Source organism: Colossoma macropomum, unplaced genomic scaffold, assembly GCF_904425465.1.
Source record: "Colossoma macropomum unplaced genomic scaffold, Colossoma_macropomum, whole genome shotgun sequence".
Classification (NCBI taxonomy): Eukaryota; Metazoa; Chordata; class Actinopteri; order Characiformes; family Serrasalmidae; genus Colossoma; species Colossoma macropomum.
Genome location: NW_023494792.1, coordinates 31932368 through 32196520, shown reverse-complemented (window position 1 = coordinate 32196520; position 264153 = coordinate 31932368). Strand labels below are relative to the sequence as shown.

General features: G+C 39.8%; 5 protein-coding genes and 1 pseudogene across 13 annotated transcripts; 3 read left to right on the top strand and 3 right to left on the bottom strand.

Moving 5' to 3' along the window:
* Nucleotides 1–66276: 66276 nt before the first annotated feature.
* Nucleotides 66277–87246, bottom strand: dctn4 (dynactin 4). Of its 2 annotated transcripts, XM_036576902.1 has the most exons (14): nt 86216–87246; nt 82710–82780; nt 81129–81307; nt 80058–80101; nt 79016–79123; nt 77096–77116; nt 76276–76349; nt 74328–74440; nt 73855–73964; nt 73661–73734; nt 73513–73567; nt 71541–71648; nt 71296–71393; nt 66277–69386 (listed from the first exon to the last, which is right to left on the bottom strand). In XM_036576902.1, the coding sequence occupies exons 1-14, from the start codon at nt 86348–86350 to the stop codon at nt 69173–69175; spliced, it is 1404 nt and encodes a 467-aa protein (XP_036432795.1). In that variant the 5' UTR covers nt 86351–87246; the 3' UTR covers nt 66277–69172. The 2 variants fall into 2 exon arrangements, with proteins under 2 accessions (XP_036432795.1, XP_036432796.1); XM_036576903.1 differs by lacking the exon at nt 77096–77116.
* A 3083-nt stretch (nt 87247–90329) lies between these two features.
* gpx3 (glutathione peroxidase 3) lies at nt 90330–101576 on the top strand. Its single transcript, XM_036576901.1, has 5 exons — nt 90330–90583; nt 94849–94996; nt 95381–95498; nt 98533–98632; nt 100860–101576. The coding sequence occupies exons 1-5, from the start codon at nt 90497–90499 to the stop codon at nt 101070–101072; spliced, it is 666 nt and encodes a 221-aa protein (XP_036432794.1). The 5' UTR covers nt 90330–90496; the 3' UTR covers nt 101073–101576.
* Nucleotides 101577–102690: 1114 nt separating this feature from the next.
* tnip1 (TNFAIP3 interacting protein 1) lies at nt 102691–154881 on the bottom strand. Of its 7 annotated transcripts, none has more exons than XM_036576898.1 (18): nt 154780–154881; nt 134339–134509; nt 133395–133544; nt 132387–132475; nt 132118–132180; nt 130754–130948; nt 129407–129501; nt 126310–126445; nt 123921–124013; nt 123763–123828; nt 121072–121203; nt 112508–112636; nt 111691–111813; nt 110727–110852; nt 108343–108426; nt 107265–107453; nt 106196–106280; nt 102691–105171 (listed from the first exon to the last, which is right to left on the bottom strand). In XM_036576898.1, the coding sequence occupies exons 2-18, from the start codon at nt 134475–134477 to the stop codon at nt 105110–105112; spliced, it is 1956 nt and encodes a 651-aa protein (XP_036432791.1). In that variant the 5' UTR covers nt 134478–134509; nt 154780–154881; the 3' UTR covers nt 102691–105109. The 7 variants fall into 7 exon arrangements, with proteins under 7 accessions (XP_036432791.1, XP_036432790.1, XP_036432789.1 ...); XM_036576897.1 differs by having other exon boundaries at nt 154709–154824; XM_036576896.1 differs by lacking the exon at nt 154780–154881 and adding an exon at nt 146279–146400.
* An 830-nt stretch (nt 154882–155711) lies between these two features.
* anxa6 (annexin A6) lies at nt 155712–212878 on the bottom strand. 2 transcript variants are annotated; one of them, XM_036576891.1, is made up of 25 exons: nt 212747–212878; nt 209933–209989; nt 203407–203491; nt 202441–202535; nt 200052–200165; nt 195194–195284; nt 195007–195086; nt 193927–193983; nt 193344–193437; nt 192031–192126; nt 191298–191356; nt 188580–188702; nt 186742–186800; nt 184735–184813; nt 181159–181240; nt 179367–179461; nt 177900–178013; nt 175965–176055; nt 170367–170446; nt 170223–170276; nt 169702–169795; nt 167346–167441; nt 167156–167214; nt 159097–159234; nt 155712–156148 (listed from the first exon to the last, which is right to left on the bottom strand). In XM_036576891.1, exons 2-25 carry the CDS (start codon nt 209939–209941, stop codon nt 156089–156091), a joined length of 2004 nt encoding a protein of 667 aa, XP_036432784.1. In that variant the 5' UTR covers nt 209942–209989; nt 212747–212878; the 3' UTR covers nt 155712–156088. The 2 variants fall into 2 exon arrangements, with proteins under 2 accessions (XP_036432784.1, XP_036432785.1); XM_036576892.1 differs by having other exon boundaries at nt 159112–159234.
* Nucleotides 212879–226728: 13850 nt separating this feature from the next.
* On the top strand, nt 226729–240144 carry LOC118811351 (cationic amino acid transporter 2-like). Its single transcript, XM_036575511.1, has 11 exons — nt 226729–227098; nt 227697–227852; nt 227944–228109; nt 229712–229848; nt 231063–231285; nt 232544–232680; nt 235651–235753; nt 236498–236628; nt 237751–237917; nt 239630–239738; nt 239999–240144. Exons 1-11 carry the CDS (start codon nt 226729–226731, stop codon nt 240142–240144), a joined length of 1845 nt encoding a protein of 614 aa, XP_036431404.1.
* Nucleotides 240145–246978: 6834 nt separating this feature from the next.
* On the top strand, nt 246979–258197 carry LOC118811350 (annotated as a pseudogene).
* The last annotated feature ends 5956 nt before the right edge of the window (nt 258198–264153 follow it).

Genomic DNA, 264153 nt, shown 5'->3' with positions numbered 1-264153 from the left:
TTAGATGTCTAGGTCTATAGAGATTCTTAAACTTAAAAAACAGCCTTTTAAGTTTGAGATTAGGCTTCGTATGCATGTAGACAACCAGCCTGTTGTAGCTCTCAGTTAGGGTCATATACAGTACTGTGCAAAAATCAGACCAGTCTTCATTTCAATTTCCAGTCAAAATGGCCTTTAAGTTTAAGTTATTTATTTTTCAGCATCAAGAAAAAAGCAAAAATTGTATATTTTACTTGGAAGCCTAAACAACTAAGTGCCATATCAACATTCTCAGCCTTTATTACAGCTTCCTTCTATTTTTGCAGAGATATTTTTCCATACTTTCAAAGTTCAGTCTTGTTCAGTTGGTTGTATTTTCTGCTTCTCACCGTCCAAATAATCCCAAACCCACTCAGTGATGTTGAGGTCTGGACTCTGGGGTGGTCAGTCCATTGTTCAGCTTCTTTGTTTGATGTGTCCGTCTCCTTTTCTCAGTGAGGTTCTTCTTGACAGCTACACATCCTTTCAGACCCATAGCGCTGAGTCGTCTTCTCACAGTGGAAGGATGGACAGAAACACCTGTAGATGTTTTCAGATCTGAAGCAGCTTGATTTTCTCCTCTCTCTCAAAGATGAAAGCTTTAAATGCTGTTTATCTGACAGTGTTGGTGTCTACCAGGTGTTCCAGGTGGCTGTTAGGAGTCCCATTTTCTATGTAACTTTAAATAATTTTTTAACTCCAGTTTTGGAAACCAGAAACTGTCTCCTTCCTTATGCAAGTGGATTAAATTACATCTAATCTCAGAAATATCTGCTAAAAAAAAAAAACTTGAGATTTTAAGGGTGTTGCGTAACAATGTGATCCAGAGCAAGTCTGACATAAACAAATCCACAATAAGACTTGCTGAACAACAACAAACTCCAAATACACGTAATGCAAACAGCATATCAACTGACAATAATGGTCATAAATGTGCTCAGTGAGGAGAACCTCCACTGGGAATGTTCTGCATTCAATCTGGGCCATAGATCACTTTGATTCATTCCACTCTTGCTCTCCCTTTTTCTCAATGCATGTTTATTTTCTTTTTTTTTCCAACGCCCCCTCCACAGCTGGTCGGCCTGCCGTTGCTGCTCTGCGTCCTGTGGGCTAGCTTGACTTTCCAAAGGGCAGCTGTGTGTGTATGTGTGTGTGTGTTTGAGACCCACTACGGACGTGTGTGTGTGTGCGTGTGTGTGTGTGTGTGCAGCGTCTGTGTGTGGGTGAATGGGAAATGTTAAAACACATTCCATCAGATCGGGGCTTTTCTTCGTTCTCTGGCCTGCTGGAATGTCCTAAGTGTTCTGGTCTGCGTTCTTTTTGCTTTTGTCTCGTACACAGAGAGTTATTAAGCACGGCTCTGACTGAGCTCCGACATGATTAGAATCATACGCGGCCTGCAAACGAACCCCCGCACCCCTCAGCCAGACCACCAGCATCCTAACCCTCCTCTCCTGCAGATTCACAAGCCTGAGCCCAGTGGGGGTGAGTATCAGTAACTGGATAAGACTGAAAGCAATGCAAGAGAGAGTTCATAACTGAGTCATACCAGTAACTGGTTAAGATGGAATGCAATGTGAGTTAGAGCTGAGAAATCAGTTGTATCAGTTACTGACTGAAGCTTAGCTGAAGCTAAATTGCATCATTTACTGGTTAGTACTGGAAGCAGAGGCTAAATGGGGTCATATTGGGTTAGTACTGAAACTAGAGTGAGTTAGAGATGAGAACTGATAGTTACTGGCTGAAACCGAAACCAGTATGTGTTAGAGTTCAGAACTCAGTTGTGCCAGTAATGGATTAAGTCTGAGTTAGATTTGAGAAATAAGTAATATCAGTAGCTCGTTAGGACTGCATACTGATAGGAGTGCATAGTGAGGTTCAAAAATGATCCTGGCTGAAGCCAAAACCAGTATGAGTAAGAAATCAGAAATTAGTCGTTTCAGTACTGAAGCTAAACAGGTGTGAATTAATAAGAAGCACATTAGTATCAGAAATATAGTATTATAGTAATAATAGTATTAGAAATCAGTGTGAGGTAAAGTTAGAAATAAGTCATACTAGTCACTGGTTAACACTGGAACTAGTGTGGGTTAGATTTCAGAAATAAGTCTGATACTTGTGTGTGTTGGGATTCAGAAATGAGACCTGTCAGTTAGTGTCTGAAGCTAAAACCAATGAGTTAAAGGTTAGAACTGAGGTCTATCAGTTTCTGGCTGAAGCTAAAACTGGTATGAGGTAGAGTTTAGAAATGAGGTCTGTGAGCTAATGGCTGAAGCTAAAACCAGTATGAGTTTAGAAATTAGGCCTGTCAGTTCCTGACTGTAGCTAGAATTAGTGTTTGGGAATGAGCCTGTGAGTTACTGGCTAAAGCTAAAACCGGTATGAGTTAGAGTTTAGAACTGAGGTCTGTCAGTTTTTGCCTGAAGCTAAAACTGGTATGAGGTAGAGTTTAGAAATGAGGTCTGTCAGTTACTGGCTAAAACTAAAACCAGTATGAGTTAGAGTTCAGAAATGAGGTCTGTCAATTTCTAGCTGAAGCTAAACCCGGTATGAGTTAGAGTTTAGATCTGAGGTCTGTGAGTTACTGCCTGATCCTAAAACTTGTATGAGTTAGAATGAGTTAGCCCTGTCTTACTGGCTGAAGCTAAAACTAGTATGAGTTTAGAAATGACCTCTGTCAGTTACTCACTTAAGTTAAAACCGGTGTAAGTTAGTGAACAAAAATGGCTAAAATCAAAAATACTAGCCTAAGGTAAAACCTGTGAGAGTGTCAGTTTCTAGTTAAGACTAATAAAAAGTTTTCAGAAATGAGCTGAAGGCAGTGCAAGTTAGAGTTTGGAAATGAGTCATTTCAGTAACCAGATAAGAAATGTGGTAACAATTAGCACTGTTATACGCTATAGAAGTACCTGTGGAAGAACCCAGTGTGAACTGAAGTTCAGAAATGGACGATTATCTACCGTTTGAAGCCAAATTACTGTGAATCAATTCTGAAATCAGTTGTATCAGTAACTATATAAAAGTGGAACTAGTAGGAGTTAGAGGTCAGAAAAAAGCTCTATTAGTATGAATTTACTATTTACTAGTTGAGACTAACAGCAAATGTTGGTGGTCAGAAATGAGCTCTGCTGTGGAATGAGCCTGAGACCAGAGTGGGTTGGTGTTCAGAAACTCCACCACTTACTGCAGAACCTTAGAGGAAGTTTATGTTGTCATTGTGAGTGTTTTGAAACTGGACACTAACAATGGAAAGTACACATACCAGACAATTATCTATTATCTTGCCAACAAAAACCACAGTTTATCTGTGTTTTTTGCTGGCAATCCCTAAAGTAAAGAACTGCACTCAGTTCTAAAATTCAGACTATTAATTCCACAAATTACAGTGTTTTCACTTCATTTTGCAAATGCCTTGTATTTATTTCAGCACTGGTGCTCCTTTTCATCTCATTGTGGTTTGTGACTGGGACTGTTTGGTCATGCTTTAAAAATGACTGTATCCATGGCCAGGAGTCCAAGAGAGCATAACTGGCCTCACTCTCTCTGGGTGGGTAGGATGGTCTTCCTCCTTTCCCCCTATAATTCAGAGCATTGCAGGCTAATATAGGGGTCTGTTAGCTGATGCTAAATATTTTTTTACGTAGAAAATCAATAAAATATGTAATTTGAGTTCAAACTGTTCAAACTGTTATATAATATTGTCGTATCTTGAGTTGTAATCTAGTTTTTCTTCTTGCTTTGTGGACAAGATCATACCAGAAATGAGCCTGTTTAGAGCAGACGGCCTCCTTCGCATGCGTGCTTTCCGGTGTGTCTTCATTTAGAATGATTTGGCTGGAAATTTCCCCGACAGCGCCCGGCATCGCAGCTGCGGCAAGGCCGCCTGTGGTCTGGATCCAAGTGTGGATCATTCAGCGTGTCCAGACGTGGTACAGGGAGTGAGCGAGCATGTGTGTGCGATGACGTGAGCCTTGTAGAGGCCTTTCAGAGTCTGTCACGAAGTCTGGACCGCTTGACAGAGAGCAGCAGGGCGTGAGCAGGGCCGTGGCGCTCCTAACCAAACCTCAGCCAACCCCGGGCCTCTGCCTCTCTGTGTAAAAGAGCTTGTACTAGCTTCTGGAGCTGCTCCGGCAGCAAACACTTCAATGCTTGAGGCACACTGCCCATCAAAAGCCTGGAAACACACTGTCTTCTATTGGGATTTAAAATCTGCATGGTTTATATTAATACATCATACATCATCAGCTCTTGGGAATCCCAGTGGTGTCAGCAAGTCTTGACTGCTAGCCTAGCACTGAGCTATAAGCTAATAAATACAACTAGGCTAGCATTAGTGCAACTCTTACCTCCATCATTGAACAAATTTGTGAAGACAACAACCAATCTATGTGCACTGACCACAAAATGGATGCTAGAGACCAGTTTTCACCCTTTCAGCCAGAGAAAAGAAGCCAAACTGAGGTAAGATATCTACCCAGCCACCTTGCTAACTTTAGCTTTTAGCTCATTGCCCCTTTAGCTTGCCCTTGTTTAAGTAATCCATTCTCTCCACTGTATAGATGATGTGTACATATTTACCACAGTTATACGGCTGCAATAGGAATTTTAGCTTCCTAGCAGTAACATTAACATTATCTGTCCAACAAACAAAAACATTTCAGCAACAGCCAGTCCTTAAAAATCCACCGTGAAGCAGCTGTAGTTTTTCAAAACCTCTTCCTACCTTCAAGATACATCATCAGAAGGGGATTTTAGTCTTTACACTTGAAAATCTTGCTTTAGAGACCACTGCAGCACCCTGTAGGAGGCGAGTAGACATGTTTACAACAGATGTAGCAGTGGTTCAGTCTTTGGCTGGAACGTGTCTTTAAGAGCACATATTGAAAGGTGGTTTAAACACCTGAAAGGTTTGAACGCTGATGAGGGCTCATATCACGACAAAGGGATACAGTGTGATGCAGAAAGCATGTGCAATAGTAATTAACCAGCTTCACCCACAGTATGGTCACTTCGCTTTCCTTTCCTGTGGGCATTGTCATCGGACATTAAGGCGTTCATTTTTATCAAACTATGCTTCTTTTTTCTCCAAATATACTTTCAGTGATTGTGGTCAAAGAGTCACATTTTCTCTTAATCAGTCCACAGCACTTATTTCCAAACTGCCTCAGGCTTGCCTAGATGTTGTTTTGCAATGACTTTTGTGACTAGGTCACTGGGAAGCTTTCCTTTTGATGACTATTACATGCAGATCATGTTTGTGCAAGCAACACTGAACAGTGTTGTCTGATTCTGGCAACAGCGAAACATTCCTGCAGATCTTTTGCTGCAATGTGGGCGTTTTGCTTTGCCTTTCTGGCAACATACAGCACTCAATCTGAGAACTCTCTTGGTCTTTCAAATCTTGCCTTGACTGCAACAGTTCCCCCTAACTGCCATTTCTTAATGACATTTCGGACAATGGAAACTGTGAGTTGGAAGTGCTTTGATATCTTTTCATATCCATCTCCTGCTTTGTAGACATCAATTAGCTTCATTTTCAGATCCTCAGCCAGCTGCTTAGAGGATTACATGGTTGTTGAGTGTCAGTACAAATTTTGAAGAGCCAGAGAATTTATTACGCTCTGAAATTTTCATCAGCTGACAGTTCCTAATGACAATTATTGACCTTCCAGTCAATAGTATTTTATTTTTTTCAGTTTTTAAATATAAAGTAAATGTGCATTTGCACATTTTTTGGGGTCTTTAATATATGAAGTGTTTGCAAACCAGAAAACATGTCAATTTATGTTAAAACACATTTGGAAAACTGGGTGTACCCAAATTCTTGACAAGCCATGGATATTTTTAAATCATTTCTCAAGAGAGACGTACAAAATCAGGCCCAGTCTCTCTCCAGTTCTCACACGTCGCTGAGAAGCCGCCCCAAGCGCAAACAAAAACCTGGAGGTAAAACTGGCGAGCTGTGGTTTTGCCTGTGAGCAAGTCAAGTTCTGCAGATATGAATCAGCATTAAGAAGATTAATCACACAAAAAACACAATCCCTGCTCTCTTTTCAGGTCCACTCCTGTTTTGGTAGAAACACTAACCCTCAGACATCATAGTTATTGAATGTGAAGAGTCACTGCTGTGCATATAAACTTATTTTGTAAGCATTGAAACACATGGAATAAAACATCATTCATTCATATATAACTGTGGAATTAATAATGCAGTTACACTTAAGTGATCACATAATGCAAGCTAAATGTGTAGCACAATGACAGTAACTCCAGCCATCTGAGGGTTAATTTGACACTGGCTCATAACTCATCTCAGCACAAAGGAAAGATATGAAACATTGCCAAATCAAACAAACGGCGGATATAACTGTGACACTGGGAGGTAAATAAACAGAGGGTGCTGGGACATTGCTCTTATTTGAGCTTCTAAAATGGAGAAAAGTAGTGCGATAATCTCTGCTTTGCTCTCCCAGTTCTGTCTGATTTGGAAGCACCTTTCCTTTTGGCTTGCGCACTTTCATAATAAATGAATGTGAGGAGGAAAGGTGAATGATTCAGGTGGGGATTTTTCTGTAAAGTTAGCGGCCCAGCTGCTGGAAACTCTGACCCATCTCTACGCCCCCCCACCACTGATCAATAAATCTCTGTCCTCATATTTATCTCTGTAGCTGTTCCAGCAGTCAACTTATACACCTACCCATGAAGAAATTCCTTCGAGATGAGGTGCAGGTCTTTGAAACTTTATCTCCTAAAAAGGTTCAGCTCAGTATATCAATGAAAAGCAGCCTCGCTTTACATCCCCAGTGTGCGTCGTTCACAAGGTTCTGGATAAAGTTTCTGTCTGGAGAAAGATGTGGCTCACATAGTACAATGTGGTTCAGGGGCCGCATTACAGACCCTTCCTCTCTTTTTGTCTTAACTTAAGATCTGACAGGTCACGATGAGATTTTTCACCAATTCGTATTACAGAAGCAAATCTTACCTTAATTTAGGAATCTTATCTCATCTTAAAGCATCTTATTTTATCTCAGTTTAGGAAATCTTAACTTACTCGATCGAAGTCGACGATCAACTGTCACGTCTGTTACCTAGCAACCGACCATATGCGCTCAGCTGAAAGGTAAACACGTAATCAAGCTAGTTAGCCAGACAGCTAACGTCACCATTACTGAGGTAAAACAGGCCAAATAAAACTAAACCGTGATAAACTGAAGTTGAGCTGCTTATCAGAGCCACGCTGCTCCACAGTTTCAGTTTCAGTTTCCTAAACTCTTTAGCTGAGCGCGCTAACGATACTCCTCCTAATAAACAGACACACGATCAGCTCCGTCTCCTCATTATTCACCACCATCAGTGTAATGTTTTATCAATATTAACACACGATGGTAATAAGAGGCGACGGAGGAGATCGAGTCTGCAGCATCTGGGGTTTTAAAAACAAAGCACCATTTTCAGTGTAGATAAGTGTAGCGTCATTATGCTGGTTATAGTGAGTTAAGTTTCCTGTCACTGCACAAAACAATAGAAACAGACGGTTAAAACAGAAGCTAAGGCAGCTCTGGGTTTATCTTAAAGTTAGGACTGAATTTAGGAGATTCTGCCTAGTCAGGATGTTTCTGTAATACTGGTTTCCTATCTGGAGTTAAAGGATAAGACTATGAACTTAAGAACTGCTGCTCTGCAACCGCTTCTGTCCTAAATTCAGTCCTAACTAAAGTTGTCATGGTGTCTAAACAGATAAGATAAGATTTCAGACTTTTTTCAGACAAATTTTTAAAATATGGCCCCAGAGCATGTACTTGCTCAGACGTCACAAGGCCATTGTTTTGGTTATCCTAAGGTGCTGCTAGGCCATTGCTATGGTATCCCAGGTGGTTGCTAAGGTGTTGCTAGCTATTTGTATTGCGTGCAACATAAGAGGTGTAGCATTTGGCTACAGAGTGTATACTGACAGTGGTGGAATGAGAGGTAGAGGTAGAAGCATTGTATGTTATATAAGTGACATGACCTAGTTTCAGGATGTTGAGCATTTCCTCAACAATTCCAATAGGAAAAAAAATCTAACCACTATAAGTCTGGTAAACAAGCACAAGCAGCCTGTTTGGGTGTAGACTAGGGTTTTGTGATTTTGTGGTTCTAGCTTGAAAGCTGTAGGAAGAGTAGTGTTGCAAATTTTGTCCGAAGAATAATAATAAAGAGAAGATAAAAAAACAGTAAGTTGGCTTTATCAAGCCAATTAAACATTTATCATCCTGTCATGCTCTGTGGCATATATAAAATACTGAGTAGGCCCAGCTGAACTCCATTTTGGATAAAGATGGCAAGAAAAAAACATGTAAATCATTTCGAAAGAGAGTTTATTATTGGGGCACTGCAGGGGCTTCAGTCACAAAGACTAAACTGGCTAGGGTTTCATTAGGAACAGTGTCTTCTGTATCTGGAAGAGTGCCTACTGCTTTTAGATCTTTGAGAAAGATAATGGTAGATAAGGTTGAAAGCGCACATTCAGTAAATGTGATGTTCACGCATTAGTGTGATCTGTAAAAAAAAAAAAAAAAAAACAAACAAAAAAAACAAAAGTACTACTGTTCCTCAGGTTCCTGAGAACCGCAGTGCTGATGAGATCAGACTGTAGGCCTGCAGTTTATAAACCTCTCATTACAAAGACAAATGAGTTCATGTGAAAAAAGTGATCTGATCAGTTGATTCATCCATATTCTCCACGAGTGGACGAGTGCATGTGCAGAACACTCCTAGGAGTTTTCCTGACCTCTACCATGAGGAGGTCCGGTGGCTATGGGGGGCTTGTGGCTGGCATGGCTTCACTGAATAGACTGCCGCTTGTATTCCCAGTCAGTGGCGTATCTAGGACTTCTAGAAGATACAGTGACTTTTTTTTCCTCATCAAATTGGCTCTGCTCATTGTACATCAAAATGTGATTGGTTGATTCCCCTGTCACTTCCAAGTTATGCTGATATTTAATCTAATGCCTTAGGCCTTCTCTTCAGCTCCTGAAGTCCTAACCAATGAGAGAGTTTGTTAGCTATATTTGCCTAGATACCATGGAGACAAACAATTCCTGATTGGCCAATGTTCCACTCAGCATTTCAAGAATTTAACCATTTTTACATCAATTACAATCAGTTTTTAAATCAATTATCTAGAATTCCAAGCACCACAGAAGAGCTCGTCCTCACAGTCGTGTGTGAAGGCTGAGGCCATATTTTGAGGTGAAAAACATGTTTTTCTGCTATTTTAGCTACAATAATCTATACATGACTATGAAATATATGATTTAAATGATATAAAGAAAACAAATGCAAAATAAATATAATAAAATATATAATGAAAGTTGTGGTCTCCAGGAGTGTCACTGGTGTTACCACATAACAAAAAATCTCTTATTTTGAAATAAAAATCACACTGATGACATCACAACCTCCTTTTACCTGTTTTCTGAGGATCTATGAAGAAAAGCACATGGTGAGTCCACTGTGTCTTTTCAGTTATCAGAGATTTTCTCATTTAGCTCATGATTTCATATGAAGCTTTTAGCTGAAGTCACTGGTGTGACCTACTTTATTCTTAGGTCATTGTGAAAAAATAGAATAAAAATGGATTAAATTCCATATTTTAGTGGATATTCCATGATTGACAGCATGTGGTTTGATGCTCTGTAGCAGCCATTTAGTAAAATGAATTTTCATCAAATGTCACTGGTGTTACTGTCTCTGGTGTTACCACCAAAGACTCCTGTGGATAGATAAAAACAGTGGACGATTCTGTAGAATGACCCTTTTGTGTTTTCACTAGCTAAGATATCACTTTTGCAGTTCAACTTACATGATTCAAATGTGTCAAACGGTTGCAGATGAATTAAATGTTACATCGACACAGTTGTTGCCAAAAGAAGCAAACTCTAAGTCTGTGTTTGCGCAGCGTATTTTATTTCGTGTGCAACCGTTTAACACGTTTAAATGGTGAAGCTTTTTTCAGAGCATGTATGAGAATCACACTGGGACTGTAGGGGAGACAGGAGGCTCCCTTTCCATCTGTTTTGATCTGTCCTCCTCAGAACGTAATCAAAATCATCCCATCCTACGAGTAAACAGAGCAGCGGTAGGACAACCCGGCCTGCCTCCGCTGACGTCCAGACCTAAAAAGACCTAATCTGTGTCACACAGTCTCGATTCACTTTCCTCTTCAATTTACCCTGCAAATGACATTAGGCATTGAAGCTCAAAATATTGGCACCTCCCTCCATCTCTGTCTCCCATACATACAGCCTCTATCACTCTCTCTTCCTCTGGATGCGTCATGCAGCATTCCTGGAACTCAGTGGTCCCCGATGTGATTGTGCAGCTCTGTGAGTTTCATTATTTAGGCCCGCGTGGCTGTAATGGGCATGTACTCTCGTCCTTTTGTGCCAAGGCCTCTCCCTCCTCTTGCATGGTCAGTGGAGCTGCACAGCAATTAGAGCCCCAGTTTACCGAGTTATACACTGCCCACATTGACAGATACGTTGCTGGGGTTAGGACGGCTGTTCAGATTTCGTTTTAAAGGGGAATTCCACCATTTTTTTAAAAAATCTCATAGTTCAGTCTTTGAGATGTAAGAAAAGTCATTCAGAGTGGTTTGGTGTGAAATGGTTCACTGTTGAGAAACTTACAGACTCAGATTTCTTTACAGTGGTGGTGATAGGAACCAGACGTCACAATGTCTACAACACAAATTATTTACCATCCAAAACCACCAGTGAACCAACACGTCTTCTGAGTTTTATATGTAATGTTGGTGATTATAATATAGTGGAAAATCTGAAAAAAATACAGTTTCTTTGGGGACTATTTTGCCTTCTGCATGTACCTCTCGACTATGAATGGATTAAAAAAAAATCTTACTATCATAAAAGCAGCTTATTCATAATCATTTTTGTTTAATTGTTTTCTATTAGAGGCATTAAACTAGAGGCTTTAAACTTTAGAGGCATTAAACTTCAGACGTCTGGTTCCTATCATCACCACAATTCTGACTCGCTAAGTTTCTCTAGAACAGAGCATTTCAGACCAAACCACTCTGAATGACTTTGTTTACATCTCAACCATTTAATTATGCAGACATTTTGACCAGCCTATGAAATTCTCCTTTAAATGTACAGACTTCCCACTTAGCCCCAAATTAGTCAATCAGCCAAGACATGTTTGGCATCCAAAGTTTTTTTTTTTTTTATTGCTACACTGAAGCTAAGATGCTAATGTAGCAAAGACGTAATGGAAGCTTCATCTATCAGTTAGCATCATATAATATCACACACTTGCTTCAAACCATATCAAGTTGTTAAAGAGTGGTTTGGTGTGAAATGCTTCGTTCTAGGGAAACTTGTTGAGTCAGAATTGTTCACAGTGGTGGTGATAGGAACCAGACGTCTGATGCCCCTAAAACGCCCCTAAAAGTTACATTACAGAAAGTTATTACATGAAATTTTTTTGAGTACACTACCTGATGTCTGAGACATTAGGTTTACTATAGTTCTGAGAAGCTGATTTGGCCTAAAACGTGTATTCATGGTGGAGAGGTACCGGCAGCACCTTTTTTTGCATCAACATCACATATAAAGCTCAGAAGACTCGTGTTGCTTCACTGGTGGTTTTGAATAGTAAATAAAATGTCTATATTTGTGTTGTAGTCACTGTGACCCCTGGTTCCTATCACCACCACTGTAAAGACATCTGAGTCTGTAAGTTTCCCTACAGTGAACCATTTCACATGAAGCCACCCTGAATGACTTGTTTACATCACAACCAGTGAGATTAAGTAATATCAAAAAAATGCACAACATAATTTGCTGTTATTTATAAAACTAAACAAAAGTACAGACAAAATGAAGGCCTCAAACTGCCTGCTGCTATTGTTTTTAGCCGACTGAAGTTGTTTTGTCCATTTATTATGCCTTTAACATGAAGCAAACCTTGGAGGATTTAGTCTGTCCAAATATGGCCTTTGAGTCTCCAGTCTAACAGGAAAAGAGCACTGCCCCATGATTCATGGCCGTGTTTGTACAGCTACCTATTCTCCCGCTCTCCCTCCCTCTCACTCCACCAGGCCTGGGAGCAATTACAGCCCGTGACTTCTGCCATATGGGCCCTGGCTTCTCAGATTCTTACTCCCCTGATTTAACAAGCCCCCCTCATATCTTTTCCATTCAGCAACTGAAGCTATTTTTGTTCTGTGGATATTGAAAGGTACTTTTGTGCCCCCTCCTCCCACCCTCCTTTTATTCCTGCCACCGGCCTGTCTGTCTTTCAACAGTCATTTTGTCTGTTGGTCCAGGTTTATTTATGCAATCGCTTTCATGTGTGGGAATTGCGCGGGAAATATATATGACAGAGGCACACAGGTTTAATGGCGGGAGTAAATTTGGTCTAAATGTGACTCCTGCTCTGGCTTCCTCTGTGTTTATGTAGTGAGGGCTTTTATGCAGTTTTGAGGGTGGCACTGCTGGGGTACGGCTCCCTACAGAGTATGTGGAAACTAGCCCTTACTGCCTGGCCCTGTGGTTTCCTTTTATAGGATTGGGATTAAGATTTAGGGACAGGAAAGTGATTGAACCCCAGTGTCCCCCCTCCTCCTCCTCTCTGCCACACTTACAATGTGCATTAGATTTACAGTCTGGCTGACCAAGCTGTTAGATCTCGCGGTGAAAACTGTGCCATGATTTTTCAATCAGAGCAAAAAATGAGGCCAGTGAACACAATGCAGAGTCTGTCGCTGGACTGAAGGGGCTTTTTCCTCCCGGCTGACCCCATGGCAAGTCTCCAGAGGCCAGGTCACGAGCAGGAGCGTGAGCACAAGCATTAGCATAAATTTGGGCACCAGCAAAACCACATATATGACAGCGAGCATGGGCACTAGCACTAGTGCACACATGGGCACAACTACATAGACTAGTGCATGGCACAAGAATGAACAAGGCACATGCACGAGCACTGGAATGAGAACCTGCAAGCACTGGTGCAAACATAGGCATGGACACCGGCACAAGCATGAGCATGTATACTAATGCAAGCTGCTGGGCACCCTGCTGAAAAAGACCATTAGAGCCTTTAGAGTTAAAACCTAATGGTTTTTGCTTTCTAAAGGGAATTGGCTTAATGGTTACCATTAGAGACCACTAGTTTCCTGTAGGACACCTTTAGGTCCCATTAGGAAATCATGGGATGCATTTGGAATCAGTCGTAGGTCGCATGTTAAACCATTGGGATCCTTAAAACTGTGATATCTCCCCATCAAGAAAAGCCAAAACACACTACTACACCACCAGGAACCAACAGAAACACTTAATGGTTTCTATGTTTTTTTTTTTTTCAGCAGGACAGACACTCCAACCTGATGCCTCTGACAAGGGCCTGACACTGAACCTTATTGGTAAAAGGGTGCCAGTGCAAACAAAAGCATGGACACCAGTACAACCATGGGCCAAAGCAGGAAAGTGGGCACTGGAGTAAGCCCTTGCAGTAGCACAAGCATAGGTACTTGTGAAAGCAGTTGCACTAGCACAGGCATGGGCACAGTCATGGGCACTGGAATAAGCACTTGCACTAACGCAAGGATGGGCACTGGCATAAGCAGTAGTGCAAGCAGGGGCACAAGCATATGCACTAGAATGAGCACCTGCACTGGTGCAAGCATGAACGCTGGATTGAGCGCTTGAACTAGAACAAGCATGGGGCCAAGAAAAGGCACTAAGATGAACATCTGCATAGGCACAAGCAAGGGCACTGGAATGAGCACTTGGATTAGGACAAACATGAGTATGTGCACAAGTATGTACACTAGTGCGAGACAAGGCACAAGAATGAACCCATAACTGAGTGTAACCACAGGCACAAACAGAAATACAAAGGGCAGTGAGAGTTCAAGTGGCTGAATGGATCTATGCATGGGCACAAGTACAGTCCATCCCTTCGCCAAATCTGCAGGACAGATGTTCTTCCAACCTGGACCTGACACTGACCCACACTGCCTTCACTTCCTTCCCCTCCCTTCCTGCCCTGCATCATCCTGAGCTGGAGGAAAGCAGAGCCTCGCTGCCTCAGGTGCACAGTAAAGCCTAGAGAGATGAAAGCATGATATCCATTCCCTGGTGTTCATCCTGGGGGCTGTAGATCACCGATGGGCATTAATATACAGGCCTGGCTTTCCCATAATACCCCACTGCTCACTGCTCTAGGACAGGAGAACTCCTGAGGCTCAAAAACAAGATACAGACAGTAGACGACACCTTGGCCTCATCCTAAAACTCTCTGCGAAATGTGAGCATCCCAGAAACTATAGGGGATCCCTGGTGCAAGAGTTGCACTTCAGATGGGTTTCGGGGTCCACAGACACAGTCCTGGTCAGTTATCTCCTGCTTTTAAACACCTGGGCTTGGGGCTTGATTGCTTTCACCTCTGCACACAGCACTTTCACACTATTAAAAGCAGCACCCACTGTTCTAGCAGGATCTCTAGGGCTTTCCAGCTGGAAATTTCACTGACGAGTTCACAGCTTAATAATGGGTCTGCCTTTCTTGTCAGTAAACAGAGGTTCCAGTGCAAGCAGAGATAAGTGGAAGCAGACTAAACACTGAATTTGGGGGTTTACATTAGCACTTTCTCCCTCACGCTCTCCCCACCACTGTATTTTCCCTCCTTTGAACGCCACTTATCTGGCCCACTGACTTTTGATGTCTTCACAGAGCTCCTGCCTTCGCAGTTTTATAGGCCCATCCTGCCATTCAGAAGGGGTCAAAGGTCAGCGGTTGGGTTTCGCCTCAGCCATCCACCCCTGAGGTTTTGACATTTTAATGGATCTTTAGATCAGTTCAGAGATCCTGAGCGCATTCTTTAAAGCAATAGTTTGAGAGCCCTGCTAACACGGTTTACAATACAGTAAATAAGACCATAACAGCAATTAGCACTGAAGTTCTGTTTTAAAGCAGAATAGTTTAACAAAATCATATTTTAAAATATACTTTAGTTAAAAATGACCTTTTAAAGCAGTAGTTTCGATTATTGTAACTCCCTCTTTCTTAGTGTATACAGTGGTGTGCAAAAGTTAGGGCGCCCCTGATCAAATGACCTGTTTTGAACTATAAAAATAAGCATGCAAACACACGTCCTGCACTTTTTTTTAAACATAATTACTGTTTATTTCCTGAATTTAACATATTGGCAGTGGTGGGCATTATACACCCCTGCCAATGGAGGTTTTAAACACTGTGTCCACTCACTGTCCACTCTATTAGACCTTGTCAGTCCACCTTGTAGATGTAAAGTCAGAGACGATAGCTCATCTGCTGCTGCACAGTTTGTGTTGGTCATCCTCTAGTCCTTCATCAGTGGTCACAGGACGCTGCCCACAGGACGCTGTTGGCTGGATATTTTTGGTTGGTGGACTATTCTCAGTCCAGCAGTGACACTGAGGTGTTTCAGCACTGCTGTGTCTGATCCACTCAGACCAGCGCAACACACACTAACACACACTAACACACCAACACCATGTTAGTGTTACTGCAGTGCTGAGAATGATCCACCTCCCAAATAGTACCTGCTCTGTGAGGGTCCATGGGGGTCCTGACCACTGAAGAACAGGGTAAAAAGGGGGCTAAGAAAGTATGCAGAGAAACAGATGGACTACAGTCTGTAACTGTAGAACTACAAAGTGCATCTATATAGTAAGTGGAGCTGATCAAATGCACAATGAGCATAGAAACAAGGAGGTGGTCATAATGTTATGCCTGATCAGTGTATACGTCCTCTGCAATAGTTATGGCACATAAAATTTGCAGAAAAATATAAATATTTGTTCTCTGTAAGGGACGTGTTAACTTATTTCCACTTCTGTTCAAATTTTTGCATACGACTGTATCAGTCTTCTCTACTGTGCCTGTGGCTTGTTCAAAATGCAGGGGGACTAAAAAGAGGGAACATATTACCCTGTTTTCTAGCGTCTCTCTGCTGCCTTCTTTTTCAATTACAGATTTATTTTAAGACTTTATTATTTGTTTTTAAAGTCTGGCCCCTTCTTACATTACTGATTTACTGTCCCTCCATTCTAGCTCAAGACCACCGAGATATGCCTATCAATCACATTTACGGCCTTGCCTTTCCGATAGCTGAGAGCATGAAATAGCCCACCACTCAGTATTAGGCCTGACATTTCTATAACAGCTTTTAAATCTCAACTTTAAACCCACTCATTAGCATTTTACGGTATTTAAAGGGTTCATGTCATGGAAAACTAAACTTTCCTCACCTCATTTAAAATAGTTTGATGTGATGCATCAAAAGTGCACTATTCCTTTTCCAGTCTATATATGGCATTTAAGCTGAAAAACAGCCTGTTTTGAGTAACACCTCTGCCTTCTACACTGTAGACTGGGGTTCAAGCACCCTACACTATACCAATAAGAGTCCTTGGGCAAGACTCCTAACACTACCTTCACCTACCTGTGTAAAAAGATCACATTCTAAGTCACTCTGGATAAGAGCGTCTGCCAAATGCCGTAAATGTAAATTCACACATATCTACTTATTCAGTATACAGCAGTTTAGCTCTTTAGCCCACTCACATTGAAATTATAAGGAGTGTTTCAGCTTGGATTGCTTTTTGAATGAGGTACAGTACAGGGCAGCCAATCAGAATAGAGATCATTTATATTTCTCAGCCTTAAAGGCACAGTAACAAAAACAGTCTGTTCAATTAGTGGATACAAACGGTCATATTGAAATGAATTATGACTGATGTTGGCACATAAAACCACAAAAAATAGGGGGTGGAGGAGTTGTCAATGTCTTGTTTACTGCACTAAGCACGTTGATTTTATGTTCATATTGTTTTGCTTGTCTTTTTTGTCTCCTTCGTTTATATTCTGTTTCTTCATTGTTTTGTTTATGGTAGTTTTTCTGCCCTTTTTCATGTTTTCATATTGTTTTGTTTATTGTGATTTGATTTGTTCTCTTTTTGATCTTTTCTCTGTTGTAGTACTACGCTTATACTTGTAGTTCATCTGCTCTTTTTCTGTGTTTTCCTCTTAGTTTTATCGGTTTTCCTTTAGTTTCTCTATTGGATTATTAGTATATCTGCTCTTTATGTCCAGCGTCATTTCAAATGTGCTCTATAAATAAAACCTAGTTTGAGCGAAAGAGTGGCTCAGAGTAAATAAGATAATGATGACAGTTAACATGAGATCGCCTCTAGCTTCCATGCCTGGTCGGCCACATTAGCAGCTACAGCTGACCTGTGACCTGCGTCGTTACATGCGCAGGGTTGGGTCTCCTCAGCTGTGTTAACAGCTTCAGGTGCAGGAATCCAGGCGTTTTAATGGTAGGAAGTGGTGGGTGCCGCAGGGCGAGACTCGGTGAGAGCACTTAGCATTACTCTTGGGTTTGGAACGTGCACTGGCTACAGTTGGGGAAAGAATTTCCTTTGTTTTGAAGGGAAAGCCTGGCGGGCGGGAGTTGGGGTGGTCAGGACAATTTAACATTAACTAGAGTTCGACAGCTTTTCTTTTCCAATGGCCGCACAACGCAGATGATTAATGTGAGTGCATTAACAATAAAACGCAGGCTTGTCACAGTGTCACGTTGTAACGACACAGTTTCCGTGTCTGTTGTGGGATTATAATTGTTTTATTGTTGCGACTGGCTAAAAAGCCAAATGATTGATTTCAGAGCCCACTTATTCATGGTTTTTATGATGCCGTTCCCATAAACTAGTCTGAGAAAAAGAAAAAAAAAAACTCCCTCTCTGATTGTGGACATTTTCTGCGCCAGAGAATAAAGAGCTTTACTTTTTTTTTTTGGTCTGTATTCATTTTAAAAAAAGGCCCGACTCAGGCTGAGGACTAAAAGAGCAGACCACAGCAGACGTGTTAAATTTCATGTAAATCTGATGCAAAACACATTTACTGCTGGTAATGCAGTACAAAATAATAAGGCAGGAGCTGCTCCTACTTTCCAGCTCTATAAACCAACCTACAGTACATAAAGGCCGAGCCTCAGCAAAGCAAAACACTGCAAAATTCAGACTGGTATGAAGTCGTATACCAGCGGCTGAAAACGTATACAAAGGGCTTCTCGACATTACTTTGGAAAGAACTGCTCAGCCTCTTAGGTCTCATTAAATTCCAGCAATAAGGGAGGGAAAGCAGCAGTATCCCGTGGGAATACCCCTCCATAAAGACTGTGCTCTCTCTCTCTCTCTCAGGCTCAGCCTGCTGACTGTTTTGCTATGATTCAGGCTCACCTCTCTGCAGCAGATGTGCTATGTGGCATCAAGGTGCGACCACAGACGCGTCCTCACCCCGGATGTCTGGACCAGACTCGTCTTTGGTAACTCCAATTACATCATCGCTTCCCAAAAAGGCCATGTTACTGATATTTCCAATCAGGCCTTGCCTCCTGAGTTTCTCACTCACCTGATGACACCTGGGCGTCACTCTGAGACAGCACAGCAAGGCAGACACCCTGCAAAGTGAATTCAACGCTGAAGACACATTTAAAGAGCCAATATCATGAAAAAACCTTGCTTTTTTTGGAGTAAAAGTGTGTCATGTAATGTTAGAACATTGTATATGGACCATTCTACTGAATTACCTTAAGCTGCAGTTCCACAGTAAAAATATCTAAATAGACAAATAAGCTTCCAGACAGATACCTACAAAGATTATGTTGTGATTTATTTTAATCTACGGCATTAAATAAGATGATAATAAGCAAAATATATACAAAATCATAATTTATACACACTTAAAAATGATGGTTCTTCAGTGGCTCTTTAGTAAAATGAATGGCTCTATATGGAACCATGAACATTCCGAGAACCCTTTCTATGATTAAAGGGTTCTTTGCATCATGAAAGCGTTCTTCAATTGATAGAGAATGTGCTGTATATGGTTCTATATGGCACCAAAAAGGGTTCTTCTACTGTTACGATGTCAGGCTTGTTACAATAAAAGAACCCTTTTTGCTGCTATATAGAACCATTTTCAAAAAGGTTCAATATAGACCCATCTACAGCACATTCTCCATCAATCTGAAGAACCTTTTCACCATGCAAAGAACCTTTAATGATGCAAAGCGTTCTTTGAGTGCTCATGGTTAAGAACCATCTTTTTTTAAGAGTGTAGCTAGCATTGTGCTAGATAGCGTATCCAAACTACATGCTAGGCTGCCGTTTCATGTTGTTTTTCCTCTTTCCTTTTATGTTTACTGTGTGCAGCACTTCTGTCCATGAGGATGAAAGTTTTACTAAAAACAAATGCTCATTATTTGAAGCTGTATCGAACATTAAGGTTGTCAGTTCTAATTTAAAAAGATTTGTCTGTTTTTTTCCAAGCTGAAATTTTACAAGTCTAAGTTGAGTCGTTAGCCAGTGAGGCCGAGTCAAGTCTTGAGAATTTTAGTCCCGTTATTAGCTGCAGACATTGCATTGTATGAAAGTTATGCCCTAATAAAACACCTATAAGGCCCAGACTGCCTCAAATAATGAGCTTTTTATGACAGACAAAGCCCTTCTTAAGGCTCGAGACTAGAACTGAAGCGCTACATGCGAAAACAGAGACAAATGAACTTAAAATAGTTGATGAGTCTGTAGGTTTAATAGTAAATATGCTAGCAAGCTAGCACAATAGCTAATCCAGCTTAAGTTTTATCTGTAATTTACTAAAACTTCCCCAACTGGAGAGATATCTATACACAGCCCAGGGCCTAGTTTAGTAAGACCACCTTAGTCTAAAACATATTGTTATGCGGTAGAGAAGAAGTCCACAGTGATACAGACTGGACCATCTAACTGATTCATTGTAGTCCTGTACGATTCATTTCGGAAAGTGGACCCTGCTGCTCATGCTGTCTTAATGAAGAAATAAGCCAGTAATCCAGGGGGAGAGCGTGCATGTGAAATGTCTGGGTGATGTAGTGCTCTTATCTGCAGGGATTTGGTTTTTGGCTGAGATGAAGCGGACAGCTTGATGTTTGAGGGGGAGGTGGAATGCTTCGATCAACAATGACCCTAAAAGGCAAAAGCTATTTTCGTATTGGGTAAATATCAGGCCCACAGCGTTCGAGACAAAACACTCACAAACAGCCTTACCGCTTCGGTTTGGGCTCTTAGGCAAGTCCACAAACGGCCTCTCTTCTGTCTCCTTAACATTCTTGGTTTATGACATCTTCACACGCAGATGTTTTCTGTGAAATAAAAAACAAGCACACATGCCACAAATGTAGTGACCTTCACTACAGATGACAAAGAAGAGCGTCCTTCACTGTGAAAACCCACTCCAAGTCCCTTCCGCTGTTGCAGGGTCAGCTAGAGCTGAGAGCTCCACCATGTTTTTTTTACAGTCGTCACTGAGCTGCTATTCTGCTTTCAGAAACCTTGGAAAACGCTGGCTGCAGAAAAGAGAAGAAGACAGCGATGTCTCATAACAATAGCATGAGCAAAGCGCATGGCTGTGCAGGACAGACAAATTACATACTTTCCCAAGCATTTTTTTCTCTCACGCTCTCTATTCATGTGGGCTAGGCCTGTTCGGTTTGTTGCGGTGTATAGACGTGTTTAGTCTGCCAGCAACGGGCCGCTCTTGAGGTTTGGGGGAGATAAAAAAGCAGACCATAATACTACTACAGAGAACATTCCACCTCATGTATCAGACACATTACATCATCTTCCTCTTTCTCTGCTCAGGCCCAGGCATCACCTTCTGCAGAGAGCTCAGCGGGGAGCTAAGGATCTGTGAAGTATGTGGAATAAACTGAGAGGACCCTGGGATAATGTAAATAACCAGTGGTGAACTTTGGCTATTAGAGCTGTAAGTTTAGGCTGATAAATGTCAAAACATGGTCAAAATATATATATATATATATATATATATTTTAACCATGTTTTGACATTTATCTGATTTGTGCTAGCACCCATACGGGATTTCTGATAGTATGTTAGCACTAAGCTAACACTAGTGCACATGAACAGTTTTTGGCTGTATTTGGCTGTATCCCATAGACATTTAATGCCTGTAAAAGACATTTCATTTCATCTGAAGCTTGTAACAGACTATACTGTATATTTCACCCTTTGTATGTAGCAGTTTTACAGTGACTCTTTCAGTAAAAAGCCCCACATAGAGCTGCCACTGTTTTCCATTTCTAACAACTGACTGAAACCTGATAAACAATGGCTCATATTCAAAGTCTGTGACGTATCTAGAACTTCAAGAAAAATATTTGTTTCACCTCTTTTAAATCAAATGTGATTGGCAATTACGTTGTCAACCTAACATTTAATGCTGCTTTCAGGTGGTCTTGGTTTTACCAAGTTTCCATTGAAAACCCACCTCACAAACAGCCTTGAAGTCAGAAGATGAAGTCAGGTACATTGAAATTATCGATGAAGTGTACATTGGAAAAGCTTTGGCATCAATGCTATTTAAATGGCATAGGACAGGATCAAACAGTCCATTAAAGCCAAGTAATCCAATATAATAAATGGTAACAGTAGTTAACTTAAACATGTACATAAACAGGCCAAAGGTGATAAATGCGAGCTACATATTAAACTACAACAATTAGTCACAATCTCCATGCTTTCTTTACCCTTTACATAAACCATATGACCTTGCATGTTGCATAAACAAGTTCCTCTTCGGAGAAAACTAGCACCCAACTTGCACATGAAAGCAACATGAGGCCTTCAGTTCAGCTCCTGAAGCCCTAACCAATAGGAGAGCTTGCTTGGCTGCATCTGCCTAAATACTACAGAGGAAAAAAGTCCAGCTTGAATCATTTGCTTTAGCCTTTTCAAGGTGTTTCCAACCAAAAGTTAACAATGAAATATGAGTATCACTACCATAATCACAGAGTTTAAAAGAGCACAAAATTGGTTCCATAAGAAAAGAACTAAAAAGTAAAAGTGTGTTTTTCAGTTCCCAGAAATCATTAGTCCTTCTCCAGAGGCCTAGAAGTCCCCGAGGGTTCCCCACTGTGTGTATTACCCATTTTAAGGTCTGCTGAACTCAAAAAGATGCTTTCCTGATATGGAATTGGTTGAGATCAGGCTTCAAGATGGCTGTGACTACTGTTTTCAGCTATGAACATAACTTTGTCCATTTTTTTTTTTTGAGTTGGGAGGGGCACGTCTTTTACATGTGAAAATATGCTAAGGTACTGTAGCACAGTGTATGCTCAGGACTTCCACTTCTTTACTTTACATCTTGGAGAACATTTAGTTTAAGTGCGATAATAATGACTTGCACACAGTGACTAATGGAAGAAAAACACCGCCAATGACTGCCTGAAAGAGTAGGCTGCACTTCCAAAAAGATTGGAACAGTATGTGAAATGCAAATAAAAACAGAAAGAAGTGATTTGTACATTCACTTGGACTCGTATTTAAATGAAAACAGTACAAAGACAAGATGTTTAATGTTTTACGTTATTAAATTCAGTGTTTTCTTTCTGAAATTGATGCCTGCAACATGTTCCAAAAATGTGTAAGAACAGGATAATCTAACACCGGGAACATTGTGGAATGTTCAGAAAACACCTTAAAAAGTGGTACAATCGTGCTTAGGTATAAAAGGAGCATCCAGAACAGGTCTAGTCCTTTATGAGCGAGGATGGGTCGAGGTTCACTGCTTTGCTAAAAAATTCATAACCATATCCGCAGATTCATCACCATACCCCATTGAAATATAATCATACCTTATGTGCAGTACTTCTTGTGCAATATTCAACGTGCAGTACTTGTAAATATCCTTGTAGTGTAAATGTTCTTTTGCTTATTGTATTTGTTTATTTTGAGTTTATTTAGAGTTTATATTTTTTAGTTTTTAGTTTTTTATTTTTATATAGTTAATATGTATATGGTAATAAGTAACAAACTATAATCTTGTTAAGAAATTAACAAGATTAATTTTGTTTTTGTTTGTTAATTCTCTTCTTGTTACTCTTTTCTTGAATGCCTTGCTATCCCTTTGCTACTGTAGCACTATCAATTTCCCCATTGTGGGAGTAATGAAGGATTGTCTTATCTTATCTTATCTTATCTTATCTGAATGCATCAGCGAATAATAATTTTAGTTATTTCACCCTCTATGGTTCATAACATCATCAAAAAACATTAAAACGAGAAATCCAAAAAATTGTCTGTGCGTAAAGAGCAAGGTCAAAAACCACAACTGAATGCCTGTGACCTTCAATCCCCTCAGACCTTCAATCTCTCAGACTTTTCTTCTGTATTAAAAACGAGGGCCCAGTGTCCCAAAAGCATCTTAGTATAAAAATTATCTTAACTGGTAAAGTGCTAAAATTGTTTTGGCTTGGTTCTGTGATGGGTATCACCATATGGGCTCAGGAATATTCTAACAAACCATTGTCAATAAACAGTGTTTGTCACTGCATCCAAAAATGCAAGGTAAGACTGTACTCTGCACAGTGTAAGCCACATGCCAACAACATTCAGAAACACCGCCGACTTCTTTGGGCCTGAGCTCAACTGAAATGGACTGATGCATAAAGTTTAAAAGCCAGTGTCTGTCATTGTATGGGTTTTTTTTTAGTGGGTGACCTACATATCTGTGAAGGAACCATTAATGCTGAAAGATATATACACATTTTGGAGCTGCCTTCTAGATGACGTCTTTTTCAGAGATGTCCATGCTTACTTCAACGTGACAACACCAACCCACATTTTGCACCTTACAACAGCATGGTTGTGTAATCACAGAGTGTGGGTGGTAAACTAGCCTGCATTTAGTCCAGATCTGTCTCCTGTTGACAATGTGTGGTGCATTATGAGGTGCAAAATACATCAGCCATAGGCTCTGTTTTTTTTTTCCGTGTTTTATTAAAAGGAAATGTGATAAACATCACAATGGTAAGTACTCCTGTACCAAAATTTTTGGGACATGTTGCAGGTATCCAATTTGGAATGAGCATAAATTTACAAAAAAAAAGAGTGAAGTTCATAACAAATATTGCCATTACATTGCCGTCAGGCAAAACTTAGCAGAGCAGGCTAAGTGCAGAAGGCTCTGGAAGGCCCAAGTAGTGACATATGCAGAAATATTCCGGTCTTTTTGCTCCACTCTTATTACATTTCCCCCATCTTCCTTTGATTAGAAGTGCAGCTGAGTCCCATTATACTCTCCCATATTATCCTCCCTGTCTGACTCATGATCGCATGGAAAACTTTATTTTTCCGGAGGCCACTTTCACTTTGAATCTCTCTTTTTATGCCGATTAGTAGCTGTCTTCCAAGAAGAGGCAGAAAGGGAGGAGGTATCATTTTCTCATTAACGCTTGCCATGTTGATGACACTGCTGCCAGTGGCGTGTTCTTTGAACACCATTTCTCATCACGTTCCTGCTGAAAGCTCTATCACACGCTCTAACATGTAGGACACTGCAGGTTCGGCCTGCATTACCACCAGGCTCTGTTCTCTGAGGGAGGAACTCGGGGCTACAGGTGCACCTCAGCAAAAACTCCCTACAATCTTTCTTTAGACTTTTTACTCCCCTTTCCTCAATAAATCGTAGTATAAAATATAGAGTCTGACAAAGATTACAGACTGCGCCCAAACAAGCCCAGGGACAAACATGAGTGGTTTACAAGCCCGAGTTCTGAGGGTGCTCCGCTAATTACAGAGCGACAAGGGGCAGCTCTCACACAGCAACTTCCGACAAGGATGATATCATCTTTACCATGTGGAATACATGCTTTGAAATCTGAGGGCTCATACCTTGAAATCCCATTAAAATGGGATGATGCCTCTCCAGCAAAAATGACTGTGAGGTTTCAAAATACATTACAAGCCGTTTTCTTCTACATTTCAGTACCATACGATGATTAATGCACCACTATCTGCCACTATTAGAAAAAGAAAAATGTTTTTATTGTGTTAAATGGGGTTTTTTATAACAGTGTATGTACAATATTATGACTCATTTTGGAGTTAAACTCCAAAATAGATTTTGGCTTCACAAGATGGTAATAATAACAGCAATAATAGTAATATTCATACCCATTATTTGTGCCAATAGTGTATATGTATTCAGGCCTAAGCTTTAGTGCTATCCAAGCATTCAGAAAATCTGCTGTAAACAAATGAACTAGACTTTCCAGTTAAAAGACTAGGAAAACTCTCTTTCGATGGTATGCTTGAAAAAGTAAAACTGCTTTGGGCTGAATTTTTGAGGGCAAACTGAACTGTTTCTTGCTAGCTGGCTAATTCAGAAGGATATCAGCTAACATAAACATTACTGCTGTGAACCTGAGCATCTTCTTGTAGCCGAATAACTATAGTAACTGTCATCAAACCATTATTACAATGAAGAGAATGGATCACTCATTTGACAGAAATTACCTCATAGAAGAAGACTAAACAGGCTAATCCTAAAGTTAGCCGGTTAGCTAGATATCTTACCTCAGTTTGCTTTATTTATTTCTGGCTAAAAGAATTCTGGGTATTGTAGTGAGAGAAGACTGATGAATGAAAATATGAAAACGATAAAAAGTCCAGAATTCTGTCAAACCTATGAGGCTGAGGGACGCAATGTTACGCTACAGAATACTGCATAACCTGACAAATAAGATAAATATTTGTAGTTTTAGGCTGGAATACTCCAATAAAATACAGCAGTTTAATGTTGGTTATGACAAATTTCTATGCCAGAAAAAATAATATTGTCTCTAATAACAGGGCCAGTAATGATGGGGTCGGCAACCCAACAGGGGTCGGCAACCCAAATGTTGAGAAGAGCCATTTTGTTCTTTCAACAAAAAATCAGTCCACCGTGGGAGCCACAACATTTTAAGTCCATTTTACTATCTTGGCTGTAAATATGTCTCAGTATGTGCTGATGTACTAGCATGGGCTAAAAATATAATATAAACAAAAATGCAGACTTTAGCTCAGCTAAACCCACTTTTCTCACATCTCTGGCAGGAAACTTTTCTGTAAAAGTGGAACCGTTTCTTGTAAAATGTTTCTTACGAGACTGAAGTCAGCTTTTTGTTCTAACTTTCCCGTTTCGCCTTAAATGGTGCCTGAGGAGCCAGTGTTTGATGGTTTCTCGTTGCAGATTAAACATCAGGAAACGAGCTGAGTGCTTATAATTGCAAATAAGTCTCCAAATTATCGAGGTTAGTCTTAAATCTTTCTCTTTGCCATTTCATTAGCGAATTGTGACCAGCAGTCTACGCACCAACCTTTAGGGTTAAAGGGTGAATTAGCAGTTCTATATTAACTCCAGAGTTCAAGACCATTTAGTGTTAAAACTGTGTTGAACGATCAGCAGAGCTTTATTTTACTGCAAAGGAGGATTATTTTATTTTTACCTATAAATCTTATTTTTGCTGTGGAGCCACAACAGGGCAGTAAAAGAGCCACAATCAGCTCTGGAGCTGTTTGTTACTGTGTCTTTAAAGAAACAGCCTGTTTAATATATATGTAAATGATCTCCATTCTGATTGGCTGCCCAGCACGGTGACTCATTTAAGAAGCAGCCATGGCTGCACGAATGAGGCACGTTGAGTTCATGTTCAGTGTGAATGGGTGGAGCTAAACAGCTGTAGGCTGAGGAGGAGGATATATGTAAATATGTGAATTGGTTTTCATGACATCATAGAAAACAGTGAGTTCAAAACAGGCTGTTTTTTGCAGCTTAGTTTCCATATCTGATCTGTACAGACTGGCGAATGAGACGTTTTAAAACTTTGAAAATGGGAAGAACGTTCAATTTCCCATGATATGAGCCTTTAAACACCCCTACTGCTCACCGCATCATCCCACCGCTTGTTTGATATTTAATGGCTTGTACATTAAGATCCCATTCAGCCGAGTTGTTTCCTCTCCAGTAAAAGCTGGAAGGGAGAGGTGGGACACACACACACACATTATCTCCGCTGGGTATCATTTACAGCGCAGGACAGGACAATCAGCAGCGAGGGCCGGGCGGAGTGGGGGCCAGGCAGTTGGCAAACCGGCTGGAAGTGACATGATTAATTTGGAGCTCAGGAGGAAATGACATGGTGGAAAGCGGCGGAGCAGCAGGGTCCCACAGAAACGGCCCGGGCCGCGGTTTCTCTCCTCTTTGGCCACTCGAGAGACGGACAGGCCTCCGCCAAGGCTTCCATGTGTAGGACGTGTCCAGGAAAAAGGATGATGATTAACTGCCTTTCACAGGATATGATGAGCCAAGGAGAGCCCGAGCCTATTTCCTGTAGTGCTGGGCTCAATGAATTGTGACTAAACGGCTTGTATCTGCAGTGCCCCGCGATGCAAATGTTTCGGCTCACCCTTCGGAAAGGCCCTGTGCGTTACTGCCACTTATCCCGAATCATCTCAGCCTTTAGAACGAAGCCTCTTGGCTCGACCGTCCGGAACACGCATTTTCACTCCATCAGGGCCTGATCAAAGCAGCTACAGCCATATGGCTTGTGTTACCCTGGGACGCCCTGCTTCTACAGGGCTCCATATATCACAGAGCACCCCAGAGCACAGACACTTCTTCTGTTTCAGCCTCCTCGAGCAGCCCGGAGCAGCCAGAGCAGGCGCATTGTGATTGCTGCCAAGCCTTAATTGTCTGGTTAAGCAGTAAGAATAAATCTGGGACTCCTATCTTTCAGCGCGAGTTCTCACTGCAGACAGAAACATTTGGCTGTTTAGTGAGAAAACAATTCATGCCCACCACCTCTTGTCTGTAGCGCAGTGGCTAGTGTGGTGGGCAAATGCCGTTCTGCCTGGAAGTTACGGGGTCTCAGGCAACGCCCCAAACACAAGACAAGGCAGCAGGGCCACTTTGTGTGTAGGGCGAAAAATTTACATCCCAAATCCACAAATAGCAGCCTACAAACCTCAGCTGGTTATGTCCTATGGTTAAGGCAGTATGTAAGAGAAGTATATATTACGTCTCAGAGACAGTGTTCTTAAAGCACAGTTAAGGGATTTGCGCTAAGCTTGTCCCAGACACAGGCTAATCACCAACCAGTACGGATATTCACTGAAGAATCGCCACTAGGGATGTCACTATCACACATATTAGTAATCAAGTATTGAAAGTGTACCTATTATTTTGACAATTAATTAAGGTAATCTGTGTGTTTTTTTAAGGCTAAACTACAAACAGGCTTAATTAAACAACACTATAAAGGGATTTTTAAACATTATAAAATAAACTGGAAGGGAAAAGTTTGTAAATGCATTTTAAGTCGGCTTGACAAACTGATTGCCGTGCTATCCCAGGTGGTTGCTAGGCCTTTACTATGATATTCCATATGGTTGCTAAGGTGTTGCTAGACTATTGCCATGGTATCCCAGGTGGTTGATAAAGGTTACTCGGCAGTTACTGTTGTAACTCAGGTGGTTGCTAAGGTATTGCAAGGCCGTCACTGTGGCATTCCATGTGTTTGTTAAGGTGTTGCTAGGCCATTGCTGTGCTATCCCAGGTGGTTGCTAGGCCATTGCCATGATATCTCATGTGGTTGCTAAGGTGTCACTAGGCTGCTGCTATGCTATATCATGTTGTTGCTAAGGTGTTACTAGGCCAATACTATGATATCCTAGGCAGATGCTAAGGTGTTGCTAGACCATTGCCATGGTATTCCAGGTGGTTGCTAAGGTGTCACTAGGTCATTATTATGGTATCCCTGGTGGTAGCTACAGGTTACTAGGCAGTTCCTGCTGTATCCCAGGTGGTTGCTAAGGTATTGCAAGGCCTTCACTGTGGTATTCCAGGTGTTTGCTAAGGTGTTGCTAGGCCATTGCTGTGCTATCCCAGGTGGTTGCTAGACCATTGCTATGATATCCCATGTGGTTGCTAAGATGTTGCTAGACTGCTGCTATGCTATATCATGTTGTTGCTAAGGTATTGTTAGACCATTGCCATGGCATCCCAGGTGGTTGCTAAGGTGTCACTCGGCTGTTATTATGGTATCCCTGGTGGTTGATAAAGGTTACTAGGCAGCTCCTGTTGTATCCCAGGTGGTTGCTAAGGTATTGCAAGGCCTTCACTGTGGTATGCTATGTGTTTGCTAAGGTTTTGCTAGGCCATTGGTATATCCCAGATGGTTGCTGAGGTATTGCAATGCTCGTAAGGAAACGCATGTTATTCTGTATGTAATGTCTATGAGGGGCGGCGTGAGAGACGTCCTTTGTGACTAGTGATTTATTAACACACTATATTAACAGATGTTTCTCACAACAAGCCAAATTATCTGCCAATATAGTGAAATAATTTTGCTTGATAAAAGTATTTAAAACAAGCAAAACTATCTGGAAATAAGTTGAATAAGTTATAATAAGCTTACAACAATCTCAACACCAAAAATATTCATTAAGATCATTTCAATTGACATGATAGCATTTTTACAGTCTGCGTGTCTCTTCACTTCTCTTTTCTACTACACACTTGAAAAAGTTGGTTCTTCAAGGGTTCTTTAGTAAAGAAAATGTTTCTATATAGAACCATGAACATTAAAAAACCCTCTGCATGATTAAAGGGTACTTTGCATGATGAAAGTGTTGATTGATGGAGAATGTGCTGTATGTGGTTGTACATAATAACTTTTTGAAAAAGGTTCCATATAGCACCATAAAGGGTTCTTCTGTAACAAGCTTGACATTGTAACAATAAAAGAACCCTTTTGGTGCTATATAGAACCATTTTGAAAAAGTTGAAACCATATGAAGAATCCTTTCATGATGCAAAAAAACATTTAATCATGCAAAGGGTTCATGGTCCTATATAGACCTGCTTACTAAAAACCCTTAAAGAACCATCTTTTTTGAGAGTGTAGTTCTCTGGCTGTTGCCTGAGCCCCTCATTCAGTTCCTTGAGTCGCACATGCCTCACACTACAGGACTCGTGAACATTTTGAATGATAAAAATCAAACATGTTTGAAAAAATCCGAAGGCCTCTGGTCACTCTGGAGCTCAGTCACTGTTTCCCCTCTCACATTACCAGATCATCTGCACCAGATCATCTGCTCTTTTTCTAGATTTTTCATTTTATACTGACACCTGCAGCAAGAGGAATTCTTTGTACATCTGGTATTTGGTGAATAAAGGTTCTGATTCAGTTTTAATGAAGTAATCTGGTCAGTTTCTGACCACAGGGCTGAGGATATTCTGGGTTTTTTGTGAGCCTTTACCACCCTAGCACTGACACTAAACCCCATCAACACTGCTGTGTCTGATACACTACTAAAAACACTACCATGTCAGAGTCACCGCAGTGCTTATAATGCTCCACCACCCAAATAATATCTGGACAACAGCGTTCCTGTGGTCAGAAACTGCCCAATGATGAAAGGGAGGGGGCAGCGAGTGGAAGCACAAGTTAGGAGTTCGCAATAAAGTTGATGGTGAGTGCGTACAAAACCATATTTTCATTTAAAAAGCAGCTGGTCTTTAGTGCTGACCGGCAGTGGAAAACCGCCATTTTCCGAGCAGGTCAAATTCACCAGTGGTGATGAGAGGCAGTAGTAGAGGTCTCAAATAGGATGTCGTCACTCTCTCGCATCTAAAACCAGCATCAGCCGGGGAGAAGGCCGGTCAGCGCGATTGTCAGATAAGACATCAATCCATTATTAGCCGAGGAATTAATGCTAATAACAGTTACTTGCTTTCCAAGCAGGATGCATGTTTTTACAAGTGCTCTCTTCCTGCTGTTCCATCTGTGTCCTTGGATTAGCTGGGCACGCTTGCTGTGTCCAAATCAAACACAGGCGACGTCAGGCACCGTGGCCCTGCCCTGCCAGCGCCGGCGCAATCTAGTGCACCGATCTCCGCTGAGATCCTGTCCAGACAATGGCCCACTTCCCCTTACGCCAATCCAAACATACCGGCCGCGGAGCGCCCTGCAGTAAAAACAGACCGGCTGCGGGTGGAGGGGCCTACAGTCTGGGATTAGTTAGCGGGAGGCCCGACAGGGTCCCCACAACATGGACATGAGCTTCAAAGGGCCGGGCTCTCTCATCAGTGGCACGCGGGGTGATATATGCGTAACCTGAGCCTTTTTGTCCTTAGACTTGTCCACTCCATTCCCAACATTCAGGTTAATGGACGGCCTTTTCACACCAGTACTTATTGCTAAAGTTAAAGCTAAATAGCAGCTAATGGATAGAATGGAGTAGAATGAAAGCAATGAATACAAAATAACTGCTGAAAACTCACATTTTAGGGGAGAAATGAGGCTTGTAGGTCTTTTACCGGGATTGTGGTTAATTATTGCCTTGCCAGTCAAAACTGAAAAGCAGCCCAAACTTTTATCATTATGAGACTGAACTAATAGCTCAACCCTGACAGAGCAAAACCAGTGAAAGTAACAAAAACATGACCTAATACTTCTGTTTTTTTGTTGTTACATTTTATGACATTATTATAAAGGAGCATAGTTTAAAACTGCTACCAGATTTTCATGAGGTAACGTTTGCTAACTCGCTAATGTTGGCGGGCGCCAGTTGTTCTTCTCGCTGATTGTGGCTCGCTAGTTTAGCGACCTATCTAGCCAGCTTTTGCTAACTAGCTAACATTAAAAAGCCAAAATGAAAAATGTAACCAATGCTTTATCTATTATTAATGTGCTTATTTGCCTTCTACAGTGGTGCCACAACATGTTCTAGAGTGAGGTTTTCCAGTTTTAAGACTAGGAACTGCCTTCTGATGATCTTAAAGTTTGATGTATCAAAAATTTGAAAAACTGCAACTGCCTTGGTGTGGAAACTTGAGCTTGGGCTGTTTGAAATGTTCTTTTTTCCACCCCTCTGTTTGGCCAACGCAGAAGGAGGCTAGATCGCTGATGTTCCTGCTTATATGTCAATGTTATGTTATGTACTTTATTGGTCCCACGAGGGAAATTCATTTTGCTGCCTAACTATGCCCAATCTGGGAGCAGCACAGCGGTGCAGCGCCACCTGGGGCAGTGGGGGGGTTAAGTGCCTTGCCAAAGGGCAAAACCAGGTGTACCAAGTCAGTCGTGGGATATGAACCCACCACCTTCTGGTTGATGGCTTACTTCTCCTACCACTAGGCTACCAGCTATGGCTGCGGTAGCAGTCAGGATTCCTTTATTGCTGTGGGGAGAAGTCCCAATGGTCGTGTGACATATTTGTGTGAGGCATGCTGGGTATTGTAGTGAAATAACATTGATAAACGAAACACAAAAAGAATACAAAACTGTGGATTCTGTCGTACTGATGAAGCTGAGGGATACAATGTAGTGCTATGAAAATAACATGAATGCTAGTTTTAGGCCGGAATGCCTCATTAACCTTAGCCTAGTTAATGTTTCTGATTGTTCAATGTCTTTCTACAGTTGACCCATCCATAAATATGACCAATGGCTGATAGAACCCAAAAGGACAGTGGAAAAGGGAGGAGCATCAAACGTTGCACTCTTCAGATGTTTGTCTTTGTTTTTTAAACCGTACATACTTTGTTGATGGCCAGCCGACACTTTTATCTACCACAAACTGACCTACAAACTGCTATGTTGGTGTAAAACTGTCAGTATATTTTTTGACAGCGTTCATAAAGCTACATGGCACCAATATAGGCCCTTTATGACAGCTGACATAGGCCCTATAAACATTTATGAAGGCTGATTCTAACAAGTGTCAGTTGTCATAACACTTTCTAAGTTGAAATGACATCAAAATGGATAAAAGCAGCCTTTATTACGATGCTTGTTGGACTAAGCCTTTATGTCATTAAAGGCTCATGTAGTAGCCTTACAGATACACTATTACTAATAAAGTAATATATATTTTGTTGGATCCTGATACTTTGTTTGTTATCTGAACAAACAGACAGGGCAGAGTGGGGCAAATGAGGTCATAGGTCACTAGCTCCCTAAGGTATGCGTTTAAAGGACCCATATCCCACTATTTTTATTTCTTCCCCCAAAGTCCTGTTACCACATTTGTGTTGTTTCATGAACCAAAAACGTTAATTTTTACAATTTTACAATTTTACAAATTTGTAAAATTGTAAATTTTTTATCTTTTTATCCTTTACACTTAAACAAGCTGTTTTTGTGCCTTTAAGGCTGATTTAGGAAACATTCCCTATAACTTGAGGAAGTTTTGTTCCGTGTGAATGGGCGGAGCTAAAGGACATTCTTAAAAACGGTTGTTCAAGGCTTCTTTATTAAAGAAAATGGTTCCATATAGAACCTTGAACACTTAAAGAACCTTTTGCATGATTAAAGGGTTCTTTTGGTTGGTGGGGAATCTGTTGTAGATGGTGCTATGTATAACATTTATGAAACAGGGTTCTTCTATTGTTAGGATGTTAAGCTTGATACAATAGAAGAACCCTTTTTGGTTCTATACAGAATCATCTACAGCACATTCTCCATCAATCTAAAGAACCCTTTAATGATTCAATGAACCCTTCAGTCATGCAAAGTGTTCTATGAGTGTTACTGGTGATATAGAACCATTTTCTTTACTAAAGAACCCTTGAAGAACCATCATTTGTAGGAGTGTACTGTAGGCGGAATATAAGTAAATATGTTGCTTTTCATGACATCACAAAACCAGTGAATTCAAAAACAGGCAGCTTTGTTCTGTATGGACTGGACAGTGAATGGTATGTTTACATGCTACATTATACAGGGAGATTCACTCGAAAGAGGCCCCTAATATTCTGTTGTAACTCCCATTGAGATTAAGCAATCTGAACCAAAAAAATACACTGCATACCTTGGCGTATGTGTAATCGATTTCATTACATGTGATGCTGGAAGTGATGCTGGAAGGCATACTGGCTTGTTCAAAGCTCCATATACTGAGGAGCTCATTGCACGTTGTTTCGTTCAGATTGCTTTGTTCTAGCGAGAGTTATTACAGAACATTTGGGGCCTCTTTCGAGTGAATCTCCCTGTATGATCTCAAAAATTATGATTTTTTCCTTGAAAAATATTTTCCTTGATACTTTAAGGGTTAAAAAATAACTCCAAAAATACGATCTCAGGGTTGGAACATTGGGAACTAGTCCGTATCTTCTTCCCTTGTCTTTCATCCCTGTCCTTTTCGAGTTTTCCCAGCTTTTGGGAAGCTCTAAGAGCAGAACATTGGAGTTTCATGGACCTGATTTCACACTGGGCAGTCAATAGGCTGCAGCTATTGAAGGAAGCTGTACAATAGTGCTGGACAGCATGAAGGCCAGAGCCTTAACTGTCCTGGCGTGGCCCTCTGGACTCTCCTCTCCTCCTCTCCGTTGGACACGCTAACAGCCGCTAATCTTGTTTGAGCCGGTGCTGGCAGGGCTGGACAAAGCCTCTCTCTGTTCCCCCGGCCTCGGCTCGCTGTCCTCGGGAGACTCCGCACATGTGCCCAGGCGATGGACGGGGGTCCGCTACGGCCCACTTGGTGGATGCTGGACACAAATATGCCCTTTCAACAGTTTTCTCAGTCCTCACACCCTCTGTGGAAGTCCCCCTCAGAGAGGCGCAGCGGCCAGGCGGGTTTAGACTGGCTGTAAAGTTTAGATGAGCAAAACTCGAGGCTCGTTAAGGCCGTCAGCGACGATTAAGGCGTAAAGATGAGGCGGTGATTAGAGGCAGAGAGCAGCAGGGAAATCTCTGCGTGACAGCTGCCAGGCTGCACGAGCACCACAGGAGATTCAACAGATCATTACTTGGTGTTTAGTGCTTATTACTGCCAGAGGCAGAACCAAGGCTCTCTGGATCTACGAGGCAAAATTCAAATGTTTATCTCAAAGATTACAGGGCAGAATTTGTCTTTTCGCCAGTGGTTTGCATGAAGATATAGATGTTAAAGGGCCCATATCATAGAAAACATGGAATTTTCCTCTTTTTTCCTTTTTTTAATACGTGGGTTCAAAGTATTATGTGAACAGGTTTCCACATATACCATTCATTCCCAAGTCCATGCAGTCCTAAGCTGCAGCAACAGCTTGTGAATTCACTATTTTTGTGATGTCACAAAAACAACTCATTGACTCCACCTATTCAGCCTACAACAGTTTAGCTCCACCCACCCATGCTGAAGTTATAAGGAGTGTTTCAGCCCAGGCTGCTTTTTTGAATGAGGGAAGCCAATCAGAACACAGCTCATTTACATATATCACTCTTAAAGGCACAGTAACAAATCTGCCTGTTTAATTCTAAGAGATATGTAAAGTCACTAAATGTTTATCTCTTAAAAAAACCTCTTAACATTAGAATGTATACAGATAAACAAATGAACTATACATTGTGATATGATGTGTGAACATGTCTTAGCTTAACCATTTCCAAAGATCTCTTGGATGAAGCCCAGTTGCCATACGTTTTGCTGTCTTTATGTTTGCTTGTATTTATTGCAGTGTTATATAGTGTTTACACAGGCAAAAACACACCTGCTACAACAACTTTCATGGCTGCCTATGACTTTTTTCAGAAAGTTAATACAGGAAATGGTTACAGATATGTTAACTGATGTCTGACACATTGTTTAACGATAGTTTTGAGATAAACATTTAGTCTATTCATGGCGGAGGGGTACATGCAGCATATTGTGAGGCAAAATAGCCCCCATAGAAAAGTTCTTCTCTCAGATTTACCATCAACGTTACACATAAAGCTCAGAAGACACATATAGGTTCACTGGTGGTTTTGAATAGTGAATAAAATGTCTATATTTGTGTTGTTGACATCATGACTCCTGGTTCCCATCACCACCGCTGCAAGAAATTAGAGTCAGCAAGTGTCTTTACCACGAAGCATTTGGCTTTAAACCATTTTGAATGAGCGTGTTTACATGTCAGTGATCGAATTGTGCCAAAATGTAGAAAAAGTGGCAGGAATTCCCCACTGATGTCGTTATCTTCAAGCAAAGATAAAACCACAGGGAGAAAAATACAGGGAAAAAAACTAATTAGCCTCGTGATTTTTGAGATTTCGCAGAAGTTGTAACGGCCGTCGCGTGAAAACAAACTACATGGCTTCAAAGCAGACTGATGGCTGGAGCAGACGACTCTGACGCAGCGCTGAAATGCAGCTTATGTCATGTAGCGCAGGCTGCCACAGCACACTTCATTCACCATGGTGAGGAAGCAGATGTCAGACAGATGCGTTGCCATGGGAATCCCGCTTTGTTGCTTTTTCTGTCTCCAAATGAGCGACGATCAACATACTGGTGTCCCAGTCTTTGGTCTGTGGCCACTAAGGCCTGGCTCCAGCTCTCAGCTCCTCTTTGATTTCACGCTGCTTCATGATGTGATGTCGTTCCTTCAAGGCGAAGGGCAGCTATTTTACACGCCAGAGCTTAAAAGCGCCCAGACTAATCACTGTGTCTGGAAACACTACTCATCAAACCAAAATGAGACTCTTAAATGCTGTAAATATAATCAAATAAGACAAGAAAAGGCAGAATGGTCATCTGGACACAATGTGCAATGTCAAATGAACAGTCAATGGGCGAGTAACATCCATACAATAATTAGTCCTCCACTGTGCATCAAATTAGAACAGCAAGCTTTTTAATTTGATTTTATGTAAATGAGTGTGTTTTTTTGTTGGTTTGCAACAACTTCTATAACTTGAAAACTGATCTACTTTATTAATCTGAAAATAAAAACAACACTGTTATATCCCCTTGTTGTGATGTCAGAACTCATCAGCATTTAAACTGTCGGGGCTTTTCAGAAGTGTTTCTGAGCCCATGCAGTGATTTCCACTACAGAATCTTGTCTGTTTTAATGCAGTACTGCCTGAGAGCCTGAAGATCATGGCCAGCCAATACTGGTTTTTGGCCTTGACCCTTTCATACAGAGATTTCTCCAGATTCTCTGTGTCTTTTAATGATATTTTGTACCGTAGATGATGAAAAAGCAGAGGTTCTTTGCTATTTTACATGGAGAAACGTTATTCTTGAATTGTTGCACTATTAAATCGTGCAGTCTTTCCCAGAGTGGTGAACCCTCCTCATCTTTACCTCTGAAAGACTCAGCCTCTCTGGGATGATCTTTTATACCCAGTCATGTTACTGACCTGTTGCCAATTAACCATCAGGTGTTTTATAAGCATTACACAACTTTACCAGCCTTCTGTTGCCCCCGTCCCAACTTTTTTGAAACATGTTGTTGGAATCAAATTCAAAATGGGCAAATATTTTTCAAAAAACAATAAAATGTCTTAAGTTTTAACATTTGACATGTTGTCTTTGTACTATTTTCAGTTAAATCTAGGGTTTATATGATTTGCACATCATTGCATTTTGTTTATGTTTACATTTTGCACAGCATCCCAACTGTTTTGGAAGTGGAGCTGTAGACACAAGATTTTGTTTCAATAGTGACGATAATTAGTGACGATTAAGCAGCCGAATGAGCTCTGTTTGCTGCCACCAGACGTGTTGTTTTAGTGGCACTGAAAAGCTCTGTGAGAGAGAGAGAGGAAATCCCCTCTCAGTGACTCAGAGCTGCCCAAGTGTATGTGTATGTGTTCAGGCCCATTTCACCAGAACACTGGCCCTCTCACACACACACACACACACACACACACACACACACACACACACACACAAGTACACCTGTGAAAGCACTCTTAAATTAATGGGCCTACTTGCTGTCTATGGCTGGATTGACTGTATTTATTTTATGGCAGAAAGGCCTTCAGTCAGGGTCAGCACTGTTATGACAGAGAGAAGGGCCTGAATGGGCACTGTAAACAGTGCAAATACAGTTTGATCACCCCAATTCAGTTACACGTTTTGTTGATGTTCTAAGTGAAAACAAGTCAACACATTCTTTGCAGAGAACAAACCTAAATATGATTTAATTTTCAAATTTAAGGACACAATATCTGCTTATTTGCTGAGTTCAACATGTTGGAAAAATAAAATATACTGAATTGAATTCAGAACCATTAGCCAACTGTGTTTGAGTAATTAGACCACCGCATTTAACCCATCTGTGCAGTGAAACACCCACATACATGCACACTAGTGAACACACACACTAGGGGGCAGTGAGCACACTTGCCCAGAGTGGTGGGCAGCCCTATCCATGGCGCCCGGGGAGCAGTTGGGGGTTAGGTGTCTTGCTTAAGGGCACTTCAGTCACATTCTGTCGGCTCAGGGGATTAAACCAGCGACCTTCCAGTCATAAGGCTGGTTCCCTAACCTCCAGCCCACGACTGCCATCACTTTTTCACAGGCCGCATTTTATGTTCAAATATGTTCAATTTAGCAATTAAAAAGTAATGGTGCACTAAAATGTGCAGAAGTGTGTTCTCCCTAGAGGATGTGTGAACTTATTACCACTCCAGAAATCAACAAATCATTTGACCAGGGGTGCACAAACATTTGCTATACGTTCATGTGTGTTAGAAGCTTCAAATAAAACATGTGGAATGGCTGTTAGAAGCTTCAACTGTCTGTGTTTAATGTAGAAAACATTCAAGTGAGTCACCATTAGCTTAGTGCTAACATACTACTAGAATCCCATAGAATGCCATAGCGGAGTAATCATAAAGGTGAACAATTACAGACTGTAGTCCATCTGTTTCTCTGCATACATTGTTAGCCCCCTTTTACCCTGTTCTTCAGTGGTCAGGACACCCATGGACCCTCACAGAGCAGATACTATAGGTACTACAGTGGTGTGTTAGTGTGTGTTACACGGGTACGAGTGGATCAGACACAGCAGTGCTGCTGGAGTTTTTAAACACCTCAGTGTCACTGCTGGACTGAGAACAGTCCACCAACCAAAAATATCCAGCCAACAGCGTCCTGTGGGCAGCGTCCTGTGACCACTGATGAAGGACTAGAGGATGACCAACACAAACTGTGCAGCAGCAGATGAGCTATCGTCTCTGACTTTACATCTACAAGGTGGACTGACAAGGTAGGAGTGTCTAATAGAGTGGACAGTGAGTGGACAGTGTTTAAAAACTCCAGCAGCACTGCTGTGTCTGATCCACTCGCACCAGCACAACACACACTAACACACCACCACCACGTCAGCGTTACTGCAGTGCTGAGAATGATCCACCACCCAAATAGTACCTGCTCTGTGAGGGTCCATGGGGGTCCTGACCACTGAAGAACAGGGTAAAAGGGGGCTAACAAAGTATGCAGAGAAACAGATGGACTACAGCCTGTAATTGTAGAACTACAAAGTGCACCTATATAGTAAGTGGAGCTGATAAAATGGACAATGAGTGTAGAAACAAGGAGGTGGTCATAATGTTATGCCTGATCAGTGTATATATCTCTTGAATATAACACTGATATCTTCGGAATAGAAGCAAATATGTTGGCTGGGGATCAGAAATATTGATTGAAGATAATAGACAAGCTTGCTTGGAGCAGCACCAGCAGTTAAGGGTTATGACATTTGAGGGACTTTCCAAGATACATTCATTCACACAAAGTTCAACTGCAAAATGCAAATTCCCACAATTTGGCTAACCCAAACTCAACTCACATATTTCAGTAGTTATTTCAGATTCAAACCCTTCGCCAGCGACAAGTCAGCCGGAAAGGCAAAGACACGGCGGATTCCAGACACGCAATCAAGTCCATGCAGGAGACGAAACTCGCTCCACAGATCAGCACAAGGTCATTATTGTGTCAAAAAATCAAAGTGTTGGAGAGTAGCGTTTTAGTCCGGACACAGGCCAAACCGCGCTCGGCTTCCTAGAGTTACAAGGCCGACCGTCGTGACACGACTAATTACAAGCTTACAGAGAGGTTAAAGCCCTGCGTCGGCCCTGACACAGCTTCATTACTAAACACCAGACGTGGAAAAAAGTGCTCAGAATGTAGTGAGAGAAAAGTGAGCTGAAAGTGTGTGATTGCAATTAAGGTCACGTTTCTTTTTCTTTCATTGCTTTTCTGTTTTTTCTGACGTCGGCCTCTCTGGAAAGGCTCACACCAGAGTGCAAGACCAGGACAGGCTACAGCTGAAAACAAAGGGAGGAAACAAAAAGCATGGAAAATGTACAAAACCAACACAGTGTAGAAGGGATTAGGGCAGTCGGGCATTGCTGAAGCAGCGCCACAGCCGCTAACTCACCAGGACTAGCCCTGCGGTCAGTAGCAGAAGGCATGGTGTACCTATTGTATAATTTCGCGGTTGCGTTGTTATTCGAAAACGGCAGTTTTTACTAGCGATGTGTTGTTCGCAAGTGAGTCGAGTCTTTGAGCCGCTTCTTTTAGGTGAATAGACGAGCTGTTTTTTTTTGGTTCTGGTTTCATAAATTAAGACAAAACAGATCTTATGACGCCATCGCTGAAAAACACAGGACCTCTGGATCTCTTGGAACATTCTTCCATCTCACAAATCCCCTTGTTATCCCCAAACCTGCTGCTTGTTATATTTGTTTGGCTCTGGTTTTGTTCTTGGCGGGTTTTCATGTAATTCTTGCTTTTGTTTGTTGATGATTGGTTAATTGATTTGCCCGCATTCTGCCGGTCTGTTTGTCTTGTGATCACTCCCTTTTTTTAAAATAACAAACAAAATACCATTTTTTGTCGGTTAGTTCATTAAAAGGTGGGCTAAAGTATTACTGGAAATAAAATGATGGATAACGTGGCTCATTTTGGGAACAAAAAAAGAATAATGCTACTGAATGAGGAGCCGAAACAGTCAGCTTTTATTGGTGAGCTAAGCCAATTGATCTGACCCACTGAAAAGACCAGATGGTCATCAATAGTTGGTTACTGGGCTCAGAACTAGCCGGTTAGTTATACTGATTGCTGACCAGGCCTTTAAGATATTTTAGTGTCAGCAAAGCAAAGACGCAACCAGGAAACTCTGCAAACAGCAATGCTCTTTATTTTGCTCTTCATTCTAAATTTTTTCAGTGTCGGGCCACTCTCGACCTAGCAGAGATATTGGTGTGTGATACATCCGCACCAGCACTATATATAGTACCATGTCAGTTTCACTGCTGGACTGAGAATGGTCCACCACCCAAATAACATCTGGACAACAGTGGTCCTGTGGTCAGAAACTGACCAATGATGAACGAGGTGGGGCAAAACAGGTAAATTGTTAATCTACAGTCCATAATTGTACATTAGCAAATAGTAGTACATAGTGGAAGCACAAGGTAAGTGTTTCTAATAAAGTGGCCAGTGAGTGAAAGCACAAGGTAAGTGTTTCTAATAAAGTGGCAAGTGAGTGGAAGCACAAGGTAGGTGTTTCTAATAAAGTGGCCAGTGAGTGGAAGCACAAGGGAGGTGTTTCTAATAAAGTGGCCAGTGAGTGGAAGCACAAGGGAGGTGTTTCTAATAAAGTGGCAAGTGAGTGGAAGCACAAGGTAGGTGTTTCTAATAAAGTGGCCAGTGAGTGGCAGGTGTTTCTAATAAAGTGGCCAGTGAGTGGAAGCACAAGGTAGGTGTTTCTAATAAAGTGGCCAGTGAATGGAAGCACAAGGGAGGTGTTTCTAATAAAGTGGCAAGTGAGTGGAAGCACAAGGTAGGTGTTTCTAATAAAGTGGCCAGTGAGTGGCAGGTGTTTCTAATAAAGTGGCCAGTGAGTGGAAGTACAAGGTAGGTGTTTCTAATAAAGTGGTCAGTGAGTGGTAGATGTTTCTAATAAAGTGGCCAGTGAGTGGAAGTACAAGGTAGGTGTTTCTAATAAAGTGGCCAGTGAGTGGAAGCACAAGGTAGGTGTTTCTAATAAAGTGGCCAGTCAGTGGAAGCGCAAGGGAGGTGTTTCTAATAAAGTGGCCAGTCAGTGGAAGCACAAGGTAGGTGTTTCTAATAAAGTGGCCAGTGAGTGGAAGCACAAGGGAGGTGTTTCTAATAAAGTGGCCAGTGAGTGGAAGTACAAGGGAGGTGTTTCTAATAAAGTGGCCAGTGAGTGGTAGGTGTTTCTAATAAAGTGGCCAGTGAGTGGAAGTAGAAGGGAGGTGTTTCTAATAAAGTGGCCAGTGAGTGGTAGGTGTTTCTAATAAAGTGGCCAGTGAGTGGAAGTAGAAGGGAGGTGTTTCTTATAAAGTGGCCAGTGAGTGGACGCACAAGGTACGTGTTTCTAATAAAGTGGCCAGTGAGTGGAAGTACAAGGTAGGTGTTTCTAATAAAGTGGCCAGTGAGTGGAAGCACAAGGTCAGTGTTTCTAATAAAGTGGCCAGTGAGTGGTAGGAGTTTCTAATAAAGTGGCCAGTGAGTGGAAGTACAAGGTCATTGTTTCCTATAAAGTGGCCAGTGAGTGGAAGTACAAGGTAGGTGTTTCTAATACAGTGGCCAGTGAGTGGAAGCACAAGGTCAGTGTTTCTAATAAAGTGGCCACTGAGTGCATTGAGTGCATTCTGAATCTAAACAGCTCCTTGACACACTAAACCCTCAGCCAGCTCAAGATTTCAGCTGAACAGGTACTGAATTGTCCTCACAGACCCCACGAGAAATACATCATAATTACCTCCCTCACTGGAGACCGAGAGGCTTCATTTCAGCATTTCTTCAGGAGATCTATCATGTGACTGCAAATTAAATTAAGACTCTCAGTCATGTTCTCCATTTAGACAGACCTTTGGCAGCATTAAGAGATCCTACCAAATCAAATGCCAAAGACACATTGCAGAGAAATTTAATTATCTGGAGCACTCCCGCAATGCTCCGCTAACAAGTGGTTGGACGGTGTTTGTAAACACTGATGATATTTACGTCCCAGCAATGTGAAGCTTTTGGTGCGGATGCCTGAGAGGACAGCACACAAATGGATAGGGCCGGTGGAGGGGGGGCTGCAGAATGTCCCCTGGACAGATAGGCCTGCTGATATGGAATCAGAGGAAGCTAGATACAGATACAAATTAGCTATGATTCGTCTTGCACTGTGAACTAACAGGATGAGATGGAATGTGCTGTGTTTTTGTTTTAAGGGTAATTCATCTGAAATCATGTCTTATCCAAGCGTCATCACTGAGCACAACAGGTTGGGATTGAATCACAATGTTTGGGACTGAACTGAAGCAGCAGACTGTGTTTCAGCAGAACACTGGACTCACTGGGCCTCTCACATTGCACAGCTGAGACAGGATGTGGACAGCTGCCCCCCGTCCACCCCTAGGGGAATAATTCAACAGCTAGGTGTGAGCAGCCCTCATAAAGGTCACTACTCGCCAACGGCAGTTTGTAAACTTAAGTCTGGGGCTGAGTGGAGAGCTGGTCGGAGGCTTAGCACAGCCTGTGGACAAAGTATTCTCCCAGTGCAGCTGGTGAGGAGGGTAATTTTTTGGGAGGAGGGGCGGAAGAAATGCCCGAGGTTTCAGTTTGCTGACCTACATAGGAGAGCATGCTGACGAACGTGCTCCACGAGCCCAGGCTGGCAGCTCAGCGAGCTCGGCCTCTGCACACAGAAACTCATGAGCTTAGCAACTCCGAGATTATTTTTACTGGCCTTTAATTAGCGGCTGGTATGGACCAGGGCAGAGTATGGTAGACCAGCGGAGAAGGGTGAGAGGGAGTGAGCGAGTGGCTGAATGAGTGAGTGTTTGAGAGAAAGAAAGTATAATAAGGACTTAGCGACTTAGCGAGAATGATGGTTAGAGTATTAGGTGGGTCATTCTACCACTGCGGTGGCCAACAGAGTATATATGCCCATCTGTAATTCAAGTGTAAAACATAGTCTGTTATATTAACTCCTTAAAATTCCAGGTGTATTACATACTAAGGCTTATTATTTAGTAACAACAGAGACTCAAACTGGCTGAGCTATTCTTAGGTTATAGAAATGTGTAATAAAACTCTGGGCCTGCTGATGAGCCCTGGCCATTTAAGGTGTTAAACAATATTAGTAGTAACACTTGTAACACACACACACACACACACACACACATTTTCTAAGACGCTTGTCCTTCTGGGTAGCGGTGGTGCTGGAACTTATCCCATCGGTCATCAGGCAGAAGGCAGGAAACACCCTGGACAGGTTCACTTGTTACTGAAACACCACTGACTGTAACACCACAGACTGAAACAACAGTGATTACAACACCACTAACTGTAACACCACTGGCTGTAATACTACGGACTGAAACACCTCTGACTGCAACACCACTGACTGTAACATTACTGACTGGAACATCACTGACTGTAACACTACAGATTGAAATGCCACTGACTGAAACACCAACTGTAACACTAAAGACTGAAATGCCACTGACTGAAACACCAATTGAAACACCACAGACTGGAACACCAACTGTAACACCACTGGCTGTAATACTACGGACTGAAACACCTCTGACTGCAACATCACTGACTGTAACGTTACTGACTGAAACAACACTGACTGTAACACTACCGAGTGAAACCACTGACTGAAACACTGACTGTAACACCACTGACTCAAGCAATGACTGTAACATCACTGACTGAAACACTGACTGTAACACCACTGACTGAAACAACACTGACTGAAACACCACTGGCTGTAACACTACAGACTGAAACAACACTGACTGAAACACCAACTGTAACACCACTGACTGTAACACTACTGACTGAAACACCATTGACTGAAATGCCACTGACTGAAACACCAACTGTAGCACCACTGACTGTAACACTTCAGACTGAAACACTACAGACTGAAATGCCACTGCCTGAAATGCCACTGACTGAAACACCAACTGTAACACCACTGACTGAAACACCACTGACAGAACAACACTGTCTGGATCAGCACTAACTATAAAACCACTGACTGTAACACCAACTGTAACACTACAGACTGTAACACCACTGACTGTAACGCTACATACTGAAACACCATTGACTGAAATGCCAGTGACTGAAACACCAACTGCAACACTAAAGACTGAAACACCACTGACTGAAACACTACAGACTGAAACACTACAGACTGGAACACCACTGACTGAAACACCAACTGTAACACCACTGACTAAAACACCACTGACAGAACAACCCTGTCTGGATCAGCACTAACTATAACACCACCGACCATGACACCACTGACTAAAACACCAACTGTAACACCGCTGACTGAAACACCACTAACAGAACAACACTGCCTTGATAAGCACTAACTATAACACCACTGACTGGAACACCACTGACTGAAATGCCACTGACTGAAACACCAACTGTAACACTAAAGACTGAAATGCCACTGACTGAAACACCGACTGTAACACCACTGACTGTAACACCACTGACTGAAATGCCACTGAACACTACAGATTGAAATGCCACTGACTGAAACACCAAGTGTAACACCACTGACTGTAACACTACAGATTGAAATGCCACTGACTGAAACACCAACTGTAACACTAAAGACTGAAATGCCACTGACTGAAACACCAATTGAAACACCACAGACTGGAACATCAACTGTAACACCACTGACTGAAACACCACTGACAGAACAACACTGCCTGGATCAGCACTAACTATAACACCACTGACTGTAACACCACAGACTGAAACATCAACTGTAACACCACTGACTGAAACAAGTTTCACCACTGACAAAAAAAACTAGGAATAAAATCTATCATCAAAATAAAAGTAATATATTTAAAATTACTTTAACATAGGACTGTCATTTGTAACATATTTTTTACCATTAAAGCTAATTAACAAGGACTAATTCTCACAGTTTTTCATTGGATAATTTAGGAGTAGAACAAAGAATACACAGACATCACTCTGTAGTTTATAGATAGATAGATAGAAAGATTCAACTTTGTCATTGCTCTGTACAAATCAACAAAATGCAGTAAAAATAGTTAAATTATTCTTATTAAACCAAATTCCTAGCCTCAAATTCCCAATCCCAACTTTTTTGGAACATGTTTTTTGGGTCTGTAGAACTATATTTATGGATAATTTTGCCCTGGTTTGTCATGTTCATGTGTTTGTGTGTTTGAATAGGATGGTGAGAACCAGAAAATGCTAAACCAACGTCTAAGACTGAACCTTTGGAGGTGTGGAAAAATTACCCTGCAGATTTCTTTGGAAAACTAAACGCAATTCTCCTGAAAAGAATGGAAGCTGTTATAAAGGTAAAGCTGGACACACCTGTAATGGTGTAATTTTTTGTTATAACTATGTTTTCTGTTTTCTTCCTGTAGCTGAAAAATGAATAATTTGTACTTAAAATTGAACAAATGAAGGGCTGTCTCTGACTTTTACATTGTACTGTAAATATCACAAAATATTTGCCAAAAAGTAATATAGATGTTTTATTGAACACTTTAGTGTCAATATCTCTGTCTGAAAAGGCCTCAAGGTTTTGTCGCCCCCTCTGGTGCAAATGGAAACTGTCCTAGATGAACAGAAAATATATCTAGCAAATTCCTTTGACAGCTTAAATAATGAAAAAAAAATCGATATTTATAGATAATTTTATCCCAGTTTGCTGTGTTATCGTGAGTGCTAGTGGGTGTGTGAGTGAGTGAGTGAGTGAGTGAGTGAGGCTGAAAGTACTGGATGGTAAAAAAGTAAGCGAGAGAATGAGAGAGCGAGAGAAAAAGAGACTCTTATTGTGAATGCCTGAGGAGAAGGAATGCTTTGTTTTGCCGTTTCATAAGGTCATGTTATGATAACCCTCCACATGAAAATATTTGTATGCTCAGCGGACCACGGAAGAGGAGAACACAGGAGACATTCGCTGGCGCATGTTCCTCTTTGTAATCTGGAGCAAGCTACGCTGCAAAGCTAAGTCATGCTAATCTCACAACAGTCCAGCTCAGCGCAGAAATGAAACACTGGACACACCCAGCAAACACTGTGGCGCCCAAGGCCTGCTCAGTCCACCACTGCAGCCTTCCACAAAAACACTCAGGACAACCAGCTAGGTCTACACCGAGAAAACAGAAAGGGAACATTTGCAAACTCTTTGAAAAAGAAACACTTTAATGGGACAATTCTGCCCCTGCTAAAGTGCTGTACAGCGGCATCTCTGGCACAGAAAGCCTGCTGGGGCACTATAAACTGTAGGGGCAGCAGCCGACTCGTCAGTGAAACTACACACAAACCGGATCCAAACACAAACGCACTCCATCAATAAAACCATAAATTCACAGAGTAGCGTAACAGTGCTGGAGTTGGTGGAAGTGAAGACGGGAATATGAGTGATATGAGACATTAGATCTCACAAAACCTGGTTATACAGCATCGCATTACAAATCCAAAGTTATCTATCCGTTTACGATCATTGTGGTCTGTAACTACACATCCAAAGCAACAAATCAGAGCAGGGAACACATTGCTTTAACACGCCCTTGTAATAATGCAGAATGACTCACCAGTGACGTTCACCACTCGAAAAGGAAAGATGCACGGCAATCTTTTATCTGGGCAAACTTGTCAAAGACTTCTCTCTAAGTCCACCAATCCATGAATGAATTCACATGATAGCAGAGCAAGGGCAGGCATGGAAAGCAGAAGAGTGTTTTTAGCTGCACTCACAGTTAGCCATGTTTTTCTCTTGAACCTCTCTGGATTGAAGGAGCAGTTTTTGTCCTTTCCAGACTGAATGATGTTGAAATCCTCTCACTGGTGTGTCCCAAACGTTTAATCTCTAATCTCTCCTCTAATGACTGGGTACCAAATTTGACTTTTATTACATTATATTGCCTTGCTATTATGAGTAGCTACCACAGCTGATGAGAACAGTGGCTAGCTTTGTAGCAACGTATGTATTATGTATTATGTTTTATTGGCTGCTCTCAGCATGGGGCCAACGTTATCAGGCCCCACAGCTGGTTAATGACAACTAAAGGTCGCTCCTGGCAACAGGCAGCACAGGGACCATATAAAGAAAATTTCCTTTAATTTTTTATTTTTTTATACTATGTAAACTGTTCACACCTCAGTCTGTACAGTCCATATATGGAAACTAAGTTGACAAACAGCCCATTTTGAATTCATCCTGACTGTGATGTCACAACCATGAAATCACCCTTTAGTCACCCTCTACTTTTGTAATAGCTTATTATAAGAAAAATCGGTTACTGAGAAAAGAAAATACATTTGCAGATCTAACAAATAAGCTGCTGGTGTTCTCAGAACAATGGACTGACCACCCCAGTCCAGACCTCAGCATCACTGAATGTGTTTGGGATCAGAAAATGTAAGAAATGTAACCAACTTCTAAGACTGAACTTCGGAGGTGTGGAAAAATATCCCTGCAGATTTAATTGAGACTGAAAAGAACGGAAGCTCTAATCAAGACAATGGGTGGACAAACTAAATGCTGAAAATGGTAATATTGTATTTAGTCGTTGAGGCCCCTGTGTAATGTTGTACCATTTTTCCTGAACACTAAAACCGAAAGACTGTCTGAACTTCAGAGTTTGCTGCACATTCCAGCCCAAGCTGCTTTTTGAAAGAGGCACAATAGAGGGCAATCAATCAGAGCAGAGCTTATTTACATATATCAGTCAACAACAGCCTGTTTAATGCTGAGGGATGAAGCCAGACTGGAAAATAGTTATTTAAAAAAGAATTACAGCTGGTTTTGGTGCATAAAACCGCATAAACATTGTAAATGGATTTAAGGGGAAAAACATAAAAGAAAAATGTAAAATATGATCCTTTAAGACGAGACGAAACCGCCCCAAACTTTTAAAGTGTAGGGAGAAACCTCTCGTACAGTGAGAGGTATTTTAATGGGGCGCTGACCAGACTGACTAGAGAAAAAGAACCGATCCCAGAAGATTTTTTTCCTCTTTTTTCAGTGTTTTATCCCACTACATTTCCTCAAACCCCTCCACCCCTCCTCTGAACTACTTCCAAGGGCAGTTGCCCAACCCTAGACAAGCTCCCATCCACCACGCCACCCAGGCGTCTCTGATTTGCCCACGTTGGTCCAGTTTCTCGGCTCTGTTTCCACAGAGGATCTGAGTCTGAACGTGAAGACCCCTAAAACCCAAAGAAGTCTGACCACATCACGTTCCACCAGCATCCGGAAATCAAATCTTTGAGCCTCTTCAACAGGAAATGAAAGAGAACAACAGCGTTTTAGATGAAGCTGCGTCAAGCTCGGCCTGGTTCCAGAACCAGAACCAGCAACTATCTGCCAAAAGACAGGGCCCAAACTCTGGACCTCGTTCACATGCTCTCTCTTTTTCTTCTCTAAAACTTTAAAGGTCCAGCCACATTATTTTTTGTCAGAAAATTTTCATGAGTAAAACATTCATTTCAACGAAATTTGCCACAATGAGCGAATTTGCATTGCAGGCTTCCAGGGCGAATATATTTGGTGGGAAAAAAACTCAGCAAGTTCGACCTCAGTGAACTTCAGCATGCACATTTGCACCTTAAGCTATGTTCTGATTACAAGCCTCATTGCTCAAATCCGATCTCTCTGACAGGATGGTTCGCACTCGTTTAGGTAAGTGATTCAAATCTGTCATTAATCTGAATGAACCGGTGTCCTGAAATGACCCTCATGATCACATCCTACTCAGTAACGTCACGTGAATGAATCACGTTCATCATCATCAAACAGACTAACGAGCAGAACGAGCTTCACTGAGAAGATAATTAACTCTGATCAGCTCTCAGCTTCATTATTAGAGCGAGACGAAGGAGAAAAAGGTGATGCGTTTCTTTTCCACCGTTTACAGGCTTTAACTTCTGTTCGGCGCTGCTGCCATGGTAACGCTGAATGATGGCGCAGTGGAAAAAAAGCACATGAATTCTGATCTGATCTGAAATCGGATACGTATCTGATCTAGGACCACATATGAAAGTGGCTCAGGTCGGATTTGAAAAGATCAGATTTGTGTGTCCACACAGCCCTGAAAACATGTCACATTAGGACAAAAAATCGGATTTGTGCCACTTCAATCCTGCTAATGTGAACGTAGCCCTAGACCAGTAGTGCTGCTGCTTTGGTTGCATTTGTATAACAGCACTGAAGACGGAGGAAGCGCTAATGTTAGCGCTAAACATGGTGCGGAATTCTCCCTCCACTTCCTTCACCTCGTCACTTGACGCAAATGAACTTGTCAGTCTTTTACCCTGTTCTTTTACCCTGTTCTTCAGTGGTCAGGACCCCCACAGGACCACCACAGAGCAGGTACTATTTGGGTGGTGGATCATTCTCAGCACTGCAGTGATGCTGATGGGGTGGTGGTGTGTTCTATGTATTGAATGATCCACCACCCAAATAATACTTGCTCTGTGGTGGTCTTGTGGTGGTCCTGACTATTAAAGAACAGGGTAAAAGGGGGCTAACAAAGTATGCAGAGAAACAGATGGACTACAGTCTGTAATTGTAGAACTACAAAGTGCACCTATATAGAAAGTGGAGCTGAAAAAGTTTACAATTTTTTAAAAAGTTATGGCTGATCAGTTTATTCCTCTGATGATGATGCTAATAACTTCATAAACTTTTTTTTTCCAAAAAAAAATGCATTGCAGACACATTCTGCTTAATGTGATTTCTGATTTCTGGTGTAAACCAAGCTTATGTTAGCCTGATCTGCTGATAAATTATGTCCAGTGACATTTGAATAGGCATCCAAACATTACGATGTTGAAAATTGCCCAAAAAATGACATATTTATGCAAAAAAGTTGAGTATTGTTTTTCATGTGGGCTTTCATGCTTTATAGTGGTAAATACATTGGCGTTGAGGTGGTCTGAGATCTGCTGGCCTAGTCAACAGAAACCAGCAGCCTAGCCTTCAGTTTGCATAGAAGTCTCATTTCAAGACACACATTGGGAGAAACATTTGTGCATGTGCACCAAATCTACTCAGCAACGCTCCTTAATCAGTCAGTTAAAAGAGTCTCCACTGTGTTTCTGTTGATATCTCTGTTTTCTCTACTGCTCTCCAAACACTCTTTTCCAGCAGCAGCGCTGTCTCAAGCCAAAGCGGACATGTTGAAGCTGTCAGGTCATGAGGAGAGAACACAGTCTGTGCCGAATCCAGCTGTCTCATTTCATTTGATGCGGTGGGAGCTAATCTAATCAAATCAAATCCCAATGCCTGCTTCTCAGCTCCAAACCTGCCATTTCCAGTGGGCTATTAATACACTTACAAGGAAGAGCGACAGCTGGGGAAGCCAGCTCCAGCAGAGCCACGCATATGGGGTGTGTCCCAGTGCCACTCGCCTAACCAAAAATACAGAGAACAGTCAAACACATCAAACACAAAAAGATGGCAAGCGGAAATTAAAGGTCCTGTAGCAGTCATCAGCACATCAATCACTACATGATAGCAACAAGTTCATAGTTAATCTAAAGATGGCTTTACACAGTGAAACTTTAATGCAACCAGTTGCATGCAACATAATTCCCATGCAACCATTACACAAAGCAACCCAAAAACTATCAAAGTTGCATGCATTAAATAAGGCTCTGCCTGTGGACTAAAAACAGTATGTGTTTTGACAGTGACATTAAAACATGAAACAGCATTTTTTGAATAAATTCTTTTTCTTTGAAAATGAAACACATGATAAACCTCACATTTTCAATCTCAATTAAAAATAAAAAAAACATTTAAAAAAGCTATGATCTTTTTAAACTCAAGATATAAATACATGTTGTAATATGCATTATCTTTGTAAATATATAAGGTCTAAGTACTTGTTTTTTAATTTATTTACCTTTTTTTGTAAAATATTCCAGTTGTTTCTAGAAAATATTATGATGATTTTCTTGATACATCTCTACAGATTGTTTTATGAATATATTTAAAATGTGATGAGGTGTCAGATCCACTGAAATAAGTGTCAGATCTAAGAGCTGCTGGATACAGATCGGGCTTATTCAGGCACAAATTATGCCCTGATTGGTGGGCATGTGTCATTTAACAAAGCTAATGAAGCCCTGACTATGTGCCTGGTGTGCAAATGTTGTCTAATCTGTCCATTTACCTGTAGAGGGTGATGCCTTCACTGTGCGAGTGATGTAAATCTTGTTCAGTGCACAGTTTTTGTTTACATATATAATGCTCTCATACAGAAAGACCTACAGAAGAGCTTTGATGTCTACTCAGAAACTCATCCTTATGCTCGTGAACTCTGTCAGGTATTTTAGAGCTGGGAAAACACAGAGCTGAGATTGGAAAAGACAGATCTAAATGCATACATAGTTAAAAGAGTGTGTGAAATGAATTATTTGAAATGAAAAAGTGTCCGGCTATGATCACATACAAATAAATACATTAACATGTGCATGAAAACCTCATCCTCCTGCTGCCTGTCCCAGACATGCACTCAGTAATTACATTTGTCAGGTTCTGTTCCTATTATAAAAGTAGACTAAGTAACAAATAGTGTACTTTTAGAATAGGAACAGAACGAAATGTTAATAATAGTGGAAAATGACTGATATCAGCATTAACCCCTTTAAATGGAAAGGATCTGCCAGTGAGTCCAAACTTTTATTACACATTTCTATAACTTAAGAATAACTCAACCAGTTTGTACTGTAATCTGTGCTGTTGAGCTACAGGCCATAATAAGCCTGGTTTATGTTATAAGCCTGGGCTTTGTTTGGTGTTAAGTGATAAGAACTGAAGGCCCACAGCAATATTAAAAATGTCATCGCTTTCTAAAGCAACCAGAAAACTTCTGGAGCTTCTTGTTGCAACAAGCAGGGGAAACTACTAATTGGAGCCACATGCAGTGAACTTTCTCCACCGGCCCAGTCGTTCCATCACTGACTGAGAAATGACTTAGAGACTTTGTATGATATTAGCCGAGTTTGACTGGGTTTCCACCACAGTAGCAGTGTTTGACTAGGCCGCTAGCTGTGGACTTTGCATCATGACAGCAGAGTCTGACTATGCCGGGAGCCAGGACTTCACACCGCGACAGTTGAGTCTGATTATGTCATGAACCAGAGACTTCACACCACAACAGTTGAGTCTGACTATGTCATGAGCCAGAGACTTCACACCACGACAGTTCAGTCTGATTATGTCATGAACCAGAGACTTCACACCACAACGGTTGAGTCTGACTATGTCATGAACCAGAGACTTCACACCACGACAGTTGAGTCTGATTATGTCATGAGCCAGAGACTTCACACCACGACAGCAGAGTCTGACTATGTCATGAACCAGAGACTTCACACCACAACAGTTGAGTCTGACTATGTCATGAACCAGAGACTTCACACCACGACAGTTGAGTCTGACTATGTCATGAACCAGAGACTTCACACCACGACAGTTGAGTCTGATTATGTCATGAACCAGAGACTTCACACCACAACAGTTGAGTCTGACTATGTCATGAACCAGAGACTTCACACCACAACAGTTGAGTCTGACTATGTCATGAACCAGAGACTTCACACCACGACAGTCGAGTCTGACTATGACTTTGAACTGGGGTAGCAGTTTGACTACGCCACAATCTGTGTGTTTCTCACCTTGATATTGGAGCTAAACTAGGCCACAAGCCAGGACTTCCCATTGTGACAGTGAAGATTGACGGGGCTACGAGCCAGGAAACTACATTGTGGTTGGCAGAGTTGCTGGGGAACTGTGTGTGTGTTTGTGTATGTTTTGTTCGCTGTTATTGGAAATTGTAAAGAGTCCTGGAGTTTGAGAAAGACACTGTATTAACATATTATACTTTTTTCATATTATTAATATTATCTTTGACATATAGAAATGAAAATCTTGCTTAGTGTATGTCTAATGCTACCATAGTGCTGAGCTTCATCAACATGCACCCTCCTGCCACATGACCCATAATAAATCACAGCCCCTCTCTCCAAAATAGAGCCTGTCCAGCAGGGTGCAATGCATGTTGGGACTGTAAGGCCTGAAGGAAGAGATGAAGAGGACATTCCTGTCTGCATCCCTATTAACCTTTTCAGCACAGCACCCAGTGAGCCAGGACTGCAGGGCTTCATTGATGTGTAAGCATTAAGTGTACAACATGTGCAGCTCTAAGACAGCAAGATCAAAACAGAGCATGTAAACCTGCCAATCCTGTGTCTAAATCTACAGTAATGGCGTCTCTGAAACGTCTCTGTTTGCTGATACAGTTGCACACTGAAGCACACACAGAGAGGCTACACAAACAGAAAAGGAAAACAGCGAATGCGACAGCCGTCTGTCTGCGAGTGAGACATGGACAGAGCAGCACTGCTTACTCAAAGAGTCCCTTTACACCCCCAACTCCAAAACTAACATTCCACCAGTCTGCACTGCACTGAGAGAGAGAGAGAGAGAGAGAGAGAGAGAGAGAGAGAGTGCAAGAGAGGACTAGAGAGCAAATATCAGCAAAATGAAAAGAATGTGAGTGAGAGCAACACTCTTGATAATAAATGTGCTAAATGGAACTAAAAAACAGCATTGCTATAGAACAAGCCACTATTGGTTCTCTAAGAAACTGAGTGGGCGGTTCTTCAAAAAATACAAGGCTACAAAATGCAGTTAGCATCTACCAGAGGTGTAAATAGTAGCAATAGTGCAAAACAGACAGTGCAAATGTGTAATAATAGGCATTAATATAACATATCTGTGAAATATATAAATATATGAACAATATATACACAATTACAAATATATCCATGAATATGATATATACATATCTACAATGCCATTTCCAAAAAAATTGGGACGCTGTGCAGAATGTGAATAAAAACAGGATGCAACGATATGCAAATCATGTTTTTAAAGGAAAATACTACAAAGACAACATATCAGATGTTGAAACTGAGAAATTTTATTGTGTTTTGAAAAATATATGCCCATTTTGAATGTGATGCCAACAACATATTCCAAAAAAGTTGGGACGGGGGGATGTTTACCACTGTATTTCATCACCTCTTCTTTTCACAACACTTTGTAAGTGTTTGGGAACTGAGGAGACGCTGCTGTAGTTTTAAAAGTGAAATGTTTTCCTGTTCTTGTTTGATATAGGATTTCAGCTGCTCAACAGTTTGGGGGGCTCATTTGTCGTATTTTTCATTTCATAATGAATGTTATCAGTGGTGACAGGTCTGGACTGCAGGCAGGCCAGTTTGGCACCCGGACTCTTTTAATACAGAGCAATGCTGCTGTAATACATGCAGAATGTGGTTTGGCATTGTCTTGCTGAAACAATCAAGACCTTCCCTGAAAAAGACGTTGTCTGGATGGCAGCACATGTTGCCAAAACATGTATATATCATTCAGCATTAATGGTGCCTTCACAGATGTGCACGCCACCCATGCCATGTGCACTAATGCACCTCTATACCATCATGAATACTGGCTTTTGAACTGTGCACTGATAACTTCTTCAAAATCACGGTGCCCATGATTTCGAAGAAGAATTTTAAATGTTGATTCGTCGGACCACGGGACCCTTTTCCACTTCCCTTCAGTCCATTTTAAATGAGCTCGGGCCCAGAGAAGGTGGCAGCATTTCTGGATCCTGTTTATGGACAGTTTTTTCTTTGTGTTTTAGAGTTTTAACTTGCATTTGTGGATGCAGCGACAAAATGTTTTCATAGACAGTGGTTTTCAGAAGTGTTTCTGAGCCCATGCAGTGATTTCCAACACAGAATCATGTCTGTTTTTAATGCAGTGCCACCTGAGGGCCCAAAGATCATGGCCTTGTCCCTTGCACACAGAGATTTCTCCAGATTCTCTTAATCTTTTAATGTTATTATGTACTATAGATTATGAAAAGCACAAGTGCTATTTTATGCTTTACATAATCTTTACATTTACATAATGTAAAGCTTCCATCCATCCATCCATCCATCTTCTAAACCGCTTATCCTTCTGGGTCACGGTGGGGTGCTGGAGCCTATCCCAGCTGTCATTGGGCGGAAGGCAGGATACACCCTGGACAGGTCGCCAGTCCATCGCAGTAATGTAAAGCTTCCATACCAGTTAAAGTTTCCTAGAACCATACATTCAAGCGAAGAACCACTAAGGAGTTTAAAAGAGAATGCAGAGCTTCAGAGAGCCAAAGAAAAAACAGGCTGTTGGCGGATTTATACTCAAGTTTGGATCTGGTCTGGAGGCCGAAGGACTGTGGCCTTTCATCTGTGGTCATCAGTAGTTGCAGCAATAGTGTGCTGATGGTCCGGTGAGCAGGGAGGGAGGGCAGGGATTAAGTGAGTCGTCTCTGTTCACCCCCAAACCCCCCGGACCATAGCGAAGCAGAAACACGGCACCTCCTCACTGACCTTCTCTTTATCAGGCCAAGGGAGCAAAGCATTAGCCTTCACAGATGATGCTGTGGTGGGCATGTCAAAATCACTATAAGTCTACAGCTTGAATAAATAGGCATTTGAGTCCAAGTATTGATGTACTCAAGATACATAATGTCCAGTCTTCTGAGAGTAAAGCTTGTTATTTCAGCCATGGTAACCTTCCAACTATCTAAAACAGGCCCACTGGTTAACCTTAGATGTAGAAGTTAATGCCAATGATAACAAAGCCATCTACTCATTTTATATGAGTCATTCCTCTCTTATAGCTCATAAACAAGTGGAGAGGTTCTGTCAAAACAGCAGATTATAAACTTTCAATTCATACCACATTTGCATTGGTAAGTGGAAGAAGTGCTACACCATGTCCAAAAGTTTGTAGACACCTGCTTATTCAATGTTTCTTCTGGTATTAATAGGGGGTTTGTTGTAGCCTCTACTCTTCTGGCATAGCTTTACACTAGATTTTGGGAATACTGAGGTGAGGATTTGATTGGATTCAGCCACAAGGGCCTTAGTGAGGTCAGGTACTGATGTTGGATGATCAGTTCTAGATCACTCCCACTCATTCCAAAGCTATTCTCCAGAGAGCGATGTTTGAGGGCCTCTAACAGATGTTTGGAGTTGGACAAGGTGACCTTCAATGCATATGCATCTCATTCTCACTCATGGATACAGAATGCAAATCAAATGTAAATATAATTTTTTAATGTAACTAAGTAAATAATAATCATGGACATTTACATAACTAGACTTCCAAAGATGGCTTTACACTGTGAAACTTTCATGCAACTGGTTGCCTGTTGTGAGCTGCATGCAACATAATTTACACGCAACTTCACAGTTATACAAAGCAATTCTAAAACAATCATAGTTGCATGCAACACATTCAATTACTTCACTATTTAGTCGAATTAGCAGGTCATATTTATGACACACTGTATTATAATCACTATAAAGAGGTGAAATATATGTATTTGAAGCTTTTTATCTGGAGTAATTAAGCATCTCCAAGTGGCTCCATGACTGTATGTCTTTGGACTGTGGGAGGAGACCAATGCAATGCAAACTCCTCATAGAAAGGACCCTGGTCTCCCAGCCAGGGAATTGAAGCTATATAAATCATAATAACAATAAGCTGAAGAAGAATAATTACTGGCACAAGCAGATGTTCTGATCACATGATGCATTATTGGTGTTTGGATTGGCTGTTTCTTGAAACTTGTTGAAGTTTAGATACTTGCAATTGTTGCAGCTGAGTTTCCAGTGAGTTGCAGCGCACTTTACATTATGCAACTCAAGTATAATTTAGTTTCACATAGGTTTCAAGCAACTAAAGTTGCATGAACGTTTTTTTGTAAAGACAGCCCGAGGGTTAATCACTAGTCCATACATTTCGGACCGTAATACCAGTCTTGATACATGCATTAAAGCCTCTCTATGGACTCCTGCTCTCTCTCACTCAGCGCGAGCCGAATGATGGTGAAACCAGGCCAGGCTCTACTGAGAGTTTTCGGAGGTGATGTCATACAGGCAAGGTCCAGACTCCTGTCACCCCACGATTTAATGACGAATCCCTTGTGTGCTCCAGCTAAAGGTAAAACAATACAAGGACATCACAGGCCTGGAAAAAGGCAGAGAAGAGAAAAGGCCTGTGGGACAGGGAGGCCTGTTTTCTACTTGAAAGCACATTTTTAATAAGGTGAAGTGCGCAATAAGGAGGGGGGGTGTTACCCTGTTTATAAAGCAATACCATCACCTGACATCACATCAATTAAAAACATTCAGAATGTGTGAAAGGTTAGGGATTCGTGGTAAAATCCTCATTCTTGGACACACTTCAGAAACTTTCATCCCCAGATGTCTCTTATTTTTTTCTTTAATGAGAGGCCTTCAGGTACAGGCCATCAGAACGTTTCTCGCTTCGTTTCACCAGCAAGAAAAATATTAAGAGGAGTTCTGTCTTGCCTTAGAGGAATAATTCAGAGAACCCTCAAATGTAGACAATTTCCCCTTTACCTCAAATGTAGTCAGTCAGCCAAGACTTGCTTGGTGTCTGAAGTTCGCTTTTTTGGTTCTGCACTTGAGCTACGATGCTGATCGGTAGCAGAAGCTCTAATTAGAATCATTCAAACTGAATGCTGAAAACATCACGTACTTGCTGATGTGGTTTCTTACACAGTATGACATACTGTTATCTATAAAAATGGATGAAAGGGGGCTCCCAGGCGGCTCAACTGTCTAAGTCAGGGATTTTAAACTACTAGCTCACGAGACAGCTTTATACAGCCTGTCACATCTTTACATTTTATCCTTAAACCTGGCCTGCAAATAATTTTTCCATTTTTCTGCATATGTTTTTAGATTTACATCTGATAGGTAGATTTGCTTCACCCATTAGATACTGTGGCTGCATAGCCAACAGAAAACCAATACTGCCTGGCCATGATTTTCAGGCCCTCTGGCGGCACTACATTAAAAACAGACATGATTCTGTAGTGGAAATCACTGCATGGGCTCAGAAACACGTCTGAACACCACTGTCTGTGAACACAGTTCATCACTGCATCCACAAATGCAAGTTCAAACCCTGAAATGCAAAGAAGAAACCAAATATAAACAGGACCCAAAAACGCTGCCGCCCTTCTCTGGGGGTAAGCTCATTGAAGATGGACTGAGACGAAGTGGATAAGTATCCTGTGGTCCAACAAATCAAAATTTTAATTTACTTTTGGAAATCATGGACACTCTCTCCTGCAGGATAAAGACCATCTGGTTTGTTATCAGCACAAAAGCCAACGTGTGATGGTATGGGGGTACATTAGTGCACATGCCATGGGTGACGTGCACATCTGTGAAGGCACCATTAATGCTGAATGATATGTACAGCTTTTGGAGCAACATATTCTGCCATCCAGATGACGTCTTTTTCAGGGAAAGCTTTGCTTATTTCAGCAAGACAATGTCAAACCACATTCTGCACGTATTACAGCAGCATGGCTCCGTAGTAATAGAAGTGTCTAGGTGCTAAACTTGTCACCTATTGAAAAAATATGACAAAGGAGATCACGAATTATTGAGCAGCTGAAATCCTTTATCAAGCAAGAATGGGAAAACGTTTCACTTCAAAAACTACAGCAGTCTCCTCAAGTCTTAAACACTTAGAGTTTTTTAAAAGAAGAGGTGATGAAACACAGTGGGGGAAGGGGCATGACTGCCATTTTGCTATAACTAATTAAATTATTAATTCATAATTAAAATGTAGTATAAAAAATGAAATAAATATAGGACGGTTTTCCTATATTTTAGTTTACAATGTTAAATGTACAAAGTAAAATGTTAGATGTTAAAAATTATGTAGTTAAAATTACTCTAAAAAAACCATATGGACAATTTTTTAACCTCCCTCTTTGGAGAAGACCACCTGGCTAGTGTCCCCAGTTTGACTTAAAGACTCTTTTTTCTGAACACTCTCCCTATCATAGATCAAGAGTTCTATGCACTGCAAAACCAGCAAAACCAGTATATGTTGTGTTTTGGAAGCTGGTACGCTTGTTAACCAGTACGACCGTGCTGGGTGACCAGCTAAACTAGCACCAAACCAGCACTAGATCAGCATAAACCAGCATAAACCAATGTGAAAATTCATGCTGGTCTGTGCTGCTTTTTCAGCAGTGTAGTGAGTAGAACTGGCTACAAAAGGAAGTTTTTAACTATGTGGCATTCTGTTCCCCTAAATGTGCACTTGAGGTTTCCCAGAGCGCTCTCACAGGTCAGTGATGAAGGTCTCCAGCAGAAGTCTCTGGAGATGGTCCTGTAACCACAATGCCGCACACACATACGCATGCCATCTACATGACACACACAGTCTTCTCTCCTCTCAGGAAAAGAGGCAAAAATGAGTGACAGTGAAAAGGTCTGACCTCAGCGAGTAATAACAGGAGTGAGCTGTTTGGACAGTAAAGCGGACGAGCTCTGGGGAGAAAAAGCGGCCCAGGTGGCAGACCCTGCACAGAGAGGCCACGTGAAGGAGAACCGTCTCGGTTATAGCCGTCTCATAGCAGGCCCGGTGCAATAAAGCAGCCTGCTGTACAAACAGGACCTTCCACAGGCCTGTAATAAAGGCACACGCTCTTTATTCTGCACGCGCACACGCGCCGCTATGGAACGCTATACATCAACACTGTCTGTGAGGTAATAAATTACATGCATCCAGAAAAAAAAGGAAAGAGAGCTTGACCGCTGTAGCATTGGACACGCGCCCTGAATGCTTCTCCACCAAGATTCAGAGGATCTGTTACCAAAACACTCAAAAGGTCACAAACAGTGTTGCCAGATTGGGTGGTTTCCTGCCAAATTGGGCAGATTTTGGTTGAATTTGACAGGATAATGCTATGTTATCCCAGGGGGTTGCTAAGGTGGAACTAGGCTGTTATTATGTTATCCCAGGTGGTTACTAAGATGTTGCTATGTCATTGCTATAGTATACCAGGTGGATGCTAAGGTGCTGCTACACCATTGGTATGGTATCCCAGGTAGTTGCTAAGGTTTTCCTAGGCTGTTGCTAAGTTATTCCAGGTGGTTGCTAAGATGTTGCTACGATATTGCTTTGTTTTCCTAGATGGTTGCTAAGGTGTCGCTATGTCATTGCTATTGTATCCCAGGTGGTTGCTGAGGTGTTGCTAGGCCTTTGCTATGTTATCCCAGGTGGTTGCTAGGCTGTTGCTATGGTATTACAGGTAGTTAAGTGTTGTGTATACATGCGTGCTAGTATGTATGTAAGTCTGTAAGAGTGTCTAAGGGGGCAGTGTGAGAGGTGTCCTTTGTAAGGACATTGCTCCCTAGCAGCTCAACACAGAGTCACAACATAAAAACAGTGGGTATTGTAAACACACTGCAAAGGCAAGTATGAGTGACATAAACAGTTTGAGGAATCAGTAGGTTGCCTTTAACTCCTTAAAATCCCTGGCTTATTACATACCAAGGCTTATTATTCAGTAACTACAGGGGCTTCAATGCAAACTGACTCAGCTATTCTTAGGTTATAGAAGTTTGTAGTAAAACTTTGGCCTGATGGTGGGAGTTGGCCATTTAAGGGGCATCTGAGCTCCCAGTGGTGATCAGAAATGCTCTGCACCTGCTTCCTTTTAAGTGCATTTTCTTCACTTTTTTTAAATAAAAACATTGGATGTAGTATGTAAACACTGTAAAAGTTTCGAAACACTCACCTGTCCTTTTATTCCATATATGGAAATTAAGCTGCAAAAACAACAATCCACTGTTTTTGTAATGTCAGTAAAACCAACTCACTTACATATAACCACCTATTCATTCTACTGCTGCTTTGCCTCATCCATTCACACTATAAAGTGTGTTTCAGCTCAGACCCACATTATAAAATGTTCTTCTGTACGTTGAATGCAATTACGCATTTCCACCAGAGAGGTCTCCAAATCCCAAATCTTATATAGTGTAGCTTTAACCACCACCATTATTAAGAACTAACAGTAGAATCAGAAGGACCAATTTTGAGAGAGAGAATATCACTCCAGCCCTTCTGAAGGTTCTAGATATGTCACTGAGTGTGAATAAGACTGGTGGTCTATCTAGATTTCAGTCAGTTGTTAGAAATGAAAAACAGCAGCAGCAGCTCCATGTCAGGACTCTTTAAAAGTGAGCTCTGTGAAACTGCATACAGGTCAAATATACGCTAATGTCTGTTACAAGCCGACATTAGTTTAGTGCTGACATACTACTGGATTCCAATAGGGGAGCTAGCAGAAATTAGTATTACTGTACACACAGTACAGTATGGTTCTTCAAGGATTCTTTAGTAAAGAAAATGGTTCTATATAGAACCATGAGCACTCAAAGAACCATTTGCATGATTTAGGGGTCTTTGCATCATTAAACTGTTCTTCATATTGATGGAGAATGTCTATCTAGAACCTATTGTTACAATGTCAAGCCTGTAACAATAGAAGAACTATTTTTGGTGCTATGTAGAACACTTTTTTATTCCAAGGGTTCTTTGAGTGCTCATGGTTCTATATAGATCCAACTGTACTGAAGAACCCTTGGAATGTGTTTTAAATGGGTCTACATAGAACCTTTTTTAAAAAAGGATTCTACATAGCACCAAAAACCGTTCATCTATTGTTACAGGCTTGACACTGTCACAACAGGTTCTATATAGAACCATCTACAGCACATTCTCCATCAATATGAAGAACAATTTAATGATGCAAAAACCCCTAAATCATGCAAATGGCTCTCTGAGTGTTCATGGTTTTATACAGAGCCATTTATTTACTAAAGAACCCTTGAAGAACCATCATTTTTAAGAGCGTAGAGGTGTTTTTCCTTGTTTTTGACCAAGGATTTTACATTTGAGGCCCAAACTGAACAATCTGAGCTCTAACAGTCCCAGTTGGCCACGACACAAACATTATAAGTGGGCCTCAGGAAAAAAAAATAAGATACAAGAACAATGCAGCATATGGGCCATTTAATCTATAAACAGCCGATAAACACACACGGCCGAGGCATCAGATCGAAGCGTTCCTTTTTCTCTGCTTAGTCATACATGGAAACGTAAACAGCTCGCTTCGCACACATACAAACCTCCACCGCCTGGCAACAGGCTGCACTCAAAGGCCTTGAGAAATGGGGTTTATAGGGTTTGTAGATATCATTTCATGCCAGGCTTAGCATGAGCCCTGCCAGCATTTATAAAAGAGCCCCAAACAGTGTGGAACCCACACGTTATGCTGGAGAACAGATTCAAAGTGACTTTCAAAGTATAGCGCTGAATTAGCATCAACTGGAGTTGAGAGGCCATCATTCACTTCAGAGTTCAAGGGTAAATGGTTTTCTATTCCTCCTAATGATCCTTTACTAATCCTCCCCTTGGCAAGACTTGAAACGTACACATGTAGCTTGCATGTTCTCTCCTCCAACCAGTAGTTATAAACGCACACATTATATAAAGAAAGCATATTCAATGGCAGCTACTGTTTTCCGTTCTAGAAGGAGACATGTTTTAAGATGGTTATCTTGACAGTAACGACACACGAGGAGGCTGGACCATAAAACAGAGCAGGCCAGGGGACTCGCAAAAATATGTGGGTGTAGGAAGGCCGGCCTAGGGGTTGTTTTTTGTGGCTGAGATCGGTGCAGATATGAGGGAAGATGCTACCTTAGCGAGCCTGAATGAGCGCCGGCCCGTATCTTCACATGCTCCGTGCTTGTTGCACGTACTCCAGATGTGCCAATGTCAACAGAGAGGAAAAGCCCTGGGGTTTTGGGAATAGAGCTGAGATAGAGGGAGAGAGGGAGAGAGAGAGAGAGAGAGAGAGAGAGACATCATTTCTGAGGCCAGTGGCCAAAGAAAGGCTCTCAGACTGCAGCCCAGGCAGAAGAACTGACTTCCAGGCAGGGCAAAAGCAGCAGAACCTCATCCAAGTAGCATAACTTGGCAGTGGTTTGAAACAACCTCTGTCTCCATTTTGACAGTTCGCAAGATTACATTTCATTTCTTACGATGATTAGTTCTGACTGAAGTCTCACTGGGCGCTTCAAGCCCTCCGGCAACGTCAGGGAACTGGGAGCTGAAAAACATAACCGAGCTTGATCAATCTGAGATCTCATGGTAATCAGGCTGAGCCCTCACAAAGAAAGATCTACAGTAATATTATGAGAAACGAGGACATTTCAGTAGAGCTGTTTAATGTAGAGTCTTTTCCTCTTCTTTAATGCTGCTATGGTCTTACAGTACTCCACAATTCAGTAGCACATTGCAGAAAATGGTGTCTTGTCAAGTGCAATTATCTTAAGTATCTCCTGTTGAGATTGTTGTCCTCTTAAGATTATTTACCTTATTTCTAGACATTTTTTTATTTGTTTTAAGTAATTTTGTTAAGTAAAAGTATTTCAGTATACTGGCAGATACACCGATCAGGCATAACATTATGACCATTGTTTTTTAAAAGATCTCGCTCTTCAAAAGAAGTCGAAAGATTCACTACTGACACATTTGGTAAAGTTTCGATAGCGTTATGATTGTTTTGTTAGTGACAAAATGGAAAGTTCAGTCATTTGTTTTAATAAAATAAACACAATTAAGGAACAGAGTCACTCAAACAATAGCACTGTAGTCTAAAGCCCAAATCAGCTAAAAGGCAAAATGTGTTTTCAGCTCTGAGGTCGAACCAGTTCAGTAGAATAATCCATTACTGTATTATAGTAGTATCCTGTATTAAACTATAGTAACTGCACTCAAAGAATCCTGCAGAAATGACTGCAGTATCACCATATAGGTCTTTTTCATAAAGCAGACGACAGTCCTCCCTGTTGTTTGGACCAAATTGGTGATTGTCAGTTAGGAGTGATCTTTATTCACCGGGCTGAAGACGGAGTAAAAACATCCCTGCTGAAAAAATCATAGCTACCACTGAAGCTCTCTGCTGGTTCCTGGTGGTGTCCAGTAGTCACTAATGGTATGTCGTGTTTTTCTGATGGGTTGCTATCGCAGTGTAAAGGACTCTAATGGTTTAACAGGTGTTCTGGGACTGTTTACAGATGGTTTCCTAATGGGAGGTATCCTAAAGGAAACGACTGATCTCAATTCCCATTAGAAAGCATAACCATCAGGTTTTCATCTTAACGGTTCTAGAGGGCTTTTTTCAGCAGGGATCCTAAAGGCCTATCAGAGATCACATATGTATCATAAAGCCGAGCACTCCTGCCATTTTAGTGTGGATTTTAACACCTCATTGCAGGGTTTAAGCATGTTTCTTCACACCACTATCAGATTTCCACACGTTTCCCCAAGAAACCAATACACAGCGCCCTCGTTTCTCCAGCTAAAGCTTGTTCTCAGCTGCTGGGTCTGTAGTTTTCATTAGAAGAGCCTGTTCAGTTCATGCTGTGCAACAGCACCACCTATTGGCCATTTTTTAAAAAAATGTTGGAGATGAAAAATGCACACCGGAAAAAGAGACTGCTTTATAGTGACGGCTTCATTTTAAAGAGTGGGACACTAAATACATCCCAGAATATGTCCATTTCACACACCATTCCTAATAATAATAGTCACTGCACCCCAGAAGTAATTAGCTTCTTTAGTTTGACACTGAACTCATGAGGCTAATGTGGTTAACAAGTAATGGCTGATGAACAGCAGCTCTATGCTAATTGCCACATTACCCTCACAGCTCCAGTGCAAAAACTAACTATGTATGCAAGAACAGTGTTGGCTGATCCACTGTACTTGGGGGAACAACAAACAAGTGATATAATAGTGTCATTTGCCTTTAGGGCATTAAATAAGAATGAATCAGAATTTTCAAACATTATGCATGACTAAACTGATGAGATGCTAACAAAATCATGCAGAGTGGTTTGATGTGATGGTGAAAAAGGCAGAATTGTTCATAGGGGTGATAGAAATCAAGACATCTGAAGATTTTGATGCCTCTAAAAGTTCCTTTAAAGAAAGCTATAAAATGAAATGGTTACAAATATGCTGTCTAATGCCTGAGACACTGTTTAATGATCGTTTTGAGAGAAGGTTTTGTCCTAAAATGTATTTTTAAAAAGCCATTCATGGTGCAGAGGGCATTTTAAGGAAATCAAACTCCCCCTTTTAAAGATTTTCAACTATTTAAAAGCATATAAACACTCAGAAGACTCATGTAGGTTCACTGGATAGTAAATAAAATGGCTATTTTTGTGTTGTGGACATCATAATCCCTGGTTTCCCATCACCACCACTGTAAAGAAATCTGAGTCTCTACAATGAACCATTTCACACCAAACCACTCTGAATGACTCTGCTTACATCTCAATGACTGAATTAGACATTTCTGACAGGTATAATTCCCCTTTAAAACTGTACTTAGCTTTAAAGCTTTTCTATGCTAAAATGAGAGACAGAGGGTGAACCACTGCTACTCAGGACTGCACTAGTACATTCTGTCCTGATTGTGGTCGTATTAAAAGCTAAAGCCTGCATTATTACTGAAGAATAATAAAAAACATGGCACTGTTTTTTCTCAAAAGTTATTCCGAAACCTCAAATACGACGAATATAACAAACGTTCACAGTGGCGGCTGTTTTAATCTCAGTTTTTATTAGTGAACCACATTTCAAGGCTCTCTTGAACTACAGAGTTGAGAATCGTCACACAAAGAAACATCAGAAAGACTCCTAAAGTGTTCCAGTCTTCAGATTGGAGCAGAGAATTAATACACCGAGCTTCAGCAGTGGTCTTCGTCGTCTACACTTTAACACAGAATTAATACGTTTCACCATTTACAACCGATGCGCATTAGTATTCTGCGGAGCGCTCCACTGAAAAAGCGACAAAACACCTTACAGTACATCAGTCAGCGCGCGCCTGTGAAGGAGGAGAGCAACAACAGCAGAAAAAGAGGATCTATAGGTGTTCCTGTGCACTCGCTGAAGAGGTTCTGGTTCTGTACAGAGTGATGCGGGGGGCTCAGCCTGGTGTGGAGGGGGTTAATTAGTGAGGGGAAGCTAACGACAGCATGCAGGTAAATACTTCACTACAGAAATTTCTGTGAGTAGTGTAGTGGAAAAGCGCCAGTGGACCTGGATTACTGAGGAAATTCAGCATTTGCAGAATTATACCATTCTTAAAGTATGAGACTGAACTGATTTTCATCTTCCCATCACTAATCGTTCCTGTTTGTGTGCTCATCTCACTCTTTCAGCCTGCTAGCAGCCCCAGGCTGAGCTGTATGTGTATATCTATAGGTGTGTGGTTGGATATATGTGTTTATACTGTATATACATTAGAATTCAAAAGTTTGGAACCACCAGTGGTAGACACTGGGACCACAACAGCCCACATTTTGTCCACTATAAATGCAGAGCCTGTGGCCCAAGGGGAGACCCGCCTTGGAGATGTTTGTAAATACATTTCCCCGTTTTAACAAACCTGTTTGGTCAGAACTAATCGGACAAATCAGATTTTGTTGGAATATGTTAGCTAAAACCACTACTAATATAGTGGTGGTGTGATGTCATGTTCCTTTGGCTAAGGCTGGCTAATACATACAGTACATACATACAGTAAGGTGTTAAATAAGCTGGCAACACACTGAGAGGCTCTCACTGCAGTAGCTAAACAGCATCTAACGAATTAACCTGAAGTGGTGGACCAGCTCAGCAAGGGGGGCCACCACTGCAGTCACCACAACAGCGATGTTGTCATTAATGTAGTTTTCATGCTTGTTAATCGCAAATATAATAATCCATATAATATATTTGCATTATTCTAAATTCTTAATATTGGCCACAAGATTAACTGGCTTGGTGGCCCGAGTGGCCAATGCAAGTTTTATACAGGTGTCTACCCCTGAAATCACCTGCCATAATTAGTTGTGCTACTTTATATAAAGACTTAAGCGATGTGGATTTGAATATTACACATTGTTCATCAAAATATTCAAAGAATTCTGTAAACATGAAGTGAATAAAAGGATAATATACAGTAATTATCTACTTACACTAATGTTTAAAGTTTACTGTGATCTCCACTTTGAATTATGATGAATATTCATTTTGAAATAACTTAAGTCTCACAGCTGTACAGCTTCCTCAATCATTTTACAATCAGCAGCAGCTCTACTATCCTCACAGGACGAGCATATCAGAATCATTTTCTACACCTGTATGAATCCAAATTACATTTGAACCTTTATATTATCAAAGACACTGATTCCAAACTTCTGAACAGCAGTTCCAAACTTCTGAATGCTAATGTATGTAATTATGTGTATGTGACTAAATGTATGTGTTCAGCCTATCAGCAGCTCCAGCCTCTGTGTATTCATGTTAATGCACTAGCAGTCAGATCTCAGTCTGATCTCAGTCTGAACATGTGTGGCTAAGAGCATATCAGTTCAGGCCAACACTGACCCAAAGCTGAGCTTAGTCTTGCGGGGCTAGATGTTATTTCGTAACAAGAACGTCTGGGGATAACAATGAGCGTGTTTACATGCACTCAATAATCTGATCATAATCAGATTTCTGCAGTTATCTGATTATTCAAATGGTCATGTAAACACCTTATTCCAGTCTAGAAATCCAATGAAGAAATCTGATAAAGAAAGCCGGATTTTAGCTCAGAAATCAGATTTCCCTGTGCATGTGAACTCTTACTCTGATTTCTTTTGCATTTCTCAGTCTGCGCATGAGCGAAAACAGACAGCGGTCCCAGCAGCGTCGCTACGAGACCCTGAAACCAGATGATGTCTGTTCATATTCTCAGGTAAAGTGAGCATGAAGTTTGAGTTTTACATCATGTTTACGTCACGTCTTCTTCTGTGAGTTTACTGGCTGGTTGCAAAGCAGAAATCTGATTACTGCCTGACTTATGTAGACCTGGAGTTTCCCCGTTACCTGATTACTCAAGTGCATGTAAACGTGTTGATCGGATTACTGACAAAATCTGATTTTCTGCAGTTATCAGATTATTAAGTGCATGTAAAAGCACTTAATGAAGAATTCTTGGCTAAATGTAAATGGGAATGTAGACTTATTAGTGTGGGACCAAACTAAGCATGAATCCAATCCAAAGCCACAGATAAAAAACAGGCTGTTTGCCTATTAATGTAATGTAAGTTAGCATGGCTGTCCCATAAAACTCCAAATGAGCATGCAGATGTGTATCATGTAAGCAGAGAGCACTTCACAAAATAAACGTAACCTCTCGCCAGGAAAAAACAGTTCTGTTAGCTAACGACAGCGATTCCTTAGCTAGCTTGCTTTGTGTTATCGATTACACTCTGCACATTAAAAGAGCACAAACTAGAGGATTCTGGAGGCGGATTTTAGAGGAGTGTATCCTTGTTTGCAGCGGATTTCGCCGCAATCCAGCAGCGAGAGTTTAGCATGTTGTCCCCAGACGTGTATTCTCATTACGAGACCACGGCTCCGCGAGTCTAAGGTAAGCTCTGTGTGTGGATTCAGGCCACCAGCGGCCCCAGGCTGAGCTCCACATGGTGTGTGAGCCAGATGACCTCACTGGGTGTTTCTCCGTCCTCGCTGGGCCGGATGGGGGCGGCTAGGTTGCGGAAATCGTGACGCATTTTAAAGGCCACAGTGACATCACCCTCCTCCTGCTGTGGAATCACTTTGATGAAGAAGCCGATCTTATTGGACTTCCTGAAGGCCACCACACTGCAGGGGGAGTGAATTATACCACAGATGAGACGTTTGAAAGAACAGTAACAGTGAAATGCAACAATATAAGAGACTGTTATCAACAAAGAGTGTGAACAGGAATAAGAGAGCAGCACTGCAAACCAACAGAATATTCCAAAACAAACCTTTTTGGCTCAAACAGGTCAATAAACATGCGTTCTGTAGGTTGTTAGTTTTAACACATTCAGGTATTACATTAGCCATTGGGTACAGAGTAGCCAGATACAGGCTTACTTGATCACATAGACCAAAGTAGGCATGTGCTCTGTGAATATACTATAATTTCTCAATCACTTTACTTCCTACCCTCATTCCACACTGGCCACCACTGAGCACAGTCAAAATCCACCACCACACAGGCCAGTATGTCTATCAGTCTCTGAGGCTTTGTTCACACAGCAGGTAAAAGTGGCCCAAATCTGATCTTTTTCTTCATATGTGACACAGATGTGTGTCTGTCTGTCAGTGCGAACAGCAAAAAACATAGTGAATCTGACATTTCCAATTCAGATTTGGGACTCTTCCAAATGTGGTAATGAAATCTGATCTGTATCCAATCTGCGGCAATGCGACTCAGTCTAAACAGCCAGATCGGAATTCATGCAACGTTTTTTTACGTCAATCCAACTCCACATCTGTCATAATTTCGCGCTGCTGAGACTCATAAGGCTGATGTTTCTGTACCAAAAAATTAAGAGATTTCAAAAGAAATGGCAAAAGTTTAAAGAATCCAAGGACGCAAACTGAAGACGTGACCGTCGCCGAATAATGTGCCTTTTTATGGCGAGCTGGAACACATTCAGAGTGATGAGCCCAGCTGTCAATCAATGGAGCTTCATGATGGCTCCTGTGATGCTGGCGAAGATATAAGTGAATCTTCAGGGAGTGACTGGCATGGCTGTTTACCTCTGGATGAGCCACGTGAAGCATTGTTGCGTTGATCTGTTCAGACTGATGTCACATAAAGGTTACATTTAAAAGATAATGTGAACAGCCGAAAATCAGATATGGTGAGAAAATCAGATTTCGGCCACTTTTACCTGCTGTGTGAATGGAGCGTGACTGACACCTAGTGGCTGAAGTCAGTGAAGACATCTTCTTAAGGGTGGTATTTACTGCAACTAACAATCTCTTAACTATTCAATTAATCAATTAAATCTGTTACGCCTTGATCCAAAACTCCCCCATTCCTATCGCCCCTACACTTCTGTAGTGTACTGAAATATGTGGGAACAGCTTTGTGGATACTACAGAGCATTAGGGGTGTAACAATACACTCCCATCCCATGATTCTCAGCCCATGATTCGACTTGATTCGATGATATAAAATTTAAAAGAAGAAAATTAACAATTCTAATCATGTTGTAGTAGAAATTAACAGCATTAAAGCAGCAGAAATGCTGGAGTGTGTCACTGATTGATGCTCATCATTAAAAAAAGGTGTTCAAACACCACATTTGGCATAATTAATATGTCGATGCTCCATGATGCACAAGTGTCACTTCTCCACAGTGCACACTGTCACAGTTTTGCACTGCCTCACGATGCACTGTTACACCACTATAGTATGACATAATCATCATTTTGACACCACTGTAGCACAATCACGTAAGGCATGAATATGCAGTTCCGGAAATCCATTTAACTTTAAATAAAGCTATTTATAGAGCATCTAAATGGCATTGCCATTTTACATATTACATTTTCATTTTTTATTTTGATCCTGATATGCTTCCATACTATAGAGCACTACAGAGTGCTTCTTTTTTCAAAAGGCAACATGTTGACAATAAAACAATGTGTTGACATTCTATTATGATTAACAACTATCCACTCTGTCAACTAATCAATAATTTACTATTAGAGTCTGAGTGCTGTATCTTACTCTGGGTCATCCTGGAAGTCCTGAGGTTCAGCCAACTCGTCATATTCTGCTGCTGCGTCCTTCCCTGCCAGAACCAGCTCCTTCGCTGGCACCATCACCTGCACACACACGCAATTATTTTAATGAGCTACTGCACAGCAATCATGGTAACAAGAGTGATGTAATGACAATTTAGGTTACAGAGTGCGTTTTAAAAACGGATAACATGTCAGCCGGGCCAGACAGCATGTTTTCTGAGAGCGCACCTTGGCCGTGCTGTTGATGTCGTCAGGATCCCCCTCCTCACAGGTGAACAGGCCGACGTGGGTGATGCTCTCCACTGGGTTGGTAAGCGTCAGCAGCACTTGAGACTCCTGCCACGTATGTTATATTACTATTCAGTTTTAACTCAGTGATAAAAGTAGAAAAATTCTACAGGTTTTAAACTTTAATAAATACCACAATACGCTAAAAAGAACTGATATTATGATTTAATACTGATGAAAAGTTTCATTTTTCATCAATGCATTTGTCTACATTCTGTCTACATCTGACAAATAAACTGACCAGAGAGCTGATAGTCAATGACCAGTGAAATAGCACCAGTTACCATACTTGACACTAAAAAGTGGTTCTCAGAGAGAAAAAAAACCTATGGATGCAAACATTACATACATTCTGTATGGAAGCTCTAACAGCTCTTCATGAACATCAGTGACCCCCCAAGATTAATTTCAGGCTACATGGAAGGCACTTTGAAGCTACTGACTTGCAACTTGCAACGGAGAATTGCAAGTGTAATTGTGAATGACTGATTAATTTACATAGCAGGCCTGTACTTACATTTGAGATGGTGACTTATGTCATGTAAATAACTGTGATTGACAGTTTGTCTTCTCTTGTTTATCATATGCAACTATTAAAATATGAGCCTAAAGTGGTCAAATTAAGTGATTAACTATCTTGCTTATTAGCAATGTTTACGCAGGAGCCAACACTGTTTGGACTGTTGAAATGATACACTACATTGTCGTCTATAATTACACAGAATCATGTACATTTAAGCAAAGTTCCATTTTTTCTCAAGAGTGAAAATATAAGCAAATAGACACTCAATCTGCTAAAAACAATAAAATCAGATATACGGTTGACATAAAAATGACTCAGAACTGCCCTTAGAGTTAGAATGTTTGTGTTTTCATGAGTCCCATGATGCAACTCAATGAAAGTATTTACTACTTTCCTTTATTTACATTTATTTGCCTCAGCCCAACAAACCCAACTCACATTTTGACTGTTGCAGCACAAAACAACTGTGAAATCTAACAACTGGAAAACACCGCACTCAGCTTGAATAACTGCAATACTCTCAAGTAACTGCAGTCATTTAAAATAACTGCAATTAGGTGATTATGTAATAATTGTGACCAGCCTATTATACAGTCAGTTTATAAGTATTCACACTGTGCTAATCGTTCTATAAAGCAACATTAAATACTGTTTAGAGTGGCATGTGTATGAGAAATCCAACAGATCTGCCTGCGATTATTAAGGCTTAAGGGATGCTAAAGAAAGTTGATCACCAAAACATGCAGGAAGGGGAGCTCTGTCCTGTTTTTTTTTCGTCTATAAAACAGGAAAGATTTAAAACTTAGAATTTGAATCTCTTATTTCTTACCCCCAATTTAGGGGCACGACAGCATATTTTGATAAAACCAATTCAAACAAATATTTCAGTTTGCAGAATAGGACGTTTGCTTTTATAACAACTGAATGTAAACCTATTTTGATTAAATACTAGAAGACAAGAACTAGGCAGACACTGATCCTCTGGCAGAAGCCAGCTCGCTTCTGCCACACAATGCTTCATCAATTATCGAAGCTGCATTGGACTTGGGGTCTGAATTTAGTGCATATTTGTTTGGTAATAACTTGAGTTTTATTTTCCCCCAAATAATATGTGCACACCACATTTATTCAAAAAACGAGTGCTAGGTAGCAAACTCTACATCTAGTACCTCAACCATTAATACATCCTGTACCTCATCCATTCCAGACAGACTGTAGATTTAATTACTGACAGGAGAAACACTGATTTTTGAAAATAAAGACTCTGAAGAGGATGGCACAGTAAGAACCTATTGTGACCGACAGGCCGAAAAGGAAGCTTTTTATTCGAGCTCTGAGCATGAAATCAAGGCCAGAACTGTTCACGTCAAGAGCAGGACGCACACTTGCCTTCATGTGACGCAGGTTTGGAATGGACATGATTCTCACTTCAGGGATGTAGCTCCTGCAAACCAAACGTCACAACCATTATATGAGAAATTTACATACACAAACAAGCAGCACTATATAAGGAGGATGATGATGATGATATACTCACACAGCCACCAGCTGGATTTTGAACTTGATTGAGGTTGGGTTGAACTCTGGCTTGCTCAGATTGTGCTCACATTTCTGACAAAAAGGAAGTGCAGGTGTTTTATGGGTGATAAGGGTGTTGTGGTGCTCGCATGTATTTATTCAAGTACAAATGTAGCTGTGTTTGCTCTTGCATAGATGAGTATGTGTACATACCCTGCAGCGCAGAGAGCGCTTCATCAGCAGATGCTTGTGTTTGGGATGCAGCTGAGAGGCTCCCGCTGGCTGGAAATCTGGCTGAAGCAGCCTCTGGCGAAGAGTCGTCACTGCATAAACACAATTGAACAACAGATTTTATACAAGAAAAGTGAATTAAACTTTTTTTTTTATCCTCTCCTGCAGTAGAGGGCTAACATCAATGTTTGGTCTTAATTTCATCTGAATAGCTGCAATGGAAATGTTTAATAAAAAAATACTGTTGCCATGTTAAATACTTATTCACCAACTGTAAAGTGCACAGACTATGTGATAAATTGTATGAAGCAGTAAAAGCTGCTGTCACGACAAACATGCATCACCATAAGGCAGTTTAGAGGAATTAAAATACATATTTAATTGTCTCTGGAAAAGAACACAGAGGCTAAATCCACAGAGTTATCCAGAACAGGCTGAACGCGAATGAGACTGACCTTCAGGCAGGTTAATGGGCCTTGTATAGCAGTCTTCAGGCAGAGGCTCCACCTCGTCCAGAGCCTGAGCAGGTTCAATACTGACCTCCTTCTGCTCCTCTCCCTCCTTCAGACTGCAACACACACACATATACAGCTGGTGTTAGCACACAACACTTTAAACTACGGTTACGAAACAACAACCCTGTTAAAGTCGCAGCAACAGAGCAGAAGCTTGTGGCACTTAATGCCATGATAAAAAACACAGTGAGTTCTAAGACGTTGTTACAAGAATAAATTGTTACTAGAGGAGTCACATGATTAAACTTGACTTGCTTTGGGGAAGAAAAAGAAATATAAAGATTAAATGTATCTTTTCAATGGATCTGCATTGACTGGTTGGCAATTCGCATGATCATAATCGATATTTTAAATTCTCCTACTGGCCCCTTATGGTAAATAAAACAGTGTAAAGCATAGATACACATAAATACATCTAGCTATATCATATACTACCAAGAGGTAAGTGTTACCCATAGACTTACAATGATTTTTGCCTGTCTTCTTCTTTAAGATATGCAAGAGAATACGGTTTTCTTTTTACTTAGTGTTTTTTTTTATTATTATTTCTGCAAAGCACAACGTCTGACAGTTCATAACATGATGCATTTTTGAGAGGTTTCCACTAATGTCTCTATAAGAATCACTCTACAATCACAGCATCAAGCTAACTGAGGTTTACACTCACTTCATACTGGACTTAATACCACTTACAGCAGTTCTACATACAGGAGGACATTCAAACTAGTAAGACACACAAGTAACACATTCTTTACTTTGTTTTGCAGTTTTTAGTGAATTTGTCAAAAAATACTTAAAACTTAAACAGGGTTGCCAACTTGAGGTGAGGTGACTGGAGTGAAATTTTCAATTTTGCGTGAACAAATGCATTTCCACTGTTTTACTGCTTAAAACACTAATCTGAACCACAGCCCAGTCGTTAGCATGTAGACCCGTGGTTCTCAAACCAGTCCTCAGGGACCCCCAAGCAGTCCATATTTTTGCTCTAGTGCAGCTTCAGATACCCGAACAAAGCCATTAGGAACACTAAATACCTGGTGCAAACTGGGTTACAGCACAGTGTATTTTGATGCAGTCATTTTCTAACTGTTTCTACTGGCTAATTTCTAGGTTTTCCAATCCTATCAGCGGTTCATAACTTTAACCCTTGTGTGGTGTTCAGGTCTGTGGGACCCATTTTCAGTGTTTACCAAAAGAAAAAAATGATGTGATTTATTATTATTTCTCAGATTTCTTGGTCTTTGTTCATTTTCTGTGAAGAACATATAAAATAACCCATTTTCGGTGTCTTCACTCTGTTCACCCCCCACACATTTATATCACACATGTGGTGTTGGGTGAACCTGCGGGGAGTAAAAGTGTGGAGGTGCTGTGTCCTTTACTCTGTTCTCCTCCTACATGGCCTCCTGTTAGTGTGTGTGTGTGTGTGTGTGTGTGTCTGCGTGTGTCTGTGTTTGTACATGTGTGTGTCTGTGTGTGTCTCTATGTATGTATTTGTGTGTGTGTGTGTGTGTGTGTGTGTGTGTGTGTGTGAGGGTGGACAACATGGACAGGCTGCTTACTGGCTACAGCTGCTAAAGGAGAACCCTACGCTGGACACTTGTGATATTTTTAAACATCTGGTATTTTTACATAAATTGTTATGGCTGTATTGGTTTATCAACAGTACCTACCCTTCCGCTATCAGACTTCTGAATTCCACTCCACAGTCTTAACCTTTTTTATTTAGGTCAATAAGTGCATTTACATGCACTCAATAATCTGATGTGCAAAAAATACAATTTTACAGCACAGAAAGGGAAAACCAGTGTTGTGGTCAGAGGACTTCACTTCGCTGTGAATTTTGTAATGCATAGTGTTTTTTAATGAAGTGTTTCTAAATACTCACGAGAGGCCATAGAGGGCGCTGATCGGGGCTCCAGATCTCTGCCTCTGCAGCCGGGTACCCAGGCCGTACTTCTCCTTTTACAAAGAAACACAAGTCATGTCAGGCCAAACTAATAAATCGAAGCTCCACCTCCACTTCACAAAACAGAGTTAATACAGGACCAGTACAAACAGAGAGGCTAACAACACGTAATGCCTAACATTTACAAATTAAAATGGAGCCATGTAGTGTTTGTCGGTGGTCACTTGCTTCCATTTGTTCTTAATAATAATAATAATAATAATAATAATAAAAATTTATAATTAATTGTTCTTAGGTAAAGTGGCCTGGTCTTAGTTTGCATCAAAACAGTGTGGTTAAAGGAAACTGTAGTCAAACATGCTAATGTTGCTTGTTGAAAAACAACAAAAATGAAAAACAGTGATTTGCTTTCATTCATTGTTAACAACACCAGCAGTTCTGACTACTTGGTTGTATTCATATTTAGCATTGTTAGCATGTTTGTTCAAACCATCCCTTTAAACAGATACAATCAGCAAATCTACATTTGCTGCAAAGCCATAAAAGGACAACAAATGGTAACCTTTAAGCTTCTACTGTCTTGTCATACAAAGAGTTCTTTTCACAGCTCTCTCTAAAACCCTTAAACTCAAAGGAAGCAAGTATGCAGCGAGTTCATATTCGCAGTGTGGAGCCTCGTGATCGGCACATTAGGCATGACGAACTGGAGAGAGAAGGACAGGAAGACAGAAATATCACTTTTCCAACTCCAAAAGACACTCAGTCGACAATACGGCTGTTGTGAAGAAGTACCACTCACCACCACGTGAATAGTGTGTTGCTGGGGAAGGGGAGAGGTGCAAACCAAAATTTCAGCGTGCACAAGCAAAGAAAAATGAGAGAAAGAGAAAGAACCAGGTGAAACTTAAGCATCAAAGCAGACATTCAAGTGGCAGTTTAAAAAACACAGCAACACAGGAGATGCTCCAGTGACTGAGACAAGCTGTGGCTCAAGTGCGATCAGTAAAAAATAAGCGCGTCGTTCATTACAGGGTTAGAAATTAACCTGAAGAGGGCGATACATGCCGTATTACAGACTTAGACAGATACTTAGAAGACAAATGTTAGTTTACATTGTTAATTTCAGACCCTGCTGTAATAATAATAATAATAATAATAATAATAAAAGCAACAACAGCAACAATCAACAACAATTTGTGAACTGTGTGAGTTCTGGAACATCTGTTTTAACATGCACATCAGTGTCTTTCCTAAAATATTGTAAAAAAGTTATAAAGTTGTAAAATAAAAGGTAGCAATGACACTAGAACAGCAAGGCTGAGTCTTTTCAGAGGTTTAAACTCAACGCTGAACTAACTCTCATAGACGTAAAGCTGTGGGCGTTTATGTATATGTCTGTATGTGTAAGGTCTGTATGATTATTCATATTTTTTACCATCACAAAATGAGCATATCAGTAAGAGCTGCGATAAGAGAATGAATTAAATCACATCACCTGCTCTCAGTGCTTGAAAGAGATGCAGTTATAATGTCAGGAACGCTGCATTTGGAAACATTACATTTTGTAGCCTACAGTCATATGTAAAAGTTTGGGCACCCTTGGGCAAATGACAGGTTGTGTTGCTTTTCTAGGTGAAGTTAACACGCCCTCTACAGCCCATGTGTCAAAAACAAGGCCAGCGGGCCAGATCAGGCCCGTGGCGCAGTCCTATCCAGCCCTAAACATTAATTTAATTTTCTATTAAAATTAGCCCATTTAACAATTAGCTGCACTACAATCCCCAGCATGCATTGCAACGTAATTTGCACGGACACCCCCCTCCCTCAACAACACTCTATGGGACAGCAGTTTTCTACCCAATTCCACACATCGTATCACCAAACACACCACTATGAACACTCAGCAGCTCAGAAACTGATCCCAAGAATGAATTAACTAGAAGCAGAAAAGATGTCAGGTGTCTAAATCAAGCACACAGGTAGGTTTAACAGACCTACATCCAGGGGACGTTCAAAGAGACCTAACAGTCATTTGTATCCAATGTAGCCTAAAGATATCAAGTATTCACATGTAATATTTGAAGGTTCACTACAAGTGACTATATTTTGCTGTTGACGTTCTGGAGTATTCAAATTTAAATGCACACTTCTGTACATTTTAATGCACAACTATTATTTATTTGCTGAATTTAACATATTGGGGGAAAAAATAATCACATAAAATGTAGCCGGTGCAAAAGTTATGGCACATTCAATTTTTTCCGAAATGTTAAACTCAGCAGATAAAACAGAAATTGTGCACTGAAATTTACAGAAAATTACGTTTTTGAGTGTGTTCTCTGTAGAGGATGTGCTAACTTATTCTCACTTTGAAAATCAACAAAAAAAGCCATCTGACCAGGGTGCCCAAACTTTTGCACATAACTGTATACAGACAGGTTGTTCAGGGAATGCTGTCTGTTCTTCTAACAGCCTTACAACACACAAAAAAGTGCTTGCAATGGTGACACAAGTAGCTGATTTTTATTCTGCACTTTCCATAAGAGTGAATGGAGCTTTAGTAGGTTTGTATATTTGGGTTAAATGGAGGTTTGATTTCTGTTCAATTACAAAGAAGCAACAGACGGTAAAGTTGCTGCAAACCCAGTCAGAGACACTATTTTATATGTGTGTGTGTGTGTGTGTGTGTGTGTGTGTGTGTGTGTGTGTGTGTGTGTACCGAGAAGGCTTGAGGCATGAAAGGACGTCTTCGGGCCAGTTTCTTCCTGTCCCTCTCCAGCTTCTCTCTCTGAGCCAGTTGCTGATAATACTCAATCAGCTTATTGATCTGAGGAGCGAACAAACACAGCGAAAGTCAGTTTAGAAATGCATAACTAGTCACAACTCTCAAATGAGCCGCAGCAGAAAAACAGTTCACTGGCTGTGTTTACATGCAAAGATTTCTATCTAATTAAATACATTCTGATCATAGATGAAGACTGAGGTGTTTATCTGCTCACTCTACTCAACAATCTGATCCGTTTACATGCTCACTACAAGTAATCAGATCCAAAATGACACTTATGTGTGAAGTACCACTTAGTGTAGACGTTACCATGACAACGAGCATCACGTCCAGTCAGAGTGAGATGAGCAGCAGTGAGCAGTGTTTGTGTTTTACTTTAAAATGATGTCAGACTCAGGAAAACGTCCTTCACATGTCCTTATTAAAGAAGGCCGAGAGGAAGACGTCGTGTTCTGAGACACATAGGCTGGACGACCGTCCCACTGCCGTCTTTTAACCTCTTAACCTCCTTGGAACCAGCGGTGGTTCCAGAACACATTTCGTCATATTCTTCATAACTTTCATATTTCATAAGCTACATTCAAAAGGTGGGGGTCATATGAGAGCTTTAACTGTCTTCTTTCCAGTCAAATAGATGGGTGATGTAATTTTAAACCCTTATAATAAAAGAAGCTGAACTCACAATGGTTTTTGTCTACTGAAAGTCGACCCATTTTTCCACAAATCTGGGCTATGAACTATAAACAGATGGTGTCTCTTCAGTGATCTGCTGTGTAAAAATACAAAGCGCGTCTAAGATTTTTGGCTTTCAGCAGTAAACTGTAAGCATATAGCAATATGTGTATGATCATAAAACATAAATAAATTTCTGTTTCTGCTCCCGCTATGCTGAACATTATAAACTTTCACTGTGTCGCGACGCACATGCGCAGAACGTACTCCTATGGTTTCACCTCTGCTGTACGGTTGTACTCACCCTCTGAGCGTGGGGGTTCTCCGGCTCCTGCCACCCTCCACTGGCTATGATAGAGAACACAAAAACATGTTATTTCTGCCAATTTTAAACGCACGTGTGAAAAAAGCTCTAACATCTGAGGAGCAAGAGCTCTGAACGAATTGATACATGAACATATCTGCATACACTAACTGCACAATACAAGATCACATTACTTTGCATTAAAACAATTTCTCCCAATGGTGGTCCTGGAGGACCCCTGTTCTTCACAGTGCAGTGCTTACTTTGCCCCAATACACCCACTTCAACTCAGGATGGGCTTGTTAACAAGCTGATTAGTTTAATTATCAGGAAAAAAAAAAGCAACTATAGGAAGTCCTCCAGGACCAGGACCGGGAAGCACACTGCATTAAAATTAACTAACCATGAAAATATCTTAAGCTCTGTTCACACTACAAACCTCATTGCTCAAATCTGATTTTTTGCTCAAATCCGATCTCTCTGACTCGATGGTTCACACTCGTTTAGGTAAGTGATTCAAATCTGTCATTAATGTGAACAAACCGGCGTCCTGAAATGACCCTCATGATCACATCCTACTCAGTAACGTCACGTGAATGAATCACGTTCATCATCATCAAACAGACTAACGAGCAGAACGAGCTTCGCTGAGAAGATCATTAACTCTGATCAGCTCTCAGCTTCATTATTAGAGCGAGACGAAGGAGAAAAAGGTGAAATGTGTTTCTTTTCCACCGTTTAAAGGCTTTAACTTCTGTTCGGCGCTGCTGCCATGGTAACGCTGAATGATGGCGCACGCACAGTGGAAATAAGGCACATGAATTCTGATCTGAGCGTCACATTAAGGTCACATGGCCACGAATCGGATACGTATCCGATCTAGGACCACATATGAAAGTGGCTCAGGTCGGATTTGAAAAGGATCAGATTTGTGTGTCCACACAGCTCTGAAAACATCAGATCTGAGTCACATTAGGGCAAAAAATCAGATTTGTGCCACTTCAGCCTGGTAATGTGAACGTTGCCTTAGAATACCTCACTCTGTTCTCCTAAAGAAGAGCGCTGACTTACCGACAGACTTGTCGGCCATGCCTACATCCCGCGAAGTCCAGCGGCAGAACCCACAGGCCAGGTAGTAGGCCTTCTTCATGGCAGTCTTGGTGGGGTCATCTGGCAGCGGGGCAGGGATGTTGGTGGCGCGTGTGGACAGGGTGTGCATGCAGCAAGGGCAGTCAAAGCAGTTAGCACACCTACGAACATGAGCACAACAAAGCTCGTGAGCAGTGGTCATTGGCTGGTTGCACCAGCTGTGCGCAAGTTCAACTGTAGACTAGTTGTAATGCAAGTGTTTACTAAGTTCAGGTTTATGCGTTACTGAGCTGCACCACAAACTAATTTTAACTGTTTTAACTCTGTGGAACCACCGGTGGTTCCAGAACGCACTTCGTCATATTCTTTTCTTCATAACTTTCATATTTCATAAGCTACATTCAAAAGGTGGGGGTCATATGAGAGCTGTAACTGTCTTCTTTCCAGTCAAATAGATGGGTGATGTAATTTTAAACCCTTATAATAAAAGAAGCTGAACTCAATTTTTTTTGTCTACTGAAAGTCGACACATTTTTCCACAAATCTCGGCTATAAACTATAAACAGATGGCGTCTCTTCAGTGATCTGCTCTGTAGAAATTATTTTATAAAATAATACAAAGCGCGTCTGAGATTTTTCGCTTTCAGCAGTAAATTGTAAGCATATAGCGATATGTGTGATCATAAAACACATGTTCTGTTAATCTGAGGGGAGCTTTTACACAAAAAAAAACAAAAAACAAAAAAATTTTACATTTATTTCATGTAGTTACTGAATAATTTGCCTTACGATTTGAGCATGTAAATTCAGTTGGGAAAAAAACGAAATAAGTTGAGCTTTGTAGTTACTAAATATTTACATCCCCCCTGACCAGGTGTGCATTTTGAGGAAACCATCAGAAACCACAGAGAAATCACTGAAAGACCTTATTTGGTTAACTAAGCTAAAACTCTAAACGCTACACACTGTGATTTCACTCACAGCTCTAATCATCGGCCTGGTTTAAACTCTGAACATGAAGCTACACACTCACAGCTCCAGCTCAGTGAGACTCAGCAGCTGCACAAAGGGCTAAACTGAGGCTGCTGTTGTGTCAGTCAGCCAGAAACTGTCGTTTATGACCTGCATATTTAGTTATTTAAGGAAAATTTTAAAGAATAAACAGACAGCGGCTGTAGATAAGTAGTTTTATTCAGTTTAACCTGTACACACTGTTCTCTTCTGTGCTGGATGTTTTTTCCACAGAAAGGTCAGAGCCAACTGCTGCTGTGTTTCAATGGCAGCAGGTTTACTGAACGTGTTTCGTCCTGTTACAGCGATGTATGCATTAGTTAGTTAAGACACGACTTACGGATTTGTGGTTCAACCAAATTCAGTAAAAGGATAGTTTGACACTAACTAGTGTAACTAAGGACTCAGTAAAGACTTTACGCTCAAACTTAACCATAAACTTACAACCTGGTGCAACACAGTCCTGATCTATTCTCATCTCACGATCTTTAAGAGGAAAGAAGTTCTTACGCTCCAAATTCAGTCTGAGGCAGATCAAACATGCAGCTTTACCTGTTCTTTTTGAGCTTTGCCTCAGCTGATGGCATGTTCTCCAGACAGCTGGGACAGTAGTGGGAATCGACCTGAACGAACACAATAACACGATAACAATTAGAGCACAGCTGGGCCTTCACCCTCGAAACATCGATATTCAACAAAGATCAGCAAAATACTGGATCGCTCAACCAGGTGGATCCAAATTCAATAAAGCATGAAGCTCTTCTGGTCAATCGCCTCAGAACCTCATTCATACTGCCTGCTGAACAGCTCACTGAGCTTCAGCATCTAAACTTCTCCTCCTCCTCCTCCTCCTCCTCCTCAACAAACAGGCAAAACTCCCCAATCCCATTTCACCCCTCGCCCCTGCCACTTAGCCCTTAGCCCTCTGTTTTGTGTGTTCATGCCTAGGGGGTAGGGTGTCCCGATTCTTGTTGAGATAGAGGGATAGGGCAAGGTGTTAGGGCTACACGGCCCTCCAAACAGATCTTTCAGAGACTCCAAACAGAGTGTTATGAGGAAAAAAACAGCAAGATGGCTGTACGAGCGACCAAAGAAACCCACAAATATGAGAATTTTCTGTTTTGAAAAAATGACAATAACCATTATATTATCTTAGTTTAATACAGTTTCAATGTATTAGGACCCTTTTCTTCACAACAAGCATAAAAATTCGCTAGCAGTATGCTGATGTCTCTGTAGCTAGCTAGCTAAATTTCCCGTTCCACCTTAAATAGTCCAGCAGTTCTGACTCCTGAGGTGCCACAATGCAACTGCTGCTCCATTTAAGGTGGAACGGGAAAATTCGAATGAAGTTGGCGAATAGTCGACTTCAGCTCCATATCACTGGAGAATTATGGGTGGGTGATAATAAATAAATGTCCCCCTTTGAAGGCGTATGATGCCCTAGATGTAACTAAAGCCCAGCAGTGAGGAGCTGATTTTTACCCTCCTCTGCTGTCACTGCAGACTGGCAGGGTCGCCTACAGAGCAGCGCTAGTAGTTAATGAAGTAACGTTCTTTTAATTTGAGGGTCCCATTTCATAGAGGAAAATTTCAACCACTACCCCTCAGTTCAAAGGGGCATAGAAACACTGGAAAACAAGGGGTCGGGGGAAAAATAAGACATGGGATTGGGCCTAACTCTGAAGCACAATGAGATTTGGATAAATGAATGGAATCAGCAAAAAAAATTAAAATGTCTCCAGTCCCTAAATCAGGAGACCAAACTGGTGCATTATTTAAACATCAAACAAGTGCAGGAAAAAAAACCATTAACAAAATATAGGGCAACTGAGCACAGGCTGGAGGCGGATAGAGGAAGACATGAACCTGGCAGCCCAGAGAGGAGAGATCCTGCACACACTGCAGTCTAATACAGACAGAGGATGAAACACACTGTCTCCTCTGTTGCCTAAATGGCTGATCAATAAGAGAAACATTCTTTGAACAGTCTGCAAAAATAAACAATGAGCTCCCTTCACTGTCACTCTCACAAACTCTGGGCTGTGCTCGGAGACGAAGCTGAGACAGCGACACCAGCAGCCAAACACGTTTCAGCTCTGCATCATTTCAGGAATGATCTTTAGGAACCTCTTTACTGAACTCTACACTCTTAAAAACGGTTCTTCAAGGGTTCTTTAGTAAAGACTATGGTCCTATATAGAACCTTCAACACTCAAAGAACCATCTGCATGGTTAAATGATTCTCTTCATGGTAAAATGGTTCTTCAGACTGATGGAGCATGTGTTGTTTATGGTTCTATACAGCACCAAAAAGGGTTCTGCTACTGTTACAAGCTTGACATTGTCACAGCAGCAGAAGCCTTTTTGGTGCTATACAGAACAGAACCATATACAGCACATTCCCTATCAATCTGAAGAAAAACCATGCAAAACACCATTTACACATGCAAAGGGTTCTTTCAGTGTTCATGGTTATATAGAACCACTGTCTTTATTAAATATATATACACACATACACACCGATCAGGCATAACATTATGACCACCTCCTTGTTTCTACGCTCATTGTCCATTTTCTCAGCTCCACTTACTATATAGGTGCACTTTGTAGTTCTACAGTTACAGACTGTAGTCCATCTGTTTCACTGTATACTTTTTTTAGCCCCCTCAGCTCATTCTCAGCACTGCAGTAACACTGATGTGGTGATGGTGGTGTGTTAGTGTGTGTTGTGCTGGTCTGAGTGGATCAGACACAGTAGTGCTGCTGCAGTTTTTAAACACCTCAGTGTCACTGCTGGACTGAGATTAGTCCACCAACCAAAAATATCCAGCCAACAGCGTCCTGTGGGCAGCGTCCTGTGACCACTGATGAAGGACTAGAGGATGACAGACACAAACTGTGCAGCAGCAGATGAGCTATCGTCTCTGACTTTACATCTACAAGGTGGACCGACAAGGTAGGAGTGGACAGTGAGTGGACACAGTGTTTAAAAACTCCAGCAGCACTACTGTGTCTGATCCACTCATACCAGCACAACACACACTAACACACCACCACCACATCAGTGTTACTGCAGTGCTGAGAATGACCCACCACCCAAATAGTACCTGCTCTGTGAGGGTCCGTGGGGGTCCTGACCACTGAAGAACAGGGTAAAAGGGGGCTAACAAAGTATGCAGAGAAACAGATGGACTACAGTCTGTAACTGTAGAACTACAAAGTGCACCTATATAGTAAGTGGAGCTGATAAAATGGACAATGAGGTGGTCATAATGTTATCGGTGTATGTACGTGTGAGTGTGTAAATATACACACACACACATATATACACGGGTATTACTCCAGATAATCTACTTACATAGTGTATACAGTGCTTATATCGCGACATGACCTGTCTGTGTCTAATGTATGTGTGGGTCTATGCGTGTATTTATTGTTTTTATTCTGATTATGACCACTTTTAATATCAAGCACTTCTTTCATCGCTTTGCCAACAGTGGTTAATTGCAATTCATGACATTAAAGTGACAATAAAGCTATAAAAAACACATTTCAACCCTTTGTTGACATCTAACTGTGTAAACCAGCAGACAGACAGATCTGGGCTAACTGGGTGCGGTGATGCTGGTCCACATCACTAGCTAAGCTGCTAGCCAAGGAGCAAATTTCCCCTTAAAACGTAAGAAACAGACGTATATGCTTGTTTTAGGGTCAGTAATCCGACCCCCTCATAGTCCAACGACACGAAAAAGCCGCATTTCTCAACTCAGTGCTCGAACAACACGATTATAACGACTAAATTAGCAGGCTGGACTGGTAGCTAACCTAGCAGCCCGAACGAACACACAACGGCTCGAAGATGACAAGCGAGACTGGCCAATCAGATCGCGTATTCCGCACACACTGCATGATTGACAGGTAGAACAGCCAATCGAATGACAGGACAGTCCGATTATGGGCGGGCACATCTGGCTTTAGCGGCTGACCGGCCCAGCTCACGACAATCAGCAGGAAATCGGCCAAAAACAAACAAACTACGACAAAAATTCACTTACTTCGTGTGACACACATTCCAGAGAGCGCAATTCGCTGCAATACCGGCAGAAATAGAGCTGAGAAAGTGGAGCGCGGATCTTTTTCTCTCCGCGGACGAGATACAGCACTCTGTCGGGCTGCAGGAGGGACGCCATCTCTGAAGCCACGCCCCTCTCGCCACGCACAGATTACGTTATGTTGGGTGTGTCCCCAAAAAAAACCCTCGCTCCCTTCTTAGTGGACTACGCTCTAGGGAAGGAAGGTTTTTAGGCCATGAAGGGGACTAGGGGCGTTTCTCAAATCGACCATTGTGCCCTATGTAGTAAAATACTCTTACGATCACATCATTCTGATTACATCTCAAATCTACCCGTTGTGCCCTATGTAGTGAAATAGTATAGAAGTGAGGACCTGACCAGGACAACTGTCAAAATCAAATCGAGCTTCACTGGTCACAGATGCAGCCATACAAAGTATAACGTGCAGTGAAATGCTTATACGACTGTCTGTTGCCAGGAAAAGACAGAAAACACAACATAAAATAGAATTTAAACCAGCAAAGAAAAATGTAATATACAAGAAAAATAAAATATACAAGAATATGTGTAAGGTAGAGTGCAGATGTGTGCCTACGTGCAAATGATCAGGTTGTTGAATAAAAAAGGGTTAATAAATATCATAAATACTCATAAATTATGTGCATTGCGTATGTAGAGTGAATTGTAGTTCAGTTACGTGTGTGTGTGTGTGTGTGTGTGTGTGTATAAAGAGTCCTAATAATCAGAAACTACATAAAAATGTCTTTAATCTGATTTTAAAAGAAGTCAGTGTCTTTGGAGCCCTCACACAACCAGAAAGGGCATTCAAAACACTTTTAAAGTACCTTTAAGCACTTTTATTTAAGTACTTATTTTTAAAGTACAGTGGTGTCACTCACTGCTCTGCCAACCGCCCATGGTTCTTCAAGGGTTCCTTAGAAAAGGAAATGGTTCTATACAGCACCATGAACACTCAAAGAACCCTTTGCGTAATTAAAGAGTCCAGCAGCACTGCGGTGTCTGATCCACTCATACCAGCACAACACACACTAACACACCACCACCACATCAGTGTTACTGCAGTGCTGAGAATGATCCCACCACCCAAATAGTACCTGCTCTGTGAGGGTCCGTGGGGGTCCTGACCACTGAAGAACAGGGTAAAAGGGGGCTAACAAAGTATGCAGAGAAACAGATGGACTACAGTCTGTAACTGTAGAACTACAAAGTGCACCTATATAGTAAGTGGAGCTGATAAAATGGACAATGAGCGTAGAAACAAGGAGGTGGTCATAATGTTATGCCTGATCGGTGTGTATTATTATAGACTCATGAGAGGTTGTAGTTGCCAGTCTAACAATAACACATAATTAGTTCATTGATATTAATTTATATTCTTTTGTGTCTACATAGTAACAGTTTGTGCTCTAAAAGACAAACTCATGATTTGTGTCTCTTTTACGCATCTTCTCTTTTTCCTTTAAGCCAGTTGTTTGCAGGAACACCACATATGCGTAAAACACCCAGTTTGAATGGCAACTACAGCATCTCATGAGTCTATAATAATATAGAACTGGAGAGGCCTGAGAACAGACAGAACACTTCATCATTCATTTCAGTTAACTAGTCTATTTGTACACTGTTTAATTCAAAGGCTATTCATTGATCTAATGCTGGCAGTGGATGCGCAGTGGATTGTCCTATCTATTTGAGCCCCCTCGGGCCTTGTGGTCTGAGCCCCCCTGGCAGTCAGCAGCTCCTGGGCATCCCCCCGGCCCAGTCAGTAATCCACGCCTCAATCTAGGGAACAAAAGTGAATGACCTGATTAGGTCATGAAGGGGACTAGGGGTCTGCTTCATATCGTCATCACATGTACTGCTATTTAGGGAACTGAGGTAAGTGATCTGAGGGTATTTCATAAAGCTAGACTGTCAAGGCTGACCAACAGGCTGGACTTTTTGCTTTTTGAGTTATCCAAATGAGAAATACCCTCCCTGGGTCAGTTATAAAGCTGAGTAGTGGTTGTGTGTCTTGAATCATCCACTTGTGTCATATCTAGCATATTTCTAGCTTGTCTCATTGTAGAAATCAGCTTACTGACACTGTAAGCTCTCCAGAATGAAGGGGACGAACGTGTCATAACTAATGTCATGTCATAATTTGTACTGCAGCTAGTCAGTACTCCAACTGAAGCTTGAGATAGTTCACCAAAAGAGACACTACACACTCACACAAAAGTGACACAGCCATTCTACTGTTCTCCATTTATCAGTGGCTCAATACTGCCCCCTACTGCCTGCCAACCAAAAAAAAAGCATTCATGTCACTGTCAGTTCACAGAAAAGGAAGGGTGTTGGTCAGTGGTCACCAACTGTCAGCCCATCTATGTTCCTGGCAAGTTCAGCTCCAACCAACTTTAAAACTACAGAAAACATCTTATGCAACTGATAAAGACCATCTTAAAAATAAATAAATAAATAAATAACAATGTTTTGCGGTTTGTTTTTGTCCACTCTAATGGCCAGTTTCCTCTGGCTGTTAGTCACTCAATTACAGTTTCCTGAAGCTTTCAACAAAACGTTTAAAGGGCCTGTATCACGGAAAACTGAATCTACCTTACAGTTTTTGGAGAGTTTGTGATGAAAACCATCTATTTTACATACATCAGCCTACTCAGCCAATACACACTTAAAAAGATGGTTCTTTGATGGTTCTTCAGGAAAGAAAAAGGTATATCTATATAGAACCACAAACACTCAAAGAACCTTTTTTATTAAATGGGTCTTTGCATGGTGAAATGGTTCTTCAGATCGATGTAGAATGTGTTGTATATTGTTTTATATAGAACCTTTTTGAAAATGGTTCTGCTATTGGGTCAAGCTTGACATTGTAACAGTTGAAAACCCCTTTTTGGTGCTACATAGAAAGGCTCTATGTACAACCATAAACAGCACAATCAATCTGAAGAATGATTTCACCATGCAAATCACCATTTTTTCACCCATTTAATCATGCAAAGGGTTCTTTGAGTGTTCAGAACCATTTTCTTTACTAAAGAACCCTTGAAGGAACATCTTTTTTAAGAGTGTAGCAGTCTAGCCAGCTCACATTGCAAAGAGGACCGAGTCAGTCCATCAAACAGCCAATCAGAACAGAGCTCATTCATATATCGTCACTAACTAGCAAAAATGAAGTTCACATGAAGTTAAGTCCATCTGATGTTTTCAAACATCTTAAAGGCACAGTAACAAAAAGACTGTAAAAAAAAATATATATCTATTTTTTGTACTAAAACTGTACAAATGGTCAAAAAACGAGAAAATGTTGAATATGGGCCCTTTAACTCTGTTTATCAGAGTATTGTTGACAGTACTAATCGACAGATAGGGTGTGTAATCTGAAGTATTTTTAACATGTAATTATGATGGCTATGTTTGACTCGCGTTGACTTATGGCCCATTAGTGGACTGATTCATGTGAGGGGAAGGCAGACACATCCTGCTGGTGACAGACAGGAGAAGAATAAGCAGCACTTAACTCAGCTAAGTGGTTTTTCCCTATGGCAACAAAAACCTTTTAAGCATTTTATTAGTGCTGCTTACAGAGTAGGATTTAATTAATGTTCACTTTCTCTCTCGCACACACACACATACACACACACACACACACACACACACACACACACACACACACACACATAGAAGGAATCTGACTTGTTTTGTGATCTACACAGTGACTTCTTCTTTGAGTAAACATATACTCGGTGAGAGAGAGACAGAGGGAGAAAAGAGTGGAGAAAAGAGAAATAAATAGAGGAAAAATGGGAGGAGAGAGTTCCCCTTCAGTTCTGCAGTTCTTCATCAGTGCACCAGTGTTTAAATTCTCCAGCTGTGGTCAGAAGATGAACCTGTATGACCTGTGTGGGCCTAAAAGAGTAGATTGTGTTATTTTTCTACCTGTTTACAAAGAAAAGAAATTAAAAATAAAAATGTGGGTGTCGTCAGTGGTTTGTGGCTCTCTCTCTGTCTCTCTCACCCACTCTCTCTCTCTCTCTCTCTCTCTCTCACTCTCTCTCTCTGAGTAGAGTGATCGCATTGGTCAGAGGAGTGTGCGTCACAGTTTTTCAGAGGCAGAGACGAGGACGAGACAGAGAGAGGGAGAGAGAGTGAGTGAGGGAGTGTGCGTGTGAGGGTGAGAAAGAAGAGGAAAGAGAAACGAGAAAGAAGAGAAAGAGACGAGGACAGAGAGAGGAGCTCCTCCTGATGGAGTCCTGCAGAAAGCCCTGGCTTCCTCTGCTGCTCCTGCTGCTGCCCTCACTGCAGACCTGCACCACAACGACCAACACACAGGTAACACCTACACCACAACAACCAACACACAGGTAACACCTACACTACAACAACCAACACACAGGTAACACCTACACCACAACAACCAACACACAGGTAACACCTACACTACAACAACCAACACACAGGTAACACCTACACACCAACACACAGGTAACACCATAACATCAACACGGTAACACCTACACTACAACAACCAACACACAGGTAACACCTACACCACAACAACCAACACACAGGTAACACCTACACCACAAAAATCAACACACAGGTAACACCTACACTACAACAACCAACACACAGGTAACACCTACACCACAACAACCAACACACAGGTAACACCTACACCACAACAACCAACACACAGGTAACACCACAACAACCAACTTACAGCTAACACCTATACCACAACAACCAACACACAGGTAACACCACAACAACCAACTTACAGCTAACACCTACACCACAACAACCAACACACAGGTAACACCTACACCACAACAACCAACACACAGCTAACACCTACACCACAATAACCAACACACAGCCAACACCTACACAGCCACCAACAATACACAGATAACACCTAACAATCAACACACAGGTAACACTTACACCACAATGACCAACATACAGGTAACACCACAATAACCAACACACAGGTAAGACCTACACCACAACAACCAACACACAGCTAATACTTACACTATGACAACCAACACACAGCTAACACCTACACCACAACAACCAACACACAGGTAACACCTACACCACAACAACCAACACACAGGACACAGCTACACCACAACAACCAACACACAGCTAACACCTACCCTACAACGACCAACACACAGGTAACACCTACACTACAACGACCAACACACAGGTAACACCTACACCACAACAACCAACTTACAGCTAACACCTACACCACAACAACCAACACACAGGTAACACCTACCCTACAACGACCAACACACAGGTAACAGCTACACCACAACGAACAAAACACAGCTAACACCTACACCACAACAACCAACACACAGCTAATACCTACACCACAACGACCAACATACAGGTAACAGCTACACCACAACAACCAACACACAGCTAATACCTACACTATGACAACCAACACACAGGTAACACCTACACCACAACAACCAACAAACAGCTAACACCTACACTACAACAACCAACTTACAGCTAACAACTACACCACAATAACCAACACACAGCTAACACCTACACCACAACAACCAACACACAGCTAATACCTACACCACAACAGCCAACTTACAGCTAACAACTACACCACAATAACCAACACATAGCTAACACCACAACAACCAACACACAGCTAACACCTACACCACAACAACCAACACACAGCTAACACCTACACTACAACGACCAACACACAGGTAACACCTACACCACAACAACCAACATACTATTAACAGCTACACCAGCTTAAATAGCTTTTTTCACATGAACATCCAGCTAACTGCACGTTAGCCTGCATAAAGTAGTTCACACTGCTGAATATAATACGTTTTTTTTTTTCCTTTAATCGTATTTGTCGCCGGATATGATGGATTTTAGAGATGATATATTTTAGTATTTGCATTTGTTGTTAGATATTCATGTTCTTGTATCACAGTGTTTGCAGATTCGTTTATTTAGTGATTGTTTACATTTATGTTCTTCGTTTCTATGAGAACAAGCAGCCGGGGCTCGTTGCCAAGGCAACGGTGTAAAAGAAAACGAAGACGCGGCGTCGTGTTAGCTTTTACACCACAGGAGGCAGATTAACTGCTTTCCTGAGGAAAGAAAGTCACTGTTGGCTGATTTTCTTTGAGACTGAAGACCAGCTGCGCATTTAATGTCTTACATTTTCAGTAACTCTTACTGCCCCGACGTTCCCGTGTCCGCTTGAAGCCTTCAGAAGCGGCTGGTTCGCAGCAGGTTGTTAACCTGTGAAGCAACGTCGTTCAGCAGTAAATGCTAAATAACGTCTTCAGCTTCGTTGGCTCTGAGGTTTTGGTCACTTTAAGACACCTGTGTCGTCTGTAAAACCATTTTAGACACGTCCATGAGTATTTTTATGCTTAAACAATGCCAGAATATTCATATTTAATGTGTTTTCTAAGAAAGGAGGCTCCTCATTAACTATAGTACTCTCTTAACAACATGTAAATGGTTGTTTACATGGTAAAATGGTTCTTCAGACTGATGGACAATGAGTTGCATATGGTTCATATAGAAAGTGGTTCTCTGTAGCACCAAAAAGGGTTCTGCTATTGTTTATGATGGCAAGCTTGTGACAATAGAAGAAGCCTTTTTGGTGCTGTATAGACACCTTTTCAAAAAAGGTCCTATCTAGAACCAGATACAACACATTCTCCTTCAATTCACCATGCAAAGAATCATTTGATCATGCAAATGGCTCTTTGAGTGTTCATGGTTCTATATAGAACCATTGCCTTTAAGATGTTTTTAAGAGTGTAACGTACAATATGTCAAACCCATTCAGTGGTGTTGAGGTCTGGACTCTGGGGTGGTCAGTCCATTGTTCAGCTTCTTTGTTTGATGTGTCCGTCTCCTTTTCTCAGTGAGGTTCTTCTTGACAGCTACACATCCTTTCAGACCCACAGCGCTGAGTCGTCTTCTCACAGTGGAAGGATGGACAGAAACACCTGTGGATGTTTTCAGATCTGAAAAGTGCTGTTTATCTTCTGTTGGTCTACCAGGTCTTCCAGGTGGTTGTTGGGAGCCCCATTTTCTCTGCATCTTTTCATCATTTTCATCACTTTCTTTTTCACGCATTGTCCTTTGACTTCCTCTTCCTTATGCAAATGGATTATTTCTTTGGAAATATTTCCTGGAAAATGAATAACTTGTACTGAATGGTTGTTTTGACTGGGAATTAAATAAATGGAGGGTGGTCTCTGACTTTTGTGAAGTACTGTAGGTACTTTGCTGTGTACATTTGCACCAGTTTACCAGTATTTATGGATTTGCTTATTTATTCTACTTTGATGAGATATTTTGGCACTGTGGCAGACTGAGGTGTACCAGACATTGCTCAACTCAGATGGAAAATATTGACTGAAGTTTAGCTCGATGCAATGTTTGAATACTGACTTTGCATTTATTTTGGATGTAGGTCATGTTCTTGACTGGTGAACTCAAGGTTCGAAATGCAAATATAACACTCAGTTTATACTGATATACTGTTAAATATATGTATATAAGATGTGTATATAACAATACTGCACTGTACCACTGATTTTTGAATATGGTTTACATCAACTAGTATGGGATACAACTGGGATATGGCTGACCAAAGAATGTCATAATAGCAATTATACTTCACCACCGGTTCCTGTGCTCACATATCGTCCTTTATTTGTCTTTATAGCACATCCGGTGTCTGTGTTTCCACTTTGTTTTAAAAAGTACCTTTATAATGCACCTTTAAAGTCAACCCGAAATTGTAATGTAACCTACGTTCCTGGTCATGATTGACTGGACATGATTCATGAGATCAGATTCAAAAGACAGAATTCTTGTTTTTTTTCATATCCTTCCATCAAAATGTAATAATATTAACTAATAATACCATGTTTCACTTCCCCCTCCCAACCTGTGATTGAGTGAAAACACTCAGCCAGCTCAGAGACCCTCCCTGATACAGTGTTTTACTCAGAAATACATCATGGTACCGAAGGAAAACGCAGTATTTCCCCATCTAACCTGCCTCTAAAGGGCCCATAACCAACATCTGTATTGCATTTGGGGTCTACTTATAATGTTTGTTTGGGTTTGTGCACCAAAAGCAATCCACTCATTTTTACATGACCATTTATGAACTTCTCTTCATCCATCTAGACTGTTTTATGCAAATGATCTCCATTTTGATTGGCTGCTCTGTATTGTGCCTCATTCACAAAACAGTCTGGGCTGAAAGACTCCCTATAACTTCAGCGGGAACAGGCAGAGCCAAACCGCTGGAGGCTGAATAGGCTGGTTTATGCAAATGTGATGGTTTTTGTGACATCACAAAAACAATGACTTCATAACAGCTTGGTTTTCACATATGGACTGTGTGATTTTGTGTTTACATACTTCATCAAAATCTCCAAAAAGGAATTAAAGGATTTTAATTTCTGTGATATGGGGCCTTTAAATATCTTCAATGTGTACAGAATAAATATTACATTTCTTTAATTCATTCATTAATTCATTTATCTATTTTACAGTTATGTAACCAGGACGTGGACGGCTCCATATTTGATTATGGAGCGAAAACTATGAATGGGAGTTACGTTCCTTTGCGTCAGTATGCTGGGAAGTACGTCCTCATCGTGAACGTGGCCAGCTTCTGAGGACTTACCTTCCAGTATGTGGGTAAGCGGCAGGAAAAAAAAACACTTTAAAAACATGTAAAGCTCGTCCAAGGACACTGACACTGTATGCGTGTCAATATTTGAGCTGGTACAAATGTTAGTAGAAGTATTTGAGCTTGAGTTTAACCCTTGCTGGTGTCTTATTGTAATGTAATGTTACTGTCACATAGGAAAATACATTGAATTAAAATTTGTACATAATTTCCACATGAACAAAGTATATATTACGTCAACACAATTACGGCCAAAAGCAAGCAAACTCAAAGACAACATTGATAGTAAAATATTTGTGTGGAAATGAATGAGTCCATCCAGCCTAATGCTTACTTCAGTGTACTGACAAATACCCAATGGTCTTTTGGTACTCTCTTCTTATCCCACTCAGAACTGAATGCACTACATGATGAACTGAGGCATCTGGGCTTCACCATCCTCGGATTTCCTTGCAACCAATTCGGGTTACAAGAGCCCGGGTCCAATAATGAAATCTTGGCCACCCTAAAGTGAGTAGCTTTATAAGTATAGAGGAGATCTTAGCAGTGATCAAATTGCCTTTTAAGTGCAGCTTTATGAAGCTGGAGTCATAGATCACCACTGGAACAACAGCCAACAGTTCATCTGTCAGCAGTTTTTAATCAGAAGAGACATCTAACGGGCAGGAAGACCAGTTTGGCAACAGTTATGTGGTCTTCAAGCGACACAGTCTATTGTTTCTTAGCCCAGGCCTGCAGGAGGCACTCAGCACTTTGTAATCACAGCATATATTATATGTTGTCTTAAGGCAACACTGGGCTCAGTTTAAAGAGCTAAGCAGGGGGGGAAAAGGTTCAAAGTATGCATAATTTCCCCTTTATCTTAAATATAGTCGGTCAGTCAAGACATATTTGGTGATTCTTTAGTTTTGCACTTTAGCTACAAGTCTACACTTACAAAAAAGACGTTTATTCAAATTAGTGCTATTGGTATACTTATGTTTAACCTAAAATTAGGTGAGTGCACTTTCAGTTTACTTTTAATGTACTTATGAAAGTAGTAAAAGTACTAAATACTAAAATATTAAACAAAGTTATACTTAAGTATACTTGGTTTATACTGACAAGTATACAGACAAGTCTAAGTCATTTGGCTTGTGTTTGTTTCCTAATTTCTTTATCGAGATGTGCTTAAGAAAAGTATAATTAAGCATTCTTGCCCTGTACATAAAGTGATAAAGTGTAAGTATACTTGGTGTGTAGTTTGGGGCGGAATAGCTTAGTGTAAATAATACACGGGTGGAGCTGAACCCGATCTTTTATGCAAATTGTAGAGAAGTACAACCTGTTTGTGGGCAGCCAGAGACTGATTTCTACAGAAGTCTGGAGAGGCCATGAGCTGTTGCTAGAATTTTTTTGGATCGTTATCCTGAGATCACAAGATAGTCAACTCCTTATCTCAAGATAACAACTTCGTTATCTTGACAGCACAAGATAAATAGCTCTATATCTCAACAACTTCGTTATCTTGAGATCCCAAAATAGTTAACTTGTTATCTCAAGATAACAATCCAGAAAATGATAACTACCACATGGCCTCTCTGGACTTCTGTAGATTTCAGAGAGGCTGCATGACAGAAATCCCATGACATCAAACTGTGTGTTTGTTGTGTTTTGTTTTGAACTAGAACGTCGATTTGAGCTCTTATGTTCTTATAATTTGGCATCAAATACAATATTTATTGATCATTTTTTCATTTACAAAGAAAACAAATATGTTTCTAATCCTGAGTATCATTTGTTTATATGTGTGAATGTTCATATTATTTAACATCAGGTACCTAAAATACAGTTCAAGGTATATTTCAAGCATAAAAAATACCTAAACAGAAACCTAGTCGTATACTTTAAAGTGCAAAAAAATGATATATAAGCTAGTGAATTATAAGTATTATCGCTGTTGTCAGAAGAAAACCTCGTATCTCCATCTTTGTCATTTTTTTAGTTTTTGGCATTATTTGAAATTGCCTGTTGCTCTTTACATTGTGTGTAAATTTCATGATGAATGGACCAAAAGAAACAGCCTAAAAGTCTGGTTCCATTGACTTACATTAAAAGTAAACTATGTTTTTTCTTCTCCTGTAAAGTCACCATTTTGGAGATACAAGGTTTTCTTCCAACAACTCTGTTATGTTAAATTAATGTAAAGAAAATTTACAAGTATACTTGCAGTGTAAAACTATTAAACTAGTAGTTTAGTGAGAGTCTATACTTTCATAAACTAAAAAGTGGGCTGAAGTATATAACTAGTAAACAGTACTATACGTTCGCTTTTAGTATAGTGCACTGTATAGTTGCAGTACAAAATAAAAACCTAGATGTAAACGGATTGTTTACTCAAAGTTTACTACTCTTACATGCAAAAGTGGGCCAATTAAGTCCCAGTATTGAAATAGTACACTGATATTAGTATACTTAGTACATAAAGTATACTTGGGGAAATATAACTGTATTTATGTTTACTTAATAAAATGAACTTTAAGTATACTTTTTTGTGAAGGTAACGTAGCTAACAAGTACTGGAAGCTCATGCTCGTCAGTTAGCATGGTGCTAACTACATGCCTAAATCATCACACACACCCCTCGAACCATGTCGAGTTGTTCAGTATCTATTATTATGTGGTTTCAGACACTGTATGACTCACAGTTATCTATAAAAACGGACAAATGTGCAGACAAAATTCAGGCTTTAAGGCAGCTGTTGTTTGCTACCACCACCAGAAACCAAAAGAGACCTTTAATTTAATATTATTTGTGAGAAACACAGTGGATGTAGAGATTTTCTTACATGGTTTCTTTATTAAAATTAAATAACTATAATGTTATGTAGAAGTTTGGAAACACCCAGTCCCAATTAAATTTGTTGATGTAAGTGAAAATAAGCATCTCTACAAATTTCTGCACATTTTAATGCATAGTTACTGTTTATTTGCTGAATTTAACAGATTAGAAAATTAAACAAAACATAAAATGTGGCCTGTGCAAAAGTTATGGCACATTTTAAGTTATTTTTCAACATGTTAAACTCAGCAAATGAACAGAACTTGACTGAGGGTGTTCACACTTTTGCATACATCTTGCATTCTTGCTCTACTCTTACAGACAAAAGAACATGATTGCTGGTGTGTGAATGAGACCCCTTGTGTAGGTGCTGATCAGGCCCCCCCAAGGGTTCAGAAATAGACCTTGGAATTATGTTGCATCATTCTAATCGATGTGGCTTAAGCCTCCATTACTTGTTAGCTACATTAGCCTCGTAGCTCCAGAGCAAAACTAGTACAGAAAACATCTGTAAACATCTGACCAGCTGTGTTTGGGTTAAATGTGACTTTTCACTGGTGTGATTAATTACATTTTGGTGGCCAAGTTCCTTTGGCCTCGGCTCTATGTTGACCTAGTTAGCATCCTGAATGATGCTTCCATGGTGTTAGACGCCCAGTTAGACTCTGTTTGCCTTGGAGACACACCTACAGCACTTTACCAACTTTCTGTTTGCATTCACAGGCATGTCCGTCCAGGCGACGGCTTCGTTCCAAATTTCCAGCTATTTGAAAAAGGCAATGTGAATGGAGAGAAGGAGCAAAGCCTGTTCACCTTCCTGAAGGTAAAGACCTTTCTACTTAAGTCTTAACGGCATTTACATTCACTTAATAATCCGATAACTGTAGAAAATCAGATTTTGTCAGTAATCCAATCAACACGTTTACATGCACTTGAGTAATCAGATAATAGGGGAATCTTGAGGTCTTTAAGAGTCAGGCAATAATCGGATTAATAATCGAAAACCCAGGCTTTTTTCTTTTTTTTTAAACATCGCCCAATTTATATGAACATACATCATCTAGAAGATGAAGAATATTTAAATCCTTCATTTCGTCAAGAATGGATTTGGTTTCCGCGTCGCTCCAAAGTGTTTCGCTGCAACGCTGCTTACTTATTTCTGGTACCGGCGTCTGTTTTCACACATGTGCAGACTGAGAAATCCGAAAGAAATCAGAGTAAGAGTTTACACGCACTGAGAAATCTGATTACTGGGCTAAAATCCAGCTCTCTTTATCAGATTTCTTAATCAGATGTCTAGATCGTAGTATGGTGTTTACATAGCCATTTGAATAATCGGATAACTGCAGAAATCCGATTATGATCGGATTATTGAGTGCATGAAAACACACTCATTGTCTTGATCATCACGCTGCTTAGTCTCATTTACTGAGCTTTGTGTACTTAAGTGAAATACTGGTGAATTTGTGCTCATAATCCTGATCTCTTTACTTCTACTCAAATATATTAGTGACTAAAGGAGCTTTTTACATTGTAGTCATTCATATTTGGTCACTAATTCTTTTACTGCATTGAATTACTCTGTTTTGTTGGTGACATCTGATCCGCTTTGTGATCTCGCCTCAGGTTCTAGAGCTTTACCATTTTATTTTAGACCAAAAGAATCAGAAAAAGAGAAGAATAGAGCTGTACAGTCTTCAGGTTCCGTGCTGATAAGATGCTGGATGTTGTAAGAAGCTCCACTGAGGTTCTATAAGTTACTCAACTCATACTTCTGTACTTTTACTCAAGTTGTTTTTGGGAAGTGACTTTTACTTTTACTTGAGTCATTGCTTTGTTATCAGTATCAGTAGTAAAAACACCTTTGAGTATAGATTTCAGCTACTCTACCATGTCTGGCTGTGTAACATTTTGTGTAATTACTTTTAGAGGCATCTGGTTCGCATCAACTGTGAACAACTCTGACTCCGTAATGGAATGAACTGCACAGTCACTGATTGGGTGTCGGCCAACCGAGCCACTATCTTATTAATCACTAATTTATTGGATTTTTTAAGTGAGTTTTCAACACACATTTTCAAAACCATTTATCCTTCTGGGCCGATGGGTGCCAGAGCTTATCCCAGCGGCCATTGGGTGGAAGGCAGGAAACACCCTGGACAGGGCAGACAGACATATACATTCATACCTAGGGACAGTTTAGCGTGTCCAATTGGCCTGACAGTCCACACAGAAAGGAACCTGGCCACCTGGCCAGAAATCAAACCAAGGCCCTTCTTGCTGTGAGGCAACTGCGCTACCCACTGCGCCACCATGCTGCTCTGTCTGTCAAGTTTCTCAGTTTTTAGAAAAATATATTTTAAAATTTAAAAATAAATGTAACAACTGAATATATATATATATATATATATATATATATATATATATATATATATATACAAAAGGTAAAGAATTCAAATGCAAAACCAATTTAATTTCAAATGGATTTTTTTTCAATAAAAATTTTAAAATGAAATTAAAAATTGCAAATCTGCTTTTATCTGGAGGTTGGGAGATATATATTTATTATGGTTATCAAAAGTAAAAGGTTTATATGAAATGTGCTTTCGCCTAATCAAGAGTCAAGGACGTCTAGTTTCTCTCACCATCAGTGTGAACAATCATGACTGTTCCTTTCTCTGTAACAGTATTTCACTTCAAACCAATCTGAACGACTGCAGTTCATGCAGAAATGTGGAAAAAATTGGTGGACTGGTTTGTGTTTTTGTCACTGAACTGCCCCTTTAACCTTCTTTGACCCAGGACTATAACAGATCATATAAGCTGAACTGAAAAAGCAGCCATTGTATAGCCACAGCTATAGATGTCTGCTCAGTAACAGCGACCAGGCAGTGTTTCATCTAATCCTTTTATCAGCGCTGCCCTGAAACGTAGATGCTTTAAGGCTTTACTTTATTCGAAACCCCACCTGGCAGACTGAGTGGGATTTAAATTAAGGTGGGATTAATGTAATCCTTTCCCTCTCCCTCCCTCCCTCCTTCTCTCTCTAGAACGCCTGCCCACCTGTGGGCGACAGCTTCGGGAACCCCACCAACAGGCTGTTCTGGGATCCGCTGAAGGTCAGCGACATTAAGTGGAACTTCGAGAAGTTTCTGGTCGGACCGAACGGGAAGCCTTTGATGAGGTGGTTTCCGAGGGTGAAAGTCTCTGAAGTCCGAAACGAGATCATCCGTCTGTTCAGTCAACAGTATTCCAAACACTAATCGACTCCAGAATCTAATATGATTTAGACTAATCCTGTTCTGTGTCTATTTACCATGTTCCAGTGAACCACAATGTCAAAAAAACAACCTTTTATAAATGAGAGAATTACAAGGTTCTTCACTTCCAGTCCTGAAGGGCCACAGAGCTGAACAGGTCTTGGTGAACCGAGTCAGGCCTGTCTGGGTGAGGAAACCTCTGAACTGTCCAGCTCCGTCACCGTTCAGGACTGGCTGTGAAGAATGCTGCTTTAGACTGAGGAGAAGAGTGAGTCAGGTCACCCGGCAGGGCTGGCTGGTGGAGCTGGAGATGGGATGTGTTGATGAAGGTCAGGTTTGAAAGCAGACTCTCTGCAAAGCCTGACCGGAGGCTCGGGGCCAGAGCGGCTCTTCAGTGCATTCAGGCTGCTCTGCTGCTTCCCTTTAGCCACGTCCATCCTCCTGGCCTGACCACTCAGCCCTGCTCAAGCCTGTCTGGACATCCTGTCAATAAAGTTTTCAGCGCAAGACGTTGTACCTTGTTCTTTTTTTTGGAAATTCACTCTGTATTTACTTAACTCTGAACAGCAGCACATATCGTTTTAAAAATGACCGATTTAGACTTTGTACAGTGAGCTTGTGATCAACAGCCAGTTTACAGTGATGGAATGAACTGCACAGTTACTGACTGGATGTCAGTCAATTAAGACATTATTGCATTTTTTTAATTGATTGGATTCTTTTTTAAGTTTCCCCATCTTAGTCATGTATATGCTGAAATAATAATGTATAACTTTAATATATATATATATATATATATTAAAATTTAAAAATGAATGTAACATTTTACAATTTTAATGTAAAAAAAAGTAAAATATAAAATGTAAAAATAAATATAATTTATAGAAATAAATAAAATGAATTGTAAAAATTAAATTTAAAATAATTGGAAAATTTAGCAATTTGAAAAATTTTAAATTCAAAATTGTTTTTACAAATTTACAATGTAATATCAGTTAAAATAAATACATTTTTAAATTAAATTAAATTTACATTATTTTTTTATTCTAAAGGCCAATCTGCTATTATCTGGAGGTTGGGACTTTTAGAGCATATTTATTATGGTCATCAAATTAAAAGGTTTACATGAAATGTGCTTTCGCCTAATCAAGGGGCAGGAAAAAAAATTGAACATTTAAAAATTAAATTTAAACATTTACAAAAAAATAAATTTTACAATAAAGTTATTCACACATGATTAAACTTATTATTTCTGTTTTTTCCATCTTTTTAATGTAGTGCTGCTGTTCTGCTGCTGCATTTTGTCTGGTCCACCTTGATCACAAAGTTTTAAAAAATAAATATTAGGACACGTCTTAAATAGTTCAATTTGGTAAATGCTGAAATAATAATGTTTAACATTTTTAAAACTATATATATATATATATATATATATATATATATATATATATATATATATATATATATACTTTAAAATTTAAAGATGTAAAAACAAACAGTTATTCACACTTATGATTAAACTAATCATTTCATTTTTTTTAATGTGGTACTGCTGTTTTGCTGGTGCATGCAGATCCCCACTCACACGGTTAAAGAAAAACTTCACAGTTTTGAGATGTTCTAAATGGTCCCCTCTGTTTTTTATTACTTGTTAGACACACTGAAGTTTTTTTGCATTCCGCCAAAGCCTTGTTACGCGTTACAAAGTGAGTCCAAGTAACTTTACATGTTTTAAATACATTGAGGCATCGCAAATCGACCTTTAGGTAACTTCTGCTGGAGAACCGTAGCGCTTACGAACACATTCTGGAGGTTGGGACATTAAGAATATATTTATTATGCTAATCAAATATAAAAGATTCACTTGAGATGTGCTTTCGCCTAATCAGGGGGCAAGAAAGTTCACTCCGAAAAAAGCACAAAACTACCAACCAGTAAATTACAGTGACCGATAAATAATAGCAAAACATCCCAAAGTGCCATTGAGCTCACAGAACACTTCAGCTCCTACACACTGACACGTAATCCGCTCAACTGTTTCTACTCAAGCACATGTTCGATAGAAAGGCCTGTCCAATGTCACTAATATTTACACATGATAAATGTTGCATCACGCTTTCAGCAAACAGTTTAGGAAGATAAGATCCTTAGAGGCCAACAACTTCAAAGCAAACACGTTAAATGGAGTCCCTATCAACATGAGTCTGAGCAGCACACCAAAGGGTAAAAGGGGTGAAAGTGTGGCTTGAAGAGAAACTCCAACATGTTTTCAACTTGCTTGATCTGCTTCATCTGCAGCACACAAATGATTATCACAATAACTCTTCCTCGTAAAAGAACAGAAAACCAGTGCAACAACATAGTTACAAAGGAACTCAATGGGCACTTGCTTCAATGGGCTAATGGAGGTTAGGTTGAAAGATGCTGGAGGATTCCCCAAAAAATCTCAGCTCAAATTTGGGACGATATCTTTGGACCCTTTGCTTTAAAGGGAGCATCATCATTCTCCTCTGGTGCTCTAAATGAAGGGATAAGAGTGCATGGACAGACAGATGAGCTGCTTTCACATGGAATCAGGGTTTTTTTGTTTGTTTTTTTTTTGTTTTTGGCCCACTGTATGTCACTGGGTCAGCAGAACAGCCAACACAGTCACACCACCAGTCTTCACACAGATATAGTATATAAGGGAGACATAAACAGTACACAAAGAACAGCATTACTAGGACGATGAACCACACGCCATCATCACTGCGAATGTAGGAAACTAGCAGAATATAAAAGAATTTCTCATCACATCTCATTTGCAACAGTAGGAATCCACTTCAGAACCGTCAACATGAAGGGTAAAAAGCCTTCATCATATGACCTCTCGATTCACTTCATAACAAATAATTTTAATTCCATCAATTTTTCAAAATTTCTGCATGATTAAATTGTTAATTTATGTAAACAACGTCTTTCAGAGTAGTTTGCCTTTGTAGAGAAGTTGGGGTGGATGCTGAAGGCAAAAGAGTCCCTAAAGAACAGATTTACCACTATTTTATCAAGATCAACATTACATATGGCAATATTTGCCTTGTAGACCTCATGACGCCTGGTTCCCATCACCACCACTGTAAAGAAATACAAGTTTGTCTACACTGAACAATTTCACCTCAAACCACTCTGAAAGACTGTTTACATCTCACCGATTGAATTACGCAGAATTTTTGAAAGATTGGTGGAATTCCCCTTTAAGAATCTGTTACACTTTTGTTTCAATCACACAGAAGTCCCAAAATGTAAAAGGTTGAGAAGTGCTGTATATGGCTTTTGTAAGTGAAGGGCAGATGATGGGTATTAAGTCACTTGCTGGTGACCGGCGTGTGGATACGCAAAATAAAGAGTGGCCATCACGACGTTGGCCATTGAATAAATAGAGATACATTCTACTGTGGAACATTTCCAAGACAATTTACCTACAGAGTTACAGGACAGCTGTAATTCAACCACTGTCTGTCTTCAAATCAGCTCACAAGTGCCAGAAAGCAGTTCTTCAGAATAACCATGTCTTTTATTCATCAATATAGACAGAAAGGCTACACTCTTGATTTCAGTGTGTCAGTAAATAAACTGAAGTGGTTAAACAACCATTTCTTTTACTGGTCCTCTTTCAACTCTGCAGGTATATCGTCTTACTTTTTTTAAATGATCCTTTCATCCATTAAATAACTGACTTTAATTCTGCATAGAATTACTGTGTATATATAAAGCAGAGTTAACCCTTAATATTAAAAAGGTAATATATATATATATATATATATATATATATATATATATATATATATATATATATTCGTAATTTGCAAGAACAGTGTTTCACAAATAGGCTTATAAAACTTAAGTATATAAACAACATTTCATTGGAGAGAGATATATATTTATATATATATATATACACACACACACACACACATTGGGGGGGAGATCACACCATGCCAAATGAAAGAAAAATGGCATCATGCTACTAGCTGGGTGCCAGTGGAGAGGGGTTGAAGCTGTTAGTGCTTTCCAGGGTCCGCAGTCTGGCGTTCGCGCTTTCCAAAGCCGGCTGCTCCTGCTTCTGCCCACAGCAGCAAAACAGCACACAACACATCAGATTAAACACGGTACAACACAATCAGGTGTAAAAATGAGGCGTCATCTTTACTTGTAGAGCTGACCCGAATAACATTATTGGTTTCAAATACTTTCCAAACACCCGAGTAGCTCAAAACCACCGTTGAAGAATGTTTTTTTTTTTTTTTTGCAGAATTTAATTGTTGAGACCAGCAAAGTCGTTCAGAGTGGTTTGGTGTGAAATGGTTCAATGAGAAGCGTACAGACTCAGAGTTCTTTACAGTGCTGGTGATAGGAACCAGACGTCACAATGTCTACAACACAAATATAGACATTTTATTTACTGTCCAAAACCACCAGTGAACCTACAACAGATTTTATGTCGTTGCTTTAAAAAAAATATATATATATTTTTGTCATTTTTTATTTTACTATATCATCTCTGGTCTAAAATCACACCGAATAAAACCTCTTTGAATTAAGTTACATAAAAAGTTAACAATGTTTTAGTTGTGACAACAGTGTATTTTTACCAACTTTGTGTAATAAAGGTCTGCGAGTTAGCTTACAGGTGCATCAAGCACTGCAGACATCTGGTTCCATTCGCCACAACAATGAACAATTCAGACTCTGTTCGTCTAAAATGTCTTATTTCACATCAAACTGCTCTGAATGACTTTGTTTACATCTTCACTATTTAATTTTAAAGATGTATAAAAATCTCTGTGCAATTCGCCTTTAAAAACAACAATATTTAACGTCATTATTAAACAATATTTTTTTAATATGTTTGCTGCTGCAGTTCAACATATATCCACTAGGCAGCACCGATGTCTTATTAATAGTGTGTACCGGAGACAGAACAACTCAAATCAGCAGTAGTTTAGGCTACAATGTTTGTGAATTGAGAAACGTACTAAACAAATACTAGCGACATGATTCGGGCCAGCCCTATTTAACAGAATGTAAATAAGGTAGGGAAAATGCTTGATAGATTCAGCAGCACTTCTGTATGTGTATGTGTGTACCTGCATTCTCTGGAGGGGCTCTTGCCGGGTCTGCCTGTCCTCTGGAACCTCGCGGCGGAGGGAATGATGACTGCCAAGGAAAACCCTACACATACACAGACAATAACAGACTCTCAGACTTCTGCTTCCATAACATGCAACTCATTCACTGCCCACTGAGAACAATGACCTTCCACTTTGTGCCTTTAGCTGACAAAAAGAACTGTAGATGATTTTTAAAGGACTCAGGAAGCTGCAAAGCATTTAGAATTAATGAATCTTATTTATAATAAAGTAGTTAAGCAATTTGTTAAAGCTTTAAAACATCCCATTCACTCTCCAGTCCATATGTATACATTATGTTGCAAAAACAGCCTTGTTTTGAATTCTGTGATGTCCCAAGAACCAAATCATTTAAATATATCCACCTATTCACCCTACAGACCTTTAGCTCTGCCCACTCATGCCAAACTTGTAAGAAGTGTTTCAGCTCAGTTCTAAGCTGTAAGAAGTGTTTCAGAGTGCTGTTTGAAAGGGGTGCATTACAGGGCAGCCAATCAGAATAGAGATTATTTATCTTATATCATTCTTAAAAGCACAATGACAAAACAGCCCATATGACGTTTAAAGAGAAACTGAAGAATGGACAAGTAAAAATGAAATATGACTTTTTTTACTACATAAAATATTTCAAGTGGACCATAAATGTCATATATGTACCAGATTTCATACATTTTTGGTATATGAAATGTCACAACTGGACCCCAAGTGAAAAGTAAAATACTAGAAAATAGACATGGGCCCTTTAAGTTATAGTAAATATCCACAATGTCTCATATTTCAGAAGTGATGAACAAGTATCCACTCAGAAAACTTGACAAAAAAAACATTGTACATCATTTTAGTATATTATTTTCCATTGTTTGTCCCAAAATACTTGACATATTATGCTGTCTAATTATCTTCAAGTTGTTATTGTATGTAAAATAACAGAAAAGATTAATATGATCGTGTTTCCGAACGTGTGAACAGTAGCACAGTAGAGCAGTGAAAACCAGTGCTACATTAACTCAGAGACACTAGCTCTCACCGGGTTGACGGGCTGGAAGTCTCTGCCGGGCGCTGTGCTCAGGGTGGGCATCCTAGGTGGGAAGTGGATGGGCCAGCCCTCCAGGCCCTGGTGACCCACCTGCACAAACGGGCCACAGTAGGGTGGGCTCAGCGGGCCGTTAGCAGAGCCCGAGGTGGGGTCAGAGGTCCTTCTCTCCGGTTGCCCCTCCAAAACACACACACAAAAAAATAAATAAATACACAAAATGCGACTTCAAGCTGCAGGAGTCGCAGCAGGATCATAAACTGCTCGCATTTTTTAACAGTACATATTGTAGATATGCACTTTATAACCTTGTACAACTGCTGTATCTGATCCACTCATCCATTCTTTTTCACTTTTTTTGACTGGAATTTATACTGACAACAAGAGAAACTCACAGCCTGAAGTTAAAGAATAAAACCTTCAAATTTTGACTCGATTCTGATAACAACCCAAGTGTCAAACACAAGGCCACATCAGGCCCACCACACAATCCTATCCAGCCTGCAAAAGTATTTTAATTTTCTATTAATATGAGCCCGTTTCACAATATGCTGCACTATAGTCCCCAACAACAGTCTATACGACAGCGGTTACACCTCAATTCTACAAACGTATGCACAGTTCCACACCAGTCATATCACCAAAATGCAATTCAGCTGTAGTTCAACCAATATAAACACTTAACAGCTAAGCAGCTCAGAAACTGAGCCCAAGTCTTGATGAACTTGCAGCAAAGAAAGGATGCCAGGTGTCTAGATCAAGCAAATAGGCAGGGCTAAAAGACCGAGCCCCTGGGGACATTTAAATTCTGAGTATTTCAAGTGTCCACGTAATATTTTAAGGCCTACTACAAGTATCTGTAAGTGTAACTGTTGGAAGTGTTTGGATATTTTAAATAAACAATGGCCATTTCGGGGTAAAGAACAACATTAATTAAAAAAGAAATAAAAACATTTTTTTCTCTAGCCCACAGATTTGATTAGATTTTCTAATATGGTCCTTTCACTGGTTGAGTTCGACACCCCTGCTTTACAATAATAACCTTGACCACCAGAGGGCGTAGATGCCTTACCTGCTTATTGTGCTGCATCTGCAGTCTTTCCAGTTTACAGCGCTCTGCCCTCTCTCTCTGACACTCATTCTGCGCCTGGTGGAGCTGAGTTACACACAAACACAGAGCAGCATAAAATCAATAACAAGTCTGTGTAAAGGTTCTGAGCTCGGCTGTTTTTTCCTCCAGGTGCAGCCGTATCTCTTTGAAGCAGATCTCTGCTATTTGAGCAGTTCGCTCTGCGTTTAGCGATTTCACAACTTGACCGTGAACTTAAGCAAACTGTACTATGTGAATGACAATAACGGCTCACTAATCATTGACTGTATGTCATTAAAAATTCTGCTGATTAATGTTATAAACAAGCTGTTTATAAGAGCATTATAAACACTAAACACACCACCACCACAACCACCAACTTCACTGCTGGCTCTGTCAGTACTGATAAGTATCTCTCTTCTGCATAACACTACACACTTGGTACTTGGTTCTTCAAGGGTTCTTTACCAAAGAAAATGGGTCTATATAGAACCATGAACACTCAAAGACCCCTTTGTATGATTAAAGGCTTCTTTGCATTATGATAGGGTTCTTCAGATTAATGGACAACCTGCTATAGATGGTTCTATATAGAACCTTTTTGAAAAGAGTTCTATATAGCACCAGAAAGGGTTCTTCCATTGTTACAAGCTTGACATAATAACAATAGAACAACTCTTTCTGGTGGTACATAGAAGCCTTTTCAAAAAAGTTACATATTGTATAGCATGTTGTCCATTAATCTGAAGAGCCCTTTCATAATGCAAAGGGGCTACTGGGTGTTCATAGATCATTATCTTTAGTAAAGAACCCCTGAAGAACCATCTTTTTTAAAAGAGTGTTTCCCCTGTGCTTTAAATACCAAGAGTCTGTTTGTGGGACCACACTTCTGGCCATCCCTCTCAGAAATACACCACTGATACATTAGCTTCATAGTGCTTACTGAACAATTCATTAGTAGTTACTAAATAAAGCTCTATTGGAGCTGGATCAGTTTTAAGCCTTACTCGAACTGGATTAGTTGTACCAGAGGAGATCAGGTAACGTAATCTGTGTGAGAATTGACTGGCCGATTCGTACAGGATAAAGGTAATATTACCCCAAATAGCCCCGATCGAAACATCATCATGCAGACATTTATGTCAGTACTTGCCAGCAAAAATAAACCCCAAAGCACGACACCGGATGCCTGTTATCAATGGCTATCCGAAACTATAACACATAATCATAGCATATCCTTTTGGTGACTGATCAAAGTGCAGTGGAAGTGAAACTAAGAACCTGCCGCCCAGCAAGACAGAAAACACACTGCCTTGCGAGAGGTACCTTCAAGATATTCAATTTTCCTTCTCCTTGTTTTTCGGCCATCACCGAAAGTGTTGTGGATTGTCATAAACGTCAGGATTAATGAACTGGGTCAAATCAAGCACCCTTATAGCGGATAGCCTTGTCTTCCTGTCACAAAAACAGAAGTGCCATTTTCTAATACCTGTTTTTTTGGAAATTATGTTCATCGGTAATCACTCAAATTACAGCACCTCCGCAGGTAAAACTAATCCAGCTCAAAAAGGGCATCAGCGCTTTTAATTTGCGAAAATTATTATAATACCTCAGAGCTCCCTCAGTAACAGTAGTCCTGTTTGAATCAACCTCACTGCATTGTCATAATACTGAGTAATAGAAAACGACTCCTCTGTTTACAGCAATGAGAAGATTAACCACTAAAGTGGAGACTGATTTGGTACAGCTCCTTCGTCTTCAGGTTTAAAACAGGTCTGATGTAATCCACAGTAATCTTGGTTATGACTTAATTAGAAGGAAAATGAAAGTGAAATATTTTGAAAGTGCCTCTCACAGGGCAGTGCGAAATCGTTCCTGTTGGGCAACATTTGGTTAGTCAAACGAGCCCAGTTCACTAACATAAAGCTATTCCATTTGATGGACAGATGATGTTTGTACTCGTTCAGTTACATTCATTTTACGCTTATAGTTAACGCTGAACTGAACGTCTGGTTGTCAAATTTCAATACAGGCTACTTGGGGTATTTGGAGAAATAACAGATACTTTATGCAATACAAACCAATAAGTCAAATCCCAGCAAGTCACATTACTGGGCCTCCTCTGGTACAATTACTACAGTTTAAAATGGGGTTTAAGATCAATAAATAAATAACAAGAGAAGAATTTAAAGGGTTAAGAGAGACTGGGACGTACCACAGTCATGTAATATTAAGAAAACCACTAAAACTCTGCATTGAACGATTATCATTATTTTTATTATGATTATATTTATTTGATGATGATGATGATGATGATTATTATTATTATTATTATTATTATTTGATCATCCTGAACAGCTGCTAACCTGATTGGTCAGATTGGTCATCTGTCCCTGTAACCTCTCCACCTGCCGCCTCAGATCTTCTTTCTCCTCGTTCATTCGCTCCCTGTCGCTGCGCTCCTTTCGGAAATCCTCCTCGAAGATTTTCACCTGAAACATACATTCACAAGAGAATGACACTCATGAGACTAACTTCACTGCATTATTACATACTGATACAATACGATGACGACTGACATGTTATCACAAGACGTCTGAGGTTTGATTAGTTGGAACAGACAAAAAAAGAAACGAGAAGTGCCACAATTTAAAAAAAATGGCTTTGAAAGCCGTAAATGTAACTATTCAGCATTTCACAGAGTACATTCTGGTTAAACAGGGCTAATTATGTTCTCTTTGTAATGCAACACACATGTGTTCAGTGTTCTTCAAGCACTGGCGATACACACAATATGCAACTTATTACGATAACGATAAAATGCTGTCATACTGCCCTTCCCTAGCAGGAAAACCACTACCGAGCACTAACACAGTGAAGCGTTTTCCTCCCTTTCAAAGAGTGTTTCTAAAGAATGTTACATACTATATGCTATATATAACAACACAAACCACTACTAGATAAAATGTGATGGCTCAAGACATCTACCTACATATTTCCATTGCTGTATGTGGCCAATCAAGCTTTTTCAAGGCAAACCTTGACAGAGACAAACTGTTCCCAAAATACGAGTACCAGAAGCTTCCCATGAACCCGAGAAGGTCAATGTTTTTGTCTTATAAAAGCTGTCAACACAACTGTGTTCCACCTCACTGAGGTATGTTGACCAAGGTGTGTCAGGAGAGGCTAATAATAATAATAATAATAAAGTGGAGAGTACCTGAGGACCTCGCGGACTGAAACAGAAACCTTAAATCCACAGGACCATCAGTTTCATACTTTCACATTCACTCTGAGCACATGCACACAAACATACACACACGTACACACCTGCTCTTTGAGCACAGCGATCTGTGTGTGTAGTTCCTGCTGGCGCAGGTTTAGAACTCCTTCTCCCAGATTCATCCCGGACTGAGACGAGGGAGAGTGCAGATTCAGCGCCTCCTCCAGAGCCTGGAACACATACATGCAAACACACACAAACACAGAGAAACACACAGTCACTTACTAAATGGACACTGCATTAGACTATAACCATTTAAGGCTGATTCAAAAGAGGAGCTATTTGTGCCATTTAATCTTTTGCGTTAATCACTCTCTTGTTGTAGCATTTATTTGATATGTAAAGAACGTGAACGAGGAAAGCTAAGAATTATGATTTTTTTTGTCCCATTTGTGTCATAAGCTACCATTTAAAAACAAGAAAACATCTGAATATGAATATATTTCACATATCTGTTGTGCTCTATTGTTACTCTGATCAAGCACATCAATAGTAAGTGCTTATTGATACATATTCTGTTCTAAAGGAGCTTGTGTGGGGGGAGAAAAAAAAACATGGCGCTTCCAATAAGCACATTCTCTACCGTGAGAGTTCCAATGGGTAAGTGCATTCAACGCATCTCCTCTGGGGGGGTTTTTTGGGAGTTTTTTGAGGCCCAGCACCGTTTTTTGAGGCCCAGCACCGGGCTCGTCAGGATCACTTGGTTAATAAAAGATTTGCTCTTATCTAAAAAGCCTATAGTAAGATTGAAACAGGGCTCAGTGGGCATTTATGACAGTGATAGCAACAGAAATGTGTGTGTGTGTGTGTATATATATGTGTGTGTGTGTATATGTGTGTGTGTGTGTGTGTGCTGACACTGACCCTATTTAGGCGCTGGATCTCCTTCTCCTGGTACTCTCTCTGCTTAGTGAGAGGAACCAGCTGATCCTGCAGGTACCGAACCTTCTGCTTCAGTTCACACGTCTCTGACGTCAAACACTCCTTTTCACCCTGATGAACACACACAGGCACACGCTCTTCAGTACTGATGAACAGCGAAAATTCAATTCAGCATTTGTGTGTAAATTATATATATGATTGAATTGATGATCATTTTAAGAAAATTGAGAAAAAACATGCCAAAAATTTCAAATATGTTTTTTCCCTTCTGAAAACAAGTCTTTACACAACAATAATTATTCGTCAAATTCAAATGATACCAAAATATCTCCTCTTCTACTTAATAACACAAATGTGACAGGAACTGAAAGACAGAATTCCACTAAATTTCTCCACTGTGTCACAAAGCCATGAGTCAGAAATAATTCATATAATACGACACCCTGTTTTTGTTATTGCTGGTGATGCCAATCTTAGTACTGCATAACCATGCCCCTTTCCCACACTCGGGCTGAATTTCAAACGGAGGAAAAAAAAAGAAGAAGAATAATATCTAACAATCTTCGGCTTCTATGCTGACAGATGCCAGATGGACTGAGTTGTTACTCGGTACTTAAGTGACCTTCTTAAGCTTCTAATCGCGTTGCTTCAAGTAACAACACTTTTACATGCGTCTGACCTCCAGGTCTCAATATTTTACTACGCAGGGTGAAAGAATCCCCTTCTGACTCTACCTTTACATCATCCAGTCAACTATTTCTTCATTAGCTCCACTGACTCAGCACTGATGCTATCCCAGACCACAGAACACCACTTTTGAACGCAAGCGGCCATCAAAACAGAGGTGTGAAACTGCACAGAAGCATCTAAACAATTACAGGTATGAAAGGGTAAGTACAGGCCATCATGCATGGAAAAATGGTGTTATCAGCTTTTTCCACAGGTGCCACTGTTGACACACTGATTACATGCTTTAGAAGTGAAGGGGAGGTTTTGATTAGTGCTGGTTATGGTGATTTGTGATTATGGTGGTTAAGGTGAACAATCAGGAAACAGCTGACTGCGTTCTAGGCCAAAAAAGCTCAAAAGCGCCTGGTTATCCTTAACATAATGCATACATTAAAAGCAATGATTCATCTCTGTAGATGTAAAGGTTAAGGCATCCCATTTTTAATGTGAAAAAATGTCCTTTTTTTTTCTTCTAGCCCTTCATCAGTGGTCATTAGTGTAGCACAGATGAACTCTTTTCAACAGTCTTCAGGCATCATTATAGAATTTAAAGAGAAGTTCCACTCAGTTTTCTATATTTCTCCAATAATTAATTTCCAATTAACTGGTTAAGATGTAAACAAAGTCATTGAGAGTGGTTTGGTGTGAAATGCTCTGTTCTAGAGAAACAGAGTCAGAACTGTTCACAGTGGTGGTGATGGGAACCAGACATCTGACCTTTGAAACCTCCCTCACAAAGACATACTACTCAAAATATAGTTATGGTTATGTATTATACATTATACTGTTCACAGTGGTGGTGATGGGAACCAGACGTCTGACCTTTGAAACCTCCCTCACAAAGACATACTACTCAAAATATAGTTATGGTTATGTATTATACAATGATTTTGTATAAAACCAATCACTTTTTGGAAGTTCTGAAATAAGCTTTTGGCCTGAGAGCATTTACATACCAAGCGTGATTTGTGCGATTTATTGGGATGATAAACTAATATATAAACACCAAAAGCAATTTTTTGGGTGACAAAAATGCAACCTAAATTTTATTTGCCCTCTGTTTGATTTTTGGAAATGTTTGCTGGTGACATGAACTGTCTGACCTATCATGGTCGTCACTGCTGTTGGCATGGCAGAAACCAAGATGACAGATCAGCTGTGCCGCCAGGAGCTGGAACTTTTTTTTTTTTTAACAAATGGCGAAAGGATTATAATCTCCAAAGCCAGCGCAAATGGGGCTCAATGTGGGCTACAAACATCCAAGTGTAAGAGCGCTTGAAGTTTCAGTTTCCAAATGAAACTTCACGTTCCTTTCTCTTTTCCAAAGTGGAAAACATCCTGCACATTACCACAGTTTGCCTGGTTCTTAGGAAGCAAAGGATATCTTTCTGTTAAACATTCTGCGGTTTTTTTTCTTTGTGGCACAACTGGCCTGGCAACGATTTATAAAATACAGGATGCTTTAAGGCAAATTAGTACCCAAAGAAAAAGTTTTTTTTTTTTCCACTGCTTCACCATCATGAACATTACATATAAAACTGTGCTGGTTCACTGTTGATTCTGGATAGTATATAAAGCTATATCTGTGTTGTAGACATTGTGCCCCCTGGTTCCTATCACCACCACTGTAAAGAAATCTGAGTGAGTAAGATTCTCTACCATTAACTGTTTCCCATCAAAACAGCCTAAATGACTGATGATGTTTACATCTCAACCACGTGCATTACATTAAAAAAATCTCACGTGCAGCTGGGGTCGGCCATGGACTATAAAATCTCATTTTTCTCTTTTGGTCTGAATAAGATGGGTTCCCTTTTTGGTTCCTGGTTCTGGTCAAGGTATCTTCCTGATTGCATCTCAGGGAGTTTTTCCTCACCACTGTCACCTTTGGCTTCCTCTCTGGGCTCTGAGCTCACAACTACACAAAGAAGCTTTTTGGTTGCGTCTGCTAAAATAAACCGGAATAAAACAAGAAGGAGTTGAACTAAAATATAGGACAGAAGTCACATTTTACCAACCAGGGGAAAAAATGTTCAGTTTCTCAAAGGAAGTTTAAAAGCGTTTAAAAGGCAAACAAACAAAACTTAAAGGGAAACTACTGCATAACCAAGTTCATGGGAAAGAGACAGATGAATTGATGATACACATACACATTTAATTTGTGTGCTATATTTAGTGGTGTTTCACAGAAACACTGCATCTGGTTGAGGATATCCTTTAACGTGTGGATCAAAATGTCAAAATAACAGCATTAGCCGACTATTCTGGTTCAATGAGTTATGGGGGGGATTGTGGGTAAAGTCCACAGATATCGAGGTTTGATATCACCTCTAAGGCTGAGCAAGTAAAGTGCTAACCAGTTTACCTCATTTGAGCCTCACTGTGTACTAAATTTTTACTTAATTCTCAGTTTATAATTTAAAATTTTACATTTTGAACGATCTGAAGGACACAATACATGGCATACACCTCAAAAAGAGCTATTATTAACTGTGCGCAGGCGTGGACACCATGCATGAAAGGGTGTAAGCATAACCAAAAGGAAGGAAATACAGCAGTGAATACGTGGCTCTGGGCTTCACCTGCGTGGGAACTGAAAATGAGTAACTACAGCTCTGTGTTGTTTGCTCAGGGGTCTTTTCAAATGAAGCCTTGAACCCCAACAATTTACACCACCACTCGTGGACTAAACAAGGTGAATATGTATCTAAACCAGTCAAACTGAGCGAGAACTCCTCAGCTTTCCTCTCTTCAGCCTGACATCCAGCACTCGGTAGCTGCCAAACAAGCTTCCTCATTAAGAGTGAGAAAAAGATGATCCGATCGCTGAAACCCACGGGAGCTTTTGTCGTCGTTTGTGTGGGCTGCGAGATGCAGAAGTTTGGGAACCCCTAAGCAGAGGAAGGGCCGTTTTATTCTGTTTATTCTGGTTTTGTTGATATTTAATAATAACTCAGCTTCCAGTAACCTCAGACAGACTCATCGCACGCGGCTAGCCTCCATAACAATTTCCGAGTCCACTTTACCCCGATACTGAGACAAGACTGAGTGCAAATGAAGTCATGACTGAGACGAGACAGAGTTGAGTTCTACAACACTACTATAAAGTAAATAAACAAAGTAAAAATAACAAGAATCTCTTGTTTTCAGAAAAGGAGTCAACATTTTGAGCTGGTTGGAAGAAAACAAGCTTGATTCCTTAAGCAGACTCAGTTCCTGTTAGCTCAGGGCAGGCAAATCTGCTGCTGGAACGCCACAAGCTTCCACTACATTTCCATTAAACTGACCTTGTGCAATAGCAATGCTTTATATAATGAAGTCATTTCAATGCAAAAAACTGTTGTTGCATAAGTTTTGGTTTACCAATTTAACAGCTCCATTTGCCACGTTTCCAGCTCTAATTTCATGTATGTCACAACTTTGGCTTCTTTGGATTTTTTTGTGTTATTTTTGCTGTTTGAGCACTTTCCACTTGGAAAGCTGTTGTGTCTTCAGGACAGCTCTTTCTATAAGAGCTGAAAAATGGCTTTATTCCGTTTAAAACACTCTCGTCCCCTCCTCAGTCTGGCTACAACTCTCCACCATGCTGTTTGTGTTTGTTGTAAGAGGCATGGGAGGGAAAGTGGTCACATGGCACTAATTTTATGTGGAAATGCATTAGTTTTTCCAGAATTAAATGTGAAACAAGCTTTTGTTAATAGTAATGAAATATTAGACATTTTCCAGTTCCACAGCCAACACTGACAAACTTAAAGAATTAAAACATTTAAAAAAAAAATCCTTTGGAAGAAACAGCTACAGCGATGTAACCGTGGGTAGGACAGGCTTGAGAAGATTGACGCAACATTTGATGTGCACAAAAGTGTAAACATTTGTCTCATAATCTGCGTTTTCTTGTATTTTGTCCTATACCAAGTACTATTTAGCCAAACCAGGCACTGGATGATGGCCATTTCCAAACATTTTCTAAACAAATAAATGTTTCCTGCACAGATAAACAGGTTTTTATACCTAATTTCCTGAGATGATTAAACTTTTTTTTATAGTACTGTATGTCTGCTTTTTATAGCACTTGAGTGGGTTTTTAAAGGGTTTGTAGTTTAGTTGAGTTGACTTGGTTCAGCGAAGGATGGTCTGATTCAATTTCTCTGCCCCCTGAACCAATCAGAGTAATTTAATGTTAAGCATCGCCTGATTTTGATCAGACCTTTGTGTGTTTCACAGACAACACAGATTCTCAATTTAGAAAAGATAAACTAGTCTGCTGATTAATGCTATATGCAGAAATGTAACATTCTGGATTGATAGGCTTTTTTATGGACAGCATTTTATAGTGAAGCTTTTGGCTTATGATCCCATTTGACTGATATCCCTGATCTGATTACCACTCACTTTAAAAATCTGCAGTAAAATCAATTATTTTGTTTTTATCATTTTATAACCAGTTTATAAAATATGCTGTGTTTTTATACTGCTATAGTGCGCAAATGTGAAGTAGTCTGCTCTTCTGTCTCTGTTTTGAACGCACAGTCTCTGCTAACGTCTGTTGTAGAACCAGAAGCAGCCCACCCAGCAAAGCACAACATTTTTCAAGATTCGAGTTTCGTTTTTAACCAGTCGCGAGTTTTTGTAGGTTTTATACAGGCTTTTATACAAGCATGGCACTCGTGGCAAGTGGCAGAAAAAGACTTGTATGTTTTCATTTTCTTCTTTAAAATAGTTCCACACATTCAGACCGCTTCGTTAGCCTCTAAAAACATGCCTCGCACCACCAAAAAAAAAATCCACATCTCTTTTTTTTTAACAGACAAAGGAGAGAAAATGAAACATGAAACAACATGGAGAAAATCCTGCAGCTCTGGGCTGGGTCTTACGCCCATCACAGCTGGTTTATGCATCATTACATTTAAGTAAAACTTTCATTTTTTTCTCTTGGGTAAATTTCCAGAAAGCCCCTTTCACTTTAACTTGGCCAACGCTTTCGGAGAAGATTTCTACCTGGACTCAAGGTTAGTCCTTTCCAACACAACCAGAGATGGGAAAAAGAAGACCAAAAGACAATGACTGGGTTTCTAAGTCTTGTTAGTCTAATTAACAGCAGGATTGTCAGCTATGCTGTCGTTTGATCTTACTGGAACCATCAGACAACACTTAAACCGCAACTGCAGCACCCTACGGGAAAACCGGTTGCTTCCTTACAGAAAAACGAAAGCATGCTATGATAAGGACAAAGTCTGACAGTCTTGTTGAGCTGCTGCAGAGAGCAAAGAAGAAGACTCAGTTCCTGTTAGCTCAGGGCAGGCAATTCTGCTGCTGGAATGCCACAAGCTTTTGTGTCAGCCCTATACAACCACAGCCACACACCTGACTCAGTTCACTAAAATATTAAAGAAGAAAGCCAGTGAGCTTTTAAACACGCCACCCTTCTCCACTCTCCTTCAGAGTTCTGGGTTTTCAGCTGCTGATCAAGTATTTCCATTAAACTGACCTTGTGCAATAACAATGCTTTACACAATGATGTCATTTCAATGCAAAAACCTGTTGTTGCATAAGTTTTGGTTTATCAATAAAAAAAAGCTCTATTTGCCACGTTTCCATCTCTAATTTCACGTATGTCACAACTTTGGCTTCCCCGATTTCCTCAAAACTACTAATAAGGACAGTTTTTTGTGTTATTTTTGCTGTTCGAGCACTTTCCACTTGGAAGGCTGTTATCTCTTCGGGACAGCTCTCTCTGTAAGAGCTGAAAAATGGCAATATTCCGTTTAAAACACTCTCGTCCCCTCCTCAGTCTGGCTACAACTCTCCACCATGCTGTTTGTGTTTGTTGTACGAGGCATGAGAGGGAAATCTGCCACGACACATGTGGAAACGTTTGTTTTTCCCACACATTTCTGGTATAGAAAATTTTTCCTCTTAAGGTAAATGTGAAACAAGCTTTTGGGAGTATTAATAAAATATTACAGACATTTTCCTTTTCCACAGCCTACACTGACAAACCTTTTAAAGCATTAAAACATTTTTAATGAAAAAAAAATTTGGTACCTTTGTACGAAACACAGCTACTGTGACGTAACCGCAGGTAGGACAGGCTTGAGAAAACTGACACATTAACATTTGACGTGCACAAAAATGTAAACATTGGTCTCATAACCTGCGTTCTCTTTTATTTTGTCCTATACCAAGGAAAAAAATGCTGTCAGTCTTCAGAATAGGGCAACAAATCTTACAGTGGCCAAGCTGGGGCTTGCTAAACAGACAGGCCATGCTGTAGCCTTTCATGCACTGAACATGGGCTTTAAGTGATTTTAAAGTTAAGGTTACAGACTACAAAACCTATTTAGGAGAGACAATGTAATACAGCCCTGCTTGAAAGCCTATTAAGGACAACAGGCTGTAGGCTGCAGATACAGTACGGCCTCAATGTAGCTGGTCATCATATCGGCGCCACATAATAAAACAGCCGCGACGTGACAGCAGCACGACAAAGGACTGATGGAAAAACAGGATAGTTTGGGAAATACTACATCAGAGTTCAGACGACGAGACTATTCTAGGTGCTCAAAGGCGACACATGATGCTACGCTAACCTGGTAGCTGACGCCAGCATAAGTGATGATTCTCTCTGACCAATCAGTAGTCTTCATTTTATCCATATCACCTTTTGGTACTGCCTCAGCCTCGCTTGGAAGGTGATACCAAAACACAGTAACAGGTACATGGTTTGCCTAACGGAAAACCAATAAAGGCAAGTAGAGTCGAGTCATGTTGAGGCAGTACCATGCAGTGGAAAAGTGGCTTTACTTGTTATATTGGCCATAATGGGGAAGAGGTTCTTAGCCCCCCTCTCCTCTGCCCTGGTTTGCAATGGGAGATTTCAAAGACGATGCCTGAGAAAGAACAAACCTAGCTAGGCTAGGCTAACATTACCCTGTATGTACTTCATGGCAGAAACAACAGAACAGCTAGAAAATAACATCTGGATGGCTAGAAGAAAAAGTAAGACAGCTAGTAGTCATTGGGTAAAGAAAAAGTGTAGGATAACAGTTTAATGCTGTGTTCATGAGCAAGTGGGAAATGGGAAGTTTCTTCCTCTAAGTGGGAACAGTCTATTTGAACGTCCCTTCATCTTCTCCGGAGCTCCAGCTTCTCCGAGTTGCTAATTCATAATGTGATTTCAACATAGTGACACCCACAGAACAAGAAGTAACAATGTGATTTCAGCATCATTTACAGACGTCTGAGTTTGTTTGTTTATCATGTGCTCACTGTGTGACGTAAGTAAACACAGGGGGATCCCTGAATAACTGTAAGGTTGATCTGTTCTGTGTAAGATTTTTGATCAAACTGTACACTTACTGGTTATTTTTTGGTACTACACTAACGGTGAATTGTCAGCCATTTACTTTTGAAATAAACAAAGCAGTAACCAAACTTTAAGGTCTTTAATTTAAATGCAAACATTTTTGAAGAGCTTTTTATACACACAGCAGCCAAAACAGAGCTACTTTAGGGCAAGTCTCCATTTTTTCCGACCTCAAACTGCTGAAGTTGCGCGAACGCTTTTAGGAGGGGAAGTAGGAGATTCCGAGCTGGAAATTGGGTATTTTCAAATTACGCCAAGAAAATAAAAAACGTCTAAAATGGAGATACAAAGTTTGATCAGACAGCGATGACCCTGTTTTGGTGTCATTTAGTTGGTCTTTAAAGATTTGAAGTGGCAGAGTGAGGTTACAGTCCCACAGGGGTGCAGCTCTCCAGGAGAAGAACTACAGACTGAAAGCGAGCTGGAGTTGGGGGGTGGGGGGGGGCGTTACCTGCACATTGTCGATTTTGGATTTGGCCAGCAGCAGCTTCTTGTCATAGTCCCTCTGTCTCTGCTCCCTCTCCGCCTCAAGCTCCAAAACGGCCTTCTGGGAGTCCGCCAGCCGCTGCCGCAGATCTGTGATCTAAACACAAACAGAGGTAGAGATGTACGCTATGTGGATGAGAGGCATCGATCTAAATGCACTGTTTTGATGGCATGGACAGAGCACGCAGGAACAGCTAGCTATTTTTAAATATCCTGTAAAACCTGAACTGTCTGTTTCTCTTTATCATTTAAAGGGGACATCTGGAGAAAGTCACTGGCCTATAACTGACTTCTCTAGTTTCACGGATGCCAAGATACAGATCTGAAGCTCAAACAGTCTGATGATTAGCAAGATCTGATATTTGGCGCTGGTCTAGGCTGAGTGCACATGGGCGTTGGCAAATGATGGGAAAACGAAAAATTAACAGCATAACAACTTTCATATTAGAGAACATCTGAATCTAAAATAATGGAAAACATGCATGCCAGTGCTGTTTTGCATAGCAGTGAAATTCAGCGGAAAATAACATCACTTCCAAGTCAGATCATATGTAAATATTCACTTACAGTTAAGCACGTATTTGCAAACCCATTGGTTTCAGCGTTAGGTCTCTTGCAAGCATGCAATACAGTATTACGCAAAGGTCTTCAGCAGCTTAGACAATTGTTTAAAACTAGGTATCCTGGCAGTAAGCGTGCTTTTGACAGTAAAACACTATTGTGTAATATTAGAATACATACAAAAAATTATAGCTAACTGTAACAAGAGTTCCTTGATTGTAAAAAGGTTAATTACATCTTGGTCACATGAAAATACAGTTACAAGAAGAAGTTTGGCTCCTGGCTTCTCACTGCACTCGTTATCGCATGGATTTTTCCATCAGCAGATTTACTGAAGGACTGATTAAGCAAACTAGGTAAATGTCTAAGTTTTTCTTTTATTATTGGATTTAATTTTAACACCTGCGCCAAGGGAAATTCTTTGTATATTTGGTATTTTGGCGAATAAAGATTCTGATATTACTTTCTCAGGTGCCTAAACCTTTTGCACATTTCTAATTTAGCTTCTCCTTATACACGTTATGTTTCTTAACAGTTCGTCTACTTGCTGCAAATTCCATCAAGACCTGGGAGACGCTCCACTTCAGAGCTGTGATCTACCAGCAGCAGTGAGCAGTATGGTCAAAAATTTGTAGCACAGTATTATTAAAATCATGTAATTTTTTCTCCCAAATAAAACTATTTAGCAGTGGCTTATTATTCTAGATTATTCTATTATGAATTAGCATTTCTACAAAGCTGAAGTTACCTTCTTATTCGGCAGCTTTTTGTTCAAATTTTCCATTCCACCTTAAATGGAACAGCAGTTACATTCTGGCGCCTGTACAAGCACCTGAAAGTACTGCTCTATTTAAGGTGGTATGGGAATTTTGAATAAGAAGTCATCTTATTTCAGCAAATTTCTCAGGTCATTTGTCTCATAGGTGCATCCCACGTACTCGCCCCGCCGACCGTCAGACACTACTGGAATTTGGAAAATATTACCGTCATTCACGCTTCAGTACCAGCTGGTCCCATGGCTTATTTCGTGCACAAGCCTTCGACTGCAGCACCGTCTGATGCAGCTGACAGTCAGTCAGCTTGTCAAGTGGTACAAGAGGACACAGCAGCACAACAATCACTCAGATCATTACTTCAGATCATCAAACTGGAATACTTCAGATTCAACAGCATAGACAGCAGGAGGTGACTGAGGGTCTGCTGCGGTTCTATTTCACTCAAAACGTACCTGGAACATCCCTGGATCAGCCACTCAGCTAAAGAGACCAACATTAGCATGGTTTGGACTGTCTGTATGTTGTGTAATCTGAGCTTATTTGTGAAATCTGCTCTAAGAGAGCACCTGAGGAAGAATTTAGATCGGTATACAAGATGAACCCGTATACTGCCCTCAACTACCCATGGGTCCAGGAACTGAAGGACGCTGCTGATGAATCCATGCAATGTTCAGACTGTTTTTTCAGTAACGCAAACATCTTATTTACAGAGCAGCAGAAATAAACAACACAATGACACAGATAGACACAACGGCAATAACAGGTCAGATGTTTTTGTTCCATCTATGCACAGCAAGCTCAGTGACGACAGAGGATGTGTGGGGAGAGAGAAAGAGAGACAGACAGAGACAGAGAGAGAGAGAGAGAGAGAGAGAGTGAGAGAGTTAGGGCTGCAGCAGCAGCAGCAGCAGGAAGCCTCGGTAAGGGGAATTCTGCGGTGTTTGTGACGGAGGGGCACTGTGGTCTGCGAACGCCGCTGTGAAACGCCGCAATCTGCTTTTCCATTCGCCTGCGTTTCCACTGCTACACAAGCGCAGGCACGAAGCCCCAGAACCTTCCCTGCGCAAACGATTTGTGCACCGCTGCTTCACTCATCTAGTCACACGTCACCTTGCCCGGCCTCCAATGACGCAGGCAGGCCACAACCCAGCCAGCGTATTGAGCAACGTTTTTTGTTTCGCAGTAAAAATGAATCATTATACAAATGTCACAGTAACGAATGAGCAGGGCTGGATCTGACCCACAAAAAAAAGGGTTATGAGATTACACGGAATTTTATCGGTTATTTATAGGTTGAACGCTCAGGCCTGCAGCAGTACCTTCTGCTCAAACTGAGCCTTCATGGAGTTCCACTGAATGTCCCACTGTTTGTTCACCTCCAGCACCTGGAAAAAAAAAGACAAGACTGTCACACACCCGGCGGAGAAAAGCCACTACTGAATGCCGAGAGAGAACAGGCTCCAAAACGCCCCCTTACGTCTCTCCTCTGCTTCTCCAGCAGCCTGATCTTCTTCTCGTACACCTCTGGGTCCAGGGTCTTGGATGGAGTTTTCTCTGCTGCTTTGCCAGCCTGGGACACAAGCAAAAATACTTAGTTAACGAAATATTGCTAGTATACATAACAGGTCAAAAATATGGCATGAAGCAGTGATTTTTTTTTTTCCTTCCTAGTCCTAGTCCCACTCATTTGCCAGGTCTCCCCACAATCGCTCAATACCATCAAGCTGGGAGGGTTTTGAGCAAAAAGTAACATTTCTTATAATAATAATGTTTGCCTTAAATTTCAGGTGCTGAAATGTAGGTGCTAATGGGCAATTCTGTTATGTCACTTAAACGCCTGCGTTGGCCAGCATCATGCTGAGTGATGGGGACAGAGGGAGGACCATTTAACCCACCCAGAGCGAATGAGGCCAGTCACGCACTACTGGACTCCCAGCCACAGATGGCTGTGGCATCGACTCAACAGTCTCCCAACAATGGGGTCGAGGCTTAGATCACTGTGCCACTAGTTTATTTTGAAGTTTCAAGAACATTTCACAACTTTGACAATGTCTGAACCCTAGTTTAACAAAATATTCAATCGATATGCCAGAAATATAATATCACAATCCTTGAAGACATTTTCATGATAAACAGTATGTCACAATATAACTTCATGAAGTTTGATCAAATGAACTAGTTTTAACTGCTCTGCTTTTAACTAGTCATTAACTGCTCGTCAGCCTGCATGACTAGAATTACCACAGTGGAGCCACCGGCATCTGGCACTGATCATGAACTCCATCTCTCACTTTGACTGAGAACCTATGAAACGGTTCCAACTTCGCATGACTTCCTCCTGGATTGATCAGAATATTTGTGAAAGATGTTGTTGTATCTTGTGATAAAATCTCATTAGCTCTGTCATTCTCTCTTCATCTGGGGTCGACCAGAGGAGGATGGGTCCCTCCCTTGAGCCTTGGTTCCTCTCGAGGTTTCTTCCTCTTACTCCAAGGGAGTTTTTCCTTGCCACGGTCGCCTCTGGCTTGCTCATGCGGGGCTTGGGCCCGGATTCAGCTCCTTACGTCTACACATGGACCCTTTTTATTTTTCTTTTATTTTCTTTTTTTTCTTTTTTATTCTTTCGATAACCCTTCCATAAACTGCTTTCCTTCCATAAACTGCTTTTCTGTGAAGCTGCTTTGAGACAACACTAGTTGTAAAAAGCGCTATACACATAAATGTTGTTGTTGTTATAAAATCTGTTAAACAGGACTGATTACGATCCTTTTTAAGGATCTTTATTTTAAAGAATGTACTAATAATGTCCACGGTATACTCATATATAGAAAACATATTCCATTTGCCCACTGCTAGCTATACTCTTACTGTAATGTATAATATGGGGAAAAAACATTCTTCACACTCCTTGCTTATTACAGTCCTTTACATTGAGTGGTTTATAAGCAAATTAAATAAATTATCAGTTAGTTGTTCACTACTGCTGCAGTGATTAAGTCAAACTAGTTTGCTCTGTGCTAAAATTTTACTGTAAATTATCTCTTGAAAGAATTAAAATGTCATGGTTATTTTTACAAACTTAGCGCTACTTCCTCTTTTTTTGCCTGCAGTGCACTTAATGAACAAAAACATTTACTGCAGCAGTGATCAGAGAAAAAACAATAAACGTCTGCTTTTCCAGTATAATCAACTTCTCTAGAACAAGAAGCGTATTTTTGATATCACTCTTCAATGACAAACAAAGCGGTACTGATACTGTTGGCTGACCAAAAACAGATTTAAAGTTGGGGACCACTTATTGCTATTTATACTGTATATTTGATCCAAAGATAAATTACTGTCACAGCATAAAGAAAACATCCAAAAAGGAAAACAGTAGCCGCTAGACAGAAACTCCTCATAAAAAAAATGTCATTGTCACACAAACAGTGTGTATTTCATAATGAACTGGTTTCCACTTCAGTTCGAAGACGTGGATGTCACACAGCAACTATAAAAGCTGAAACACTGAACTGCTTTACAACTCAATGACCGCCTGTGTTATTCACCGGCAGTCATAATACGAGAGCATGCTACCCACGGGCATGGTGGTATTACCAAACTTCTTCAGTAACAGTAAGTCTGATTCATCATGCTTCCAACTTTACCCTAAAAAGGTAAATTTTGTCTCGTGTGTAATTTTCCCAGATCTACAGTCAACAAAGGTTACACCTTTATTTAAACAAAAACCCTAAACTCTTTTCCTCAGCCTGAGGTGATGTGAATAAATGCCAAACACAAGTTAAAAATTTCCTAAAGCCCTGCGAGTGATCTGCTGAGGTGATGTCACCTGACTAAGTCAGGATGGTGAGGATATGAGCGCGTACCTGCTGAGTCATGGCCACCTCCAGCTTGGCTTTCGCAGCTTCCTCTTTGGCCGCCTCGTCTTTGGAGTCAGACGACTCACTCTGGACTGCCTCCGTCCTTCCGTTCATCTGCTCCCTCAGCTTCAGATTCTCCTGCCTGTTCATGAGCACAAAGACAGTCAGTGCTGCTTCTAAAATTTTGGCCTGTCATATAGCTAATTAACACAGAATGCACGATACTACTTTTTCGTTTCGGATACTGATACTGATAGTGAAACCCTGAGTATCAGCTGATACCCAAACACTTCTTTCTTCTTTAAAAGCAACTTTACTTTCTAATTCGTCATTGTTAAACACTTGAAACGCTTCATTTAAGAATAAAACACTGCACTTAGGAATAATCTAAACTTTAAAAACTCAGAATTATCACCTACAGTGCAAAATGTGTATACAATTAGACTCTTTGCAATACCGAAGATATATTTCTCATTATACTTAGCTGGCTTAGCTATCCATTGTCCTAATGCTTAGGTTAGGGCACATGTAGCTGCTGTTTAGGGATGGGCATTTCAGTCAAATGGGATATTTTTAAGGAATTATTCAAAACACACCACTCTCCTCACAAAACGTCCAGGATTCTTAAGGCTACCCAACTCATCTTACTATTACTGTATCTAGACCCATAGTAGAAGGTGACATGTGGCAAATTGTGGCATGAATCGTACACATAGATAAGTGGTGGTAATCTCAGGTCTTTAAGGTAAACAGACCAATTCCAATTGTCTGCATTTCAGTTTATACCTTTTAGCTGGAAAACTGTGACTTTGTGAGCTTGTAAAGAGTTAGTTAGCTGATATCAAACATAAAGAAACTACACAAACGATGTTGTAAGTTTTATTCCATTAAACATATATAAGTGGAGTGTAAATGAAGCGTTTTCTTTTTAAACCACTTTTCTATAATGCTTCCTATGTGCTATAGCTGCACTCTGTATGATCTGCTACCCAGCCCCAGTAGCTTTTAGACAGCTACAGAAGCATCTTTCTATGCTTTCTTCTTTAAGCACATAAGAAACTCTGACCAAAGCATAAGACACAGGCTCCCACTCAAGTGAAGTACAGCTCCGATATCTCATAATCCTTATGAAAACAAACAATATTACAGAGAACAAGCTCACTTGAATACTGAAAAACCTACTTGTACTCAACTTTTTTAAACTTTCACGAACATGTGAACATTTTAAATGATCCCTGCAGCCATTATTGTGTCACTTGCTTTACTTGGCCTTATGTCATGCTGCATTAATGCTGTGTGCAAGCAATTTTTACATATTTTGGACTAGATTTGTTCCAAAATTCGATTGGACCATACAGGATAGCCAGTCCATGACTTTGTACCAGGTATCGCCACTGCTACAGCGATCTTTTCATTAATTAACAGAGACGACACTGATCCGATACCCAGTACAAAGTCATGGACCATACTGTGTAGCTATTCCATGACTTTGTACCAGATATCGGATCAGTGTTGTCTCTATTAATTAACCAAAAGATCCCTGTAGCAGTGGTGATCACTCATACAATAGGAAAAGCCTACTCTTCCAGTACAAAATCCACAAAATAAGTTGGACGGCCTCTAAGTAGCATCTTTTTACTCTGTACCCTGAGAAAAATCCTTTAATTGGTGTAGAATATCTGCATTACTTGGTTCTTCACACTCACAAATCTTACTTACCCAACTGATTCTTTAATAAGTATCTACTGGAAGGTTCTTTAGGGAACCAAGAGTGGTTCATCTGTGTCAACTGTCCAAGCACCTTTTTTGGTACCTTTAGTGTGTAAAATCACACAAACTTCAGAAACAAAGTCTGTATTCTGTGAGCTGATCACAGGAAGTCTAATGAACAGACATTCTGCCATTTTCACTGCAATTTAGCCTTTTAGGGCTATTCTCTCAACAAAAAGGGTTCTGTATAGTACCAAACCAAAGGAGAACCTGTTTTGGTGCTATATAGATCCATTTTTAAAAGGTACTTTAAAGAACAATGTACAACATGTAGAGAAGAGTCATTCAACAATGCAGCATTCAGTGGTTAGAGTTGCCACATTTCCCTTACTAAAGAACCCTCACAGAAGCCCTTTTTTTAAGAGTGAAGGGCCTCAGTCCATCACAGTCGGGTGATTTCTCCGCTCAAACGCACACTAAAAAGCCAGAAATTAACAGACAATTTGAATCATGCGTGTCTGAACAGGGAAATCACCACACTGCTGGACTGCGGCCTTCCGCGACCGGAAGTGAATACCCCTGGGCTATGAACGCCCCTGGGCTAACTGGTACACACAGTAAAACTGAGAGTTAACTTCTAAGAAAAAACAGGACTTCCAGGATTGATACACTCATTCAGTGCAGGGCACAACAGGAACAGGTTACTAACTGGAAAGACCCTACAGTTCCACTGCTATAAAGGGAAAGACATAGCCCCATCTCCAAAGGAGAGAAGTACTACAGGCTTACAACTTCACGTGCAGGGGAAACCCTCACGTTATGATCTGCTCACGACGTATTCCACTAGAAACCCTCCTATTTCATACTGTAACAGTCACCCTTAGAAATCACAGTTACTGACAACGAAACAAATGCATGCTGTTATTTTATATGAATTATTTCTCAGGCACAGGTCACTGAAACAAGTGGAGAAATTCTGTGGAAAGTGCAGATTGTAAATGTTCAGTTTACAGCATGTTCTGTGTTTCAAAATATAAGTAAAGACATTTTATTATAATTTAAATTTAAAGACGTTACAGTTAGTAGATGGAAACTCCATTCTTTATATTTTTTCCTTAATTTGTCATTGTTTGACATTAAAACAGACCAAAAAATAATATATATAGATTGAGATATATATATCTATATATCTCAATCACACTCTTAATACAGAATGTAAATTGAATGCAAATGTAATTCTCTATTTGGTTAAAAAAAGATGGCAATAACTTCAGACTTCTAAAGGTTGAGGCAATAAAAATCAATCAATCGATCAAATCAATCAGCAAGCAAGCAAGCAGTAAAAACAATGTGACCATATACCATCTCTCATAAGCCTGAATTCAAAACTTACCTCAGCTGTTCCAAGTCACGATTGCGATACTGAAGGTCCTCCTCCATTTTTTTCCGAAGTTCGCTGTTTTCCTGTCTTAGCTGCTCACAAAGTGTCTGAAGGAGAGGCAAAGCAAACCTGTGACCCACTGCACATCGGACAAATTTTATAGTAAGTCTACAATAACAATCCAATCAACAAAAGCTCATCACGCAGTCCTGTGGCACGACAGCACTGTCCGGTTTAACACTCGCCCTCGTGCACGACATGGAGCTGGTTAGTTTTACCAGGGGAAGTTCTGTAATGTCGTTTCTCTGGACATTCCTTCAGTCAGTTTAGATGTACGGCAACAAAGCACATTAATGACTATTCCGGTAAATATGCCTGCCTAGCAAAATGTAGTCCCTGGGCTCCTTTAACTGGCCGCCTGGTACTGTATAAGGCATTTGCGTAATTTCCCAAAATTCCCAGAGAGCTCAAACTGAAACGTCCTACCCAGGATGTTGATGTTAGTGTTACGCCACAAGACATACTTGATAACTAGAGCACCACATTGCACGGGCGTGTCTATTAACAGGTTTTGTTATTCTATTAGCACGAGACGCATCAGAACAGGACTGCTACTGAGAGAGGAGACATTCACTCCACAGTTACCACCATCAGACTAAAACTACACACACTGCAGACTCATACTGGATTAACAATCACTCCACAATTATTACTGCCAGACTGTAAAACTACACACTGCAGATTCATACTGGATTAAAATCGCTCCACAATTATTACAGTCAGACTGTAAAACTACACACTGCAGATTCATACTGGATTAAAATCGCTCCACAATTATTACAGTCAGACTGTAAAACTACACACACTGCAGATTCATACTGGATTATATACACAGATCTCCTTTGTAATCACTTAATCACAGTGAGAGCTCAATAGTCGTCTGACGAGATTAGCCAACGCTGGACCAGGAGTCCACACTTCTATAGGTCTTGTACACAATCAACATTAAATAAATCCCAACAAATGATGTAAAATGTATCTCACACTTTATGACTGATTTCTAGATTTTTTTCACAGCAACTGAAAAACTGAATCAGCGTGGATCAAATTCAGGTTAGGAATAGGAGAAAGTATGGAAATTTCCCATCATGACATCAGTGACAAGTAGTGTTGCAGTTTTTGGTATTATTTAAAACACACTTATATACATTAAAATCATTTCACCACAGGTACTACAGTGACAAACTTTTAGGTCAACCTTTCATATTTCTTTATGACACCAAAAAAATCTATGAAAAAAATCTATAACCATCCCATCTCTAATCAGGGCAGAACAGGTGTAACGTAAGCCAGTGTTACCTGTAGCAGTGATGTTCTCTGCTCGTTCTTCTGCACTTTGGAGGACAGGTGGTGGAACTCCACGGCCATGCGGCCCAGGTGCGCCAGGAGCTGGTTGGGGTTGGACTCCTCCGCAAACACGCTGAACGAACTCTCCAGACGCTGCAACTGACTGGCCAGCTCCGTGTTTTCCTGCGCCAAGGGCAAGACTCCAGCCTACGTGTCGACACACATAGATCAACATCTCAAATAACTCAGACCTGTTTCTCCATCAGCTGATTAGAAATCAAGTTCCTCCACATACGTCATCATAACATTCCATTTTACAATGAGATCCGACAGGATTAAAATGTCAAATAATTCCAATTAAATATCACCAACACGCACCAAGCACAACAGAAGTCTGTACTTTTGTGCTATTGTGGTTAACAGACATACTATTTCATGTTTCTTTCAATTAAACCACTGCTTGTAATGAAACCTTCAGCAATAACCACATTTTTGTTTAACTAAAAACTAATTTCAATCTTTTAAATGTTAAGAACTGTTACTGTCATTTTGTCAAGCTATTAAAATGCAATTATGTAATTTCTAATTATATATAATAATTTCATTTCATTTCATAGACTGTAATCATAATATATTTCTTCTCTTGTACTTACACACATAAACGCCACTTTTAACAGAATTTCTTCACTTTTTTGTTTTTATTTTATTCTTTTTTCTGTTTTTATTATCTTTTTTACTCATTATGTTCTTTCATTGTTTTCACTGTTTAACTGTTGTGTGTTTAACATTGTGAAGTACTTTGAACTTTATTTTATATAAATAAAAAGTTATTGTTACTCTTCTTCTTCTTATTATTATTACTAATATTATAAGTAATACTATATAACTACAAATTGTGTTTGTCATCACTGCCAATAACTTACGGGTTAATGTTCATTCTGCTTTGTTTGTGTTACACACAACCTACTTCATGGATAGATATATACATTATCACTGATCTTTTTCCTCGAACCGTAACTCTTAAATATTCTCAGAGAAATGAGAATATTAGTGCCCACAAAACATTAAGTCAACGCCGTAAACAACACGTTTTCCCTCTTAAATGTGTCCAAAAGAGAAATTCCTGCGATTGCAAGTGTCTTCCTGCTTCGAGTAAATCCTGGAGTTTCCCCCCTGAGTCACAGCTGACTCTGCCCCCATACAAACCCACTGAGTCACAACAGCAGCTGAGAAGTAGCACATAGGGAAAAGCTCAGGGACAGCCAGAGAGCCACAGAGCTGGGAAGCTCGCAGACCTTTTCCTCATTAAAGAGCACAGAATATCCCTTTTTAAGACTTTTAACCACCCAGACTTTCCACACATCCCCAAATCTCACCGTTTGTGTTTCTGTGATGGTCTTGTCCTCCATGTTCACCAGTTCGAAGTGCGAAGAGGGTTCCTTCAACACAAGAAAATGCACAGGATTACAACATCACTCTGTCGGGGTCATACATATCTGCTCGGAAAAGGATGTTTTGATGTCCTGACATAGCAACACTGACAAGCAGCTCAGACGAGAGAACCCACACTTACATAATAAAGTGTTATAGCAGTGCAAGTGATTGATATGATAATGGTTTGTGGATTTATACGTTGCGTACTTACAGTGGCTTCTGGCTGAACCGTTTTTCCACTTAAACACTCACGGGGGTCAGCTCTGACGGATGTGGGGTGACTGAGAAGCTTCCCATGACCTAAGAGATCAGGACAGCCATCGTAAACCATCATACAACCAGCTGCCACTCCAACACACCAAAGCGGATGTTGATTTCTTGCAGAAACCCGGGCACTGAATGCTAGCAGTTGAAGCCCAGAGAAGCCTTGTGGTCCATGTAAGTTTTTAATGAAAACACAATAGTACAAACAATAGTGCGTGTTCAAAACACTGTCGACTCACACAAGGGCAGAAACGCCACTTTCACCACGGCAACATTTACACTGCTGCAAGCCACCACTGGCTTCGTACCGTCGCAAATTTGGCTACGAGACACACAATGGCAGTTTTTCACCGGCAACATGTAAGCAGTGTTAAGGAGTACAAAGAATAACATTGACAATACTGGCAGTTCTAATAACCTAACAATGAAAACAACAGCATATTAAAACTAACACAGGGCACAATTTCAGCCACTCCTTATTTCTGCCATATCTAAAAATGTATTAAATCTAGAATTTTTTTGTGAACTGTTACACTTCTAATAGATAAACAAAAGAGACAGATAGACAGAGATAAAAAGAGTGACAGATATCAAGACAGACAGGTAGGTGGGTAGGTAGGTAGATAGATAGAAAGATAGATGATAGATAGATAGATACATAGATAGATAGACAGGCAGACAGACAGACAGACAGAGAGACAGATAGACAGGTACACAGACAGAGAGACAGATAGAGAGACAGATACAGACAGCTAGATAGATAAATAGATAGAGAGATAAAGAGACAGAGAGTAAGACTGACAGATAGATAGATAGATAGCTTGAGAGACAGAGAATAAGATAGACAGATAGATAGATAGATATCATTAGTCCCAAGGAAAATATGCGCCTCTTTAAAATTCCCTACAATTGTCTAGTTTTAAAGCCTTTAATTACTACCTTATATAAGACCTACCTTGCGTGTCCGTCTGAACAGGCGCTCCCATACAAACATTGGAGGCAAAGCTGGAGGTGGAGGACTTCAGGGCTTCATTATCCCGGACCAGCTCCTCCACGCGCTTCCGAAGTTTAGACGCCTCCGTCTGGGACTCCTCCAGCAGGTCTCCTGTCAGCCAGAACCCAAAACACACATTGACATTGGCTGGATGGCAACGACCTGGACAAATATCATCTCCTGAGTCTCTCTTAGGTCACATGTTGGCAGTTACCATGACGCCAAGCCATGTTTGATTCCCATCAGTGAGTCAGGGCGATACGCCAAAAATGGCCAATCAGGAAAAGCTGCATTCTGACCCCACAATAAAACCAGTCTAATCACATCTTTCCGCAGCTGATGATGGCAACCAGATGAGATCATTCCAAACACAAAAGCGAAAGCTTGGTCTTTTAAAAGATTCTTGTACAACTGGTTTGTTGTGATGACTCTTAAATGCAACCACACGCTTCAGGCGTCCAGCTCAGAGTCCACGAAGAAACATATCTACTTCGGCTTATTAGACGAATATTCGAGTGTTGCCGACCTATTTTTTTTTTTTTATCTGCCACATCCATAGAACGAGATCGTTTACCATGGAGAATAATTCGCCTGCCCAGAAAAACAGCACCTGCCCATTGGCTTCTATCATAAGCATGTCAATGGATTCTCTGTTCTTGTGGACAGAACAGAGAAAAATTACTGTCTGCAGGAAATGACCAAATGCTACAGACATGGCAGAAAGAGATTAGGCTGAAAAGTGCTAGAGTATCCCTTCAAGTGCTTGGAAATTGGATAAATAGTTGAAACAGGCGTATCAAATCAGGGAAAACCCTAACCTCGACAGCACTGCGGCCCTTCAGGGCTGGAATCTAACGCCGCCGTTCTACAGTGACAGAGTAAGAGCGCAGAAATTATGGACTCACCCAGGCTCTTCAGGCCTTTCATACGCTCTCTCAGGACACTGTTCTCCTCCAGGAGCTGCCGATAGCTGCTGGCCTCCTCTTTGGCCTGACTCTCGCTCCCACCTGGGTCATAGATCCGATACGGGCCCTTTCCATCCATATCCGCCTACTCACTTACCATGCTTCCCTGCACTGAGACACAAGAGACAGCCTGAATCAGATCAGCTGCTCATCAGGACATTCAGAACCACAACCAATTCAAAAGAAAAGAAAAAAAAAAGTGCAACCTCATGGCATGTGACCCTAAAGCTAAACCTACAGGCTCTGACGCACTCACTAACCAATAGACCATTTACAATTCAAAAAAGAGCCATTTGAATAATCCTGTGCTGGGGATTTCTGTTCTAGGTATTTTAGACCACGGTCATTTGAATGCCCGTCTCTGACACCACTACAGCACTGAAAGTTTCTGAAACTGACGACACATCCAGACACTATTAAAAGCTCAGCCAAATCATCTACACTCTTTAAAAAGACAGTTCTTCAAGGGTTCTCTAGAAAAGGGAACGGTTCTCTGCATGGTGCAATCGCTCTTCAGATTGAGAGAATAATGTGCTGTATATGGCTCGTTATAGAACCTTTTTGAAAATGGTTCTCTATAGCACCAAAAAAATTTCTTCTGTTGTTACAAGCATGACACTGTAAACAATAGAAGTAGTCTTCTTTTGTGCTACTTAGAACAATTTTCAAAAAGGCCCTGTAAAGAATCCTATACCACACATTCTCCATCAATCTGAAGAACCATTTAGGCCTGAAACGGTTCTATACAGATCTCAGATTCTAAACAGAACCACTGCCTTTACTAAAGAACCCTTAAAGAACCATCTTTGTTAAAAGTGCACCTTATTATTTTTCTAGACAATACCCCCACACACACACAACTGCAAAGGTGGATACACGATGATGACGGTATTCATCATAAGCCTTCGTCATTCAAAACGTGGACTTCAAAACCACACATACACCCCCCTCCGTTGTTCATGATGTCTGTTCTCTCAGCTCCCACTCCCACTCCCACTGAAGACAGACAGTCAGGCTAAAGAACGTGAATTTGTACAGTCGTGCCGCTTTCAAGGCACCACATTGAGGTCTAAAGAGAAAGCCTACCGACTTAAAGCGTTTCACTTTCCTTTCCGTGATGATGAAGAGTCTAATTTAGCTACTGAGGATCAGATAACCAAGACAAAGAGCCTGATAACGATAACCTGATTATTATTCTGTTCTACTGCACCTAAACTGCCCTGTAGCGGAGACACAGAGCCGGCCAGCCGGCCAGCCGGCCATCAGGCTAGCCTATTATCACGAGGCTTAAATCAGTTTTCTTGCTTCAATTTCCCCGTTCCACCTTAAATGGCGCAGCAGTTACAGTCTGGTGCCTGTAACTGCTGCACCATTTAAGGTGGAACGGGGAAATTCGAACAAGACGCTGGCGAATACGAAGCCCAACTTCAGCCTCGTCCTGTTATTTGACAGCAGACCCGACGATGCCACATTTCTACAGCTAAACCAGGGTTAGTTTCACCGGTGTCTCCTCCATGAAGAGCCCAAAGGAAAACAAAGCAGGTAGACAAAAAAGACGAGCCCCATTTCCCCCCGCAGCGTTAGAGTAAACAGTAGATTAGCATCAAGCTAACGGCAGGTGCTCTGTTTACGCTAACGAGGCTAGGCTAGCTAAGTTATTAAAGCGCCGCGGCGGCGCCTCATAACCGCCGTTTCGGTTCACAGACGCGACGGTCGGGACGTTCAGACACGCAGAAGCTGTGAAAATGGCTGTTTTTGGTTGTTTTTTCTGACCTGCTGTCGCCGTGTGTCGGAAGCAGCAGACGCCGCGATGAGATGAGCCCCGCTCCGATCCTATCGGCAGAAACGCGGCGTAACCGGGGAAATTCCACCTAACAACGCTGATGTAAACAGCCGTGACTGACAGCGCGGCGGGCCAATGAGGAGCTACGGTGGGCGGTCCAGCGAGCCAATGAGGAGATGCGGTGGGCTGGGCCAGCAGGCCACAAGCTTTGATTGCCATGTGAGTGGACCAATGGTGAGATAGCGTCGGCACAATGGCGGCCCAATGGCGAACCTCAGTTTTCCAGCTCTTTATGATGTTTTAAAGCGACAGACGGGCCCAACTCAGCAGTCACCAAACTTAACGCAGGGTTTCTCAACCCTCTGCTCATTTTAGTGATTTTCCTGCTTTAAAACAGCCACTTTAACTCAATAATGGGCTGAGATATTGTTTTATAAAACTTGTGTGATAAGGTTTTGGCCTAATACATACTTTTAAAATGCACACATTATAGATAGGAGGCAAAATAATACCCAAATAAAGCTTTTTTTCAGATTTTGGTCTATTTTATCATCAAAAATATTACATAATAAAAGCTATTTTGGATAGTAAACACAATAACTATATTAGTGTTGTAGACATTGTGACGTCTGGTTCCTATCACCACCACTGTGTAGAAATCTGAGTCTGTAAGTTTCTCAGCAATGAACCATTTCACACCAAACCACTCTGAATGACTTTGTGTACACCTCAGCAGTGGAATTACGCAGAAATAAAAAAAAAACTGATGAAATTAATACCCTTTATTTCAGAAGAACGGTCGGATGAGCTGGTGTCATGCGGTGGATTGGCCAGGTGATAACAATCGTTATAATGACAGCTGTAATAGTAGTAGCGGTGGGTGATATGGCAAAAACATAACATCACCACATTCAAAGAAATTTTCAAGATGCATAATACACATCACAGTATGTTGTTTTTTCTGTATGTTGCTTTTCTGAGGTTTGATAAGTTGGAACAGATTATATCATTTTTGACCCTATCTCATACTGCGCTACAGTAAATGTGGTTAAACAGGACTAATTGTGCCCTCTTTGTAATGAAACATGCAGTCTATCAGCGTCATTTAAGCACTCAAAATATCCACAAGAAGCCCAGAAATGTTTATTGTGACATAATTGATCAAAATAATGTTATTTTGATGCATATCATATCAGAATAAGACTAGCCACATAAAGCGTTTATGAACTGTATAAAGTTAGTTCATCAATGGTTATAACTGGTCATAAACACCTTAAAATCAGTTATAAGCAGTTACAACACATAAACAAAAAGAGCAACAGTGAGATGTTGTTTACCTAATAGTGAACCCACATTCGTTTATACTCAGATTAAACATGTCGGCTTCATCACACGTTCATATTCATCACATATAATGGCTCACTTTTTATTAACATGTTATAACTGCTTATTAATAATCTTGAAAGTGTTTATGACATAACTAATAACCGTTAAAACACTCATTTTAAAGCATTTACAATCCCTTAATAAGGGTAGGCTTATTTTACAGTGGTATCCATTAATGTTATAACACACTGATTTTAAAACTTTCATTCTTCTTGTTTCCAAGTATTGACATAAATAACTTTTGCCTAGGCCTGCATGGAAAACAGAAAGCCCTTCTTTCGTTTCGTTTACCAGTCAGTCGAAAGTTTCATTACTTAGACAGTGGGATGTTCAGATCTCTTGAGAAATGTACGACTCAATGAAACAGATAAGAGGGATGAAGTAACATCTAAGCTATGAGGCTGTCAGCATTGGCTAACACCAGAAGCTTTGCTCCCAAGAAATTTCTGAAGTGACGTAAATGTGTACATCATGAGAATAAACTGTTAGAGAGTTCCTAATAGTCATATCAGATCAGGATGATGGTCACACTGTTTTAGAATAAAACCACAGTTAAAAGAATGAGCCAAAGGAAGATTAGGACCATTCACAATTACATGACTCAGGCCACAGGCCAAATATTAACTCTGTGAAATGTATTAATCTAACATTTTTAAGGACGGTCTGAATCTGTATCTGCAGACTAACATACACAGTTTCAATGACTTTTGTCTTCCAAATGTATTGGAAATAGTTGCCACATAACTTAGTTGTAACAGCCTGGCTGCATTAGCTTTTGAAACATGGCTCTCAGGGAACGTAGTTAGCAGCAGTTATTAATAATAACAGTCTGCAGTCAATATAGTGTTTTGGACATCATATTGAAACACTGATTTCTCTCAATTCTGAGCAAAGAGGAAGCTTAAAGATCATATTGAAGGTTTTCTGCTGATGATTTTACTTGTAGTTCTTCAAGTTAGTTAAATCTGTGAGGAAAGGAAAACTCAGTTACATATTACAATTCAGTTATTACTTACTGTTCAGCCTTTTTAGTTGCAGACTGTACTTTCACTGCTCAGTTTACTTTGTACAAGCATAATCAGCTTTTTACTGTAGAATAGACCAGCAATCATTGAAAAAAGTGGACGAAAAGAGGCCAAACAGACTAACAGTCACCATCACTCTGAAACTGGGATGCACCAGTTGGTGAACCTGAAGAGCTGTTTGAACTGCTAACTTTATTCTCGTGCTAAAAGTAAAAGTTCAGTGAAAAATCAAACACGCTTTCCACCCAACCACAGCCGTGCTTGGCGTCTGAAGTGCACTGTTTTAGCTTTAGCACTGGTTCTACAAAGTCAGCGAGCTAAGAAATGGGAGCTCTTGTGTTGCATACTTATATACTTGTAATAGTTGTATTACTTCTGTTAGAAAGAAGCAAGCTTTAGAGACCAAACATGTCTTGTCTGCAACGTTTAAGATGAAGTTCAGGTTGTATAAATTAGCATTGCCAGATAGCAAGAGGATAGTGGACCACTGTTGGCCCACTGATGGCAAAGCTGGCGGTCCACTGGCGTTTCGCTCAGTGTTTTCTGGCCGGCCCACTGGTGGTTAAGCACAGTATTAGACAAATTACCACTTTTCAAAATTACAAATTACCACTTTTCTTTTTTTTAAGGAAAAGGAGGTGTTAGCTAGCTAAGAAATGGGAGCTCACATATGCCAGTTAGCATTGTGCTAATTGTAAGCCTACAGAAGGGTGGATGGTATGGCGAAAATATACAATCAGATACTTGAAGACTTGTTAAAATGTATCATGACATTTTCTTTTTTCTGAAGTTTGCTAACAAGAAAATTCACCATCAAAACTGTAGATCCAAATAAATTTAAAAAAAAAGCAGGGTGATTTTTTACTTATCAAAAAAAAAACTAGCTAAGATGGAACAGGAGGAAAAATCATACAACTGATAAAAATAACATAATAAGGTAAGATGATGTCATAACAGGCTCACGTCCAATCAGCTGCCTGCTGCTATGCAGTCATAGAGCACATACAACACACTCGTGGTTGTTGTGTACAGGCTTTATGAAGATACATACAACTGTCCAGTGTTCTACACTCTGAAAAAATATGGTTCTTCAAGGGTTCTTTAGTAAAGAAAATGGTACTATATAGAACCATGAACAGCCAAAGAACCCTTTGTTGCATCATGTTCTTAAGTGCTGCATATGGTTCTATATAGAATCTTTTTCAAAAGAGTTCTTCTATTATTACGACATCAAGCTGGTAACCGTAGCAGCCTTTTGGTGCTATATAGAATACTTTTCAAAAAGGTTCTATATAGAGTCGTCTAGAACACGTTCTCCATCAATTGGTAGAGCCATTTCATGATGCAAAGAACCCTTTAATCATGCAAAGGGTTCTTTGAGTGCTCATGGTTCTATATAGAACCATTGTCTTTACTAAAGAACCCTTGAAGAACCTTCTTTTTCAAGAGTGTACAATATCAAGCTTGTAACCATAGCAGAACCCTTTTTTGGTGCTAGATAGAACACTTTTTCGTAAAGGTCTTGTATAAAACCATCTACAGCACATTCTCCATTAAAATGAAGAACTATTTCATGATACAAAGAACCCTTTAATCATGCAAAGGGTTCGTTGAGTGCTCATGGTTCTATATAGAACGATTTTCTTTACTAAAGAACCCTTGAAGGACCCTATTTTTCAAGAGTGTACAATATCAAGCTTGTAACCATAGCAGAACCCTTTTTGGTGCTATATTGTATACTTTTCAAAAAGGTTCTATATAGAACCATCTGGAGCATCTTCTCCATCAATTTGTAGAACCATTTCATTATACAAAGAACCCTCTAATTATGGTTCGTTTGTGCTCATGATTCTATATAGAATCATTTTCTTTACAAAAGAACCCTTGAAAGAAGTGTGTAAAATAAAGTGATGTTCTAGAATACAGCAGTGTTCTAAAAGTATTAACCATGATATACCCCATTTCCAAAAAAGTTGGGACGCTGGGCAGAATGTAAATAAAAACAGGATGCAATGATGTGCAAATCACGTAAATCATATTTTTAAAGGAAAATACTACAAAGACAACAAATCAAATGTTGAAACTGAGAAATTTTATAGTTTTTTTTTTAATATTTGCCCATGTTGAATTTAATGCCAACAACATGTTCCAAGAAAGTTGGGACGGGGGGATGTTTACCTCTGTGTTTCATCACCTCTTCTTTTAACAACACTCTGTAAGCATTTGGGAACTGAGGAGACACTGCTGTAGTTTTAAAAGTGAAATGTTTTCCCATTCTTGTCTGATATAGGATTTCAGCTGCTCATCAGTTCGGGGGGGCTCCTTTGTTGTACTTTTTATTTAATAATGTGCCGAATGTTTTCATTTGTCTGGACTGCAGGCAGGCCAGTTTAGCACCCGGACTTTTTAATATGGAGCAATGCTGTTGTAGTACATGCAGAATGTCGTTTTACATTGTCTTGCTGAAATAATCAAGGCCTTCCCTGAAAAAGACGTTGTCTGGATGGCAGCACATGTTGCCAAAACATGTATATATCATTCAGCGTTAATGGTGCCTTCACAGATGTGCACGTCACCCATGCCATGTGCACTAATGCCCCCCTATACCATCACGAATACTGGCTTTTGAACTGTGCACTGATAACAAGCTGACTGGTCTTTAGCCCACAGGACACAGCGTCCATGATTTCCAAAAAAATGTCAAATGTTGATTCATCGGACCACAGGACACTTTTCCACTTCACCTCTGTCCATTTTAAATGAGCTCAGGGCCCAGAGAAGGTGGCAGCATTTCTGGATCCTGTTTTTGGACAGTTTCTTCTTTGCGTTTTAGAGTTTTAACTTGCATTTGTTGATGCAGTGATGAACTGTGTTCATAGACAATGGTTTTCAGAAGTGTTTCTGAGCCCATGCAGTGATTTCCACTACAGAATCATATCTGTTTTTAATGCAGTGCAGCTTGAGGGCCCAAAGATCACGGCCAGCAAATACTGGTTTGTGGCCTTGACCCTTGCATACAGAGATTTCTCCAGATTCTCTGAATCTTTTAATATCATGTACTGTAGATGATGAAAAGCAAAAGTTCTTTGCTATTTTACAGTGAGAAACGTTATTCTTGAATTGTTGCACTTGCCCACACAGTCTTTCACAGAGTGGTGAACTCTTCCCCATCTTTACTTCTGAAAGACTCTCTGGGAGGCTCTTTTATACCCAATCATGTCATTGACCTTTTGCCAATTAACTACCAGGTGTTCTTGTAGCATTACACAACTTTACCAGCCTTATGCTGCTCCCATCCCAACTTTTTTTGGAACAAGTTGCTGGCAAAAATTCAAAATAGGCAAATATTTTTCAAAAAACAACAAAATTTCTCAGTTTCTACATTTGATATGTTGTCTTTGTCTTTGTATTTTCTATAAAATATAGGTTTTAAATTATTTGCATATCATTGCATTTTGCTTTTATTTACATTTTGCACAGTATCCCAACTTTTTTGGAAATGGGGTTGTATACCCCCCCTCCCCCCCCTTTTCTTCTTTCTCTCGTTTATGACACTCATGTGGTCCTTTGGTCATTATGTACCAAAAATAGTCATAATTCATTTTGTCATGCGTATTTTCCAACCTCCCTTTATCCATTATAGTTACACAGCGTGTTTTTGTGACTTTAAGACTGATATGTAAATCAGCTCTTTTCTGACTGGCTGTCCTGTATTGTGCTTCATTCAAAGAGTCTGAGTTGAAACACTCCTTATAACTTCAATGTGAATGGGCGGGGCTAAACTGCTGTGGCCTGAAAAGGTGTGATACAAAATAGACTGTTCTTGCAGCTTAGTGTCTATATTCCGGCTGTATGGGGAGCGAATGCCAAACTGTAAAACTTTAATGATGTTTACACACTATTTCAAACTTTTATTAAAAAAAAAAGCAAGGAAAACTGGGTTTTAGACAATGGGTGCTCTCTCTGTTTTATAACACTCATGGAGTGAGTCATTATATACCAAAAATACTCATAATTCATTTTTATCACGCCTATTTTCCAACTTCCTTTTAACGGTTATAGTAAAAAAATCTCCAAAATGGTAACTTTACAGGAGAAGGAAAAAACATACTTTGTCAATGGAACCAGACTTTTTTCCAAGTCATTTTGGGCCACTTCTGTTCATCCATTCTTCATGAAATTTACACACAATATAAAGGACAACAGGCATTTTCAGATTATGAAAAATAGGAGGTTTTGTTCTGACAGCAACGATATGTAAATGAGCTCTGTTCTGACTGGCAGTCCTGTATTGTGCCTCATTCAAAAAGCAGTCTGAGTTGAAACACTCCTTAAAACTTTGATGTGAATGGAGGGGGCTAAACTGCTGTAGCCTGAAAAAGTGTGACATCACAAAAACAGCGAATTGAAAACAGTCTGTTTTTACACTTCAGTGTCCATATTTGGACTGTATGGGGAGTGAAATTTTAAAACCTTAATAATGTTTACATACTATTTCAAACTTTTATTTTAAAAAAGCAAGTTGAATGAGATTTTACATAATAGGCCCTTAAACCACTTGCTTAAGTGGTTTCTGACACTGTGTGATCGAACACCATCTGTAGAAGTGGACAAAAGTTTATCACATAGCTAAAAACAGTACAATTCACTTTGAAGCCCAAATTTTGTTTTTTGTTTTTTTTTCATTTCTATAGACCGCAGTATGTCATACCGTGTCAGAAACTACATAAACTATCACAGCGTGAGATGATTTAGGCTTGGGGTTTGAGCAAAGCTTTGCCTTTAGACTAACAGAAGTAATAGAACAAGTAATAGAAGTCTATTTTACTTGTAGTAGTGTATTACTTCTATTAGAAAGAAGCAAACTTTGACACTAAACATGTCCTGTCTGATTTAGTACATTTGGGTCAAAATTCAAATTGTATAAAATAACATTTGTGCCAAACCATTTCATTAAAGGGCCCATATCAAGACAGGTTTAACAGCAAGTTCCTCTTGCTTTTTTGAAATAAAGAGTTTTTTATTTCAAATATTATAAGTGGCCCTCGAGGGAAAAATAAAATGCAATAAAAATGTAGAACATGGGTGTTTTGTGCTGTTCACAGTCTTTTTTAATGATAGCAATTACTTTTACTGCAGTGTGCTGTTTTGTGCTGCTTACACTTATGATAAAGCGCCTTTATGGTAAAAATACTTCTATTTGAGTGTCATTTTTTATTTCTATGTCCATGATAACACAATGTTCCTCCTTCATCATGACAATACGAACGCAGTGTGAAATCGAATGCGATTGATATCTAATTCAATAATGTAGTAAAGTAATTACACTGCGACTGGGCCTACGTGAGGATGTTGACTGAAGTTGTAGACATCATCTGACTGTAATATCACAATAATATAAATGACCTCAATATACTTTTATAAGGTCTTCAATGCCGTTCTTATGGGCCACAGTGCATTAAAAATCATGGTTATGCTTTCTTGGCAAACCCACTTCTGAGAAGTGGGGAAATAAATAGTGACATCTTGTGGGAATAAGAAAACGACTGTGGTTTTGGGGTTAACATTCAGAATCCAGCCATATGTAGTGATGTACTGATATGAATTCTACTTGAAGGAAATGAACCAGGGGGGATGTTTGGCTACTAAACTGAAATTATGCTGACATTAATTGCAATTGCACTTCGTGTTGAGGTAGCAAAGTCCGTACTTGCTGACATGACTCTATTTGTTTAAAAGGAAATGTGTGGCATAGTTACATAAAAAGGGGGGTTTCCCCTGTTTTCTAAATTTCTGCATAATTTAATGGTTAAGATGTAAACAAAGTGGTTCAGAGTGGTTTGGTGTGAAATGCTCCGTTCTAGATAAATTTACCAAAGAGTTCACAGTGGTGCTGATAGGAACAGGGCGTCCAGATCTAAAAGCTCCCTCACAGAAAGTTCTTACTTGAAATGGTTGCCCTGCTTGCTGTCTGAGACAGTGCTTTACAAAAGATTTGACATAAAGTTTTGCCCTAAAACGTATTTTTAAAGATCTACCCTTACAGAAAAGTCACATGTATTTAATGTGAAGAGTAAAAAATACAGGTTTACAAGTAATCACACGTGTTTTCACATGTAAACACATTTTCACAAGCAATCGCACATTTTTTTCTTCGTGTGAATACGTTTTCCCATGTAATCACGTTTTTTCCACATGTGAATACGTTTTCACAAGTAATCACATTTTTTCCCACATGTGAACACGTTTTCACGAGTAAATACATGTTATTTTCCTCTTGTGAACACGTTTTCACAAGTAATCACACTTTTTTCCACATTAACACATTTTCACGAGTGATAAGACACATTTTGACATGTGAACACATTTTTTTTTACAAGTAATCATATTTTTATCCACATGTGAACCCAATTTTACAAGCAATCACATATTTTTTTCACACATGAACACATTTTCACGAGTCATTATATATTTTTTGTCCACATGTGAATGTGTTTTCACAAGCAATCACACATTTTTTCACATGAACACACTTTCACGTGTGGTTGTGTGTTTTTTCATGCGTGATAACACATTTTTAACATGTGAAGTGTGCAAAACCACATGTGTTCATTCACATGTGAAATTTATGTGACTTTTCTGTGAGGGCATTCATGGCAGAGGGGTACATGCAGGTCGCAGTGAGGCAAAACAGTCCCCTTTAAAAAAACACATCTTTTTGACATTTCCCATCATTTGCCATTATTAACTTTATAAAACAAATCAGGAGGTTGACTACGCTTAGAAAATGGCTATATTTGAGCGACTCCTGGTTCCTATCACCACCACTGTAAAGAAAACAGGGTTCCTTAACCATTTCGTATCTTACATCACACCATTTTACATATCTGTAGACTCGTGCAGGTTTACTGGTGGTTTTGTATAGTAAATAAAATGAATATATTTGTGTTGTAGATACGGTCACGCCTGGTTCCTATCACCATCACTCTAAAGAGTCTCTACAGTGCACCATTTAACACCAAACTCTTTTAAACGACTTCTATCCCGACCACTGAATTAAGCAGAAAGTTGGAAAAAATCAGTGAAATCTCCCCTTTTAGTTCATCAACCAGTATATTTTGACTGTATTTAGGCTGAAAAAGAGGCTCTCTCACTTCAGCTAGCTATACATTACACTCAACATCAGTGTGACAGTAAAAGTAGAACAGCAAACACTGCAAACAGCTGTGGTATAAAAGCACTTAGTCTATGCAGAGGCATGCTTGGTGTCGGTAAAGCAGTGGTAGTGAACGCTTAGAGACAGAAATAAACCCCAGCAATTAAAGCCCTGTGGTAGATTAGAAATAGATAGAGCAGTAGATGGACATTAAGCTTGTCCAGTGCATTTAAATAGAAACCTTTCTATTCAACAGTCCTGCAGATCGGAATGAAATACTGTGACTGAACGGAGGATTCAGAAAAACAGTGCACAACAACCGTCTTCAGTTTAACACAAGGCTTTTCCACAGCAGCAGTGAAACGCAGGATATTTTATGCTGCTTTTGAGCCAAGCAAACTGCAGTAAACATGCACAAAGGCAGAGCTACAAAAGATAAAGTGAAGCAACATCAAAGTGTATCTGAAAGCACATGTTACAGACACATTCATATACAGATTCACACACAGACATAGCATTTGCACACTCACCTACACATGACGCTTGTGTCCGTGAGGCGTTTTTTAAGGAAACTGGTGGCACTGGGGGAAGCGTTAGCTGTGTTTTTTAACACGAGGGGGAATTCCCACATAGAGAAAGGCCCTGATATTTTCAGCTCTAAAGGGGGGACCTGGTATGTGGCCAAGAGGCGGCCTACTTAAGTGTTACCACACAACAGAAAAGTTTAATAAGAGTCTGAACTGGTGCACCATATAACTTAGTTTGATATTGGAAAAAGCCCATTTGCCCATTAAATCTATGGTTGGCAACTTGGTTTAATGCATCAACCAGCTTGAAGAACATAACAGCTTTCAATATTGTGCAACAGATATACAAGTTTACAACAATTGCATACAGTAAACCTTTTGCATTCCTAGTGCAAATATTCCTTTGGCGGATCAAGTAAAGAAAGGCATTCACTCCTTCCATGAAAATCAAATAAATGCACTGATAAAATGCACATTATTTAATATAAATGTTGATATGTGTGTGTCTGTGTGTGTGTTTGTGCTTTTACTCAGTCTGTTATCAGGACAGTTACTGTGCTGTGCACCCAGAGAGTTTGCACACCCACCCATTATTGCTGAGCCTAAAAATGAATATGTGCATATTTCATTTGTTAATTTTGCATCACCTTTGTTCTCGTGTCATTAACTGTGTCTACAGTGCTGTGGAACCATCTATTGCACCTAAATGTGTGCATGCTCCATGTTTCTCTTCTCATGTTTTAGCACAGAGCAAAATTTCTTGTGCATATTTTTAATGACTGCTGTGTGCAAAAGTTTGTGCACCCCCGGTCAAACTCCCTGATTTTCTAAAGGACAGTAAGTACGCATCCCCTACAGGGAACCCATGCCTGCACGTTTTAATGCAAAATTACTGAGTTTAACTTTAATTGAGGAAAAAAATAAAGCAGAAAATGTGGCCTGTGCAAAAGCAGCTTCAAAAATGTCCAATATGTTAAACTGGAAATAGAAATTAGAATAGAAATTGTGCACTAAAATGTGCAAAAAAAGGGCATATTTAAGTGCTTTGACCAGGGTGTTGAAACATTTGCATACAAACGTATGTGCTCTTATTTTTATATAACCTTTTTTTTCACTACATCGTTGCCTGTGCCAATGCACTAGAGAACGCGACCTCCTATTGCACTCGTATGTTTGCACGCTCCATTTTCTCTGCATGTTTGCGCTTGCAGATGTCGAGGTCAAGCTGCAGAGCTCAGTCCTGATCATTTATTTGGATGTTTTTCTCTGGGCTCGGCGCTGTTGTTGCTGCTGCAGCATAATCAATGTAGTCTGGGATGTTGGCCTACTGCAGGGGATTTCCTACCCTCGCAAGCCTTTTTTTTTCTTCTTTCCTCTTTTAACTCAAAGATGGCCTGACAACAGCTGCATACACACATGCATGCACGCACGCACACACACACACACACACGAAAAATGTGCACACAAGCACACAAACACACAGCGACATACACAGACGTGAAGTGATGTGTGAAGGGCTTCTTTCATAGCAGCTGGCTGACAGGCAGTAGGGTCACTAGTGGGCCCACTGAACAAAGCTTAACATGCATGTACTGTGTCGAAAACCATCCCACTTTGATTTCATTTGCAGTCAAAACAGCCATGAAATACTATTCTTTTTTTTCTGAAAGGTTGTGTAGCTGTCAAGATGTCGTTACTGAGAAAAGAAAATAAACAAAACAGAACATTTGCACTAGAACACTGAAACTGATGTGGAGTGAGGTTTTATGGACTGATGAGTCTAAATTGGGATAACTTGGATGGTGAGTAGCAGAAAATGCAACCAACTTCTAAGACTGAACTTGGGAGGTGTGGAGAAATGCCCCTGCAGACTTCTTTAAAACACTCTGCCCAAAAGAATGGAAGCTGCAATAAAGCTAAAGTGTGGACACTCAGAATGCTGAAGAAACAATAGGTGTCATGTTTACTTGATGCTTCTGTGTAATTTTCTGATAAATATGTTTTCCACTGTTTTCCTGACATTGAAAAATGAGTAACTTGTACTTAATGGCTTTTTTGACTATGACCCCATCTTCAAAAAAGTTGGGATGCTGTGCAAAATGTAAATAAAAACAAAATTCAATGATTTGCAAATCATTTAAACCCTATATTTCATTGAAAATAGTTCAAAGACAACATATCAAATGTTGAAGCTGAGAAATTTTATTGTTTGAAAAATATATGCCTATTTTGAATTTGATGCCAACAACACGTTCCAAAAAAGTTGAGACAGGGGCCTGTTTACTATGTGTTTCATCACCTCTTCTTTTCACAACACTCTGTAAGCGTTTGGGAACTGAGGAGACACTGCTGTAGTTTTAAAAGTAATATGTTTTCCTGTGCTTGCTCAACATAGGATTTCAGCTGCTTAACAGTTCAGGGTCTCCTTTGTCTTAGTTTTTATTTCATAATGTGCCGAATGTTTTCAGTGGTGACAGGTCTGGACTGCAGGCAGGTCAGTTTAACACCCGGACTCTTTTAAAATGGAGCAATGCTGCTGTAATACATGCAGAATGTGGTTTTACATTGTCTTGCTGAAATAATCAAGGCCTTCCCTGAAAAAGACGTCATCTGGATGGCAGCATATGTTGCCAAAACATGTATATATCATACTGGCTTTTGAACTGTGCACTGATAACAAGCTCAGTGGTCTTTGAAAGCAAAAGTTCTTTGCTATTTTATGTTGAGAAATGTTATTCTTGAATTGTTGCACTATTTGACTGTGCAGTCTTTCACAGAGTGGTGAACCCTCCTCATCTTTACTTCTGAAAGACTCTCTGCGATGCTTTTTCATACCCAATTATGTTACTGACCTGTTGCCAATTAACCACCAGCTGTTTTTTTTAGCATTACACAACTTTACCAGCCTTTCGTTGCCTTCGTCCCAACTTTTTTGGAACGTGTTGTTGGCATCAAATTCAAAATAGGCATAAACAATAAAATTTCTCAGTTTCAACATTTGATATGTTGTCTAAATGAAGGGTGGTCTCTGACTTTTACACAGCACTGCACTTGTCTGCTAAAACTGCGGGTATAGAATAGAACAGCTTTATTGTCCAACTATTATTGTCCAAAATTTGTCTTTGATCTTCCTCTGCAAACAGAAAACAAAACAACAAAGATTGTAAGCATTCTCATCCAAACAACATACAAGCATAAGCAACCGCCCTTATATAATGAAACATTGAGAATGACAGGAGGGTTTTGTCGGTGCGAATTAAACGCTGCTTTTGGAAGAAAACCTCGTATCTCTATTTTTGTCGTTTTTCAGTTTTTGGCATAATGTGAAAATGCATGTTGCATTTATTTCACAATAAATGGACCAAAACAAACAGCCCAAAACTGCTTGGAAAAAAGTCTGGTTCCATTGACTTACATTGAAAGTAAAGTAGGTTTTTTTCCTTTTCCTGTACAGTTCTCATTTTGGAGATACAAAGTTTTGTTCCGACAGCAGCGAAAAGCTTTCTTGTGAAGGCTTTTCTTAGTTCTGCTGGTTCTAATGCACTGTCCAGACAATTAATAGCTCAAACTCATTGTGAATAGCTTGGGTTGTGCACAATAGAGAGCCTTCCTGCACATTGCAGGCCTACAGTGGCCCTGAAAACTGTTTGGACATTTGTGCTCCACTCAAAAATATGTTAAGCTCTTTGTGTTAGGAAACAAAATGTCAAACCGAGTGGCCTTTATTTAAAACAGGCTGTTCTAAGACAAAAGGCAGCTGGCGTGTTGCATGATTTCTTTGCAGACGTCAGCAGGTCTGTATCTTAGATGCCTTTGTGTGTTTCCACCTCTGTGCTTTACAGAACCCTCAGTGCAGTCTGGTCGGAGTTCTTCTCCAGGCTTTCTCATCTACCTCATCTCATCTGATCTGAGTCTACTATCAGTGTGCTGTTGTGTTAAAAGCGTTTTTCTCTGAAACAAATCTTATTCGCTAAACATTTTATGACAGTTTACCAAAGGTTAAAGTGTCCAAATACTTTCTGGGGCCACTGTATACAGCCCCTCCAGCTGCTTTTGCTACCTACACTCTAATTATGAGTGGCATTATGAGCAGATAGAATCTTTCCTCTGAATCGCTCTGAAATGGAACCCATACAATGTGAATATCATTCAAGAAGTAGCTTAGCGGAAAATCAAATGACACTATTTTACCCCAATCAACCTGCCAGGGCAAAATTCTGTAATCATTCAGTGTTTAGATGTGAACAAAGTCATTCAGAGTGGTTCGGTGTGAAACGCGCCTTTCTAGAGAAATTTACAGAGTCAGACTTGTTCACAATTATAGTACTGGGAACCAGACGTCCGAAGCATTTAATGGCTCTAAAAGCTGCATCCCATTGAGTTATAACACAAAATGGTTATGAGTTCATGGCTTAATACCGCTGATATTGTTTTGTGATAGTTTTGTAATAAAGTTTTGGCCTAAAACATATTTTTTAGTATAAAGTTTTACTCCAGGATTAGTTCTGTGTTTCCTCTCAAAACCACATCTCAGCTGAGATCAATGCGCGCAAGCTAACATGATTTTGTTGTTACTAGCATAAAGAGAGAGAGCAGAAGTTTTCTTTAGCAGCTGGCATTTGAGGAAAGCTGCTTTGTACTTTTTCCCTGGTTTTTAGTTCAGTTTGTAGATTTGTTCGACTTTGGTATTTTTTTGTGTAGCTTCTAAACAATTAGCCACAACTTCAGGATTTCTGGTACTTCTAACGACATCCGAAAAAAACAGTATTTTCAGAAAAAAACAGTTCACCACCATTCTGAACTATTAAGGTACCCTTTATTAATCCCACAACAGGGAAATTCACCTTTGCATTTAACCCATCTGTGCAGTGAAACACCCACATACACACACACTAGGGGGCAGTGAGCACACTTGCCTGGGTGTGGGAGTGGTGGGCAGCCCTATCCACCCCAGCTCCCAGGGAGCAGTTGAGGGTGAGGTGCCTGGCACAATTGCACTTCAGTCATGTCCTGTCAGCACAGGGGATCAACCCAACGACCTTCCAGTCACATGGCTGGTTCCCTAACCTCCAGCCCATGGCTGCCCATTAACCAGCAAGGTGCAGCTGTGATCTATCACCTCTTCTCTAATAACATTACTCACACAAGCTATCAGTTTTGCTGACACCATGTGATGCAATGCTGCCAACCTAAACAACAGAAAACGGCCCCTCCCCACCCAATGCAAGTTCACTGGTCATTCTGAACAGCAGATAAAATAGTGATATGTGTCGTGTAGACATAACGACGTCTGGTTTCTGGTACTACAGTGGTGAACAATTTAGACTTTTTTCTATTTTTCTAGAAAAGCACATTTCACATCAAAACATGATTTTGTTTTCATCTAAACCACTGAATGATTAAGCTATTTTGCAAAATCGATGGAGTTCCCCTTTAAGTTTGCACAGTAGCTACAGGGCTAATATAGCTAGCGGGTAATCAAAACTTTATTGAATTGCTAATTTCAAATTGACTTGCTTCTGTGGTTTTTGACATTGCATGACACCCAAGCTGGTTTATGAGGAGCCTGGCCACTTCTTATTTCCCCCGTTATATCAAAAACAGGACTGCAAAACAGTAGAGGGCACCCACGAGCGAGTCCTCAATGAATGGGAGTAAATGGAGCTAAACGGCTAAAAACGAAAGGTAAAATAGCTTCTAATCACTCGCCTGGAACTTTCCTTTCATTTAGAAAGTAGACGGGTGTATTTCACTAAAAAAACTAAGAAAACTGACCTGTATGTTTCTTTTTTTCTACAGCAAACAGGTTTTGGGCAGCAGGATGCTGCATTACTGATACTGAGCGCTGATTGGTTGGCGAGCAGAGCAGCTCATTGGCTCTTCACGCTCACTGATGTCATGAACGTACATGAGGCACCGTTTTAAACTCATATAACTTGAGTTTAAAAGCTCTTAATGCTCTTATGCTGTTCTGTGTTCATGAAATGAAAGTATTCTTCATCTCAAACATTCTCCATATTAACCCATTCATTTTGGACTCGCTCGGGAGCGCCCTCTAGTGTTTGAGAAACCCGGAAGACATTACAGAGTGGTAATTTTACAAGTTCTTTAATGACACAATGTAACCTATAAAAATAAACAAAAGTACGGACCAAATCCAGGGTTCAAAATGACTTCTACTTTTGTCAGTTCTTATAGATGACAGTATGACTTACAGTTTCCACACAAGTAAGTCTGTTTAATAACACGGTTGGTTGTATGTAAGGATTTTGGCCTGCAGTTAGCATTTTGCTAACTGCTGTGGGATAAGCACCTGCTACTTGTTAGCTACATTAGCCTGGTAGCTCTAGTGCAAAACTAAAGAAGCCAACTTCAGTCACCAAACACATCTTTGCAGATCTACTGCATTTGGAGTAATTAGATTTTTTCACTAATGTATTTGTTCATCTTCTACTTCCCTACTGAAAAAGAACCATTAACGTCTAATGGTTTTGCTTTCTAATAGAAATTGGCTTAAATGTTTCCAATGAAGACCACTAGAACACCTTAGGAAGCCATCAAATGCGTTTAGAATCAGCTGTTGGTCACCTGTTAAACCATTAGGATCCATTACATTTTAATATCAACTCATCAAAAAAGCCCAAACACAGCACAAAACCATCAGGAACCAAGAGAAACCCTTAATGTCTTCTATGTTTTTTCCTTCAGTGTGAAAATCTCACCTTTATGTGATTGAAACATGCAGACTGACACACAGTGAGCATCAGCAACAACAGTGGACTAAAGTACAGACATAGTTCAGCCTTCAAGATGGCTGCCAGTGTTTTTAACTCTGTGATGTAGTTTTGCCTGTTTTCACACACGAGTCATTCTATGGAAATGTCCATTTTTGTGTCTCTAGCATTTACAGACATATTAAACTTGAAAAACATCTTAGGGTTACAACTTATTTGTATTTTAAAATAAAGAAATATGTTATTTTAACAATTACACCATCTTGAGCCTCAATTTATCAATATAGGTTTTTAAATCAATTATCTAGAATTCCAAGCACCACAGAAGAGCTCATCCTCACAGTCATGTGTGAAGGCTGAGGCCATATTTTGAGGTAAAAAACGTTTTTTCTGCCATTTTAACTCCAATACTCTGTACATGACTATGAAATATATGATTTAAATGACAGAAAGAAAACAAACGTTGAATAAACATTATAAAATATATAATGAAAGTTGTGGTCCCTGGGAGTTGTGTCACTGGTGTTACTGCTTAACAAAAAAAAACTCTTATTTTGAAATAAAAATCTCACTGATGACATCACTTGACCTCCTTTTACCTGTTTTCTGAGGATCTATGAAGAAAAGCACATGGTGAGTCCACTGTGTCTTTTCAGTTATCAGAGATTTTCTCATTTAGCTCATGATTTCATATGAAGCTTTTAGCTGAAGTCACTGGTGTGACCTACTTTATTCTTAGGTAACTGTGAAAAAATAGAATAAAAATGGATTAAATTACATATTTTGGTGGATATTCCATGACTGACAACATGTGGTTTGATGCTCTGTAGCAGCCGTTTTGTAAAATGCATTTTTCATTAAAAATGTCTCTGGAGTTACCTTTCATAAGTGTAACACCAATGAGGATCAGTAACACCAGTGACTCCTATGGAGAGATAGAAAAGTGGACGTTTCTGAAGAATGACCCAGAAAATACTTAAGCAAGTCTAATTAAAAGCACAATTGAGCGTGTGGTGATTTAGGCCTGTAGTTTGCAGTGCTAATCTGTGCAGTAAAAGCTCTGTGCTGAAAAAAAAAAACAACATAAACCAGCATAAAGTCAACAACAGCAGACTCAGCCTTTGCTCCGAATCACTCTAAAATGGCAACCATGCAATGTGAGCATCATTGAAGGAACAACTCTATAGGCCTTAAGCAGGGTGGGTAACCAGGACAGCTTTTTATAGCTGGTCTACCGTGGCCTAGTGCAGGTTTAGCTGGTCACCCAGCATGGACATGATGATTGACTGGCGTACCAGCATCCAAAACACAACATATTGCCTCTGTCCAAAGAAAAAGGAGTATCTCCAAAATGGTAACTTTTCAGGAGAGGGCAAAAACGTTCTTTACTTTCAGTGCCAGTTAACAAAAAGACATTTTATTTGAAGTAATTTTGGAGTATTTCTATTAGCCCAACTGTCACACAGTGTAAAGGGCAGCTGCTGAGCTCAAATTATGCAGAAAACTAAAAATCTCAAAAAAGAACAGGATTTTCTTTATTAAAGTGATGAAATGCTATTTTTTCTAGTGACCAGATTTGCTGGCATATGTTGGCTTTTCTAGCAGACAGTTTCCATTACTCGTTAGCCACAAGCTTCACAGCTCCACTGCAAAACTGAAGAAGCAGACTTCAGATAATAAGATTCAAAGCAAGACTTACATGCTCAAGACTGGCACGGTGATGGTGACAGAAGGGCAACTACAGCCACTGTTCATTTCACTGCACTTTACCTTCACAGTCAGCAGCTCCAACCGCTCTATAGGCCCAAATAACGTCCAACAGTGTGGGTAATCAGCAGTGAGGACTGGTTAAATCTCTGTGACGATGATATATAACCTGAGGTTTTTGCACTACATGTAGAAAAAAAAGATGAATTACAATAGGGAATTTCCTCAGGTCAGAGCAGCTCTCTCTGCTTCCTCTTTGTCAGGTGCTAATGTAAATGAAGGTAAATAGAAGTAGTGATTGATGAAGGGTTGTTCTGCTTCTCTTATGCGAAGCAGACGGCAACAGATCCCCACTGATGAGAAGTATTATGTGAATTAATGTGGTTATGAGACACAAACCTCGCAGACAGTGGAATCACTGTTAAGCAGTGTTTGAGTCTGAATGTTCACCTTTAATTTGAATGCAGGCCTGCATTAGTACTAATTCAGCACGAGTGGTTTTACTGTGGGTTGCACTTGTAATCATAAAGCACAGCATTATTAGGCGTTTAATAGCACAAATGAGCTATTTCCTCATTTATTGGTGCTTGTTGGTGGTTCAAATATACAGCTGTGTGCAAAAGTTTAGGCACCCCTGATCAACTGACTTTTTTTTTGTTTGTTTGTTCAAAGTGAAAATAGGTGCATATCCTTCACATCTATACGTTAAATTTAGCAAATAAATAGAAATCATGCTCTAAAAGTTGCCTGTAGAGGAAACGTTCACTTATTTCCACTCAGAAAATCAACAAACTATGTCATTTGACTAGGGCTGTTCAAGTTTTTGCATGCAACTGTATCTGAACCACAATAAGGATGTGTATTTTTGCGTGTTTCCTATCAAATACAGACTATAGAGTTTTTGCTAGGTCAGTTTATAGTGGAGAGCAGCCAGTTTGAGAGAAACTGAAGCTCTGCCAGTGGTGGACAATGAAGAAACCCAACGACAAGCAACATGAACAGGACCAACACTTTTATTTCGGAGCAGTTTCACTTTAGTCCCACATTGTTATTCTGAGTCTGATCTCTTGCGACAGCCAACAGTGGACCGGATTCAAAGCCAGGCAGTTTCTTTTTTCTCGCACCTTAACATAAAACCAATGAGTGAAACAGTAAAAAATAAAAATCACATCATTCACAAAACACAGTGACTTTGGTTGAGTGTGTCCAGGGGTTGAGGAGTTCAGAGGTCTTCAGCTTTGGCACGGGTGTGGCGGCGGAGGCGATGGCAGCGGCAGCAGTAGCAGTACAGGGCAAACGCAGATGACCTCAGTGACCGAGGGCAGGGTCGCGATGTAGCAGAGTGTCAGCAAGTCCAACCAACCACACAGCTCTAATCCTCACCACCACACAGTATTAGCAGAGTCTTACGGTAGTCTCCTGATGTGTCTCCCTGGAAACAGAACACAAACCAAATACAGTGAGGCGGCTCCCAGCAACGCAATCGCAACACTCAACCAACACGCAGCAGGAAAACTGGGGCAGTTCAGTGGAGCACTATTAATCATAATCATAACTGTGATCAATGTTGGCAAAGCACAAAAGATCAGACCTGAGAAGACAAACTACTTTAGAATATTTACATTTGTGGACATTATATAGAATATTTACAATTCATGTACTTAAATAAGAGATCATTTAGACTATTAAACACTGCACAATAATAATGACATGGAAAAAAATCATCAAACAACAAAAACATATTCCAACTGATTCATAACATTTTCTGTCTTGCTCTATATATTATAGATCCTCCCTCCCACTTCACATATTTTGTTCATAATAATGCTAATACCTAAATCTGACCACCAGCCACCAAAGAAACACTCTATCTAGCTACTATTTATCTATTTATCTATCTCACTCTGTCTATATATATATATATATATATATATATATATATATATAGTCACTGTCGGAACAAAACCTTGTATGTATATTTCTGACATTTTTGTTTTTTTTTCATGTATATAATGTTTTTTGATAAATATATTCTGCCATTTAAGCTGTTTTAAGATTTCATGATAAATGGAACAAAGAAATATCCTAAAATTATTTTTAAAATCTTGTTTAATCTTTTTTAAGTTCCATTCAAAGTTTTTTGTCTCCTGTAAAGTTAACATTTTGTTGGTTTTGTTGTTTTGTGAAAATAACACATCCTCTACAGGCAACATATATATTTCTGCACATTTATATACAAAATTCCTGCTGAGTTTAACATTATTGGGGGACAATAATAAACTACAAAAGCGCATTTTCTAATTTCAGGTTTTTTGCTAATCTGTTAAACTGAATATGTGAAGCAAATAAACAGAAATTGTGTCGTATTTTGTGTGTTTTCTTTGTAGAGGTTGTGTTAACTTATTTTTACATAGAAAATCAACAAAACATATAATTAGTCCAAACGTTCACATACGACTGTGTCGTTGACGAAAAGCTTGTATCTCCAAAGCGATACATTTGGATTGTTTCTATTGATCCATTCATCATGAAATTTTAAAACACTGTAAAGACCAACCTGCATTTAAATTATACAAGAACAAAATGACAAAAGTCAAGTGTGCTGATGATGGAATTCAACATGCCCATCTGATGGCTGGAGGTGTCCAGGAGGAATCAGGAACTAAACCATGTATTTCACACCAGTTCACAAGATCAAGTACTTTTTTAAAAAAACATTCTTGTTACTTTTCACCGTCTTTGTGTTTATTTTCATTCACTCTGATCAAGTCTGGTGTTTTTACAAGCAGAAACACACTTATAGCCAAGAGGAATGTTTTCAATAATGTGCTTAGATGCCTTGTACACAGTACTGCACACAGAACTGTGCAAAAGTTTAGACACCAGAGAAAATTAGAGCTAAAAAGCACATATCCGTTCAGTGAGTGTTTATTTGCTTAGGAAAAAAAGCACTAACATTACAACAAAGGCAAATAATATTAATACAATAAGTAGAGATTGTATGTAGGTCGATATGTTTGTTTAACCACTCCCAAAACTCTCCTCGAGGAAGCAACAGTATTAACTGTAGTTATCGTCCAACACCAGGTTATCTAATCTATAACAAATCAAATGTTTCAGGGCTTCCAGGAATAATGGAACCAAACTTTGTTCTTCACACGAGCTCACAAGATCAGCCTTTTTAAAAACATACTTGATACTTTTTACTGCATCTGTGTTTACTTGCACTTCTATATCTATCTATATTGTTTATTTGCAACTCTTCATGATAAATTAACCTGTCCTTTGCACTTAACCCATATTAATAATCAGCAACATTAATAATTATATCTTTTTTATATGCAATGCAGTGTTGGTTATATATTAACCCTTAAAAAGTTTGGAATCACTTGTTATGCAAATTTTTTTACAATGATAACTTCCAGAATGTAGACTAGACACCAATGGCACTTTTTGTTTTTTTTTCAATTTTTTGAGGGACAAGAATGTATAAAATACCAAACTATTTTCAGGTTTTCTGCCTAGAAATTCGATCACTACCTTTAAATAACGCGACATTTTGGATAGTAATTCTATTATAAATTAATCTTGATGCTATGCATCTTTCTCAGAATCATCTACAGCTCTGTTCGCCATTTTGGATGATGACATTTCGCAACTATGTTTTGGTTTACAACTTTAAATCTTCCTACGGATTATTTGAAACCTGTGCAGCGCATAAACGTGCGTGGTTCGTAAGTTAGACGCCTGTTATGTAAAAGCATCCACCGGCTGACTGTAGTGTGAGATTTACAGCTGGTCCTCCACAGACTTGTTTACAGAAAAACTAAATAAACTTCTTTATCGTTGTGGCATCTTTGCAGCGACTGTCAACCACGATGCACAATGAGCTCTTGCACCTGCAACTTTGAGTGTTCTTCATAGACTTTTACGCAGCCTTGAAACGGTCTTGAAACTGTGTGCCGTTTCACACTATTGTACCACAACCCATTGGTGTCAAACATTAAAGAAAAGAAAAAACATTCAGCATAGATTGCGTGAAGGTTATTATTTATCTTCAAAGGGGGTTTTGATGGTAGAGCCAGTATAGACCTGTTATAGAGCACTTCCTGTCACAATGCTCCACACCAGTCAAACACTGAGCAGAGAGAGAGGAAGTCAAGTGCACTGGGGAAATTCCTGAACAGCTGAGCTGAGCATGTACACCGCAGAAACCTGTTGAGCTCTCCGTTCCCCTCCACCCCAACCAAAAAGAGGATGTGCGCTCTTAGTGAGACACCACAGGGTACAGGACGTTCACACACACAGCCGCTTCATTCATACATAAGCCGCACGGGCCACTGGCCCCTGCCAACGAGAGACGAGAAGAGGAACACTTACGACAAGAGTCTCTACCTGGATGAATTCGTGCAGGGAGGCGTCGTGCGTCTCCTTGAATTCTTTGCGGATGTTGAAGAGGTCGATCTCCGAGCGGGACACCATGATGCGGATCAGGGCTCTGTCATCAGTACCCAGGCCCTGCAGAGAAAACAGAACCACATGCAAAACCACTGCGCTTAGCAAACGCTCGTCACAGAGCTGAGGACCCCCCAAAACATCACACATACACCCGCCCCATGACCTTTATAGACCACAGCTACAACATCCTGTCTAGCATAAAAAAGTACTGCGGGTATTAATTTAGAACACTGGGTCCCCAAAACTGGTGCTTTTTAAGGTTAGCGCTAAAGTTTGTATTAAGAGTTAGTACTAATAGATAAGCCCAAAAGTACTAGTGTTAGCACTAAAAGGTAATACTAATAAATTGTCCTAAAGTTAGTCATAAGTCATAGTCATAGTCATAGTACACTAACAAGTCATAGTTTTAAAGTCAGTGCTAAGTGTTAGTACTAAAACATTAATGTTAGTACTAACAGATAGTACCAAAGTGCTAAAGGTACAACCAAGAGTTCATACTAAAACACCAATGGAAGTACTAACAGATAGTACCAAAGTGCTAAAGGTACAACTAAGAGTTCATACTAAAACACTAATGTTAGTACTAACAGATAGTACCAAAGTGCTAAAGGTACAACTAAGAGTTCATACTAAAACACCAATGTTAGTACTAACAGTACCAAAGTGCTTAAGGTACAACTAAGAGTTCATGCTAAAACACTAATGTTAGTACTAACAGTACCAAAGTGCTTAAGGTACAACTAAGAGTTCATGCTAAAACACCAACATTAGTACTAACAGATAGTACCAAAGTGCTTAAGGTACAACTAAGAGTTCATGCTAAAACACCAACGTTAGTACTAACAGATAGTACCAAAGTGTTAAAGGTACAACTAAGAGTTCTACACTAAGAGTTCTACACTAACATTAGTACTAACAGATAGTACCAAAGTGCTAAAGGTACAACTAAGAGTTCATACTAAAACACTAATGTTAGTACTAACAAATAGTACTAAAGTGCTAAAGGTACAACTAAGAGTTCATATTAAAACACTAATGTTAGTACTACAGATAGAACTAAAGTGCTAAAGTACAACTAAGAGTCATACTAAAACACCAAGGTAGTACTAACAGATAAAACAAAGTACTAAAGGTACAACTAGAGTTCATGCTAAAACACCAATGTTAGGACTAACAGATAGTACCAAAGTGCTAAAGGTACAACTAAGAGTTCATACTAAAACACCATGGTGCTAAAGGTACAACTAAGAGTTCATACTAAAACACCATGTTAGTACTAACAGTACCAAGTGCTTAAGGTACAACTAAGAGTTCATGCTAAAACACTAATGTTAGTACTAACAGTACCAAGTGCTTAATGGTACAACTAAGAGTTCATGCTACACACACCAACATTAGTACTGACAGATAGTACCAAGTGCTTAAGGTACAACTAAGAGTTCATGCTAAAACACCAACGTTAGTACTAACAGATAGTACCAAAGTGTTAAAGGTACAACTAAGAGTTCTACACTAAGAGTTCTACACTAACATTAGTACTAACAGATAGTACCAAAGTGCTAAAGGTACAACTAAGAGTTCATACTAAAACACTAATGTTAGTACTAACAAATAGTACTAAAGTGCTAAAGGTACAACTAAGAGTTCATATTAAAACACTAATGTTAGTACTAACAGATAGAACTAAAGTGCTAAAGGTACAACTAAGAGTTCATACTAAAACACCAATGGTAGTACTAACAGATAAAACCAAAGTACTAAAGGTACAACTAAGAGTTCATGCTAAAACACCAATGTTAGGACTAACAGATAGTACCAAAGTGCTAAAGGTACAACTAAGAGTTCATACTAAAACACCAATGGTAGTACTAGCAGTACCAAAGTGCTAAAGAACAACTAGGAATTCATACTAACACACCAATGTTAGTACTAACAGATAGTACTAAAGTGTTAAAGGTACAACTAGGAGTTCACACTAAAACACTAATGTTAGTACTAACAGATAGTACTAAAGTGCTAAAGGTACAACTAGGAGTTCAAACTAAAACACTAAAATTTGTACTAACAGATAGTACTAAAGTGTTAAAGGTACAACTAAGAGTTCACACTAAAACACTAATGTTAGTACTAACAGATAGTACCAAAGTGCTAAAGGTACAACTAAGAGTTCAAACTAAGAGTTCTACACTAACGTTAGTACTAACAGATAGTACCAAAGTGCTAAAGGTACAACTAAGAGTTCAAACTAAAACACTAAAGTTTGTACTAACAGACAGTACCAAAGTGCTAAAGGTACAACTAAGAGCTCATCCTAAAACACCAACGTTAGTACTAATAGATAGTACCAAAATGCTAAAGGTACAACTAAGAGTTTATTCTAAAACACTAATGTTAGTACTAACAGATAGTACCAAAGTGCTAAAGGTACAACTAAGCGTTCATACTAAAACACCAACGTTAGTACTAACAGATAGTACCAAAGTGCTAAAGGTACAACTAAGAGTTCATGCTAAAACACTAATGTTAGTACTAACAAATAGTACCAATGTGCTTAAGGTACAACTAAGAGTTCTACACTAACATTAGTACTAACAGATAGTATCGAAGCGCTAAAGGTACAACTAAGAGTTCATACTAAAACACTAATGTTAGTACTAACAGATAGTACCAAATTACTAAAGGTGTAACTAAGAGTTCTACACTAAGAGTTCTACACTAACATTAGTACCAACAGATAGTACCAAAGTGCTAAAGGTATAACTAAGAGTTCAAACTAAAACACTAAAATTTGTACTAACAGATAGTACTAAAGTGCTAAAGGTACAACTAAGAGTTCATCCTAAAACACCAATGTTAGTACTAACAGATAGTACCAAAGTGCTGAAGGTACAACTAAGAGTTTATTCTAAAACACTAATGTTAGTACTAACAGATAGTACCAAAGTGCTAAAGGTACAACTAAGAGTTCATACTAACACACCAACGTTAGTACTAACAGACAGTACCAAAGCGCTAAAGGTACAACTAAGAGTTCATGCTAAAACAATAATGTTAGTACTGACAGATAGTACCAAAGTACTAAAGGTACAACTAAGAGTTCTACACTAAGAGTTCTACACTAACATTAGTACTAACAGATAGTACCAAAGTGCTAAAGGTACAACTAAGAGTTCATACTAAAACACTAATGTTAGTACTAACAGATAGTACCAAAGTGCTAAAGGTACAACTAAGAGTTCATGCTAAAACACCAACGTTAGTACTAACAGATAGTAACAAAGTATTAAAGGTACAACTAAGAGTTCTACACTAAGAGTTCTACACTAACATTAGTACTAACAGATAGTACTGAAGTGCTAAAGGTACAACTAAGAGTTCATACTAAAACACCAATGTTAGTACTGACAGATAGTACTAAAGTGCTAAAGGTACAATTAAGAGTTCATATTAAAACACCAATGTTAGTACTAACAGATAGTACTAAAGTGCTAAAGGTACAACTAAGAGTTCAAACTAAGAGTTCTACACTAACATTAGTACCAACAGATAGTACCAAAGTGCTAAAGGTACAACTAAGAGTTCAAACTAAAACACTAAAGTTTGTACTAACAGACAGTACCAAAGTGCTAAAGGTACAACTAAGAGCTCATACTAAAACACTAATGTTAGTACTAACAGATAGGACCAAAGTGCTAAAGGTACAACTAAGAGTTCATGCTAAAACACCAACGTTAGTACTAACAGATAGTACCAAAATGCTAAAGGTACAACTAAGAGTTTATTCTAAAACACTAATGTTAGTACTAACAGATAGTACCAAAGTGCTAAAGGTACAACTAAGAGTTCATACTAAAACACCAACGTTAGCACTACCAGATAGTACCAAAGTGCTAAAGGTACAACTAAGAGTTCATGCTAAAACACTAATGTTATTACTAACAAATAGTACCAATGTGCTTAAGGTACAACTAAGAGTTCTACACTAACATTAGTACTAACAGATAGTACCGAAGCGCTAAAGGTACAACTAAGAGTTCATACTAAAACACTAATGTTAGTACTAACAGATAGTACTAAAGTGCTAAAGGTACAACTAAGAGTTCATACTAAAACACTAATGTTAGTACTAACAGATAGTACCAAAGTACTAAAGGTGTAACTAAGAGTTAATGCTAAAACACCAACGTTAGTACTAACAGATAGTACTAAAGTGCTAAAGGTACAACTAAGAGTTCTACACTAAGAGTTCTACACTAACATTAGTACCAACAGATAGTACCAAAGTGCTAAAGGTATAACTAAGAGTTCAAACTAAAACACTAAAATTTGTACTAACAGATAGTACTAAAGTGCTAAAGGTACAACTAAGAGTTCATACTAAAACACTAATGTTAGTACTAACAGATAGTACTAAAGTGCTAAAGGTACAACTAAGAGTTCATACTAACACACCAACGTTAGTACTAACAGACAGTACCAAAGCGCTAAAGGTACAACTAAGAGTTCATGCTAAAACAATAATGTTAGTACTGACAGATAGTACCAAAGTGCTAAAGGTACAACTAAGAGTTCATACTAAAACACCAACGTTAGTACTAACAGATAGTAACAAAGTATTAAAGGTACAACTAAGAGTTCTACACTAAGAGTTCTACACTAACATTAGTACTAACAGATAGTACTGAAGTGCTAAAGGTACAACTAAGAGTTCATACTAAAACACCAATGTTAGTACTGATAGATAGTACTAAAGTGCTAAAGGTACAATTAAGAGTTCATACTAAAACACTAATGTTAGTACTAACAGATAGTACCAAAGTGCTTAAGGTACAACTAAGAGTTCATATTAAAACACCAATGTTAGTACTAACAGATAGTACTAAAGTGCTAAAGGTACAACTAAGAGTTCAAACTAAGAGTTCTACACTAACATTAGTACCAACAGATAGTACCAAAGTGCTAAAGGTACAACTAAGAGTTCAAACTAAAACACTAAAGTTTGTACTAACAGACAGTACCAAAGTGCTAAAGGTACAACTAAGAGCTCATACTAAAACACTAATGTTAGTACCAACAGATAGTACCAAAGTGCTAAAGGTACAACTAAGAGTTCAAACTAAAACACTAAAGTTTGTACTAACAGATAGTACCAAAATGCTAAAGGTACAACTAAGAGTTTATTCTAAAACACTAATGTTAGTACTAACAGATAGTACCAAAGTGCTAAAGGTACAACTAAGCGTTCATACTAAAACACCAACGTTAGCACTACCAGATAGTACCAAAGTGCTAAAGGTACAACTAAGAGTTCATGCTAAAACACTAATGTTATTACTAACAAATAGTACCAATGTGCTTAAGGTACAACTAAGAGTTCTACACTAACATTAGTACTAACAGATAGTACCGAAGCGCTAAAGGTACAACTAAGAGTTCATACTAAAACACTAATGTTAGTACTAACAGATAGTACCAAAGTACTAAAGGTGTAACTAAGAGTTAATGCTAAAACACCAACGTTAGTACTAACAGATAGTACTAAAGTGCTAAAGGTACAACTAAGAGTTCTACACTAAGAGTTCTACACTAACATTAGTACTAACAGATAGTACTGAAGTGCTAAAGGTACAACTAAGAGTTCATACTAAAACACTAATGTTAGTACTAACAGATAGTACTAAAGTGCTAAAGGTACAACTAAGAGTTCAAACTAAAACACTAATGTTAGTACTAACAGATAGTACCAAAGTGCTAAAGGTACAACTAAGAGTTCATATTAAAACACTAATGTTAGTACTAACAGATAGTACCAAAGTGCTAAAGGTACAACTAAGAGTTCAAACTAAAACACTAATGTTAGTACCAACAGATAGTACCAAAGTGCTAAAGGTACAACTAAGAGTTCATATTAAAACACTAATGGTAGTACTAACAGATAGTACCAAAGCGCTAAAGGTACAACTAAGAGTTCATACTAAAACACCAATGTTAGTACTAACAGTACCAAATTGTTAAAGGTACAACTAAGAGTTCATGCTAAAACACTAATGTTAGTACTAACAAGTAATACTAAAGTGCTAAAATTAGTGATAGGGGTTAGTACTTAAACCCTTATGTTAGGTCTAATAAGTAGTACTGAAGTGCAAAAGTTAGTACTAAGGGTTAGTACTAACACATTAAGGTTAGCAATGAGTAACCCGTGTAAGGTTGTACTAAAGTGGTAAGGTTTGCAATAAAGGTTAGCACCCTTGTGATAAAGTTAGTGCTTAGAGTTAGTATTAAAGTGCTAAAGTTAGTACTAAGGGTTGGTACTAAAATGCGAATGTTTTTGCTAACAAATGGTACTAAAGTGCTAAAGTTAGTACTAAGGGTTTACACTGAAATGTTAATATTAACACAAATAGATAGCGCTAGCAAGTTAGTGCTACGGGTTAGTACCCTTGTAAGGCTGATTACTAAATTGGTAGGATTAGCAATTATGATTAGCACCCTTTTGATAAAGTTAGTACTAAGAGTTGGTATTTAACTGCTGTTGTCATTAAAGCTGCACTGTGCAAGACTTTTTTTGTTACAAGTGTAAGAAGGTCCAACTTGATGTTTAGGTCTCAAATACAAGATCAACATTATACTGATGAATGACAGACATTTAAAGGGTTAAGTGCTAAAGTTAGTGCTAAGGGTTAGTACTAAAACACTATGGTTAGCAATAAGGGTCAGTGCATGTGTAATAACGTTAGTACTAATGGCTAAAGTCTTAGAACTAAAGTGTACAAATAGATAATACTAACATATAAGTCCTAAAACTACTAAAGTGTTAGTATTAGTATATAATGCTAATAGATAAGTCATGATATTAGTCACACATGTTCCTAATAGTCCTGAAATGAATACTTAAGTAAAGTGCTTAAATTAGTACTAAGGGCTAGTACTACAAAGTTAATACCGAGGCTTTGTAATAAAGTTATACTTGGGTTATTAAGGATATTCAGGTTAAAATACACTAAGAGTTAGAACTTAAGTGCTTTATGCTAAATAATACTAATCCTAAAACTAGAACTAACAGTTCTAATTGTTAATGTTAGTACTAACAGATAATACTAAGTACTAAAATGGGTATAGTACTTAACTTAGCAGTTAGGAATAGTACTAAAAACCACTAGTAATAACGTGTGAAAGTTAGTACTTAGGATTAGTAAGAAAGAGCTAAACTTATAAAAAAAAAACTGTACTAAAAGCGCAAGAAGTTCCTAAGTACTAAAATGCCAAATTTAGTACTTAACGTTAGTTATAAAGTACTAAATGTAAGTACATAGGGTTAGTACTAAAGTTCTGTAGTAAGAACTCACTAAACTAAACACTATAGTGCTAATCAGGTATTACTAGGTACTAAGCACTAAAAGTACTAAAAGTGCTTAATGTTAGTACTTAACATTAGTTATAAGATACTAACCCTAGTAAGATCTTACTAAACTAAACACTAAAGTGCAAAAAGGTATTACTAGGTACTAAGTACTAAAAGTACTAAAAGTGCTTAACGTTAGTACTTAACGTTAGTTACAAGATACTAACCCTAGTAAGAACGTACTAAACCAGACACTAATGTGTAAATAAAGTATTATTTGGCACTAAGTACTACAAGTATTAAAAGTGCTTAGCGTTAGTACTTAAGGTTAGTTATAAGATACTAACCCTCGGTACTCACTATGATGTAAGAATTTAGGGTTAGTACCAAAGTGCTGTAGTAAGTTCTTAGTGTTAGTACTAAAGTGCTAATGTTAGTACTTAAACTTAGTACTCAAGTGCAAAAGTTAGTCCTTAGACTTAGTACTAAAGTGCTAAATTTGCTACCAAGGGCTCTGTTGTTCCACTCGTCCTTGTTTCACAAGCCTTAAACAATATGCTGTCATTTTACTAGCAGACCTCACTGACTCCTGCCCTAATGGCACTTTAACTACTTGCTTAGCAGTGAATAAGGGTGTACCTTCATGGCTTTGTACAGGCGGTCCGCAAAGTAAGAGGGTTGGTTCTTCACACTCCTCACTGAAACAAACACGTAGTCGCTGTAAAATAATGACCTTTGCAACACTTAAATCCAGAGCTGTTAAAATGAGAAAAGAGGATGTCCTGCTTTTCAGTAGGTCTACCACTGTATAGACTGAAAGGGTTCTTACCAATAGCAAGCATGACATTTTTGACATCTCCAGACATCTCCTTCTTGATGATCAGCTCAATGTCCTTATTGGTGCACCTGACGAACTCCTGGAACACTGCAGGGAAAATACCAAGAGTCAGCTGCTGCATTTTAGTGCTTATATATCATTGTCGTATTAACGTAGCATCTGTGTTGGGACACATTCACATACATCTAAAATGGTAACTTTACAGAAGGAAAAACATTCTTAACTTTTAATAGAGGTTAATGCAATTTATTCAAACTAATTTTGGAGTAATTTGTTTTGTATTAGTCCATTCATCATTTAACATTAAAGCTAGCTGACTGTTTAAAAATTATTAAATACAAAAATAACAAAAAAGGGAATATGTCATTAAAGCTGCACTATGTAAGACTTTTTTTGTTAGAGGTGAAAGAAGGTCCGGCTCGATGTTCAGGTCTCAAATGCAAAATCAATGAAGCTATATGACAGAAGTGGACTAGAAGGAGGAAGTTTGAGAACAAACTGTAAGTTGGCTTGACAAAACCGTTGCTATAGAATCCCTGATAGTTGCTAGGTTTTTGCTACAACGTTGCTATAGTATCACTGGTGATTCCTAAGATGTTGCTATGCCATTGTTATGTTATCCAAGGTGGTTACTGAGGTGTAGCTATGCTGTTGTTACTTCTGGTGGTTGCTAAGGTGTTGCTAGTCCATCGCTGATATCCAAGGTGGTTGCTAAGGTGTTGCTAGGCCGTTGCAATGTTATCCAAGGTGGTTGCTAATGTGTTGCCAGGCCATTGCTATGCTATCCCAGGTGGTTGCTGAAGTGTTGCTAGCCTGTTGCTATGCTATCCAAGATGGTTGCTAAGCTGCTGCTATGTTATCCAAGACAGCTGCTAATGTGTAGCTAGACCGTAGCTGCGGTATCCCAGGTGGTTGCTAAGGTGTTGCTAGGCCATGTTGCTATGGTATCACAGGTGATTGGTAAGGTGTTACTAGGCCACTGCTATGTTTTTCAAGGTGGTTGCTAAGGTGTAGCTACGCTGTTGTTACTTCTGGTGTTTGCTAAGGTGTTGCTAGGCCATTGCTATCTTATCATAAGTCGTTGCTAACTTTTCACTAGGCCACTGCTATGAAATCCTTGGTGGTTGCTAAGGTGTTGCTAGATCATTGCTGTGGTATCCCAGATGATTGCCAAGGTGTTGCTGGGCCATGTTGTTATGGTATCCTAAGTGGTTGCTAAGGTGTTGCTAGGCCATTGCTATGTTATCATGAGTGGTTGCTAAAATGTCACTAGGCCATTGCTATGATATCCTTGGTGGTTGCTAAGGTGTTGCTAGATCATTGCTGTGGTACCCCAGATGATTGCTAAGGTGTTGCTAGGCCTTTGCAATGTTATCCTAAGTGGTTGCTAAGGTGTTGCTAGGCCATTGTAATGTTATCCTAAGTGGTTGCTAAGGTGTTGCTAGGCCATTGCTATGTGGTTTGTAAGGTGTTGCTAGGCCATCGCTAGCGTATCTCAGGTGGTTGCTAAGGTGATGCTAGAACATTGGTATGGTATCCCAGGTAGTTGCTAAGGTAAAGTTTAGTACTAAATTTCTAAAATTATTACCAAGAGTTAGTGCTAAACTTTATTTATAAATGTTTTTATAACTTTAGTACTTAAAATTTGTAATAAAGCGATAATGTTGTAAAAAGTTTATATTAAAAACTTTTTTCTGAGCTAACAAAAATCATGTGTAAACAAACACTGTAAGAAAAACATTTGAAAAGCTGCATTCAGCCCCAAAGGCTCAAGCGCACTATTCCTGTATGCGCTCTATGATCTTGCAGAGTTCCGTTGTTCTAGCTTGAAAACCGTGACTTATGAAAACGGTACTGAAAAAGGGAAAAATCGTAATAAAAAGAAAAAGATAATGAAGAACAGTTCATTGTTTTTGTCAAGCCAGCTTAATAATTCACTCACATCTTTGCACATGTTGTTCACCAAGTTTGGAGATCTCTTTGAATGCTATTTGAATTGGCTCATTCACCAACTCATTCACTTAGAAAAAGGAGTCTGAAGCAATGTTGCAAAATATCTTCCCGCATGTTTTGTGCAATTCCGTGATTACGTAAACATTTCCACCAGACAGGTCTCCAAGTTTTTAAATCTCACATAGTGCAGCTTTAAAGGCAAAAGCACTGAGCATTTGGTGATAGCATAAACAGTAAATGGCCAATCAAATGGACATCAAGTACGATGAAGTCTCAAAGTGTATTCTTTCATGAAGGCTACTGCTGATCCTGATTAGTACTCTGGTCATTGTACTAGTTGTGTACAGCAGTTAAACACTAAACTGAGCAGTGAGTGGTTCTGCGTATGTGCTACCTCTCCTCAGGTGAGGGAAACTCCGCGTGCACAGAATACTCATGAACTTATCCACCATCTCATCAGAGTCAGCGTTGCATGCGTCACCAAGGGCCTGAAAAAGAGAAGAGACGCAGTCTTGACTTATGATTCCCTTTTCTTAAGGGCATTACTGTGTAATGCTTGTGATTCGTGGCCTAACTGGAATCTTTTTAAAGGGTGCTAATATTCCTAATAATAAATGAAAGCTATTAGAGGCTGTTTCCATTATGCAATTGACGTCATGTGATCTGATCCCACTAGCAGTTTACTCATTATGAATGTTAGCTTTCTGAGTGAGGAAGCCTCCGATTAAACACCAAGTTCCTTTTTTTAAAGCTAAACTTAGAATAATGTGAAGTTGCACCTAAAATTAGCTCAGTCCCCCGAGAACCCACTTTCACAATACACATCTTCGGCCTTTAGCAACAGCAAAAACAACACCGTCCAGCCGCAACAGACTATATTAGGAAACTCTGTGCTGTCAGTGACTCCTCACTTACTTGGGCATCTTGCACCGCTCTGTCCGAGTCAGCAGGGCCTTCTTCACGACCTCCCTGAGGCACACAGCCAGTATGAGTTAGCAGCCTGCTCATAAAACATTTTCAACACAACCTAAAAGTAGCCAAAACTGAGTAACGGCCTACCTGCGCCAGGGAAACCAGGATCCGACAGAAGTGTCCTGAGGTGTCTGAGTGAATGGCATCCTCCAGGCTTTTCTTATAGGCTGGGGGGGAAATTACAGATATTAACTTCCATTTAAAGGTCATTTAATGTGGTAGATCTGGTATAGGTTTCTTAAAACAAAGAGTTTGTAAACATGGTCAAAATCTGAAAACGTGCCCTGTCTAAGTAAAAAAACTGCCCCTTTGAATTCAATGCTTTTGTGTTGTCACAAAAAAAAATCCCTCACGTACAGTTGTATCACACGTTTTGTTGATTTTCTGAATAAAGTTAACACGTCCTCTACAGGGAACACAATTAATTATGACATTTTTAGCTAATTTTAGTGCACAATTTCTATTTACTTGCTAAGATTAACATATTGTAAAATAATAAAACATAAACAATAATGTGCCGTACCTTTCGCACAGGCCACATTTTATGCTTTATGTTGTTAAATTAACCCAATGTACAGTAAATGTGCATTAAAATGTGCAGTAATGTGTGTGTTCTCTGTGGAGGATGCATTTTCACTTAGAAAAACAATGAAATGTCATTTGACCAGGGGCGCCTAAACATTTGCACACAACTGTATAGCCACCTATTCAACCCTAGTCCTGCTGAATTTATTAGTACTGCTTTTTGAATGAGGTAAAACACAGGACAGCCAATCTGAACAGAGGACATTTACATACCGTTGCTGTCCAGAGAAAAACAAGTACCTCCAAAATAGTAACTTTACAGGAGAAGGCAAAAACACTCTTAAGTTTCAGTGTAAGTCAATGTTAAAAGATTTTATTCCAAGGGATTTTAGAGCATTTCTATTGGTCCATGCATCATGAAATTTTAACACAATGTAAAGGACAACTAGTGTGTTGAAATGATGTAGAAAACTAAAAAATCTCTTTGTCGCTGCTCTGATTGCCACTGGTTTGCATTTGAAAGTCATGATAATGAAGGAAAAGCATGGAAGAAAAATGCAGAACATCTTGGGGGCAGTAAACATGCTATTTTACCTTTATTTAATGTGACAGCAAAACTTACAATGAAAATAAAAATGTAAACTTATGTTTTTTATTCTTTCATAAACGTTCTTAATGTGTATCAGTCGCAGCAAGTTAGCTCGCTCATTCTCACCAGCAAGCAAGCTAACAGAGCAAGTAACCTTAAAGCACCGCATGAGTTAAATTTGGTTCCCATTCAAAACGTAACAAAAAAAAATCAAACATTTTCCCTCCAAATCTTCACTGTCATTGTATAAATTCAGATATTTGTAATATTAGGTAAAAGAGGTAAAAGATCATCTCTAACTTCAATGTTGTAAACATGCTCGCCATTCGTGATGAAGACTACTCTATTAAAGGCCAGGCGATGCGGCCAAAAATGCTATCACAATAAAAATTTTATATCAGTCGACGTTGATAATTGTCTCAATAAATGTAAAATCATTTATTGCTTCTAGTTTGAAGGCTGATTTTTGCTCCTGAGTGAAAGCTGAAAAAACAGAAGGTTAATTTACACTAATCTTTATGATCAGAACATGACAAACACTTTCCAAACAGTGGAACCTTTCACAAATCTGTCATGAGATGGTGGGAGAAAGTTTCCCAGGTTAGCTGTTTTTGCCAGCTGGTCAAAGCAGCGCTCTCATACGCACAGCATGAGTGCGATTTTTGTAATATTCACAACTTTAAAAGAAAACAGATTATTTTTAGCTTTCTGGTGACAAATCCTAGGCTATCTGGTTACTGGTGTTAAACTCAACAACGTCAGCTTAGTAAGAACTGTAAACATTAGCTGACTCAGTAGGTCAGTGATGGATCACACCGCCTTACTGCCATCACTCCCACCACATCCATGTCAGAGTATATCACAGTGTTCAGACACCAGCCAGCAGACGTCTGGATTCCTCTGTGTCATCGTACCTAAAAGGAGGACGTTGTTTGTCTGATGTGAGAGAATCACACTGCAGTTAATGCCACCGTTTCCATCTTTTTTGGGAGGTTTTGTTTTAAATCACAGTAGTTCACTACAGTTACGTCAATTCGCTGTGCTGTGGAGTGACAGAGCGTTGCTTCAAGTTAGCCCCCTGCTAAAAACAGCTAGCCTGGGAAGCTAGCATCCCCCCCCCTCATATGCCACACATACTAGTTTACTTTCGTTTAATTCAGGGCTGTAACTTGCATGAACCCACTTCTTTCTTTCACTTTTATTGCTTGGGAATGAACTAAAATTAACCCACAGACCGCTGTAGTTGTGAGAAGCAGACGTGATTTAATGCTGCTAAAGCTTGTTAGGATGTTAGGAAAGAGGTCAGTTCACTGTAGGACTGCATAGTTACGCCACTTAACTTGTCACTCGCACTTGGTCACAGGAGAACAGATCACTGATCGCTCCACTCAGACAGTGAAGGTATAACCTCATATTTTAGACATTTATGTTTAAGTATATTCGGCGACCTATTTAATCCCCATCCCCTCCCTCCTCGAGTCATAATAAAAAACTCAGAAGTGCGTCCTCTCGTGGCGACAGCAGAGTAGTGTTGCTTTTCTTACAGTACAAAATGCCACCAGGGCTGCTGCTAAAAGTGTGAGAATGGTCTATTATATCAAACATTTATCGAACACTTCTTATATTTATATCGAGGAAAGTTTCACCGCGATAATTACTGTTATCGTTTTATCGCCCAGCCCTAACTCGACTCTTGCCTGCTTGGCTGAATGCAAGGCGGCCTCATTTGCATGAAATAGAAATCTGCAGAACTTTCTCGTCTCAGATTTCGGTGAGGAAGATTACATTGTGCCATAACTGTCAGGCACTGTGTGGATCATTAAAGTAAAATGAAGGAAAAGAACAGAAGAAAAAGAAAAACCATATGTAAAAATGTTTTTATTTTAATAAAACAACAAAAAAGTAATTCATAGACCTCAGAGGAAATTTAAAAAACAAGGTAAATATAGGATATGGGCCATTTAGGATCATGTTACATTACAGTGCTTTTGGGAAAGAGGTCCCTGGTCAGGTGTCTGTACAGTCCAGACAGGGTTTAAATTACACTGAGCATTAAATTACGTTAGAGATATGAGTTTTGGGCTGAACTCAATGTGTATCTGGTTTAATTAGAAGTATATTTGTTAAAGCTTAACAGCACAGTGAGTGAGTCTCACTAATAGCAGTGTACATGTGCAATCAGCACGCACTGCTGCTGCCCTCTGGAGGACATTATTAGTACAACAGGACACAAATAAGGTCCTTCAGGACAATAAACCAAAGGAAGGTAGTCATCTAGGTGAGATTTTAGATTTAAACAGCCATTCAGCAGATTAGATTTAGACCTATCATTTGACCAGGAGAGAAAATAAGGGGTAGGGGACGTCTTACCCTGGAGGGATTCCTCCCCCAACTTACCCTGCATAGTGCAGAGGGCCTGAATCAGACTGAGTTTAGAGATTTCTCTGCTCCTACACACCTGATTCAACTCATTAGCTGATAAGCAGGTTTGGTAGGTGTGATAGAGCAGGGAAATCGCCAAACTGTGCTCCAGAACCTCCAGAACCCAAACTGGGTTCTCTTAATACAGGGCTTGGGAAGGTAATGTTATGAGGCAGTGTCTTATTGATGATCCACTATTGTACAGGCTGGTTCAAAAAAAAGTTGAAAGAATCTTCCTTTTTCCTCTGTTTTCCTTGATTGTGTCTGATCTGTTGCTCCTAAACACACTAGATAGGGTGGCATAGTTGAGTCGTGGATCTACAGCTACCAGATCAAAGTTCATTCAAATATTGGGACGCAGCTCTAGTTAAACAGCACATAGGAAGCGTTGCAGTGAGTGTGCCAACAAACATCAAACTCAAGCTCATTTTAAACTCTACTGATAGAGATTTAATATAATAAAGCCTTGAACACTGTCTAGTGGATTTATCTCTTCACAAGCTCACTCTTGTTCAGCTAAAAGGTACAAGGGGAAGTAGGTTATGCTGTGACTAAGCTAGTAAAATTAAGGTTAGAGGTGCCAGACGATTAGCCCAGGTCTGTTTCTCTTTACTCCCCTTTCAGTGTAAGTTTCAGGCCATGTGTGATCTGATAGGGATTTTAATGGGGCTTAATAAAGTACAGTAAAGTAACACAGTAATAATGTTCTTAGCTTGCTAATTAGCTAGCGAAGCAATCTTTGCTAAAAGGCTGCCTACAGTAAATTACGCCAGTATCTGAGTGAAATATGTCAAAATCTAGTTTAACTGAGTGGAACATGCCAAGGAGTGAGTGAAATTAACCGTGTGAAATACACCAGTAACTGAGTGAAATACGCCACTAACTGAGTGAAATTTGCCAGTGGCTAAGTGAAATATGCCACTAACTGAGTGAAATATGCCACTAACTGAGTGAAATACGCCACTAACTGAGTGAAATATGCCAGTAAATTAGTGAAGTATACCAGTAACTTTGTTAAATATGCCTGTAACTAGGTAAAATAAGCCAGTGGTTGAGTGAGATATGCCAGTAACTAAGTGGCATATGCCACTAAGTGAAATATGCCAGTGGCTGAGAGAAATAAGTCAGTAACTGAGTTAAATATACCAGTGGCTGAGAGAAATAAGTCAGTAACTGAGTTAAATATACCAGTGGCTGAGTGAAATAAGTCAGTAAGTAAGTTAAATATACCAGTGGCTGAGTGAAATAAGTCAGTAACTGAGTTAAATATACCAGTGGCTGAGTGAAATACATTAGTAACTGAGTTAAATATACCAGTGGCTGAGTGAAATACATTAGTAACTGAGTTAAATATACCAGTGGCTGAGTGAAATAAGTCAGTAAGTAAGTTAAATATACCAGTGGCTGAGAGAAATAAGTCAGTAACTGAGTTAAATATACCAGTGGCTGAGTGAAATAAGTCAGTAACTAAGTTAAATATACCAGTGGCTGAGAGAAATAAGTCAGTAAGTAAGTTAAATATACCAGTGGCTGAGAGAAATAAGTCAGTAACTGAGTAATAACCAGTGAAATACATAGTAGCTGAGGGCTGAGTGAAATACATTAGTAACTGAGTTAAATATACCAGTGGCTAAGAGAAATACATTAGTAACTGAGTGAAATATACCAGTGGCTGAGTGAAATACATTAGTAACTGAGTTAAATATACCAGTGGCTGAGTGAAATACATTAGTAACTGAGTTAAATATACCAGTGGCTGAGAGAAATACATTAGTAACTGAGTGAAATATACCAGTGGCTGAGTGAAATACATTAGTAACTGAGTAAAATATACCAGGGTTGGTTAAGATACATCTAATTTTCATTTAATTAAATTTTAAGCATGACGAGTCTGAAAAACCACAATAAACATCAATCTCATTTAGTTGTTGCGTTGTATGTGAGTATTTGTAGCATGTTAACATACAATGAACCCACAATAAGCAAATATGGCGGAACGATCCATAATGCAGCACGACAGGATGTCATTCCCAAGCTGTACAGGGTGTATAATGCTTTGACCAGTGTAAGGACTAAAGAGTCATTCTGGAGCCCACTTCTTTCACAGCTACCTTTCTTCCTGCTCTGGACAGACTGTGGTCAGAGCTTACCTGTCTGATAAGCCTCACACATGGCCTGGATCTCCTGGTTGCTCCTGGTTACCAGAATCTCAATTAGAGCATGTTCATCTGTTCCAGCTCCCTGTGGAGATACACACAGCAGAGTTACACTGACGCAGGTAAACCTCAAATCAGAAGCTTACACTGTGTGAAAAACAACATATTCTGTCTCTAAATAGACACATCAGTGTGTTCAGGTGGAGACGACACATTTTGAGATCCTTTTAACACTAAATGTACTGAAATCTATCTATATTTAGTTATGAATGACACATTTTGGGTGATTTTTAACACAGAATGCATTAAATCAGAAAGAAATGTGACACAAAAAGTGTTAAAACTGGTAACACAAGTTAGTGTGCTGCTATTTAACACATCACTTTATAGAGTATAGATTTCGCTAGAGCTGAATCCAATAGAACTGAGAGTGTAGTCAAATAAGCTGACCACTGAAACATTCTCTGGACTGAGTAGACCGGAGGTTTACAATGCAGTTCTGGAAGGTCAGTCTGTATTTTGGTTCTCTTTCATCTTTTAAAATGCCTTAGCAAGGTAACCAAGTTCTAGAAACCACGTAAAGTCAAACCATCTAATAACGTTTCTGAAAGAAATTCCTCTCATAAACAACTATTCAGTATGACATAGGTATTTTCTGTCTGCTGTCACTTCTTATTTGCTTGCTCAGTTTAGTTTTTAACACTGAAGATTAGACTGGAATGTCTGTAAACAAATGGCGCATCACCCATGCTCTACTTCTGACAGGTCACTGCCTCTTCCACCATTTAGAGCAGAGGTTTAACCACAGCAGCAGGTCCACCCAGTGGCTAGGGACTGCCAGAGATAGCACTGGAAACTCCAGTCAGCAAGTTTCCAAGGATTTTTAAATCCCAACAGCTTCATATACAGCACCTACAGGTGCATGAATGTATCTGGCTGCATTTGTATCTCACTGTATAACAAAAAAGATCTTGGGAAATCAGCAAGATGGTTTCTAAGTGAATAACAGGTGGTTAAGTGCAGCAGTTAAATATATTCATTCATGAAATGTGGCAGTTCCATGAAACTACTAATTAAATTTACACATGATAACAGTCATGCACAAAAGTTTTGGTCAAATTTCATGTTTTGTTCTTTGCTGAAGTGAAAATAAAGCACCCACTGCAGAGAACATACTTACATATATCATTTATCTGCAAATTTAATGCACAATTTTGGATTTAACTTACTGGAAAAAAACAAAACATAACATACAAACGTACCATAACTTTTGCATGGGTCACTTTTTTGACTAACTTTGTCTTAAAATGTGCAGAAATGTGTTCTCTGCAGATGTTTTAATTTATTTTTTTTACTTCAAAACATAATTTTATGTATTTTTAAGTTTTTCACAGGACTGAATAAGTCTAGCTATTAATCTTACTTGATGTCAGTGTTTTCAGGTATATATTTCTCTGATGAGTATTGAATCATTACCCATGAGCACTGTTATTCTTATTATTTCTGTATGGATAATATGTATGTTGAGCTTTAGCTCTATTTTGCTTGTTTTAAACTCTTAAAATCCCAGGCTTATTATATCCTAAGGCTTATTATTCAGTAATCACAGTACTGTGTACAGTACTTAATAACTGTAATTATAATTTTAATACTTATGATAATAATTACTAATAATTCATATGATTTTTTTTTGTGTCAGGAAAAAGCAGAAAACATCCATTTCACAGAAAATCACACAGAAGTTTCAACAACTAAATAAAATATCAAATTAGTTTTTTGTCAGTATTTAGTTTCACGCTAGTCATTTAGAAAGTTAATTATTGGATTATTTTTATGGCCAGGTAGTCATGTGATTAATAAGTATTAGTCATTAATAAGTATTAAAGGAGCTTTGGTGTGCAGATGTTTATCTTTGTTCTTTCTGTGTACCTCCATGGCTTTCCTCATCATTTTGGCGTCAAATTCTGGTGGGGTCATCATCAGGCCCAGGATGAGACGGCACAGGTTCTTGGAAAGCTCTGACTTCAGATCTGCCATCAGGTCCTGCAGAGCAGTTAAGAAAGACTTCACTCCACTGTATTAGGATTAAGCAAAGGATAAACAGTTAAAGCCATAACAAAATGTAAAATGTACACATTGTTCCCCTTGATAGGTGTCTCAAGTTTGCTTCTTTAATTTTGCATTGGAGCTACAAGGCTAATGTACCTAACAAGTAATGGAAGTTTACATGATGAAGACCAAAATGAACATGCCTAAGTCATTCCACACTTGCCTCAGATTGGCTCAAACTGTTAAGCAAGTCTCAAACAGACTTGCTTATGAGGTTTCTGAGACTGAGTGACGATGTTACCTATAAAAATGGTCAAACATAAATCACATAGCTAAAAACAGTAGCAACAGTCACAGTGAAACCTGAATTTTGTCTGTACTTCTGTCTTTTTTTGTTGATAACAATATGTAATAGTGTCAGAAACCACATAGGAAAGTCTACTTGAGATTTCCTAACAATGTAATGTGGTTTGAGGCAATTTAGCCATGCAGTTTACACAGTGCTAATGGGGTATAAACTTTCATTACTTGTACCTACAGTACTGTGAAAAAGTATTTGCCTCTAATGACTTTGTCTATTTTTGCACGTTTGTCACAGTTAATTATTTCAGATCTTCAAACTAAGTTTAGACAGACACAACCAGTAAAACATGGTGGTGGTAGTATGTAGTGAGGGGATGTTGGTCATCAGTGTGTGATCTGAGGTTCCAGTGCAATTGGGCTATGCAGCAAGACATAAATCCAAGGCACAAAGGCAAGAACACCTCTGAATGGCTCAACGGAAACTAAATTTAGGTTTTGGAGTGTTGTAGTTAAATTCTTGAACCCCAGTGAGATGCTGTGGCAGGAACTCGAGAGCCTTCCAATGTGGCTGAATTCTGCAAATAACATCAAATTCCTCCACTACGATGTGAAGGACTGATCTCTACCATCAGGAAGTGTTTGCTTGCAGTTGTTTCTGCTAAAGGAGGCACAACCAGATATTAAGCTTAGGGGTGTCTTTACTTGTTCATGGGGATGATACTGGTATTTCTCCCTCACTAAATTGTTCATTATCATTCTCCTTGTCTTACATTACATTTTGTGTAAGGATCTGCAACCAGTTAGTGTGACAAATGTGTGAAAAAAGGAAATGAGAAGGGGGTGAATACTTTTTCACAGCACTGTACATTAGCCTCATAGCTCCAGTGCAGAACTAAAGAAGCAAACATGTCTTGGGTGATCTTTCACTACTATTCAGAGTAAGGGGAAAACCATGTCATTTTGAATTTTTTTTTTTTTGCTCAACAGTTAATTCAGCCTTATATAAGGATGAAAGACGGAGGTCAGACGTGTGAAGAACCTCACCCGGCCCAGCAGCGATTTGAAGGCCTGTCTGATCACCTGCCTCTGATCATTACTCCTCCGTGCAATGATGTCAATGATCGTGTCCTCGTCCGTCCCTGGAGAAACGCAGAGGTTTACAGTGGGTCAAACTGGACTCGGTTTCACAGAAGCATCTCAGTGTTAAGATCATCTTAAATGAATGGGAAAAATCAAACATGCACAGTTTTCCACTAACACCACATCAGGCAAGGCATGTTTGGTGTTCAAATTTCGTTTCTTCAGTTTTAAACTGGAGCTACGATTCTAACGTAGCTAACACTAGAAGTCAGTAGTCACCCAAATATTTTCTGTAAATGCATCTGCAAAACATTTCTCAGCCCACTCAAACAGCGTTCGGCTATAAATTAAGGTGTGTCATAAAGTGTGCAGGCTTGCCGATGTGGATTAGAGCACAATATGACTTACTGTAAACTATAAAAATTAACAAAACTTCACCGTGTAGCTGAATGCAGTATGCAGCTATTTTAGACAGCAGGAGTGTTCTCTTTAGTGTGCACACAGGTCATGCAGGCATATGGGTGCTACAGATTACGTCTGCAATTTCTTGTTTCTATTTATGAATAAACTTTTAATCTTGAATTTTTCAAACTGAGGATATCTGTTATGAATAGAACAGAAAACAGAAACAACAGAGGTCTAGAAATGTAATCTGTTTTAAAGGGGAGTCAGGATTCATCACAACATCTGCTGTCTATCCCTATCTGCTGTGTTCAGCTACACGGTGAAGTTTTGCTTATTTTTATAGTTGACAGTAATTCATAGTAGCCACGTTTACATGCAGCCTAATAATCGCTTAATAATCAGACTAATAGCTCAATCGGAATAGAATGCGTCCATGTAAACACCTCAATAGACTAGTCTGATTGAGGCCATTCGGAATACATCTGATTGATCGAGGTGGGTAATCCTGTAAATAATCCATTAAATAGAAGAATAATAACCATGTAAACGCCTGTATCTGATTACATTCCCAATCGGAGAGTTTAAGTACGTTCTGATCATGTGCGTTACGTCATAGTGAAAGTTTAGAATGGTCAACATGGCGGAGCAGAAACTGGTCTGCAGAGGAGACGAAGTTTATGCTCTGATCTTTAAAAGACGGCGGTGGGACGGACATCCAGCTTACGTGTCTCAGAACACGACGTCTTCCTCTCGGCCTTCTTTAATAAGGACATGTGAAGGACGTTTTCCTGAGTCTGACATCATTTTAAAGTAATTAAAAACACAAGCACTGCTCACTGCTGCTCATCTCACTCTGACGTTTTCTCTAAGCGGTTATCTACACATGCGCATCATTTTGGATCTGATTACTTGTAGTGAGCATGTAAACAAAATTTTCCATCAGATTGTTGAACAGAGTGAGCAGATAAACACCTCAGTCCAAATCTGTAATCGGAATGTATTCAATCGGATTGGTAAAAATCTTTCCATGTAAACACAGACACTGTTCTGTAAACCACATCAACAAGTCTGCATGACCTTAATAAAGACCTGGATATGGTCTGAGTGGGTTGAGAGAAGTTTTGGGGATGTATTTACAGAAAAGATTTGGGTGACTACTAATGTGTGTTAGCAGCGTTAGCCTCGTAGCTCCAGTGCTAAAAAGAAACAAATTTTGGTTATGGCGGATCGACTACATCTGGGTGGAAAATTGTGTAAATTTAAGTTTATACCAACTTATTCCTTCATTGTGTGATGCTTTTGGGAAACCAAGCACTTTGCAGTGAGCGTATTTCTGAGCGAGTTTCCTCACCGAAGCCTTTCATGGCCTTCCTCAGGTCTTGAGCATCACTGCCGGGGTCAAAGTCTGCATAAGGGTGAACTGTTCCTCTTAACTGGAAACAAAGAGAGAGGCAAATCAGAGCAGTTACAGCTACAGAGCTGACTAACACAGTGTTTCCCAGACACACATGCTATACTTGGGTGGCCTCTAAATGCACCAGAACCACCCAAGTATATTTTGCCTAGATTTGACAATTTCCAAAATATTTTATATTGTACTGAATAAACAACGACACACTTTGCATAACAATGACATGGCAAAATGGCATCCCACAGTTTTGAAGCCATAATGAGCTCAAAATAAAATCATACAAAGTGGATGTTTTCTTGATAAATTCTTTGTTGATGTATTCTTTGTTCTATTCCTAAATTAAACACAAAACCTATGATAATTCTTATTTTAAATTTGATCTATGCCATTTCTAGTTCTGTTGTGCATTAAAAAACAGCAGTGACTTCACAGATTTTGAAACAATATTTTTATGCTAAACAACAGTTCTGATGTTTGTTTTTGTAGGGTTGTGTGGGTGGAGAGCTACTCCTTGTATGAATATCTCAAAGGAGGAAAGACCAGCTCCACAGTGAGTTCATTTTTTTATGTGTCTGATAAAATACTGACAGATTCAAGCCTCACAGAAAGCGTCAGCGGTGTTACACATAAAACATGAAGTGCTTTTGAAAACAACAACATGATATGCACTATTTCTCATTTACTACATACAATGTGACTCTGAAACTAAACTGACGTTATATTTTTGAAAAGTTGAGATTTTAGTAATTTTGTCAGTGGTGTTACAGTCAGTGGTGTTACTCATTACCATTGGAAAACTGACATACAATGACAACATGACATGCACTATTTGTCATTTTCTACATATAATGTGACTCTGAAACTAAAGTGGCAGCGGACTATATTTAAGAAAAGTTCAGATTTTAGTCATTTGGCACAGTGGTGTCACAGTCAGCAGTTTTAACACTGATGTTGTTCAATATAACAGACTACGTTTTTGGCAGATAAGCACTTGTGAGCTGTTTGCTGCTGCAATGGTGCAATGACCCATGTGCACACACCCACATACTCAGACACACAGAAACAAGATCTTGGAGCACACACATATAAACACACACACACACACACACACACACACACACACACACACACACACACACAGGTTAGCATGTGAGAGCAGATATTATGTTCAATGTTCCATATCATGTTCTCTTACCAGGTTTAAAGAGGTCAGAGATGTAAAGTGAGAAGGGTCATATAATAGCAGTGTTATGGAAGTCTGCTTTCACTTTCTGCCTACACTCTGTCCATTTTATCAGCTCCACTTACTACATAGGAGCACTTTTACAGACTGTAGTCCACCTGTTTCTCTGCATACATTGTTACCCTGTTCTTCAGTGGTCAGGACCACCACAGAGCAGGTACTATTTGGGTGGTGGATCATTCTCAGCACTGACATGGTGGTGGTGTGTTGTGCTGGTACAAGTGGATCAGACACAGCAGTGCTGCTGGAGTTCTTAAACACCTCAGTGTCACTGCTGGACTGAGAATAGTCCACCAACCAAAAATATCCAGCCAACAGCATCCTGTGGGCAGCGTCCTGTGACCACTGATGAAGGACTAGAGGATGACCAACACAAACTGTGCAGCAGCAGATGAGCTGTCGTCTCTGACTTTACATCTACAAGGTGGACTGACAAGGTAGGAGTGTCTAATAGAGTGGACAGTGAGTGGACACAGTGTTTAAAAACTCCAGCAGCACTGCTGTGTCTGATCCACTCATACCAGCACAACACACACTAACACACCACCACCACATCAGTGTTACTGCAGTGCTGAGAATGATCCACCACCCAAATAGTACCTGGTCTGTAATTCAGTATTAAAAACATCTGATTACTGTCTAGACACAGTATAAGATGAAAGATATCTGAAAAGACTTTATTTTTATGTTAAAAGAGCAAAAAATAAGCATGTCTACAGTTCATAATCACAACCTAAACACCCCCCTTTTAAAAAGCTTTACAATTTAAACCACTGAGTGTGTCCAAACACCTGACCAGCACTGTCAGTACATGAGAGCAATGCTTTTTGACTGCCAGTGTACTTATATACTGTTCCCTGAGGTACGGAACTGCGCTGTAAAGTTAAACAATGATTTCATCATTCTGTCCCTATTAAATCAGATGTTTATGTACACTCTTAGCAAAAAGGGTTCTATATAGTACCCAACAAGGTTCTTTGGCTTGTAACAATAGTGGAACCCTTTTTGGTGCCATATAGAACCCTTTTCAAAAACGAGAGATCAGCTCAAATCAAAATGATATAGTAACTGATAACATGGCTTTTCTTGAGTTGACCCAACTTGAGGACACCAGAGTTCACCCAACTCAAACTTCTTAGTTAAGTCAAAAATTATCTAAGTTTGTTCTGAATCTCAGTTTGGTAAATAAAATGAACTTTTTTTTTATTCTCAACTTCCCCACCAGCAAGGAGTCTCATCACACAATCCTGCTAGACATTTTACCTCTTGTGTGAACACTTACAGATGACTGTGGCATCGCTGGGGCTCAAACTCACAACCTCCTGTTGGGGTGATGGCTTAGTCCCCTGCACCACTCAGGAACACATGTAGCAGCTCAGATTGTGTGTCTACAAATGTTTAATACACTGGAGAAAATATCTGTTGTTTTAGCTTTAAAGCAGGGCGTCGTCTCATGTGGCGCAGCTGTCTAATAATTCATGCCAACATCAGGAGGTTGTGAGTCTGAATCCCAGCAATTCTGTAGCTGTCCATATACAGAACCCAAGAGGAAACAATGCCAGATGGGACTGTGTGATAAAAGGAAAAGCTGAGTAAAAAAAAACACAGATTCAGTTTTGTTTATCTAACTGAGATGCAGACCTAGAAACAGTAGCTGGGAGAATTTTTGACTCAACTCTGACTCAAGTTTGAGTTGGATGAACTCTGGTGTCCTCAAGTTGAGTCAACTTAAGAAAAGCCATGTAATCAGTTACTATATCATTTTAAGATGTGCAGACGTCTCATTGTCTACAGTGTATAGAACCATCTACAGTGCACTCTCCATCAGTCTGAAGAACCCTTTCACGATGCAGAGAACCCTTTATTCATGCAAAGGGTTCTTTGACTGTCCATGGTTCTATATAGTACCTTTTCTTTACTAAAGAACCCTTGAAGAACAATCTTTTGTAAGAGTGTATAGGAGAGGGAGTCGATCAAGAAGGGGCCAAAACGTCCTGCCACAGAGAGCGGTGAGGACCTCTAGTGGTGCACTGAGGGGAGGACGGGAATATGAGTGGAGGTGGCAGCGGTTCAGGATGCTGATTTGTGAAATGAACGGCATTCTGATGCTATCAGCACTCAAACAAAAGCCCTGCTATATCTCCACAGGGCATGACTTATCAGGGCTGTGTGGCCATAGCTGTTAACGAGAGGTCACTGGGGAGGCGTGTGCATGTAATGCGGGTAATCTGATGCATGCCGCAGCTCTACTGTGAGAAGCAGAGGGACCAAACCTGGACTTTGGTCATGGCGCTGATTTCCCACATCTTGTATGCAATTTGCGCAGCTTCGGGGAAGAACTCTCCCGCAACACTGAAACACAGCAGCAACAAAAACACAAACGCAAAATTATTTCCAATAAAATCTCGTTACATTAACTTTGAGTGAAGTTTAAAATGTTTTTCCTTCTCATACACGGTTTCGCTACAGCAGAGATGACTTGGAAGAATGTTACCTACAGTGCATCTAATATTTTTCTCAGTAATTTCATTTAAGCGTACTGGTATTTAAAGGGGAATTCCACCGATTTGTCAAAATTTCTACATAATTAGCCCTTTAAATGGACAGAGTGGGCTCAAAGTTTTATTAAACACTTCTATAACCTCAGAACAGCTCAACTAGTTTGCACTGAAGTCTTACACTGGCTTATTTTTATTCATAAATCGCTCTCCGGCCGTATGCCAGCTTATATCTCATCTATGATCTCTATAAATAACAGTAATTATCAGACCTGCTCCAGTGACTGGATCACCGGTCAGGTACCTAGAGGTTTTACTGAACTGGGAAAATCTGCTTTTAGGCACAGAGCAGCAGTGAGCTGGAATTTATTACAATTTACTGCATTCACATTACAAGCCTCATTGCTCAAATCCGATTGTTTGCTCAAATCTGATCTCTCTGACTTGATGGTTCGCGCTCGTTTATGTAAGTGATTCAAATCTGTCATTAATGTAATGAACCGGCGTCCTGAAATGACCCTCATGATCACATCCTACTCAGTAACGTCACGTGAATGAATCACGTTCATCATCATCAAACAGTCTAACGAGCAGAACAAGCTTCACTGAGAAGATCATTAACTCTGATCAGCTCTCAGCTTCATTATTAGAGCGAGACGAAGGAGAAAAAGGTGAGATGAGCTGCTTTTCCACCGTTTACAGGCTTTAACTTCTGTTCGGCACTGTTGCCATGGTAACGCTGAATGATGGCACACGCACAGTCGAAAAAAAGCACATGAATTCCTCATGTGGCTCAGGTCGGATTTGAAAAGATCAGATTTGTGTGTCCAAACAGCCCTGAAAACATCAGATCTGAGTCACATTAGGGCAAAAAATCGGATTTGTGCCACTTCAACCTGGTAATGTGGAGAGTCTCTAAAACTCGGCTCGCTGGTGTCACTCAATCACTTTTAGTCTCTAACAACCTTCAGACAGCCTGTAACTGTTTTAGTTGAGTTTAACTTTTCCTTTCTCCTTTTTATTTAATTGTATTATTTTATTATTATTTTTATTTACTTTTTCCTTCCCAATAATTTCTTTTAATTGTATTTTAGCTCATTTTATCTCAATTCTATTAGTTTATTTTTTATTTTTATTACCTTTTATAATACTTTTACTTTACTCTTTTAAATTTTAGTTTGCTTTTTTATGATGAAATCTTATTAATTGGTTTATTATCTTGCTTTTATTTTGTATTTCTCCTTTTTAATCAAATCTCAATTATCTTTTTTTGCTATTTTTCTTGTCTGGTATTTCTGTTGATTTGTTTTGTTCATTTTAGTTTAACCTGATTAAATCCCATTTTAATTTTTTTTTCAATCCCTTTCAGGTTGTAAATACTCAACTACACTGAAAATGAGGGTCACCCTTAATGTATTTCTGAGTGAAAATAAAGGTTGATTTATTGATTGATTAATAAGTCTGGGATTTTAAGGGCTTTAACCGACGAGTCACTTACTTTCTCTACAAAGAACCATTTCCTATCAAACCACTCTGAAAGGTTTGTTTACATCTCGACAATTGATTTATTGATTTAATGTTAAGAAATCAGTGGAATTCACCTTTAACGGTGCTACACTGGCAACTTTGGTGGTAAACCATTTACAGGACCTCCCCCCCAGTGCAGCTCTGGGCTTTGTGGTAGCACAGTGTCTCCCTGTGACGTCTAACCTTTCAACAGTTCCAGCCTTTAATGTAGAATAATTACATTCCCACAGTTAGAGCCGTACACCACACACTTACTCATCATCTCCACCACACAGCTTCAGCAGAGTCCGCTTGTATTCCCCAGATGTGTCGTCCTGTTGGAGATTGAGATGTTATGTGAGTTATACAATATTCTGCATCCATATACACTGAAAACAATGCATTGAATTTCCTTGATCCAGATGTGAACATAGTTTCCACATTAATTATATATATTACACATGGTGCATTGATAGAAATGATTTACACACTACTGTGCTTCACTTTTCCACACACTCCAGAGTTACTTACAGTTTAACCCTTGTGTGGTGTTCAGGTCTGTGGGACCCATTTTCAATGTTTACCAAAAGAAAAAATGATGTAATTTATTATTATTTCTCAGATTTCTTGGTGCTCATTTTTGTGAAGAACATATAAAATAACCCATTTTCAGTGTCTTCACTCTGTTCACCCCCCACACATTTATATTACACATGTGGTGTTGGGTGAACCCGCGGGTAATAAAAGTGTGGAGGTGCTGTGTCCTTCACTCTGTTCTCCTCCTACATGGCCTGCTGTTAGTGTGTGTGTGTGTGTGTATGTGTTTGTATATATTTATGAATGTGTGAGAGTGGACAACATGGACAGGCTGCTGACTGGCTACAGCTGCTAAAGGAGAACCCTACGCTGACCACTTGTGATATTTTAAATGGTATGTTTACATAAACTGTTTTGGCTGTATTGATTTAATAAAACAGTAATGCGGTGGGTCGACTAGACCGCTGCGTAACAAACACATCAACACCACACAAGGGTTAACCATGTTACAAGGGTAGGTGAATGTAGAGTTATGAGTCTTGCCTAAAGACTCTTATTAGTAAGTGTGTTGTGTTTGCCTGGAGGGTCATCATTTTACCAAATTAGTTCAAACTGTAAAATTTTCTAAAAAAAACAAGTATTCAGACCTTGGATATTTACAGTGATTATGTTATGACCAACACATTAACTATTAGATAATAAAAAGATAAATATATAAAAAAATCATCATTTATAGGGTACTTTCTATTGGGAGGTGGCTAACATCTACATTGACACTTGTGAAGATAAAACATGATTTTCTTTCATTTATTTTAAAGTTAAAATTATAAGTTCAATTTTTAAATAAAAATATACATATATTTAAAATTGCTGTCCGATGATTTCATGTCACTAATGAAACACAGAGTTTTAGTCTGTAGGCGTGGCTTTTTTTTAGCCACACCCCTGCATTTTAGTGCAGGAAGTGAGGCTGCATCCCTGTCCCTCATGGCCACATGGTGAGCAGTTAGATCCCACTGTTTTACAGTAAGTGTGTCCCAAAGTCTGAAAATCAGTGTTGAACCTTATGAATTGTCACTACCGAAACACATATTTTCTACAGTTAGGTAAACCTTTTTTGTTGTAATGAAAAACATTATAATTTTATGTGTTTTCAGCTGCTCAAAGCTGTGTTTGCTAGTCCTGTACAGGCTAGCATTTTTGAGTTGTCAGTACTGAAACATTTGGTAGAGTTTTGATAGTGTTGTGATTGTTTCGGTAGTGACAGAATGGAATTTTCAATCATTTATTCCAATAAAATAACACAACTAAGGTATAGGGTCACACAAAAAGACTTCAGTCTACAGTCAAAGTCAGTTAAAAGTCAGAAAAGTCAACTTTAAAGATTAAAGTTCATCTTCACATTAAAAGAAATGAAAAGATCATTTTAAAAATATTTTAAAAATGCAAGAAAATTACTCAGTTAATGCCTTGGATATAAACAGATCATAATATAAGCTGAATATTTACTGTTTTTTTGATAGTTTTTTTTTATTGTGGGACCGCAGTGTGAACGAATCCTGAGCTGAGGACAGTACCTCAATCATACTGTGAAGGGATTTGTCATAGCGTAGCCTGAAGCACTCTCTGATGTCCAGCATATCGATCTCAGAGCGGGAAATCATTATTCTGATCAGAGTGTTATCAGCTGTACCCAAACCCTGAAGAGAGAGAGAGAGAGAGAGAGAGAGAGAGAGAGAGAGAGAGAGAGAGACAGACCAAAAGAGATAGAGAACAAAAGAGAAAAAGAGAAAGAGGTTAACTGAGTTAATCACAGTAGACAGAAGTTATAAATACCAGTGAAAACAGTAAAATCCTTACTCCTAACCACTACTGCTATTACTACTACTCTCCTAACCACTGCTGCTATTACTACTACTCTCCTAACCACTACTGCTATTACTACTACTCTCCTAACCACTACTACTATTACTACTACTCTCCTAACCACTACTACTACTACTACTACTATTAATATTAGTAGTATAATAATTTTGTAGGTAGTTTGACCAGAGGAGGATGGGTCGCCCCATGTGAGCCTTGGTTCCTCCCAAGGTTTCTTCCCCAGCTCTGAGGGAGTTTTTCCTTGCCACTGTCGCCCCTGGCTTGCTCACTTGGAGGATTTACATTTCATGTTAAAACTTTGTCCTCATTGGATTTCTGTGAAGCTGCTTTGTGACAACATCAGTTGTAAAAAGCGCTATACAAATAAATTTGACTTGACTTGACGACTAAAATATGTACACACAGAGAACAGACTAGACGGTAGTGTACACCAGGGGGCGCTCTGAGTCTCATGACCACACACACACTCACACTCCAGGGGTGAGAATCTCTACAAACACCGTAATTTGGTAGTATCACAATCCCCAAGCCACAATCCTACTGCGATATTTAAATTTAAACGTGTTGGGATTTGTGATATGACAAACTGTGATATATTGCAATTTATTACATTTGACTGCAAATTATTTCTGAAGATAAAAACTTTGTTTTCTGTGATGAAGTTTCCACTTTCATCTCACTTCAATCTGCTTTAAACCTGCTTTACACTGTGTGATTACAGCACTCTTATTCGTTCTCAGCATGAGGTGCTGCAAATAAAATCTCGGCCAAACTCCACGTCAGATTGTGTGAATTCAGTGAATTCAGTGTTTACTTTTTTTCTTTTTAGCTATGCAAGCAAAAAAGCTGTTCTTGGCTGGGGGGTGAAGGGCTTCATGGAATTCTCACTCTCCAAAGTCACCATGAGATCACTAGGCTGTTTTTTCTGCCCATTATGTGGAGGCTAGCTGTGCTGTTTCACTGCAGGTCACTCTATGTGTGAACTGAAGGCCGAGCCAGAGTAATAACATCAGCTAATATTCTTAAACTTATAATAACATAATATGAGGAATAATCCACATTTATCATCTTTTTCCTCCTCTCTCACACACGCACACGTCACACATTGGTTCTTTTTGTGCATGTGTAGTAGCCTCAGTCACACTGCAAGATTTTGGACCTTTGGTCACAGTGGCAGTAAACTGGTCATAAATGTTCAAAGACCACCGATTTTAGCCCACAATCAAAGAATGCTTTCCTGACTTCTGATTTTTGTCTGCGGCAGCATTACCGTGATGATTATCACACAATGTGAAACTGCCTTTACTGAACCAAAACAAACCTGTGAAGTGGAGAAAGCAACACTCAAAGACTGAGGGGGTATGGTGTCCCGATTCTTGTTGAGATAGAGGGGTAGGGTGAAGTGTTAGGGCTACATGGCCCTCCAAACAGAGGTTTTTCAGAGTGATATGAGAAAAAAAGAAAAACCAGCAAGATGGCTGCACGAGCGACCAAAGAAACCCACTAATGTGAGAATTTTCTCTGTTAAAAATTACGATAATCATTGTATTGTCTAAGTTTGATGACGTTTCAATGTATTATGGTCGTTTTCTTCATAACAAGCATAAAAATCACTAGTAGTTTGCTGATGTCTCAGTAGTTAGCTACCCAAATTTTCTGTTCCACCTTAAATGGTGCAACCCAAACCCTAACCATTTAAGGTTGACCAGGAAAATTAGAACAAGAAGCTGGTGAATAGCCGACCTCAGCTTCATATCACTGAAGAATTAGGGGTGGGCGATAATAAATAATTGCCCCCCCCCACCCCCCGCCTTTGCAAGCATATGATGCCCTAAATGTAACTAAAGCCCAGCAGTGAGGAGCTGAACTTTACCCTCCTCTGATGTCACTGCAGACTGGCAGGGACGCCGACAGAGCAGCGCTGGTAGCCTGTTAATGAAGTAATGTTCTTTTTTATCTGAGGGTCCCATTTCATAGGGGAAGATTTAAACTACTACCCTCTTTAACTTAGTTCCAAGATGCAAGGTGACACTCGAAAACAAGGGGAAGGGGTAAAAATAAGAAATGGGATTGGTCCTTACTCCTACCAACCACTGCCAGTAGGCGTTTCTTAAATCAAAGACTCCTCTTCAGTGCTCGGTCACATGGCCTAGCTATGTCAACACGTCATGGCTTACTGACATAAGCAATGTGACATGTTGAAATCCCATTTTCCGAATGGTCTTTCGCTGCACTAATGTGTTATGACTGAACGTCTACCAATAGGCTTAATATACATTAATACTATCTTATTTTTTCACCCAAAATGTCATGATACCATGTTGTGTCGATTTTTCCTCTGACCCTCAACACATACACTCACACAAACACATACGGTCATGATTAAGCCTCAAATGGCTGGTGCTGTTTACCTTCATGGACTTGTAGAGGCGTTTGGCGAAGAACATGGGGCGACTCCTGATGCACTGCACTGAGGGAAACATATAAACAGTTCATATCAGCACAGCTCTTATCAGCACTCGAAACCAGATCCCTGATGCTTTGCATCTACGAAAACATGACCAACACTTGTCATATACACTATAAGCCAAATGTATGTGGACATCTGACCCTCACAACTATGTGAGCTTGTTGGACATTACAAAACCATGAGCATTAATACGCAGTTTGGAACCCTGAAGTGAAGGATGCAACCGAGGAAAGGTAATTTTTACGCTCTTCAGTACTCAGCAGACCCACTCTGTGAGTTTGCGTGGTCTACTGCTTCGTGGCTGAGCTGTTGTTGCTCTGAGTTGTGGCAGAGGAGGCCTCGTATGAGAGTGCATTATGACCCATTCTACTGCCAGTGATACTACAAGGCTATGTACTTGATTTTATACATCTGTTAGCAATGGGTATGGCTGAAACACCTGAATTCAATAATTAGAAGGGGGTGTCCACATACTTTTGGCCACATTGTGTATACTGTGTTTTACTTTGTACAATTAAACCACCACAGCTGCAAGGTTAAATTTACTTTTTTCGAAACTAGGTTTAAGGATTTGGTGCAACTGAATTAATAGATACACTTGGATTTTATTCAATAAAGTGTGTATCTGTTGGTGTGTGTGTGTGTGTGTGTGTGTGTGTGGAATAGAAACCTACCAACAGCGAGCATCAGCCTCTCAAAGTCCCCCGACAGTTCACTCTTAATGCTGTCCTCAATCGACTTCTCTGCAATCTTCTGATACTCGTCGAAGACTGCACAACACCAGAGACAGACAGAGGATTCAGTGCTCTGCTGTTTGACTCCTTAAACTCTAGTGGTCTCTATGTGGGCCCACGCTTCAAGCGGGGTGGAGAATGTTCAGTGCTTCTGAACTTGAGTAACAGTAGAATTACACTTGGTAAAACTTCACTACAAGTAAAAGTAAAAGTACTCTGAGTAATTGTAGATTGTTGTTTGTTGTTTGGTTGTATAATATTATTCTGATGAACAGGTTCTATTAAGGAAACCTCTTGTGTGCTAAAAGTTAATCACTGTTGTGAGAAGAAAACCTCATATCTCCAAAATGGTAACTTCACAGGAGAAGCAAAAAACATACTTCATTTTTAATGCAAGTCAATGGAACCAGACTTTTTTCCAGGACATTTTAAGCTGTTTCTTTTGGTCTATTCTTCATGAAATTTACACACAAAGTAAAGAGCAACAGGCATTTTCAAATTATGTCAAAAACTGAAAAACGACACAAATGGAGATACGAGGTTTTCTTCCAACAACAGCGATATTCCAAAGCACACAAAAAAGTAAAAAAAATATAGATGAAATTCTTTTACACAAAGAGTTTTAGTCAATAGGTGGATCCTTATTTAGCCACACCCCTGCATTGTAGAGCAGGAAGTGAGACTGCATCCCTGTCCATCATGGCCACACAGTGCGCAGTTAGATCCCATTGTTTTGTAGTAAATATGTCCCAAAGTCTGAAAATCAGTCTGTAACATTAAGAATTGTCATTACTGAAACACATTCTCTGTAATTAATTTTTTTTATGTGTGTTTTAATGAAAAATATTATGTTTTTTGTACATGTGCAACTGTTCAAAGCTGTGTTTGTTAGTCATGTACTGGCTAGAGTTTTTGAGTTATGCTCAAAATTTGCTAAAATTGTAACTACGGAAACAGTCATTACTGAAATACTTTAGTTTTAGTTGTGTTATGATTGTTTGGTCAGTGACAAAATTGAATGGTCAGTCATTTGCTTTAATAAAATAAACATAATTAAGGTGTAGATTCACTCAAAGCAAAAGCATTTTAGTCTGAAGTCCAAATCAGCTAAAAATCAAAATGTGTTTTCAACTTTGACTTTGTACCAGTTCAGTAGAATGATCCATATTGGGACTGTGAAGCCTGTATTAGCATGTGTGGAGTGGTATATGTGTGTATTAATGAGTGTAATTGTGTGTCTGGGGTCCTCGTACCTAGTTGCAGGTGGGTCACGCTCCGGTTGCCCAAGAGCATGATGAAGATCGCCTCATCCGTCCCCCACTGTTCTTCACCTGCAGCAAACAGAGCCTGCACACATACACACACCATAAACACACATATACACACACACACACACACACACACACACACCATAAAAACACACTTTGAAAAACTATACAAAGAATTTGTTAAATTAACACACTACAAAATGTTTGCTAAATTAAACATTTGTAAAAATAAACTATTTACAAGGGAAAAAACAAACAACTGGTACAAATAAATGAATACTCATTGAATGAGCTATTTGTTACTATACAGTACAAATGAGGAATATGTTGCTGATAATGATGATGATGATGATGTAAAAGCGAAAGAATTTGTGAAAAATCTAATACGCAGTGTCCCCCCCTTTGCCCAGAATGCAGTCGATCAGCCAAGACGTTTTGTGTCCAACCTTTGTTTCTTTATTCCGCATGAGATCTGCCATGCTAATGTAGCTAATATATGTTTCTCAAGTTTATATATCAGTAATTAGCACTGTGCCAATTCCACTAACTCCACCACTCCACTACTTACCTGAGCATCCTCCTCCACCAGATCTGCATGCACCACACCATCTTCCTCTCTGGTCCCCTGAGGAACAAACATACAGTCACTGAATGAACAGGCATGCACACAATTACGACCATTCACCACTGCCGACACCTACAGTACCAGCATAATTTATTACACTCTACAGGACAACCTCCAGAATTCATTATATACTACAGGACAACCTCCAGAATTCATTATATATTACAGGACAGCCTCCAGAATTCAGGATATATTACAGGACAGCCTCCAGAATTCAGTATATATTACAGGACAACCTCCAGAATTCATCATATATTACAAGACAACCTCCAGAATTCATTATATATTACAAGACAACCTCCAGAATTCATTATATATTACAGGACAACCTCCAGAATTCATTATATATTACAGGACAACCTCCAGAATTCATTATATATTACAGGACAACCTCCAGAATTCATATATATTACAGAACAACCTCCAGAATTCATCATATATTACAAGACAACCTCCAGAATTCATTATATTACAGACAACCTCCAGAATTCATTATATATTACAGGACAACCTCCAGAATTCATTATATATTACAGAACAACCTCCAGAATTCATCATATATTACAAGACAACCTCCAGAATTCAGTATATATTACAGGACAGCCTCCAGAATTCATTATATAATACAGGCCTCCAGAATTCATCATATATTACAGGACAACCTCCAGAATTCATTATATATCACAGGACAACCTCCAGAATTCAGTGTATACTACAGGACAACCTCCAGAATTCATTATATATTACAAGACAACCTCCAGAATTCATTATATATTACAGGACAACCTCCAGAATTCAGTGTATCCTACAAGTCAACCTCCAGAATTCAGTATATACTACAGGACAACCTCCAGAACTCAACATATACTAGAGGACAAGACATGACTCTGAAATGAAATGACATATTATGGTAGCAGATCACAACAGTGAGAAACTAAACTCTTTAAACTAAAGCAATAGTTTCAGAAGTACTAAAAAGACAATAAAATTTCTTAGCATATAGTTCACAATTCAGAAACCAACCTGGAGCAAAACAATCAGCATCTTCTTAAAGTGTCCTGAGGTGTCTCCTATAACGTCCTGCTCGATATCTCTACCGTAAGCTGTGAAGGAAAATGAAAACAAACTGTGAGGCATCATTTCTAAACCATATACCTGATTTGTGTTTCTTGTTGTCTTGTTTGATCAAAACCTTTTTGCCTGATCTCACCTTCTTTGTATGCCTCCACTAGGCTGTGGATTTGTTCGTTAGTCCTTGAGGCGAGTACTTCAATCAGGCACTTCTCATCTGTCCCTGCTCCCTGCAAAAGAGATAAAGACAATAAATGTCTTGTCAATACAAACCGTTCATTTTGCTTCTCCGTTCTGACCCATACAGTATGAAAATAAGGACATTACATTAACAGGTGGGGAACCTCAAACAGTGTAATCTACAACAGTTCAGTCATGGTGTGGCATATGCAGCTGAATTAAAGCGTTCTAGCTTGTTAGAAGGCATTGGCCCCAGCACTGCACGAGCTGCCTTGCAAATCATGCAACGCTATGTACTTCAGTCCTTCACAGATTAAAGTGAGGCAGGTTTTGCATTTTGGTTCTGCAGTTCAGCCCATTTGGTTTGAAATGAATCAATGACTACAGACGTAAAGTTGCACAGAGTTGCAGTCAGCTTTAATTTGACTGTATTTGGGTGAACCAGACGAGTGTGGAACCCTCAGGGCTGTCAAGGCCTTCAAAGAAAGCCTAGTGATTTTGGCAAACTCAAAAGAATAAATGTCTATTTTTATTTACTTTATTTAAATCTAATGGTATCATCAAGCCTATTGTATTTAAACTCTGTAATTATTGTAGTAATACTCTTATTATGTTTTGTTTGGAAAGAAAAAGGGTTAAAATCTTGAAAAATGCCAAAAGGAAAATTGTCCAATTGGTATTTTTCTCTCTGTTAATCAGGTAGATACAGCCAAGCAAGCTGTCCCATTGGTTAGGCCTTTAGAAGCTAAACAGAAGGCCTAAAAACAGAACCATGACTCCAGGCCTTCTGGAAAATCTGGATACATCACTGACTGGTAATACTAACCGTGTCAGCTGTTAGAAATTTAGAACAGCAGCAGCTCCATGCCAGAGCTCTGTACTGAAAGAGTCACTATAAAACTGCAAGGTAAAATAGGGTACGTAAAAGATACAAGGTAAACGTTACGCTAATGTGTGATGCAAGCTTCGAATAAAACATATGGAATCTCTTTTATAAGTTTCAAATGTCTGTGTTAAATCTAGAAACAATGTTCATAAGCACTAGCAGAAATTAGTATTAGAGTTTTTATTTCTGTCCGATTTTTGGCAGTTATGGCCTGAACGGAAGGCCTAGCTCTCCCATTTCAGGGAACCATAAGTAACTGGACTATTCCCTACTCAGTTGTTCTTGGCCAGCTGTGTTGCTGCATCTTTAGTTTGTGAAACAAAAGGCCTAGAGCTGATTCCAGATGTGATATTTGCATCTGGAGTCTATTACTGTTGTCTCTCAACATGAGAACCAAAGAAGTGTCTGTAGAAATACAGCAGACCATCATGATGAAAACCAGATCAATCAGAGATACAGTTAAACTATTAATGGAGTTTGTGATGGTGCAAAACGTTAGTAAATCTGTTTAATGCTTGAGAAAAGCTTGTCTTATTGTGGTGCTAATGTGGCTGCCATTGTTTGCACATAAAGAGAAATGAGAGAGTTTTTAAAACAGTTTTTGGACTTCAAAGCGTGCCATGCATGGCTCATTATAAACATGAACATGTTTCAAAACAGAAAATAAAAAAATAATTACTTAAATTTTTCTTATTTTCTCAAAATAATTACTCATAACGTTAAAACAATCATGTACTTTATCGCTGAATAATAATAATATATATTTTTCAGGTCATTATTCTGACCTACTAAGTCAAAATATTGACAAAAGAAGTCATGATTTTGAGCTAATGAATCAGTTTGAACTGGAAACAGATGAATAAAACATGTTTTTTCTCCTACTTGGCGAAAACATACAAAAATATGTGAGACAAACACACCATTATATTGCAATGGTCATACATTAGCAGTGAGGTTGTGCCCATGATAATTTACCTTAATGCATTCTTACTGCATAACACAACTGGCCAGCCCTACCAGCTTAAAGCGTCAGTAGACTGTCAGTAATTAGTGCCTCTCTTAGTAAATCTGACGCCAGGGTGTCAAAATGAAGTGCTAAACTGCTGAAAACTGCTGTCAAAAAATACCATAAAGAAAGGAAAAACAGCAGGAGCTCAGAGGGTTTATAATGGGATGCACACCACTGGTACACCTTAAAAAAAATCATAAAACATTCAACCAAATGCTTCAAATCTCAGTTCACGGTGCTTCGTGTTGCACCAGGGCAATGACCTACAACACACTACAAAAGCAACAAACATGACTGTCAGGAACAAAAGAAGAACTCAGATACAGAGAAAAGAGAAATGACTCTACAGAAATACCCCGTTTTATCCTCAGGGGGAAACTACAGAGGGGAAAAAAGGAAACGATGAATGATTATTACACTAAAAAAAAAAACCTCTCATTATGATGTGTGAAGTGCTAAGAGAAGTGGTTAAGAGGTACTGACCTCATCTGCCATTCAAAATCAATCACCCTAAATCCTACTGAGCAGCGATTCACTGTCAGAAGACCAAACTGAACGATAATAACAAACAGGAACTGAAAATGGTTGCAACGCAGGCCTGCAGCAACATCAGACAAGGCTGCAATTTAGGCATTTATCACTAGAAACAGAAAGCAACACCTATCAATTCTAATTAAGGACATGTCATTTGTCCAATTATTTCTGGCCCCCTGAAATGGTGTGTGTGTGTGGGGGGGGTCCTTGTATAAAACTGTGGTGATTCTGAAATTCATCCAAAATGTATAAACACAGCCTCACATTAAAGCTGAGATTCTGCACTTTCAACATTTTAGTCACTGTTTCATTCCAAATCCTAGAGAACAAGAGGCCAAAGAACAAAAACTGGCACTGTCCAATTACTAATGGAGTGCACTGTATGTCTACAATTATCTTGTTATCTCAAGATAACAAAATTGTTATCTTGAAATAACAAGTTACTAATCCCGTATCTTGAGATAACAAAAGTTGTTATCTTGAGATAACATCTTAATTGTCTTGTGCTCTCAAGATAACAAAGTTGTTATTTTGAGATAACGAGCTGTTTATCTTGTTATCTAGAAATAACGAGTTACTTGTCTTGTTATCTCAAGATAACAACATTGTTTCCCTGAAATAATGAGTTACTGTAATGAGTATCTGTTACATAAAAGGGAAATAGACTTATATATAACAGATCTGAACTAAAGCACATCTCCAATTACTAATGGAGTGCACTGTATGTCAGTTAAAGACATCCTCAGTCATTACTTGCATGGTCCGTAGCCACTGGTGTATAATAATCTATGACATTTTTTATTGAAAGTATTGTGTGTTCTGTAAATACTAAGCAAACGTCTCATTTGGAGTCAATACAGTTTCAGTAAGTAAATCTAGGTCTTTTCTGTTTCTGCACCAAATCACCTCATACAGCTTTTACCTTTGATTCTTCACAGAAACTGTGGATACATGAAAAGGCTGACGCTCCCTAGAGAGGCTACAGAGAGCCTGGCCTCATATCTTCACCACCTGATGAAGCAAAGTCACTTACCGCACCCTAATGCCAGCATTAACGAAGCAGATACACAGAGAAAGCAGTCAGTGAGAGAACACACTCAGATAATCAGTCAGATAAACATGAATACAGTCACAATAATGAAACCGAGAGATTTGTTTGACTCACAAATTGAGTCAAAACCCTGATCAAATGTCAAATATTTTGCGGAATTTTCTAAGTGAAAATATGTTAACACACTCTGTACAGAGAACACACTTAAATATGGCATCTGTATGCAAATTTTAGTGCACAATTTCTATTTATTTGCTAGGAAAAAAGTGAAATATAAGATGTGCCATAACTTTTGCACAGGCCACGTTTTATGTTTAATGGTAAATTCCGTGAATAAACAGTAACTGCGTATTAAAGGGTGCAGAAATGTGTTCTCTTTAGAGGATGTGTTACGTTAGATTCACTAAGAAAATGACTGAAACATTTGGTTCGACCGGGGCGCGCAAACTTTTGCATACGATTTTATATCATTTGCATTTTATGTTGGTGGTAAAGTCTGTATATGCTGAGTCTACTATATTTGACTGAACGGAAATGTGTAGTGTAATTAAATTCACACTAAAGTTTCAATTTAAATCAAATTAAATTAAATTAAATTCACATTACAGTCACAAAAGTACGGAGGTCCATTGAGGCCATGAGGTAGTTATAATTCTCTGGATTTGAGATAACGTGTTAATTGTCTTGTTATCTCAAGATAACAAAATTGTTATCTTGAAATAACAAGTTACTTTATTTTTAAGATCACAGAATTGTTATCAGTTACTTATCCCATATCTTGAGATAACAAAAGCTGTTATCTTGAGATAACGTCTTAATTATCTTGTGATCTCAAGATAACAAAGTTGTTATTTTGAGATAACAAGTTATTTATCTTGTTACCTAGAAATAACGAGTTACAACATTGTTACCCTGAAATAATGAGTTACTTATCTTGTTTTCTCAAGATAACAAAATTGTTATCTTGAAATAACGAGTTACTTATCTTGCTTTCTCAAGATAACAATGCAGAAAATTATACCAACAGCTCATGGCCTCTCTGGACTTATCTGGATCATGTGAAATGCTAAGTGAAGCTGTCGGGGATCTACCAACAGTATCTGTTACATAAAAGACTTAATCCACAAACCTAAAACAAACCTGTAATAAAATATAACAGATCTGAACTAAAGCACATCTACATAATCACTTCTCCATTAACATGAGCCAAGCACTGACATGCACACCATGCTGAAGCACTGTTACCCTCCACACAGCTGCAGTTCAGAAGCTGCTGCAGTAACTGTATGACGTGCAGCATTACATTTTCAGTCTGTTTGCTTTAGACACTCGCTTACCTTGATAGCATCCTTGATTTCTTTGGCATCGTGATAGGCGGGAGGTAGCATTAAACTGGCGATCAGACGCTCAAACTTGCCCGTCAGTTCATACTTAAGGTCGGCAATCAAGTCCTGAAGACAACAAAGTTCATCAATAAACAATAAACAAATCATTTTCACACAGATTGTCTCTGAAACACTAACGAAGCTCTTCTAATCTCAAACTGCATTAAGGGAAGCCAACTGTACACTATAAAAACGTGGAAAAAAGAGAAGGTTCATTTGAAAAGTGCATGAGACAGACCAGAATGGCTGGTTACCAGCAAAACCAACATGCTGTGTTTTGGATGCTGGTATGCTGGTCAACCAGCATGACTATGCAGGGTGTCCAGATAAACCAGCACCAGACAGACAGGATGGGAATTCTGTTTTTTTCAGCCGGGTGATCACCCATTAAAGACGCTCTGAACTCAAAAATGTGTTTTTTAAATTGTTACCTCCTCTTGGATGGGATATTAACGTTGTATATCACTGCTGTTGGAACAAAACCTTGTATCTCCATTTTTGCGTTTTTCAGTTTTTGACATAATTGGAAAATACATGTTGCCATTTACATTGTGTGCAAATTTCATGAAGAATGGACCAAAAGAAACAACCTAAAATGACTCGGGAAAAAGTCTGGATCCATTGACTTGCATTAAAAAATACAATATGTATCATTTTGGAGATACGAGGTTTTGTTCCGATAGAAGCGATATGCTGATATGTGTATCAAGTGTGTTATACTGTATAGTTCACATTTTTCCAATGAAAACACAGGCTTTAGTACATCTGGAAGAAGTGGTTTATGGAATTAATAATTAGTGAATATGATGTGGCAACTTGCTTACAGCTACAGAACATGTCTGCACTAATGTGGCTAACTTGTTCTCGATATTTGGACTGTGCAGTAAGCTGTTAGCTAAAATGATGAATGATGATGGTATTTTAAACTACGACTGTGTCAAATTTATATAGTATCTATCTAAAAAACTGTCAAATATGATGTAGAGTCGTTCTATTAGCATGCTACAGCATCTATTAGCACACTACAGCTCAGCACAGCACAGGTTACAGCTCACCAACGCCTCACTGAAGCACATTTAGAGGATAAAGACTCAAAACTGTCTGAACAAACCTGTTGTTGTGTGAGGAGCTGTTAAGATACTCTTAATTCATATCCAGAGGCTAACATTAGCTTAGCAAAAAGGCTAAACCACCAGCAATTCTTGCTCACTGACATTAAACTGAAGCAAGTGTAGAATAAAGACTCAAATCAGAGCTGGTCAACCTGTTGTGGTGTGTGGAGCTGTTAAGTTACTTTGGATTTATACCCCTGTTAGCAACAGAAGCTAACGTTAGCTTAGCAAGAAGGCCAAAACACCTACAATTCAGGCTCACTGATGCTGCACTGAGGAAAAAGTAGAGAATAAAGACTCACATCTGAGCAGTTAACCCTGTTTTTGACTGTGTACGCTTAAGCTACCTTTTCTTTATACCCGTTAGCAACAGAAGCTAACATTAGCTTAGCAAGAAGGCCAAACCACCTGCAATTCAGGCTCATTGATGCTGCACTGCCACATGTTTAAAGAATAAAGACTCAAATCTGAGCTGTTAACCCTGTTTTTGACTGTGTTCCCTTAAGCTACCTTTACTTTATACCCCTGTTAGCACAAGGGGCTAACATTAGCTTAGCAAAAAGGCTAAACCACCAAGAATTCAGGCTCACTGATGCTGCACTGAGGCAAGGTTAGAGAATAAAGACCCAAATCTGAGCTGTTAACCCTGTTTTTGACTGTGTTTCGCTTAAGCTGCCTTTACTTTATACCCCTGTTAGCACAAGGGGCTAACATTAGCTTAGCGAGAAGGCTAAACCACCTGCAGTTCAGGCTCATTGCCGCTGCACTGCTGCATGTTTAGAGGATAAAGACTCAAATCTGAGTGAGTGAAATCAACTGACTGGTGCCAGAGAGGCACAAAAACAATGTTTCTGATTAATAATGTTACAGTTGGGACATATTTTTGTTTCTGTTTTACCTCACATGAAGTGTAGTGGGGAGGAAGGGGTGGGGCTTATAAGCGAGGCAACGAGGGGGTGTTTTCAATTTGCATAAATGTATATATTCATAAGTCTTCACATTCTTAATGAGCGTTGAGGTTTAGGGTCTCTCCTGTGTGTGAGCATAACAATAATACAAATATATTCAACAATTACTATACAATATTTAACAGTTTATAATTTAAAATGATGCATTTTTGTATTTTAAATGAACTTTAATTTAGCTGTTTGTTGCCATATGAATAAAATATCATGTTGTTTTAAATTGGCTGAGAGTCTTTCAGTCTGTTAGGGTTGTTGTTCCAGTACCTTCCCGTAGAGTGATTTGTAGGCAGAGCGGATCTCCTGTCTCTGAGCGTTGCTTCTAGAGGTGACCAGGTCCAAAATGGCTTCCTTGTCACTTCCTGAAGAACAAAGATAGAAATGTCACATGTTCACATTTCTAACTTCATCTCTAGCTTAGGTGGTAAAGAGTCTGTTTGGCTTTTTCTCAATAGACACCAAATCTAAATTTAGCCTGTAAATCCTGAAATTAAGATATTTTGTTAGCTACTCCAGAAACTTAATCAGAGAACTTGTAGAGAGGAGAACTGCCACTCTGCAATGTCTTCCAGGTTTCTCAAACACTAGAGGGCGCTCCCGAGCGAGTCCAAAATGAATGGGTTAATATGGAGCCTTTGAGCTAAAATCATAGTTTATAAATTCTTAAACATTTTTAATGTAAAAAAATAAAATAATTTCCTGAACACTGAATATCATAAAACATTTTAACACTGCTGTTCTATTTTTAAGAGCTTTTAAACTCGAATTATAGGAGTTTAAAACGGCGCCTCATGTACGTTCATGACGTCTGTGAGCGCGAACAGCCAATGAGCTGCTCCGCTCGTCAACCAATCAGCACTCAGTAGCAGTAATGCTAACGTCCTGCTGCCCAAAACCCGTTTGCTGTGGAAAAAAGGAAACATACAGGTCAGTTTTCTTCACTTTCTTAGTGAAATACATAATTCTACCTTCTAAAATTAAAGAAACGTTTTGGGCGAGTGATTAGAAACTATTTAAACTTTTCAATTTTACCCGTTGAGCTCCATTCACTCCCATTCATTCAGGACTCGCTCTCAGGCGCCCTCTGCTGTTTTGCAGTCATGTTTTAATATAACGTGGGAAATAGGAAGAGGCCAGACTCCTCATAAACCACTGTGGCTTAATCCAGTCCAGTGGACACTGTCCAGTCAGCTGACTTCTGAAAAGCCTGTGGGCTGAAAAGCAGCGACTCACCAAAGCCTTTCATGGCATTGTAGAGGGCTTCAGCATCGCTGTTAGCATCGAAATTGGGGTGATCTGCGATGGTGCCTCTGAATCCCTGAAACAGAAATGGAAGAAAAGACAGAATCATGAGAGAGCAGAGAGAGCAGACTGCATTCACTGTAAAACAGTACATTGTTTTAACAGAAGTGTGTAACTCAGTTTGTAGTGGCGTGCACAGACTTTGGTTTTGTGGTTTTTGTGGGGGGCACTTCTGGAAGCGTTCATATCAAGAAAATATGTAAGACATCATGAAGAATGGGCCAAAAGAAACAGCCTATAAAGTAGGTTTACATACATACATACATATATATATATATGACCCAACAGCAACGGTCATTTTCCTTTTATGGTTTCTTTTTAAGCTTTTATTTTCTGGCATGGGTCCTACCAGAGCCAGTTTAGGGGGAGCCTGGCCTCTTCCTCTTAACCCCATTATATCAAAACACTTGATTGCAAAATGCTAGAGGGCACCTGCAAGTGAATCCTAAGGGAATAGGGGTGAATGGAGCTAAAAGAAAACAATATATTAAACTTCAATTAGTGCATTTTCTGAGTAAAAATGATTATTTTCCATTTTTTTAATATTTTTTTATATTTCAATATTTTTTTATTTTGCAGTTTGGGATCAGCCTTCAGTTTTCACACAAAAGCTCCACAGGAATGCATTCAGACTAGCTCAGGAGCGCCCTCTAGTGTTTGACAAACCCAGGAGACTTTACTGAGTGGTTATTCTCCTTTCTACACATTCTCTAATTTGATTCAGTGTAAGATATTGAGTCATTATGGAGGTAATTCATTTGACTAGGCGTCTGTACAGGTGTTAGAATGCAGCAATAACATGATATTTCATCGTTGTAGTGATTAATTATTATTATTGTGCACATTATTGTGGATATTGTCAGTACTTAAAGAACACTGACCAACTACATGCTTCATTACAAAGTGAGCATAATTAAGCCTGTTTAAATGGATTTAGTTCAGTGCAGTTTAAAAAAACACTGAATAAAAAATAATTGTGGGTTTATTACCATTATTATTATTATTATTATTATTATTATTATTATTATATATGGCACTAAAGGTTCTATTTTGTCTGTTCCAACTTATTTAATATGATGATGCATATTGTGTACCATGAAAAAGTCTTGAAGTATTGCGATATAACACATTTTGCCACCTCATAATTATATCCCATATAACAATAACAAGATACTATGTAAAATGATTACCCAATTTGTCATAGTAATGAGATCCTATCTCATTAGGGTAGCAGCTAGATGAGCAGCATACATACATACAGCAACAATGGGACAGGCTCATGTGACAACCATTACACCAACCTGGTGTAAACATCCTTTTCAGCTGTGTCCACTCCTTGTTAGCAACATTAGCCTAATAGCAACAATGCAGAGTTACGGCAGCAAACCACAAACACCAAACGTGTTTTTCTGTTTCTGGCAGCAGTGCACCAAAATATTGACTTATTGTCACAAAATAATGATTTTTTCATGATGTTTTTAAATTTCAAAAACGTCAATAATTTCAGAAGCTAAGTCATTATTGTGAGATACCAAGTCATTATGTTGACACAGGACGTTAATATACTGAGAAAATCATTTCTCTGTAGTCAAGTCATATTTTTGAAAAAATAATTATTTTGCCATAAGTCAGTAAGTATTTTGAGAAAATGAACAAATATTCTGACACTGCAAGTCAATATTTGAGAAAATAAGTCCTTATTCTGCCATATTACATCAATACTTTGAGAAAAGAAGTCATTACTCCAAAATAGTAAGTGAATATTTGAGAGAGTAAGTCATTAATCAGACATCTTAAGTCGACATTTTGAGAAAATAAGTCATTATTCCGACAAAAGAAGAAAAGAAGTCTTTATTCAGACATAGTAAGTCAATGTTGGAGAAAAGAAGTCATTATTTTGAGATAGTAAGTCAATATTTGAGAAATTAAGTAATTATTCTGACATAGTAAGTCAATGTTTGAGAAAGCAAGTCATTATTCTGACATAGTAAGTCAATATTTGAGAAATTAAGTCGTTATTCCGACACAGTAGGTCAATATTTGAGAAAGTAAGTCATTACTCTGACAAAGTAAGTCAATTTTGTGTCTATTTGATGTTGGCCTGAACCACCACTTTAAGGTTATTATTTAGTAACTACTATGGATTATTAACTACTCATAATAATAATAATAGTAATAATAATGTGTAAGTTAGGTAGTTAGGAGAGAGAGAGGACCCACATACAGACAGTTTAAGGGTCTTAAACTTCACAGTAATGGATGTGCATGGACGCCTTCCAAACCATCTGAACCATATCTCTGCGGTTGGCTCTTGAACTAAAGCAGCCATTCTGAGTCACACATATGCGTGAATTCCCACGTCTGTGTAACTGTGGATTTCCAAAATGAAAGAGGCCACAAAGGCCAATCTCCTCTCCAGTGTGGCTTCTCCCGCAGCCTGTGAAACGCTCCAGTGGGTGTAAGGGGACATTCAGCACAGCCTATGAAGCTATAAGCAGAGAACAGTGGGTGGACAGCTGACACCTGTCCAAGTCTGCAGCTGCCCTGTGGCCTCATCAGCCAGGCCCAGTGCAGTGTGTTGGAGACAGTGTGGGTTTCACCTTACATGCACAGCTCCATTCACCCCGCAGGGGTATCGCTCACCCTTTTCACTGATGCAGACGTTTTGTGTCTGAGTGAGCAATAATGCTACATGACTGTGCGGTTCTGCTTCCTCTCCTTATTTTCCGTAATTCCTCCCCCTGCTGGGCTGCATCGCTGCGGTGGCACAGAGCCAGAATCCTCTGGTCATGCTCAAAGCTTTCCTGTCAAGGCCCATTCTTGAGACCACTCCTCAAAGGAACAGCTGTGAGGTTCAACTTCCCTCAGCAACAGCCCCCTTAGCAACAGCCAACTTGACAAACAAACATCCCACCAAGTGCACGATTCCACGGAGAAGATAAAGTGGTTGAAAGCCTTGGAAAAAAGTAGGAACTATGTTTGTCCTGGAGTAACCTGGATGTCCTGGATGTGCAGAACGCTGTAAAAGTACTAGGGATGCACTGATATAGAAACTGTAGGGCTGATATTAGATTTTCCATGTACATATCTGCTGATGCTGACATATAAATATTTCTATAGTGTAGAAATTTGGATTAGATCCACCTGGATTAGCACTACAGAGAAATATAGCATTTTTTAAAGGGTAACAAATACAGTAAAAGGAATAAAATATAAGATGTTTTAGCGCAGTAGCCCAGCATCACCTAAGCATTCAGCTCTTCTGGAGTATAATTAACACATCATCGAATACCGAATTGAAGTGTTGGCCAAATCTAAACTTTTGATATCAATCATTTTTTCAAAGCAACCTATCAATGCCAATATGATTCTGATAATATTGTGCATCCCTGGTAACTAAACTACATTAAAAGCTGTACATTATTCTAGTATTTTAATAATAATAATAATAATAATAATAATAAAAATAATAATAATGACCATAGAAATGGCTTAGCAACACCTTTGCATCCACCTGTAATAAAATAGCAACAGCCTAGCAATACCTTAGCAATCACCTGGGACACCACAGCAACTTCCTTACAACACCTTAGCAATCACCTGGGATAACATAGCAACTTCCTAGCAACACCTTAGCAATCACCTGGGATAACATAGCAACAGCCTCGCAACACTTTAGCAACCACCTGGGATATCATTGCATTGGCTTAGCAAGACCTTAGCAAACACCTGGGATACCACAGCAACTACCTAGCAACACATTAGCAATCACCTGGGATAACATAGCAACTTCCAAGCAACACCTTAGCAATCACCTGGGATAACATAGCAACAGCCTAACAACACTTTAGCAACCACCTGGGATATCATTGCAATGGCTTAGCAACACCTTAGCAAACACCTGGGATACAATAGCAACCTCCTAGCAACACCTTAGCAATCACCTGGGATACTGTAGCTACATCCTAGCAATACCTTAGCAATCACCCGGGATACTACAGCAACTTCCTAGCAACACCTTAGCAAACACCTGGGACACCCTAGCAGCTTCCTAGCAACACCTTAGCAATCACCTGGGATAACATAGCAACAGCCTAGCAACACTTTAGCAACCACCTGGAATATCATTGCAATGGCTTAGCAACACCTTAGCAACCACCTGGAATACCATAGCAACTTCCTAGCAACACCTTAGCAATCACCTGGGATAACATAACAACTTCCTAGGAACATGTTAGAAGTCACCTGTGATAAAATAGCAACAGCCTAGCAACACCTGAGCAACCAAGTAGGATATCATAGCAACCTCCTAGTAACACCTTAGCAACCACCTGAAACACACTGAGTTAATGTTTTAGCAAAAATAAAGAAATAAAAATCTTGTGACAATCCTACAAAATGAATTTTGTGGATTCAACATTCAACAAAAGTCCGTAAACAAGGATGTAATAGTTGAGAAAGCCACAAAAGCTCATTGTCCAAATCTGTGTGTCCACCCAGGGCTGGATAAACGCACTAAATTCCAAAATGAATACGCGCTAAATCACAGCACTGTTCATTACATAAGTGTCCAGCCCCATCGTTCTCTCCTACACCACACAGTGAAGCACTGACACAGCAAGTCTCTTCACAGCATGATGGGACCTCAGTAGCTTATTTTCATGCAATAAAATGTAGCATAAAGCAGGGGTCCTCAACCTCTTCCACCCCCAGGCCCTTCGTTGTTAGTTGTTTTTTTAATGTTTTCTTTATATACTATATTGCTATTTTATGCCTGTTTCTCATGTGAGCTGCTTTTTTAATTATTTACAAATCTTCTTTTCTTTGTGATTTTCATTTTAGTTGATTAATTTTTCAACTATTCACTTTTTCAGTCCCTGTTTAACTTGCTCATCTACCCTGTAAATGAGGTTCACCTTCAATGTACTTCCAAGTCAAAATAAAGTTTGATTGATTGATTGACTGAGATGGGTCTCAGAAATATAGTGGTTGTTTTGTACACTAAATGATTTGAGCTTTGAACTGAAATTTAAAACCCTGAAAAAGTTGTTTATCTGGTCAGTAAGCATGTATTTGCTTAGAAAATCTCTATATTACAGATACAAATTATAGTAATACAGTTATGTATCTCAGTGATGTCAATGTGCTTGTTAAACCATCCCCAACCTCTCCTCAAGGTAGCCCAGTAACCCATGGTGGTAACTGTACTTATCATCCTATACCTGGTTTGGCTGATCAATACTTCATTATTTTAAACCAGATGTGCTGGTGAGGGAATCTAAAAGATCCGTGCAAGGTGTCCAGGAGAAATCTGGAACAAAACTTCAGACTAGCTAGATATAAATTATGTTTTTGAAAATAAGAAATTCTTGTTAGGTTTTACTGTATTAAAAATACACTTATGTCCAAAACAAATGCTTTAAAACAACGTGTGCATGACAGGTCGCATCTCAGCATGTCTGACTGACATCTCTTCATATGTGGCAGCTCACCAGCTGGAGCTCCACCTGAGCTGCTATTCATCCCTGCAACTACAGGTCCTCATCGTGATCTTGCCGTCTCATTCGAGAACTCCCTGATTGTTCCGTCTGAAGATGCAAGAAGTCTTGGTGATTCTGGATGGCCAGTTATTGTTCTCGGCTCATATCGTGAACCTAACTCGGTCATGCAGGTTTCTCCTGTACAACATCCGGAGGATCCGACCCTTCCTCACTCAGGAGGCCACCCAGGTGCTAGTTCAGTCTCTTCTCATCTCAAGGCTTGACTACTGCAACTCGCTCTTGGCTGGTCTTCCTATGGGGCCATCAAGCCCCTGCAACTCATCCAGAATGCAGCAGCACGGCTCGTCTTCAATCTCCCCAAGTTCAGCCACGTCACTCCACTGCTGCGCTCCCTTCACTGGCTTCCTGTAGCTGCACTCATCAGATTTAAAACACTGATGCTTACAAAGCCAAAAACAGACCAGCCCCTCCCGACCTGATGGTAACGGTCAAAACTCGAATCCCTTCGAGCTTCAAGTGTAGCTCGGCTTGATCCGCCATCCTTCAAGACGCGTGGAAGACAAGCATCGAAACTTTTCTCTGTACTGGCACCCAGGTGGTAGAACAAACTCCCATTGGCTGTCCGAACAGCGGAGTCTCTCACGGTCTCATCTCTTTATACAGCACTTAAATGAGCACCGAGTTAAGTATCTATTGTAATGTAATGTACAGCACTTATTGAAATGTATTGCACTGTGTTGTGTTTAATTCTGCTCCTTTTTCTCCAGGTATCAACCTGGGCTTTTGTTTCTAGCAGTATCTGAGCTCAGGACTGGCTTTCTCTCTAACCTCTTTGTAACTAGCAAAGATACTTTCTCCAGGTAGACAAAGCACTTTTGTAAGTCACTCTGGATAAGAGCGTCCGCTAAATGCTGTAATGGTATATGTAAATGTAAATGATAAGAGCTGAGGCTTACCTTGCCCATGTTTTCTCAGTTGCAGGGTATCAGTGGAATGATGAAATTATACTGACTCTGAAACGAAAAGATGAGAATGAAAAGATGAAACTGTTCAGTTTGAGTTACAGTACAACTAAAATCTCAGGCTTATTACATACTTATTATGCAGTAATCACAGGGACTTCAGTGCAAACTGGCTGAGCTATTCTTCGATTATAGAGGTGTGAAATAAAACGTTGGGCCCACTGGTGGGCTGTGGCCATTAAACTCTTCTTTTTCCAGCTTTATTACATCCTAAATGACATTATTCATGAACTACATGAAAAACAATACAAACAAACTAAGTTATTCAGCAGTAAAGTAAGAAGAGCTCCAGGCCATTTAAGGGGTTAAAAGAGACAAGATTGCTAGCTGCTATCGGACACCCCTGTGCTTCACCACTGAGGGTCTGTTTATGATTCAACTCAAAGGAATGAAACAGTGGGCGCAACTGAGATAGTTCATGTACACAACAGAATCGAAGCTGACACGGTGGCCTTAGTTCACTGCACTGGCTTCCCAGAGGACACTGCAACTCCAGTGTGCTTTCAGTGAGGGTCCATCCCTTCAGTTTAACTGCATTACAAAAGGAACGCATTTAGTTTTCAGGCATGCGTTCGCAGAGAGAGACTGTGGCCCTGTCTGCAGCGAAGTTCCCCCTTCCAGACAGACCCGGCAGAGGAAAAGGCCTCTTGGCTACAGGCCGAGCGCTTTATAGCAAGGCCACGTTTTCCACAGGATACTTCTGCCAGCTCACTCAACACTCATACAATGTGCTCTTTCACTACGTCACACAGGGACACAGCAAAATCAAGGATACAGCACCTTAAACAAAGGAGTGCAAATCAATCTGCTGTGCTAACTAAACTAGGGCTGTCACTATTGATTACATTAGTGATCAAGTAACTTTCACAGGTTTACCTATTCCAGAGGCTTATTACTCAGTAACTACAAGGACTGCAGTGCGAACTGGTGGAGTTATTCTTAAGTCATAGACACGTTTGGATCACTCAGCTGATCAGCCGTTAAAAAGACTGTGAGAATATGAAAAGAGCATGTAAATGAGGCGGTGAGAGAGAGAGAGCAGTTCAAATATGCATTATCATGACGCTACATTGTAAGCTAATCATCAGAAGGTGGTCGATGACTGTTTTAAACTGAGTAATCATGAATGCCAAATACTGAACCACTACAAATCCATGACAATTAGATCACGATTCTCCAGTCATTCCTCCCTAAAACATTCCTACCTTAATTCCTGTGTCCTGCACAAAGCATCACTGCATGATGTGCACTGTGATAAGCAGAGCAGACATTTGTATTCTCTAGCTCTTCATTACAGACCCCCTAAGATGACATGGTGATTGTTTTTTGATAAGGCGTGGCCACAAAGTACTATATTGAGGCCACAAGTTAGGTTTCTCATTGTGTGACACAGTGTATTAATTTGTGGGCTCTATATAGTTATTTGTGGCCTTAATATATTAATTTGTGGCCTCAAAATAGGAACCCGTGGCCTCAATATAGTGATTCATGGCCTCAACATAGTTATTCAAGGCCTAAACTAGTAACTTGTGGCCTCAATATAGTAAATGGTAGCCTCAATGTATTAATTTGTGGACTTAAAATAGTACATTGTGGCCTCCATATAGTAATTCATGGCCTCAACATTGCCTAAAAATAGTAATTTGTGGTTAAAAATAGTAACTTGTGGCATCAATATAGTAAATTCTGGCCTTAATATATTAGTTTGTGGCCTCAAAAGAGTAACTTGTGGCCTCAGTTTAGTAAATGATGGCCTCAATATATTAATTTGTGGCCTCAAAATAGTAACTCTTGGCCTCCATATAGTAATTCATGACCTCAAAATGGTTATTTGTGGCCTAAAAATAGTAACTTCTGGCCTCAAAATAGTAACTTGTGGCATCAATATAGTAAATTTTGGCCTCAAAATAGTAACTTGTGGCCTCAATATAGTAATTTGTAGCCTCAAAATATTAACTTGTGGCCTCAACATAGTTATCTGTGGCTTAAAAATATTAATTTGTGGTCTCAGAATAGTAACTTCAGGCCTCTATATAGTTATTTGTGGCCTCAATATATTAATTTGTGGCCTCAAAATAGTAATTTGTGGCCTCAATATATTAATTTGTGGCCTCAAAATAGTAACTTGTGGCCTCAATATATTAATTTGTGGCCTCAACATAGTTATTTGTGGCCTAAAAAAATAAATTTGTAGTCTCAGTATAATAATGCATGGGCCTCGATATATTAATTTGTGGCCACGCCTTATTAAAAATAATCACCCTGTCCCCTTAAGGGGCTCCCTCCGTACTTCACAGCGGCAGTTACTAAGACGTAGAAATCGGCTGCACATTACTGCATTGTTTGAAGTCTAATGTGGGGGCCAAAAATAGCCTGTTCAGATGGCATAGTAACACATGCAGGGTCCAGCACAGAGAGACAGCCACACCCAGAGGGCAAAGCCCCCTATCTTTAAAGGTTATATACACTCTGACACGTTAATTCACTGTACAGAGTGATTCAGCAAACAGAAGAAGGACTGTATGGGTTCACGAAGTTGCACACAGTGAATCTATGAGATGTTTTTTTGCACTTGTGGTGCAAAGAAACTTTCTCTTTCATTCTTAAGTGGTCACTATAAGTGGGTTATACTATGCTATATCTCCTATATGCTGTGTGGTTGCCTACAAAATGCACAGACTAGCCCCTGCACAGTGTTACCTGGTGGATAAAAGCAAAGATCAGCACTGCTGAAAGAGTGGAACTCACCTCCTGTAGTTTTTTTGTCCTGCAGAGGAGAAAAGCTCCAGTCCTCACTATCAGCCAGAGTGAGAGACTCAGCTAAGAAGAAGCAGCTGTTCTTCGCTCTTGCGGCTCTGACGTCATACATGCAGCAGCCAGGTTTTTTTTTTTCTTCTTCCCACCCGTATTCCGCTCGGCCCCCCCCCTGCTCTGCGATGGGCTAGCAGCTCAGACTCAGAGGCTGTTGGCGGTTCTAGAACGCTAAAGCGCGTTTAGAACGTTTGGCATCAAAAGATCCCGGCCGACAGAACGATCTGAGCAAAGATACAGGTTTCGAACGCGGTAAACGTCACAAAGCTTTAGAGTTCTAAAAGTGCAGGGTGCCACAGCCAACAGCCAATCATAGCGTGGGAGGCGGGGCTTGACGGAATGCGGGTGGGAAAGAAAATAAGCAGCATCTACATTAGACGGCTCGCCGGACTCAGCGCAGGAGGCGGGGCATTACTGCCCAATACGAGAGGGGTAAAAATAAAAAGGACGAACGGTTTCCCTACAGTGACGTAACAGTTTTAGAGCAGTTGGTAAAAAAAATGACGTTCTTAAATTACGGAATCTCGCGCAGTGACCAAAAGTCACGTGCGTCCTGATAATTAGCAGCCAGTTTTGTGACAGACATTGAGTGCTCCCAGACAACCGCATTCAAAATCAAAAATACATAACAAACAAACAAGCAAACAAAAGAAAGAAAGAAAGAAAGAAAGAAAGAAAGAAACAAACAAACAAACAAAGAACAAAGAAAAAAAGAAATAAGCGTGTCAAATAAATAAAAATCCCTGTAAATGTTTAAATAACTATAGAAATAAATTTAAAAAATTGAAAATAAAGTCTTATTTATTACAATTGTGCGAATATTTTATGAAGGATGATCCAAAATGACATAGAATAGAATCTCATTGTATTGAAGTAAATTAAAGTGCATTAAAGTTCGATTTAAGAACTCAGAAAGTTACCAATTTGGATGTTTTTTTATGAGAATACATGAATATAGATGAAAATAAGGTCTTTGTTTGTTAATTGTATATCTATTAGTTAATTTTAACATTTATTTATTTATTTATTTATTTATTCATTTATTTATTTATTTATTTATTTATTTATTGAGTTATTTATTTATTTATTTATTTGCTTTTATTTTATAGGTGAAAAAGTGTGTCAGACGTCTGCCCAAATTTGGTAACAAAGCTTTCCCGAGCCCTGGCTGTTTGTTTGCTGTGGAGTAAATGTTATAGCACATCTTTTATTTTTATTTGATGGTTAAAAAAACAGCAGAAGAAAGAATAAAAAAAAACAAATAAACTAAGCAAATATAAACAAAGAATCTAAATCTAAAAAATATGCGGGAATATATATTTATATATATGATTACCTATATTTACAAACTTTATTTTTAACATTTACAATTTATTTTGACTCTCTGAAGCAACACTAGCATTTGACTAACAACACACAGCAAAATCATATGATGCCATCTGAATATTTTTACCCAAAGCCATGAAGTTTGGACCAGATTTGTCTCCATGGCTTCAGAAGGCTGCTGGGGAAAGCTGCAGTGATGCAAGGTGGAAGGCCTCTGTGATGCATTATAAGGTGTTAAAGCCATGAATGAGTGTAGTGATGTGTTGGGCTCTCAGGCAAGACTCACGACAGTTCTTGCTGTGTGAGGTCTGAAGAAGTTAAAGTTGAACTGAAAGCACTTTAAAAAGCTGAAATGGGGTCTCTAAATCCAGCTGAGGCTGAGCAGGTTTTTCCATGTTAAGTCAGAAACGTCTCCCTCATTAACTGTGTTTATAAGCACGTTGAATGAAGTGGTAAAGTGGCGCTGAAACTGCAGGTAAATATGGCAAAGACAAACACACACTCATATGAATCAGTGAGCTGAGGGCAGCCTGAGCGAGGGTGTGACAGCTCTGGGGCTCAGCATGTCCAGCCCGATCGGAGATCCTGACAGAGCTATTTCTGTCCCAGCACGGGGTCATTCCGGTAAGAGGCCGAGGAATTCAGAGTAGTGCAAACACGGAGAAGAGAGGGAATTGGGGGTGGGGGGGGTTGAAAGAGAAACAGAAAGAGAGATAGAGAAAGTGGGGGTGGGCTGTGGGATCACTTTTGAGGTGACTCATCCACTCTCTGACAACATACACCTTTAGAAAAAGGTTTTTTTCAAATGTTCTTTAGTAAAGACAGTGGTTCTATATGGAACCATGAGCACTCCAAGAACCATCTGCATGATTAAATGGTTCTTTGCATGCTGAAATGGTTCTTCAGATTGATAGAGAATGTGTTGTGTATGGTTCTATATGAAAAAGATTCTATACAGTACCAAAACAGGTTCCTCTATAGCTATAAGGTTGGCATCGTAAAACAATAGCAGAACCATTTTCAAAAAGGTTCTACAGTACTGTGAAAAAATATTTGCTCCCCTTCCCAATTTCATCTATATTTGCATATTTGTCACACTTGAATGTTTCAGATCATCAAAAAACCCAACCTGACCATGTGTGAAAAAGTAATAGCTATTAAATCAACCAGTTAACCAATTTCAATTGACCATTGGGTTTAAGGTCACCAGCCACACCCAGGCTTAATCCTGCCAGACCTGCTGAATATAAACATCACTTAAGTAGAATCTGTCTGGCAATGCGAAGCAGCTAGAAGCCCTCCAAAAGCAGAGCATGATGCCACGTTCTACAGATGTGAAACAAAGTCCTTGAAATCTACCAGTCTGAAAGGGTTATAAAGCCACTGCTAAGGTTCTGGGAGTCCATTATCCACAAATGGAGAAAACTTGGAACAGTGGTGAACCTTCCCAGGAGTAGCTGGCCTACCAAAATTTCACCAAGAGCACATCGATGACTCATCCAGGAGGTCACAAAAGAAACCAGACGAACACCTAAAGAACTGCAGGGCTCTCTTGCCTCTGTTAAGGTCTATGTGCATGTTTCTAAAGACACTCTTCAAAAATTGCATCCATGGGAGAGCTGTAAGGTGCAAACCACTGCTGACCAAAAAGAACACAAAGCCCTCTCATATTGGCCAAAAACCCCAAGACGTTTGGAATAATATTCTGTGAATTAATGAGTCAAAGGTGGAACTTTTTGGAAGACAAGGGTCCCGTTCCATCTGGTGTAAAGCTAATACTGCATTCTGTCATAAGAACATTGTACCAGCAGTAAGACATGGTGGTGGTAGTGTGATGATCTGGGGCTGCTGTGCTTCTGCAGGACCTGGACGACTTGTCATAATTGATGAATAATGGAACCATGAATTCTGCTCTCTAGCAGAAAATCCTGAAGGAGAATGTCCACCAAGCACAGTTGGGCTATACAGCAGGATGATTATGTGACGCACAAGCAGGTTGTGACGGGCCTGTGCCATTACAGGTGGAGTTGTAGTGGGTGGGGCTGAAGGCCTCATCAAGAACACTACTTACACCTGTGTGGTGTGCTTGTGGCTGGAGCTTCTCTTTTGTTTTGTTGTTTGTGTCCCGGGTAGTTTGATTTTTGGGCCGGTTTTCTTTTTTTCTTTTGGGGTTTATGCTTCAGGTTATTTGTTTATTTTAGAGTTATTTTGGCCTACAGTTGTTGTCCTTGAGATTTTTGCATCAGATCCTTAAGTTTCTTTCTTATTAAAATCGTTTTTTCATTTATTTAATGTGTGCTTCCCTTTCATTTGTCGTGATGTTGAGCCAGTCTTGACAAAGTCCACCTCTGAATGGCTCAAAACAAACAAAATAAAGTTCTGGAGGGGCCGAGTCAAAGTCCTGAATTGAATCCCATTGAAATGCTGTGGCAAGACCTTAAACGGGCAGTTCATGCTTGAAAACCCTCCAATGTACATGAGAGGAAAACAATTCTGCAGAAGAAAAGTTGGCCAAGATTGCTCCACAGTGACGTAAAAGACTCATTGCAAATTATTGCAAATGTTTAATTGCAGTTATTGCCATCAAGTGTGGCACAACCAGTTATCAGGCTAAAGGAGGCAATTACTTTTTCACATGGGTAATACAGGTTTTGAATAAATCTTTATATTCAATAACTGATATCGTCATTTAAAAACTGAATTTATTGTGTTCAAGTGTGTTTTTGGTAACACTTTCTATGAATGTCACATTTGTAAGCATCTATAAACACATTTATAACATGTTATAATGTATTCATAAGGCATTATACACATGGTTATAAATATTTATGAAAAAGAATTGCACTGAATTACACTTTATAGCCATGTTTATTATACATTATGAATTGTTAATATAATGCATTATAAATAGTGGTAATGACATGTTATAATGTCAGTGACAATGAAGTCAGTCCCAGCTTGGAGAGCGTAAAGTAAAGACAAATACCAAGCTAACGGTGGTGTACATTGACTTTCCCACATTGGGTAAAACACTGAGGGCAGCACTAGTTTAAACTCTGACATCTGAAGCCTGTAATGTGCTTTATTGTGAATGTTTTAGTGTTTCAGTAAATTCTTCAGTAAATACTTCAACTTGAAGCCTCACTCTGAACACTGGAGGAGGCTTTAGTACAGTACGCTTCACTTTACTTAGAGCGGACAAATACGACTTATGAGCTCCTATAATTTGTTATGGTCAGTACTTATAATGTATTATGTTAATAATTCATAATGCATAATAAACATGGCTATAACGTATAATGCATTTTTATAAATATTTATAGCTATGTTTATAATGTCTTATGAATGCATTGTAACATGTTATGAATGTGTTCATAGATGCTTACAAAGGTGACATTCATAGAAAGTGTTACCGTGTTTTTATCTTATATTAAAATTAGTTGGATGATCTGAAACATTTAAATGTGACAAATTAGCAAATACTTTTTCACAGCACTGTATATAGAATTTTGTATATACAACATATTCTCCATGCAGATGGTTCATTGAGTGCTCATGGTTCTATACAGAACCATGGTCTACTAGTGAACCCTTGAAGTACCATCTTTTTTAAGAGAGTAGAATTTAGTTCCCCAAGTTACCTTTCAATTGTTGGTTCTTTACAGAACCATTCTTGTAAAAGGGATGAATAACCTTTTTAAAGTTTAAAGAACTTCCACATAATGTTCTATTGTTTTAGGAAGAACCCTTAAGCTAGTAATGAATCGATACGTTATGTAAAAGTTCTTTATACCATTTTAAGGTTCGTCAGATTCACACATCATGTTTGCAATCATAGTTTTTTAGGAAACTAAAATGGTTCTGTGGCTTCCCACAAAGAACCCTTTCTGGCAAATTCATTTGCAGTAGTATAGAGACTAAATGTTACCTGGAGAATTCAGAAAAGAGCTTGATCACCTTATTTGTGTGCAACCATTTGAAATATTTTTATGATGTAAATTCAAACCATATTTTTTCAGGAGGGGAAAAGAATTCAGTTCAGTTCAGTTCTCTACATATAGCAGGGTTTATAGCAGATTCAGCCCCACAGCAGCTTGTCCAGAAATTCTGATTAAGCATCCAAACGATCTTATGAGACAGTATCAGGAAAAACTCATTAATAGCATGAAAAATAGACTGAGAGGAAACAAGACTCAAAAACCTCCTTAAGAAAATGAAGAAGACCCACTGAGAGAAACAACAACTCAAAAACTTCTTAGAGCATGAAGAAGAATCACTGAGAGGAACCAAACCAAACCAAACCAAGACTCAAAATGAAGAACTCTCTAAGAACATGAGAAGCCCTCAAAGGAACCACGACTCAAAAGGAAAAATTCTCTAAGGGCATGAGGAAGAAACTCTGACAGGAACAAAGACTCAAAAGGAAAAACTCTCTCGCTAAAAGCTAAGGAACACAGGTTCTCAAAAAGTACCTCCTTAAGCACATGGGAAACACTGAGAGGAACAAAGAACCAAGAAAAATTCTTAAGAGCATTAAGAAGAACCTGACAGGAACACAAACCTCAAAAAACTACTTAAGTGCATGTAGAAGAGCCTCTGAGAGGAATCAAGACTCAGAAACTCCTTGAGAGCACAAAGAACAACCATAGAGATGAACAAGGATTCAAAAAACTCAAGAGCATAAAAAAAGAACAACTGAGAGGAACCACGACTCTAAAAACTCCTTAACACCAACGCCTCTGGCACTGAGCCTTCCCCCGCCAGCCTCATCACTGAGGCTTCCCATGCCAGTTCTGCTGTTGAGCCTCACTGTGAGTGTCATCTCGTCATGAAGCACAGCAGCACTGTCCCCTGCCGTCATGGTCTTTTGCCGGGTTCTGCCTCTTTTGCTGTTTGCCTTGAAGTTCTCTGTAGCACAGTTCTAGCTTCAGACTACTGGAGAGCACTATCCCACTTCTGACACCATTGTGGCATCAGTGCAGAGTAAGACACAGGGGAGGCCATGATTCTGCTGTGAGAAGTGCTCTAATATTGAAACACCAGCAGAAAGGCACCTACAAAGCACTGAAGTCACTGGGGAGGTCACCACTAGCCATAGGCTTCCACCTTGTGCTGACCAACCAAAGTCCATTTTCCCATGAGTTTCTATGGCAGCATGAGCCAGTAGCAGGACGCTACAATATTTTAGAAAGGTTGAGATTTTAGTAATGTTGTCAGAGGTGTTACAATCTCCTGAAACATTAAGTGATTTTAAAATTGAAGCAAGAAATGCAATATTTGTAATTTTCTACACACTGTGTGACTTTGAAACTAAATCAACAGTGGATTGTGTTTTAGAAAAGCAGCTTTTACTCATTTTTTCAGCAGTGTTACCATCAGCCGTGTTACAACTTTACTAGTGTTGTTCACTGTAACAGACTATGCTATACACTTGAATTACAGATCAACATTTGTACCCTGTTTGCCACCGCAATGCTAGAATGACCCTTACTGTGGGCACACTTTCAGAAAGGGAGGACATTCAAGGCATTGAGTTCAAGGACTGGAGTCAAATCTCAAGGATGAACACAGTTTGGCAGAGAAAGAGAAAGTTCTCTGGTGCCCTCTAGTGTATGAACCCATCATTGCAGCTAAGCCATTTGCTCAGCCTGCTGAACGTTACATCACTGCCTTCATTCAGAGAAAAACATACAACACAGTGCACTTTTGATCATGTATGCACTTTCCTACACCAACAGTAAGCCCCCCTCACATGACAAAGCGTGCTACAAAAGCAGCTCTGATACACACCCTGGCTGTGTCACTCTAGCAGTAAGAATGGGCACATTATGGGTCAAGCTGAAAAGTGCAGGGAGAAAGGCTACTTTGTGACTAATTCCACTGAGTGGGAGGGTCAGACAGGCCACTCTTGTATATATTGTGCCAAAAAAAAATCACTCTGCTTCAGCAGCGTAAACAGAGCTGGATATATTTACCATAGGAGAAGACTTCCAGCAGCCTGAGAAGGTAAAGGAGAACTTGTTTGCTTAATACAACGAGACTGCATAGATATTATACCTTTCAGCTCTGTTTGTTATGAATGCATATGATAATATGAATTCATAGAATAGCACAGGTTTGCGGTGTTATCTGCTTCATCACTTGGGGGTCGTCATCATATGGCAGGTGCAAAATGAATGCAATCAAAATGTTTAAATGAAGGACAGCATTATAGGCTATAGCCTTAATTTTATATATTCCATATATGTTTCATGCATTCCACAACATATGTCTGACCCTAAGGGAAAACGGTCAGTCTTCAGCATTGTTCACGGCTGCTGTCCAGTGTGCAAGCATGCCGGAGCGGATGCCAAGTGAGATTAGGAGGGATCCGAAAGCCCTTAATGGGATGCTGGAGAAAGCTGGCTCACAAAGAGCAAAGTGTGCAGGGCTGCTGCTGCCAGAGTCCTGAAAGCAGCTTTGTCTTTTTGCAGTCCATTTTTTGGAGGAGACTCTGACCATATTTAAGTATTTTCCTCTTCAATTATACCTGATCCAGTTACTCAGTTAAAGGGGACCCTCACTGATTTTTTTGAAGGTTCTGTATAATTAATAATGCAGTGGTTAATAATCATGCAGAGTGGTTCGATGTCAAATGTGCTGTTCTATATAAACTCATCAAATCAGAATTGTTCGCAGTGGGGGTGATGGGAACCAGACGTCTGAATTCTTCTAAAAGAACCCTAAACAGAAGGTTGGTTATAGCATATTTGCAACCATTTTATTGCATGAAATGGTTAGAATATGCTGGTTGACTCCTGAGACATTGTTTAACAATCGTTTTGAAAAAAAAAAGATTTTGGCCTAAAATAATTTTTTATAGATTTTAAAAGATTTTTGTAGATTTTCCACTGTTTCATCATCGTCAATATTACATATAAAATCTTACAAGACTCCTGTGGGTTCACTGCTGGTTTTGAATAGCAAATAAAATGGCTGTATTTGTGTTGCAGACACTGTGACGTCTGGTTCCTATCACCACCACTGTAAAGAAATCTGAGTTTCACATTAAACCACTCTAAATGACTCTGTTTACATCTAAACCATTTTCATTATGCAGAAATGACCCTTTCTCTTCTGATGTAAAGTCAGCAATACGTTCAGAGTTTTTGTCTTTGTCCCCTTTAACTCATTAAAATGGTGAGTAAAGTGGACCAGCATGTGGAACTGGAGCTCTTTGTGTACTGCTGTGTTTCCTATCACTGTATAAAAGAGGCTCCATGCTGACTTTATAGTTGGATGCACTGCGAGTTTCTGAGAGAGCGCATGCACACATTCAGCATGCGATTCACATCACTATGGAAACACTGTCGATTTCATTGGCCAGAGTGACAATAAAAGGCTCTTCTTGAGACTCTTCTTGAGCTGAGGATGGTGATTTAGAGCAGCATTAAAATGTGTCACATCCACAAAGGGCTGACATGGATCCTGGTTTTTCTTTCTAAATCGTCTCACTTAGTTGGTGAAGTGGTCACTTAACCACCACAACTTTCTTTCACATCAGCTGCGCTTCAGACTCTCACAGGCCTTTTAGACCAGGGATACTGACCAAAGGCAAAAAAGAGAGACTCCTATATAACTTGCCTTTTGGTGTTGCCTTTGCTCATCACACTCTAAGCACTGGACTGCTTTCAGTTCCCTCTGACTCATAGCTACAGAACTTACACATCAGTTTCTGTACTAGTAGTTACTGTAGTTAAAGGGGAAATACACAGATTTAAAAACATTATGGCATAATTAAATAGTTAAGATGTAAACGCTGTCATTCAGAGTGGTTTGATTAGAAATGTTCCATTCTGGAGAAACTTAGCTAGTCAGGATTGTTCACAGTGGTGGTAGTAGGAACCAGACATCTGAAGAGTGCAGTGCCTCAAAAAGCTCCCTCACAGAAAGTTATTACCTGAAATCGTGTTGCTGCTGGATGTCTGAGACTTTGTTTTACAATAGTTTCGTAAAAAGATGGAGAGGTACGCAGGGTGTTGCAAGGGAAAAAGCCAGAAAGAGCCCCTGCCCCTTTGTCCTCAGTGCCCTCTTGGTTGGTACAATAATTGCATTTTTTATGGCCTCATTGTTTGAGATCAGTTTCGCCAGGCTCAGCTCAGCCTCGCTTGGGTTCTTCATCGCTCTGGTTCAGTACCTACCACCTGTGGAGATTTCAGTTCAGTAACCCTGACCTGCTATAAATGCACAATGCTCTAAACTGCACCAACAAAGCACTGATAACCTCTTTAAAGGTGTATTATACAATTCTGCAGCACAACTGTTGATATTTGAACTCAGCAGCAAAACAAATACAGCCCTACCTTCAGTGCTCCTTCACAAGCTCCGCCCCCCTGAAGTCGTGGAGGCGCATTGCCACACTGAATGACTTTGGGCTAGCAAAATTGTTTTTTTAGGTCTTTGTGGCCATGAAAGCCTTCACAAACGCTGTGCAGACAAATACCATGATACAACATTAGAGCAAATAACCGCACAGTGAGTAATGTAATGAACGTAAGCTTGGTTGTGGGTTAGCAAACTGTAGCCACAATTGCTGCTAAAAAGCTAACCAGTTGCTATAACAAACATTAGGAAACGGGACAAAATGATACTGACCTGTTGGTTCTGTGAAACAGCAAAACTAAGTGAACGTTGCCCACCTGTCACGAAGAAACAGAACGACCTCCTCATCTGTTTTCATACCTTTCAACTCTTTCGATGAAACTGAAGTGAGCTTTTTCCTCACCAGCTTCTTCTTCAATTTTTCCCGTTCCACCATAAATGTGCGGCGGATACATTCAGGCTCCTCAGGTGCAAAATGGAACTGCTGCACGATTTAAGGTGGAACGGGAAAATGCGAATAGGAAGCCAACTTCAGCTTCATCAACTTTGTGGAAAATATTTGAAAGCCTCGTCAACTTCGAGGAATATTTGGAGGAGGAATGTTTAGAAACTCACTTTCACCTGAATGTTTTCTATTGCACTCCACTATCTTGAATACACATGTGCGGGCAGTCACTGACTTTGTCCGGGGTGGGCAAAACAAACCGTGGGGAGGGATGACATTTTCACAGGGTGGGACTAACATGCGCACGCAGCCGGTCCGGCTATGAAAATAAAAAACAGAGAAGCTTGTATTATAACACACATAGAGGTGATGTGACATTATTCATGGCTCAGGATGCATTTACACCGCTACATCTTCACATTGGAAATAGCTGTTTGCATGTAGAACCTTTAACTGTGCGTCAATATGCATACACTGTGAGAAATAAAGGTTCCGTGAGGTACATTTTTCATTCATCAAGATACAAACAACGTAAATGTTCCCCCAAAGGTACAACAGTGGTTATAAGGTCTAATTGTAAACCTTAAAAAAAACAGATGAAAAGTACAGATTTGTACCTTTTCATAACCGATTGTTCTAAAACAGAACAATAAATTAAAAGCCTGGAGACGAGACGGGGTGTGTGGAGTCAGTACAACTTTATGGTACAGTTATGTTCCCTGACTAAAGGTACTGAGATGTACCCTTGAGAGTACCACCCCAGTGACACTGCCCCAGTGACAGTTTACTACCTTTGTTTCTGAGAGTGTAATGTAGTTATTTTGAACAACCACAAATAATATTGGCAGTAAGAGGTGCTAATAACTTGCTAAACCACATTTGTGTCATTATAAAAAACAGTGATTTTTTCAAGGCTCTGTGGAGCTTTTAAAGAGACCATCAGCTTAAAGAGAGATTTTTTTTAGGCGAATAATAATAAAAAAACTTAATAATAAATAATAACAGTAATAATACTAGTTATAACTAGTAAAGTAGTGAATAACAGCAGTATTTGTGAAAATAAAATGGCTATATTTGTGCTGCGACCCCTGGTTCCTATCACCACCACTGTAACGTTTCATATCAAACCACACTGAACGGCTTTGTTTACATCTCAGAGACTGAACTGTGCAGGAATTTCGAAAAATCGGTGGAATTTCCCTGTAGTTCTTTGTAGTTACTGAATAACTAGTATTGAGATCCGTAGCTGATTGAAGAGGGTGTAGGGTTAAAACATCGCCAAACAGCAAAAAAAGCCCAATCAGGGTGATTAGCACTGGGAAGGTGCTTGTTCTGAGGCCCATCAGGGTGGAATTTGCCCACTCATGTCCTAAAGTGAAGCCATATGACGACATAGACTCGTCAAGAAAGTCAAGAAAGCACAGAAATCAGATACGTTCTGACAGCAGAGCAGCAGAAACAAGATAAACTAAATGTAAAGTACATTAGCAGAACAAGCGTGTTCAATGCTGCAGTGTTGATCCTCCAATCACCGTATATCAGTGAGTCGAGGAAAAGTATTTGCTTTTCTCAGCTTATCTCTCTGTGGCTGGAAAAGGGCCCTTGAAATCTGAAATGTGAGAAATAATGTGTTTTTTTGCCTTTTAATGAATGTGTCTGTGAGTGAGGGTCCTTGTTGCTGCTGCTGTAGCTTTATAACACGTGACCTGCCCTACTCCACATATTCCACTGTCACTGATCTCCTGTGTGGTCCCCTTTCACTCTGCCTAAATCCTTTTATCTGCAGCCATACGTTCCCCCAGCTATCGCAGATACGGCCACCATGAGCTTTAATCTTAATTCACGAATGCCACGTGAATTACTGCCTCGCTTTTTTAACCTTTCCCCCACCTCATGTTCAGAGTAACGAAGGAATGGTTCCAAGATTCAGTTCAGCAACCTGAAACCATGAGCACTCTGCAGTAGGGTGAGTGATTTTTTCTCTTTTCGTCTGTGAATCTCTGTTTGTCACAAAATAAGACAATCTGAACCACAGGAATGCTTTTATAATGCAATTAATTCAAGTTCAGGTGCACTTATTGCCATCAGCAGTGTCCTATCAGAGTCCCGATAAAGCGATCTGCTGCATCAGGACTTTTGAAAGGGCTTAAGAATGACACATCACTTCTTTTCCCTCTCAGACACACATACTGGAGCAGAGCATTAAACACAGGTAAGGACTTCAGAGAGAGAAGTTTCCTTTCTACTGTTTGAGATACGAGGGGAATTCCACCCATTTTTCCAAAATTTGTGCGTAATTCAACTGTTGAGATGTAAAGTCGTTCAGAGTGGTTTGGTGTGAAATGGTTCACTGTAGAGACTCAGGTTTCTTTACAGTGATGCTGAAAAGGAACCAGACCTATGTAGACATTTTATCTATTATCCTAAACCACCAGTGAACCTATATGTCTTCTGAGTGTTTATATGTAATGTTCATGATCGTAAAATGGAAGTAAATCTGATAAAAATAAGTTTTCTTTGGGGACTATTTTTCCTCACAGTATCCTGCATGAATTCCACCACCATAATGGAATGTTTAACAATATGTTTAAGACCAAAACTTTAAATCAAACTAATCATAAAACAATTTCTCATGCACCATTTTCTGTAATAACTTTCTGTGATGTAGCTTTTAAAGGCATTAAGCTCTTCAGACGTCTGGTTCCCATCACCACCACTGTGAAATTTTGAATTATATGTACGTTTGTTTTGATAACATTTGTACTTCTTAAAAATCTGCTTGGAAACCATTTCAACTTATGAAATGAACTCAAAATCGCACATATTTATTTGGATTAACTCACGTCCAGCTACTAATTCACTATGATAAGCAAAAGTGCCTCACAGATCGTTCTGATTGTTTTAAAGTGATAAGATTCTGTATAGTTATACTTTAAATAAACATATATTTTGTATTGTTTTGTTGTCTGTAACTCCTTTCGACCAAAATACTGTATTTAATGTCATACAAAAAAAAAATGGACAAATAGATTGTTTATATTTTTCTCTTTATGGTTTTACATACGGGCATAAATGGGTCAATTATTACTGAACTAGTTGGAGACTCACCAAAACAGCTTAAAGGGAATTCTATCAATTTTTAAACACTTCTGCATAATTTAGTGGTTAAGATGTAAACAAGGTCATTCAGAGTGGTTTGGTGTGAAATGTCAATCAGAATTGTTCACAGTGGTGGTGATAGGAACCAGACGTCTGAAGAGTTTAAGGGATCCAAAAGCTCCTTCACAGAAAGTTATTACACAAAATAGTTATGAATACGTTGTGTGATGACCGAAATATTGTTTTATGATAGTTTTGAGAAGGTATGGGCCTAAAATGTAAATTAAAAAAACCTATTCAGGGAAGGTACATCCCAGTGTGTTATTGGCAAAATAGTCCCTAAAGAAAACTTTGATGTTTACCTTTATTTTACCATCATCAACATTACAAATAAAGCTCAGAAGACTCGTGTAGGTTCACTGGTGGTTTTGGACAGTAAATGAAATGGCTGTATTTGCGTTGTAGACATTGTGACGTCTGGTTCCTATCACCACCACTGTAAAGAAACCTGAGTCTCTATAATGAACCATTTCACACCAAACACACTCTGAATGACTCTGTTTCACATCTAAACCACTGAAACCACTGCAGATGTTTTAAAAAATCAGTGTAATCTCACTTTTATAAGCTCACAGTTTCCACTGAAGCCCCTCGGTGCCATTTTCTCTCTCTGGCAGGGCAACTGACCATGTGTGGACAGAAGTTTTGTTCCTTCCTACGCGGACTTTCCCGCAGGAAGCCTCTGGAGCCAGAAGGTGAAGTGTCCACCTTCCGCCGCTGTCTGACCACAGTGGACCTGGTGGCTCTGGGTGTGGGCAGTACGCTCGGCGCTGGTGTTTACGTGCTGTCCGGCGAGGTGGCCCGGACACTCTCCGGCCCCAGCATCATCATCTCCTTCCTCATCGCTGCCCTGGCCTCCATCTTCGCCGGCCTGTGCTACGCTGAGTTCGGCTCCAGGGTCCCCAAGACGGGCTCGGCGTATCTCTACAGCTACGTCACCGTGGGGGAGGTGTGGGCTTTCATCACAGGGTGGAACCTGCTACTCTCTTATGTTATAGGTGGGGGAAAACTTTTAATATGCCCAGTTTTAAAGGAGTACTACAGCCTTTTCAACCCAGTCTCTGTCTTCTGCAGCTGTTTCATGTGGTCAGTCAGCACAGACTATCATTTCAACATGTTTCCCTGTACTTAGTAAAAGAACAAAAAACTTGGGCTCAGATCACAATTCAGTAGAACTCAATGTCAAACTCTGTCAAACATGTGTGTGTACATAGAAATTGTAGACAAATTAGCCCTAATGAAATTAGAACTGTTGTTCTTTCGATTATAACTATGAAACTCCACTGGTTTTGAAATGACACACATGCATACTGTATACATCTTCTAAGCCGCTTATCCTCCTGGGTCGTGAGGGTTGCGCTCATTGGGCAGAAAGGGTAGGCAGTCCATCACAGGGCAGACGCACATACACAGACATACCTAGGGCCAATTTAGCATCTCCAATCTACCTAGCAGCATGTTTTTGGACTGGAGAACCTGCGAACTCCACACAGAAAGGACCCTGATCGCCTGGCTGGGGAACTGAACCCAGGCCACCATAATCAAATCGACACAAAGCTATTCCTCTGAATGACCGCACTCATTCTCCTCCTACAGGCACCTCCAGTGTGGCCCGAGCGTGGAGCGGCACTTTTGACGACCTCATTGGAAATGTGATGGCCAATTACTTCAGCAAACACGCGGCCATGGGTCTGCCCGGCCTGGCCCCTTACCCAGACTTCTTTGCAGCTGGTCTCATCATGATTCTTGCTGGTATCGTCTCAGGATCCCCTTTACATCATTTTTATTAAGTTTTTACACTGAATGTACAAACTGGCTCGCTTATCAATCATACGTGTTATAGGCCTCCTTGCCTTCGGTGTGAAAGAGTCGACCACAGTCAACAAGATTTTTACCAGCGTCAACATACTGGTGTTGATCTTCGTCATCATCACTGGCTTCATCAAGGGGAATCTGGAGAACTGGAGGATCACAGAGGAGACGTTACAGAACGTAACAGCAGAGCTTGAGTAAGTCTGTAAGCCTCAGGGAATTTCTCAGTTCTTCTGTGCATCAGTCTTAGTCCTAGTCCAGCTTTGTGTGCTCTCTCACTCCTAATCAGATGAGCTGAGTAGGGAAAACACTGAGCCAACAGATGATTAGTTCAGTGAAAAATCTAATTTGCACAGTTTTTCCCCTACCCCAAATGTAGTCGACCAAGAAAGACGTTTGGTGTCTGGCTGCTCTCAGATCTTCTCTGTTACCAGATCTGAGGGCTGCATCATGTGCTTTAAGTAAACTGTGGACCTCACTGTTCATTCAGGGTTTTTGGTTTGGAAGAGCGTGAATGTTCTTAGTTTGGACCACATCATCCACACGTTTCCTGATGAATTCAGAGACAGATGTGCTGGCTGATGTTTTGAACATGTCCCTACAAGTACATGCGCCCTCATGTCCTTGTCTCAGTGTTTATGCACAAGAGAAGAAGCCCTACCGTGTTTCATTAAACTGTACCACTGTATATGTAGAATGACAATAAAGTTGAGTTGAATTGAGTTTAATTGATAAAGTTTGCTTCTTTAGTTTTGCACCGGAGCTACAAGGCTCAAATTGCACAGAGCTGTTAAGCAATCTTAATATATTGATAACATAAAACAATCCATTTCCAGAAGGAAGGAGAAAGTCAAAGGAAAATAAGAGAAAAGTAGAGTTTCCAAAACTGGAGTTCAAAAATTCTTATAAAATCTACAGAAAAATATGACTCCTAACAACCACCTGGAAGACCTGGTAGACACCAAAACTGCCCCCATCAGATAAACAGCACTCAAAGCTTTCATCTTTGAGAGAGAGGAGAAAATCAAGCTGCTTCAGATCTGAAAACATCCACAGGTGTTTCTGTCCATCCTTCCACTGTGAGAAGACGACTCAGCGCTGTGGGTCTGAAAGGATGTGTAGCTGTCAAGAAGAACCTCACTGAGAAAAGGAGACGGACACATCAAACAAAGAAGCTGAACAATGGACTGACCACCCCACAGTCCAGACCTCAACACCACTCAGTGGGAGATGATTACTTTAGAAAATGTTCAACCAACATCTAAGACTGAACTTTGGAGGTGTGGAAAAATATCCCTGCAGGTTTCTTTGAGAAACTGAAAGTGAGTCTCCTGAAAAGAAGAGAAGCTGTAATGACGGTAAAGAGTGGACACAGTAAAAACTGATACATTTATATTATATTTAGCTGTTGGAGCTTCTGTGCAGTTTTCCGTTAAACATGTCTTTGTTTTTTGAAAGTTTGAAATTGTCCAGATGCTAAAAATGGATAACTTGTACTTAACGGTCGTTTTGACCAGAAATGAACCTAATTTAAGAGGCATCACTAAAACATTGGTGGTTGCCATCTTGAAACTGCCAGCAGACGCCAAACTGTTGATCTTGAATTGACTAAAAGGGAAAATTGTGCAAATTTCTTTCTTTTTTGCCAAACTGTTGCTTTAATATGTGTGTTGTCGGAGGTTAAAGGTCTGGGAGCCGTAGCTTTGGTCTTGATATGGCACAAACTCTCCAAGAGAAAATAAGAAAGAAATCCATGTACTGACTTCTCCTCAAACACACTTACAATGGCCTTTTTCCAGAAACCTGACGTCCACACTGAATGTGACCTCTGAGTTTGGGGTTGGTGGGTTCTTCCCCTATGGGTTTGAGGGCACGCTGGCCGGAGCAGCAACGTGTTTCTATGCGTTTGTGGGGTTTGACTGCATTGCAACTACAGGTAACAGGTTTAATGGAATGTCCACTATGTTTCAAAAACAGTGAGTCCATGAATTGCACAATTCAGTTGCAGAATTACTGTTTATTTGTTGAATTTGACATAATTATAACATTATAACTCATTTAAACTCTGCAAATTATGGCAGCCTGTTCCACGTATAGTACGGCATAGTAAAGAGAAAGTTTTAATAAATATGGTTTACTATCTGATGATTATGATTTACTATAGGATGATAATGATTAGTGTCTCATAAGATTTATCACAATTATGACTTACTATCTCATGATACTGTTTAATAGAGCATTTTCTCATCCTTATGAGATACTAAGTCAATTATGAGATATTAAGTCATAATTATGAGACAATAAAGTTATTATTATAAGATCCTCTGTCATAATTGAGAGACAAAGTTGTAATTATGAGATTGTAAGTCAAAATTATGACATATACCAGTCAGTTATTATTATGAGATCCTTGTTCAAAACTGTAAGATACTAAGTTGTAATGATGAAAGGGGATCTCATTATTTTGAGATAGCAAGTCATAATTATGAGATACTAAGTCATCGTTTTAAGATAGACTTATCTCACTATTATGATATATGTCATAATTATTATGAGACACTAAGTAGTAATTATGAGGTACTGTGTTATGTATTATGTATTGAGATAGCAAGTCATAATGATGTATTTAAGTTAATCTAAGTTATGTATTATTTCATTTTTATGAGATAGCAAGTCATAATCATGAGTTCCTATTTCAGAATAAGGAGATACTTTAGTAATTGTGACTTATAACAATGAGATTCTATCTTAAAAGTATGACTTAGTATCTCATTATTGTGAAATAGGAAGTCATAATTATGAGACATTAAGTCATATTTATGATAAATTATGAGAAAATGATCATATATGGCCATAAGTGTGTTTCCCTTAGGATGTGTAACTTATTTTCACATAGAAAATCAACAAAAATGTTGACTGGGGTGTTCACACTTTTACATATGACTGTATATTAATTTAAAACACATCCGTTTCCATTCTGCTGGTGGAACTGCCACCAAGAGGTCAGCAGATTGAGGTTACCACTGCTAGTTGTGAAGAAGCTTCATTTCTTAATTTTGATATGTTGTGAGTTTAACTGAGTGGACTTGAACTAAACTGAACTGACCTTTTTTGAATGTGGTCTGAATTTAATTCTGAATGTGGCTGTAGGGGAGGAGGTGAAGAACCCTCAGAAGTCCATCCCGCTGGGAATCGTCATTGCTCTTCTCATCTGTTTCTTGGCTTATTTTGGCGTGTCGGCCGCTCTCACGCTGATGATGCCGTACTACCTACTCAACATCCACAGTCCACTGCCTGTCGCATTCGCCTACGTGGGCTGGGCTGCAGCCAAGTATGTGGTGGCTGTGGGATCCCTGTGCGCACTCTCCACCAGGTAATTAAGAATTATGGGATATGCAGTCATAGTCACTGTGTTCCACTGCTGAAGAACCTGTGTTCTATAACTACACAGATTAGCATGAAACAAGTCTGTCCCTTAGAAATCTTATGTAGCTTTGAGCCAAATTGGTTGTGTTACAGGAAACTTTAAACTGGGCAGTTAAACCATTTGGTGAGTGAAAAATCTAATTTACACGATTTTCAATCAGACGTGCTTGTCTTGTCCAAGTTAGTTTTGCACTAAAGTTATTTTTGGACAAAAGTACAGACATGAGTTCATTCCACAGTGATGCCACAGCTATTCATGGCCAAGAGGATGACCTCCCTCTCACTCCATCACTTAGCATGATGCAGGCAAACAGGAACATCTGTTAGCAGACAAATCTGCAGAATTTGCAGTTCCTCTAAGCATGCTGAGCTTAATATTGCAAAAAATGTTAAATAAAATAATACTAAATAAATAAATACATTGCATTACTATGCAATGCCAGCACTTCAAAGATCAGTAAGGAACCAAATTTTTAGTCCCACTCCAGCCAGCTCCTGCAAGATTTCCTCCCAGTCCTGCTTGTGCAAAAAAATCTGCAACGTTTGTGCTGCTCCCGCCTGCAACCTAAACATTTTGTCCCGCTCCCACCCACAGTTGCGCATAGCTGTTTTCCATCAACTGACAAACCACATCAGACTTGCCTTTATTCAGCTCTATTGTCGTGTGTTCACCTTTATTAAGAGCACTTTCCACAGCTGTGGCTGTCTGACTGTCTAAAGGCTCCACCATGATTCACGTGTTGTTCTCCAGGGTTGTTTCTATTTAGAACTAGCTTAGAACTTCTATGTAGAATGAGTTCATTCATTTTCAGCACTTTGCTGTAGGATAATATTTTTATGTGCTTAATATTAAGTGATTATTATCATTTTATTTTGGCCGTTCATTTGCGGGATTCCTCAACACGTACGTGTTGTCCCCCTCCCGCCCACACTGGGCTGGTTAACTGCCACTTCTGTGCATGACACTGAAAATTAGCCCTGCACATAACAAAACATTATAGTGGGTCCTGTGGGATGCATTGTACGATGGGGGAGAGCTAACTGGACCTAACTAACCCACCCCTCCCCCCAAAAAAGCTATGGCTACTACTACTGTTTTAGCAATGTGATTTACTTTTCCCATTTTCATGCAGAACACCGCGTCATACAGAAAATTACTGGGTTCGTTATTTATTTGGGTTAATAATGATCCAATCATTCCACAGCCTCCTGGGCTCCATGTTCCCAATGCCTCGAGTGCTGTTTGCCATGGCCAGAGATGGCCTTCTCTTCAAAGCACTTTGTAAGGTCAGCTCCAGGAAGAGTCCAGTGGTGGCCACTCTCTCGTCTGGTACTGTAGCAGGTGAGGAAAGAGAAGAGAATCTAATGCTTTGTCTCTAATACATGTTAGTGTGCATGTTATCTAATCTAATCTAATGCATGTTAGTGTTCTGGCCCTCAACCAACACTTGCAAACATGGGCATTAGTTTTTGTTGTATAATACTGGGTTTGTCTGGAATTCAACAACGAGATGTTCGGCGTCCATGGCTCCCAAAAAAATCACTCACCGCTCTGCTCGACAGCAAATGTTGGAAAACTGAACATTTTTTACAACTTCAGTTTATTGGGAAGAACAAAAAATACATCAAAATAAGAAATAAAATACAGTTCCACCATGTTTTTCAATTAGGGCCAACCCAACTCCTAACCAATTGCCTTTCAAAGCATTGCATCATGATACTATGCAAATTATCATATGGGATCATAGTAACGTACTTGATTAAATTTCAATTTAAAATTGTGTTATATGATACACGTCCAGTGTAAAGCTGTAAGGCTATGTGTTTGTGTCATTACTAATCCCTAAAGAGTGAATTTAATTTTCTCTAACTGTTAAAATGCATCATGTCTTCTAATAATAGTGAGATTCAGGGGCATCATGAGATTTCCAGTGCAGTAAAAGTCTCCTATGACCTAAAAGAGAGGTGACAACTAAGATATCTAATTTTTTAAAAATGAAAACAGGCATTGCTGGGAATGCCAAATATGGTTATGTCTGCTGATGACTTTAACTGAATGCCTAGTATTTTCGAGTGTTCATCAGAAAATACAGCCAGAATGCAGTTGGTTCGGGACAATTCAAAACATATGGGTCAGGTTAGCTGGAGACACAGTTCACATCTGTCACATTCTACTGTAATCTTTGGATAAATTTAAGTTTACAATGAATCCTAGGCACTACTTTAAACTGGATCCTTGGAAAATTCTGTTTTAAGCTTCTTGTCCCAGCCTAATTTAACTTTATCTATAGTGGTACATTCCATTGTTATAATTTGAGCTTAGATCCTTGATATCAAACCTCTTGTCATAACTGAAGTATCTACAAGTTCCTCCAGCTTTGATTTAGGAGGTGAATGAGTTATGAATCTGAAAGCAGCAGAATAAGTTTAGCTGTTTTAAGCCAAATTTAGTTGATAACATCTTAAAACAGGCAAAGGTGTTGTCTATATAGCGATCATTCAGATTTTTGAGACCAGTGATTAAATGCTGTGTCTGAATGACCAAGAAGGATTTAAAAGTATTATATATAGGACACATCTGTGCAAATTCTTTGAGACTATAATGACGTTCCAAAATTTAGTAGTTGTAAAAGTATGATTACAATGAAAAACCCTGCTGCACAGTGGAATTGGAGAGCATATAAGGCCATGAAGAGATGTTGATGAGGAATAAGATTCAATTCTACACCACTGTTCATCTGGATGGTGCAACCAGAACAGAATCTCTTGGAAATTTGGCAAAGCCAAACCACCTATGGGTCTGCTTCTCTGAATGAGGCATCTGCTAATCTTAGGTCTTTTGCTTTTCAATTTTTTTTGTCTATGGAATGAAAGAAGGATTTTGGTAGGAAAACAGGGATGGATACAGAAAGATATGAAAAGCGGGGTAGAACGTTCCTTTTGATACACTGAATTCCACCAGCCAAGGACAGAGGAAGAACATTCTGTCTTGTGAGAATCTGACTTGCCAGGAAGGGAAGAAAGTTCTCAGTGCAGAGAGAAGATGCTGAACATGTAACCTTTACTCCAAGACATCTGAAGCCAGATTTGGAAATGTGAAAGAGGATTTCACTGGGTTTAATCAACAGGGCTGCCTTGTTTATAGGGAAGCATTCACTTTTGGTTAAATTTAATTTCCAATTTCACCAGTAAGTTCTGCTGGCAGACTTTTCTGAGTGGACAGTTTATCAGACATTGCCAATTGTACATTTTAGGCACTTGTCAGACACTTTTATCCAGAACAACTTTCAGTTTAATCAGTTTATACACAGATAGGTGAGGTTAGTGTTAGGAGTCTTGCCCAAGGACTCTTATTACATTATATTAGTACAGTGCAGGGTGCTTACCCAGGCAGGGGATTGAACCCCATTCTAGAGTATAGGAGGCAGAGGCATTATCCACTACACTATACCAACCACATTAGGTCCAGACCCATTATGCACCATGTAAATGAATGGGATACGTTGTGGTACGTTGATGTGTCAGAACTGTGTTCTTGCAGCATAAGTTCTGCGACATTCAGTGAAGCACTCAGAATCATCACGGTGAATCTTTGAGGCTAAAAACGTTAATAAGAGAGGATTTCAGCTCGTCTTTACAAATTTGTACATCAAATGCATTACTAACATTAGAAGACGTCTAATATTTGCGTGAAGATATTTTACTTTGCATTCTCTCTGCTTTATGTCGTCCCCTGTGTTTTGCACTGAATTGAGGGCACTTCCTCAAGCAAAGTGCGCTGAAGCCTTCCTCAGCCTTGTCTTGCCAAATGGCAGAATTACACAGCCCTACAGCCCAGTGGACCTGCTCAGTGATCCACAAAGTTTGGGGAGAAGACTGGAGATTTGGAGTGAGAAATAGTCTCCTGAGCTGTCACCTTGTTCGTTGCTGACTTCAGGGAGGGTATTCTTAAAGAAGTCTTGGTTTTATTCTGCCCCCTAGTGGACACAACTTTCATTCCTCTAAATACACAAAAGGGACACAGATGAGAATGTAAACAATCCTGCTAATTTGGCTCAAATAAAGCATAATACTGGCCTTAGTAGAGCACACTGTTCTCCATTCACCGCTCACCCCATTCTCAGGCTCTGCTGTGTCCACACAGTGACTTTTCCCACTCTGAAATATGACAGACTCAGCTTAGAAACCCGTGTGACTTGGGTGCCATTCTTACCATCTGATGAATGGGCTTCAGAGAACACTTCTGTACCAAACACAAAAGGTCTACAAAGAAGAAAAGAAAGGAAAATCATGTGGTCTGATTTATTTGCAGCAATAATGGCACTCTTATTCGACCTGAAGGCGCTGGTCGACATGATGTCGATTGGAACCCTCTTCGCCTACACTCTGGTGGCCATTTGCATTCTCATACTCAGGTTAGTGACTCGGCTTCACATCAACGTCATTCCTAACTCCATGACTGAGACACTGACCAGCACACATAAATACACACCAATCAGAATGTTTGAAACGTGAATTAGTATTGATTAAAGCTGAAATATGTACGATGTGGGGATTTGGAGACCTCTCTGGTGGAAATGTGCAATTGCACCCAACATACAGAAGAACTTTTTGTATTAGGTGGGTTAGACTTCAGACCCCTTTCCCCAAGAGGATGCATCTGATGTTTGCGAGTGCATTGAAAGAGAATCCAAAGAGAACTCAGTCAAAACATGGCAAAGAATGTGTCTTCTGATCAGTATAATGTTGATTTTGCATTTTTGACCTAAACATTGAGCCAGACCTTCTTTTCAAGTGTGTGCATTTGATGCTAATATGCAAAGACACATGACGTGGTCTTAAAAACTCCCCCGAAATCTGACTCGGCACCTCTTAAATTGCTATTTCAGGCTTTACAAAATGACTTGCAGCAGTGCACACACTGTATTCAAGCCTGTTTTTTCCTCCTGACTGACACATCTTTCAAATTAATGACAAATGCTTTAAGCACAGCCTAACCCCTTCCTTTAGAGTACCCAGCCTTGTAAGAAAAACATATTTTGGATCTCAAAAGACTGACCTGTATAGATAAAACTCAAATTACATAATTTAACATTTCACAGTGTTGTTTGTTTTGTTATCCTAAAGCCCTGAAGCTTAACTATTTTTCTCCCCTACAGGTATCAGGAGAGTGAGTCAGCGGAAAATGATGTGCACTTGATGCAAAGCTCCTTGTTCAGCTTTTTAAAACCTCCCTCTTACCCGACCAAGGAAACTTCAAACACCGTCAGCACATGCACTGCATTCATCAGTACGGACCGCCAACCTTTATGTTTACATCTGACAAACACAGCATTCTGGCACCTACAATATCAGACGCTCTAATCACTATTATATCTGATTTTGTGGCATTGCTGTATTTCGACCTGCTAGGCCCTGTATCTCTTTTAATATATTAGCGTAGTTGTGTTATTGTTGTGTTTTGGGCCAGCTAGGCCCTGTATCTCTTTTAATATATTAGCATAGTTGTGTTATTGTTGTGTTTTGGGCCAGCTAGGCCCTGTATCTCTTTTAATATATTAGCATAGTTGTGTTATTGTTGTGTTTTGGGCCAGCTAGGCCCTGTATCTCTTTTAATATGTTAGCGTAGTTGTGTTATTGTTGTGTTTTGGGCCAGCTAGGCCCTGTATCTCTTTTAATATATTAGCATAGTTGTGTTATTGTTGTGTTTTGGGCCAGCTAGGCCCTGTATCTCTTTTAATATATTAGCGTAGTTGTGTTATTGTTGTGTTTTGGGCCAGCTAGGCCCTGTATCTCTTTTAATATATTAGCATAGTTGTGTTATTGTTGTGTTTTGGGCCAGCTAGGCCCTGTATCTCTTTTAATATATTAGCGTAGTTGTGTTATTGTTGTGTTTTGGGCCAGCTAGGCCCTGTATCTCTTTTAATATGTTAGCGTAGTTGTGTTATTGTTGTGTTTTGGGCCAGCTAGGCCCTGTATCTCTTTTAATATATTAGCATAGTTGTGTTGTTGTTGTGTTTTGGGCCAGCTAGGCCCTGTATCACTATAAATATATTAGCGTAGTTGTGTTGTTGGTGTGTTTTGGGCCAGCTAGGCCCTGTATCTCTTTTAATATATTAGCGTAGTTGTGTTGTTTTTGTGTTTTGGGCCAGCTAGGCCCTGTATCTCTTTTAATATATTAGCGTAGTTGTGTTGTTTTTGTGTTTTGGGCCAGCTAGGCCCTGTATCTCTTTTAATATATTAGCGTAGTAGTGTTATTGTTGTGTTTTGGGCCAGCTAGGCCCTGTATCTCTTTTAATATATTAGCGTAGTTGTGTTATTGTTGTGTTTTGGGCCAGCTAGGCCCTATAGCTGCATTAGCATGTAAGCATGGTTATGTTATTTTGTTCCTCTCTCTGCTTGGTCTCTGCAGCCATCTTGGTGTTGGTCCTGACAGTGCTGTTGACTAAAGCCATCAGGAATCTGCTGCTGCTGGAGGTTTGGAGCCTGGTGTGTGTGTCTGTAATCCTCCTCCTAATGGTGCTCAGCGTTCTGCTCATCTGGAGGCAGCCGCAGAACCCCACCAAAGCCTCCTTCATGGTGAAAACACACAGAATGCGCATACATTACTGTACTTTAATCATGTATGTACAACATGATCATATGCAATGTTATCACAGTGCAGGTACGTCCGATTCCAAGGCTTATATATTCACTGATTACTTGCTTAATTACGGCCCTACAGTCACACTGGTTGAATAATATTCCACCTGTATTGTTATGTCAGATATCAGCACAGTCTTCCACCATTCTTGTGTCGCCACCAGTAGCTGAGTAACAACAATTGTTGTTTTAGTCTAAGCTGCTGAACCCAAGTGTTTTGGTGGAAGAAACTGGTAGTAAAAATTATATACAGTAGTGTGCAAAAGTTTTAGACACCTGAGAAAATTATATATAAAAAGCTTTTTATCTGCACAGTGGGCATTTATTTGTTTAGAAAAAAAAGAAGAATTGAGCTTGTGTGTTACAGCTGTGTTCTACAATCATGTGACCTGATTACAATACTATATTGCTAAGTATACGCTCTATGGCCAAAAGTATGTGGACACCCCTCTAAATGATTGAGTTCAGGTGTTTAAGTCAGACCCATTGCTAACAGGTGTATAAAATCAAGCACATTACTATGCAATCTCCACAGACAAACACTGGCAGGGGAACAGTTTGCGTCGTTCTTGCTAGCTCTGTCCCGGTCAACTGTAAGGGCTGTTATTGTGAAATGCAAGCATCTAGGAGCAGCCACGAAGCAGTGGTCCATGCAAACTCACAGAGAGGAATTGCCCAATGCTAAACTCCCTCTGGGACCACATCAGCACAGGAACTGTGCATTGGGAGCTTAATGAAATGCATATTAACGTCCAAGCAGCTGCACACAAGCCTAAGATCACTATGTGCAATGCCAAGTGTCGGCTGGAGTGGTGTAACGCACGCCACCACTGGACTCTGGAGTAGTGGAAACAAGTTCTCTGCAGTCACAGATCACGCTTCAGTACCTGACAGTCTGACAGATGAATCTGGGTTTTGCAGATGCCAGGGGAACACTACCTATTGGAATGCATAGTGCCAACAGTAAAGTTTGGTGGAGGAGGGATAATCGTCTGGGGCTGTTTTTCAGGGTTTGGGCTCCTTAGTTCCAGTGAAGGGTGATGTTAATGCCACAGCGCACAACGACATTTTAGGCAATTATATGCTTCCAACTTTGTGGCAACAGTTTAGGTGACATGACATGGTTTGAGGAGTTTGATGTGGGGGAACTCTAGTGGTCTGCACAGAGCCCTGACCTCAACCCCACTGACCTCCTTTGAGATGAACTGGAACGATGATTGTGAGCCAGGCCTTCTCATCCAGTATCAGTGTCTGACCTCACAAATGCTCTTTTGACTGAATGGGCAATCTTGTGGAAAGCCTCCCAAGAAGAGCTACAAAGGGGAGCAACTCCTTGTTAACGCTCATGGTTTTGAAATGGGATGTCCAACAAATTCATATAGGTGTGATGGTCAGGTGTCCACACACTTTTGGCCATATAGCGTATATAATTACTGGGCGAGACTGTAAAGACAACCTGAACTTTGATTAGTATTTAAATAACATAAAACGTTATGCAGGCTGCTTATTCTATTTTGAAGCCTAGGTGTCATAAATGCTTGCATTACACATGTTCTAGTCTAAAAATGATAAAAATGGGTCAGACTTCTTTTGTGTGTGTGTGTGTGTGTGTGTGTTGTGTGTGTGTGTGTGTGTGTGTGTGTGTGCAGGTGCCCTTCCTGCCTTTACTCCCTGTGGTGAGTGTGTTCATCAACATCTATCTGATGGTTCAGCTGGGAGGAGACACGTGGACCCGCTATGCAGTGTGGATGGCTGTGGGTAAGTGCCAGAGCACACAAGAAGGACAAAATTATTTAACAAATAAATAAATAAAGAAATAAATAACAGGGATTGTCTTAAGCAAGGCTGTCCAAACATTGGAGGGCCTAAAGTTCAATGTCTGTGGTGGGCCGAGGGCCAAAAAGACAAAACAATATATGAAAGTGAACTGCAAAACCATGTTATAGGTCATTTTTACAGTGTATAAATGTGAAAAAAGTTCCCTCAGGCCTAAAAGTGCATGACTTTGCCTCTATCAGGACTGCTTATCTACTTTGGCTATGGTGTGCGGAACAGCGTGCAGAAACAGCGGCTGCTGGGCAACCTGGTCAACATTGAAACGACAGAGACGAAGCCTGAGAAAGAAGTGACCAAAGGAGAAGACAGCGCCAGTCCGGACAGTTAAACCGCGCACATCAGCCAGCGTTTCAGCAATCAGCTAACATTTTATAGTAATCAGTTCATATTTTTAATCACATTTCACTGAGATGATGATGAAAAAGTTATACTTGTATTTTTATACTTTTATAAAAATGTTTGATATTTGATATTATAGGCCGAATGTCTGCCGTGCGATGGACTGATTCGTGATACTGTACGGCAGTCCTTTGAAGTAAGAACAAGCTCAAGGTCAAATAAAAAAGGGCTAAGCGATACATAAGCTTTCTCAGTGTGGTGTGTTTAATACATTTGGTTTGTAACAAAGCCACACTGTTAGAAATGAGAGGTCTGCTCAACTCAAAATGATTTAGTAACCGATTACATGGCTTTTCATGAGTTGACTCAACTTGAGGACACACAACTCAACACTTGAGCCAGCTTGAGTCAAAAGTTCTCTTATTTTTTTAGTTCTGCATCTCAGTTTGGTAAATAAAATGAACTTGTGTTTTATACTCGACTTCCCCACCAGCCAGGAGTCTCATCATACAGTCCTGCTAGACATTTTCCCTCTTGGGTCCACACTTACAGATGGCTGTGGCATCGCTGGGGACTCAAACTCACAACCTCCTGTTGGGGTGATGGCTCAGTCCATCACTCAGAAACACATGTAGCAGCTCAGATTGTGTGTCTGTAAAAGTTTAATACACTGGAAAAAATATTAGTTGTTTTAGCTTTAAAGCATGGCGTCCTGCAACTGTCTAATAATTCATCCCAACAGCAGGAGGTTGTGAGTTTGAATCCCAGCAATGCTGTAGCTGTCCAGATCCAGAAGCCCAAGAGGAAAATATGCCAGATGGGACTGTGTGATAGAAGGAGCGCCAGCCAGTGGAGAAATTGAGTAAAAAAACACAGATTCAGTTTTGTTTATCTAACTGAGATGCAGACCTAGAAACAGTAGCTGGGAGAACTTTTGACTCAGCTAAGAAGTTTGAGCTGTGTGAACTCTGGTGTCCTCAAGTTGAGTCAACTTAAGAAAAGCCATGAAATCAGTTACTATATCATTTTAAGTTGAGCAGACGTCTCATTTTTGCAGTGCAGCTAATAACGCTAGAAGGGCTAAAGCAGTTGTAAGTAGCTGTTGATTGTTGCTGAAACTTAATAGGGCTAATAAGGTATTGATTGAAAGTCGTGGGTTGTTTACGCTGTGAGAAGAGTTCAGTTTTTTTTTTTTTCTTTGTTTTTGGGTTATTGAAAGTTTTCATTATTTGGATTTAAACAGCAAACACTTTGCTAGGCATTTGCTATGGTATCTTAGTGGTTGGTTCCTAGAGTTTTTTAGGAAAGCAGTTCCTATAGTATTCCAGCTGGTTGCTATGGTGTCGCTATGTGGTTGCTAAGGTATTACAGGTGGTTCCTCAGGCATCATTAGTGGTTGTTTAGGGCTTGCTAGATTGTTGCTAGGGTATTGGCTGGTGGTTGCTAGAGTTTTGGAAAGCAGTTCATATGGTATTCCAGCTGGTTGCTAGGTGGCTGCTACAGTATTCCAGCTGGTTGCTATGGCATTGCTATGTCGTTGCTATGGTATTACAGGTGGTTCCTCAGGCATCATTAGTAGTTGTTAGGACCTGGCCAGGTTGTTGCTTGGGTATTGGTAGGTGGTTGCTATAGTATTTTTTGGTGGTCCCTATGGTGTTGCTAGGTGGTCACTATGGTACCTCTGGTCGTTTCTAGGTGTTGCCATAAGGATGCTTTTGTATTGGGTGATTGCGTGTGTTTTTAGGTAGTTACTATGGAACATTTCACAGTTGTAGGTGATGTAATAACTGTATAATTCTCGTGTATGGGTCTGTATGTGGATAAAAAGAGTGTAATAACTGTGTAGTTACTCTGCATTATTTGGTATGTGCTATGAGTGTGTAATAACTGTGTAATTACTGACAGACTTGTTAGATTTAAATTTTCTGAATGTTCTGCCCTTCATTGCTTTAAAAAATTGGTCTTTGGATGATCACTGTATGAAGACCATACTTCTGATCAGTCCAAAAAGCACAAGTGTACTATTTCCTTCATAATAAACTTTTGTGCCAATTAAGGTGGTTCTAGCTCAAAAACTGGCTTGGAAAAGTTTACATATTTTGAGTGCAGAATGAACTGAAGGGCAACATCAGTGACCAAACTTTGACTTGATAAAGCTGTTGCTATGAAACGCCTGGTGGCTGATAAGGTGTTGCGAGGTCATATATGGTATCCCAGGTGGTTTCTAAGGTGTTGCTAGACCAATGCTGTTATTGCAGGCCATTCATTTCCTATGTGAAAATAAAAATGTTTGAACGACCGCTGTTAGCTCACTATTACTGTATGGGCTTTCTGACAAGTTTACAGTTTTAGTTTGAAAGCTGCAACCTGTAAAAATGGAACAAAAAAGTGTAGAATAATAAGGTGAAGAGCAGCAAGCTGGGTTTGTTCAGCAAAATTAATAAGCCTCTTGGGATAACTGTGGCTCTAACAGTTTGACCGATACCGTCCCTGACAAATACTTTAGTAACATAAACAATTAATGTAAGTGTTTCATGAATGAGACAGCTAATGTTTTGTATGTCTGTGTAGTTTAAGGAGTTACACTAAGATATCTAAGACATCATGAGCAATTTTTCACATGCTTCATTAATGAAAAAGCTGAAAAGGCTCTTTAAATCCTGCTTATTGGCCCAAACTTATGTAGGAACAATAGCCCTATTCATGTAGACTTACCTGTGGCGTAATTCAGTGATGCATAAGCAATTGAGCCTCATGAAAAAGCTTGGCATGCAAAACTGGGTCATTCCACTGTACAGAACCTACAGTACCTAATCTATATGCTGCAGACATGAACCTCAGTCACCTCTACATAGGTGGCCCATTCATCCAAAGCACCCCCCCACACACTGCAAGAGCCTGTACACGTATGTATTTGCTGTCTCAGATGCGGATTAAGCCGTCCTAGATTTAAAGGAAAGAACAAAATACAGTACTGTTTAAAAGTCGGAGACCACCCTTTCGGCTACTAAATTCTAACCAAAACTGCCATTAAGTACTTTATTTTCAGTGTGAGGGAAAAAAACAAGAAGTATATCTTTAACAAACGTTACACAAACATCTCCAACATTAAGAATAGTTTAATTCTATCAGCACTGAATTTTTCCCTTCTTTTTGGTGCTGCTGAACTCTTCCATCCTACCAATCTTAAAACCTGCCAGTTCTAGCTATCCCCTCTCAACAAAAGCTGTTCCCAACACTGTTACTGACGTTATGTTCCCCTTCAAACAGTCACTAACATTCACACAATCAACCCAAACACACCTTTAAATTTCCTTCTCATGTGCATCTAAACTGGCTAAAGGAGAACATTCTGACAAGCTATAAGAGAATCCATTTGCATAAAGAAGGAGACAGTCAAAGGAAAATAAGAATAAAAAAAAAGATGCAGAGAAATCGTGACTCCTAACAACCACCTGGAAGACCTGGTGCACCACCAACACTGTCCCCATCAGATAAACAGCACTTAAAGCTTTCATCTTTGAGAGAGAGGAGAAAATCAAGCTGCTTCAGATCTGAAAACATCCACAGGTGGTTCTGTTCATCCTTCCACTGAGAGAAGACGACTCAGCGCTGTGGGTCTGAAAGGATGTGTAGCTGTCAAGAAGAACCTCACTGAGAAAAGGAGACGGACACATCAAACAAAGAGCTGAACAATGGACTGACCACCCCAGAGTCCAGACCTCAACACCACTGAATGGGTTTGATTACTTCAGAAAATGTTCAACCAAATTCTAAGACTGAACTTTGTAGATGTGGGAAAATATCCCTGCAGATTCTTTGAAAAACTGGACAGTGAGTCTCCTGAAAAGAAGAGAAGCTGTAATAAAGGTAAAGAGCAGACACACTAAATACTGAAAAACATATTTTATTTAGTTGTTGAGGCTTCTGGGAAATTTTCAGACATTGAAAAATAACTTCTGATTTGAAATTAAATAAGTGTACAGGTGATTCTGACTTTTACACAGTGCTGTATGTTGCATGGATAAAAACAGTAAAAGCAGCGATCTTGACGCCAGAAAGCGACTGAACTTTAAAACTGTACTTCAGTATTATTTAAGAACATTTACACTTTATTTGCACTAATTCCTAAAGATCTTCAAAATCGGCCAGGATTTGTTTTACTTTTCTCTTGAGTTCCAAAGAAATTCAATGTTTGTTGCTGTTTTTATTAACACATATAATCAAATTTGCATCAGTGTAAAATTGTGCAAGGACCAGTACCGCCCATTACTCACCACACCACACTGGTGGGCCGCACTGCTGAGGAAGATGAGGAGGAGGAGTGCAGCGTGTTGCTGTAGAACAGAGACTGAGAGAGGAATAATGCTCTGCAATGTAATGTTTATCACATCACACTGTGTATGCGTTATTCTTATGGTCAGGTGTATTTGAATATGCAATACATGTGAGAGTTTGCTGAAAAGAAGGCAGGTTCTCTAGTCTGGGTAACACAGAGTAATCAGCATTAAAGTTACTGAAATCAGAGAAAATAAATGTTCTACTCTTAATTTTATCTATTAAATATTTGCTTTTTACTTGCTGCTTTACGTGTATATGAGTTTGTTTAAATGCCGATACCTTTTTTACTTTCACTGAAGGATATTTTTGGATTTATTAAAAGGGAATTCCCCAGATTTTGCAAAATATCTGAATAGTTAAATGGTTAAGATGTAAATAAAGTCATTCAGACTGGTTTGGTGTGAAACACTCTGTTTTAGAGAAACTTCAGAAAGAAAGTCAGATTTGTTCACAGTGGTGGTGATAGGAACCAGACGTCTGATGTGTATGATGCTTCTAAAAGCTGTTACAAATACATTGTGTGATTCGTAAGACATTTACAATTTTTTTAAGAATGCAAAGTGTATTTAATATCTATTCCTGGTGGAGAGGTACATGCGGTGTTGTTAGGCAACATAGACCCCAAGAAAACTTATTTTTTTCAGATTCCTGACTATTTTACCTTCATCAACATTACATAAAACTCAGAAGACTCGTTTTGGTTCACTGGTGGTTTTGGACAGTAAATAAAATGTCTATATTAGTGTTGTAGACATTGTGACGTCTGGTTCCTATCAGCACCACTGTAAAGACATCTGAGTCTGTAAGTTTCTCTACAGTGAACCATTTCACACCAAACTCTGAATGACTTTGTTTGCATCTCAATGACTGAATTATATGGAAATTTTATTTAAATTCATTAGAAATTTGTGGAATTCCTCTTTAACCTAAACATGACTCACATTAGATCACCTGTTTAAGATATTAGAGTAAATAATGAATGTATGTTGTGAAGGATCTGGTTGTCATAGATGAGCTGCATGATGAATAAGAGGGAGATGAACGGTCGTCAGTGCTGTCATGGCTGAAGTTTCTATATAAAGGGTTCCAGTAAAGATTTTAGGGGGCTATAAGCTTCCATTACATCCTAACTTTCATTTTAGTAGATACATGAAAGAAGAACTCACCAAAATTCAGACATCAAACATCTTGGCTGATTAAATACATTTCGGGTGAGGTGAAATGTGTGAACTTCATTTTTTTATGTGTTATTCCTCTCATATTTTATCTTCTTAGTGAAGATTATCACTGGAGGTGAGGCCTCCTCTGCTTGGGCTGAACTGCAGCACAAATTTTCCTCACTTCCTTTGATGTAATATGTATCATTATCTTAAATAATTCTGTTCAACTCCCCCGTTCTGTCAGTCCATCTAGGAAAACGAAGCTGCAAAAAGAGCACATTATTAATTCTTTGTTTTTGTGATGTCACAAAAAAAGCATTTACATATACTCACCTGTTCAGGCTACAGCACTTTAGCTCCACCCATTCACACAGAAATTGTAAGGAGTGTTTTCGCGTGGACTCTTTTTTTGTCCAGGGCAGCCAATTAGAACAGAGATCGTTTACATACAGTTGAATGCAAAAGTTTGGGCGCCCTAGACATTTTTTTGGTTTTGTAAGTGAAAATAAGTTAAAACATCATCAACTTTACAGGAGAATGAAAAAAACCTTCTTTACGTTTAATGTAAGTCAATGGAACCAGACTTTTTTCCAAGTCGTTTTGGGCCATTCATCATGAAATTTACACACAATGTAAAGAGCAACAGGCATTTTCAAATTATGTAAATTATGTCAAAAATTTAGATATGAGGTTTTCTTCCAACAGCAGCGATATAGTGCACTATACACATAAACACACACACACACACATATGTATATATATATATATATATATTTATGTATATATATATATATATATATATATATATGTGTGTGTGTGTGGGTGGGGGGTCTATATATATATATATATATATATATATATATATATATATTGTGCACTACAAGTAGCACTAAAAGTAGCAAGAAAAATGATAAAAACAACAGACCACACCTCAGGAAATCCCTTTGTCCTCCGTCCTAACCACTGCCACCTCATCCCTGGTTGGTCATCCTCACCACCGTTCTTACACTGTACTGTTTACAGAAGGGGGTGTTGAAGTTAACAAACCACAGACAGAACAGGTGACCACAGCCTAACTCGCACTAGCCAGCAGCTGTAGCCTGCCTGGTCGTTTTCACAGCCTGTCGGCCGGTCAGTGGCATGTTTTTCCTCAGCTAAATAAACATGGGTGCTTTTTCAGCCTGCAGGCCTGGCCTTCCTATCCGGCTGCAGAAAGAGCCCATTGAGCCCAGCTGGAGGAATTTGGGGTGTTAACGCTAGCTCTGAGAGCAGGAATGTGTGTGTGTCCGAGGGCAGCTGGTTGCAGCGCCAGTCTCTCACACACGGCCCCTAGTCCACACTCGCTCTCTCTCTCTGCTCTGCTGTCTCTGCTCTACTTCTGTAACGAACTGAAAAAGCTTGTGCATAAAACAAATCATTTACAGTGCATTTGCAGTGAAGCGTCTCCGTCATGAAGGTGGCCGTGGTGCTGTTGGCTCTGCTCTTCTGCATGCTGCTCTTTCAGCTCGGTGAGTCCCTCTCAGGCCTGAAATGGAAGAAGCCTACGCTTTAATTGCAACAATGAAGTTGTGATGATGTTGTTCAGGTCTTCGTTACCAAACAGATACTCTCATCTGTAATTATGTGCATGCATGCAAAAATCTAAGAAGAAATTCTCAAAATGTTCAATTTGCTGTTTAATTAAATGGGTAAGACAGTGGTTTGGTGTGAAACGCTGTGTTCTAGAGAAACTGAGTGAAATGAGTGATGGTTATGGTTATGAATTCACTGCCTGATGACTGAGACATTGTTTTACGATAGTTTCGAGATTCTGGCCTACACCGTATTTTTAAAGTGAATGTGGGGTGGGGAGTTACTGTTGCATGCAGAAGTTTTGGCGCCCCTGGTCAAATGACACACGTCTGTACACTGTAATGCACAATTACTGTGCTCTTGCAGAATATAACTGTTCACATAATATTGCCTTTGCAAAAGTTTTAGATTTTATGCTTTATTTTAAACTTTAAAATGTATGCTTTATTTGTGCTAAACTCAGCACATCAGTTGTTCTTAAAAACAGAATCTGTGCACTAATTTGAACACATCTTTTAAGTGTGTTCTCTGTAGAGGATGTGTTAACTGTGTTCATTTTCAGTTAGAAAGTCAAGAAAACATGTAATTTGACCAGGGGATACCAAACGTATGCACACAGCCGTACATGCAGGACGTTGTAAGGCAAAATAATAGCTTTATTTCGAGCCAAGACAAAATGACTTGATTTTATTGTACAGCACATTGGTTGACACATAATGTCTTCAAATGTGGTTTATAAATAAAGGTGCCTTAAAATATTACCCAGAGAAAACTTTTTTTTTCAGATTTTCCACTTTTTTCCCATCACCAACTTCACATATAAACACTGAGAAGACTTGTGTAGGTTCACTGGTGGTTTTGAATAGTAAATAAAATGTCTATATTAGTGTTGTAGACATTGTGACGTCTGGTTCCTATCACCACCACTGTAAAGACATCTGAGTCTGTAAGTTTCTCTACAATGAACCACTTCACACCAAACCACTCTGAATGACTCTGTTTACATCTCAACCTCTGAATTATGCAGAGATTTTGGAAAAAAAAAATAAGCAGAGATTTTAAGAGGTTGTAAACTGGAGTGAATGCAGCTTAAAACCCTTCGAGCACTATCCACTGTATATTTATGAAAAGTGTAATTTGCTCACGAAAGTAATAAACAAAATAATGAAATGGCCATTTTTAAGAACAATAACAGACTGTAAACCAGGGATAAACAAAGTGCAACAAAACAATTTACAAATAAAGAAGGCAGGTGTTTTTAAAAGCATTTTATAATATTACACACACACACACACACACACACACACACACACACACACACACACACACACACACATCTTCTAAGTCTTTGAGTGGAAGGCAGGATACACCCTGGACAGGTCACCAGTCCATCGCAGGGCTATAATATTACTGTATATTTTATTAATAAAATGGAAAAGTTTACACAAAAGTTGCCTCAAATGACGTTTTGTTGATTTTGTAAGTGAAAAAAGATTAACACATCTTCTACAGAGATCACACTAAGACATGTCATTTCCCTGCTTGTTTTAGTGCATAATTTCTATTTATTTGCTAAGTTTAACATACTGGAAAAAATAGAGCATAAAATATGAAGGGTGCCATAACTTTTGCACAGGCTATATTTTAAATTTTATTTTCTCCAACATGTTAAATTTAGCAGATAAACAGTAACTGTGCATTACAATCTGAAGACAAGCCTGCTGTCTGTAGAGAATGTGCACTGAAAACCAATATAATAATAATAATAATAATAATAATAATGATAATAACACATTATTGCCCAAACCTCTGCATATAACTGTAGTATAAACTGGTTTGCTCTCTAGACTGTACTGATGCTTTAGCACACAGAAGCCTTTTAAAGAGCTGTACTATATCCATAAACATGCAGGCCTGAGCCAGAAGGAGGGTCAGCAGTCGAAGCCAGCAGCAGATAAAAGGCTGAAAAGCAAGTCTAAGGTTGAGAAGGTGGCGGAGAAGAAGACCAAGAGTGCGTCCGTTAAACCCAAAGCCAAAGCCACGCCTCAGCCTCCAGCGGCTCAGACGTACCTGACTCAGGTGCTGGATAAGGGGAAGTTCCAGAAGGTAGGGCAAAACACTGTCCGTCACAGCGGGAGACACGCTGGAGCTGAGGTGTAAAGGCAGTCCGGTCCAGTGGGGCGTCCCACCTTACCTGCAAGAGGACGACGATGGGCGACTCAGGTATGTGGGTCAAGGCTGGTTGTCATGGTGACAGTGGCAGGTCAGCGGCTCAGGTCCGCTACAGGCCAAAAGTATTAAAGCAAGCAGTTTTACAGCTTCTAACATATTTTACAGTCAATATGCCTTTGATTGTGAGCGGCTGTTACACTGAGCAGTTTTAACTCTTTACACACTCCTAATTTAAAGGGGAGAGCCACCCATTTTTCAAAATTTCTCCTCGATTCAATGGTTGAGATGTAAACAGAGTCATTCAGGGTGGTTTGGTGTGAAATGGTTCATTGCAGAGAAACTTACAGACTCAGATTTCTTCACAGAGGTGGAACCAGACATCACAATGTCTACAACACAAATATAGCCCTTCTATTTGCTATCCTAAACCACCAGTGAACCTACACAAGTCTTCTGAGTGTTTATATGCAATGTTGATGATGATAAAATAGTCCTAAATCTGAGAAAAGTAAGTTTTCTTTGGGGACGAGTTTGACTCACATGTACTTCATGTACTTCTCCACCACTAAAGATTTTTTAAAAGGCATTTTAAGCCAAAACCTGTTCTGTAAAATGAGGTCTCAGACATCACTCAGCGTATTCATTACCAATCTTGTGTAATAATCTTCAGTGCTGTAGATTTTAGACTCTTCAGACATCTGGTTCTTATCACCACCACTGTGAACAATTCTGACTCTGTAAGTTTCTCTAGAATCGACCAGATCATATTAAACCACTCTCAGCGATTTCATTTACATCTTGATGATTTAATTATGCAGAATTTTGAAAAAGAACACCTGATCGAGTTAAACTTCTGCAGGAGAATCAGCAGGAGATAAATTCATTAACATAGTTCTTGCACACACAGCTGCTGCAGGTATTTTAGCTCTGTGTGCAAAACTGAAGTTTTTGGTCTCAGTGCCATTCTGTCTCAGGAGTCAGTTGCCTTAAAAGGCAGCAGTTTGATATGAAGACTGCAGGCCCCCTAGTGGCCATTGTGCTGACTGAATTAATATAATGAAACTAATCACACAAGTATCAGATTAAAGCTGCACTATGTAAGATTTCTTTGTTGAAATTGAAAGAAGTAGCATTATGAACTGCTTAATGAGCCCATTAAAGAGCCAAAACATTCATGCTAGCAGCAAACTAACAGTCCTGTGCACTGAAGGTAAGTCTGCAATTACAGTTTAACCCTGTTGTATAATAATGTATAACACCAGCTGCTCATAATGTACTCGACTACTGCCAAAGTAGCTTAAATAGCATACTTGATAAAGCTTGGGGGTATTTTTGAGCGGTTGCCTGATTTATGACGTCAGTTCAGTGCAGCGGTGTTTGCTTGTATGTGGCAAGATTCATATTTCGACTCCTTAAAATCAACAATACTATAACAATACAATTTTATAAGATCTGATTCATGACTGAAACTGCTTTGTTGGTCAGGACGGTCCAGCATGAGCGATACGGCACCCTGATTTTAGCAAACACAACAGGAGCCGACACAGGAGAGTTCACCTGCTACCCCATGTACTGCGAGGACACGGAGTGCAGGAAGGAGTACGATAAGGCCGTCAAAGTCTTCATCTTCTTCCCTGGTAATGTGCAAATATCTATCTGTGTGAAACAGAAGGCGGGAAGGAGCTCAGCAGGAGCTTCACGCCGTCTGTGTTTCTTTAATAACCTGAGTCTTTAACAACCTCCACTGAGTTTATTTAATGGTCAACGAATACAGCAACAATTTATGCATAAATACAAATATATGTCTTTTCTCCCTGATTGACAGCTTTAAAGGGCCTGTATCATGGAAAATGGCATTTCTTTGGTTTTCCCAATAACAGTGTTTGATTTAGGATGTAAAATTTAGTCTGAAACGAAATCTTCAAAATGTACTGCACTCCCCAGACCATGCAGTCCACACATAGAAACAATGCTGCAACTAACAGCCTGTTTTGAATTCATTGTTTTTTTGATGTCACGAAAAACAGTATATTTACATATTTTCACCTCTTCGGCGTATAGCAGATTAGCTCCGCCCATCTATGTGTTTCACCCTGGAAACCGCAGCGGAGTCCATCCATCCACTGCCCACATGTACAGACGGCAGAGAGGCTGATGACCTGCGGTTACAAGACTTCATTTTAACTCAAACTCCTGCAGCCTCCATCCACTGAGGCCCCATCCGTTTTCTGCGGCCTGCTGCTACTGGCCGACAAAGCAGCTTGAAATCGCTTAACATCTGTGAAATACTGACTCCACAAAAAGTAGCTACCAAAACAAACTTGTCAGGTCAAAAAACTCCCAGAGGTCCCTGTAGAACTGGAGGGCAACCCCTTAGCAGTGGAACCGCACCTGCTTCTCCAGCGTTTCCTCTGAAATGAAGGGTGTTAATAGTGAGTTTGTTCCTCCTTTGCTAGAAATGCTTTACACTAGATGTCGAACATTGCTGTGAGGATTTTATTGAGCATTAGTGAGATCAGGTACCGATGTTGGATGGTCAGTTCTGGGAATAAGGCACCATGCAGGACAGCCAACCAGAACAGGGATCATTTACCTCAAGATCATTTACGTATATCAGTCTCATAGGTTTAGTAACAGAAACAACCTGTTTAACTGTAAGGGATAAAGAGAGGTCAGAAAATGGTCAGATAAAAACTTCATTTATGTCTGTTTCAGGTAGATTAAAATACACTAACATCAGGCACAGACGTAATACAAGACAAATGCAGGATATGAGCCCTTTAATGTGATAAACTGATAGTTACTTTGAAAATAAATGAGCGCATTTTGAGTTTCAGGATGGTTGTATGAGGCAGTAGATTCACCCTTTTTAAACATGGTTATGCTCATTTACAAAAGCACGTATTAATTGTTTCATAAAGTGTCTTTATGAACTGTTCATTTTAGCTGGTGGGGAGTTAAAAAAAATGGTATAAAATCTAATTTGCATAAATTTCCCCCCTTTTCACCAAAATGCAGCCGATCAGCCAAGACATGTTTGGCGTCTGAAGTTTGCTTCTTTAGTTTGCACTGGAGCTACAAGGCTAATGTAGCTAACAGGTAATGAAAGCTTATATCCCACCAATTAGCAAACTGCAGGCCTAAATCATCACATTGTGCCTCAAATAGCACTGTGTCTCCAGTACAGTTGCTTATGTGGTTTCTGGCATTGAATTCATACTGTTATAAAAACAGTAGCTAAGCCATCACGAAAGCCTGAAATTTGTATGCAGTTTTGTCCATTCTGTAGAACTGAAGTCTACTTAACAACTCAACACAGTCTGATGATTTAGGAGTGCAGTTTGCACACTGTTGAATGCTGGGATATAAGCTTCCATTACTTGTTAACTGCTGACTTTATAAAAGTGAGACGCCTCCCTTTCGTTTATTTCATTTTCAGCCAAATGGCCATTAATGACAAGTTAAACACCAACACCTCCAACAATAAGTACGATATCAAAAATGTCAGTATTGGATTTGCCCACTACTTGTTTACGCACCTACTGCCACTTTAACAAGTTCATTCTTCCAGTCTTTAAACCGAAAATGATTACAGTACACAGAGACTCCTAACAGCTGTGGAAGACCTGGTAGACACCAACACTGCCCCCATCAAATAAACAACACTTAAAGCTTTCGTCTTTGAGGGAGGGGGGAAAATCAAGCTGCTTCAGATCTGAAAACATCCACAGGTGTTTCTGCACACTTTAGCCTCACAGCTCCAGTGCAAAACTTACATACAACATATCCTGACTGATTGACTACATTTGGGAAAGTAGAGGGGACTAAAATTTTTTTTTAATTATTTTTTTTATTTATTTTTTTTGCCAAACTTTCACTTTAAATAGCATCCAGCCCACATTGTCTACATTGAGTGCATTTCTGGATTTCTGCAGTTATCCGATTATTCAAATGGAATAATGTAAACAGCATACTCTGATCTAGAAATCTGATTAAGTAATATGATAAGGAGAGCTGGATTTTAGCTCAGTAATCAGATTTCTCAGTAAATGTAAACCCTTACTCTGATTTCTTTCAGATTTCTCAGTTTGCGCATGAGCAAAACAGGTACCAGAAATAAGCAAACAGCATCAACACAACATGTAAAACACTTTTGGAGTGACGCTGAAACCAAACACGAAATTAAGGATTTAAATATTCTTCATATTCTAGATGATGTGTGTTCATGTTTTCAGGTAAACTCACGCAATGTTTAAAAAAAGCTGCAGCATGTTTTACATTATGTTTACATCACGTCCACTTCTGTGAGTTTATTGGCCGGTTGCAAAGTTGCAATCTGATTACTGTCTGACTCATGTAGACCTGGAGTTTCCCCATTTGATTACTCACGTGTACATAAACGTGTTGATCGGATTACTGACAAAATCTGATTTTCTGCATCTATCGGATTATTAAGTGCATGTAAACACACTTATTGTCTTTATGCTTCTCTCAGACCCTCAGGAGCTGTTCGTCCCCTCTTCCGACTACTACGAGGTCATCCAGCTGCGCACCAACAGGCCCACAGTGCTGCCCTGTCAGGTCACATCTCCGCAGGCTAAAGTCACTCTGCACCACGAGTTCCCACCTGTGGAGGTGAAGGTAGACGGAGTGGAGATTTCCTTTGACGTCATGCGCGGCTTTACTATCCACAGGCCCAAACAGCACCACGCCGGCTCTCTGTACTGTGTGGCCAGCCTGGGCAACCTGCGCCAGAGCTCCACCAAGTACATGCTCATCTATGTCCACTGTGAGTGCATAATACAGCCTCAGGTTAAAAGAACACTGTAGCTGCATGTGCAGCTTAGAACTCATAACCACCAACAATAAATCTGCCGCATTTCCCTGTATTTAGAAAAAGAACAGAAAACAGGTGCTTGAGCTCATTAACTTCAACTCTAATTGCTTTTTGTGGCAAAAGTGTAGGTCATGGTACTGACCATGACATCTGACCATATAGACTTAGGTGAAAGGTAAATGGGTAAATGAGCTCAGTGAGGGTCTGAAAAAACGCTCCCATAGTAAAATATTAAACATTGTTTGATATTAGAATAGAGTGTTATATAAAACACTCAGCAATCTGGGTGTGGCCTAATATACTAATGAGCTTGATTGACATCCCTCAGTCAAACACTTCCAGCCTGCTGCACTACTGAGCAGAACTAAACACAATGGCACGAACAAAGTGTGAAGAAATGAGTGAAAGGGGCTCTACGTACATATATACTGTAGACTCCGCTGTGTCCACTTGCTAAAAACATCGTCCAGCTTTTATATGACGATGTCTTAAAGAAGGTCCTTTCTCACTTTATTGCTGGATGTGCATCCAGGGAATGCTGGCGGGTTGGACAAATAAATGAATGAACAGACGACTGAGAGATGGGCTGGTTTGATAGCTCAGTTGTGCCTCCTTGGTTAGCTTTTGCTTGGTGGTTAACTTTCACTCAAGAAAGTGTTGAATGTATAGTTCAAAGCTGTGTGGGCAGGACAAACCACATCAGCTTATGTAAGCAATATTAGGACCACGTAGTTTAAATCGAAAGGGAAGAATTTTGGAGAATACATCAGCTGTTTAGTGGACACTGGACAGTTATTCACAGGACATACTTTCTACATGTATATTATGTGCCCTACAGGAGCAAGAATAATCAAATTAGAAAGAAAACATGAATTTAGGCTCCCAGGGGCTTTAACACTGTATGTAAGATCAGCACTTAAGCAATTAACATCATAGCATACTCTATGGCGTGTATACAAATGCTGAGCAGGCCCAGTTGTTTTTGATTCTGGATCAAATTTGAAGAATATCAGTTTTAAATGACAATGTCTCTGGCAGACCCTGCTGCTCCCCCCGCCCCTGTCATCCAGGCCTCATCAGACTCCATGGCTCTGGGACAGAACCTGCAGGTCACCTGTACAGTGGTGGGAGAACAGGATGTGCTGGTGGACTTCACCTGGGAGTACCCCGGTCAGACGGTGAGTCCAAAGACTATAAGGCTACGTTTACACAGCAGGTAAAAGTGGCCCAAATCAGATTTTCTCACCAAATCCGATTTTTTTTGTTTGGCTGTTCACATTATCTTTTAAATGTGATCTGTATGCGACATCAGTCTGAACAGATCAGCTCCTAAACCGACCCGCATGCGCAAAAGAACAATGCTTCATGTGGCTCGTCCTGAGGTGAAACAGTCACGACAGCCTGTGAAGGCCAGTCGCTCCCGGAGCTTTCAGTTTCATCTTCACCAGCATCGCAGGAGCGAGTATAAAGTTCCAGTGGTTGACAGCTGGACTCATCACCCAGAATGTGTTTGAGTTCGCTGTAAAAAGGGCTCGTTATTCGGCCACTCTTCTTTGGTTCGTGTCCTCGGATTCTTTAAACTGTTCTCTGACGCTGCAGCCTCGGGCTCCTCCGGCCGCGTTCGGCCGGTTTCGTTTGAACACGGAGCGGTTTGATGAGTCTCTTATAATCTTTTAGTACAGAAACATCAGCCTAAATGTTTATCAGTCTCAGCAGCGTGAAATAATGACGAATGTCGAGTTGTACTGACGTAAAAGTCGCATGAATTCCGATCTGGCTGTTCAGACTGAGTCGCATTGCCGCAGATTGGATACGTATCGGATTTCAGTACCACATATGTAAGCGTCTCAAATCGGAATTGAAAAAGTCAGATTCAATGCGTTTTTTGCTGTTCACACTGCCACACAAATGACACATCTGTGTCACATTTGAGGAAAAAGATCAGATTTGGGCCACGTTTACCTGCTGTGTAAACATAGCCTAAGACACTCACTGTCCTCATAGCTTCCTGTTGCTTGTACTTACTTTCTGATTTCACTACAGGACAAAAACACAATATTTATTCTTTAACCTTTCTGAGGGGTCCAAAAAGTAGAGACCATTTGTGTCTCCAAAATGTGTATATATCTTTCAGTGTTGATGGTGCCTTCACAGATATTCATGTTACCCATGCTCACTAATACCCCCCCTATCATGACAGATGCTGGCTTTTAAACTTTACACTGATAACAATCTGGAAGGATGTTTGCTTCTTTGGCCCAGAGAACATGATTTCCATTATTTTCATAAACATCAAGCCCCATAGAATACAGGCACCTTGGGAAGCATGGGAATGGTTCAAATCTGAAAGACCATTTCAGCCCAGAGAAGTTGGCGGTGTTTCTGACACGTGTTGTTGTTATATGTCTTCCACTGTGCATAGAACACTCTTAATTAACATTTGTGGATGCAATGACGAAATATGTTTAGTGAGAACAGCTTGTCAAAATATTCCATGTGCTCATGTGTTGATATCCAACACAGCAGCATGAAGGTTATTAATGCAGGGTCATCTGAGGGGCCGGAAGTCATGGGCAATTGTTTGTGGCTTTTGGCCTTTTACTTTTATGCTTCTCTGGATTCCCTGAATCTCTTGATGATGCACTATAGTGGATGAAATACCAATATTTCTTGCAATTGCACTCCTGTGCATTTTTTGGCAAAGCCGTGAGCCTCAACCCATCCCTGTTCATGAAGGATCTGGCCTTTCCTGGATGCTCCTTTTATATCCAAGCACGATCGCATCACCTGTTAAAGATGTTATTTGAACATTTCACAGTCTTAAATTGCTCCCATCCCAACGTTTTTAGAACTTGTAGCATCAATTTCAGAATAAGCTTTTATTAAAAAAATGATGAAGTTGATAAGGTAAAACATTACAGATTTTTTGACCCAGTAATTTATTCCGCAGGCTTCAAAAAACACCTAAAAATGTAAACTCATCACTTGACATTTCCATGCTCCACCCACAAATATATTCTTCCATTGCAAGTGTTGCTGTGTTGGATAAGCTTTACAGAAAGCTGGCATCCAACATCATGTGAAACTGTAGTGCACAAAGCTATGGACATGTCAATTGTTCTCTATGAACACCACTCAAAGCCTTGTTCAGGTGCGATTATGTCCAGGTGTGACCACGTTGGTGTATTTTCAGATTGGCCGTCCGCTCTACACTCAGGACAGCATGCAGGCGGTGCAGGTGGATGGACGCAGCCGCCAGCGCTCCCAGAGCATGCTGTTGGTGGATGAGGTCAGAGAGGTGGACCAAGGCACCTACACCTGCACAGCCCAAAACCTGGAGGGGTCACAGTCAGTCTCCACTACTGTTAAAGTGCTGTCATCTCGCAGCACGAACAAACCAAAGAAACCATGAGACGGTGAAATTGATCATGGAGCCACGACTGACCTGATGACAGACTGACCATCAGCTTTCAAAGCTATGGTGTGCGGGCCCTTGAAGGGGCATTCTGGCCTGAAACTAGCATTTAATATATTCTTTGTCATGTCATGTATCGTTCCAGAGTGCCTTGCACAAATATGATAAAACAACCATTGGCAGTTTTCACGCTATGATAAAGAAATGCACTGATGTGGCGGCTGACCAATAATACAGATGTGATATTCGGCCTACCAGTGATAACGTTAGCTATCTGGCTTCAGTCGCACAAGCCAGCTAGCAGCCGGCAAAGTGCCTGTAGTCTTTCAAAAGTTCCTCCCACCTTCAACATAACTGTTATCTACAGACAAACAGACAAAGATATAAACAAAATGCATGCTTCTAGATGATGGTTACAACTGTTTTTAAATATCCAACATAATTTTTGTCATATTTCTAAATAACAGCAGGCCATACAGTGTCAGAAACCACAAAAGCAAGTCTATATGAGATTACTGAACAACTCAATACTGTTTGAGACCAGATTTAGGCCTTCCAGTTTGCACAATGCTAATTGGTCATCATGGGTTTTTCCTTCTCATCTAAATTAGCTTCATAGCTCCAGCTCAAAACTAAAGAAGCAAACTTCAGGCACCAAACATGACCTTCCTTATCGACTACATTTGGGGTGAAGAGGAGAACTGTGTAAATTAGATTTCTGTCATTTTAATCAGCTCAGTGTAGATTAATCGTATTAACCGGTTTGCGGTTTTGCTTCACTGAGCTAATTTAAAGGCTACATGTGCGCTAAATGGAAAAACTCTTTAAGCTGGTCCGTCTGTTCCTTTTTTCCAGTGTAGGAGAGCAATGTGTTGTGAACAGTGTTATTCTCTTTTCAAGCAGACTGGAAACTGCAGTAATACCGAATGTATTATGAACCTATAGACAAAATCAGAATCTTTGTTGGCTGTACTTCCGGGTGGATAACTCACATCCAGTCAGCGTAGATTCAGATCAAATTACAGAGCAATTTACAATAAATACAAACAGAATTTTCAAAATAACTACAAAATCTTGCTCTGTTTTTGGCTGTTACATCAAATGTACCCAAGTATGCAGATTTTACCACATTCTTTCCATTTTTCAGCTTCAAGTACAGCTATAAACTCTCCGCGTCCTGCTACTTCTGTCTATGCTAACACTTACAGTTGAAACCAACGACAATTTAGAAAATCCTTTACTTTTCAGATGAAGATGAAGTTGCCAAGCACTATCACACGATCAGTAAGTGCACCAGAATGTAAACTAGGACGATATGTTGATGTGTTGATCACTATTTTTTGAATTATTACTTTGTGAGTTCAACTTAAGGTGACATAAACTGGTTAAGAAGCTAAAGCTATTAGCATTTATGCTAGTAGCCAAAGAGCAAGCGTTTTTGCTCATACTGTCACATTCAACATAAAAAAACAGAACATTTGTTTGATTCTACACAGTTCTGTGCACTCAGAAAAGTGTCGTATGTTGTTTTATAACAGCCACTAAAGTTAAGCTAACTAGTAAGTAGCTAGTGAGCTAACCAGCATAGACCAACATGGCTGGCCACCACCACACCAGCATATCACTACTGTCAGAACCAAACCTCATATCTCCAAAACGGTAACTTTACAGGAGAAGGAAAAAACATACTGTACTTTTAATGGAAGTCAATGGAACCAGACCTTTTTTCAAGTCATTTTAAACCATTGGTTTTGGTCCATTCATTATGAAATTTACATACAATGTAAAGAACAACAGGCATTTTCAAATTATGTCAAAAACTGAAAAACGACAAAAATGAAGATATGAGGTTTTGTTCCAACAGCTGTGATATGTTGTGTTTTGGATGCTGGTATGCTGGCCAACCAGCATGACTGTGCTGATGTGACCAGCTAAACCAGCAACAGACCACCACTAGACCACTATAAACCAGCATAGACCAGCTTAGACTTTGTGCCTGCCTGTGCTTTTTTTCAGTAGGGAATTTATGTGCTTTAGAGATAAAATGACCAAAAAAGACCATTAAATTGTTACTTGTGGCTATTAATTGTGATTTTCTCAAGGTACAAAATAAACTAGAACCATTTAGTTGGTTCCTCCACGCTGAAAAAACAGTGCAGACCAGTATATTTTCCATGTTGGTCTAAGCTGGTTTAGGCTAGTTTACGCTGCTCTGTTGCTGGTTTAGCTCATCAGACAACATGGTCATGCTGGTTGACCAGCACACCAGCATCCAAAACACCACATATCGCTGCTGTCGGAAGAAAACCTCATATCTCCATTTTTGTTTTTTTCAGTTTTTGACCTAATTTGAAAATGCCTGTTGGTCTTTACATTGTGTGTAAATTTCATGAAGAATGGACCAAAAGAAATGACCCAAAATGACGCGGAAAAAATTCTGGTTCCATTGACTTACATTAAAAGTTCAGTATGTTTTTTCCTTCTCCTGTAGAGTTACCATTTTACAGGGTACGAGGTTTTATTCCGACAGCAGTGATATGCTGGTTTTGCTGGTGATCAGATGTTCTGGACAGTTTTTTGGGTCAGATCTTGTTGTTTTATGTGCAGTGGGAAAAGTTTGAAGTTGTCTGTCTGGGAGGATCAGTGTAAACAAAAGGTTAAATGTGTCTCAGGATTAGTACCAAATCTTACCGTACCAGTCCAGCACTACCTCTATTATCCACCCGGTTCTTTGCTGTTTTAATTGCCTTTGCTGATCTGTCCGTCTTCTAAAAAGTCATAGGCTGGCAAGAAAGTTGTATAAAACTATTTATCTTTGTGTGTTTTTGCCTGTTGAGATAAATAAACATAAATACAGTAGAATATAACAAGAATGTGTTGCTTTTTCATTGAAGTTATTAATATGTTGGTTGTTAGAATGCAGTATGAGTAGCACAGGTCTGGCTCCTGACTTCTTGTCGACACAGGTACTGTGGGAGGTTTGTGCTTATGATAAAGATTCCTATGGACCGAAAAGCACTAATTTAATCACTACTACAGGTCCCAGATTTTTGTGTCCTGTTTTAACACGTGACATTGTTAAAACACGCTAATAAAAGCAAATGTCCTGTTTGACTATTTGCTTAAATGTAAGAACTGATGTTTATTTTTGCAATTTTATAATAAAAAGCAAGGCTGTTCTGCATAACTACAATGTAGCAACTGATTAATGAAATAGTGAATATAGCTGTAGCTTTACGGATCTGTTTGAGCATTTATTACCACCAAAAAGCAAAAACTCCATCAAATGACCAGCAGGGGTCGCCGCTCTACTGCTGAAGAGCACTGCAGTCACTTCTCTGAGGGAAGTCTTCATTTCTGAATCTGAATTTTACTTTACGCACTTAAAAATGATGATTATGATTCTTCAATGGTCCTTTAGTAAAGAAAATGGTTCTGTATAGAACCAGGAACTCTTCAATCATGCAAAGGGTTCTTTGCATTGTGAAAGGGCTTCTCAGATTGATGGAGAATGTGTTGTACATGGTTCTATATAGAACCTTTTTGAAAAGGGTTCTATACAGCACCAAAAAGGGTTCTTCTATTGTGTCAAGTTTAACATTGTAACAATAGCAGAGCCCTTTTTGGTGCTATATAGAACACTTTTCAAAAAGGTTCTATAAAGAACCATATACAACACATTCTCCACAAACCCTTTCATGATGCAAAAACTTAAGCAAAGGGTTCTTTGTGAGTTCTTGGTTCTATATAGAACCATTTTCTTTACGAAAGAACCCTTGTAGAACCATCTTCTTTAAGAGTGTAGAGTGGAATGATTATAAGGTGCTGTGTATACGTACTGCTGTACAGGATGTTGAAAGTTTTTCTATTATTCTTATTTTTTAATCTCAATATGTTTAATAAAAGGTCAAAGCTCTTAACTGTCATGTGCATAAAGTGACCTTTTTGCTTGCATCTCATTTCCTACAAACCTCAATGATGTAACACAGCAGCAATACAGTAAATACAGTGGCATAGTCAGTAAACTAGTCAGCGACTATTCAGATAGTCATGTATGTACATGAACGTGTGTGTATATATATATATGTGTGTGTGTGTGTGTGTGTGTGTGTGTGTGTGTGTGTGTGTATAAATAAAAGTTTTTCAGTAACTACTATGAATCATTCTGTAGCTGGTATAAATAACCTAGTAACAACTTTGAAATTAATGTGTAAGTTTAGTTGTGTTAATTAATCAGCAATTATTTTACATTATTAAGTACCTACTTTGAATTATTCGGTAACTACTATAAATTATGCTATGAGGGTGAGGAATTGAAGTCATGGTCTACGCCCATGTGTCAAACACAAGGCCCGCGGTCCAAGTCAGGACTGTGGCACAATCCTATTCAGCCCACAAAATGATTCATTTTCTATTCATTTTAGCAGGGAAATTGTAGAGAGAATAATTACCACTCTGTAATGTCTTCCGGGTTTCTCAAACTCTAGGGGGCGCTCCTGAGCGAGTTCAGAATGAATGGGTTAAGATGGAACATTTGAGCTAAATCTTAGTTTATAAATGCTCAAACATATTTAATTTAAAAAATACATTCATTTCCTGAACACAGGAAACTCTAATTGAACTCGAGTTTAAAGGGTTTAGGAGTTTAAAATGGTGCCTCGTGTACGTTCATGACGTCAGTGAGCGCGAACAGCCAATGAGCTGCTCCGCTCGCCAAACAGTCAGCACTCAGCAGCAGTAATGCAGCGTCCTGCTGCCCAAAACCTGTTTGCGGTAGAGAAAAGGAAACATACAGGTCAGTTTTCTTAGTCTTTTAGTGAAATACATCCTTCAGCTTTCTAAAATTAAAGGAAAGTTCTGGGCGAGAGATTAGAAACTATTTTAACTTCTCGTTTTTTAGCCGTTTAGCTTCATTCACCCCCATTCACTGAGGACGTGCTCGTGGGCGCCCTCTGACGTTTCACGTTCTTATTTTTAATATAACGAGGGAAATAGGAAGTGGCCAAGCTCTTCATAAACCAGACCTGATAGTAGCCCATTTTACCCTGAACTGCACTACAGTTCCCAGCATGCACTGCAATGTAACGTGTGCTCCCAACCCCGCCCCAACAACGATCTATAGGACTGCACCACAAAAACAAACAAACAAACAAAAAGATGCCAGGTGTCCAGTTCAAACGAATGGGCAGCTGTAGAAAACCTACTGTACATTGGGGACATTTCAAGAGGTTTAACAGTATCTGCAGCTAATCTGGTCTCTTGTTTTATATAAAACAATTTGTTTTTATTAGCTAATATGTTTGAATCATTCAGGTATTCAGTGCTTATTTTTGCTGTTGTAGTTTTGGCATACTTTGAATAAACAATGGCCGGTTAGGGTCATGGCAAGTGGTTGCGTTTGACACCCCTGCTCTAAAGGGTTAATAACTGATTTAGCTTCACTGAACTTATTTAAAAGGGTTGATTATCAACTCCACCTTTGTTGCAGTGTGGATTAGAGTGACCTGGTCATCCTGCTTTTAGAACCACTCTCGACATTATGAGACTCACCTGAGTGAGCAGTACAGCACCCTGTTATTATTGCAGCACACCCACCCTGCTCACTGGAGCCTGCAGGGACACGGCTGAGGGCAGTACGGGCAGACGACGTCCTGCTCTATAAAGATAAGAGAGGGAACCTGTTGAGGAGCTTCATTTGAGCTCAGTGTTGTGACTCATTCACAAACAGACACAGAGGAAAAGCCAAGTGCGCCCTAATTGGTGCAGCAGGCCCCCAACTACACCCACCAGACACTTCCTTATGTCCACCTCCTTGTTTCCACGCTCATTGTCCATTTTATCAGCTCCACTGACCATATAGGAGCACTTTGTAGTTCTACAGTTACAGACTGTAGTCCATCTGATTGTCTGCATAGTCAGGACCCCCAGGACCACCACAGAGCAGGTACTATTTGGGTGGTGGATCATTCTCAGCACTGCAGTAACACTGACGTGGTGGTGGTGTGTTAGTGTGTGTTGTGCTGGTACGAGTGGATCAGACACAGAAGTGCTGCTGGAGTTTTTAAACACCTCAGTGTCACTGCTGGACTGAGAATAGTCCACCAACCAAAAATATCCAGCCAACAGCGTCCTGTGGGCAGCGTCCTGTGACCACTGATGAAGGACTAGAGGATGACCAACACAAACTGTGCGGCAGCAGATGAGCTATCGTCTTTGACTTTACATCTACAAGGTGGACTGACAAGGTAGGAGTGTCTAATAGAGTGGACAGTGAGTGGACACAGTGATTAAAAACTCCAGCAGCATTGCTGTGTCTGATCCACTCGCACCAGCACAACACACACTAATACACCACCACCACGTCAGTGTTACTGCAGTGCTGAGACTGATCCACCACCCAAATAGTACTTGCTCTGTGAGGGTCCATGGGGGTCCTGACCACTGAAGAACAGGGTAAAAGGGGGCTAACGAAGTATGCAGAGAAACAGATGGACTACAGTC

Coding starts and splice junctions, on each gene's coding strand:
- dctn4 (XM_036576902.1), bottom strand. CDS start 86,350: ATGGCGTCCCTCCTGCAGCCCGACAGAGTGCTGTATCTCGTCCGCGGA. Junction 74,441..76,275: donor AGCGCCCTCTATGGCCTCTC/GTGAGTATTTAG, acceptor TGTGTGTTGCAG/TCTGAAGGAGGGAGAGGAGC. Junction 73,568..73,660: donor AAAATCCAGCTGGTGGCTGT/GTGAGTATATCA, acceptor TTTGGTTTGCAG/GAGCTACATCCCTGAAGTGA.
- tnip1 (XM_036576898.1), bottom strand. CDS start 134,477: ATGGATGGAAAGGGCCCGTATCGGATCTATGACCCAGGTGGGAGCGAG. Junction 132,476..133,394: donor TGTTCAGACGGACACGCAAG/GTAGGTCTTATA, acceptor CTGATCTCTTAG/GTCATGGGAAGCTTCTCAGT. Junction 130,949..132,117: donor CCATCACAGAAACACAAACG/GTGAGATTTGGG, acceptor GTCGACACGTAG/GCTGGAGTCTTGCCCTTGGC.
- anxa6 (XM_036576891.1), bottom strand. Junction 202,536..203,406: donor CAATGCCATGAAAGGCTTTG/GTGAGTCGCTGC, acceptor TTTGTTCTTCAG/GAAGTGACAAGGAAGCCATT. Junction 195,285..200,051: donor AAATCAAGGATGCTATCAAG/GTAAGCGAGTGT, acceptor TCTCTTTTGCAG/GGAGCAGGGACAGATGAGAA.
- LOC118811351 (XM_036575511.1), top strand. CDS start 226,729: ATGTGTGGACAGAAGTTTTGTTCCTTCCTACGCGGACTTTCCCGCAGG. Junction 229,849..231,062: donor TGACTGCATTGCAACTACAG/GTAACAGGTTTA, acceptor ATGTGGCTGTAG/GGGAGGAGGTGAAGAACCCT. Junction 231,286..232,543: donor CTGTGCGCACTCTCCACCAG/GTAATTAAGAAT, acceptor ATCATTCCACAG/CCTCCTGGGCTCCATGTTCC.